Source organism: Chlorocebus sabaeus, chromosome 21 (genome assembly GCF_047675955.1).
Source record: "Chlorocebus sabaeus isolate Y175 chromosome 21, mChlSab1.0.hap1, whole genome shotgun sequence".
Classification (NCBI taxonomy): domain Eukaryota; kingdom Metazoa; phylum Chordata; class Mammalia; order Primates; family Cercopithecidae; genus Chlorocebus; species Chlorocebus sabaeus.
Window position 1 is genome coordinate 30,560,976 of NC_132924.1, and position 288,358 is coordinate 30,849,333.

Here is a 288,358-nt window from a genome sequence, read left to right on the forward strand (position 1 = left end):
TTAGGTACAAATATTTGCACCTAGCATACACGAATGAATGAATATGAATGAGTGGGCAAGTGAGCAATCTGCACAGGTGCTTCCTGGCCTTTCTATGGGTCTTACCCTGGGGCATTTGGACAAAATCCACAGAAAGTTCTTCTCTGGGAACACCAGCCTCTACCTCCCTCAATCCTCCTCCAGGTGGCAGTTTAAGCAATCACCTCAGCTCCTGCAACCCATGGGTCTCTTTCTGCCAAAGCCATTCCTCGCTGTAAGGAAGTCCTCCTGAGCGGAGTTTGTTTGCAAGCCACCTGCCCTCCATGGGGCTATGTCTGATCCATGAGAAATACACCCCCCTGAATGCCTTTGGTGGAGGCGCAGCGTGCTTTCAGTGCACCAACTCCTGGCTCTGCTGCTAGGCAGATGGCTCTAGCCAGTTTTTTGACTTAACTCTTCCAGGCAGGTAACACACCGGCTCCCTCTGTCACCAGGCTGCAAGTGCCAAGTCCCTTTGGGCCTTTCTCAGGAGGCCTTAGTGGAAGGAAGCATATCCTCCTCTCTGCCACGGAAGAGGCAGGGGGAATGATACCGAACTCTAACAAATATCTCCAAAAGTGTATCATCTGGCCTCCTCGGCCTCCCCTCTTTTATATATTCAAGGTGTCACCAAAAATCTTCAGACATCTCCTTTTGCACATCTTATACATTTGCAACACGTTTATACTAAAAATTTATTTATGGTCTGTCTGAAATTCAGATTTAACTAGTAATGCTCTATTTTCTCTGGCAACATTATGTACAGCTGGCATAGTCCTCATGTTGAAATAAGGTCTCCTTGCCACCTATTGTTTTTTTTTACTTTGGTTTGTGGGCCTCAGAGGAAGAAAGTCCATATTAAATAGTGTAATGATGCCAAATAAATCCATCTACAGGACAACATAGTAAACCACATAGCACTTCACCCATATTATTTATCTCATCTATATTATTCTTTGCCCCCTATTCTTACTGTATATTGATACAACCAGACTGTTCTCTTCATTTTTGTATTTTCATCTAGTAGAAAAAATTCATCAAGGTGTAATGTGTCCAAAGATCAAACCTTTAGGAAAAGCCACATTGGAACTTTTTGGACGTGAAGGCAGGTATTGCTAGTGCTGGACTTCGGAATCTCTTAGGCAACTTTTTTCATGAAGAATTTCTTGCCCAGATATTCAGAGCAGACTGAAGCCCTTTTTCCTTTGTGAAGTGCCCTGGTCTGGCCTGTTGGTATTCCTTGAAGAACTTTCTGTGCAGCGATCACTGCTCCACAGCAAGGAATGAAACTGTGGCTTGTTAAATAAATGGGTCAGCTTCAACTGATTGCTGGCCGCTTCAATGCCTCATTAAAAAACCTCTGAAGAGACACAAAGATGAAAACTCATAACACCTGTGAAAACTAGCACAACAAGCTTGTTGTCAAAATCTAGGAGAATCTGGCTTTAATGCCCCTAGTACCAGACTCATAAGCACCATGCTGCAATGAGGGACCCATTTTGCTTTGTTTCTAAAGGAAAAAACAAAACAAACACAAATTATACCTGAAAGAAGAGAGATGAACTCTTGGTTTCACCTCCACTATAAATACGATATTTAGTTGAGAAGCACATGAACTGTACCAACCAGAAAACCAGCCAGCTAGTCCTTCACTAAGCCATGTTTTTTAGGACAGCCAGATGGTAATTTCTCATTTCACTCACCCCCACCTCAACCCTATCTACATCCAGAGACTGCAACTCTTCAGAAAACACCTGAGCAAGACTTAGGTTGTGGGCTACCAGCATAGTAGTCTCCATAAATAAAGCACTATGGGTCTGGGAGGAGATAGAAATAGAAGCAGTAAAAACCAGGGCTAGAGTTTTCCATGTAGTCCATCTGTTCCATGTACTAGTGAGCCGGCAGTGGACGTAGGAGTGGATCCCATTTCTGTCTGAGAGAGCAGAAGCCGACAGGAAATGTGTGAGGCGCTGGGCTCACCAACCTACCCGCCATCTGCGACTCCGGCAGAAATTCAGCCGCTACAGAAGCGGTCAGAGCAGAGGGGCGAGGCCCCCTCCCACCTGCTTCCTACCTGGGGATAGGGCTTCCCAAAAGTCAGGAAGATTAAGGGAGAGGGAACACCTTCTGGAAGACTCAGGAAAATTCGTTTTTTTAAAAAAGGAGATACTCTAGACTAAATTTTTACTCAAAGAAACCAAAGAAAAAAATAGTGTAAGTTGCTTGTATGTCAATAGATGATGAGAAGTAGAAAAATGTCAGTGAGAAAATAGATCTAAAAGGAATAAGATGAGAAGAAAGTAGGGTTTTTGTGAAGTAAGAAATGCTGTAAGGAAAAAAAAATTTAAAAAGCAGAATTAAGCCCTCATTTAAGGCAGAAATAGCAGAATTGGCACTGGCAGACTGAGTAAGTAATGTGGAGGACAAACTTGAGAATTCATTATAGAATAAAGAGGGAAAAGACAAAGATGGAAATGGCGAGAGAAAAAAGTGACAGATACAGAAATTCAAAACAAAGATCTAATCAGAGATCTAAATGATGTTCTGCCTGCGAATATTGGTGGGCCAATTAATCAAACTAATGGATCAAATTTAAATGAGAAGGGGATATGTTGAAAGAAGATATTTGTGAGAGGCCTGAAACTTACAAGAGATTACCACCTGGAACAGCAAGGAATGCCTCCAAGCCAGCAAGGGTAAATGGATAGATAGATGATAGATAGATAGATAGATAGATAGATAGATAGATAGACAGACAGACAGACAGACAGACAGACAGACAAATAACCTAACTGGAAAATGGGCAAAGGCTCTGCAGGCTGAATTCACAAAAAGGGAAACCCAAATGGCTAATAAACACATGAAAAGATTATCAATCCCACTGGAAATCACAGAAATTCAATTCAAAGCAAGACATTCCTCTTCACCCATCCAAATGGTAAAAATAGAACAGTTAGAATATATATATATATATAAAAAGGGTGGGATTATAGATGTCTTTGCAGAGTACAATCTGGCAGTGAATAAAAGTGTGATCCCCCTTTCCTCATGCAAATCAGAAGAGAAGGTGAAGAAGGAGAAAGAAGCAGGGAGAAAAGGGCCCAGGAAGGTACAAAGGAAGGCATTGGGAAAAAGATAAATGATGGTTGATCTGGAAAAAGAAAGTAAAATAATGAACAGAAGTAATAGAAATAAGCCAAAATTAACTTTATTGCCTTCTTACTTTTCTGTAATTTCCATTTTTAATAATCTATTTTATAATATATATGTAGTATGCATGAATTTTGTAATGTATTATACATAAATATCATTTAAGAAGTTATTTTTAAGCAGCCATTATCCCACCACCCCAAGTTTACAACTACTGTTAACATTTGGTGTATTTATTTTGGAACATTTTCTATGCATAAGCACTTTCTCAAATCATTTAATAACCTTCAAAAAATAATTTCATCATTTTTAAAGATTGGGCAGCATTACCTTAATTGAATATACCATAATAATTTCTAATTTGTCCGCATTATAGAAAAGGTGTGCTATTTTCAGATTTTAAAATTGCTAAATAATTCTTACATAAATTTTGTTAACATTTCCGATTACTTTTTTACCAGGCATTCATAAATGTGGAACGACTGGATTTAAACACTGTTAAGATTCTTTATTTCCTGTCATCCCATTGTCTTCAAGAACAATTAAACAAGTTTAATATGTACTCCTATGGTGTGAAATCTCCATATAACATTGCCAATCTTATTTTTTAAAGTGTATGCCAATTTAATAAGTGAAATATCATAACGTTGTGTGAATTTGCCTTTATTTATTTGTAATAAGTTTCTAAACTTCACATTTGTAAGACATCTGTTGCTACTGACCTTAGGAAAGTCCACCAAATCCGGGCTTAAGCATCATCTTCTCCTGGGGCTCTGACCATTCCACTCAGAGTCTCCATATGCAAGCCTTATCTCACCTGCCCCAACCCTCCCAATGCCCTTGGCTAGGGCTGCTTTTTACTTTGCCTTAGTAATCACCACCTTCTTATATGCTTCCTAATTTATGTATTTGTTGTTTTTCTTTGGTATTTTCTGTGTGTCCACCTCTTCCTGCCATTTTGTAATCCTCCCAAGAGCAAAGGTTGATATGTTTTGCTCATTAACATATCTCAAGATTACATTATAGAAGAGGGTCTGGCTTATGGTTAGACTCTCAGTAAATATTTTTCTTTTATTTTGCTTTAATGAATATTACATATTCTTAAGTATCTAGATCTTTACTAGGTAAATGGGTTAAAAAAAAACTGTGGCACACCCATACAATGGATTATCCAGCAAAATAAATAAGCTATCAAGCCATGAGAAGACATGGATGAATATTAAAAAGGTATTGCTAAGTGAAGAAAGGCAATCTCAAAAGGTTACACACTGTAAAACTGCAACTATAGGGCATTCCAGGAAAGCCAAAACTATAGGGACAGTTCAAAAATAAGTGGTTGCCAGAGGCTTGAAGGGGAGGAATGGAGGGATGAATAGGTGAAACACAAAGGATTTTGAGGGCACTGAAACTGCTCTGTAGGATGCTGTAAAGGTGGTTACATGACATTATGCATTTGTCAAAACCCATGTAACCATACACCCCAAAGAGTGAACACAAAACGTGAACTACAGACTTTAGTTAACAATAATGCATCAAGATTGGTTCATCAATAACAAACTTATACCAATTGAAGATGTTAATAATAGGGAAAACTGTGGAAGGAAAAGAGGGCATATGGGAATACTCTGTACTTTCTGTGCAATTTTTTTGTAAACCTAAAATTGCTCTAAAAACCAAAGTCTATTAGTGTAAAAGCTAAGTATCTACATTGCTCTTAGTTCTCCTGTGTTTTGCTTCTTTAACGTTTAAAATTTTAACCTACATGGAAATTGTATACAGCATGAAATGAGACACAAAATTTAATTTTTAAAAATTCTTACCCAGTTTCTGCAGTAGAATCCCCCATTCTTACATTTATGTGAGATTCTACCTTTATTTTACCTTATGTCTTTAGGCATAACAATGCCGTTAATATCTCTTGAGTTATTCTTGCATATATAGTATAGTTTCAAGAATTTTGCCTTTTAATATTTAAATAATCGGCATTGCTGTCTCCTCAAATTGCTCTTCTTTATTGCTTTTTCTTGGCTGCTTTCATCCATTTATCTTCCAAATGAACCTAAGAAATACTTTATCAAGTTCCAAGCTGAGATTCTGAATATCACTGTGTTCAGTCAATATCATCATATAGCCAACTACAGTATTGAATAGTCTCATTCAGAAATATAATCTCTCTAATTTATAGATCTTTTTTGTTTCTGTTTGTCTTTCAGAAGCAGGGTCTGGCTCTGTCACCCAGACTGGAGTGCAGTGATACAGTCACGGCTCATTTCCTGAGCTCAGGAAATCCTCCCACATCAGCCTCCAGAGCGGCTGGGAGGACAGGTATGTGCTACCACACTTCACTGATTTATTTTTTGTAGAGACGGAGCCTTGCTATGTTGCCCAAGCTGGTCTCAAACTCCTGGCCTCAAATGATCCTCTCACCTTGGCCCCCTGAAGTGTTGGGATTACAGGCACTTGAGCTAGAGTGCTTTGGCTTATTTCTGAATTTTAAGTAAAGCCTGCAGTGCAGTGTTTTTCAAGCTGTTTTTGTTGTAAGGAATTAGTTCCAACAGGTACTACACAATCACACACATACAAAAGTAAGAAAAATATATAGTAAATAAGTTTATTAATTGAAAAACATGCCAGAGCCTTTAATATTCTAACGAAAATAGCGACTTTTTGGAGAGAGAGAATAGGCAGCATTTTCTACTTCCTTAACCATGGAAGTGTTCTGTCCAGGACACCTATAGTATTTCTCAGAAGCAGTGTTTTCTGAAACATACTTTGGGAAAATGTCCGTTGGTTATTAACATGACATTGACTGTTGGTTTGAAAGCTGGCTCCTACTAAGTCATTCACTCACTTAACAAGTATGTATTAAGCCCCTCCTATATAACAGGACTCTGCCAACACAGAAGGCTTGATGAAGATCTGACTATGGCACCTCTGACTTATAGACAAGTAAATACAAAATAACAATACTGTATAGTAGAATGCTTAAGAATAGAGGAGAGGAAACAAATTCAGACAAGGTCAGGGTGGTTAAGGAAGTTTTTCTAGAAGTAGTGATGTCTGATCTGACTTCCAAAAAATGGTATTAACCTGGCAATCTAGTTGACAATGGAGATGGCTATTCCAGGAAAAGGAGAATGTGCAAAGGGGGAACTACATGGCATATTTGAAAAACTGCAAGAATTTAGGACCGGATGGTAGGAATAGCTTAAAACCAGCAAGTGACAGAACAAAATAGAAATATTGTCCTGGCTGCCACATAGAGAAAAGACTCAACGCATGCAAGATTGCAGCCAGGGAGACCAGTTAGGAAGCTAGTGCGATATGAAAATAAACCAAGACAACTCATATTTGAAAACAATTAGAGAAAGGACATAAACAATTACTCTAGATCCTTCAGACTGTGTTGCTACATTTATTTATTTTTATTAGAAAACACATGCCTTGGCCAGGAAGTGGCTCATGCCTGTAATCCCAACACTTTGGGAGGCTGAGGTGGGAGGATTCCTTGAGCCCAGGAGTTCAAGACTAGCTTTGGCAATGTAGTGAGACCTCGTCTCTACAAAAACTAAAAATAAAAAATTAGCCAGGCGGGGTGGCATGCGCCTATAGTCCCAGGTCCTGGGGGGCTTGCTTGGGAAGACTGCTTGAGCTCAGGATGTTGAGGCTGCAGTGAGCTATGATCGTGCCACTGCACTCCAGCCTGGGCAACAGAGTGAGAACCTTTTGCCAAAAAAAAAAAAAAAAAAAAAAAAAGAAAAGAAAAGAAAAGAAAAAACATGTCTTGGTTACCTTGGCTGTATCTTCTCTCATCTGTCTATGTAAATACCTTCAAGAAACCTCCAACACAACTCTACATGCATAGCTTTTAATTTGCACTTAATGTATGAAATAGGATACAGAGGTCCTTTCTCTGTCTACTATAAAATTTCTGCTGTCTGTTTCAATGTCTCTTAAAACAGAACCAGTGTAACAATTCACATTACAGTTAAACTAAAATTCATATTTCTTACTTTATCAAATTTTATATTTCATTTTATTAGAGTAGGATGTGACTATTGCATTTTGCTTTTGTTCATTTCCAAGAAGTTCACTGTTAAGTTTGTAGCTCAAATAAAATTGACTCTCTTCACTTATCATTTCTCCATTTACCATGTTTTTAATTCCTATTTTTTATTTTCTTTATATTATTAGATTCTATTTTATAAGATAACAAATCTCAGTCTTTCGTAGACTATATCTGAGGGCAAGAATGGGTAGATAAAAAGATTTTCACGTATCTTATTTTTTGTGGCGGTAATAATAATATTGTTAATTATAAATATAATTCTCATTTAAGATTCAGAGAAGTTAAGTAGCTTGCCCTTGTGCACATTTAAAGTGGATTGCAGGGCCAACCTTGGAATCTATGTATTTCTGACCCTAAGTCTCTTATCTCATGCTAGTCTACTCCCCAGTGCCTCCTAGGCAGGAGGACTTGAAGCGGCTGAATTGAATGTATGAGTTTTTAAATTCAAAATAAGGCCAGGTACAGTGGCTCATGCCTGTAATCCCAGCACTTTGGGAGGCTGAGGCAAGAGAATCACTTGAGCCCAGGAATTTGATACTAGCCCTGGGCAACGTAAGGAGACTGCATCTCTACAAAAAAAAAAAAAAAGGTAAAAATTAGCAGGGTGTGGTGGCACATGCCTGTGGTCCCAGCTTCTCAGGAGCCTAGAGGTAGGGAGGATCGCTTAAACACAGGAGGTTGAGGCTGCAGTGAGCCATGTGCCACCGCTCTCCAGCCGTGGGGGACAGAGTAAGACCCCATCTCAAAAAAAACATAATAATTAAAATTAAACTAATGTTTAAATCATAAAAATAAGAAATAATGGAATTAAAATTGTTTAGCCTAAATCAGAGCAAGGTGAGTGGTGATTTCAAGTGCTTAAAAGATATGTTAGTTGAGTTCTTTCGGGTTGGTGGAGACAAACACCTAGACTACTTCAATTAACCATTTCTCATAAGTCTGCACATATGAACTGAAGAATGCAGAAGAGTGTCCCAATAGCCTCAGAGGCAGACTCTCAGATGCTGGGTTGACTTTTAAGACACAAGCCAGGTTAAGCCACCTGGTTTCCTTTTCCTCTCCATGGCAGGGAAACGTTGCTTCTCATTCCAATGACCCTCTGTGATGAGCACAGCTCCACACAACTGCTCTGCATTTGTGCCTAAGATCTCTCCACCACAACCAAGCAATTCTCACACTGGTCTCTCCCTACCATGAGGCTTTTAATTACATATGGCTTCTATTCACCAAATGTCTTTGCTAAACTCCTTGAACAACAATCTGATTGACTCTTCAGCCTCTAACCAGATTCAGTAACCTCTATTTGGCAGAGGTGTTTGTCAGGTCACCTGGAAGATCAATGATCTTGGTCTTCTGGGCTGAATGAGGCTGAATGTAGCTCAATCATCAACTCCAGGTGCCTTGCTTGTATACCCAGGTGCACAGCTTACCACTGCATTCCGCTCTGAATACATTACAAACTTCAGAAGCAGGTCATGTTCTAGATGTTTCTATAGGAGACTTGAGAGACAGCTTTGTTCAGCTCAAAGATAGAAATAATAAAATGGCTTATAATGGCTCAGGGAAAGATGGAAGTGAAAGAACAAGTCTACTTTTTATGATAATGAGGACTCATAAGCCATGGTAAGACCCTAAGTGGTGTTCAAAAGTCTTGTCTACCCAAATCATTCAGACTAACATAATTAATGCCTGAAGTGGCATGATTGAAGGCTACTTGGAAGACTACTTGGAAGTGGCATTATTGAAGACCACTAATCCCACATACCTATAGTTTGGCTATATGATAATCACTAATGAAAATAACATATATTAGGTGTGATTCCAAGGCATCAAACTCATCTGCCTTTCAAATACCCACTCATATCCTTACCCTCCCCCATGTCTAGCACACATGTTTTTTCTTATATTACCAAAGAAGCTGTGTCCACACAGGGAAGAGTTAGGCAGTCAGTGCTGTAGAATGAGCTGACCTGGATAACGATGTAGACCCATTGTAACATCACCATCACTGTCCTTCCTTACCATTTCATTGTGCAATATAGCACAGCTTCCCCCTGCAGCATCTGCATCTTTTTGTTGAAGAACTTTGCCAGAAAGTTGAGGTTCACTCTGCCCATAGGCTCCGCAGGTACAATTAGCAACCTCTGCCTCCACCACAGACTTCAACTAACAACTGGTAGTTATCCCAACTCCAATTCCCCTCAGGTAGCATGGCTCAAAAGCACATGTATTGCACCACCCGCAGTGTTTCTTAGTAGGAATAGGTTCCAGATGCCCGCAGTGGCAACTTGCTTTCCTATCTCATTTCTCCTCTCCCCTACCACTGTTTCCTAGGATCATCTCCCAGTAAACTACTTGCATGGAATCATAGACTTATGGCCTGCTATTGGAGGAATCCAAACTAAGATATCCGATGTTACCTGCCTCCTCATGTTTACTCATTTGTTGCTGTTTGACTATAGAGGTGATTCCCTGCACTTAGGGTAACCAATTCTAGTCCTGTTTAGGGGCTTCCCAGGACTTGCGATCTTCAGCACTAAAAGCAAATAGTTCTGGGCAAACTGGGGTAAAAGCTCACCCTACTTGCACCTTGCCTGCCTGCAATTAATATTTGTAGCCCATTTCTTTATGGACTCCACTTTCATCATCAAAAGCTTCTGACTAGATAGGAGGCTGACAGCTGGAGGTTGCTCTGAATCAATCAAGGGCAGAAGAGTATTATTGGCAGGTGGGTTAATTAACTGGAAAAGAAGGAGAATTCTTTACCTATTGTATGCAACATGCTGAAGGAGGAGAATAAAAGGTCTGAGAGGCTGAGTGAACCACATGACTGATGGTCATTGCCTTAAGATAGGAACAAGTGGTTCTCATTTAACAGTTATTAGCATTTCCTAGCTGTGCCTAGCACAAGGACCTCACATTTTGCCAAAAGTCCTGCAGCGCTTCATGGGATGTGAAGAAAATTGTGATATTCATTAAACCAAGTGTCACTAAGTGCAATGTTCAACTCTTAAGCACATCAAGGTATGTTAAAGTCTCTTGTGGCATTTGCTAGCTGACTTTCTTCCTCCTAATTACTGAAATGGGCTCTTAAGCATATCCTTTTTAATGGAAAAATATAAGCACAAACAATACTTTCATGATATATCAAGACTCTGTAACCAGAAGCATCAGTCCAAATTTGAATGTTGAGCTATGTCTGGAATGTCCCCATGCTTCTGCAAGGAGATTTGGGTTGTAATGATGTGTGAAAACATTTTGTAAACCACAAAGTATCGTGTAAGTTGATTAACATATAATTCATCCATCACACATCATGTGACAATTGAAACTGTAAAATTTTATATTAATGTGCTGGAGTCATTATGTGGATTATGAGCAGGGACTTTTTCTTGTTCATCACTCCATCACAGCCCTAGAAACATGCATGGCACAGACTAGGTAATCAACAAATATTTGCCTCATAAATACATAACTAAATAGACAAATAAGATTTTGAACCGATATCTGCACATCAGAGCCTAGCGGTTCTGACTTCCCATTAATAGTTCTCTGACAGGAATTCTTTCTCTGTTCTAGGTTTAAAGGAAAGAGTGTACTCTATTTCATCATAGTTCTTGATTATATATATGATAATCCATTACATTACAAACACTTTGAATTGTTTCTTCTTTCTTCCAAAGGTTAAGTCTATGTTGAATTACTACTTTTAGTAGTAATTTAGTAGTAATTTTCTGTCTTTGCAAACACATTTTTTCTCAAGGGGAATGAATATGCTTCCTCCTTTTGATAAAAAAAGTTATGCATTTTTTCATGTTTCCCTTTTTGCTTTGGCTCCCAGGGAACCCAGAAATAAATTTTATGTATATTCCATTCAGACTTAACTTTCTAGTGTTATTTCTTTGAATCTTAATTTTTTAAAAATTACTTTTGTTTTGAGACATTTTATATCTTTCCAGGAGACAGAATATGAATATACGGTTATCCCATAGTATCAATGGAGGATTGATTCCAGGACCTACTGCTAGTATCAAACTCCACAGATGCTCAAGTCTCTCATGTATAATAGCGTAGTATTTGCATACAACCTATGCGCATCCTCCTGTATACTTTAAATCATCTCTAAATTATTTGTAATGCCTAATACAGTGTAAATGTTATGTAAATAGTTGCTATACTGTATTGTTTAGGTAATGACAAGAAAAAATTCTATACATGTTCAGGACAGACATGACCAACCATCTTGTAAAAATGTTTTCAATCCATGATTAGCTGAATCCACACATGTGGAACCTCCAGATACAGCGGGTTGACTGTACATATATTTGGTGCCATAATTTTATAAATTTTAAAGTAGGCATCTAATGTATAAAGGCATTGGCCAAATACTGTGATATTAAGTATCATTCTTACTTCACTTCACTTTAGAAAGTAATCACATGGTATCTACAGAGCATAATTCTTTAAGACACATGAAATCAACCAAACTTGCATATTGCAACCAAATTGCAAAACAGTACTGTTGACTGACTTAGGCAATGGGAAAGTTGTTTGGAATATGTTATTCAGGGTCCAGACAACATCAGTATTGTTTCTGCCTAACTCCACTGACTACCTAATAGTTTGGATTGTATTTTCTCTTTCTTTTTTCTTTCTTTCTCTTGCTTTTCTTTCTTTCTCTTTCTTTATTTCTTTCCTTCTTTCTTTTCTTTCTTTCTCTTTCTTTCTTTTCTTTTCTTTCTGTTTCTTTGTTTTCCTTCCTTCATCTCTCTCTTCCCCACCCCCCCGCCCCCCAGAGTCTCGCTCTATCATCCAGACTGGAGCGCAGTGGTGCAATCTTGGCTCACTTCAGCCTCTGCCTCCTGGGTTCAAGCTATTCTCCTGCCTCAGCCTCCCAAGTAGCTGGGACTACAGGTGCCTGCCACTACACCCAGCTAAATTTTTTTTGCATTTTTAGTAGAGACGGGTTTCACCATGTTGGCCAGACTGGTGTTGAACTCCTAACCTCAAGTGATCTGCCCACCTCAGCCTCCCAAAGTGCTGGGATTATAGGCGTGAGCCACCTCCTGTGACTGGATTGTGTTTTCTCTACTGGTTTAGGGGCTAGAGCTCAAAGCCCCACATGGCCAAGAGAGCAGCCAGATCTGCAGTGCACTATTGTTTATAATCAATAGTTGGGCCTCTTGAATAATCATTTCAATATTGACAGTGGAGCAATGTGATTAAGAACATAGGGTTTGGCTTTTGAACAATCCAGACTCTGCTACTTATAGAGTATCCCTGGCCAAATCACTTCAGTGTTGTTCACAGTGCAAGCCTTCACAGAAGGGTGTTGTCACCCCCTCTCAACCTTTCCTGGACAAAAACATCTAACATTACAGATCATTTTCTCCAGAAATGTTTCCCAGTCCCTCTAAACTGGGTGTGCTGTTCCTGGTCTGTGCTCCCCTATCTTTTGTGCTTCTCATACCGAGTTAATTGTCTTTGCTTGCCTCTCTACTACTGGACTGCAAGCCTTGGAAGCACAGGGACTCATTCACGATCATCTCTCCAACAGGTGGTACAGTACCTGGCACATGGTAGGTCCCTGATAAATCCCAGACAAATGAATAGATGAATGAGTGAATGAGGGATCTTAGAAGTCTTCTGATGTAGTCTATTTTTCAGAAGTATCTTAAGTTTGGCTTACAGGAGGGTCATTACCAGCAGGTCCCTAACCCATGACTATTTCAACATTTCAAATTCCTACCCAAGTACAAGTGGGCTCTCCAATAACTGAATCAGCGTAACTCATGTGCAAGAAATGGGATCCATAAGCCAGGCCATGACCTTGGCCTTTCTCTTAAGTGTTGGCTTCTCCAAGGCCAAGTCCCCAAATTGGTCAAACTTGCTCTGGTAATATGATCCCAGTGATTGTCACAAATATATGAGCACCAGAGTTGGAACCACCTCTATATCTGTCCTTCCTTCAGTAAGAAAAGAGAAGAGAATTGTCCACACAATTCTCAGAAATGCCAACCAAAAGGGTACAGCTGCCAGTTCTCATCAGTCAGGGCTGGGAACCCCAGGGCCTGGCCATGGATTTGTGGGGCAGGTTAACCTGCCTGCCCTTGGGATTTCTCTTCCTGGATAGAGTCCATGACCATCCTCTTGATCATTCAACCACATCCCTCAACCCCACCTCAGCGCTGGGGTGGGTTGGAGTCTCCCAGCACTTCGCTGAGGAGCTCTGTGACCCTCACTGGATGTGGCTCTGAGCTCCAGCCACAACCACCGCCCCAGCTGCAGGCCCACAGGTGACCAGATGACCAGAAAGCATGTGTGGTGCCAAGCAGGTGTCTGCCCTCCCCAGCAGCTAGAGGATAGGGGGGTGAAAGGTTCTAGCAAGTTGATCAGACACAATGTTCCAACAGGCTTATAACGGATGAAACAGGATCGGGGAAGGCCGTGGGACCTTTGCTCAGACCAGAAGCTCCTGAAGAGCCACAGGGGTGGGCTCAGATACGGAAAAAAGAGCAGATTTAGGTCTATTTAAAACATATGGGCCTGTCTGAGGGTGTGGCGGTGGGGGAGGGGGCGGCCCGTACTACCATATTTGAATGTACAGACCTGCCCAAGACGGCCGAATCTGAAACTTTACTATTGAGATCAATCACTTTTTACCATGGGTAACCAGGGGTAAAGAATGGTCTAAAATACTATCTTTTATCCACCTTCCTCTCCTCTGAGGAAACAGTTGCAGGGGAGATCCCAAGTTAACAAGTATTTCCTCCCAGCAAGTCCAGCTGTGGTGGCTCTTGCTCCAAGGGGCTGTTGCAGAGTGGAGCAGAGTAGAATTGGAGTGGGGGCAAGCAAACCCTTAGTCATAGCTATGATGCCAGGCCCTCGGAGAAACTTTTTTATTTGAAGTATGTAACCACCCAGTACATGGGTAAAGAACTAACATTCAAAGAAAACAAATGAATTGCCAAATGAAGTTGATGGATAGTAAAACCCGGATTTGAGCTTGAGCCCATTTGACTCTGCCTTTTCAGAAGACAGAACTGACCCCAAGGTCATGCTCATATCCTCAACCCAGTGGCAGCCAGCAGCAGTTCAGCATGCACTCTGGAAGCCCTAGCCCTCAGTTTCATGCACTTGGCCCTATAGTCTATGCTGGTTCCTCTTAGAGAAAAAAAAAAAAAAAAAAAGCCGCAGAGGCACAGGTATATCTGATGGAAAAAAAAAAAAAAAAAAAAAAAGATTAATTAAGGAATGGCTTCTACATTATGAAAAGATTCACTACAGGGTTCCTTTAAATAACCAGCTCCCCTAGTGCTTTTATTATGTAGGTCGCTTTACAAAAAAAAAAAGTAAATTTACAAAAAAACTTTTCAAGATGATATTTGCTACATAAAGCAAAGCACACATTAACATGACTCTGAACCATTATCTGGGCTGCAGAAACAGGTTGCAAGGCTGGTCAGCTGGGCAGAACCTCCATGGGACCAGGGAGCACAGGTCACCTACATAGCCAGCGCTGGCCACCAAGGATTTCAAAGAGCAGGATGAGAACAGGAGACCCAGGCTAACAGGAAGTCGGTGATAGGAATGCTACAAAGAAGGGGACTCCTGGCAAGTTACTTTTTCAGGGCTGTGGTTTTCTTTCCTGTCAAGAGGGAGGTGCAGGCCTCTCTCTCTTTCCCAAGTCAGTGGGCACACGTTTCCCTGGCCCTATTACCTGACTCCCTGAGCCAGCACCCTAGGAAGGGAACTGGCTCACACTGGCCTAAACTCTTTCATTCTGCAAAATGCAACTGCCTTCTTCTCAGGCTTTTTCTCACTGATCCTTTTCATTAGCTTTTCCTGGAAGAGGTCACCTGCCTGGTCCTGGGTGACTGACACCCGGAATGAACTAAGAGTCAATCCTCTATAGCTCCTGGATTCATATAGCTACATTATTGCATTATATAGATGGTATCATATGTATTAAAATTGTGATTTTAGCTAATAATTTTAACATTTAATAATTTAATGGTATAACATTATAATTATACATATGTGTATTTGTCTCCCAGCCTAGGCTATGCTTCTTCAGTGCAGGGATGACAATATCTGATTCACCTCTCTACCTCCATTGGCTAGCTCAATGCCTGACAATAAATGGGGGTTGAACTGTTCTGCTTTCATAGAAAAGAACAAGAATATAATTTTTCAAGATGGAGTAATTAACTGTTGAGGCCTAAACTAATGTGTAACATCAAAAGTACATTTTTAACACAACAGTAAGACTCTCTAATTATTATATTTCAAATCTGATCTGCCCCACTCCCTCAAAATACCTTAGTCAAATTATTTCATAATTGAAATAATTAAAAGAAAACTTTCCTATTTTCTTTATATAATGTTATGCTGTTAAAGAAGGCATGTCAAAATCCCACATCACCTTTGATAGAATTCCAGAAGATAACCCTTTGTGATGCCAACCCACATTCCCTTCCATCTTCAATTAAAGAAAGAAAGAAAAAAAAAAAAAAACTGAGGTGAAAAGTTAAATTAGAATAATATTGCTGTGTATACAGTTTTTTTCCCCGTTTCCAATGTTTTTCTCCTCAACGCGTGCAATTTGGTAATTAAATATATTTCTGCTGGTCTTGTGGCCATATGCCTACAATATGTAAAAATACATTTGCGCTTTTTTCCCTCCATTCCTTTTGTTCCCAGTGCTGACTGCTGTCAGAGTGAGCCGTCCAGATTCCCGTGTGCTGGTATCCATGGGCTCTGTCTTGCCAAGCTGCCAGTCTGGAGCGTCACACCTTACTGCCTTTAAAGATTGCCCTGCAGAGATAGAGGGAAATGGCAATTTTTACATGATGCAGTCTGGCGACCCAAGAGATTTGAAGTCAGAACTGGTGCCAAGATTTACCCAGGAGAGCAAGCAGAGGCAAAAACAGAGAACCTGGGCCAAAAGGAAAAAAATAAAAAGAAGAAAGAAGGGAAAGACTGGGGGATGGGAAACCACAGTCAACTCTCTCTGGGGGTTCTCTCAAAAGGCCTGGACCAAAGGCCACAGAGAGGGTGAAGGCCATGTTTTTAGGAGTATATGGCTCCTAAAGAAAGTCAAAGGGAAGAGGTCGGCTTTTTTTGCATGCCCTAAATTGTAGTAGATTGCAGAATGTAAATGAGACAATTATTACACCAACGCTCATCAAGCTGGGCTGGAAAGACTTCAATAGCCTGATGAATATGCATGCAAATTTGTTAATTAAGTTAATTATTCTGCTGAAAATTCATTTGTCTTCCAAGGACATTTTCCCAATGATTTTAACATGCTAGCGCCATTAGTCATGCTCCATGCTATTTAACATTACTTTTTGTCCACTTTCTTTCCCCCCAACCCTATTTTTAAAAATATTTTAAAGTTTTAAAAAACAGTTGATGGGTTCTTTTAATTGACCCCTGCAATGTTGGAGGACGCCTAGAGCCAGCTCGGTAGGCATTCTCAGAAGCACGTTTCAATTAAATATTTCCTTGATATATAAAATGTTTGCAAAATGTCACATTGGTGGGGAGGAGAAGAGCTCTATCTGGGATCATTAAAGCTAGGATTTGAATTGTTCTCCATAGTGACTGTAAGAGGTAATCTGTCCCTGCTGTGGGCGATTTCCCAAGCTCTGAGTGTTATTTGATGCACGGATTTACCTTGCTGTGGGAAGTGTGGTGATTCCAAGCCTCCTCTCTTATTGGGCTGCAAGGCGAAACCCAGCGAACATGTGTGTTCAAAGAGGAACCAGAACTCTGGTACTTTTCTGTCACCCATGAGGGCCCAAACCTGTTACCATGGCAACGGAGGGGAATAGTGTGTTTAAAATCACATCTAAATGGCAAATTGATATATTTGAAAGAAACAGTCGAGTTTAATTTTGATAGCCAAGAGTAGCCAACAAAGAGTACGATGGTATTTTTTGTAAAACCGCATGTTATTTTGCTGGGTAAAGCAGGTTTATTATAACAGGACTTCATCATGGCCTCGAAATTGGAATCTTTAGAGGTCTGGATGAGTTGTATTCAACCAGATTCTTGATCTTAAGGTACGTAGACACACATGAAGCAGCCTATTTAAACCTCCCAACATTCTACGTAGGGAGATTATAGCATCACATCCCAACTCAGAAATTGGAACATGAGGTCTGACAAATCTAAGTGTTCTTAGCGGGACAGTAAGGTAGACATTTAAATCAAGACTATTCCAGGAAATCAGAGAAATAGGGCTGCTTGCACACATAAGGCAATCGTCATTAGAAGGAGAAAGATTAATCTGCACATCACTTGAGGGGACAGCCATATGCACACTTAAAGCTTGTCTTAAGATTATTTATTTTCTTTAGATTGAAGGTAAATTCAGATTCTCCCTATCCCTCAGTCACAAAAGAAACTCTCCAATATGATCTCAGCTTACAACCTGTATCTTCACAGTCAGGGTTGATCAGACTTGCTGCGAGCCAAGCTAATGAAAAGGGAGGAAAATAACGAAGAAAACAAAATTTAATTGAAAGAGTTAAAAAGAAATTAATTGGTATGCCATCTCTTTTGAGCCATTCGCATCTATTTTATACAGTATGAATGGCGCTACGTGTCACATAGATCGTAAACCAATTAAGATGATATTTTAAACCCTGTAATTTCTATAATTCCATCTGTTTTAGAAGGTTTAATTAGCAAAGTTACAAAAGCCAAATATATTTGAATATTTTGAAAGCAGGCCGAATGGCAAAAAAATGAAAAGTTCCCATAAACATTTAACTACACAACCATGTACATTTCATGAAAATATACTTTAGATGTACTTTAAAATGATACATGTGGGTTTTTCTAAATTTTACCAACAATAAACCGGATCCGAGGGAAATTATGATCGCATGTTGTTAGGCTGTGTAAATTAATTCAGTTTTGTTGTTGTTTTTCATCATACTTACAGAGATTTCTTCTGATGAAAATCCCTCACCTGTCATTTAATTGTGGGCCCAAAGTAGTAAGAGCTGCATAAAACTAAACACTTACTGAATTCTCTCCTTTAAATGTTCTTTCCATAGGCTTAAAAGAGAGGTTTGCCATTTTGCAAGGAAAAGCAAATATTTTTCAGATATATCCAAAACATTTTTCAATCTACCGGTAACCTATTTTTGAGAAATAAGAGTACATGGAAGTGTGTTAGCTTTAAAATGTGAACACAAAATCTAAAGGTACAAATTTGATAATTTAGCCCCTTTCTTCACTATTGAAGGAAAATATTATTTTGAATTTTTAAAATTAGTCCAAACATGAGATCCTGCCACGTCCTTTGGTTTGGTGCTGTGCTGAGCAGCTGTGCACTATCCAGGGCCTCATATGGCCCAGTCACCAATGACTGACAGGACGATAGTGACAATGTGACGCCCAATATTCTCTCTTCTCAAAATGCCTGCCACACCGCGATTGTGACGCAGTGGGTGTCTGGTTCTGTCTTTCCTTCCTACTGGATTTATGACACATAACAAGGTGTAATTAATTTTGTATATGCTTGTCTTTTTCATTACCAGAAATACAGTGAGCGTAATTTATTATCAATTCTATTCATATTCTGTACTACTTGGATAAACTACTTTTGTTTCCATTTGCATTAAATACTGTCGTGATTTAAAAAAAATGGCTAATAAAGGAAAACGGGAGTCGAACCTATGTTTAGCATATATATCACTCTAGAAAACTAATGGATCTACTATACTGGCACGTGTTTTATGTGCATCATCTCTTCTAACCCTTGCATCAACCATCCAAGAAAGGTCTAATTATTCCATTTGACAAGTGATTAAAGCAAAACTCAAAAAGATTACGACCCTTGCTTAAGTCATGACAAGAAAGAAAAAAAAAAATTCCAATAAGCAAGCAGCAGGAGCAAGCTTGAGAGCCAGAAAACACATCTAGATTATTTATTTTACTCCAAAACTTGTAAGTATTTTAATGTACCTGGCTACTACTACCACTTTTTAAAAACTCACCTTGGAAGGCCATGATACAGCCAACACTTAATATTTTTAGTATATGTCAGCATCTACATTACCTACAAAACACTGCCTGGATTTCCCATCTTTCATTTCATTTTATTATATTGTATTAACTTGTACTCTCTTACGGACTTCCTATCTTTGAAAAGGACTATCCTTTCTACTTTGGAGCAATTTAAATAAAAAAAAAAAAAGATAGTGAATTATCCCAAGAAGAAGTTTAAATAGATTTTGTTTGCAAATAGTTCAGCAGTTTCAGGGGGCATCTGCTTGTTTGCCTCACCTGCCCTTCTCATTCTTTCTATCTCCATGTCCTCCCCACCTGCCATGGGCTGTCACCAGAAGCAGCGGTACTGGGAGTCCTGAAGAGAGGAACGGAGGAAAGAGGTGCTTCCTTCTTCTAAATGATGAGAAATAAGGGTCCATGGAACTTCTGGGGCCATCTTTGCTGCTGTGATATATGATCTGTCCTGATAAAACCAACATGGCAGGAACATGTTTTGTAACATAGAGAGAAAGACAGACAAAGAGAGAAACAGGATCAGAAACTTGATGTCAGCACAAGTGGTCTGAAACTTCTTGGTGACAGGAGCCTAAAAGTCTCCCCCTCCACCCCCAACCCCACTCCCCACTTAACATACTTACAATTGGCTAATTATCCTAACTAATATAGGCATCATGCAAAAATCAGAAGAAATATTACACACTAATTTATGTTTCTTAATTCTACAGTACTTTTAATTCAAATTTCCTAGAGGCAAAAGTGGATCAGTATCTCAAAAGATCCATATGCATTGATTTTTAAAATGTTACTCCACTAACCCATCTTTAATTATGTCATTTGTAATCATTTATCTCTATTTTTCAAACATTTCAATAATTATTATGAATCACCCATCCACTATGAAAATGTACCAATTTGTAATTACATGCCAGAGTCAAGTTCTTATACAAAACAGACTGGCCACAAGACAATACTGAGCCTTTAAAAGTCCATACCTCAACATGTAACACTTTGAGTATGTCATTTGTAAATAATCTTGGTGAACTACGAGCTAAATAATTCCGACCGAAGAATCCACTTTGCACCTTGAACTTCTTAATTTGCCTAGATAGAATTTGCCAATGAATTTAACAAAAATTGCTGTTATGCTCATCTTTCTAAAGTTCTAAACAGGATCCAAAACTTTATTACACACTTAGGAGTTAATGTTCCTCTATTTTGTCAGAAATATTTGAACCATATTTTATAATACTTAAAGAATCTAACAATATATCATCAGAGAACTGGATTAGCAAGCAGTAGAAACAGTATAGGGTCTTAGAGACTGAAGTCAGATTACAGATTACACAGGTTCAAATTCTAAACCTATGCTCTATCACTTACTAGCATCTGGTGTGACTTTACTTCAGCTCTCTGTACCTCAGTTTTGTCATGTCCCAACTTGAGATAATAATAGTTTGCACCTCATAAAGTTGCTGTGATTACAAAATCAGTTAATAATTGTAAAGTGTTTGAAACAGTGCCTGGCACATAAGCAGTGGAATAGGCATACTAATGGAATAGACTACTTTGTGGCATTCCTTCTACCTTATAGCAAGACTAAGCAAAAAGAACAAATCTGGAGGCATCTCACTACCTGATTTCAAACTATACTATAAGGCCATAGTCACCAAAACAGCATGATACTGCTATAAAAATAGGCACATAGACCTATGGAACAGAACAGAGAACCCAGAAATAAACCCAAATACTTACAGCCAACTGAACTTTGACAAAGCAAACAAAATCATAAAATGGGGAAAAGAGACATTCTTTCAACAAATGGTGCTGGGATAATTGGCTAACTACATGTAGGAGAATGAAACTGGATCCTTATCTCTTACCTTACACAAAAATCAACTCAAGATGCAGTAAGGACTTAAATCTAAGGCTTGAATAAAAATTCTAGAAGATAACATTGGAAAAATTCTTCTAGACATTGGCTTAGGTAAGGATTTCATGACCAAGAACCCAAAAGCAAATGCAATAAAAACAAAGATAAATAGTTGGGACTTAATTAAACTAAAGAACTTTTCCACGGCAAAAGGAACAGTCAGCAGAGTAAACAGACAACCCACAGAGTGGGAGAAAATCTTCACAATCTATACATCTGACAAAGGACTAACATCCAGAATCTACAACAAACTCAAACAAATCCGTAAGAAAAAACAAACCCATCAAAAAGTGGACTAAGGACATGAAAAGACAATTCTCAAAAGAAGATATACAAATGGCCAACAAATATATGAAAAACCGCTCAACATCACTAATGATTAGGGAAATGCAAATCAAAACCACAATGCAATGCCACCTTACTCCTGCAAGAATGGCCATAATCAAAAAATCAAAAATCAGTAGATGTTGGCATGGATGTGGTGATCACAGAATACTTCTATACTGCTGGTGGAATGTAAACTAGTACAGCCACTATGGAAAACAGCGTGGAGATTCACTAAAAAAACTAAAAGTAGAACTATCATTCGATCTAGCAATCCCACTATGGGATATCCACCCAGAGGAACAGAAGTCATTATATGAAAAACATACTTGCACATGCACGTTTATAACAGCACAATTCGCAATTGCAAAATCATGGAACCAACCCAAATGCCCACCAATCAATGAGTGATTAAAGAAACTGTGAGATATACATATATTATATATAATATATATATGATGGAATACCACTCAGCCATAAAAAGGAATGAATTAACAGCATTTGCAGTGACCTGGATGAGATTGGAGACTATTATTCTAAGTGAAGTAACTCAGGAATGGAAAACCAAGCATCGTATGTTCTCACTGACATGTGGGAGCTAAGCTATGAGAACGCAAAGGCATAAGAATGATACAAGGGACTTCAGGGACTTGGGGGAAAGGGTTGGGGGGGCGAGGGATAATAAAAGACTACAAATAGGTGCAGGGTATACTGCTTGGGTGATGGGTGCACCAAAACTTCACAAATCACACTAAAGAACTTACTCACATAACCAAATACCACCTGTACCCCAATAACCTATGGAAAAATTAAAAAAAGAATATTCAGCAGTTAGCTAGCTAGTGCAATCAATGCTAACAGTATACAAAACCCTGGCTAACATTCCTCATATTTTTCAGTAGGTATGTATTTGCAAGAATTATCCAAATAACTGGCTCTGATCCAAATCTCTTTGAATGTAGTTATTTTTCACATGCCAGGTCTACTTTTTAAAAAGTTCTAATCTATTTTCTTATTATCTTAAAAACATATTGTGGAAGATGGTTGACTAGAGGCATTTCATACTTACCTCCTTGAAGAAGAAGAACTGAAATAGTAAGTGGATAATCACATTGCAAACAGATCATGCAAGAGAGAACACTGGAATTCAACAACAACAACAACAACAACAACAACAACAACAAACCAGAAATACCTAAAGCAAGGAAGGAGAAGGAAGCAGGCAGCCTGCTCAGCTGGGGTAAGCTGGGAGCTGAGAAAGACTCCCCAGTCTGAGAAAAGGAAAAGTGAAAGATCCTCAGCAGTTCACATCCCCACCATGTGCTCCTGCAGTTCTAGCCATGGGAGATCCTCTCAACACTCATGGGGCCTGAAGCTAACACAGAGAGGAGCTGGGAGGTTCCCAACCCACCAGCATAGGCTGCTGGCCACTGAAGGCAGTACCACCCTTCCCAGTGGCAGGGGCAGTGGCACAGCTGTTGTTGCCCCACAACCCAAGCATTCTGCTTGACTGTGAGTGCAGACACTGGCCATGGCCCTGTCCCTGCCAACCAAGGCTGGCACCTGCACTCTCCATCAGGAGGCCTGAGGACAAATGCACCCAGCCAGGCTTTACCCTCACTCCATGCCAAAGCACAGAGTCTGGCCACGGAGTCTACCTCTGTTGGTATCTCAACACTCTTGAGTATTGGGCCTAGCACCATCAGGCTAGCACACTCTGCCCAGCCCAGTCTACCTCTGTTGGTACCTGAAGATTCCTGAGATTGGGCCTAGCACTGAGGTGCTATCACCACAGCTGGCACCTACCTGTACTTGCCATCTGTGGGCCTGGTGACTGATGTACCCAGCCCGTTACAGCCACGTCCAACAGCGGCATGCATTACTCAGGACCCAGAGGGCTGTCCCACCACTACTGCTGACATCACCCATCCCACACCTGCTGTCTAGGGGCCCAAGAACAGACCCACTGCTGGAACTATCAGCATCTGAGTAAGCCACATATAGGTCAAAGAATTAATCTTCCTAGACCCAGTGACATGGGCATATGCTGCCCTGGGTCCCAAGGACAGACATGCTTAGCCCACTGCTGCCACTAATGGGGCCAGAAGACTGACCTACCTGGCATCTAAGTCCCCAGCAAAACTTCACCACAGCTTTCACTAATAACACTATTTTAAGCCATCAAAGAAATCACAGATACCACCTGTGCTGTTCACAGCTGAAGAAATCATACAGCGACTACACTGCCACACAAAACCAGATTAAGAGCAAAAGTGTCCTACCCAACTGTATTAGTTTGTTTTCATGCTGCTGATAAAGACATATCTGAAACTGGGAAGAAAAAGAGGTTTAATTGGACTTACAGTTCCACATGGCTGAGGAGACCGCAGAATCATGGCGGGAGGCAAAAGGCACTTCTTACATGGTGGCAACAAGAGAAAAATGAGGAAGCAAAAGCAGAAACCACTGATAAACCCATCAACTTATTCACTATCATGAGAATAGCACAGGAAAAACCAGCCCCCATGATTTAATTGCCTCCGCCTGGGTCCCTCCCACAACACGTGGGAATTCTGGGGGATAAAATTCAAGTTGAGACTTGGGTGGGGACACGGCCAAACCATATAATTCATCCCCTGGCCCCTCCAAATCTCATGTCCTCACATTTCAAAACTAATAATGCCTTCCCAACAGCCCCCCAAAGTCTTAACTCATTTCAGCATTAATTCAAATTCCACAGTCCATCTGAGACAAGGCAAGTTCCTTCTGCCTATGAGCCTGTAAAATCAAAAGCAAACTAGGTACTTCCTAGATACAGTGGGGATACAGGTATTTGGTAAATACAGCCATTCCAAATGGGAGAAATTGGCCAAAACAAAGGGGTTACAGGGCCCATGCAAGTCCAAAATTCAGGAGGGCAGTCAAATTTTAAAGCTCCAAAATGTTCTCCTTTGACTCCAGGTCTCACATCCAGGTCACACTGATGCAAGAGGTGGGTTCCCATGGTCTTGGGCAGCTCTGCTCCTGTGGCTTTGCAGGGTACATCCCTCTTCCTGGCTGCTTTCATGGGCTGGTGTTGAGTGTCTGCAGCTTTTCCAGGATCACAGTGCAAGCTGTCGGTGGATCTACCATTCTGGGGTCTGGAAGATGGTGGCCCTCTTCTCATAGCTCCACTAGGCAGTGCCCCAGTAGGGACTCTGCGTGGGGGCTCTGACCCCACAATTCCCTTCCACACTGCCCTAGCAGAGGTTCTCCATGAGGGCCCCGCTTCTGCAGCAAACTTTTGCCTGGACATCCAGGTGTTTCCATAGATCTTCTGAAATTTAGGCAGAGGTTCCCAAACCTCAATTCTTGACTTCTGTGCACCTGCAAGCTCAACACCATGTGGAAGCTGCCAAGGCTTGGGGTTTCCACCCTCTGAAGCCACATCCCAAGCTGTACATTGGCCCCTTTCAGCCATGGCTGGAGCAACTGGGACACAAGGCACCAAGTCTCTAGGGTGCACACAGCATGGGGATCCTGGGCCTGACCCACAAAACCACTTTTTCCTATGGGGCCTTTAGTACTCTGATGGGAGGGGCTGCTCTGGTCTCTGACATGGCCTGGAGGCATTTTCCCCATGGTCTTGGAGATTAACATTAGATTGCTTTCAACTTATATAAATTTCTGCAGATGGCTTGATTTCTCCCAGAAAATGGGTTTTTCTTTTCTATCACATTGTCAGGCTACAAATTTTCTGAACTTTAATGCTCTGTTCCCCGTATAAAACTAAATGCCTTTAACAGTACCCAAGTCACCTTTTGAATGCTTTGCTGCTTGGAAGTTTCTTCTGCCAGATGCCAGATACCCTAAATCATCTCTCTCAAGTTCAAAGTTCCAAAAATCTCAAGGGAAGGGGCAAAATGTCACCAGTCTCTTTGCTAAAGCATAACAAGAGTCACCTTTACTCCAGTTTCCAACAAGTTCCTCATCTCCATCTGAGACCATCTCAGCCTGAAACTTAATGTCCATATCACTATCAGCATTCTGGGCAAAGACATTCAACAAGTCTTTAGTAAGTTCCAAACTTTCCCACATTTTCCTGTCTTCTTCTGAGCCCTCCAAACTGTTCCAGCCTCGGCCTGTTACCCAGTTCCAACGTTGCTTCCACATTTTTGGGTATCTTTTCAGCAATGCCCCACTCTACTGGTACCAATTTACTGTTTTAGTTCATTTCCATGGTGCTGATAAAGACATCCTGAAACTGGGAACAAAAAGAGGTTTAATTGGACTTACGGTTCCACATAGCGGGGAGGATGCAGAATCATGGCAGGAGGAGGTGAAAGGCACTTCTTACATGGCAGTGGCAAGAGAAAAATGAGGAAGAAGTGACAGCAGAAACCCCTGATAAACCCATCAAATCTCGTGAGACTTATTCACAATCATGAGAATAGCATGGGAAAGACCAGCCTCCATGATTCAATTACCTCCTTCTGTTTCCCTCCCACAACACATGGGAACTCTGGGAGATGTAATTCAAGTTGAGATTTGGGCGAGGACACAGCCAAACCATATCACCAACCAATACCATAGATACATCTTCAGGAAGTAGTTCTCCCTTATGTAAGAAAATTCTAAAAACTGGAAGAAGTGACTATTATACCAGATGTACAGATATCAATGTAAGGACATAGGAAACATGAAAAAGCAAGGAAATATGACACCTCCAAAGGAACACAATAATTCTCCAGCAATAGACCCTAATCAAAAGGAAATTCACAAAGTTCTGGAAAATGAATTCAAGTTATTGATTCTTAAGAAGCTCAGTGAGATAAATGAAAATTCTGAAAAACAATGCAAAGAAATCAGAAATAACTGTTCAAATTATGAATGAAAAATCTACGAAAGAGACAGATGCCATAAAAAACAACCAAACAGAAATCCTAGAACTGAAGAATTTATTGAATGAAATACAAAACACATTTGAGATCTTCAACAATTGACTAGATCAAGAAGAAAGAATCTCAGAACTTGAAGACAGGCATTTTGAAAAAATAAAGAAAATGGAAAAAAAAAAAAAAAAAAAACAATAAGCAATGCCTCCGTGACATACGAGACACCACAAAGTGACCAAATTTTTTAATTACTCAGGTCCTGGAAGGTAAAGAGAGAATTAAAGGATTATAAAATCTATGTAATGAAATGAGAGATGAAAGCATTCCAAACCCAGAAGAGATTTAGACATCCAGATATAGGAGGTGCTGAGATTCCCAAACAGATACAATGCAAAAAGATCTTCTCCATGGCACATTTTAGTCAAACTGTCTAAAGTTCAACACAAAGACAGAATTCTAAATATAGCAAAAGATAAGCATTAAGTCATCTGTAGAGGAACCCCCATCAAACTAACAGCACATTTCTCAGCAGAAACCTTACAGGTCAGGAGAGAATTAGATGATATACTCAAAGTGTTAAAAGAAAAAAAAAAAAATAACTACCAGTCAAGGATACCATAACTAGCAAAATTGTCCTTCATAAATGAAGGAGAAATAAAGTTCTTTCCAGAGAAGCAGAAGCTAAGAGAAAGCATCATCACTAGACCAGCCCCACAAGAAAAGCTCAAGGAAGTCCTATATCTGGATGCAAACAGATGACACCTGTCATATCATGAAAATACACAGGCCGGTCACGTTACTCATGCCTGTAGTTCCAGAACTTTGGGAGGCCAACGTGGGCAGATCACTTGAGGTCAGGAGTATGACACCAGCCTGGCCAACATGGTGAAACTCCGTCTCTACTAAAAATACAAAAAATTAGCTGGGTGTGGTGATGCATGCCTGTAATCTCAGCTACTCGGGAGACTGAAGCGGGAGAATCGCTGAAACCCTAGAGGCAGAGGTTGCAGTGAGCCAATATCATGCCACTACACTCCAGTCTGGGTGACAGAGCGAGACTACGTAAAAGAAAACACACACACACACACACACACACACACACACAAATATAAAACTCACTGGTAAACCAAACATTGACACAAATGAGGGAGAGAAATAACTCATATGGTATAAAAACCACCAAACCACAATAACAATAAAAGTAAAAGAAAGAAAGAATATACAAAACAACCAGTAAACAAAAATGTGACAGGAACAAAACCTTACATATCAATAATCACTTTGAATGTAATTAGATTAAATTATCCACTTAAGACTGGCTGAATGGGTAAAAGAAAAATATAATTTAACTATATGTTGCCTACAAGAAATGCACTTTACCTGTAAAGACAAAAATACACTGAAAGTAAAGGGATGGAAAAAGATATTCCATGCAAAGGGAAACAAAAAAAAGCAAGAGTAGCTATACCTCCATTATATCACAAAGACGTTAAGTCAAAAATAGTAAAAGAAAATAAAATGAATAAGAAGGTTATGGTATGAGAAAGGGATCAATCCAACAAGAGGATGTAACAGTTCTAAATATATATGCACCTAACACTAGAGCACCCAGATAAAAACAAAACAAAACAAAAACATTTCTAGATATTTAGTCTACCGCCAAAGGAACACAACAATCCTCCAGCTATGGACCCTAATCAAAAAGAAATTCATGAAGTCATTGGAGAGAGAGACTCCAGTACAATAATAGTGGATACGCTCTCAGAATCACACAGATCATCTAGACAGGAAAAGCAACAAAGAAACATTGGATTTAAAGTCAAAGTTAGGACAAATGGACCCAACATACATTTATTGTCCAACAAATGCAGAATATACATTCTCATCAGCTTAAAGAACATTCTACTGGATAGACCATACGTTAGGCCACAGAACACGTCTCAACTAATTTTAAAAAGTCAAAACATATCAAGTATCTTTTCAGACCACAGTGAAATAAAACTAAAAATCTATACCAAGAGGAGCTTCAGAAACTATACACATACACGGAAATTAAATAATAAACTGCTGAACAGCAATTGAGTAGAAATTAAGATGGAAATGTTAAAGTTTATTGAAACAAATAAAAATGGAAACACAACAAACCAAAACCTGTGGGATACAGAAAATGCCATGCTAAGAGGGAAGTTTTTAGCAATAAATGCCTACATCTAAAAAGTAAAAGGATTACAAAGTAACAATTCAACAATGCACCTCAAGGAAATAGAAAAGCAAGAACAAACCAAAACCAAAATTAGCAGAAGAAAAAATAATAGTGATGATCAGAGCAGAACACAATGAAATAGAGACTACAAGAAAATACATTGTTTCACTGATCAAATGATCAATGAAACAAAAATTGGTTATTGGAAGATAAACAAAATTGATAAACTTCTAGTTAGACTAATCCAGAAAGGACCCAAATAAAATAAGAAATGAAAATGGAGACATTACAACTGATACCACAGAAATATAAAAGATCATTAGAGACTATAATAAACAAATATAGGCCAACAAACTGGAAAACCTAGAGGAAATATATAAACCCAGGAAATATACAACCTACTATGACGGAATCAGGAAAAAATAGAAACCCAGAAGAGACCAATAATGAGCAAGACTCAATCAGTAATAAAAAGTCCCCCAACAAAGAAAAGCCCAGGACTTGATGGATTCATAGCTGAATTCAACCAAATGTTTGAAGAACTAATACCAATCCTCCTGAAACTATTCAAAAAAAAAAAATGGAAAGGAAGGAATTCTCCCAAACTCATTCTATGAGGTCGGCATCACCCTGAGACCAAAATCAGACAAGGACATGACAAGAAAAGAAAACACAGACCAATATTCCTAATGAACATAAACACCAAAATCTCAACAAAATACTAAGCAAACTGAATTCAACAGCACAGCAAAAAGATCACATACCATAATCAACTGGGATTTATACCAGGGATACAATGATGGCTTCACATACACAAATCGATAAACATGGTACATCGCATCAACAGAATGAAGAACAAAAGCTATATAATCATCTCAATAGATGCAGAAAAAGCATTTGATAACATGCAACATCCCTTTACGATAAAAACTCTCAACAAACTAGGCATAGAAGGAGCACACCTCAAAATAATAAAGGGAATATATGAAAAACCCACAGCTAACATCATACTCAATGAGAGGAATTGAAAGCCTTTTCTCTAAGAACTGGAACAAGACAAGGATGCCCACTTTTACCACTCCAATCCAACATAGCACTGGAAGCTCTAGAAAGAGGAATCAGGCAAGAGAAGGAAAGAAAATTCACCCAAATTGGAAAAGAAGAAATTATCTCTTTTTGCAGATGACACAATCTTATAACTTAAAAAGCCAAAAAACTTCCTCAAAAAACTCTTAGAGTTGATAAGCAAATTCAGTAAAGTTATAGGATATAAAATTAACACAAAATTAGTAGCATTTCTACATACCAATAATGAAATAGCCAAAAAAGAAATTTAAAAAGCAATCCCATTTACAATAGTTAGAAAAAATACCTACTAATAAATTTAATCAAGGAGGTGAAAGAGCTCTACAAGGAAAACTACGAAACACTGATGAAAGAAACTGAAGAGGACACAAATAAATGGAAAGACATTCCATGATCATGGAATGGAAGAATTAATATCATGAAAAGGACCCCATTGCCCACAGCAATATACAGATTCAGTGCAATCCCTATCAAAATCCCAATGTAACTTTTCACAGAAATAGGAAAAACAATCCTAAAATTCATATGTAAATAAAAGAGCCAGGATAGCCACAGCAATGCTGAGCAAAAAGAACAAAGTTGGAGCCATCACACTACCTGACTTCAAATTATATTACAAGGATATTGTAACCAAAACATCATGATATTAGTATAAAAATAAGCACATAGACCAATGGAACAAAATAGAGAACACAGAAATAAATCCACATATTTAAAGCCAACTGATTTTTGACAAAGATGTCAAGAACATATAGTAAGGAAAGGATACCTTCTTCAACAAATAGTGCTGGGAAAATTGAATATCCACATGCAGAAGAATAAAACCAGACCCCATACCTCTCATCACATACAAAAATCAACCAAGATGGATTAAAGACCCAGATGTAAGATCTAAAACTATAAAACTTCTAGGAAAACAAAACAAAACAAAACAACAACACTTCAGGACATTGGTCTAAGTGAAGATTTTATGGCTAAGACTTCAAAAACCTCAAAAGTACAGGCAATTAAAACATAGACAAATTGTACTATAATAAACTGCAAAGCTTCTGTACAGCAAAAGGCAAAGGAAACAACAGAGTGAGGAGACAAACTATTGAATGAGAAAGAAGGTTTGCAAAATAGTCACATGACAAGGAACTAATATCCAGAATATATGGGGAACTCAACAAAACAAAAACAAGTAATGGCATTTAAAAGGGATTACAAGGACATAAATAGACTATTCTGAAAACAAGACATACAAATGGCCAACAGATATATGAAAAACTGCTCATCGTTAATCATTCAGAAAGTGCAAACCAAAGCCACAATGAAATATAATCTTATCCCAGTTATATTGGCTATCATTAAAAAGACTGACAAGGATGCAGAGAAAAGAGAACCCTTATACGCTGTTGGTGGGAACGTAAATTAGTACAACCACTATGAAAAACAGTATGGAGATTTCTCAAAAAACTAAAAATCGATCTACCATACAATCCATTAGTTGCACTACTGGGTATCTATTCAAAAGAAAAGAAAGCATATCAAAGGAATACCTACACACTCAAGTTTACTGCAGCACTATTCATAATAACAAAGATATGGAAGCAAGCTATGTCTATCAATGGATGAATGAACAAAGAAAGTATGATATATATACACAGTGGAATACTATTTGGCCATAAAATAATGAAATCATGTCATCTGCAGACAAATGGATGGAACTGAAGGTCATTATGTTACGTGAAATAATCCAGGCACAGAAAGACAAACACTGCATGTTCTCACTCATATGTAGGTGTTAAAAAAACTTGATGACCTGAAGAAAAAGAATAAAATAATAAGTACCAAAAACAGGAAAGGGTGTGAAAGTGGGAGTGGGAAATAAAGAGAAGTTGTTTAATGGGTACAAACTTACAGTTTGATTGAAGTACGTTCTAGTGTTTCATTGTACACTAGAGTGACTACAATTAGCCACAATATATTGTATATTTCAAAATAGCTGGGAGAGAGAACTTGAAATGTTACTAACACTTAGAAATGATAAATACTCAAGGTGATGGATACCTCAAATACCCTGACTTGATCATCACATATTCTATGCATATAAAAAAATTCTCATATATTCCTCAGAAATATGTAAAAGTATTATGTGTAAATAAAACATTCATTATTTCCCATATGCAAGACACAGTATTGAGTATTTATGGGGTTTATACAGGCAGATGTCATAGAGAAAATATAGATCCTTCCCTCCCATACTGAGAAAAAGGTGGGAAACTTATATTATGTACATAAAAAACTAGACCACAATGTCTAAAGTGAGACATGCTGCAAAGATATATGTTACGGGATGAACTGTGCCCCATCCCCAAGTTCACATGTTAAAGTACTTATGCCAGAACCTTAGAATGTGATAAACTGTCTTTAAAGACGTCATTGAGTTAATGTGAAGTCATTAATGTGAGACCAGTAAGCAGGTGTCTTTAAAAGGAGAGAAAATGTGACAGACATACACAGAGGGAAGCCCTTGGGAAGACACAGGGAGAAGGTGGCCATCCACAAGCCAAGTAGAGGAGCCTCAGAAGAAAATGATGCTGACAACACCTTGATCTTAGACTCTTAAGCCTCTGTAATTTTGAGAGAAAATAAATATCTGCTGTTAATCCACCCAGTCTTTGCTACTTTGTTGCAGAAGCCCTAGCAAACTAACATAAAGATAAAAGAAAAAAGAGTTCCACCTTGAGTTGGAGAACTGGAAACATCATTCCAGCTGGAAGGACAGGGAAAGCTTCATCTAGATAGTGCCTTCTGTAATGGCCTTTGGAATAGAAGATGGTCACATGAAGCTGGGCAGTTGGGTGCTTTTCACAGTGAGAAGAGTATGTCAAGCATGGGGCTGCAAAAAACCACAGGAGCTAATGCTTTAACTAGGCTGAGTGGGAGAAAAGGCTAAAAGTACAGCTTAAGGCCAAGACAACAAGTTTGGATTTGGTGCTGAATGCAATGGAAAGCCATTGAAATATTTTGGTGACAGTAAAACAAAATCTGAACTGTGTTTGAAAAAGATTAATCTGAAAGTCACAGGGTGACCAGTTGGAAGAAGGAAGCAATTTGAGTTGAAAAAAGATGCCTCACAACCCAGTACAACAGAGTAGGGGATAAAGACAAAGATTCAGAAAAGACAGAGAGGGAAGAGGTAAAATCACTGGGACCTGACAGATGACTTTGCTATGGGAGGCAGGGGAAAGAAGAAGAACTGAGAGACAACTGGGAGGTTCTGATTTTGTTGTCTGGGAGGATGGAACGATGGAATTAATTCTAGAAACAGGAAGAGAAGAGAAAACCAGGTGTAGGAAGGAAGATGATCAATGTAGTTTTAGAGATACTGAGGACTAACCATTTTAAATGTGATTGGAGATACACAATGGTAGATATGTAGATCAGAATAAAAGAATATATATGTATACCTATGTGTGTATATGTACACACATATACATATATACATATGTGTGTGTGTGTGTGTATATATATATACACACATATGATATGGCTTGGCCCTGTGTCCAAATCTCATTTTGAATTGTAATCCCCACATGTCAAGGGAGGGACCTGGTAGGAGGTGATTGGATCATGGGGGTGGTTTTACCCCATGCTGTTCTGGTGATACTGAGGGAGTTCTCACGAGATCTGATGGTTTAAAAGTGACAGTTTTCTCTGTGCTCTCTCTCTCTCCTGCTACCATGTAAGATGTGCCTTGCTTCCCCTTTGCCTTCCACCATGATCGTAAGTTTGCTGAGGCCTCCGTAACCATGAGGAATGGTAAGTCAATTAAACCTCCTTTGTTCATAGATTACCCAGTCTTAGGCAGCTCTTTACAGCAGTGTGAGAACAGATTAATATAATATGCAATCTTTGTTTAGAAATATATAATATACTGGCATCAGCTTTTGTTAAAGTATACTTATATTTGCTTGGGGCACTCCCAGGCTTAGAATTAAGGATGGAGGTATAGATTTTAGATCATCATTGGAGCTATGCGAGGGAGTTAAATTGCCAAGAGAAATAATAGAAAAACAGAAAAATTAATTTGGACAAAGAACTTAGGGGGTATTTAGTGACAAGAGTCAAAAGAGAAGTAGTACACTCTTTGAAAGGTAGTTTTACTTGTCAGAAAATATCTACTTGGCCACTGTAGTAGTTCCAGAACCTTGAAGAAAATCCCCTGCAAGTGTACCCATTTAAATGATTAAAATTTTGAATAAAACAGATAAAAAGATATCCCCTGTTTATGTAGTAAATTAGATCTCTTTACACTTGCATTACCAGAACAGAAAACAGGAATCTCAATTTCTTCTTAGTTACAGTAAATCTAAATAAAAGTATCGAAAATCAAAGAACTTAGTATTTACTAGCTATTGCTCACCTCAAATTTTCCTTTAGGGGTAGGAAATAGGTTTTTACAAAGTTTAAAGAAAAAATATTCAAAAAAAGTTTCATAGAGTGTTGGTGCTAGAAGTGAGCCAATCTCACCTCCTTCTCCCAAGAGGCAGAATTTAAATCAAAGAATTAAGTGTAAGTTGCATTACTAAATATTGGCTTTTTATATTTTTATCCTACCGATGCTGATAAAACTACTCTTTCTGGTGCACTACACAGTCTCCTCTCTGCTCTCTGCGCAAGGCTGCCCTATGGCTTGTGTGCTAAGATACCCTCAGTTATAACTACATGCACTGCCCAGTGCCCATCTGACCTGCTGTGGGCAAAGGGGCAGAATCTGTCCCAAGCTACAAACTTGATTGTCAGGAGCTCAGAGCTGTAATTGCAGAGAAGGCAATGTTCATAGAAAAGACAGACTGAGAAAGTCCCCAAAAGATAGTTTCCTCATTGATGAGGGGACTTGCCTTTAAATACTTTAGATTGCTGAAACCCTTAAGCTTAGAAGAGATCATGATTATCTCTTATATAAGGGGATTTACGAACAGTTGTAAGCTTTATAGCATAGTGAGCTTTCTGTGCATACTTGGCTATTACAGAATAAAGATATTCATACTAAATATCAATTAACTTAAAATTAACTTACAAATCCAAGAGAGTTGAACTTTTTATTTTGAAAATCATAGTGATAACATCTATTTTATTTTACTTTCTAATGAATGTTAAACTTTAACATGAAAGTGGTCTAAATAAACAATTAAATCAAAACCCTGTAATCCTTAAAAGTCAAAGTTTCAGACAGAATTGAATCTAAAACAGATAAATTTCTATCATACTGAAAGTCATTCCACAAAGAGGCCCCCTAACATATAGGCATAGCTCGTTTTATTGTGCTTTGCAGATATTGGGTTAAAAAAATACAAATTAAAGATTTCTGGCAACTCTCTGTGAAGCAAGACTATCAGTGCCATTTTTCCAACAGCATGTGCTCACTTTGTGTCTCTAAGTGACATTTTGGGAATTCTTGCACTATTTAAAATTTTATTAGTATTATTATATCTGTTATGGTGACCTGTGATGAGTGATGTTTGATGTAGCTATTTAATTGTTTTGTGGCACCATGAACCACACCCAAATAAAACTGCAAACTGAATCAATAAATGTTGTGTGTTTTGATTGCTTCACTGGCCAATCATTCCCTCATCTCTCAGGCATCCCTATTCTGTGAGACGAAACACTATTAAAATGGAGTCAGTTAATATGAAGCCCTCTAAGCATTCAAGTGAAAGAAGAGTTGCCCATCTCTCACTTTAAATCAAAAGCTAGAAATGATTAAGCTTAGTGAGGAAGGCATGTCAAAAGTCAAGATAGGCCAAACCAAGGAAGAGTTCTTCAAGGAAATTAAAAGTGCTACTTCAGTGAAAACACAAATGATAAGAAAGTGAAACAGCCTTACTGCTAATATGAAAAAAGTTTTAGTGGTCTAGATAGAAGACTACAGTAGCCACAATTATTCTCTAAACCAAAGCCTAACCCAGAGAAAGGCCCTAACTCTCTTCAATTCCATGAAGACTGGGAGGTAAGGAAGCTGCTGAAGAAAAGTTTGAAGCTAGCAGAGGTTGGTTTATGAGTTTAAGAAAAGGGCAAGGTGAAGTAGCAAGTGCTGATATAGAAACTATAGCAAGTTATCCAGAAGATCCGGCTAAGATCATTGTTGAGGGTGGCTACAGTAAACCACAGATTTTGAATGTAGATGAAACAGTCTTCTATTAGAAAAAAATGCCATCTAGGACTTTCATAGCTAGAGAGGACAAGCCAATGCCTGGCTTCAAAGCTTCAAAGACAGGCTGACTTTCTTGTTAGGAGTTAATGCAGCTATTGGCTTTATGTTGAAGCCACTGCTAATTACAATTCTAAAATTCCTAGGACCACTTCTAAATCTACTCTGCCTGTGCTCTATAAATGGAACAACAAAGCCTGAATGATAGCACATCTGTTTGCAGCATGGTTTACTAAATATTTTAAGCCCAATGTTGAGACCTACTGCTCAGAAAAAAGATTCCTTTCAAAATGTTACTGCTCATTGACAGTGCACCTAGTCATCCAAGAGCTCTCACAGAGATGTACAAGGATATTGATGTTGTTTTCATGCCTGCTAACACAATATCCATTCTGCAGCTCATGGTTCAAGAAGTCATTTCAATTTTGAAGTCTTATTAGGAAATACATTTTGTAAGACCATACCTACCACAGATAGAAGTTCCTCTGATGGATCTGGACATAGTAAATTGAAAACTTTCTGGAAAGGGTTCACGGTTCTAGATGCCATTAATAACATTTATGATTCATGGGAGGAGGTCGTAATATTTACATTAACAGGAGTATTGAAGAAGTTGCTTCCAAAGCTCATGGATGACTTTGAGGGGTTCCAGACTTCAGTGGAGAAAGTAACTGCAGATTTGGTGGAAATAACAAGAGAGCTAGAGGAAGTAGAGCCTGAAGAGGTGACTGAACTGCTGCAATTTCATGATAAAACAACATCAAAGATGTTGAAATGACAACAAAGGATTTGAAATATTCCATAAACTGAGTTGACAAAGCAGCAGCAAGGTTTCAGAGAATTGATACCAATTTTGAAAGAAGTTCTACTGCAGGTAAAAAGCTATCAAACAGCATCACATGCTACAGAGAAAACTTTAGTGAAAAGAAGAGCCAATGGATGCAAGCAAGCTTCATTGTTATCTTATATTTAAAAATTGCCACAGACACCCCAACTTATAGCAACCACTAGCCAATTAAAGCAGCCATCAACACTGAGGCAAGACCCTCCACCAGCAAAAATATTACATCTCGCTAAACATTCAGATGATTGCTAGCATTTTTTAGCAATAAAGTGTTTTAAATTGAGGTACGTGCATTTTTTGAGAATACGCTATTGCACATTCAATGGACTATGGTTTAAACAGAACTTTTATATGAATTGGGAAACCAAAAAATTAGTGTGATTCATTTTATTGCGACATTTCCTGAAACTGAACCCACAATGTCTCTGAGATATGTCTGTACTTCTTGTGTGTCTGTTTATATGATACCCAGAAATAATTAACTAATAGACTATCAATTTAACAAGTACAATTTATTATTCCTATTGAAATACCTTTAATATCAATATCTATCAATCATTTGTCAATAATTAATTGACATTTCAAATAAAACTTTAAAGCACGTATAAAATAAAGATTTATAGGAAATACAGACCTTGTAATACAGTTAAAGATAATTCATTATTTCTCTTTTGCAAATGAAAAATCAATAGCCAGGAAAAATTAAAGGTTTCATTTGTTTGACCAAATCAATTCATAGTCATTGACCTGAGTGTGTCTGTGTATCTCCTTCTAAATAACATTTGAAGAACTACTCTCAACATAGTGTATATTCAATAATTTTATTATAGAAATAGAAAGTCAGAGCCATGACTAGTAAAATAAGAAAAACATAAATGAAGATAAATCTGTAGAGAAAAAACAGAAAGCTAGGAATTCTATATTTCAATAAATTCAAACGATCAAGCTTCATGTAAAGAAGTAAACCCCAAAATACATTTGCTAGTGCCCAATTATAGAACCACACGTCATGACTATTGCAGGGATCCAGTTAAAGGACATTGAAAGGATTTTCTCTGCACGTGCCTTGTAGTGCATAACACTGGTACCTTGGGTGCTTACTGCAACCTTTTTCAGTAAAAAATACTGAATTCAATACTTTATTGAATTCAACATCATAACCACCATAACATACCTCATCTCAACATTTCTCCCCACATAAAGCCTTTCTGAATATTTTTATATCAACAAGAAATGTCAATTTGGCACATTTTGGCACAATTAAACAGAATTTGGATGAAACCATGCTATCTTTCCAACTGTGTATGTACAGACCATGGTGTTAAGTTTTCCTTTAAAAAAATGGCAACTTTGATGTGTCTACACGCATTGGTGACTCAGAGACAGAGGTATTTAATTATAGCAGTAAAAGGATTAGTATGCATCTGCTCTACAAAGGATAATTTTAGTTAAATTTTGTCTATGTCGAGTGCATTGACATTGCAAGAAGAAAATGGTAAAAGGGTTTCTGGAGATGCTTTTTGCTTTGGGGGTGGGGGATGGATAATTGGGTCAGTCAGATTCATATATCAAAGAATTGTCTGCCGGCTACTGCGTTGGCTGTCACAGCCTGTCCCAGTGAAGCATAACTGCAGATCTCAGAAAGCTGTTATTGATCAAAACAAAAATCCGCACTTCACTCAGGTTCAAACAAAAAGCCAGTGGTAATATTGACGATATACTTGATCACCAAGTGGGTAATAATTTAAAATTCAGCTTAACTGTAGTATAGCTTATTAAAATGAAAAAGAGAAATCTTGGCCTTCTTTGAAATACAGATAGGTTTGAATTATTAGTCTCAATTTGAGAAGAAAAAGCGAGGTTGGAAGAATGGATGTAAGAGTGCATCTTTGATGATGTCCCACCTCCAAAACAAAAAAGAGCAAGGACAACAAAAACAACAAATATGTAAACATTCCTATCACAAACATTTCTGACTTCCATAATCAATCAACATTTCTTGAAGACAAACATATTTTTCTTCACAGTCTATTTAAATGGCTCAAAAACAGCATGACAATGGACAGACTCCCTTGTTAAAGAAAACAATTACTTGTAGTATAGGTTATTTTAATGGACATATCACTTTAAACGAAACCATCACATCTGTTCCACCTTCTAATTACAAATGCAAAAGGAATACAATTCACCAATGCATCATAAAAAAGTAAAACATAAGTGATTTAAATGCATATGTATGTTCCTTAGTCAATGCAGCATGCAATCTGCTATGTTTTTTACATGTTCTGGGCACAAATCAGATGGAAAACCTGTTCTCTGTTGAAATGTGATTTCTTCTCCCTGGATAAGTTTGGTACTGTATGGAAGCTGTGGTTTGCATAAATGTTACATAATGCACACAACACATCTAACAAGTGTTTCTAGTGAAACTCTTCCTGGGGACTGATATTTTACGATCAATATGATGCATCACAACACTTTGATGCTGGTTGAGTACTAAAACATATTAATCTAGAGTATAGGAGAGACTCTCACTGATACATAAGAAATAATTTCTTTCTCTCTCTTCATAAAAGGAGAACACATGAGAAACATTTCCACAGTGCTAGTCCCAATCATCCTTGCTCTACAGGGCTGACTAAATAGCATGTACTGCTGCCAAATGACTGTTTAAGAAATTGTGTGTACTTTTCATAGATATGTAAGTGGTATAATAGACACTGGGAAATGATCATATTATTTCTTTCTCAGAGATAATTTGCTCCTATTAAAAATAATCTCATTTAAAGAAAAGTTTTGAATGGTAGAGATATTTTTCTGGACCTCTGAGTGGGTCAGGAAGGCAAGAATTTGATTAGAGTTAGAGATCAGGGAAGCAAAATTCCATAGTTAAGTAAATGAGGACAAAGCAGCACAATCAAAGTGCCATGACATCAACCACAATCGAACTAACAATTCAGCCTTCAGGCTAGAAAAATGGTAAATTATTCTGTCTTTTCCTGAATCAAGGTTGAATTCTTCCAGGTTCCTTTGCCTGCTTTTTACCAAGACTGGGAGTGTTGATGGGATGTGGCTCAATTCAGTTTTCTCCCTACTGAAAAGCATCTCAAAAGAGGAAGCCATCCTTATTCATGGGTGTATCCCATGACTGAGAACAGAACTTGACAAATATTAGCTGGTCAGGAAGTGTTTTTGAATGAATAAATGACTCTGAAAGTATAAGCAGGTAATTGACTGGTCCTGACAAAATTCTGCTTCCAAAGAGTCACTTGATGTCGAAATACTAAAGCAAGTGTTAATATAGCATTTCAATATGAGAGTAATTTTCCCCCTTAGTTTACTGTGCTATAACTCATACGAAATCTTTTAGCATCTCCCTCCTAAAACTGTTGTTAGGATACAATGAGATAATATACGTAAAGCACTTAAAACAGTTCCTGGCCCTTTGTTTCAAAATTCACTGAACACACACACAAACACCCCCCCACATACACACACACATGCACATATGCATGTGTGTGTGTACGTAATTGAGAGGCTATAGGCAAACATTTCACTTACTGTGCTTGGGAAATCTTAACTATGTTTTTTATTTTCACCATGATGGAATGTTTATTAAGTGCTAAGGCTGCAGGGGATAAAAGAATTGAGACTCAGATCTTGGACTCCTGCCTCCGATGCTAGGGATCTCTCCTCCCCAACAGAACCCACTGAACATTTTTCTTTTCACATCTGCTTTGGTTCCAGATGAACCAACAGAGGCAGGTTATTGATCCTCCTCTTCAGACTCAGTGAATTCATCAGTAGATTAGCTGAAGGAACTAGTGGCTTATAGGAGTCGTTAGGCACAAATATTGTGGTTTGTAGGGTTTTACATAAGCAGTAATTAATTTTACAGTACTTCAGAAAACTGAGATATGAATATATTATTACCTATAAAAGATGGGAATTTCATGGGAGCTATCATGGAATGACTACTACTATTACCAGACAGACTTCAGGGATATTCTTGATTCTAATAGTTTCCGGTAGTTTACTGCATCTGATTTTTTTAAAAAATTGGGAAAACAAATGCAGACAACTAACAATAATATTGGATATTCATGAATTTCACAAACGAACAACTATCTTTTATGCATCTATCATATGGAAATTTTCATTTGTGTGAATAGAAAGAGGCACCAAGATTCTCACAGGAAGGTTATAATAAGACATTGACAGAATTAAGTTCATCCCCAGACAGCAGCACGCTTTGGGTAAACTAGATTCTAATGACTTATGTGTGCTTCACAGAGAGACTTTCCACGATATTGTGGAAAATGACAGTGTTTTCAGGTGAATATGTGTAATATGATAGCATTAGGTAAGTTTTCAATAAAACTGTGTATGTATACATAAATTAATACTAATGTTATGGAAACATCATCAGATACATATACCCACCAAATTCATGACAGTGATCACCTTTTGGACACAGATGGTCAGAGAGAAAATGTAATTATTCAGATAAAATTTAAAATCTCTATGAAATATGGATTCTGAAGCAAATATTACTGAAGTTTACACTTTTAGTATGGGGAGTATTACTAATAACAGGTAACCTTAATAGAACATTTACTATGTGTCTGGCAATATTCTAAGCCAGTTGTTCTCACCCTTAATATAAGCCCTGGTTATTCTGTACACTTTTATCTATGACTCAAATAACTGACCCAAAGCCTGGTCAATTTCTGTATTTTTGGTGGTTTCTTTCCTTATTTATTTTTTTTGACAGGGTTTTACTTTGCTGCCCAGGCTGGAGGGTGGTGGCATGATCTTGGCTCACTGCAGCCTCAACCTTATAGATTTAAGCCATCCTCCCACCTCAACCTCCAAAGTAGCTGGAACTACAGGCATGCGCCACCAATTTTTGTATTTTTTGTAGAAATGGCATTTTGCCATGTTGTCCAGGCTGGCCTTGAACTCCTGAGCTCAAGCAATCCCCTTGCCTTGGCCTCCCAACGTGCTGGGATTACAGGCATGAGCCACTGTGCTGAGCCAGAGCCTGATCAATTTCTCATTCCATGATTAATTAATTATATGCTTAAAAACCTGAATTTCCTGAATTAATGGCTGCATTGGATTCAGGCAGTTTCAAAATGCATTGAACACACACACACACACACACACACACACACACATGTGTAATTGACAGACAACAGGCAATCAGTAGGCAAATTTTATACAGAAATCATTTACCACTGAGATACAATAGAAGATGAAGGTTAGGAGTATGGGTTTTATAAGAACTGACTAGTACTGCCTTAGAGAACCAACTTGTCATTTCTTCTGTATAAGACTGGGTTTAACTTGCCTAAGCTTCTGTTTCCTCATCTGTAACATAAAGAATACCATTGCATAAGGTTGGTAGCAGTGATTAATAAGGCAGAAATGCAAAGCACACTGCCTGGAAAGTACTTAGTAAATATTAGCTATTTCTATTGTTGCTACCACCCCTGGCATCAAATTTCATCGTTTGCTTTCAAAGCTTTTAAAGTGGATTCTGTCATTTTCGTAGGCAAGAAGAAGAAAATCTTAATGGCGCTTGACAATTAAAGACTCCAAAGAAAATTCTTTCTCCTTTACAGACACAACTGACTTCCTTTGATATTAATATGCAATCTACGTGTGCATAGAAATGAGGACGACCAAATGCTCTTCACATTGATTTGGCTTTCTAACTTCAAAAGCACAACTCCGAGGCAATCTGCTGTAGTGCGCCGTCCCCACAGCCTCCTGGTCCGGCTCACTAACAGCCTCAGCCAGAAGCTCTGGTCTTCAAACAGCGACTCTCTACCACTTCACTGACATAAAAGGTATAAGATAGTTCCCCCTTATCTTCAGTTTTACCTTCCACTGTTTTAGTTACCGGTGGTCTGAGAATATCAAATAGAAAATTCCAGAAATAAATAATTCCCAAGTTTGAAGTTGCCTGCCATTCTGAGCAGTGTAAGGAAATCTCATGCCACCCCACTTTGTCCCCTCCAGGACATGAATCATCCCTTTGTCTAGTATATCCACAGTGTAGACACTACCCTAGTAGCCCTTTCAGTGACCAGATAAACTATGGCAGTACTGTAGTGCTTGTATTCAAGTAACCCTTATTTTACTTAATAATACTTTACCAATAATAACGTAATTAACAGTTGTTGTTAATCTCTTACTGTGCCTAATGTATAAATTAAACTTTATCTTAGGTGTGTATATGATATACTTTGGATATTTGTCCCCCTAAATCTGTTGAAATGTAATCCTCAATGCTGGAGGGAGGGCCTAGTGGGAGGTATCTGGATCATGGGGGAGGATCCCTCATGGCTTGGTGCTGTCCTCACAATACTGAGTTTGTTCTCCTGAGATCTGGCTGTTTAAAGTGTTTACAGTACCTCCCCCTCCCTTGTTTCCCCATGTGACTTGCTTGCTCCCTCTTCACCTTCCATGAGTGTAAGCTTCCTGAGGCCTTCCCAGAAGCAGATGCCAGAGCTATGCTTCCTGTAAGGCCTGCACAACCATGAGCCAAATAAACCTCTTTTCTTTATAAACTACCCAGTCATAGATATTCCTTTATAGCAATGCAAGAACAAACTAACACAACATATATAGGAAAGAAACATGGTATATATTGGGTCTGGTACTACGCATGGTTTCAGGCATCCACTGGGGGTCTTAGGATATATCCCACAAGGATAAAGAAGAGCTACTGAATACATGTATCCACTGAATACTTTCCTTCCAGCATCTTCCACAGCCTCTCCATTTCCCCTGGTCTCATGGCAGATCACCCTCCTCTAAACTACCCAAATTTCAATTCATATGCCACTGTTATCCTAAAACATAACCCAGAAATATATCTCTCCAAAAAGTTGCCAGGATATCCCAGTGACTCCAGATGCAGAAAAAAAATCCTTAGCCCAAGTACTGAGTCTTCTCCAAGCCCCCTCTCCACTATTCTCCACTCTGCTGTGTATGTCCCAGAAGCCTCACTTCTCAGGATGAACACTAGGAGCTCTTGCTTTCTGACTTTCGGTTGGGTTTAACCAAAGGGATATATCAGCAACTTGAGTGAAGTGTGAGAAAAGAGAGAGCCACCTTATTCTCTTCTGCCAGAACAAGGTTTTAGAAGCAGCTGCATTTCTCTACATAAGGCCACATTCCTGCCAGGCATCCTTCTCCCACAGCACAGCTCTTTCCAGGTTCTGGTAACATGATCCTCTTGCCCATTCAGGCCTAAAGGTGACAGTAGCTTCCCTCATTAAACTCTTCAATTTTATCGCATTTTTAAAGTGTGCCATCTGCTTCTTGCCAAGACCTTGACTAATATAGAGTAATTCTAGAAAACAGACTCTCAAAAACGGATTTGGGGATTGAGTTGCCCACATATCTCATGAAAGCACAAGCAAACTCCTTGCCAGAGAAAAACACACACCGGTAATTTATGACATGCTATCATCATGAACACTCAAATGATCATCATCCCCTGACTATTCCCCTAAGAAGACTTGGATGATGCTTTACCAAGGAACTTAGAAATGTATTGGTAAGGGGAGCACTAGCACCCTTGAAAGCCCCTGAGGTGGTGATGTTATGCAGGAGGCGGTGGTGGAAGTTGGCATTGAGCTTCTGGATTTTTATGGAAATAATGGGATCTCAGAGTGGTAGAAAGCAGATGGCAGCACTTAATCATCACATGGAATTACCCTAGAAGCCAGGAAAGGGATCAGAAAAGATAAGTAGACACAGGTTGCCTTCATGTGCAAGGGAAAACTGCATATATTATAAGGGCTCTCTTCACTCCCTGGCTCTCTGTCATAATACAGTCCAGGATGATCTTGATTGCCTTGATATCCTGCAGAATATGACACTGGTCCAGTTCATCACTGATATTGTGCTAGATGGATCTGGAAAACAGATAGCAATAAGAGCTCCAGGTGTCAGTGGTCTGGGAGAATGGCAGTGTATCATCACTTCAAAAGTATGAGACAAATATTTTACCTTGACTCACTTTCCACAAAGAGGAGTAAGGTTTGGGGGTTCTCTTTGGATTCTAGGAACGTAAGTGTGCTGCTCTGACCCAAGTTCTGGGTCACCTGTGAGGCTGCCAGTTTTGATCTAAAAAGGCTCTGCAGCGGAGCCAGAACACCATCCAAACTGCCTAGCCACCAGTCATATCCAACTGAATTGGAAGTGTCTGTTGCAGACAGAGATGCTGAATGGAGGCTCCGGCTAGCCACAGTAGGAGAAGCACAGAACACTTCCCTTGGGATTCACAGTATGACTGTGCCAACTTCTGCCAACCAAAACTGTCCATTAAAAAGGCTGATCCAGGTTTGATTTGCTAGTAAGCCTAGTAAGGACTAAACACCTGACCATGGAACAGCAAGTGGCTGCCTATTATGAACTGGGTGTTGTTTGATTGACCACATTATAAAATTGGATATGCACAGCAGCATCCCATTGTCAAATGGAACTGGTATGCATAAGACTTGACCTAAACAAGCCTAGAAGGGACAAGTGAACAACATAGGTGGCTCAGCCTCCCCTGGCACCTGCTCCTCCTACTGCATTCCCTCTTTCCCAGCCCCAACCATGACATCTTGGAGAGCTCTCTATTACTAGTTAGTGGGGGAAGAGAAAGTGTGGACTGGGCTACTGGTGAGTTTTCCAGTCTACTGGCACCAGACAAAAGTGAAAGCTGACTGTATTATAGCCTATTTAGGTGTGCCCCTGAAAGACAGTGGGGAAGAAATATCCTCCCAGTGATTCATATTTTGGGAAATACATCTAGGCGTCCACTTTATGAGCAAGAAAAGATGACCTCATGTATAAATCTATACCGATTCACAATTAATGCCCAAAGTTGATTAGAAGGTCAAGTGTTTGGAAAGAAAAGATCAGAAAAAGGGTGACAAGGAGGTCTGAAGGAAAGGTAGGCAGGTAACTTCTAGGAATGGGCACAAAGTATGAAGATACTTGAGACTCACACTGATTTCCACCATAGGACATCCACTGAGGAAGACAATCTCAGTAATCTGGTGGACAAGGTGACCTATCTGGTGGACGTCACTCAGCTTCTTTCTCCAGCTACCACAATGCTTGTTCAATGGTTCCATGTACAAAGTGGTCATGGTGGTGGAAATGGAGCCCACAAGTGGGCATAAGATGGACTTTTCCACACCAACACTGATTTGGTGACCTGCAGTGCTAAGTGCCCAAACAGCCAACAGCAAAGACCAACTCTGAGAATCCACTGCGACATCTTCCTGGGCAGCAAAATGACTAAAGAATTTTTTATAAAACAAAACAGATCCACTTTACGAGGCTGTTCTCTATTCTGAGACTAGGTCCTTCTACTTTTTGGCATGAAAATGTGTTTTATTTGATAACATAATGATAGTAGGAAATAGTAGGTTTGTCATTTTTATTATTTGCTTGTTACTCAGTGTTTATACTTGGCAAAATAAAATGTGGCCACCTTATGTTGGTTTCTGGAAATTTTACTAGTTTGTGAAATCTAAAGGTCTAGAAACCATGTATTGGATGTTTTAATTAAGAGTACTATAGCTGCTGGCAATGGTCAGTTCCAGCCCTAACTCTTCTAAGCTCTGAAGGAAATTTATTTCACCTTTGTGGACATCAGTTTTCTCATTGACCTCATAGGGATGGGGAGAAATTAAATGAAGTATTGCGTAAAATGTGGTTCTTTCACTCAGTATCTGGCTCTATAATAAGACCACAATAAACTGATATTATTATCAGTTTATTATATTTTTACAAGTTTTTGATTGACAAAATTATATAAATCTATGATGTTTTGCAGTATCTACACATTGAGGAATGGCAGTAGGTAAAATGACACATCTCATCTACTTGTGTTTTTTTTTCTTATTTTTGCTATTATTATTACTAAATTACAATCATTAGCACATTTGTCAAAAACAGAGCAAAAAAGAAGTTATTGGATATGTTCTGCTCACTTTGAGTAGGTGTCTCAGAATGCTACATCTCCTACTCTCAGGACACAGTGCAATTTCCTGGATTAAGGACTGATCTTAGAATCAAGCAAGGGACCTCTCCCTAATTACTTCTCATCTGCAAAATGAGAAGATGAGAGGAAATGGTCTCCAAGGTCATTTAGGGCACTGACGTTGTTTGGCTATAGGGAACATTTCCAAAGTGGTCCTAAACTTGGTGCCACTTCATTAAGAAAAGAGAATGATCGGGAGGCCCGCCGAGGCAGGTAGATCACGAGGTCAGGAGTTTCAGACAAGCCTGGCCAACATGGTGAAACCCCGTCTCTACTAAAAATACAAAAATTAGTTGAGCGTGGTGGTGTGAGCCTGTAATCCCAGCTACTCAGGAGGCTGAGGCAGGAGAATCGCTTGAAATCAGAAGGGAGAGTTTGCAGTGAGCCAAGATCGCATCACTGCGTGGGGCGGGGGTTGGAGGGAGAGAGACAGAAAAAGAGAAAGAAAGAAGGAAAGAAAAAAAGAGGGAGGAACGGAGAAAAAAAGAAAAAGGAAAAGAGAATGAGTGTGGGAGTAGCACGACTCAAACATGTTTGCTTTCTTGCCCCTTTTATTTTTAGGCACAATTTACAAAACATAAAATTAACCCACTTTACAGTGTGCAATTCAGCGGCATTTAGCACACTTAAAGTTGTGCAACCACCCCTTCTACCTAGTTCCAAAACATTTTCATCATCCCAAAAGAAAACCCAATTACCTATTAAGCAGTTACTTCCCATTTCTGCTCCTCTCCCCAGCACTTAATCACCAATCTGCTTTCTGTCTTTATGAATGTACCTATTCTGGATATCTTGTGTAAGTGGAATTATACAATATGTAACTTTTTGTGTCTGGCTTCTTTCACTTAGCATGTCTTCAAGGTTCATCTACGCTGTACCTTGTTTCAGTACTTCATTCCTTTTTATAGCTGTATAATATTCCATTTTATGTATATACCACAATTTATTAATCCATTCATCCATTGAGGGACATTTGAGTTGTTCCAGACACTTCTTAATCACCCATTATCATTTAATGATTCCCAGTGTCATTATTCCTGTTTATTTTTTAAATTTGCCTCCCTTATTTTTCAATAAAAGACATCCAAAACCATTCAACGCATCAGTTAACAGTAAAGGATCCATATTCCAGCAGAGCCTTATTTCAAAAGACATTTTTTGGTGAAACAGCATCCTCCATGACCCAAATCATCTTCTTGTCTCAGAAAGTGGTGATATTTAAAATGTGTACTCTAGAAAAAGCCCTGAATGCAAGAGCTACACTGACTCCATAATTTGCAAATGGCTGTATCTATAAACAAACAGCAAATATGTTTTAGACAAGCAAAGAAAAACAGAATGGCTCAGTGAAAACTTTGGAGGGCAGGTGGTATGTTCTGTCATATCAAGAGATAATTTTGGACAAGTCAGTAAGATGGCAGAGGTGGCTTGTCTTCACAGCACTGGTCTCTTCTCTGAATGTGTGATCAGAAAGAGCTCCTCCCTGGGTATCAGAGGGTAAATACCAAAAAATACCCTTCTATCAACTCTTCTACTTCTTCCCAGTCACTCAGTCCCCTCAATGCAAACCAGCAGCATGAGGACTGCTTCTCTAACTGGATAACCAACTCGTAGAAAGAGCAGGAAGAGTGTGGTTCCACACCAGAGGTCATGTAGCCTGCTGAGTCAATTATGTGATTTGGAAGTAAATCTAAGTCCAAGGCCTCTCGATACGGGTTATCCAAATGTAAGGATTTTGTTATCACTTGCTTTGTAGTGCTTTTCCCTCCCACTTAGATTCTGCTGCCTCATATGATGAATCCTGTCCCTGAAACTGCCTCACCCAAAGTTGTGTCTACACCCTACTGAGAGAAATGGAGATCTGGCAATGATCCAGTTCATTTGATCAACATAACTGGCGGAACCAGATAATTTAAGCTCCAAATTTCCCCATTAATCAAAATAGTCTGGTGACGGATACATCTGCTTTTACTTTGGGTTGTATAGACACAGTTTAATTGTGCATTTCCTAAAAGCAGAATTGTATCATCTGTAACATTCATAGAGCTCTTCCTGCCCACATTTCTTTCCCAGCCTGTTGACTGAACAGATAACTCAGTAATTAAAATTCATAATCAACACATGTTGAGTATTTTTCCTCTTTCTCCTTTCTCCTGTCTTCACAATCCTTTCCACTAACTTCTAGGTGATTTGCCAACTGTTCCACTCCTCAGAAGTAAATAGTAGACGTTATCTTTGCATAGGACCACCACATTGGTCATCTTTCTTAACCCTGTCTTCTTTCCTATACCTCAGCCCCAAACCCCAAAACCTCTGGAGGCAGGCACTGCAGAAACACTGACAGTTCTGACTCTATCTCAAAGCCCAGCTGGAGAATAATGCCACTGGGTCAACAGCCCTGATCCCTCTCATTGGAAAGTCTGTGAGTCCTGGACAAGTTCCAGTCCTGGGGCCACTGGAATGGAACCTGACCTGGCCAACTAGACCTTGTGTTGAACAAATTGAAGGAACCACCTGGTAAGCTGGCAGGTAGCAAAGGTTGCAGTTAACAGGAGGTAAGAGGATCCTTTGCAAAATGTTTGCCTGGGGTCACCAAATGAAAGCATTCTGAAAAGAAAGGCCAAGTATTTGATTTTGACTTAGGTTCTCTGGTAGTTGGCTCTGCAAGGGTCACAGTCGGCACTAGTGAGTGCCAAAGATTATACGACTTCTGAAGCAAACCTAAACCAAAATTATGTTCAACTTCCTTAACTGGACAGGGACCCCACAAGTCAGGTCTTCTGGAGTCCATGCATGCCTCCCTCCCACATGGTAGCAGTTTCTTTCCTCCTCACCCCTTAGCAAAGTCCTCCCCATACACGGATCTCCTTCTCTTTCCATAACAGTCCTGAAGCACACCTGACTGAGCTGTCAGCCTGTCCCCCTTCAATGCCCTGCAGCCTTGCTCAGAGCCACAGGGAGTTTGGGCTGAGAGAGGTTGCTGGCTCTTTAAAAATTTAAGGCATCAAGATTCAAAAGCTGTTGCATAATCCAATTAGAGAACCACTTTTAACTGGCTTGTGCATTCCTCCCAGACTCACCTTCATCAGAGCACATAAATGAGGATGCTCCTCACAGCTCCAGAAATCTGTGAAGCCGAGATGGTATTTTTAACGCAGCCATTTTAAACAATGTCTGTGCCGAACCACTTTTGCTTTCGCTGTTGGCGCAGGTGAGGAGCTGCCTAACAGCTGAGCTCAGATTCGACATGTGTGGCCCAGGGTGGGCCTTGGATTTTTCAAAGGGTAAGGTTTTCACACGTGGAAAAGCACTCAAGTGTTTTCAGTATTCGTGGCTCAGGATAGCTCCTTCATGCGTAGTTCACAGACAAACAAGAGGCATCTAACAATGGAAATTCTATCACCTTATCTGTTTTGCTCTTTCTCCCATCTGGAAAACGCACGCACACACCTGAGTAACTCATTTTCTTCTTGAATTCCAAAAAACTTTTATGCTTGTACATAGAATCTTCTCCACGAGTGCTCAGAAGGGCTCTGCATGTTCCTTAAACACTGAGGAAAAAGATGTCACTTGACCCTGTAGCCTGATATTCTTGACCCTGTAGCCTGGCATTCTTTAATCCAGCCAGAACCTGACCTAGAAGCAGTACAATTTCCTGAAGTTGCGAGATAAATAGGATGCTGGCTTTCCAGCATGTGAGAAGCCAAGTGTCAGATTCCCTAGACTAAGTGTCAACATGGCACAATGCCCCATAGCCATGCCTTAGAGCAGTCTAAGATTGATCAGGACGGGATATCTCAGAAGCAGGGCTACCTGGTGACAGAGGTTGCTTTCTGTGAGGGGAGACCTGAGGCCCCATCACTCCAGCTCTCTTCCCAGAAGCCTGCGCAGCCCCACAGTAGCCTTGATTCTCTGATCCCTCAAACTTGGTGGCTCAAAAATTGGGAACCTTTGGTCTCCCACAGCCCCCCACAGGTCTTGCTACCTTTGGTGGTGAAGTGGTCCGGAATATATCACTGGGGTATAAAAATTATTTTAAGCAGAAGGCATTTGAGTTTCTGAAATTCTTTATCTGCCTAAAAGCAGAGCCTCCCAAAAGAACTCAAAAGAACTCAGTTGGCATAAACTCCTCCCAGGAGTTTCTTGCAAACAGGGAAGATTGACTCTCCTCATCAGACATGAGCCGCTATCACAAAACTACATCTCCCATCTACCCTCCTAAGTGCCCATTTATCTTTCCAAAAGTCATTTTTCTCCCATAAATATCCTTTCTCCCCTTCCCTTTCCTTTCAGATGCTACATAAGCCCCAAATTTTAACCATCTCTTTAAGTAGCATTTTTTGTGAATTCCGCACTTATATGATTAAATCTGTTCTTCTCTCTTGCTAATCTGTCTTTTGTCAGTTTAATTCACGGGTCCCCAATCACTAAATCTAAGATGGGAGAGGAAGAGTTTTTCTTCCCCTACAGTGGGGAGAGGAGTGTATCTTCCACTTTCCCTGCAACCCACACTCTACCCTCTGCCCTCTGCCCTGGCCTAGGAGGTAACAAGATGGACTCCCTCAGCGGGCTCCCTTTTCCTCTGGTTGCCAGTTTGGTTTGGCCAACAGGGAGCATCAGCAACAGCTCAGAGCACAGAAGAATGAGGTCATGGTGTTTATGCCCCTAGCTCCCCGCACTGCTGTGGGGTCACTGTGGCGTGTGGCTCCTGAAAGTCCTGGCTCCTGCAGGGGGGCCCTCTCCACACAACTACATGCAGAGCCCTTCTGAGCACTCTAGGAGAAGATTGTATGTACAATCATAACAGTTTTTTGGAATTCAAGAAGAAAGTGAGTTACTCAGGTATGTGTGTTCATTTTCCAGATGGGAGAAAGAGCAAAACAGATACGGTGATAGAATTTCTCCTGGGAGCTACAGCACCCCTTGAAGTTTTCCTATCCCTGCTCTACCTTTGTAAATGGTCCTATATGAAACCTCTTCACATTTCCCAGTGTGGATGTGCTACTTCTTGCCAGAACCTCCCCTGATGTGTGGGGAAAGCAGAAGGTGACCAGGGACCTGGGGGTGGTCTAAATGATCTTTGTGCCTAAGCCCCATTTCTGGGGAGTCCCTGGACTTCCACTGCTCTGAGTCCTCACTCCTGACCCAGCAGCAGGGAGATGCCTGACTTTTGTGTGCCCCTTGGGGTGTGAAAACATTGTCACTGCTCTTGCCACAGAGGCCATGGACCTTGTGCTGATTACCAAGATGAGGGTCGTAACAGGGTAAAACATCCCCCACATTCCAGCACCCATAAGGAAAAAAACAACCTCATCATCTTATGTCCCTCTTTTGCAAGAAAGTTTATTAAGTTTCCCCAGGGTAAGAGGACTGATGAGCAGTGGCACTCACTGTGTATTCAAAAGGGCCCCCCCATAGTGACACCATCTTGGTGGGTCCCAAGACAAAGCACTATCCTCTTCATTGTCGTCCCACAGGAAGCAAAGTCCTCACCTAACTGGACACTCCTCTTTGGGTCTCTCCCTACTCTCCCCAAAAAATATGGTACACCTCTGCTCGTAACCCACTCACTTGCACTATTTTATGGGCCACACAATTCCATCTAAACTCCTTGGCCCAGCATTCAAGGCCTCCCAGAATCTGACCTCAATCTATCCTTCCATGGATAGCAAGTACTCCTGATCAACAAATCAGTCAGATGATCAAGGAGCTAATCGGCTAAGTCAAGGGTCTCCGTCTGCCTCATAGGTGATATGGCCCTGGGTGGTGGGGTAGGTAAGATGATGAGAATATAAGATCATGCAGACATCAATGTGTAAAAGAACAGGAAGGAATTTCGAAAAGGAGAGAGTAGCCTGAGCCAAGGTGGGGATGGAGAAAAGGGGGAACCACAGCTTCCTTGGATGTGACCTTCGGCAAGATTGGAGGGGTTGTGAGTGAGCCTGAGCCCCCTGAGGAGTGGCATGTGACATAGAACAAGCTGCTGGCAGCTCCCAGGGGAAGCAAGGAGTTGGAGTATCAACTGCTGCTGCGGCACCTGCTGGAGCCCACCCAACCTTCCAACCCTCCACACCAGGGAAGCTAGGAAAGGGAGGCAGGAGAGGCTAAAAGAAGGAAGGGAAAAGAGAGGTACAGTCTTAAAAGTCAAATTCTCTGGGTTCTGACAATGTCCTCTATTCTCACACCCTCTCTGCCCTTCCTTGGCATTCAAGAACCAGGATCAGACCCTGGCATTTAGGGAGTAAAAGGAGGCATCAGGAGTCCAGGCTGGGAGGCAGGGGTCGGGGTGGTAACTGTGCTGGGGGCCCTCCTGCCAACCTTTGTGCCAAGACACTGGCTGAAGCAGCTGAGGATGGTCAGGAAGCCCCCAGGCAAGCAGAGGGGCTAAGAGTCCTTGTGTCCTGATCAGGGAGGCATCCACCTCTTAAAGATCTCCCTGGTTAAAGACGTGAAAAGTAATTCACAAAAGAAGAAATGAGTCAAAAAGCACATGTAATATCGGTCGACTTCACCGACCACTAAAGAAATGCAAAATAAGACAGGATATAGTTTTTCATACACCAAACTCTCAAACCCCTAGAGAAAGATAATACTCCTTGTTGGGGAAGGCTAAAGACACACAGGCAATTATGAATTGTGGGTGGCCGTGTGCAGCAGAGTAGTTCAACGGCAAGCATCGCAACCCTGGAGAGGAGGCACCCCTGCCAGCCACCATCTCAATGGAATTGATCCCAAATGACAAATTCAGGGTGTGGCCAACATACTAAATCTCCTTGGATGACTGCCTTTTGTTCAATTTTCAATCCTCCATAGTAGAAAACTGAAGATGATAGTTATTCCTTTAAACAAACAGTTCTTCATTATGTTATCAGCTGAATGAGAAGAGTGGTGAATTTAGTATTTATTTATTTATTTATTTAATATTTTATCTTTCTTGAGACAGAGTCTTGCTCTGTCACCCATACTGGAGTACAGTGGTATGAAATATGACTCACCTCAGCCTCATCTTTCTGGCTTCAAGTGATCCTCCCACCTCAGCCTCCCAAGTAGCTGGGACCACAGGTATGCACCACCATGCCCAGCTAATTTTTTGTATTCTTGGTAGAGGCAGAGTTTCACCATGTTAGCCAGGTTGGACTCAAACGCCTGGGCTCAAGTGATCCTTCTGCCTCAGCCTCCCAAAGTGCTGAGATTATCGATGTGAGCTACCACACCCAGCTAGTGAACTGAATAAGAAAACAGTACATATATGACAAAAATATCACCTTAGTGGCCCTATAAACACAAGTCCCAAATTCATTAACTTTCTACTCTAGGCCTCAGTTTTGAATTTTGTTTCCACTGTTCCTTTTTAAAAATAGTTCAACTTTTTATGCTCAACATTTTTAAAGTTGCAAAACCTATATAATGCATATGACAAATTAATATGGACTTAATCCATGCTGTGTCAGTCGGAACAGATTCAGATGTGGTAACAAATACTCCCCAAGTTTCTGGGGCCTGTAACCACAAATGTTATTTCTTACTCAGGCTGTATATCCCAGACAGGTCAGTGGGAACATCTGCTTCCTGTGTCCTCACTCAAGGACCCAGTGTGCTAGAGCCTCCTTATCAGTGGCTTTGCTCATTATCAAGGCAGCAGAAGAGAGCCTGTGGGGTATTGCACCAGCAATTACATTCTACAGCCTGGAGACACCTTCATCATGTCAACTACTCACAGCTCTAACCAAAGCAAGTCACGTGGCCAAACAACTTCAAATCTATCCTTCTGGAAGGAAGAAAGCCAGAACTTAAGCAAACCATTTTTATCTCTACCACACAGAGAAGGCCAGGGAGATTGCCTCCAGGGTACCAGACTTAGGTATTGGATGGCATAATTCATTCCTGAAATTTTCTGAGTGCATTGTGAGGAAAGAGTAAAAAGGATCAATCCCTTTAACTAATTCTTTCAGTGACTAACTCTGGAGTATTTGTGCTCAGGATTGTGCTAGGCCATTAGGAAAATTCGAAGAATTTTAATCCCAGTGTTTTTAGGTGCTGAAGCCTAGTTGAAGGGGTAGAACCTGCTTTACAGAATTGTATAGACCAGGGGTCCCCAACCCCAGTACCAGTCTGTAGCCTGTTAGGAACCAGGCCGCACAGCAGGAAGTGAGTGGCAGGAGAGCAAGGAAAGTTGTATCTGTATGTACAGCCACTACCCATCACTCACATTACCACCTGAGCTCAGCCTCCTGTCAGATCAGTGATAGCATTAGATTCTCATAGGAGCATGAACCCTACTGCAGACTGCACATGGGAGGGATCTAGATTGCATGCTCCTTATGAAAATCTAATGCCTGATGATCTGTCACTGTCTCCCACGAACCCTAGATGGGATCCTCTTGTTGTAGGAAAACAAGCTCAGGGTCCCACTGATTCTACATTATGGTGAGTAGTATAATTATTTCATTATATATTACAAGGTAATAATAATAGAAGTAAAGTGCACAGTAAATGTAATGTGCTTGAATCATCCTGAAACCATACCCCCAACCCTGCTCCAGTGCATGGAAAAGTTTTGTCTTTCACAAAACTAATTCTTGGTGCCAAAAAGGTTGGGGGCCCCTAGTGTAGACTATGTAAAGGGGAAGTGACCATACATGACAACGATGTAAGCTATGTTTTTTGAACCTGCTTGTAAACTTCAGAATCACTTGGGGAGTAGTTTTAAATAATACACACTTGGGCTCTAGCCCTAGAGATGTCAAATCCGAAAATATGTGGTAAGATAAAGATCAAGCACATGAACTTCAAAAAAAACTCTGTAGGTGATTCTGGGCCCACCCCAGGTTAAGAACCCTTGAAATATGAGAATCCAACAGTCGTGCTCTTTTGGGACAAAAGGATATTACAGACAGTAAACATATGCTGGAGTTAGAGGAGAAAGAACAATCTGTGGCCCTGTGGTCTGGGAAGGTTTCAAGCAGAAGGTAGGCCCTGGGCCCTTGAAGGATGCATATGTAGGGCTAAGTGGTCATAAGAGGTGAGGAGAGGACAGGATTCAGGACTAAGTGTACATATCTATAAACTATATTGAGGAATAAAGAATATTCCAATCTAGTGGGAACTTAAAAAATCACAATGATAGTTAGAACTGAAGCTTTCTGAAAAGTGAGTACTCAGATAAGAATAATATCCGAATTCTATAGAGAGCCTTTGAGTCTGGCATAGTTCCTGAGTACTTCAAACAGTGGCAGGCATGTGGTAAGTGCTTCATTAATATTTGTTGAATTAACTAAATTATTAATGAGTCAATTATGAATTGAATAACTGAGGGTTCAACTTCAAAACTCAGAGAAGGTAGTTAATGGCTGTTTACAAATCTACTTCCCCCAGAGATTAAAACAAAATGTTATATGACCCTTTAGTTCATTTTAATAATAAATATAAGCTACTTCTACTTCCATAAAGAATTCCCAAAGCTCACTGATATGAGCTGGAAAAACAACTGAGATTGCCTAAAAGACAAAATCATGTCACAAAGAAGCTAACATAACATAGTGGTTAAAACCAAGAATGTTGGAGTCAAAGAGAGCTTGCTTTGTCACTTACCAGCTGTGCAAGCCTGGACAAAGTCCTTAATCTCTATGGAAAGTCAGGATAATAACATCTAATTCATAAGAATATCCAAACTATAAAATCAATTTAGAAAAATCTGGTAATGGAATGGAATAGACCAGTGCATGGTAACAATTACCTAGAACTATCCCCTGTGACAGATGAGGATATCAATACACACACTCAACTGAAGCAGCAGAACAATTCGCATGATAAAACTCTAAAGGTCAAACCACACAGAGGCAAGTGACCACTACCTCAGTTGATACTGAATTTCAGAGTTTATTAATTTATACAACTGCAATCAAAATGCTGGACATTTTGCCTGATGCTTAAACTACCTTGTTGATAGTTGAAGAACACTCCCTGCATTCAGTTTTCACAAATCGCTGACACACAGATGATTTAGCCAACAAACTTTCTTTGCATTGGCCTGACCTGTATTTACAAGGTTCTCTGTTGGCCACTCCACCTCATTCTCTTCCCAGCCCTGTGCCACCGGCTTAAACAAACACATGCATCTGCTCACAAGAAACACACTCAGGTCTTTGTCTCTTCCAGGCAAAGAAACAAAACAAACAAGTAAACAAAAAAGGTTGATATGATAAACATTGAGCCAACCACAGTTGTTGGCTAAAGGACACTAAACTGGCTAAACTAATTTAAAAAGTCAAAACAGGCTTGAGGGGATGAATGCACAATTTTGGATATGAATCCAACTGAGTGGTTCCATAGCTGGCCAAATAAAAGTAATAATAAGAGTAGTTCGTGTTTTTAAGCATACACCATGTGTCAGGCATTATACTATATGCTTCGTCTGAATTATCTTGTGCTACTGACACAATAACCCAATAATGTGGTACACTTTTATCCACATTTCTCCACTAGGCAGTAGTAACACTGAAAGATTGAGCAATTTGTCTGCGGAAGCAGAAAATCACGAAAACTCAAGTTGTGATGCACTGACCTCATTTCCTATGCTTGGCTATTGCACTTGAATCTCAGGAATGCCATGGCTATCATGCCTCTTGATTTTAACACAGCATTCAACAAAATTTCCTGAAATCTTTATGGTCAATATCCAAAAATTTAATCTAGATATTAGGAAAATAAAGTAAATGTGTGATATATTGATGAACCATGGTCAGGTCAATGTTGATCACTGCCATTATTTTTCTTGGATTTTATGAAGGATGGTGTCTAGTTAGGTCCTATATGGCTCTGTCTTAATTAAAATATTACTAATTTGTGATGAGGAGAGAAGAACACTTGAACATACTTACATGTAACATTTATATATTATGGATAATATTGTGAATAATTATGAATAAGAAAATTACGATTCAAAGACTTTCAATAGGCCATGCTTTTATTCCATGTTTGTAAACCACCTATAAAATGTCAGGCACTATGGTGGGCACTAGAAATAGAGAGCTGAGAGGCAGAGTGTCTGGCTTCAAGGAATTCATAGTCTGGCCCAAGAGACTAATAGTCTACAAAATGTACAAGTTGCTATTGTTGAATTAAGTATAGAACCCAGGTTTTGGATTCAGACAACCAGCTAATCAAGGACAAGATGGGTAGTAATATGATTCAATGGTCACTGATGTAAGAAAGACTTTGGAGTTTGTTTTGCTATACGCTCCATGATTCAAGAGCAAGATACTGCCATGAGAGGCACTAATATAGTCCTGGAAGGTATTAATGACAGTGCAGCCTTCTGAAGAAAGCAGAAGATAAACTAGAGCTGTGAGAAAAATTGATTCTAGCCACAGCATTGGGACTACTTCTGAGTACCAATATCTAGGAGGTGACGAGAGACATCTATAAATGGGAGTAGATCTAGAAACCAGTGGTGACCAAGATAATGATGACTCTAAAAAATCATGCCCCATGAGGAATGGTTAAAGACAAGCAAAAAAAGGGAAGAATTAGAGGAGTTTTGGTAGCTGTCTTCAAATATCTCAAGACCTGCCAGGTTAAAGGAAGTTTGGACATCAGCCCTTCTCCAAAGGGTAGAATACATATCAATGAGAGGAAAATGTGTGGCAAAATCTTGAAAAATTACAAACACAGCAAAATTAATGGAAAGAAGACAGAAAAGCCCAAAGACAGTGGTCAGCAATTGCATCAGCTTTCTCCATGTTTACCTTGTACAGGGTGTCTGGACAAAAACAATGGTACCTAAGATGGTTTGTAAGGAGGAGATTGCAGTGAGCACCTTGTCCAGCAATCTGCACCAAAGGGAAGCATTTCATACACACCCCTACACAAGAAGCCAGCTGTGGGATGGAATCTCTGTTCTCTAGGAAGCTGAGATTGGATAATCTGAGTGTGAACAATACACACCTAACTGACCACAGGGCAAGAAGGAACACAGCCAAAGTCCCAGGGAAGGTCCTGTTCCTTTAGAATTTAAACTTGAGGAAGTTGCTAAACCCTGAGAATGAATTCTTCCCTGGAAATGTCTCTTGGGGCAGACTTTTCCCCTCCAACACTTGCCATGCTAGCCCTTATCAACTCAATCCCAATTCCACTACCCAATTCCCAAGTGACATTCCCTCTGCTTTAATAGGACATTGAATTTTTGTATGGGGGGTGAGGGGGCGGAGGGGGTTGGCCATGAAAGATATTTAAAGAAGATGACTTTGAAAGTCATGCAGGGAAAAAACTGAAGGAGTAAAGTTGAGCCCCCCAAGATGAGAAAGTGCATTCCCACCCCTCCCTCTGTGTTCAAGACTTCTCTTGCAATGTTTCTACTCATAATAATAAACATCAGCCACCAACATTCACTGTGCTCACTGAATTATTCTCTAGCTTTTTTCCTGAAATAAAGCCTTGTGATTTACCCCCATCTTACAGATGAGTAAACTGAGGCACAGAGCAGTAATCTGCCTAGGACCTCACAAACAGGGGTAACTCTTGGTTTCCCTCCTCCCCTATCTGAACACAACCTGCCTCTGAATTCAACCAGCTATGCTAGTTTGCCATCTAAATACCTAACTGCTTCTTATGCCAATTCAAGGCCTTTAAAACCAATAATCATTCATCATATTTTAAATAATAAGATTATGTATAGGGGAAATAACCCTGAGTTGAGACTTTTTTTCAAGTGACTTCAACAGAGTTTTGGTTGTTTTTCTTCCCTGGGCCTCAGTTTCTTGTGAAACGAAATCTGGTTTCTTGATGGAAAAGGCCTCACAGGTCTCAGGCCGTCTGGCTCCTGGTTGCAGTCAGTTGAATGTAGCACAAGCAAAAATTATAGTTCATTAGAAAATACCACTAAGCCATTTACATTCATCTTTTCTTTTCTTTTTACCATTACAAAGTCAAGCTAACCCCAGTCATATAACATTGAAGAAAAATCCCGACCTTTTCTGACTTTGGCAAACCCGCGTTGAGAAAGTAGAGGGAACTTGGGGCTGGGCCGCCCAGCGCAGCGGGGACAGCCGGGGGACGCACCGAGGCCACCTTGCTCGCGCAGCTCCGGGTTCTCGCCGAGGCCAAGCTTGGCGCTTGGCAGCCTCATTGTCCTCTCCCTGAGCCTCTCCTCCCGGGTCCAGAGCGGCGCGGATTCGGGACAATCCCTGGATCAGACTGACCTCTAGGGGCAGCGCGGCAATCCGCAGCCAGGCTCCCGCGCACACAAAAGGAGCCACGGGAGGCTTCCAGCTGGAGCCGGCCAAGAAAATCTGCGTGGAGTGCTCTCAGATGCAGACACCACAAAGCCAAAACATTAACATTTTGCTTGCTATTTATTCAGCTTCTCTGTCTTTAATTCCCCCTCGCCAAGTAGCCTCCAAATGTGTCTCTTCGAGTATCAGAGTGATCAGTTTGGATTAAAGTATTCCTTCTCAAAAGATACCTTAATTAAAATGTGTGTGGTGGGGGAGCATGTGGGGAGAAAACTCTGTACTTTTCATTTTTCTTAAGAGGAAAAGAAATGAAATGAAGTAAATGGTTAAAGGAAATGGGGGGTGGCCTTTTGCAGCATGAGATAGAAAATGTTATTTTAAAGCTATTTGTTTCTTTCTGGTAATTGTTTAAATACTTTGAATGGTGATGGCAAGAAGATAGCAGCAGTAGCAGGTAACATTTACTGAGTGATTAGTATGTGTAGTATGTGTTAGGCATTGTTCTAAGCACTTTCATTTATTATGCATATTTTATTATGAGGCAACTAAGGCACAGAGAGGCTAAGTAACTTGCCCGAGGTCACACAGTTGGCAGGTTGCAGTTAGGATTCTACTCCAAACGGTCACACTCATAGCCCCCCCCCTTTTTTTTTTTTTTTTTTTTTTTTTTTTTTTTTTTTTTTGAGACGGAGTCTTGCTCTGTCGCCCAGGCTGGAATGCAGTGGCGCAATCTCCGCTAACCGCAAGCTCCGCCTCCTGGGTTCACTCCATTCTCCTGCCTCAGCCTCCAGAGTAGCTGGGACTACAGGCGCCCGCCACCACGCCTGGCTAATTTTTTTTTGTATGTTTAGTAGAGACAGGGTTTCACCATGTTAGCCAGGATAGTCTCAATCTCCTGACCTCGTGATCCGCCTGCCTCGGCCTCCCAAAGTGCTGGGATTACAGGCGTGAGCCACCGCGCCCGGCTGCCTCCTCTCTTGACTACTATACTGCAGTCTCTTTTAAGCTGCAGCTCTCAAGGCATTTTTCAAAACTGAACTTATACTTTCAACACCTTCACCCGTTAATGGAAAAGCTCTGCTAACACCTAGGTAACTCAGCACCCCAGTTTACAAGGAAAAATTAAGGGTGTCTCATAGAGGTAGGAAAGGGAATGGCGTTTTCCATAGGGCTGCATCACTGTAATAGGTAAGGACCCAACTCTAAAGATCAGTCCCAATGATTCGGGACATCACTTACAAGTTCTTTGAGTGAAGTCCTTAAATTATTGACTTCAGTGTTCTCATCTCTGGAACGAGAATAGTAAAATACCTTTGTCATAAAGTTCTTGTGAAATGATATGAGATAATGCATGCTAAAGTCTTAGCACAGTGCCTGGCACAGGCTAAGCATCAAAAAGGTAACTAGTTATTTAGCGTGGTTCTTACTGCTGTTTGTTATTAAAACCTCGCTAGGCAGGTTCAGAGTGATGGAGAAAAAGAAGTTTATAAAGTTGATTTCCACATGGAGAGTATATTAGTCAGGGATCTCCAGAGAGAAGAACCAAGAGGATGGATATACATACACATATGTATACATATATATATATACACACACACACATACACACACACACACATATATATATATAAAATGAAAGAGAGAGAGATGATGAGAGTGTATTTCTTAGGGGGATCAGCTCATGCTGGGATGGGGAAGTGGGCTGAGAAGTCCCACAGTAGGCTGTCTGCAAGCTGTGTAGCTGCAGGGAAGCTGGTAGCATCCTCAGTGCAAGTCCAAAGACCTCAGACTCAGGGAAGTAGGTGGTGTAACTCTCAGTCCAAGGCTAACGGCCTGAGAACCTGGGGGACAACCAGTCCCAGAATCCAGAAGCTGGAGAACCTGGAGTTCTGATGCCCGAGGGCAGGTAAAGAATGATGTTCCAGCTCGAGAAAAAGAGAGAAATAATTCACCTTTCCTCTGCATTTTTGTTCTATCTATGTCCCCAGCCAACTGGATGGAGCCCACCCACTGTGGCCAAGGGTGGGTCTTCCTTACTCAGCCCACCAACTCTATCTCTTCCAGAGACACCCACACAGGCACACCCAGAAATAACGCTTTACCAGCTATCTGAGTATCCCTTAATCCAGTCAAGTAGACACCTAAATTTAACCATCACTAAGAGGAAAGGAAGACTCACACCTACAAAGTGCTGATGCCAGGCAAAAACTTATTCTCAAGAAAATATCACTGCAGTAGACGCTGAGGAAGAGTATGCAACCTGTGGTGGGTGAGGTGACTCATGCACCCCGCACATCAAGAACCATGCCCAGGACTCAATGATTAAAAAATATTTCCTGACATTGCCTATGAAGGACTCTCTTCAAAAATTTTAAGCCTGAGTCTGATCAAGCCTGTAGACCTAACTACCAATTTATGAGTAATACAAAAGACAGAAGAACATACTAAACCATGCCATGGCATGCAATCAGCAAAAAGCAGACTGTGGGGAAACTCTACAGGACAAAGGATCCAGTTTCTTCAAGAAATAAATTACAAGAAAGAAAAGAGGGAGCGGGAATGTATAGATTAAAATAGTTTGAAGAGACATAGCAACCAAATAAAATAAGTGGACTTTGAATCCTGATTTGAATAAACCAACTATAAAAAATATTTAACAGACATTTATGAGACAGTTGTGGAAATTTAAATATTGACTAGATCCTTGATATTCAAAAACGACTTTATTTTTTAGAAGTGGTAATGGCATTGTGATTGTTTCTTTAAATGAGTCCTTATCTTTTGGAATTACTTACTGAAGTATTTGTAGATGAAATGGCATACTATCTGGGATCTGGTTCAAAATAATCCATTTAGGGGTGAAGCTGAAACAGGACTGGCTATGTACTGATTCACTGCAGTAGCTGGGTGATGGGTACATGAATGTTCACTCTTCTCTGTATTTTTTGGCATATATATGAAATTTTCCATGTTTTTTTTTTTTTTTTTTTAAATGACTGATCTAACCATGGGTAAGTAAGGAATCAGGTGTAAAGTCCTATATGTCTTCAAGTACAGAGGTAGGAATACCTGAGTATACTGTAAGGAAAAGTGAACAATCCAGACCCCCAAAGGTGACATAAAGGGAGTTAGTAACACACGTTTGGGCAGAAATATTGAGGCCTGATTCTGAAGAGCCATGTACCAATGGTAAAAAAAAAAAAAAAAAAAAAAAAAAAAAGCAGCTAGCAGCCTGTGACAATTACTATATTTAAAGCATATATTTCCTCATTTAAACTCTATACTCTATAACCACTCTCTAATGTTGGATCAATAATTAATTCCAGGCCCCGCACCATGGCTCATGCCTGTAATCCCAGCACTTTGGGAGGCCAAGACGGGTGGATCTCCTGAGGTCAGCAGTTTGATTCCAGTTTGGCCAACTTGGTGAAACCCCGTCTGTACTAAAAATACAAAAATCAGCTGGGTGTGGTGGCGGATGTGGGTAACCCCAGCTACTCTGGAGGCTGAGGTAGGAGAATCGCTTGAACTCAGGAGGTGGAGGTTGCAGTGAGCTGATACCGCACCACTGCACTCCAGCCTGGGCAACAGACTGAGACTCTGTCTCAAAAAAAAAAAAAAAAATTAATTATACTTTACAGAAGAAGAAAGGGAGGCTTGCAGAGGGGGTGCAACTTATGCAAGAGCACAGTTAACAAGCTGCAGAGTCAAGATCCTACCCCAAAGAGTCTGCCTGAACAGCCCACAGTATTAACCACTGCTGGTAGGCAGTGAGGGCCAATGTAAGATCTGGGCTTGGGCTTAGTCAGAGCTGTGCTTCGTGAAGATTTATCTGGCAGTAGCATGTGATATGGCTTGGAAAGGAAAGATACTAAAAGCAGAAAAAACAAAAGATACCGTAGTTGTTCTATATTACAATAGTGAAAACTTGAAGAAAGAATAAGAAAGAAATGACAAAGGCTGATATCAGAAATGAAGACAGTAACAACACATAAGGATCAACAGCAGATTGGATAGAAAAGACCAGGGAAAGGAAACAAAGATAGCTCTGAACACTGGAGGATCTTGAGAAAGAAGAAAACCGCTGGTACCACAGGGAGAAACACATATATATGCTATTATGTTTGAGGTAGCTATGTTTCCCTGAACATTATTTGCTATGGGGTATGCAGTATTCAGATTTCTTTTTATAAAATGATGCTTTGCTTCTTGATTTATACATCATTATCCATTTAATTTTAGCTATGAAGTTTAAAATAGACATCTCTTTTCAAGGGAAAAATAATCAGGCTTTGATATACGTTTTTGTCTCACAATTTCAGGGACACCATTGGATTCCAGTCTGTGGAGATGGTACTCCCAGGAGCTTGTTTGTTAAGGGGCAGCTTACATGTGCAGGCAGAACATCAGAATCCCTGGTGCTCCTGGTGATCTGTCTGTGCTTGAGTTACTAGAGGTGTAAAGAATTCTCACCTTCTACAAGATGATTGTGAGGCCCAGAAAAGTAAGCAGCTATCACAAAGCCACACTGCTAGATGTTGGCAGCAGCAGCCTGGAAGTCAGGGCTCCTGTTGCTCTGTTTTGTGCCATTTGAACTCCATCATCTATCCATGGGGCTTGGGGATCCTAAAACACAGCACATAGGAGCAATAACAGTATTCTTAAGAATACCTCCAGTGAACTACTAATTTCTCACATTTTTCAGATTAAGAAACCAAGAATCAGAAGCCACATTTGCAACTGAGGTACCAGTACGCTGACTTGGCTGGTTGACAGTTGGGTCTTCCAAGGGTACACCCATTAATTTTAACAGGAATGAACATGATTAATTGTTGTCACTCCGGGGAGGGTGCCTCAGCTCCTTGCTCCCAGGCTCAACACCAGCTCAGCATGAATATGTTCTCCACCTACTTGGTGAAAGCATGATGCCAGGTTCTGAAATAATGAACTTGACCTAATTCTATCTCCACTGCATGACAAGATGATCTTAGAGAGGTTTTGTTAGTTTGTTTAAGGGCCTGTTGATAAATTAACAAGTGCAGATTTACTAAGCCCTAGACATATGTCCAAGAACTCAGCCTGTGTTGGAAAAGTCCCCAAACTCAGGGCAGGTAGGAGAGCCTGATCCAGCATCTTGGCCCAGCATCCTGATGGAGTTACACTGGGATCAATGGCAGAGTCTTCTGGTGCCAAGCCTGCCTGAGGCACTCAAAGACATCTGGTCACTCTTTTGAAAAGGCAGAGACTCAAAACAACAGGGAAATTTATTTCAAGGAGCAGAATGAGCTGCTCCATGCTGCTGTTGGTTGATCTCAGCAGAGTAAGTGTGTCATCAAAGATAGGCAGAGAACACCAAGAAGTAGACTCAAGCTTCCTGTCAACCACAGCTTTGAATCTGGAGCAGGTTGAATAGTAAGCCCTTAGGGTCTGCTAAGAAGTCACCGAAATGGGAGGAAGCACACAGCAATGTACCTAATAGCAATGATCCATCATGCCAATAGGAATCAGGGTGACTTCTGCCACCTGGGATGCCCCATGCAATTTCATTCCAGAGACTTGCAGAGGAAGACCTCTCCTGCAAGGACTTCATTCATGGGCAAAGGGGCAGCCTCAGGCTGAGACTGGCAGTGTGCCATGTGAGAATTTGTTTATAAAATTGGAGTGATAGTTGATCAAAGTACATTATGGATGACTGACATCACTCACCTATTCACTTTCCGGGCCAGCTACTGTGCTAAACACTAGAGACCGTAAGAATAAACAGGGTCTTGGTCCCTACCCTGGACGACTTAATAATTGAGTAAAGGGTACAAACAAACTCTTATTTATAGTGTGTGATTGGGTCTATAATAGAGGCATGAAAAAGAAGTGCTGTGGGGGCTTAGAGGAGAAAGTAACTAACCCTACTTGGGGGAAAAAAATGGTCAAGGAAGGCTGCATAATGGAAACAACAACTGAGTAGACATCACATGAGATTAATTCACCAGATTGGGAGAAATAGCATTCCCAGGAGTAGGAATGGCATGTGAAATGGTGCAGCAGGGTTGAAAATGGAAGGAATAGAATCTTAGACCTCTTGTTATGGCTTTATAACCTTCCATATCAGATGGCTGATAGGTCTAATTGTGTTCTCTCCCAAATATATGATTTAGGTCACTCTTATTATTTTCATTAGTGCTGACTCTTACAATTGCTCATTTGTGGTCAAGTATAAAGTGAGCAAAGTGGTGGAAAAATGAGGCTTTCCTTTAACTTACAAAAGTACAAGGAAATAAACTTTCAATGTATGGAGTTAAAATAGCCACTATGAAGCAACTCCCTCCCACTCAACTCATTAGACACATCAGAACTTAAGAATTATTTGTAGCTAAGCATATACTTTGCTGACTATCTCTCAGCATTCCAAAAGCAAGGAGGTCATCAGTAGCTAGAATTTTGTAGTTTCCCACTAAAATTTCCAGTCACCTTGGATTGTTCCGTCATACCATTTTCCAGAAAAGGCTCATTGCTTGCTTATTCCTTCTTGCAATGAAAGGTGTTATGCTCTCTGCAAAATTCTATTTTTAATTTAAATGCTCAGTTGGGAACTTTAAACTTTGTTTTGCTAAGTCATTTGTAACTGAAGCTGAACAAATAACTTATGATCCAAATTCTATAAATTTTTCTCCTAGCTTCAAAGACTTCCACTCCCAAGAGCTTGAACTCTGGCAATTGAGACAGCCATGTGGTTAGAACGTGTTGCAGGGATAAGGGTAAAAATTTCCATAAGAATAGCATTCAGGGCTAACACAGTTCCACCGCCACAAATGGAACATTCTCCTCTGCCCCCAGCCCTTCTGTCTGCATTTTTGCTACCCTTGCCAGCCATTCTGGTTCTCACAGCAACCCCAGCAGGGAAGGAGCTAAGGACAGGAGTGGAAAATGGAAAAAGAAGCTCCCCAAAATATAAAAATACTATAGAATTTCCCTTTACGGTATCCCTGAATAGAGTCCACCAAATAATAGCATTTATTGACCATTTACCATGTGCCAAGCACTGGGAATACTAAGGCAAACGAAAAAGCTCCTGAGCCTCATGAAGAATACATTCCTGTGGGGAAGATAGAAAAGATATGCCATACTGCCAGGCATTTTTAAGAAGCAATGTCAAAATGGCAAGCTGGCTAAACAGATAGAGAGTTAAAGTGTAGGAGAGGTCTTCCTTGTTCAGAGAATCAGGGCAAGCCTCTTTTAGGAGACAATATTTGAACAGAAATTTGACTGAAGTGAGGAAAAATCCAGGCAAATATTTGATGGAAATTACTGGATTATTTTTGGGGAGGGAAGTGTTTAAGTGCCTATGCCCAGAGTAGGAGAGTGGAAGCAGGCACAAGTTTCTCAGCATCGAAATTAGATATGATCACTCCTTGTGATATCCTTCCTATGAACTTCTTGTGATATCCTTCCTATGAAACCTCCTGGTCTGTACCCCAACTGTGTTTTGGCCTTGATAGTGGTTAAGATTAACATGATTTTAATTTTGTCAACATGTTTCATAAGCCATGAAACTATCAAAGGAGTGAACCTGTGATCCTAAGACCCATATTCTACATAGAGGAGAGAAGAACCCATTCAAATTTAAAACAAGTACATGAAGAACTTCTTTTGACATAGATTTGCATTCATTTATTTCTATCAATAAGATACACACATGATAATGTCTATTTCTGAAGCTTGTTATGACAGTAGTAATATATTGTACTTCCTTGGATGATTCTCTCTGCTTAACTTTTCTGTCTTTTTATTCTTTATTTTCATGTTATAGGATATAAATTTATCTTTCAATTCTTTAAAATGTTTAATTTTAGGAAAAGATTCTTAATTTCCAAGAGCTCTTTTATATTCTATGATTGTTCCTTTTTCATAGCTCAATGTTCTTATTTTATAGACACAAAACCTTCTTGAACCTCTCCAAGCATATTAAGCAGAGGATTAAAAAAAAAAACTTCTTCTGTTCTCTCATTTAGCAGTTTTCTTCTAGGATTACTGTTCTATTTTGTCTATCATGGTAATTAATTTTATGTTGCTGTTTTCTTTGTATACAGCAATAACTGATGTAAAACTGGATTTATTTTTCAATGTCACTGGTGGTATACTCTTTGTTGTTGTAAATGGGCATCTCCCTTTCCATCACTTTACCCCTAGGTCTTTTCCAATAATAGAAAAAAAGTCCATACATATCAATATTAATCTTGAATGTAAATGGGCTAACTGCCCTCAATTAAAAGGCACAGAGTGGCAAGTTAGATAAAAAAGCAAGACTCAACAGTATGCTGTCTTCAAGAGACCCATCTCACATGCAATGACATCTACAGGCTCAAAGTAAAGGGATAGAGAATAAAATCTATGAAGCAAACAGGAAACAGAAAAAAAAATCAGGGCTTGCTATTTCTAATTTCAGACAAAACAGAATTTAAACCAACAACTATCAAAAAAGATAAAGAAGGATATTACATGATGGTAAAGTGTTCTCTTCTATAAGAAGAATTGAATATTCTAAATATTAATATATACAGATGTGCCAAACATGGGGCACCCAGATTTATAAAACAAGCTCTTGAAACCTATAAAGACACTTAGATAACCACACACTATCAATGGGAGACTTCAACACCTGACTGACATTATAGACAGGTCATCAGGGCAGGAAAATAACAAGGATATTCAGGATTTGAACTCAACACTTGACCAAATGGACCTAACAGTCATCTACAGAACTCTCCACCCAAAAACAACAGAATATACATTCTTCTCATCTACACATGGCACATACTCTAAAATCGACCCACACAATCAGCCTAAAACAATTCCCAGCAAATTCAAAAAAACCAAAATCATACCAACTACACTCTTGAACTACAGCATGATAAAAATAGAAATCAATACTAAGAATATCACCCAAAACCATACAATTACATGGAAATTAAACAACCTTCTCCTGAATAACTTTTGGGCAACAATGAAATTAAGGTAGAAATCAAGAAATTCTTCGAAACTAACCAGAACAAGGATATGACATATCAGAACCTCTGGGACACAGCTAAAGCAGTGTTAAGAGGAAAGTTTATAGCACTAAATACCCACATCAAAAAGTTAGAAAGATCTCAAATTAACAACCTAACATTACACCTGGAGAAACTAATAAAACAAGAGCCAACCAACTCCAAAGCTAACAGAAGACAAGAAATAACCAAAATCAGAGCTTAACTAAATAAAATTCAGACACAAAAAAAACATACAAAAGATCAATGATTCCAGGAGTTGACTATTTGAAGGAATAAATAAGATTGATAAGACTACTAGCTAGACTAATAAAGAAAAAAGAGAGAAGATCCAAATAAACACAATTAGAAATGACAAAGGAGACATTACCACTAACCCCACAGAAATACAAAATAAGAGACTATTACAAACACCTCTATGCACACAAATTGGAAAACTTAGAAGAAATAAGCTGGGCACAGTGACTCACGGCTGTAAACCCAGCACTTCGGGAGGCAAAAGTGGGAGGATTACTTGAGTCGAGGAGTTTGAGACCACTTTGGGCAACATGGTGAAACCCCATCTCAATGGCAACAACAACAACAAAAAGCCAAGCATGGTGGTGCATGCCTGTAGTCTCACCTACTTGAGAGGCTGAGGTGGGAGAATCACTTGTGCCCAGGAAGTCAAGGCTGCAGTGAGCCATGATCATGCCACTACACTCCAGCCTGGGCCACAGAGTGAGCTCTATCTCAAAAAAAGAAAAAAGAAAAAAAAAAGAAAGCCCAGAAAAAATGGAAAAATTCCTGAAAACATACAATCTCCCAAGATTGAACCAGGAAGAAATTGAATCCCTGAACCAATCAATAATGAGTTCTGAAATTGAATTAGTAATAAAAGCCGTACCAACCAGAAAAAACCCAGAACCAAAACAGATTCACAGCCAAATTCTACCAGAGGTACAGAAATGCTGGTACCATTCCTACTGAAACTACTTCGAAAAATTGAGGAGGAGGGGCTTCTTCCTAACTCATCCTATAAGGCCAGCATCATACCAATACTAAAACCTGGCAGCAACACAACAACAATAAAAAAAAGAAAATTTCAGGACAATACCCTTGATGAACATAGATGCAAAAATCTCCAACAAAATACTAGCAAGTCAAATCCAGCAGCACATCAAAAAGCAAATGCATTACGATCAAGTAGGCTTTATCCCTGGGATGAAAGGTGGGTTCAACATATGCACATCAGTAAATGTGATTCAGCACATAAACAAAAATAAAAATAAAAGCCACATGATCATCTCAATAGATGTAGAACAGGCTGTCAATAAAATTCAACATCACTTCATGTTAAAAACCTTCAACAAACTAGGCATTGAAGAAATATACCTCAAAACAATAAGAGCCATCTCTGACACACAGCCAGCATCATACACTGAATGGGCAAAAGCTGGCAGCATTCCCCTTGAGAACCAAAACAAGAAAAGGATGCCTACTTTCACGACTCCTATTCAACATAGTACTGGAAGTCCTTGCCACAGTAATCATGCAAGAGAAAGAAAGAAAAGACACCCAGACATTCAAACAGAAAGAGAGGACATCAAACTCTCTGTTTGCAGACAATATGATTCTATGCCTAGAAAACCCCATAATCTCAGTGCAAAAGCTCCTAGATCTAAAGAACAACTTTAGCAAAGTTTCAGGATACAAAATCAACATACAAAAATCAGTAGCATTTCTATATTCCAACAGTGTTCAGACTTCAGGCTGAGAGCCGAATTAAGAATGCAATTTCATTCACAATAGCCACAAAAAGAATAACATACCCAGGGTTACAGCTAACCAGAGAGGTGAAAGGTCTCTACAACAAGGATTACAAAACACTGCTGAAAGAAATCAGAGATGATACAAACAAGTGGGAAAACATTCCATGTTCATGGATAGGAAGAATCAATATTTTTTAAATGACCATACTGCTCACAACAATTTACAAATTCAGTGTTATTGTTATCAAACTCCCAATGACATTCTTCACAGAATTAGGGAAAAAACTGTTTTAAAATTCATATATAACCCAAAAAGAGCATGAATAGCCAAGGCAATCCTAAGCAAAAAGAACAAAGCTGGAGGCATCACATTATCCAAATTCAAACTATACTACAAAGCTACAGTAACCAAAACAGGCTGGTATTGGTACAAAAACAGACACACAGACCAACGGAAAAGAATAGAGTGCCCAGAAATAAAACCACACACTTACAACTATCTGATCTTTGATGAAGTCAACAAAAACAAGTAATGGGGAAAGAACTCCCTATTCAATAAATGGTGCTGGGATAACTGGCTAGCCATAGGCAGAAGACTGAAACTGGACCTCTTCATTATACCATATACAAAAATCAATTCAAGATGGATAAAAGACTAAGTGTAAAACTTAAAATTATTAAAAAAAAAAAAAAAAAAAAAAAACCTTGAAGATAACATAGGAAATACCCATTCTTGACACAGAGCCAGACAAACATCTCATGACAAAGATGCCAAAATCTATTGCAACAAAACCCAAAATTGACAAACGGGATCTAATTAAATGAAAAAGCTTCTGCACAGCGAAAGAAACTATCAACTGAGTAAACAGACAACCTATGGAATGGAAGAAAACATTTGCAAACTATGCATCTGGAAAAGGTCTAATTTCCAGAATTTATAAGGAACTTAAACAAACTAACAAGCAGAAAATAAACAACCCCATTAAAAAGTAGGCAAAGGGCATGAACTGACACTTTTTGAAATAAGAAATACACATGGCCAACAAGCATATGAATAAACCACTCAACACCACTAATCAGTAGAGAAATGCAAATCTAAACCACAATGAGATACCATCTTACACCAATGGTTATTACTAAAAAGTCAAATGTCTATTACTAAAAGGTCAAAAAATAACAGATTTTGGGAAGATTGACGAGAAATGGAATGCTTATACACTGCTGGTGGAAGTGTAAATTAGTTCAGTCATTGTGTAAAACAGTTAGTGATTTCTCAAAGAACTTGGAAGTACCATTTGGCCTAGCAATCCCAACATTGGGTGTGTGTGTGTGTGTATATATATACGTGGGCATATATATATATATATGGGCATATATATATGTGTGTGTGTGTGTGCTGTGTGTGTGTGTATATATATATATATGGAATATAAGTAATTCTACCATAAAGACACATGCACTTGTGTGCTCATTGCAGCACTACTCACACAGCAAAGACATGGAATCAACATAAACGCTCATCAATGATAGACTAGATAAAGAAAATATGGTACATATACACCAGGGAATGCTACAGTCATAAAATATAACAAAATCGTGTGCTTTGCAGCAACATGTAGGAAGCTACAAGCCATTATCCTAAGAAAACTAACATAGGAACAAAAAAACAAATACTGCGTGTTATCACTTGTAACTGGGAGCTAACGTTGAGCACATATGGACACAAACAAGAATACAACAGATACTGTGGCCCACTTGAGGATGGAAGATAAGAGGCAGGTGAGGATTGAAAAACTGTCTATTCAGTACTATGCTTATTACCTGGGCAAGAAAATAATCTGCACGCCAAACCTCCATGATACATAATTTACCTGTATAACAAATCTGCACACGTACCCCGAACCTAAAATAAAAGTTAAAAAAAAGAAAAGCTGACTAGTTTTGTACATATGGGTGGGGCTGTCACTGGCATCTACCCTGTAGCCCTAATTCTCTCCAGAAACCTTACCCAATTTCTTTAGATGAAATTGATGCACAGCTCAGAATAGGCTTGGGGGTGAAAACCTAGGCTGCTTGCCCTCTGTGCGGAAGGGAAAGGGTAGGGTGGAGGGGGCAGGAGCAGTACACAAATTCTATCCAGTGCTTCTTAAATGGAGGTAGTAATAATTTTCATTTGGAAAAAGGGGCACATTTTAGTTGACTAGAAAATCATTGGTGCTAGTATGTAATGGGAGAGTCCAGGGATCTCAAATTATAACACACAGGACTGTTCCATTTAATGAAAACTGGTACAGTATAAAATGCCAATAGTTCCTCCATTGAGAAACTGCTAGACAGGCTTTCAACTAACTGCATCCCTCTCACCACCAGCATTTCCAGCTTTCCTTCTCACTCACACCAATATCAGCTCCTAATCCTGAAGGCCCTCTGGGTTTCTGTCCAGAGAGCAGAGTGATGCCCTCTGGTGTTATGGGCACCTCTGGATAGTCCAGGCTACAGATTTCCTGTTCTATTTTAACTATCAATGGGCTTCCACTTTTTCATTACACGGAAATTCACTGAAAGCACTATTTGCTGCTAATCTCCCTTTTTTCTCTTTGCTATTATGGAATTGTTCCTACATGACCATCTCACTGAAGCCTCAAGAAAGAAAAAGGGATAATAACTTGGCCTCCATCCAACATCATGACTATTTTTGTTCTATTAACCTAAGTCAGTATCTTAACTTCCTTCTAAATGCAAAGGTATTACTACACTTCTCATTCTTTCCAATACCCTCTCCTTTCACCTTCTACCCTCTATGTAACTTGTACTTGACCATTGTTAATTTCATTACCATTTACATTGATTTCTGCATCTGCAAACAAATCATCTATTCTTTGTTCGTAAGTGGACTTTAAAAGTTGAAAAATTTTAAGTTGCATTTAAATTTAAATATTTATAGCTGTCCTACATAGACTTGCATCACATTTTCTGCAGACTCAATGTCCTAACTTCTGGACATTCAACAGAGAATATTTATGGAGCAAGATTAAACGGATTCTCTCTTTGTCTCTGCCTTGTTTTTGCTTTTTTTTTGGTGGTTGTTGTTGTTGTTGTTGTTGTTTTGCCTTACTTCCTTCTTTCTTTTATTCTTCTCTCCACTGCTTGCTTATATACCTGCCAATTTTTGTTTGCTTAATGTTTGGATTATACATTTGCAGCAACTTTTAATTCATCTTAAGAGTTTCTCACGGCTATTCTCTTCATTCGTGTATAACGAGTCATCTCCTTGGGTTTCTCTCTCCTCCCATTTATGCTGCCTTTTGCATTACTTACCAAGAGATCACCTTCCTGGACCCTCTGCATTCTGCACAACTCCCCCTGCTTGGATTTCTTTCACTAGTTATGTCTCTTTCTCTATTTTTGTTTAGTTTTATTTGCTCCTTTATTTTTACTTCAAGCAAATTTACATGAAAGGTCTATGAGAAACAATTATTCCTAATCCTTATCTATCTAGGAATGCCTTACTTCGTCTTTCATTTTTGATTGGTAGTTTGATTGGGTGTGAAATTCTAAGATTAAAGTCATTTTCTCTCAATATTTTGAATAAAGTTCCCATTTTCTTGACGCATCAGTACTACTAATGAGATATTTGGTGCCAGTCTGATTCTTGTTCCTTTGAAGAACTGTTGTATTTTGATTTTCTCCTTTGAAACTTTTAGAGTCTATGTGGCATTTTATCTCTGGTGTTCTAAACTTTCACAACTTGGTATTCACATCTTATTTCCTCACATCTGATTGTGTACTAAGGGAGCCATGAAGGCTCATGTCTTTCTTAATTCTGAGAAATATTTTCCTGTTATTCCTCTGAAAAATCTTACCATTCTACTTTTTCTCATCTCTGTACTTGATATTAAATGAATGTTGAATCTCATGGATCGATTCACTGTCTCCTAACTTTTAGCTCATGTTTTTCATCTTATGCCATTGTTCTATGTTCTGAGAGATTGTTTCAGTCGTATTTTCAAACCTATCTATGAAGTATTTTACTTAACAAGTCATGCCTCTAGTTTTCAATAATTATTTCTTGTTCTGATTCTTACTCATAGCAGCTTATTCTTGGTTATTTGTTGTTATTGTTTGTTTGTTGTTTGGTTTTGCTTAGGTTTTTATTATAATCCTCTTTAAGAACTATAATCATAATTTTTAAAATTTTTCTTTAAAGCTTCCTAAATGACATGCATGCTTTCTCTTATAGCTTCTTCTATGTGTTTCTTTTGGTCCTTCTTTTTTATGTTACAAGTTTTTCTCAACAAAACTTGATGATGCTTGTTTTTTCACATTCGTAAATAAAGGACTGGATTGGTGACTGGGATGGATTACTTTGGGTCTCAGAAAGATATATTTTCCTAACAGATATGTCCCCTGCATGGGACCTCTGTGCACATGAACAGGTTATATCCAATGGCCAACTCTTCTCCATGTAGAGTTGTGAAGCAGGTTGGGTAGGTTAAACCAGGTCATCCTTGCCTCCACCTTCTCTCTACTCATGACAAAACAAGAAGTCCAGTTCCCACAGTAGAAGTCAATGTCCTCCTTACACAAATAATTTTATTTCAGTTAAGAGCAGGTTTTTCGTCTTTTTCTTATTATTTGTACAACTCTATGGGGTACATGTGCAATTCTGTTACATGTATAGTGGTCAAGTCAGGACTTTAAGGGTATCCATCACCTGAATAATGTACATTGTTAAAGTTAATGAGTATTAACATTACCTAGTTAGTTAAGGGGCATTAACCAATTTCTCATCATCCACCCTCTTCCACCAGGTTTTTAGTTCTTGTCTGGGGCCAAAACCACTGCAGCCAGGCTCTCTGTAAACACAGGGCTTGCAGGAGTGAAGCTGGAGATTTGGCCCAGCTGCTGCTCCAGGTATAGTCCTTTGATTAATGACTACCATTGATCTCCACAGCCACATTTGTTCTCCTTATTGAACAGTTCTAAGTCTGGAACCTCCAAGGACTGAATGTTACCATGTATACTTTGTTTTTTGTTTTAACCAAAATCAGGTGCTTTTATTTCTCATGACTTAGGACATTTAATTATAAACACACATATACAAATTGTATATGTATATATGATACATGTATAAAATATATTTGAATGCAATGGAGATACTAAAGTTTCACCACATAATGAATGACCAATACTTCAAGAGTCTTAAAGCTCACTTATCTCTCTTCCTAAGTGCTGACTCTAAACTCTCTTTTAGGCTGTGTAAGTGTTACAGATGAGTGATCACAGTCATCACACACAGGCTTATTACTTTGACATGGGGGTGGTGCAGGTGGCCTGTGGCTTGCTCCATGGGCCAACAATGTTGATAATAATAGAAATCAGATAAGCCATCACTCTTAGAATATCAGCAATCACATTAAGAAGGAACTTTGCATTTCATTTTAAATAGACTTTATTTTTATAACAGTTTTAGATATATGGAACAATTTACAGTATAATACAGGGTTCCCATACAGCCCACACCCAGTTTCCCCCATTGGTACATTTGTTATAATTGATAAACTATTATTAACTCAATTGCATAGTTTATTTATATTTCCCTAGTTTTTACTTCATATTCTTTTTCTGTTCCAGGATCCCCTCCAGGACATGACATTACATTCAGTTATTATGGTCTCTTTTTGTTTTGACATTTCTCAGACTTTCCTTGTTTTCGATGACTTTGACAGCTTTCAGAAGTAGTCGTCAGGTATTTGGTAGGCTGCTCCACTATCAGAATTTGCCTGATATTTTTCTTATGGTTACGGGTTTGGGGGAGGAAGATAATAAAGTATCATTTTCCTCACATTCTATCGATATACCATCGACACAATTTGTGACTGTTGACATTAAACTTGACAACCTGGATAGGATAGTGTTTATCAGATCTCTCCACCGCAGAGTAATCCTTTTTCCCAACCCACTCTGTGCAGCCCACAGCTAAAGAGTGGGGAGTTAGGCTCTATTCCTTGAGGGCAGAGACTCTAGGTAAATTATCTTTGACTTCCATATTATGGGAAATCTGTCTCTTCCCCCTCAGAAATAACTTCTCAAAAGATATCAAACACAATAGTATAAAGGTTTTTAAAAGAAAGATATAATGTCATTTATCTACAATGTTACTAATCTGTCCATCTGAGGAATATATTTTGAATTAGTCACTCCATAAATCTGAAATTCAATTATGCCTACAAATGAGTGGAGCATTGTACAAAAAGCTGAAGGATAAACGACATATGCAGTTCCCAATTTGTGGAGAAACGTTAGAAGAATCCCTGAGAAAATTCCTAAATGGGATCTGAACCTCTGGGGCCGCCTTAAAACAGGCCGATAGAGGTGTAAACACATACACTGTGGCGAAGTGTAAAAAAATTAATCACATACACTGTGACAAAGACTGACAGTACAAATACAGTATCCAGAGTGTGTTCTGGGGCCTAGAGAGAGAAAAACTCCCTCTGGAGGTCATTTAAGGAAGCTCTACATGGTCAAAGGTGAACAGACACATCCTACAGGAGTGGTTGACCAAAAAGTACTATTTATTTATTTATTTGTGGAATAGGTGAACATATTTGGGGGGTACATGTGATACTTTGATACCTGTATACAATGTGTAATGATCAAATCATGGCAATTGGGATATCCATCACCTCACACATTTATCTTTTCTGTGTGTTGAAAACATTCAAATACTTCTCTTCTAGCTATTCTGAAATATACAATAAATTTCCAACTATCAACTGTATGATCGAATGCTGGGACTTCTCCTTCTATCTAAGTGTCTTTTGTATCCCTTAGAAAGGCTCTTGGAAAGATCAAGTTGGTCCTGAAGAGAAAGAGGTCAGGAAGCAGGTGATGGAGATGGTGAGGCCTGGGGAGGGAGCGAGTCTGGGACAGACTGCCCGCGTCTCACTCTGCCCCTTGGCTGCTTAGCTTGTTTTTTCTCGTGAGGGTGGGAGTTAAAGCCTCAGGTGGACAGAATTGAGTTCATTACACCTCTTAAACTGATGGCAATGAACCATTGGTCCAGGAGAGGTGCCTCTTTGGTTGGGTTTGGTTTGATGTTTTCCACGTTTCCCTCAGTCCATGATCCTTACCTCACATGCACCCACTCTAGTCTATTCAAGCCCCATCCTTCCAACCCACCTTCCTCACATTCTAGAGAATATTAGTGTTTTTGACTTTATCATTTTAAAATGTGTACAACAGAAGTAACATGCTATGTTTCTTATTTTTTAAAACTTTTTTCTTTATTTTCACTCAATATTATTTTAAAAATCCAAAGTGTTGTCTATAATTGAGTCCATTTTTCTGACTGCTGCATAGTATTCTATCCTGTGCATAAAGCATACTTCACCCATTTTCCTGTTGTTAGACCTCTTCTAAGTTCTTGTTCCCATAAGCTTTGCTACGGTAAAAATCCTAATAAACATCTTCATGTGACTCTGACAGAGTTTCTCTGGGTTATATACACAGAAGAAGAATTGCTGGGCGACACTGCATATGTATACCTAATTTTATTAAGTTCAACCAAATTACCCTCATCAGGGTCGCCAATGATCACGTTCTTGGATCCAAATGTCTATCCTCTGCACTCATCCTGAGTAACTTCTCAATGCGCATTTGTCAAAGTTATTGTTGCTTCCATTTCTTTGTTGTTGAAAATAAATCCTTTCTTGTTTTATTTCCATAGAACTACATGTTTTTTCTATATCAGTAGCCGCTTCTTCTCAGTCTCCTTTGATAGTTCCACCTTCTTTTTCTGACCCTAAATGGGGGAAACACCAGAGACCTCCCACAGGAGTGGAGTCCTTCTCTCCACCATTAATACGCAGGAGCATAGGTGCTCTCCTACACTCCCCGGGTGTTTGTTTGTTTGAGATGGAATCTCACTCTGTCACCAGGCTGGAGTGAAATGGTGTGACCTTGCTTCACTACAACCTCTGCCTCCTGAGTTCAAGCGATTCTCCTGCCTCAGCCTCTCAAGTAGCTGGGACTACAGGCTCATGCCACCACATCCAGCTAATTTTTGTATTTTTAGTATAGATGGGGTCTCACCATGTTGGCTAGGATGGTCTCAATCTCTTGACCTCATGATCCACCCATCTCAGCCACCCAAAGTGCTGGGATTACAGGCATGAGCTACCGTACCTGGCCTCCCCTGGCTTTTAATACCATAACCATGTTAACACCCTCAAATATATGTGTACTGACCTGACCTCTCCCCCAAACTCCAGACATTTATAGCCAACTGCTAATTCAATGTCCCGTTGGAACATCTGGCATCTCACACTGACTATGCCCACAATCAGATTCTTGATTTTCCTCCACAAGCTGCTCATTCCCTTCACTCCTCAGTTCAGTCAATGGCACCTCCACATTTCCAGTTGTCCTTGACAAAAATCTTTGAGCATCTTTGATTCCTCTCCTGTCCTCACACTCTTCACCCAATCTATTAGCAAACTCTGTCAGCTTCACTCTGAAAGCACATCCTGGGCCAATCACTCTACACCACCTCATGCACCACCCTGGTGAGTCCCCTTTTGAACATTCCAGAGCTACAGCAGTAGTCTCTAACATTGCTTTGCTTCCTCCTGTTCTGTTCCAGTCCATTTCCCACACAAAAGCCAGAATGTTTCTGCTAGAATATATATCCGATAAATATGACTCTTCTGCTTGAAACTCACCAGTGTTTACCGAGTCACATGAAGAATGAGTGATCCTCCACAAAATCTGCACCCCTTGATCACTGCTATGCCCTCATTTCCTCCCTTTCCTATCATCCTTCCCATTCACTTTCTTCCAAGCCACCACGACCCCCTGGCAAATTCTCCAGCATGTCGATACCCTTCCATCACAAGGTTTCTGCACTTACTGTTTCCTCTGCCACGTTGCATTTCTAGAATAAAGCCTACGTAATCAGAATACGCCATTTTAAAGAAAAATCCCATCAGATTACAGTAGAGGAAGGGCAAACAAAGGTCTATGCAGGGTAACGATCAGGACAGAATCTCTCTGAAGGCCGTGCCCTCTGTGGGTCCTGGCCTCTCCCCATCCCAGCAGCCATTGTGACTGTCCATTTAGTTCCCTCTCACCAGGAACTAAACTCCTTCACCTCTCCCTGCAAGGGTTTCTCATGGTGTTTAAGAGCTGATGATGGCAATGAACTCCATCAGCCTCTCTGTCTTTCACAAGGTGTGCCCAGGCACAAATTAAGGAAGGGACCCAGAAACACATACTGTTTAACTACCTTGCGCAGGTGAGGATAGATTCATCTGGTCACTTTCTGCGTATTGTTGCAAGACTATCACCTAATGCAATGTTTTGCTTAGAAAATAGGCTCTTTTTCTGAGCAAATATGTTTAATAAGATCAGAAGAGATCCGAACACAAAGACAGTTTATCAACTGTGATAAACTGTCTATCTATCAGCTATATTAGTCTACCCTGAGATAAATAACAAAACTAGTCTGTACTGACCAACAGCCTCATGGCTAACAAATCAAGAACTACTGCTGATAACAACTAAGACACCTAGATTTGCAAAAGTTATACTGGGAACTCCAAACAGGTTACATAAGTGAGATTTCAGTAAGTTAATGTAGTGTGGTGATGAGTACTTAGGCAAGGGAACATCCTTCCAGAGTGGATGTGAGAATTAAGCACAGAAAAAGAAGCCTGATTCCAAACAGAAGTAATCTTTTTCATTAGTTTAAAGAACCTGATTTTATTTCTTTTTTCTGGTTGGTTTCTTGCAAGAGAATGGACTATTAATAAAAAGGCAAAATGGTGTTGGTATTTTATGTAGTGTTAATAGAAATATGGAAATGTAATCATTAAATGCTTAATATAATACTAGTTAATAAAACTAAACACTCTCTTCTCCCAATAGCCTCTGCAAAAGTTTTTTTTCTGCCAAAGAACAATCTCAACAGCTCAAATGAGCATGTGGTTATTATGCAAGGGAAGTTTCATGCTCCTGCAGTTATCTGGCATCAAAGCATTCAGCAAGAATGGTGAGAGTATCTTTGGATGCTCAGAAACAGAGATTAATTTTTCTACTTGGAGATCTGACTGCTTTTGATCTACACGGTTTCTATTTTGTTGCCTGTTTCTGCTGGCATGCGATGCTTGATGATGTTAGGCAAGGACTGAAGGCAGGAAAAATGCAGTGCTGTGGGAAGAAAATGATCACTCAGAGACTCCACTGTTGAATATTGCAAAAGCCTAGGAGAGGGGTGCTTAAGGAAAGCCAGTGAGTAATCCTCATTTCTCCCATCCAAGTGAGTGCCGGTGCTCTTCCTGCATTTCCAAACTTCCTTTAGGGAAAAGAAGCATCCATTAAATGCCTCCTCACACAGGGTCTCAAACATCTAGTAATGTGAGTCCCAAAAGGTTACATCTAGATGTCTCTTTTACAATCAGAATGAATTGGTTTAATAACCTCAACTGCTGGTTTGTTCTGTTTCATTTTCAACTAGCTGATTCCCATTCTGAATAAAAGTTTATATCTGGGCAGACCCTCTTCGCTGCACAAAAGCTAGAGAAGACCTTAAGTCAGTATTTCTTACACTGGTATGAGGCTACCAGTGATTCCTTTGAGAACCTAATTAAAGATACAGAATTTCTTCATAGACTGTCATATGTGCAAGTCCCCACATCCATGCACACACATGCACATACACATAAATGCAGACATATACTACTTGTGAAAAACTCTTGCTCTAAACAATTTTGCACAGTGACTCACATTCCCACAGTTTGATCGCATTTGGTATGCATTCACATGAGCTTACGCACGTCGAAGCAAATTAAATACAGTCCCAAGAATCCTTGCAGGTGTCATTCCTGAAAGGCACTCAAGTGCAGGTTTGAGTTAAGAAACGAAGCAAGGTGTGAGTGAGCAAGGCAGCACAGCTTGGAGGTTAGAGCATGAGCCTCTGGTCACGTGCCAGTGTATCTGCTGTGTCACTTTGGGTGAGTTACTTTAGCTCAGTTTTCTCAGGTGTGAAGAGGAGATAAAACAGTAGCACTGCATAAGATGGATACTGCCCAACATCTCAAGCAGTCTTGGTGAGCTCTCAAAAAATTAACAATTATTATTTATGCTTTAATTCACCCAAACTATGACTCCTTTATTACTTGGCTATTCTGTGCACTTTTATTTTCCCAAACCTTATGATTCAGAAACACAGATTCGTGAGAAGAGAAAGGGCACTGAGAATTCCATCCAAGCACAGCCCAAATAAGGAATCATCCAGTCTCTCCTGAATACTTGCTATGTGACCTCTAACTTCCTTTATCATGATAACTTTCATGAACAGCTAAAGTCTCATGGTTCTCTTATGCTAAAGACTCCTAAGTGGCCCCTTCCAATCTAGGACAGGTCCTCTTTCATCAAACTGAAATCTTCCTCTCTTATACCTGCCACCATTATCCCTAATTTGCTGCCTAATTAGAAGCAAGTAGAATCCGCATGAAAAGTGTCCAGAAGGCAGAGATATATTCATATTCTTCTCTACATGGCCCCAGCATCGTGCATGGTGCCCAGCCCTGAGTTTATGTTCGGTTTTTGCTTAATCTATTAAGGCTTTAAATATCTGAATGTAGTCATGAGGTACCTCCACAGCCTTAAATGTCCCCTCTCAAAACCAATGTTCCCCTATTTCTTCAAAATCCCCATAGAACATGGTGTCCGGACTGTTCACCATCTAAGTGGTCCTTTGGTTGAACACAATATTCCAGGGGCAGTCTGAGCAGGTTAGAGAAGTATCATCAACTTTTTTCTGTTCACTCCATTCATTCACTCTCAGTAGCTCATTCAACAAAGAGCAACTTATATGCTTATTCCTAGAAAATTCTTGGAGATTCTAAAGTGAGAATTATGACTTGTATACAGCTCAACACACTCGGCTGTTGACAAGGTTTGCATTTCCCTTCAGGAAGAAGTCATGGTAGTTCGTTCTTTCTCTTTCTCTCTTGCTTTTTTTCTTTCTTCCTTTCCTTTCCATTCCATTCCTTTCTTTGCCTCCCTCTCTCTCTCCCTCCCTTCTTTCTTTCTTTTTTTTTTTTTTTTTTTTTTTTTTGACAAAGTCTCACTTTGTTGCTTAGGTTGAAGTGCAGTGGCACGATCTCGGCTCACTGCAACCTCCACCTCCCGGGTTCAAGTGATTCTCCTGCCTCAGCCTCCCGAGTAGCTGGGATTACAGGCGCCTGCCACCACACCTAGCTAATTTTTGTATTTTTGGTAGAGACAGGGTTTCACCATGTTGGCCAGGCTGGTCTCGAACTCCTGACCTCAGGTGATTTGCCTGTCTCGGCTTCCCAAAGTGCTGGGATTACAGGCATAAGCCACCATGCCTGGCTCATGCTAGTTCTTTCTAAATCCACCCTGACACTAATTACAGTTCACATGGATCATCAAATCAGTTTTTGTTCCTCGCATTGGACGTTGAGCTTCTGTTAATGTTCCTGATTGATGTAATCTTTCTCTAAAATTAATATTTTTATAAGGAAGTTTATTTTTTCTTTCTTTCACAGTTGTACATTTATTACACCTCCTGGTACAGCTTCTAGAAATTGCTAATCTTTCTGTTTTTCCCTTCACACAATGGGCAACATACATCACCTCCTCTTTCGACCTATATAGTTGTAGAAGAATAAGTCAGGCTTTCCCAGAGGAACTCTACATTCAAATATCAATCACCAGGAACCACAGGGGAAGAGGAAATAAAATAAATGAAAGAAGAAATGTTTCGCTAAGTAGAGATATTTAAAAAAAAAAAAACTACTTCCATACGTTTACAGGCAAGTCAGCTACAGGAACGCCTAAAAGTTTTTTATCCTCCCAAGCAACAGCTGACAGGTTGAATTTTAACACAATCCTTGAAAGAGCTTAGGGAGTCCAGGATAACTGCTTGTCCTATAAATCTGTGATACAACAGGACAGGATGGTGTGCGTCCCCTAATAAATATTGATACCAGTTCCCAGACTTTCATATAATGACTGTTTTTCAAAGGGAGACTCTTTTATCTCAAGGCTCAGATTGACAGGCAATGATTTGGAAGCTCTTTCATCAACAAAATGGGTGGAGAAACACTAGCATAATTAAATCCTGTGGCTGCTTTTTATTTAGACTTGTGATCCCACAACTCTCAATTCACTGATGCTCTCTCTGAAGTAAGTTACGTTTCCCAGGTGATCAAACAAGGTCTACCAACTTCTTCAAGGTCAAACCACCAACCAGTGAGAGATTTGAAGTCAGACTCCATCTGAGATTGTGGCTGGGGCAGAGGGGAGCACAGGGTTTAGCAAATTTGACTCACTGCAGGGCCAATGAAGATCCAAGGGAGAAACAAGGTGCCCATGTAGAGACCCTGGAGAGACAAAAATTGCTGCCCCAGCAGCTGCCCTCTTCTGTCACCACGTGTAAACCCACTCATGAAGGAAGTCACCAAGCATTCCAAGCACCGGGGGCTGTTCCTGCTTACATAATTTCATAGAGAACAAAGCAAAGCCAGGGAAACCTGGAGTACAGCCCCAGAGGACCTGAAGAGGAAAGCAAACAAGATTCAGGGGGTGTCTTCAACTCTTTTTCCCCTATGAAGGTTCTGACTGTGGAAGAAAAAATAGGTTAGAATAAGTGAACAACTGGATTGGACTTTTAAGCTACGTTTACAATGCCAACATGTTGACTACCAGTATAAGGCAGACGGTGTCTAACGAGAACTGATAAGGAATTTTTGGCAAGATACTCCTAAAGAGAGCAAGAAAGCTTTAAACTGTGCAAGAGAGAAACTGCACACGTGAAATGGTAAAAACAGAGTAGGATGGACAAATCAACATTAATACATTAAAAAAAAAAAAAAAAAACACTTGGCTTCTTCAAAGAACACATAGAAAAACCTAAACTCATTATTTTTAGTAATTATGTAAACAATCAATAGTATGAAACTCATGACTCGAATTCAGCAGGGGAACAGTGTACATTGTCCATTTCAAATGAACTATGTATTTTTTAATAAGACCAAATGAGAATGCATAAAGAGAGACTGTCAGCTAAAACCATTCATTCATTCATTCAATAAAAATTTACCACTTAACAACTCCATGTCACATTTCATGCTCATTAAAATCTTATGTAGGCACAGCAGCCATGTAAGTAAATATTAGTTTTTTGTTTTTTGTTTTTTGTTTTTTAGACAAAGTCTCACTCTGTCATCCAGGCTGGAGTATAGTTGCATGATCTCGTCTCTCAGCTCACTGCAACCTTCACCTCCCGGGTTCAAGAGATTCTCCTGCCTCAGCCTCCTGAGTAGATAGGATTACAGGCACCTACCACCACCCACCACAGCATCCTGCTAATTTTTGTATTTTTAGTAGAGATGGGGTTTCACCATGTTGGCCAGGCTGGTCTTGAACTCCTGACCTCAAGTGATCTGCCAACCTCAGCCTTCCAAAGTGCTGCGATTACAGGCATGAGCCACTGCACCCAGCCTCAATATTACTTCTTGCTCTTATAAAGCTTATTAGCTAGTGAGTACTCCACCATACATGTTATTTCAAAAAGAGATACAACTGCAGTCAAAGAGGGGAAAAAGTTTCTAATAAAGATAATGTGGAGAAAAGACCCCAACGGACAGAGTCAAAGTGAGAAAGCTCGCAGTTCAGCTAAGCAAGTATTCAACGTAACCCAATGCAATGATTAGAAGAATCCTAAAAAATCCTACAAAATAGGAATGATAATTTCCATTCATAGAGTTGTTGCCATAAATCAATGAGGCTATACATGTCAAGTACATGGGACACAGTAAGTACCTAACAAATGGCGATTTTAAAAGAATTTTAAAACTTTCTACTTTCTGTCTTATATTTCTGAGTTATTTGCATTTTTACAATAAATATAGAATATAATGATAATCAGGAAAAAAGGAGGGAAAGGAGGCCTGCCAAAATATAAGGAAGAATGTAAATTAATCTTCAATAAAGTTGATTTCTTTTTTAAATACATGGAAGTACAGTGGTCCCCCCTTATCCACAGTTTGGCTTTCCTCTGTTTCAGTTTCCTATGGTACAGTACAGTAAGATATTTTGAGAGAGAGAGAGACCACAGTCACATAAGCTTTATTACAGTATATTGTTAAAATTGTTCTATTTTATTATTATTTTGTTAATCTCTTACTTTGCTTAATTTATAAATTAAATGTTATAGATATGTGTGCAAGGAAAGAAATGCAGTATATATAGGGTTCAGTACAATCTGCAGATTCAGGCATCCACTGGGAGTCTTGGAATTTACTCCCCACAGATAAGGGGAACTACTACTATATTGAGGTGAAATGCTGATCTCAAAAACGAGGACGGGATTATCCAAATCCAACTTCCTTCTCCCAGAGCTCATGTTACGGGAACAGTTAGGATCCAAGCACTCACCCAATCAGTACCATTACTTGAGGTGGAATCCCATATGTGCTGGAACCCAGCACCCCAGCATAGGTGCCTTCCACAAAAAGAGTCTGCCAGTGTCAGAAAGTGAGAAGGGAAATATCAGGTCTCCCGCAGAAGGGGCAAAGCATGGGTCTTCTGGAAGGTCAAACTGCAGGAAGACCTTGAGTAGGGAATGTCCTCTTTCATAGCAGTGGGTAATAGGGGGACGCCTGTGCCACATACAGAGGGATGGAGCTTCAGGAAACAGCTCGTTAATTCATCCAGTACAGACAGGTCCCTGTGAGTCACTGAGACCTTCAGACATTTTATATATTCTGTATGCTTAAGTTTCCCAAATACACCATGTTCTATAGTGAAAAGAGTAGGGCTTAGGTTCAGACAGACCTGACTTCAAATCCTCTTTCTATAACTTATGTGGTCATCTGCAGTTTACTTAACTATCTTGCTTATACATGCTCCACTGTAAAAGCAGGGATACTACCATTTGCCTTGCAAATGTCTTGTGATGAATAAATGATCTATCTATCAGTCTGTGAAATCTGCTAACTCAATTGCATTAATTAATTGGTAAATGCTTATAAATGGAGGCTATTAATATCTGGCTTTCTAGACTATGATTACTTAAGGAATCAAATATACTGAAAATTTGCTCAATCTTTACTTAAATTTGATGGTGCCAATTCAGTTAGAGGATAGTAGTATAAACAAAATATTGGATGTATTTTATGGCCCCAGAATAATAACTACTGACTATTAAGAACTGTTAGTCTTACTCATTTAGACCTCTTTATATGGACCTTATTCGTATTTCTTTTTTCACAAATGCGAATGATTAAATAAGTGATAGCTCTCAAATTTTTTTGTATGTGGACTACTTTAGCAAAAATAGTAAAACTAAAGTGCCCTAATTGCTTCCATTTCACATCACCAGCAAATTCACTTCACAACAAAGGTCACCATATAGACATTAGCTAACTCCCACTGATGAAGATCGAACAGGAGAAAAGAATCTTTTCAACCTAACAGGTATCTTTCTATGTGCCCAGCAATTATCCAGGATATTAAGAATTATAAGCATATACAAGATGTAACTCATGCTTTTGTGTACCTTATTATAATTTAGTGGTAGAGACATACATGTTCACAGTGAATAACTTAAAAAGGAGGCATGAAGAAAGTATGGAGCACCACAGCATTCACTACAGTACTTAATTTTAAAAGATACATTTCCTAGGTTTGTCCACTGAAAGGGTCTAGACGTAATGACACTCCAGGGGCAATGAGCACACCTGCTTACCCAGATCTTGGATTCTAATCTCAGGGATCCTCGAAGAAACACCCTCTCAGGCCTGGTTCAAGCAGAACAGAATGGCTTGTTGTACTACAAAGTAAGAAAAACACAAAAAAGTGAATGGGGATATGTCAGCAGGACTCAGGAGTTAGCTTAAAGGGGCTTCCATAGGTAGAAATTGGGAGAATTTGAACATCATAAAGGGTAATATTAATAACTTAAAATATGTTTAATTTTATTCAATTTTAAAAATATTAATAACTCCAATAAATCCATAGGACCCTCAAAATGTGGGGGGAGTGGGGAGAAAGAAGGAAAATAAAAGAAAAGGCTCTTCTTTACAAAAGAATTCAAACTATTAAATGTAGAAAGAATAAAAAACTCTAAAAACACCATTTTGTATCCACCTTATAATAACTGATTCACATGAGGAGCATCAATGAATGTGAAATCTCTTGGGTGAAAATGTGTTGGGAAACAAGATACTCACGTAGACTCTAGGCATTATTGCTCAGTTGTAATTTATTACAAATGGGGAAAAAGTACTTTACGATGAGGAAATATGGCAGATGAGTGATCACAATGAACATCTGTAATAATGGCAAACTAACATCGGATGACTCCTCAGACTGGTTTTGGCTGTGTGATCTCAGGGTTGTAAAAGACTTCCATGGGATAAACTGTGGCACATGAGACCAAGTTCCTTGCGTGGGTCTTGGTAATTTATGATCTGAAGAAGCACACACAGTGTGACCAAGAACCCTATGAGTTGCGCCTGGGAGCCTTGAACCTCTTTGATGTTTGAGTCTTCTTTCTCCTGCGATACTGTATCCTCTACTTTCCTAAAGCCCTATCAGAGTATGCTCTACGAGGTTTTGTGAGTCTTTTCAATGGTTCAACCTTGTATAATTGCTGTAGGAACTGTTCTAAATTAAAGATTTAAGATTGAGTACAATGTACACAAGTTAGGTGATGGGTACTCTAAAAGCCCAGGCTTCAGCACTGTACAATTTATCCACATACCCAAAAAACCCCTGTGCCCCTAAAACTATATAATTTTTTTAAATAAAGTAAAAATAAGATGTAAGAAATGTGACAACCAAATGCAACGTGCGATCTTTTATTGGAACATAGATTGAAGAAAAAGCTATTAAGAACATTGTTGAAAGAATTCAGAAAACTTAAATGTAACTATTAAATAACAGTATTTTATCAATGCTAGTGTAAAAATTATGTTGTGCTAATAATAGGAGAATGTCCTTATTTTAGAAGACCTATGGTAAAATATTTAAGGATGAGGTATCCTCACATCAGCAACTTACTCTCAAAATTCTTGCCAAATATAAATGAGTAAATAATACACATACACGTATAGACATAGAACAAATGTCGTATAATGTTAACAATTAGCAAATATAAGTGACGCATATATAGATGTCTACTTTAACATTCTTTCAATTTTTCTGAACGCTAGGTTTTTTTAATACAAAGTTGGAGAAAACTTCGCTGAAAAAATAAATCTCAAAATTTGAAATTCCATGTTTAAAGGATATACTAAGTGCTGGGAAAATGTATCCAGAATGGCCAATATCAAGACATAGTCTAGTAATTTTATCAAACTTTGAACAATTTTTTAAAGCATATTTTGCATATCCAGACAAAAAGACCAAGTCACTGACAGGAAAAAGAAAATCATATTGTCATTTTATTTTTGACACTAATGTGATATAAGAGAAGACAACAGAGTAACAATTTATGATACTTAAGAAAATAAATAAAAATCAAAAGTTTTTTCATCCAACCAAACCCACCTCAGAAATAAAGAACACAGAAATTTTAATGTTTTGTTTTTAAACAATTTTACAGTTACAGAACAGCTGAAAGAAAAATAATGCAGAGAGTTTCTTAAACCCACTCCCCAGGTCTCCTTCATCTTCACATTATCCACAGCCACAGTGCAATTACCAAAATGGAAATTAATATTGCTACAATACCGTGAACCACACTGTAGATCTTACTCAAATTTCACCAGTTTTTCCACGTGTTTTCTCTATTCTGAGAGCCAGTCTAGGTTCCAACATGGCAGTTAGTTAAGTCCCCGTAGTGTCATCCAATTTATGAGCACTTCTCAGTCTTTCCTTGTCTTTCATGACTTTGGTATTTTTGGAGATACTAGTCAGTTGTTTCATACACAGTCTTTCAATTTAGGTTTGCCTGATTGATTTCTCATGATTATATTGAGGCAATGCATTTTGGACAAGGTACATAGAAGCGATGTCAGTCTGTTTTCAGTTCATTGTACCAGGAGGTGAATGGTATGTCTTAAAACCTGTGATCTTAACTCTGGCCATCTGGTTAAGATGGTGTCTACCAACTTCCTCCACTATAAAGTTAACTCTTTTTCCCTTCATAATTAATAAATATTTGGGGAAAATACTTCGAAAATATCCTATTTTTCCTCTACTGATTTTAGCATCCATTAGGGGACCCTGCTTACAACAAATATTATTGCAGTGTTTGCCTAATAGTGATTTTTTATTTCCTAATTTCTTCTTCGTTTTAAAATTAATATTCTTCTATAAGGAAAAGCTGTCCTTTCCTCCCTTTTATTTATTTATTCAATTATTTATTTGCATTGGTTCATATGTGTATATATATATTATTGTACCAATACTATCATTATTTATTTTGTTGCTCAAGTTGTTTTAGTTTTGGATATTTGGAGCACCTTCTGATTGGCTCGTGGGTCCTAGAAAAAAGACTTCTTAAAGAGACATAAATATCACTAACCCTTAAAGAAAAGATTTAAACACTTAGCATGAAAATAAGAAAAAAAAAAAACCCACATTCATCAAAAGAGATCATTGAGCTATGGAGTCGTAGATTTTTGCATTACACATTATATCCAGAGTAGCTTTTTTTGTATTATACATTATATTCAGAATAAGCAAAGGACTCCTAAGTCAGTAAGAAAGTCAAATGACCAAAACTAAACATCTGAATAGGCACCTCATAAAGGAGAAAATTCGAATGGCCAATAAACAAACGAAAAGGAGCTCAACCTCATTAGGAATCAGAGCAGGGCAAATTAAAACCACAAGGAGATATCACTACACACCTGCTAGATTGCTTTAAAATGAATTACAACCACGTTGGAAGCCAAGTTGAATTCTTCAGTACAGTTCACCATACCTGTAAACTACTACCTGCCAATTCTACTTCCAGGTGTACATCTTATAGAAATGCATGCTTATGTGTGCCCATATACATATAGAGTGATGTTCATAGAAGCATTATTTGTAATAACCACCAAAAAAGTGGAAATAACTCAAACATCCATTCATGTAGAATGCATAAATTATAATATCTTTACTTAATGGAATAGTATACAATAATGAAAGTGAATAAACTATTACTCTGCACAACAATGTAGATGAATCTTGAAAACAAAGCATTAAACGAAAAAACAAATAAATACATAATATATCAACTGGTGATAACTGTTGTGGAAAACTGAGATTAAATCAAAACATAACTTTTGAAAATGATTGTAAACATCAAAAAATAGATTAGCAGTGAGTCCTGAAATCAGTTAAAATTCAAAATATGTTTAGTGAATTATAAATTATATGTATGGTGGAAAACTGGAATCCAAATTCAAATGATATGCTTAAAACAGAAGATATATATTGTAAAAAAATCATACATTAGATCTAACATATTCTACAGTAAGAACAAACCTAGTAATTCCTATGAGTATAATTTACTTATAATTTTATGTTTTAACAAGTAGAAAAAGTCATCCCCTCTCTCTTTCAAAAGATTCTCAGTAATTTTCTTCCATTTATTATTATAAATGACTTTCAAAATTATGTCACCACATTCTGAAAAAGGCACATATATTTTACAAAGTTTTTCAACACAATTAGCATAAATCTGCCACTCAAATTTGATATGGCCAATATCCTTTTCCTAATTTCTCATTTCTAAATCTGTGTTTGTGTTTGTCTTTTCTTGACGAAGCCAGAGGCTTATCTATTTTATTTTCTCCTTCAGCAAAAGAATGTTTGAGCTTATTTATGGGTTTTATTTATTTTCAATAACTTCTGTTTTTATGATTATTAGCATTGTCCTGTTTGGTTTAATAAAGTAGTGACAAATTGGGACAATTTCACGACTCCCAGCAGTAGCCATGTCTGTGCAATCCCCTCCCCTCTTCCCATAACAGACCTATCCTCTAGCCATAGGAGTGCACACATAATCCAGATTGAGCCATCCATACTACCTTATCCTGCTGTCCCCACTGATTAGTCCAGAGACGGACAGATAAGCCAACATGGTTCCAACAGATTCCATCTTCAGGATTTTCTCAAGCTGTTGGGGAACATATCTTTGTCACTGTAGTATCAGTTTATTTAGACAAGTATTGGTTATGCTAAACAATGTCCCAAATTCATTGCTCACTACATGAAGTCCTCAGCAAGTCCATCAGCACTCCAGACCAACCCCTTCACAAGTCATGACTCTACCTTTGTCTGGAGCTTTGCTTCTCGACACAGGACTTGCAGGGTCACCATGTAAGGAAGGAGAGAACACAGACAACTCACGCCTGCTCTGAAGTCCCTCCAACCAGAAGTGACTCATTTCTCATCCACGGAGCTCATTGACAACAGGACCCCAAACTAACTGCAAAAGAGGCTGGAAAACGCCATATTCCTTGTGTCAGGAAGTGGCTACAGAGTAATGAACACATAGTGACTGTCTCCACTACAACCATTGAGATAGATAGTGCATGCATCTGGACGGGTCACAGGCCGCTGTAGTGAACCTTATAATTTTATGTTATCTCAGCATCCATTTGGAATACAGATTTAAGCTTCTCATACCAAAAGCAGGACTCAGTCACACTTGACACAGTATTTTAGTTCTATACCACACCCAAATGCTTCAAGCTAGTGACCAGAGATAAGAACTCAGAGGCACCTCTCCTGTCCAGCAGACTGGGCATTCCATTTTTCCCACTGTTTCTTTTGAACTGACCATTCAGGCATTTGCTCATGAACTTAAAGTATGCCATGCTCTATCCCCTTATATATCCCGCAAGTTACCAACTGCATGTGCATGCTCGCTCGCTCGCTCTCTCTCTCTCCCTGCCCAACTGACTCTTTATTCCTGCTTGCCATGACCCAGGGATGGTGGGCTGCCCTCCCAATTCATTGCAGCCTCTCTGCCGGGATCTGTAAGTAGAAATCGTTGAACTTGTTTCCTATTATGATGGTGTACTGAATTGAAGAACCAGGGGCTGCCCCAGGTCTGGATTTTCTGGGATGCGGCAGGGATGGGAGGCGGGGAATGGGACACAAGGGCAGGCTCCTAGCCTAGAGCGATGTTCAAGCAAGCACACACTGGACAAGGGTCACACAAGAACCACAAGGGCATCTGCCAGTATAAACAAGTTTCCCATGTGAGGGACCCTCTGCTCACAGGTGGGACAACGAGGCATAAGGCCGTGCACCAGGTAAAAGAAGCATCCTGGGAAAGGCACACTCTAAACACCCACGTCCAGCTCCCTTTCACTTCCTATGAGAGCAAGTTTGCTAGCTACTTGGTACTGAAATCTCAATTTAGCTAGGAGCTCCCAAAACAGACAAGTCCCCCACCATAGAGAAACTCTATGTGGAAGGAATGAGAGGAAAGTGGAAATGAAAAATAACGAGGGGAAGTCTTATAGCTTTAGATAAGAGGTCTCTGAACCCTCTTATCCCTACGGCCAGCTCCACCTTGTCTTTCCACAATCTGGGAAAGTGTCTATAAATCCTTCTTCTTGACTTAAGCTAATTCGTGCTGCATTTCTGTCTTTTGCAACCAAAGAATCCTGAATAAAGTGGTTGAGATTGTTATAGGTCTTTTCCTAGTATTAATAAAACACTTAATTCATTGACAGTCATTCTTTTTTCTTTGTACATAAAAAAATCTAACTTAATCAGGAAATTTTTGAATTCGCTTTCTTATATGCCAAATAAGATTTTGGTAGAAAGTGAGTTTCTGGTTGTGTATGAAAATTTATGTACCTATTAAGTCAATCACATTAATCTTGAATGAATAGATATCCTATATTCTTATTCTGGGCTTATAGGTCTATCAGAGGCTTAAAGGGGTTTGTTAAGGCTGGGAACAGTGGCTTATGCCTATAAATTCCAACACTTTGGGAGGCCGAGGTGGGTGGATCGCCTGAGGTCAGGAGTTTGAGACCAGCCTGGCCAACATGGTGAAACCTCGTCTCCACTAAAATACAAAAATTAGCTGGGCGCAGTGGAGGGCACTTGTAATTCCAGCTACTCGGGAGGCTGAGGCAGGAGAATTGCTTGAATCTGGGAGGCAGAGGTTGCAGTGAGCCAAGATCATGCCACTGTACTCAGCCTGGGCGTCAGAGCAAGACTCCCAACAACAACAACAAAAAGGCTTGTTAAACTGTCCAGAGACAATTGTGTGTCTGCCAATTTGTCTTCATATTTTTAACATTATATTTATTATATATGATACTATGCTATTCTGTACACAAATATTTATGATCATGATTATATACTTCAATTGTGATTGGGTTTTTATCAGTGTATTGTTTTTATTTTGGATTGGGTTGCCTGATGTATTTTGATCCATTTCTTTAAGTTTACGTGGGTTTAAATGTTTCCTTTGTATATAGCATATAAGTGGGTTTCTTGTTCATTTTCTAAAAGCCAATCTGAAGGTAATTGTTAAGAGATAAACTTGTTTATGTTAATAGTTAATATTCTAGTTATTTGACTACTGTTTTGAAATTTTCTTTTATTTCTATTACTTTTTTGATTTTGATATTTTATGTTAACTTTTTAAAGCTTCTTAAATATCAAGCATTGAAGGTTATATATCTCTCTTTAAAAATTAAAGGATATTCAAAGAGGAAGAGAGGAGGTCAAACTGTCTTTGCAGATGACATCATCCTATATCTAGAAAACCCATTGTCTAAGCCCAAAAGCTTTTTTGTTTTTTTTGAGATGGGGTTTCACTCTTGTTGCCCAGGCTGGAGTGCAATGGCGTGATCTCAGCTCACCACAACCTCCACCTCCCGGGTTCAAGCGATTCTCCTGCCTCAGTCTCCCAAGTAGCTGGGATTACAGGCATGTGCCACCATGTCCGACTAATTTGTATTTTTAGTAGAGATGGGGTTTCTCCATGTTGATCAGGCTGGTCTCAAACTCCCAACCTCAGATGATCCAACCGCCTCAGCCTCTCAAAGTGCTGGGATTACAGGTGTCAGTCACCGCACCTGGCCCAAAAACTTCTTAAGCTGATAAGCAACTTCAGCAAAGTCTCAGAATACAAAATCAATGTGCAAAAATTGCTAGCATTCCTATACACCAACAACAGGCAAGCAGAGAGCCAAATCATGAATGAACTCCCATTTGCAATTGCCACAAAAAGGATTTAAAATACCTAGGAGTACAGTTAACAAAGGAAGTGAAGAGCTCTTTAAGGAGAACTAAAAACCACTGCTCAAAGAAATCAGAGGTGATAAAAACAAATGAAAAGACATTCCATGGTCATGGATAGGAAGAATCAATATCATGAAAATGGCCATACTGCCCAAAGCAATTTACAGATTCAGTGATATTCCCATTAAATTACCATTGACATTCTTCAGAGAATTAGCAAAAACTATTTTAAAATTCAAATGAAACAAAAAAAGAGCTTGAATACTCAAGACGAGCCTAAGTAAAAAGAACAAAGCTGGAGCCATCACGCTACCTGACTTCAAACTATACTAAAATGCTACAGTAACCAAACCAGCATGGTACTGGTACATGAACACATGCATAGACCAATGGAACAGAATACAGAACCCAGAAATAAGACTGCACACGTACAACCACCTGATCTTTGACAAACCTGACAAAAACAGGCAATGGGAAAACTATTCCCTATTTAATAAATGGTGCTGGGAGAACTGGCTAGCCATATGCAAAAAATTGAACCTTGACCCCTTCCTTGCACCATATACAAAAATCTACTTGAGATGGATTAAAGACTTAAATGTAAAACCCAAATCTATAAAAATCTAGAAGAAAATCTAGGCAATACCATTCAGGACATAGGCACATGCAAAGATTTCATGACAAAGACACCAAAAGCAATTGCAACAAAAGCAAAATTTGACAAATGGGATCTAACTAAACTAAAGAGATTCTACAGAGCAAAAGAAACTATCATCAGAATGAATAGGCAACCTACAGAATGGGAGAAAATTTTTGCAATCTATCCATTTGACAAAGATGTAATATCCAGCATCTACAAGGAACTTAAACAAATGTACAAGAAAAAAACAAACAACCCCATAAAAAAGCAGGCAATGGACATGAATTGATACTTCTTAAAAGAAGACATACATGTGGTCAACAAATGTGAAAAAACGTTCAACTTCACTGATTATCAGAGAAATGCAAATCAAAACCACAATGAGATACCATCTCCCACCAGTCAGAATGGCAATTATTAAAAAGTCAAAAAACAACAGATGTTGGCGAGGTTGTGGAGAAAATGGAACACTTTTACACTGTTGGTGGGAGTATAAATTAGTTCAACCATTGTGGAAGACAGTGTGGTGATTCCTCAAAGACTTAAGAGGCAGAAATAGCATTTGATCCAGCAATCCCGTTACTGGGTATATACCCAAAGGAATATAAATCATTCTCTTATAAAGATACATGCACACATATGTTCACTGCAGTACTATGCACAAGAGCAAAGACATGGGATCAACCTAAATGCCCATTAATGATAGACTAGATAAAGAAAATGTGGTACATATACACCATGGAATACTATGCAGTCATAAAAAGGAATGAGATCATGTCCTTTGCAGGAACATGAAAGGAGCTGGAAAGCCATTATCCTCAGCAAACTAATGCAGGAACAGAAAACCAAATACTGCATATTCTCACTTATAAGTAGGAGATGAATGATGAGAACACATGGACACATGGGGGGAACAACACATACTGGAGGCTGTCGGAGGGTGGGTGCAGGAGGAGGGAGAGTGTCAGGAAGGACAGTTAATGGATGCTGAGCTTAATACCTAGGTGATGGGATGATCTGTGCAGCAAACCACCATGGCACAATGTTTATCTGTGTAACAAACCTGTACATCCTGCACATGTACCCCGGAACTTAAAAGTTGGAAAAAAACATAAATAAGTAAATCTCTTTTTAAGTACCATGTGCTACATCCCACAAAGTTTAATGTATTATACAAATTTTAATGTATAATAATTTCATTGTACATAGTTCTAAGTATTCTTTATTTCTATTAAGTTTTCTTCTTTGACATATTAATTTTTTAAAAGTGTGCTTTTTAATTTCAAATGTGTGGGATTTAATTTTTATTTCTAGTCCATCTGAGGTCAGAGAACAAAATGTTGTTGAAATTATTGTAGATTTGTATACAGGTTTTATTCTTTGAGAAGAAAGTATACTCTACTTGTCAGGTGCAGAATTTTTAAAAGCTTCTCTAGTTCAAAGTTGTTAGACTGTACTGTTCAAATATTCTCCAGCTTTAGTAATTTTTGTTGGCTTATTTGTAATTGAATGTGCTATGTTGAAATCTCCCATTATGATGATGACTTTGGCAACTTATCCTTACAGTCTTATCAATCTGGCATATGTATTGACATTTATATATTTTTATTTCTCTACAGTATTTTATAGACATATAGAGTTTATAATGATTATGTCTTCCTGGTGAATTAAAATTTTTATATTATGTAGTGACCCTCTGATACGGTTTGGGCTATGTCCCCACTCAAAACTTAACCTGAATTGTATCTCCTAGAATTTCTACAGGTTGTGGGAGGGACCCAGGGGGAGGTAATTGAATCATGGCAGTCAGTCTTTCCTGTGCTATTATCGTGATAGAAAGTCTCACAAGATCTGATGGCCTTATCAGGGGTTTCTGCTTTTACTTCTTTCTCATTTTCTCTTGCTACCACCATGTAAGAAGTGCCTTTCACCTCCTGCCATGATTCTGAGGCTTCCCAAGCCATGTGGAACTGTAAGTCCAGTTAAACCTTTTTCTTCCCAGTCTTGGGTATGTCTTTATCAGCAGCATGAAAATGGACTGACACACCCTCCTTGTCCTGAATTATTTTATTTCACTTAAATTATATTTTGTATTTGAACATACTGTGCTACTGTCGTTTTCTTTTGGTTAGTGTTGCAGGGTATATATTTTTCTATTCTTTCACCATCACCTTTTCAATGTTCTTCTTTTACTTATGAATAAAATAAACAGATTTTTGAAAATTTTTACCCAACCTGACAAAGTTCATCTTATAACTGGTGAATTGAGTCTACTCTTATTATGACTTTTGGTATACTTTGACTGGTTTTAACAATCTTAATTATCAAATCTATATTTGTATCACTTTTTAATGCTTGTTTTCTCTCTCTTTTTTACTTTTTATAGTCGGTAAGCCTTTGTTCATTATTTTCTTAATCCATTTTTGCTATTCTACTGGCTTAGAAGTTTATATCCTTATATATATTTTGATTCTGTCTTTTTTAACTCCATAAATTAGACATTATTATTTATTTAAATAATATGTTTAGATTTAGACACTTATTTTTATTAATTTTTTAAATCTTTCTTCTTATATCTTAGACAAAGACAATTCAGATCATTTTCCTTCTGCCTGAACCAAAATTTCTTTAGTGAATACCTCTTGAAGGCAAATGACCTCTATTTTGGTATACCTGAAAATGTCTTGCAACACAATTTTCTAGGTTGGAAATTATTTTCTATCAACAAATTGGAACTATTCCATTGTCTACTGTCCTCTATTGTTGCTGCTAACATCTGCAGTCAATCAAATTGTCCTTCTTTTGTAAGGTATGTGTTCTATTTCCAGCTGCTGTAACAGTAACAGAAACAGACAAAGCCCAAGTCCCTGACTTTATACAAGGTACTCTCTAAATCTACTAGGAACACATAGTTGATAAGCAAACATATGTATATATGTATATATACACATATATATATACACACACACACACATATGAAGAGGACCACCGTCCTCCAGACCCCAGAATGGTAGATCCACTTGCGGCTTGCACCGTGAGCCTGCAAAACCCACAGACACTTAACGCAAGCCCATGAAAGCAGCCAGCATATATATATGTATATATATACACACACATATATATATGCTTTATATATATTTATATGCTTTATATATATATAATTAAGTGCTCTAAAAAAAGATAATAAAGCTACATGAGAAGGCAAAGAAAGTGACAGCAAATTCTATTTTTGCATGCAATGGTCAGAAAAAAATTCACTGGCAAACATCTCATTGCACAAGGACCTTACAGCAGTGAGGGAGCTAGCTCTGTGGCTATCTAAAGGCAAAATGTCCCAAGGACAGAGAATAGCCATTGCAAAGGCCCTGATGTGGCGGGAGTGTCACAGCTTATATTAGTTTGCTAGGGCTGCCAAAACAAACTATCACAGACTGGGTGGCTTAAACCACAGACATTTATTTTTTCACAATTCTGGAGGCTGGAAGCCCAAGATCAAGGTGCCAGCAGGGTCGATTTCTCCTGTGGCATCTCTCTTTGGTTTGCAAATGGCTGACTCTCCCTATGTCAACCTCTCTGTCAGAAACACAGGAAGAAAGTCAATGTGAATAGAGTGAAGTATACAAAGGTGAAATGTTCTGGAGAAAATGTTAGAGAGGCAGCATTGAATGCACTGAAACTTACAGGTCATTTTAAGGACTTTGGAGAGTTTTAAGGTGCATACTAAATTGTGTCACCTCCCCCCGAATTCATGTGTTAAGAACTAAATATGACTGCATTTGGAGATAGGGGCTTAGTAAAGGGTAAGTGAGGTCATAAGGGTAGGACTCTAATCCAATATGACTTGTGTCCTTACAAGAAGAGGAAGAGACACATGAGATTTGCACACACAGAAATAAGGCCACACAGGGTTGTTGGGAGAGTCAATCACATGCAAACCAAACAGAGAAGCCACAGGAGAAACCAACCCTGCTGGCACCTTGATCTTGGGCTTACAGCCTCTAGAATGGTGTGAAAATAAATGTCCATCGTTTTTAAGCCACCTAGTCTGTGACATTTTGTTATGGCAGCCCTAGCAAACTAATACAAGCAGTGACATGATCTGGCTTCCTTTTTGTTGCCGCCAATTCTTTTCTCCTAGCCTCCGCCCTTCAGTTTAGGATACCTTACTATAATTTTGCCAGAATATTAATGTCTTACATCCAAGGATCCTGGGTTCCTTGGAATGGTCCAGATGTAGATTGATTCTTTGTTGTCTTCATTTAATCTGGCATTTTAAATCTTGCATAAAATCCTCTTATCTTCCTAACATGAGGAGGCAACTTCTCTAGTTCCCAATACTATTGCATTTTCTATCTGTTTTATATTTGAAAAATCCATTTCAGTGAGAATCTGCAAAGATGGTATTATATAGACATGCTTACTTCAACTCTCTAGGAAGTCTGATAAACAGCCTTCTTAAATGAATATTGGCTATAGTAACAGATTTCTTAAAGGTTTCTTGATGTAGCAAGCTTGTGTATTTAATAGTCTTTCTAGTTTATGAAAGTCTTCTAACCTACCTGGTAATGAAGCAGCAAACAACATCTGGGCAGATATTTATCTTGTTAAGTTAAATATGCACCTGGCCCCTTAATTATCAACTGTAATTGACAACTTCATCATCGCAGAGTACTTTTCTGTCCCTGCCACAGTGGTGCAAGCAATTAGGAAATAATTAATGATTCTTTAAGTGCACTATTTCCTGTGAGTTCAATTTTTACTGTACCTATATTTAAAGAGCAACAACTCTGTTTGGTTTACCCATATTGACAAATGTTAGAATGAATGAAAATTGCCATGCTTATTATGAGTATCTCAAGGGATCATCTATAATCATTTCTGACCTTTTATCAACTCCTCACAGTGCTTGCTTTATTTACATCCAACCTTATCAAATAACCATTAAGCATTAGAGCAATTTATAGGAACCAAATGTATATACTTTCAAAAAGATGCTCATTACCATATTATATAAGAAAATATGTAAATAGGTAAATGATCAATACTGGGGAAACAGTAAATAAATTGTTATACCTGAACTAAACTTCATGCAAAAGTTTTAAATTATAATTTTGAAAACAATAAAACAAAATGAAATATATCAAAAAATACATAAAATTCTCTAATTATAATTATATCAAATATTTATTTTAATAAACAAATGAAAAAATAGGTAGGTTAGCCATACCCCCAAAATTATATCACTGGAGGGCAGTAAAATATATGTTTTATTTAAATAAAAATGTTATTTACATTTTGAATAGGTAAAACATGCCCACAATACAACACCCAAAAAGTATAAAAGAATATGCACTAAAAAGTTAATGTTCATCTTGGACCTGTCCCCGATAACCTTGTTTCATTCCCTAGAAACAGCTTTTCTAAAAGCTGGCAGCCTTTACTAGATTTGCATTTTATTCCAGAGACAGTCTACCCACTTATAAAAATATGTATACAAAATCTTTTTTCACACAAATGGTAGCACGAATACCACACACATTATTCTACACCTTGCTTTTTTCCCTCAATAATACTTGGAATAGTTCCATGTCATTACATAGAAAGCTACCTAATTATTTTTAATTGCTATCATGTTTTATTAAATGAATTTGTCATAATTTATTTAACCATCCCATATTCATGTACACTTAGGTTCATTCCAGTCATTTGCTATTTGAATTAATATATCACACAGTAGCCAGAGAGATCCATTTAAAATAAAAATGAGGTCAGACTTCTGATTTACATATAGCATTATAAAGTTAGAATTTCTCCATTCATCTTCCCAGAAGTCTTTGTAAGATTAAAAAAGGAACTAGAAAAATAGACACAGGAATCATAAACACTTTTTTTGTAGCAGTGGGTAAAAAAAAATCCACAAATATTTATCCAATTTATAGAAAATAAATAAAGTTAGATGAACTTATACACCAAACCCTGGGTCATAAAACTTTACCTCGTTTGATACAGAGCCCTGATTGTTCTACACAAGCCTCTTATAAGCAGTTGGTGTCAGAAATTTGTACATACTTCAAAGATTAGTAATCAGAGATTTATGCTTCTGGTAATTACAGAATAGCTGGTTTCAGACTAACTCTCCCACTAACAACAACTAGAAATGTTTAGGAATCCATTTTTAAAATAGGTATTTAAAAATATTCGAGAGCTAAAAAAGTAGTGAAAACTTAAACCAAGATCCTTGAGAAAAAATAATTTATAAAGAGGTGAGCTTGGCAATGATTTCATATGGCAAATAATTTCTTTTTTTAAATTTCACTTTAAGTTCCAGAATACCATGTGCAGAACGTGCAGGTTTGTTACATGAGTAAATGTGTGCCATGGTGGTTTGCTGCACCTATCAACCTATCACCTAGACATTACGCCCCTCATGCACTGGCTATTTGTCCTGATGCTCTCCCTCCCCTCGCTCCCCACCAACAGGCTTCAGTGTGTGTTGTTCCCCTCCTTGTGGCCATGCATTCTCATTGTTCAGTTCCTACTTAAGAGTGAGAACATGTGGTGTTTGATTTTCTGTTCCTGTGTTACTTTGCTGAGGATAATGGCTTCCAGCTTCACCCATGTCCCTGCAAAGGACATGATCTCATTCCTTTTTATGGCTGCATAGTATTCATGGCATACATGTACCACATTTTCTTTATCCAGTCTATCATTGATGGGCATTTGGGTTGGTTCCATATCTTTACTATTGTGAATAGTGTGCAATAAACATACATGTACATGTATCTTTATAATAGAGTGATTTATATTCTTTTGGGTATATATCCAGTAATGGGATTGCTGAGTCAAATGGTATTTCTGGTTCTAGATTTTTGAGGAATCGCCACACTGTCTTCCACAATGGTTGAACTAATTTACACTCCCACCTATTTCTCCACAGCCTTGCCAGCATCTGTCATTTCTTGACTTTTTAATAATTGTCATTCTGACTGGTATGAGATGGTATCTCATTATGTTTTTGATTTGCATTTGTCTAATGATCAGTAATGTTGAGCTTTTTTGCATACGTTTGTTGGCTGCATAAATGTCTTCTTTTGAGAAATGTCTGTTTGTGTCCTTTGCCCACTTTTTGATGGGGTTGTTTTTTTCTTGTAAATTTGTTTAAGTTCCTTGTAAATTCTGGATATTAGAACTTTGTTAGTTGGGTAGATTGCAAAAGTTTTCTCCCATTCTGTAGGTTGCCTGTTCACTCTGATGATAGTTTATTTTTATGTGCAAATCTCTTTATTTTAATTATATCCCATTTGTCAATTTTTGCTTTTGTTGCAATTGTTTTTGGTGATTTTGTAATAAAATCTTTGCCTATGCCTATGTCCTGAATGGTATGGCCTAGATTTTCTTCTAGGATTTTTGTGGCTTGGAGTTTTACATTTAAGTCTTTAATCCATCTTGAGTTAATTTTTGTATAAGGTGTAAGGAAGGGGTCCAGTTTCAGTTTTCTGCATATGGTTAGGCAGTTTCCCAACACCATTTATTAAATAAGGAATCCTTCTCCCATTGCTTTTCTTGGCCAGATTTGTCCAAGATCAGATAATTGTAGACATGTGGTCTTATTTCTGAGGTCTCTATTCTTTTCCATTGGTCTATATGTTTTGGTAACAGTACTATGCTGTTTCGGTTACTATAACCTTGTAGTATAGTTTGAAGTCAGGTAGCAATGATGCCTCCAGCTTTGTTCTTTTGGCTTAAGATTGACTTGGCTATACGGGCTCTTTTATGGTTCCATATGAATTTTAAAGTAGTTTTTCCTAATTCTGTGAAGAATGTCAATGGTAGCTTGATGGGAATACCATTTAATCTATAAATTACTTTGGGAAGTATGGTCATTTTCACGATACTGATTTTTCCTATCCATGATCATGGAATGTTTTTCCATTTGTTTGTGTTCTCTCTTATTTGTATTATTTTATAGCTCTCCTTGAAGAGGTCGTTTATGTCCCTTGTTAGCTGTGTTCTTAGGTACTTAACTCTCTTTGTAGGCATTATGAATGTGAGTTCAATCACGATTTGGCTCTCTGCTCATCTATTATTGGTATATAGGAATGCTTGTGATTTTTGCACATTGATTTTGTATGCTGAGACTTCACTGAAGTTGCTTATCAGCTTAAGGAGATTTTGGACTGAGATGATGGGGTTTTCTACATATACAATCATGTCATCTGCAAACAGAGAGAATTTGACTTCTTTTCTTCCTATTCTCTTGCCTGACTGCCCTGGCCAGAACTTTCAATACTATGTTGAATAGGATGAGAGAGGGAATCCTTGTTTTGTGCTGGTTTTCAAAGGGAATGCTTCAGAGGGAATATAGTGACAGAGGGCATCCTTGTCTTGTGCCAGTTTTCAAAGGGAACACTTCCAGCTTTTGCCCATTCAGTGTGATATTGGCTGTGGGTCTGCCACAAATAGCTCTCATTATTTTGAGATACGTTCCATGAATACCTAGTTTATTAAGAGTTTTTAATATGAAGGGATGTTGAATTTTATCAAAGGCTTTTTCTGCATCTATTGAGATAATCATGTAGTTTTTGTCACTGGTTCTGTTTATGTGATGGATTATGTTTATTGATTTGTGTATGTTGAACCAGCCTTGCATCCCAGAGATGAAGCTGACTTGATCATGGTTCATAAGCTTTTTGATGTACTGCTGGATTCGGTTTGCCAGTATTTTACTGAGGATTTTTGCATAGATGTTCATCAGGAATATAGGCCTGAAGTGCTCTTTTTTTGTATGTCTCTGCCAGGTTTTGGTATCAGGATGATGCTGGCCTCATAAAATGAGTTAGGGAGGAGTAACTCCTTTTCAATTGTTTGGAATAGTTTCAGAAGGAATGGCACCAGCTCCTCTTTGTCTTACTTGGGCAAGGGTTGGTGTTTGTGTTTTATTCAGGCCTTCATCTGATTGGATGAGACTCACCTACATTGTAGAAAGTAATCTGCTTTCCTCAAAGTCCACCAATTTAAATATTAATCTCAGAGAGAGGGTAGAGCAAGATGGCTGAATAGAAGCCTTCACCAGTCATTCCCCCCACCACCCCACATGAACACCAGTTTAACAATAATCTATACAAAAAAGGCACCTTCATTAGAACCAAAAATCAGGTGAGCAATCATACCATGTGGTTTTAACTTCCTATCACTGAAAGAAGCACTATGGAGGGTAGGAAAGACAGTCTTGACTCCCCAGTGTCACCCTTCCCACATCCCCCATCAGCGGCTGTGTAGTGCGGATAATCTGTGCAGTAGGTGAAGGGAGAGGACAGTGATTGCGGGAGCCTGCATTGAACTCAGTGCTGCCCTGCCACGGCAGAAAGCAAAACTGGGCTAAACTCAGCTGATGCCTGCCCATGAAGGGAGCATATAGACCAGCCTTTCCCAGAGGGGAATCGCCACTCCCAGGGGTCAGAACCTGAGTTTTGGCAAGCCTCTCCACTGTGAACTAAAGTGCTCTTGGGTGTCAAATAAACTTGAAAGGCAATTTAGGCCATAAGGACTGCAATTCCTAGTCAAATCCTAGTGCTGTGCTGAGCTCAGAGCTAGTGAATATGGGGGGCACATGACCTACTGAGACACCAGCTGGGGTGGCTAATGGAGTGCTTGCACCACCCCTCCCCCAACCCCAGGCAGCACAGTTCACAGCAACAAAAGGGACTCCCTTCTGCTTGAGGACAGGAGACAGGACAGTGAAGGGAACTTCATCTTGCATATTGGATATCAGCTCAGCCACAGTAGCATAGGGCACTAGGAAATCATGAGGCCCCCATTCTAGGCCCTAGCACCCAGACAACATTTCTACGTACACCCTAGGCCAGAAGGAAATCCATTGCCTTGAAGGGAAGGGCTCAGTCCTGGATGATGCATCATCTGCTCACTAAAAAGCCCTTGGGTGTTGAAGAACCAGCAGCAATACCCAGGTACTATGTCAAGGGCCTTATGTGAGACTCTGAGATATGCTGGCTTCAGGTGAGACTCAGCACATTCCCAGCTGTGGTGACTATGGTAAGAGACTCCTTCTGCTTGAATAAAGCAGAGGGAAAAGTAAAAAAGGACTTAGTCTTGTACCTTAGGTACAAGCTTGGCCACAGTGGTGTAGAGCACCAAGCAGGCTCTTGTCGTCCCTGATTCCAGGCCTTGGCTCTTGGATGGCATTTCTGGACCTGTCCTGGTCTGGAGGAGAGCCCACCACCCTGAAGGGTGAGTCCCAGGCCTGGCAGCATTCACTACAAGCTGACTGAAGAGCACTTGGGCCCTATGTGAACATCAGCAGTAGCCTGACAGTACAGTACACCACTGCCATTGGCATATGGTGGTGGTGACCACGGGGAGAGGTTCCTCTGCCGTGGAAAGGCAAGGAAGGGTAGGAAGGATTTTTGTCACATGACTTGAGTGCCAGCTTAGCCACAATAGACTAGAGCATCAGGTAGATTTCTAAGGTTTTTGACTATAGTCCCTGGCTCCCAAATGGCATCTCTGGACCTGCCCAGAAACTGAAGGAACTTACCACCCTGAAGGGAAGGACACAAGCCTGGTTGGCTTTGCCACCTGCTGAATGTAGAGCCCTAGGACTTTGAGTGAGCATAGGTGGTAGCCAATTAGTGGTTACAGTGGGCCTTGGGTGAGACACAGCACTGTGCTGGCTTCAGATCTGACCTAGTGCAGTCCCAGTGGTGGTGCCTGGGACTTGTGTCCAAAGAGGTGCTTGTGTCACCCCACTCTTAGCTCAGTTCTCTCAGAAAGAGAGACTGTTTGTTTGGGAGAAAGTAAGGGAAGAGAACAAGAACCTCTGCCTGGTAATCCAGATAATTCTTCCAGGTTGTATCCAAGACCACCAAGGCTTCTATGAGCACCTCTATGAGTCTGCAAGAACCACAGTATTACTGGGCTTGAAGTGCCCCCTAATACACATACAACTTAGCTACAACTCCCAAGTCCCTTCAAATACATGGAAAAGTTTCCCAAGAAGGATGGGTACAAACAAGCCCAGACTGTGAAGACTATAATAAATACCTATTTCTTCAATGTCAAAACAGCAACAAATATCCACAAGCATCAAGACCACGACGTCACCAAATGAATTAAATAGGGGACCAAGGACCAGTCCTGGAGAAACAGAGATATGTAACCTTTCAGACAGAGAATTCAAAATAGCTGTTTTGAGGAAACTCAATAAAATTCAAGATAACACAGAGAGGGAACTCAGAATTCTATCAATAAATTTAACAAAGAGATTAAAATAATTAAGAAAGAATTGAACAGAAATTCGGGAGTTGAAAAATGCAACGGACATACTGAAGAATGCATCAGAGTCTCTTAATTGCAGAATTGATTGAGAAGAAACAATCTGTGATCTTGAAGACAGGCCATTTGAAAATACACAGTCAGAGGAGACAAAAGAGAAAAGAATAAAAAAGAATGAAGCATAGCTACAAGATCTAGAAAATAGTCTCAAAAGGGCAAATCCAAGAGTTACTGGCCTTAAAGAAGAGGTTGAGAAAGAGATAGGGATGGAAAGTTTATTCAAAGGGATAATAATAGAAAACTTCTCAAACCTAGGAAAAAATCAGTGTTCAAGTACAAAAAGGTTATAGAACACCAAGCAGATGTAACCCAAAGAAAACTACCTCAAGGCATTTAATAATCAAAATCCCAAAGATCAAGGATAAAGAAAGTATCCTAAAAGCATCAAGATAAAAGAAACAAATACTATACAATGGAGCTCTATTGCATCTGGCAGCAGACTTTTCTTTTTTTTTTTTTTTTTTTTGAGACGGAGTCTCGCTCTGTCACCCAGGCTGGAGCGCAGTGGCCGGATCTCAGCTGACTGCAAGCTCCGCCTCCCGGGTTTACGCCATTCTCCTGCCTCAGGCTCCCTAGTAGCTGGGACTACAGGCGCCTGCCACCTCGCCCGGCTAGTTTTTTTTGTATTTTTTAGTAGAGACGGGGTTTCACCATGTTAGCCAGGATGGTCTCGATCTCCTGACCTCGTGATCCACCTGACTCGGCCTCCCAAAGTGCTTTTCAGTGAAATCTTACAGGCCAAGAGAGCGTGGCATGCCACATTTAAAGTGCTGAAAGAAAAAACTTTTATTCTAGCATACTATATCCAGTGAAAATATCCTTCAAACATGAAGAAGAAATAAAGACTTTCCCAGCCAAAGAAAAAAAAAAAAAAAAAAAACAGCTGAAGAATCTTATCAACACTAGAGGTGTCCTAAAAGAAATGCTAAAGGGAGAAAGAAAGTAGAAGGAAGGAAGGAAGGAAGGAAGGAAGGAAGGAAGGAAGGAAGGAAGGAAGGAAGGAAGGGGAAGGGAGGGGCAGGGAGGGAGGAAGGGAGGAAGTGAGGAAGGAAGGAAAAAAGGAAGGAAGGAAGGAAGGAAGGAAGGAAGGAAGGGGAAGGGAGGGGCAGGGAGGGAGGAAGGGAGGAAGTGAGGAAGGAAGGAAAAAAGGAAGGAAGGAAGGAAGGAAGGAAGGAAGGAAGGAAGGAAGGAAGGAAGGAAGGAAGGGGCATTAATGAGCAATAAGAAATCATCTCAAGGTACAAAACTCCCTGGCAGTAGTTGACGACACAGAAAAACACTGAATATTATGACACTGTAATTATAAACTACATTTAGATAGAAAGACTAAAACATGAACCAGTCAAAAATAATAACTACAACAACCTTTAAAGATATAGACAGTACAATAAGATATAAATAGAAACAATAAAAAGATTAAAAGTGGGAGAGTTTTGTAAGTTTTTATTAGTTTCCTTTTTGCTCATTTGTTTGTTTCTGCAATGTGTTGTCATCAGTTTAAATTAATGGATTATAATATAGTATTTGCAAGCCTCAACATAACCTCAAATCAAAAAACATACAGCAGATACACAAAAAATAAACAGCAAAAAATTAAATCGTACCACCAGAAATAATCACCTTCACTAAAAGTAAGATGGGGAGGCAGAAAAAGAAGGAAGAGAAGACCATACAACAACCGGAAAACAACTAACAAAATGACAGCAGTAAGTCTTTATTTATCAATAATAACACTGAATGTAAATAGACTAAACTCTCCTATCAAAAGACACAGAGTGGCTGAGTGAAAAATAAAAAATAAAAAATAAATAAGACCTAATTACCTGTTGCCTATAAGAAATACCCTTCACCTATAAAGACAAACATAGACTGAAAATAAAGATATGGAAATAGATATTCCATGCCAATGGAAACCAAAAAAGAGCAGGAGTAGCCATACTTACATCAGACAAAACAGATTTCAAGAAAAAATTGTAAGAAGAGACAAAGAAGGTCATGTATAATGATAAAGAAGTCAATTCATCAAGAGGATACAATAACTCTAAATATATATGCACCCAATACTGGGGCACCCAGATATAGAGAGCAAATACTATTAGAGCTAAAGACAGAGATAGACCCCAATACAATAATAGTTGGAGACTTAAGCATCCACTTTCCTCATTGGATGGATCTCCCAGACAGGAAGTCAATAAAGAGACGTCAGACTTAATCTGCGCTACAGACCAAATGGACTTAATAGATATTTACAGAGCATTTCATCCAATGGCTGCAGAATACACATTTTTCTCCACAGCATATGGATCGTTCTTAAGGATAGACCATGTTAGGTCACAAAACAAGTCTTAAAACATTCAAAATAACTGAAATAATAGCTAGCATCTTCTCTGACCACAATAGAATAAAACTGGGATCAATAACAAGAGAAATTTTGGAAACTATACAAACACATGGAAATTAATGACCAGTGGGTCAATGAAGAAATTAAGGAGATTGAAAACTGTCTTGAAACAAACGATAATGGAAACACAACATATGAAAACCTATGGGATAAAATGAAAGCAGTACTAAAAGGGAAGTTTATAGCTTTGAGTGCCTACATCAAAAAGGAAGAAAAACTTCAAATAAATAATGATTCATCTTAAAGAACTAGAAGAGCAAGAGCAAACCAAACCCAAAATTACTAGAAGAAAAGAGATAATCAAGATCAGAGCAGAAGTAAATGAAATTGAATTACAAAACATCAATGAAACAAAAAGTTGGTTTTTTGAAAAGATAAACAAAATTGACAAACCTTTAGGTAGACTAAGAAAGAAAGCAAAAAGATCCAAATAAATAAAATCAGAGATGAAAAGGAGGCATTACAATCAATACTGCAGAAACTCAAAGAATCTTTATTGGCTACTATGAGCAACTATATGCCAATAGATTGGAAAATCTAGAAGTGGATGAAATTCCTAGATACGTACAACCTACCAAAATTAAGCCATGAAGAAATCCAAAACCTGAACAGACTAATAGCAAGTAATGAGACTGAAGCCATAATAAAAAGTGTCCCAGCAAATAAATGCCTGGGACCCGACAGCTTCACTGTTTAATTCTACCAAACATTTAAAGAAAAACTCATACCAATCCTATTCAAACTGTTTCAAAGGATAGAGGAACGAATACTTCCAACTTCATTCTACAAAGTCAGTATTACCCTGATACCAAAATCAGACAAATACACATTTAAAAAAAAAAAACTCACAAAACTACAGGCCAATATTCCTGATGAATACTGATGAAAAAAACCTCAACAAAATACTTGCAAACAAAATTCAACAATATACTAAAAAAATCATGCATCATAACCAAGTGGGATTTACCCCCGGGATGCAAGGATAATTCCACATACACAAATTCCACATACACAAATCAATCAGTTGATACATTGTATCAACAAAATGGAGAACAAAATGTATATGATCATCCCCATTGAAGCTGAAAATGCATTTGATAAAATTCAACATCCCTTCAAAATAAAAATTCTCAAAAAACTGGGTATAGAGAGAACCTACTTCAACGTAATATAAGCTATACACAACAGACCCACAGCTAGTATCATACTGAATGGGGAAAAACTGAAAGCCTTTCCTCTAAGGTGTAGAACATGACAAAGATGCCCACTTTCACCCCTGTTACTCAACGCAGCACTGAAAATCTTAGCTAGAGCAATCACACAAGAGAAGGAAATAAAGGACATCCAAACTGAAAAGAAAGAAATCAAATTATCCCTGTTTGCAGACGATATAATCTTATATTTGGAAAACCCTAAAGACTCCACAAAAAATCTGTTAGAACTGATAAACAAGCTCAGCAAACTTGCAGGATACAATATCAACATACAAAAATCAGTAACATTTCTATATGCCAACAGCAAACAATCTGAAAATGAGATGAAGAAAGTAATCTCATTTACAAAAGCGACACATAAAGTTAAATACTTAAAAATTAACTTAACAAAAGAAGTGAAAGATCTCTATAATGAAAACTATAAAACACTGATGAAACAAATTGAAGAGGACACAAAAATCATGGAAAGATATTCTATGTTCATGGATTGGAAGAATGAATATTGCTATAATGTCCATACTACCCAAAGCAATTTACAAATTTAGTGCAATCCCTATCAAAATACCAATGACATGCTTCACAGAAATAGAAAAAAAAACTTAAAGTTTTATATGGAACTGCAAAAGACCCAGAATAGCCAAAGCTATCTGGAGAAAAAAGGACAAAACTGAAGGAATCACGGGACCTGACTTCAAGTTATACTACAGAGCTTTAGTAACCAAAACAGCATGGTACTGGCATAAAAACAGACACATAGACCAATGGAACAGAATAAAGAACCCAGAAACAAATCCACACACCTACAGCAAACTTATTTTTAAAAAGCATATACATGGGGGAAAGACAGTCTCTTCAATAAATGGTGCTGGGAAAACTGGCTACCCATATGCAGAAGAATCAGACTAGACCCCTATCTCTCACCACATACAAAAATCAAATCAAAGTTGACTAAAGACTTAAATCTAAAACCTGAAACTATGAACTACAAGAAAACATTGGGGAAACTTTCCAGGACATTGAAGTGGACCAAGATTTCTTGAGTAATACCAGACAATCATAGGCTACCAAAGAAAAAAATGGACAAATGGGAACTCATCAAGTTAAAAAAGAAAGAAAAAGAAAGAAAGAAAAACTTCTGCACAGCAAAGAAAACAATCAATAAAGAGAATAGACAGCCCACAGAATGGACTTAAATACTTGCAGACTACCCATCTGACAAGAGATTAATAACCAAAATATAAAAGGAGGTCAGACAACTCTATAGGAAAAAAAAATCTAATAAGCCAATTAAAATATGGGCAAAATATTTGAGTAGACGTTTCTCAGAGAAGACATACAAACTGGAAACAGGCATATAAAAAGGTGTTCAACATCATTGATCATCAGAGAAATGCAAATCAAAACTGCAATGACATATCATCTCACTCCAGTTAAAATGGCTTTTATCCAAAGACAGGCTACACAAATGCTTGCGAGGATGTGGAGGAAATCTCGTACGCTGTTGGTGGGAATGTAAATTAAGACCACCACCACGGAGAGCAGTTTGGAGGTTCCTCAAAAAACTAAAAATAGAGCTACCATATGATCCAGCAATCCCACTGCTTGGTATATACCCCCAAAAAAGGAAATCAGTATATCAAAGAGATATCTGCACTCCTATGTTTACAGTAGCACTATTCACAATAGCCAAGATTTGGAAGCAACCCAAGTTCCATAAGCAGACAAACAGATAAAGAAAATGTGGTACATATACACAATTCTGGACTATTCAGCCATAAAAAAAGAATAAGATCCTGTCAATTGCAACAATATGGATGGAAGTGGAGATCATTATGTTAAGTGAAATAAGCCAGGCTCAGAAAGACAAATTTCACATGTTCTCAATTACTTGTGAGAGCTAAAAAATAAAACAATGAAACTCATGGTGCTAGAGAGTAGATGGAAGGTTACCAGAGGCTGGGAAGGCTAACTGGGGTGGAGGGTGTGCAGGAGGGGGAGGGGAATGTGGGGATGGTTAGTGGGTACAAAAAAGTAGAAAGAAAGAATAAGATCTAGTATTTGATAGCACAATACGGCGACTATAGTCAATAATAATTTAATTAAACATCTTAAGATAGTTAAGAGTATAATTGGATTTTTTAAGATAGCTAAGAGTATAATTGGCCAGGTATGGTGGCTCATGCCTGTAATCCCAGCACTTTGGGAGGCCAAGGCCGGCAGATCACGAGGTCAGGAGATCAAGACCATCCTGACTAACACAGTGAAACCCCGTCTCTACTAAAAATATGAAAAATTAGCTGGGGGTGGTGGCCGGCGCCTGTAGCCCCAGCTACTCGGGAGGCTGAAGCAGGAGAATGGCGTGAACCAGGGAGGTGGAGCTTGCAGTGAGCCGAGACGCCACCACTGTACTCCAGCCTGGGCTACAGAGTGAGACTCCATCTCAAAAAAAAAAAAAAAAAAGATACATTTTGTTACTTCATATTTTCCTACAATTTAATATAGGTGTATTTGTAAATACCGAGCAAAAATCATGTTGTGCTGGTTCATTTACTTTCCTCTGGTTTTGCAGTTAGTTCTACATTGTCATTTCTAATACATGGCTTTATGTCTTTCTTTTAAAAAACGATTAGATGACCTAATAGTTTATATATTTCTCTGATTTTTCAAACAACAAACTCATGCATTTATTTAGTTTCTATAAATGTTTCTGTTTTCTAACATATACATTTCTGCTTTTATTTTTTCTGCTTTTCTTGGGTTCATTTGATTATTTTATTCCTTTTTAATTCAATGCTTATTTGTTATGACCATAAGTATGTGAAGTGTATTTTTTTCAAGTTCTTTCCAACTATTATTGGATTATACTATTTAAAAAATGAATAGACATAGAACAAAGTTTTCTAAGAAAGTACATTAAATCTATGTTGTATTTTCAAGGCTACTGGAATAGTAACCTTGACATATATAAAAGACGTGAATAGTAGCCTTGAAACATATAAAAGATGGGTGATCATTTACTTTTGTTACTCTTTGAAAATATGGCAAAATAGCATAACAACAGTATAGCTTATGGCTATGAACTTGGACTCTGCCATCTTGCAGCTCTGGATTAAACTCTCGACTTTATTACGTACCTGCTATGCGATGTTTGGGAGGTTACTTATCTTCCCTGGGCTTCTGTGTTCTTATCTGAAAGAATAAGGATTTAAAAAACAAAAAGATATTTTATTACCTAGGGCTGTCAGCAAGAGGCGAAGCTGGCTGGGCTTCTGGGTCGGGTGGGGACTTGGAGAACTTTTCTGTCCAACTACAGGATTGTAAATGCACCAATCAGTGCTCTGTGTCTAGCAAAAGGTTTGTAAATGCACCAATCAGCACTCTGTCAAAACGGACCAATCAGCACTCTGTAAAATGGACCAATCAGCAGGATGTGGGTGGGGTCAAATAAGGGTCTAAAAGCAGGCCACCCACTCTTGCTTCAGCAACCAGCTCTTGTTTTGTTGTAGGATGTGTTGTAATAACTGTTTTTGCTGCTCATTCTGGGTCCCCGCCACACCTAACACCAGGAGGGTCTGAAGCTTCACTCCTGAAGCCAGAGAGAACACGAACCCACCAGAAAGAAAAAACTCTGGACATCTGAACATCTGAAGGAACAAACACTGCACACACCATCTTTAAGAATTTTAACGCTCACAGCAAGGGTCTGTGGCTTCATTCTTGAAGTCAGCCAGACAGAGAACCCACCTGGAAGGAACCGATTCTGGACACATCAGGACAATGAAAAGTAAACATCTTTATGAAAAGTACAGAATAGTGCTTTGTCACGCAAGTTCAATTACTCTTATTTGCTTGTTTATGAAATAAGTGAATACTATACTTCTGGTTTACTTCAAAAGGCTGATAGCATATCAGTATTTACTTACAGAGGTCTGGACAAAAAGGCCTGGAATGGAGCGTATTCATTCACCACGTATCTGTGAGGGTCCACAGCTTCCCCCCCAAGGGCTTTCAGTGGCCCTTGGAACAGAGTCTCCAGTGGCGCCAATATCTCCAGTTACTTCCATTGGCCTTGGGAGAGAGTACAAACTCCCTGGTGCAGCTCTGCACACCCCGGTCCCTACTAACATCTCCCAACCTTCATTCCCATTCTAATAAAACTCTGTTTCTCAAAAAAGCCATATTCTCTCTGCAGCTTTCTCTATCACAGGTTTCTCAAGCTTAGCACTACTAATACTTGGGAGCTAAATATTTGTTGTGGGGGACTGTCCTGGGCATTGCTGGATGTTTAGAGCATCTTTGGCCTCTCCCCACTAGATGTCAGGAGCAAACTCCACTCCTTCCCCAATTGTAACAACCAAAAATGTCTAGTCATGGACATTGTCAAATGGCTCCTTCCAGGCAAAGTCACTCCCAGCTGAAATCTGCTCTATCAAGAATGCTGTTACCCCTATTTGCCTGGCTAACTTCAACTCATTCTTAAAGTTTCAGCTTGGAAGTCACTGCTGTATCCCCACTGTCAAAACCAGGGCTTGTGTAATTAAACAAATAGGTGATCCAAAAACCAGTGCCATTATTCAGTACAAATGGAGAGGAAAGGGAGGGGCGGGGCCGGTCATGAAGTTAGGGAGCATTAAGGTAGTAGATTGGAAAAGGCACTAGATTTACGTAAGAAAATAGGATGGCTTTTAGCTTCCAGAAATGATTGGGTGAAAAGGTGACATCAGCAATTTGGGAGGCCGAGGTGGGTGGATTGCCTGAGGTCAGAAGTTCGAGACCAGCCTGACCAACATGATGAAACCCTGTCTCTACTAAAAATACAAAAATTAGCTGGGTGTGGTAGTGGGCCCCTGTAATCCCAGCTACCTGGGAGGCTGAGGCAGGAGAATTGCTTGAACCCGGGAAGTGGAGGTTGCAGTGAGCCAAGATCACACCACTGCACTCCAGCCTGGGTGATGGAGCGAGCCTTTGTCTCAAAAAAAAAAAATAAAACAAAACAACAACAACAACAAATTCACATCAGTGAGGATGAAACTGTAAAAAGAAGAATGGATTAGGGTGAGAGGATGGAGAAAAGGAAGAGTTCAATTTTCGTGTTTTATTTTGTTTTATTTATTTTATTTATTTTTTATTTTATTTTGAGACAGAGTCTCACTCTGTGGCCCAGGCTGGAGTGCAGTGGCGCGATCTCGGCTCACTGCAAGCTCCGCCTTCCGTGTTCACGCCGTTCTCCTGCCTCACCCTCCCGAGCAGCTGAGACTACAGGCACCCGCCACCACGCCCGAGTAATTTTTTGTATTTTTAGTACAGACGGGGTTTCACCATGTTAGCCAGATGGGTCTCGATCTCCTGACCTCGTGATCCGCCTGCCTCGGGCTCCCAAAGTGCTGGGATTACAGGCATGAGCCAGGGCGCCCGGCCTACTTTATTTATGTTTGAGACCGAGTCTCGCTCTGCCGCCCAGGCTGGAGTGCAGTGGCCCGATCTTGGCTAACTGCAATCTCCGCCTCCAAGGTTCAACCGATTGTCCTGCCTCAGCCTCCCGAGTGGCTGGGATTACAGGTGCCCGCTACCACGCCAAGCTAATTGTTTTGTATTTTTAGTAGACACTGGGTTTCGCCATGTTGGCCAGGCTGGTCTCCAACTCTTGACCTCAAGTGATCCACCCGCTTCGGCCTCCCAAAGTGCTGGGTGGCGTGAGCCACCGCACAACCAAGAACTCAGTTTTTTAAGTAACAGTGTGAGGGGCTACAGAACAGCTGAGCGGGGATTCTTGAGAGGCCAGTGCTCATGGCATGAGTGAGGGAAGCAGTCGCTGTTTCTCTTGCCCGGAGTTCGATCTGTGTCCTTAGGGGGCATCTAAGGTTCTTGTGGAACCTACAAACTCCCTTTCTTCCACGGGCACCCCACCATACCAAACACACAGTTTCCCTACCTTCGAAATCACGCAAACACCGCTGCTGGAAGGAATCTAATGTTTACATAGAACGAGGAAGCGATGAGAAGTGAAGAGCGAAGTGGGAGAGAGAATGACGGTGGCCGAGAGAAGCTGTCTTCAGACCCTGCCTGCCCTCGCCCTGGGCCTGTGGAGCGCAGGAAGGCACTTTAATCCGAACAGCTAGTGCCATCTAGTGGCCGATTCTTAGAACTAGAGGAAAGATTTCCTGCGGCCTGGACCAAAGAGGGCAAAAGCCGCCAAGAGGAGAGGAATGAGGGACTTGGGGAAGCAGGAAAGGATACAGGCAGTGATTGGAAAGACAGACATTAGCTGTTCTCTGAGACCCAGAATTCAAACATCCAGCTCGGGACAGGGCACATGCATTATATTCAGGCTGCCCGTTGGCGGCCCTCCATCTGCAGCAGCCCCTCTCAGGGAGGCCAGCGGCTCAGAGCCAGATCACTGCCCTGCAATCCCCCTGAGACTTCTAGGCCTCTTTGTTTGCCCGATCATAAGATCCCTCACGCCTGGTTGATGCTGTTCCTTGCTGAAGTTTTACTCCCAATTATTAGCAGCCTGTATTACCAGTGCTTGTGTATGTTATTTCTTATTTGGAAATCCAACAAGCTTTTAATTAGAGAAGCAACAGGAAGAGATATTAAGCTGTATTAATGCATCTGAAAACCCAACACAGCTAAAAGAAAAATAATCTCATAGATAACAGCACTGTTGAAAATTACAGGAACAGCTTCCAGTAAATAACTAAATGGAAAGTCCCAGAGAGGGTCAATTGTTGCCGGTTAATATTTGTAGTAAAGTACAGCACTTGATAATGCTGCTGTTTCTTATTCTTATAGGAAGCAAACAACAAGAGTTTGGCTTTCCCCTTGAGATCCTAATTCCCAGATCCTGCTACAATGAATTTAATGAAAGTTTATCTTATAAATACTTCCTTTGCCAATAACTCCTAGAAAGGTCTCTAGAATGCTTTTCTTTCCAAGAATGTCACAGACATGACCATATCTCAGGTCTGAAGACAAGCACCGAAGTAGACTGTTTGCAAAAATGCCTATGATTATTCCCCTTCTTGTATGCACTCCTTGAATCTGGGCTCCCTTTGACTTATTTTGTCCAATTAAATACCGTGGAAGGCACTTGTTAATGCTGAGCCTGGGCTTCAATAAGCCAGCCAAGGCACCAGGACATTTGAGAGAGCTCAGCCAAGATCAACAAAGCCATCTGTAGCCAAGTAGAGGACCCAGAAGGAACCAGAAGAACTTAGCTGTTCCCACCCCAAATGGTCAATCTTCAGAGTCATGAGCTAAGTAAATGATGTTTTGGATTTTTGGGGTTTTTTTTCTTTCTTTCTTGGTTCTGTTTTTTTGTTTTTGTTTTTTTGTTGTTGTTCTTGTTGTTCTTGTTGTTGTTTTGAGACAGAGCCTTGCTCTGTCGCCCAGGCTGGAGTGCAGCGGCACGATCTCAGCTCAATGCAACCTCCACCTCCTGGGTTCAAGTGATTCTCCTCCCTCAGCCTCTCGAGCAGCTAGGATTACAGGCACCCACCACCATGCCTGGCTAATTTTTATATTTTTAGTAGAGATGTGGTTTCACCACGTTGGCCAAGCTGGTCTCGAACTCCTGACCTCAAGTGATCTGCCCACCTCGGCCCAGGATTACAGCACCCGGCTGATGGTTGTTTTAAGACCCTAACTTTTGAAGTGGTTTGTGATATAGCAATAACTAATAGACACAAGCATTATGACTAAATTGCATCCTAAAAAGTTTATGTTTCCTGACTGAATGGAAAACCGTGATACACATTTTCTTAAAGGGGGTATTTGAGGGACAGACCAAATAGGATTAAGGAGGTTGGGCCTTCTCACGTTGCTGATCAGGGAAGTTTCTGGATTTCCCTTTGGAGTCATCCAAAGTAACCCTGGCTGTAAGAAAATCTATTCAATCATTAGCAGATTCTAGTTAAGCAGATAGATGAAATTTTAATAAGGTATAATTCTGGTTGTTACTATACTTACCTAACTTCCTCATTTATTTCACACCTAATTTATTGTAACAGCTAATTTCTCTTACCCTAGATTTATTTCTACTTCAATTTATATTGTTGTCTACACTCAAACCAATTTTTGTCCTAATGTCTCTTTCAATATGCTGCTCCCCTGCTGAAAATTCTTCAACATCTCCCTATTTCCTACCACACAAAAATAGTCTCTGCGACAAAATTAGCAAATTAATTAAAGTTAACAAATTAAACAACAAAAATTTTAAATGTCTTTTCTTCTAAAAATACGGTTAAGATATTGAAGACAAGCCACAAACTGGGGGAAGATATTTGTAAATCACATATCTGATGAAGGCCTTGTATAAATAATATGGATTTTAAAAACTCTCACAATTCAATAAGAAATCAAATAAGTCAACTCTTAGAAAAACTGGAAGAAGATGTAAACAGCCAAAAAGATAGGAGTAGCAAATAAACACATGAAAAGATATTCATCAGCATAATTAGAGAAGTGCCAATCAAAACTATAATTAGATCTTGCTGCACGCCTATTAGAATAGCTTTTTTTTTGAGATGGAGTTCCGCTCTTGTTGCCCAGGCTGGAATGCAATGACTGACCTTGGCTCACTACAACCTCTGCCTCTGGGGTTCAAGCGATTCTTTTGCCTCTATATCCTCTGCCTCTGTAGTTCAAGGGATTCTTTTGCCTCAGCCTCTGGAGTAGCTGGGATTACAGGTACCTGCCACCACATCCAGCTAATTTTTTGTATTTTTAATAGAGATGGGGTTTCATCATGTCGGCTAGGCTGGTCTTGAATCTGCCTCAGCCTCCCAAAGTGCTGGGGTTACAGGCATGAGCCACTGTGCCTGGCCAGAATAGCTTTTTAAAAGCTAACACACAGAGCGCTGGTGAGGATGCAGAGCAACTGGAACTCTGATGTATTTCAGGTGGATGTGCAAAATGGTACAACCACTTTGGAAAATGGTTTGACAGTTTTTTACAGGAGATAGGGAGAATTATTACATAAACTTTAGCACATTCACTCCTTGAAATTGTATACAGACTTTTAAAATAGCTGATTACAAAAATTGAGTTGAAATATTAGAAAATGATGAAGACATTAAATATAAAAAGTGGAGTTTATTCTATTATAATATTAGTATAAAATACAGTTTACATTGGATAAAGATGAGTAAAACTAAACTTCTAATGTTTAATATCATTATATTGGTTAAATCTGAATTTACAGATCCTCCCAAATATGTCTTACTCGGGTATTCAGAGGTACTTACAACAATGTTTCTAAACACTTTTAGCTTTTTAAAAACTTTATTGATATGTAATTCAGATACCAACCAAGTCACCCACTTAAAGTGTACACTGCAATGGTTTTACTATATTCATAGATATTTGCACTCATCACCCGAGTCAATTTAAGAGCATTTCATCAACTCAAAATGCAACCTCACACTTTTTGCAATCATCCCTGTATCCACCACCCCCATCCTCTCTCAGCCCTAAGTAATTACTATTCCACCTCTGTCTCTGTAGACTTCTCTGTTCTGGAATTTCACATGAATGGAATCATATAATGTATATTCTTTTGTGACTGGCATCTTTCACTTAGCATAGCATTTCCAAGATCCATCCATGCTTTTGCAGGTATCAGTACTTCATTCCCTTTTCTGGCCAAATAACAATCTATTGTATCATGTAGCACATTTGTTCATCTGTCAGTTGATGGCATTTGGGTTGTTTCCATTTTGGGCTACTATGAAGAATGCTGCTTGAAACATTTACATACAAGTTTTTTTTGTTTTTCTTCTTTCTCAATATAGACATTTACGATGATAAATTCTCCTATAAATGTTGCTTTAGCTGCATCCTATAAATTTTTGGTATATTGATCTTTATTTTCATTTACCTCGAAGTAGTTTCTGAATTTTTTTTTTTTTTTTTTGTGACAGAATCTCACCCTGTCACTCAGGCTGGAGTGCAGTGGTGTGATCTCAGCTCACTGCAACCTCCACCTCCTAGGTTCAAGCAATTCTCCCTGTCTCAGCCTCCCGAGTAGCTGGGACTACAGGCATGCGCCACCATGCCCAGCTAATTTTTGTATTTTTACTAGAGACAGGGTTTCACCATATTGGTCAGGCTGGTCTTGAACTTCTGACCTCAGGTGATCCACCCACCTCGGCCTCCCAAAGTGCAGGGATTACAGGTGTGAGCCACTGCGCCCAACCACTTTCTGAATCCTTTTTTTATTTCCTCCTCATTGGTTATTGGGGAGTATTATTACATATTTGTAATATTTCCTGTTTTTTTTCTGCTATTGATTTCTAATTTTATTCATTGTGACTGAAGAGCACACTTTTTATTATTCTACCCTATTTAATGTATTGATGTTTATTTTATTCCCTAGCATATGTCCTTCCTGGACAATGTTTTATGTGCACTTGAGAAGAGTATATATTCTGTTGTTCAGTGACATGTTCTATAGATGTTGTTAGATCTAGTTGCTTTGTAGTATTATTCAAGTCTTCTTTTTCCTCAGCAATCTTCTGTCCGGTTGTTCCATCTATTATTGAGAGTTGGGTGCTGAAGTATCCAACGATTATTGAATTATCTTTCTCTCACATTTCTGTACATTTTGCTTGGTGTGTTTTGATGTTTCAGTATTAGGTGCATATCTATAGCCACTTCCACTTGTGGCTGTTGTTTACCTGCTACATCTTTTTATCCATTATTTTACATTCAACCTGCTTGTTTCTTAGAATCTAAAGTTGGGTCATGATTTTTAATCCAGCCTGACAATCTCTGCCTTTTGATTGGATTGTTTAACTTTTTACTGGAAAATAAATACATATATACACAGTATGCAAAAATGCATAGCTTAATGAATTATTATAAGCTAAATACCCTTGGAGCCCAGCACACAAATCAAGAAATGGAACTTTTCCAGGCCACCCACAGTCCATTCTCTGCCGCCCTAATTAACAATGATTCTGACTTTTACAGTAATCACTTCCTCAATTTCTTTAAAGTGTTGTTATGCAGTGTAAATCCCTACACACTATAGCCTCTCCCATTTCTTTATTTTTCTAGTAAGCTTCTTTATGAAAGCAATAGGGTTTGGTTCAAGCTGGCCTACCTGAAATGAGAATGGAAATGAGGCTCAGGCTCATTAAGAAGGCCTAGGTATTCAATAATCAGAAAACTGAACATCTTGCAGAGTTGCAGAATGTCAAATGTCTGTTATGTACTAAACGTCTGCCGTGTGCTAAAGCCAAATATGAACAGAGGCAGAAGGTGGCAACATGACAGGAAATAAGATTAGGGCCGGAGAGGAATTGCATAAATGGGCAAAATGAGATCTTCAGTCCCCTGCCACCCTCTGCTGTCTGCCAGAGATAATGCCTCTTGCCATCATGGAGTGCCAGCCCTAGAAATGAGGCCTGAGGGCAAGGAACAGCTGGCTTCTTCTACCCTCTGCTACTATTGTTTACCTTCAGAAGCAGAGGAAAGCCGCCACCTAGCTGAGACCTAGGATATGGTAAGAGACGGGAACTCTAAGGGCAGGATGCCCACTCGAGGGCCACAATGCAACATGCTTTCTGAAGTTAGAGAGTGGAGCAGAGTCCCCAGAAATCAGATTGTTGATCAGCCTTTTAGAAAATCCTCAGAGCCGTTAAATGAGGGGGCAGGGATTACTTATCCCCAGATCTTGCCTGGCTTTCCGAATGACGCAAACAGGAAGTGAGCTGCTGGTGGAGGAGAATTCTCCTGAATCCTGCTCTCAAATGAAGCTGTGGAGAACAAGGGAAGAGGGAAACCCTTCCAGGGCCAAGCTGGAGGTCAGCCAGGTATGCTGTGTTGGAGGGGGAGGGCCGCCAGAAGCTGGAAACACCATTCTCTCCAGAGCAGCCAAGAATACGTACTGCTTCCATTGTTCTCCTGTTCCGCTTGGACAGCTGTTCTCAGCTGAACCAGCCCAGCCACGCACCGCCATCTCCAGGGAATGCTGTGAAGGCACTGACGAGGTGGCGACCCCAGAGATCATCATAGGAAGTAGGGAAAGGCTTTGTGGATGAGCTCTCAGCCAAATGAGGGAAACTTAGGGATGCTCTGGAAATATCCATGGCACTTGAGGGTGCTGGCCTGGAGGGCATCTCTATGTTATCCAGCCCTTGGGGTGCCACTGTGCTGTCCTATGTCATGGGCCCCAGTCCTGCCATCACAGATAGAATCCTGGAGGCTCAGTCCATAGGAACAACCCTTCATCATGTGCTGGCAAGACAAACCCGGCTTAACAGAATCGACTTTAAAGAGTTGGTTCAACAGAGTCAGGAAGCTACCTTCAACCCAGCTCTGTGCCGGGTGCTATTAGGTATTCAGACGACACATAGGTGGCATCCTTCAAAAAGGCTTCGGTGCTCTTCAGGAAGGGAAAAACCAGCTTCTAAGGGCCATTTTGGCAATACTGGGGGCATTTTTCATCATCAACATAGTTGGAGCTGGGGTGTGACTTGCATTATCCGGCAGGGTCAGGGATGGTGGATGTCTTGCAGTATTCGGGGCAAGTCACACTAGAAAGAACTGTCCCATATCCTGCACAACTTTCCAGAGTCCTAACAGACCTAATTTACATAGGCAAAAACATGTAGGGTTTTACTTAAAACCTAGGCCAAGTGTAGGTTTACATTTAAACCTAGATCAAGAATACAACTCCTGGGCAGGGCACGGTGGCTCAAGCCTATAATCCCAGCACTATGGGAGGTGGAGGCAGGTGGATCACCTGAGGTCAGGAGTTCAGGACCAGCCTGGCCAACGTGGTGAAACCCTGTCTCTACTAAAAATACAAAAATTAGCCAGGCGTGGTGGCACGCGCCTGTAATCCCAGCTACAGGGGTTATGGGAGGCTGAAGTAGGAGAATCGCTTGAACCCTTGAGGCAGAGGTTGCAGTGAGCTGAGATTGCACCACTGCACTCCAGCCTGGGCAACAGAGCAAGACTCCATCTCAAAAAAAAAAAAAAAGAATACAACTCCTGTTTATACTTAAACACAAAGTATTTGGGGGATAGTTTCAAATCCACCACATTTTCCCAGGAATGTAACTGCTTTGCCAATTAAGGGAGGATTAAACTCTCTCGTGTCAAAAACTTTCCTAACATGTTCATATTTTCGGGTAATCATGTCAGTGACAACAGTGGTCTTTGGGTCACTGGCACATGGGTAAGAGTCTGCACTTGCAACTGCTGCATTAAGGTGATGAGATATGTAAATACAAGGCTGGGCGCAGTGGCTCACGCCTGTAATCCCAGCACTTTGGGAGGCCGAGGCAGGCAGATCACGAGGTCAGGAGATTGAGACCATCCTGGCTAACATGGTGAAACCCCATCTCTACTAAAAATACAAACCGGGTGTGGTGGCGGGTGTCTGTAGTCTCAGCTACTCAGGAGACTGAGGCAGGAGAATGGTGTGAACCCAGGAGATGGAGCTTGCCGTGAGCTGAGATGGTGCCACTGCACTCCAGCCTGGGAGACAGAGTGAGACTCTGTCTCAAAAAAAAAAGAGATTTGTAGGTACAAGCATCTACTTCCTTATGCCTCCTTGTGTTTTCAGATGAGAGCATTTACTTATTGAATATAGATCATTACAATTTAATGCTCCCTCTTTCTCCTTTATATTGTAGTTATATCATTATAATGCCTTTGAAAAAATAAGTAATATATATGCATACACATACAGACACATATACAGACACATAGATACTATCAATTTCATCTCAGGAGAGTAAACTAGGTACAACAGTCAAGCTACATTGTGCTGAAAAAGGTTATTTCTGGCTCAAATTACATGTGCACATTGCTCTTTGCTCCAGCAGAGGGAACAAGAGCGTGCCAAATACACAGGTTTTTAGTGTTTCAGCAACGAAGTGGCTCAGCTTTCTGCTGTTCATTGACCACAGCATGCCACATGGTCACACCCAACTTCAGGGACCTCAGGCCAAAGTCATCCAACTCTATTCCCTGAAAGAAAAGGATCAGAATATTTGGAAAAGCCTTAATGACAACCCAAGTGTTAAAAAAAGGAATGTTCAATTTTGTAGAGTTGTTAAGTCTTACATTAGGAAGATCCTATCCCACACAAATTAGAGAAAAATAACTTCAACTCTAAGGTCAGTCTGCATCAGAGTAACCACGGGAGCCTCTTTGGAGGGGGTGAGATTTGCAAGGTGGGCTGTTAGGTTATGGGAACAAAGGAAGACTTTTCAAAAGTGGACTGGGTGGAAGACGGATATCATTCAGGGTGCTTTAAAGAATACTAGAGAACAGGTGGCTTATAAGCAACAGAAATTCACTTCTCATAGTTCTGGAAACTGAGAAATCCAAGATCAAGGTGCCTGCAGAGGTCCAAGATCAAGGTGTCTGGTGAGGGTCCACTTCCTGACTCATCCATGGCCGTCTTCTCTCTGTGTCCTCAGAAGGCAGGAAGGAGGAAGGGAGCTCTGTGGGGTCTCTCTGATAAGGGCACTAACTCTATTCATGAGAGCTTCACCCTCGTGACCTAATTGCCTCCCAAAAGCCCCACCTCCTAATACCATTCAGCAGCAGTTAAATTTCAACATACAAATTTAGGTGGAGAGGGGGCCACAAACATTTTGTCTATTGTAATGTGGAGAGCTAGAGAATGAAGTATCTTGAGCACCTACTGTATACTGACAGGAGCTGGACACTGTATGCAAGATTTCTGTGGAGAAGCCATTTGCCCAAAGTTACACACTTTGGGATTCCTTTCTGTTCTACCAGGCAGCCTCTGAGCGGGAGAACAGGCTGAACCCAGGCACAGTGGCTGGAAAGCTAGAGGCCTGTTGAATAGAGAGAGGATTCTGGCCTGGCTATTGGGATCCTAAGAAGGAAAGGGCAAATGGGCATTGTGGAAGACCCTGGAGTTCACTTATTTCCACCAGCTTCACTGGTTAACGCCTGTGTAATGGGATTTTGCTGTGCCCATGAGGCATAGGAAGATGAATAAAACGCGTGCCTGCCACCAGGCTTATAGGCCAAAAAAAAAAGGACATTTTCTCTCCTGAGGCTGCAGGCCTTAGGAAGGCTTATGGGATCAAAGGACAGTGTGGTTGCAGGACATTGGCACAGAGAATGGAATCAAGAGAGCAGCTATGCAGGATGCATCGACCCTGGGCTCTCTCAAAGGCACAGTTCCTTTGTCCCAGGAGCACCTCTCGGGCAGCCACAGGTATTGGTTGCCAGCAAGGGCAGGGACTACAGCATCCCTGGTCCTTTAGACCAGAGGACCTGGGCCAGACAGCAGAAGAGAGTGGCAGGTGAGCAACCATTATGGCCTGAGCTCTGCCTCTTGTCAGATCAGCAGCTGCATTTGATTCTCACAGGAGCTCCAGCCTATTGTGAACTGTGCAGGTGAGGGATCTAGGTGCATTCTCCTTACAAGAATCTAATGCCTGATGCTCTGAGGTTGAATGGTTTTATCCCAAAACCATCCTCCTGCCACCTAATCCGTGGAAAAATTGTCTTCCATGAAACCAGTCCCTGATGCCAAAAAGATTGAGAACCACTGCTTTAGAAGGCTGCCTCTCTGCAGTGAGTCCAGAACCCAAACAAAATGCTTCAATGGTTGTAATGTTATATGGAAAGCCCAGAGAATGCTTCAAGATCCCAACTACAGACTTTGATTTATTTTGGGTTTTGTTTTTTGTTTTGTTTTGCTTTGCCTTGTTTTGTTTTATTTTGTTTTGTTTTTGAGACAGACTCTTACTCTGTCTCTTAGGCTGGAGTGCAGTGCTGCAATCTCAGCTCACTACAATCTCCATCTCTCAGGCTCAAGTGATCCTCCCACCTCAGCCTCCCAAGTAACTGGGACCACAGGCATGCACCACCACGCCCGACTATTTTTTTTTTTTTTTAATTTTTGATAAAAATGAAGTCTCACTACGTTGCCCAAGCTGGTCTCAAACTCCTGAGCTCAAGGGCTCCTCCTGCTGGGGCCTCCCAAAGTGCTGGGATTACAGGTGTGAGCCACTGTGCCAGGCCCCAAATACAGACTGTAGAGTAAGTATTTGAAAAATGTTTGGTGGTCAATGCCATGGTTTAAAGTGAGTATCCTCAGCAGGAACTCAATGGAAGTTGACATTGACCGAGCCAGCACCATTGGAGATGAAGAATTATGACAGGAGAAAGGTTCCAATGGTTATAACTAGATACATGAATCACCTAAATTCTCAAGGGTAAGTTTTTGGAGAATTGTAGGAAAATGGGTCTGGTGACAGTAGCTGGTTGCCATATTTTATTTTCACTACTGAACATAACTTATCCGGGTACAGTAGCCACACCTGTGATCCCAGCACTTTGGTAGGCTGAGGTGGGTGGACCACTTGAGTCCAGGAGTTTGAGACCAGGCTAGGAAATATGGAGAAACCCCATTTCTACACAAAATAAAAATTAGCCGGGTGTGGTGGTGCACATCTGTATCCCAGCACTTTGGTAGGCTGAGGTGGGTGGATCACTTGAGTCCAAGAGTTCGAGACCAGGCTAGGAAATATGGAGAAACCCCATTTCTACAAAAAATAAAAATAAAAATTAGCCGGGTGTGGTGGTGCACACCTGTATCCCAGCTACCCAGGAGGTGGTGGGAGGATCAATTAAGCCCAGGAGGTTGAGGTTGCAGTGAGCTGTGATCCAGTCACTGCACTTCAGCCTGGGGGACAGAGTGAGACCCCGTCTCCAAAAAAAAGAAAGGAACTTAACTGAATTCATCTTATTCTCCATTGTTCATTTCCTGTTTTTTTCCCTCTCTGCTAGAATTATTGTGCCAGTGATAACAAGATTGTCGTATCTGCTGCTATGCCCGAAGGCCTGGAAGAGTGCCCAGCTCATTGAAGGCACTCAGTCAATATGTGTCAGTGGGCTAGATGAACAGTTCTTCCATGCCCAGATCTAACCTGACCTTCAAGGCAAGTTTTCCCTAATCCTGAAACTGGACCTTATCTTTTCTGGGCCTTGTTGATGGCACATGTTTTTGTCTAGATTCTGTAGCAGTAGAGCCTGAAGTAGAGATCCTTGAGCAGGGAACTTACAGAAGGAGTGCACTGGGAGACACCCAAGGGCAGTGAGGAAGCAGGGATGGGTGGAGGAAGGAGCCAGGCCTCAGAAGAATCAGCCTCATGCTGATTCAGCAGGAGGCACTGATGTGAACCATAGAGGTTGTCCCACCCAGAGACAAGGCGGCTGGGCGGTGTTACCCCTACACCCCTCAGTCACTGGCTACTGGCCACCCTGGATGAGAAGGGTGAAGGGGGTAGTGTTACCCCTCAGGAATCTGCCAACAATTGTCTGCAGAAGAGGGCAGGGTAAGCTCTTAGCAACCCAACCTGCAGCTGCTGGACTGGGGAAGGCACCTGGTCCTGGCACTATCAGCTTCTGCGAGGATGCATTTCCCTGTTTGCCTGCTTTTAGAGTCTTTACTAACTTTCTTAAAAACAATAAAGCGTCTTGGGATCAAGATTCTTATCTCTTTAACTTTCATGTCCTCAAAAGCATCGGATGAATGGACTTAGTATCTCAATGAAAAGCCGAAGATGGATGGATCAGTTATGTTAGTGTTTACAATTTAGTGTGAAAATTCTTAGACACATGTTCACTTTCTAAATGACACCAAAGCCATGCTTCTTACATTTATGTGGTCTCAAGGAATAAATTTTCTGTATGATCAGAAAAAAAAGTAAATGTGTGCTTTATCAAAAAGAAATATAAAGGGTTAAACCACTGCAAAATCCTCTGTAGGTCACATTCTTTCTACAGGCAATGTAAGACTAAAGTTTTTCCTCCAAATGTAAATTATAGTAAATATTTTAACTTGTTCTTGCCCCTCATTATCTCACTTATGAGTCATTGTGTGGAAACAAGCCTGGTTGGCAGAAAAATCGAAACTGGGAAGAACTCCTGCTATTTCCAAAGGGGAGCTCTTAGCTGCTCGTGTTAACAACCGAATGACCAGAAGAGGGCAGTGCAGACCCAGACGCTGAATTTTGCCCTAAGAAACCAAGATGGGGAACTTGTTGAGGGGCAGCTTGGTTGGGGGAGGAAGTGGCTCTGAGTTTCAGACATGTTCTATTGTCTGTTGCCTCACCCGCCACTCACGCTAAGTGACTGTGGTTGGGTCACGGCCTGCTGTAAGTGTTTCTCTGCTTGGGATCTGCCTTTCTGTGCTTCCAGGTTTGCTGCTGTAAACCAAAAAGTGCCTGCGATGGGTCTCAATTTAGACATTTATTTTGTCAAGGTTAAGGACACATGCCCGAGAGACAGGTCTGTGCCTTTCTCCAAAGATGATTTTGAGGACTTCAATATTTAGAGGGGAAAGGGCAGCTAATGGGGAAAGAGGAAGACATTTTTAAAAGGTGTGGGTACGTAAGAGGCAAACAGTCGCATTCTTATGAATCTGATCAGCTTTTCTCTATGCGAGAGGGGGAAGAGGAACAGTCACTTATGCATTCATCTAGCTCAGTGGATCTGCGCTTTTACAGAAGATAAAATAAACATAGGGCAGAGGAAGCAATCAGGTATGCATTTGTCTCGGGGGAGCAGAGGGATGACTTTGAGTCCTGTTCTTTGTCCCGTTCCTATGAAGAGAAGCTATCAGTGTACTTTGTCGGGGTGAAATTCAACAGAATTGTTTTAGGGTTGAGACACTGGGGCCCCACAAGGAATTTCCCAGTGGGCAAATCAAATTGTGAGGGAGGGAGGGAGTTGTGTTTTTTTTTGGTTTTTTTTGTTTGTTTGTTTGTTTGTTTGTTTTTCCTTACATCTTTGTAGCTATCTCATTTAGCAATAAAATGAGACAAGTTTGGCCCCAGTTCCCAGCTTCACTTTTCAGCCAGTGATTTGGAGGTCCCGAGCATTTTTTTTTTTTTTCCTTTCACACTGCCCTGTGGGCCGGGCCCAATCTCAGGCCTGGTGTTGCTGAGAAGCTCAGTGCAGCCTGGGCCTCCCATAGGCCACAGGGCATGCAAACCTCTCCTCAGACCTGAGTATGTGGTTCGGATGGGGCTCCAGCCAGTCACTGGGGGGCCAGTCAAAGCTGAAGATGGGGACATTCTGAGGACCAGGGCTGGGTCTGATATTTTGATTGCTTGAGTGGGCGACATAGAGTGGTGTTTCCTTAAATTCCCCCCAAAGATAGAAATCATTCCATTCTCAACCTAATCCTTTCTTCTGTATCCCTTTCACTCTGGTGGGAGGACTGCTTTCCAGCAAAATTGTGTCTTGGAGAGAGGTGGCAATGTGCTAGCAGCCCTCGCTCTCGGCGCCTCCTCAGCCTCGGCGCCCACTCTGGCCGTGCTTGAGGAGCCCTTCAGCCCGCCACAGCACTGTGGGAGGCCCTCTCTGGGCTAGCAGAGACCAGAGCCGCCTCCCTCTGCTTGCGGGGAGGTGTGAAGGGAGAGGCACAGGCGAGAACCCGGGCTGCGCGCAGCTCTCGTGGGTCAGCGTGAGTTCTGGCGGGCGAGGGCTCCGCGGGCCCCCGCATAGGGAGTGGACAGCTGGCGCTGCCGGCCCAGGGCAGTGAGGGGGTGCAGAGGGTGCTGGCCTGCACTGCCCTCGAATTCTTGCAGGGCCTCAGCTGCCTAGCTTCGGGGCAGGGCTCGGGACCTGCAGCTTACCATGTCCGAGCCTCCCCCCGGCCCCGGGTGGGCTGCCGCGAGGCCCGAGCCTCCCCTATGGGCACCACCCCCTGCTCTGTGGCACCAGGTCCCATCAACCACCCAAGGGCTGAGGAGTGCTGGTGCAGGGCATGGGACTGGCAGGCAACTCTGTGGGGCGGCGCCAATACAAGACCCACTAGGTGAAGCCAGCTGGGCTCTTGAGTCAGAACTTCTACGTTTAGCTAAGGGATCGTAAATGCACCAATCAGCACTCTGTGTCTAGCTCAGGGTTTGTAAATGCACCAATCAGCACCCTGTCAAAATGGTCCAATCAGCTCTCTGTAAAGTGGACCAATCAGCAAGATGTGGGTGGGGCCATATAAGGGAATAAAAGTAGGCTGCCCAATCCACCCGGTGCAACTTGCTGGGGTCCCCTTCCACAGTGGTGGAAGCTTTGTTCTTTCGCTTTTTGCAACAAATTTTGCTGTTGCAAACTCTTTGGCTCCACGCTGCCTTTAAGAGCTGTAGCGCTCACTGCAAAGGTTTGCAGCTTCCCTCCTGTCAGCGAGACCATGAACTCACCAGAAGGAAGAAGCTCCAGACACATCTGAGCATCTGAAGGAACAAACGGCGCATACACTATCTTTAAGAACTGTAACACTCACCGTGAGGGTCCACAGCTTCATTCTTGAAGTTAGCGAAACCAAGAACCCACCAGGTGCGGACACATTGGGAGCAAATAAGGACTGAAAACTGCCAGGTCCCTTTCCCAGGGAGGGGCCTTTCTACTGCCACTCCATCATTTCCAGGGCTTGAGTGTGAGGCCTGGAACCTGCTTACTCCTTTCCCAGGAAGTGAGAATGAGGATCAGGACTGGACTTTCATGGGAGAACTCTCCATGCCTCTACCAACCCTGGGGCCACTCCCAGTGGATCCTAGGGGCAACAGAAGACCCCCAACTGAGCCATCCTGCTCCAAGCCAGCTGCCAGCTCTTCCTCACCCAGTCATTTCTGCTGCCTAGTTCTCAGCTCTGGAGCCATGGGGCAGCCTGGGATGAGGCCTGGGCTTTGGTGAGAGTGGCCCCCTGGTTCCTAAAGGTGTGGAGCCTGCCCCTAACTGCGAAGATAAATGTGGACTGCAAAAGGACCAACCAGTTCCCTGTCTCACCACTGTCAGATGACTTCTAGGTCTACAACCCCTGGGGAGCCAGAATGAATCCAGGACCCTCCTGGGGAAAGCTACTCTGGTTTATATAACACTACCCTGCATGCCAGGCCCAAACTCAGGCCTGGTGTTGCCAAGAGGCTTAGTGCAGCTTGGGTCTCACACAGGCTACAGGGTATGCAGACTTCTCCTCCAAGCTGAGTGTGAGGTTCCAAACAGGGATAGGGCTCCAGTCAGTCCTGGGGATGCCCAGTCAAAGCCAAGGATGGAGACCCTCAAGCCTTCTTCTCTCAAGCCTGGGGCAAGAGATGACCCAGCCACCTTCCTCTCAACCAGCTGTTGGTTTCCGTTCCACTCTTCATAGACCATTAGCAGCATTTAATCCAAATGACTGTCCTCTCCTTCTAGAAACTCTTTCTTGGATTCCCTGTCACTATACTCCACTGGTTTCCTCTTACATCCACACCCTAGATTTCTGTTGTCAACTGGCATCATTCAAATATATCCGGGTAAAGAATTTTCCAGAATTAAAGATTTGAATGAACAGATTGGCAAAAGCATAACATGTGCCAAGCAGGGTAAGAATGAAACTGTACATCAATAATAAAGACCAAGCTTAAAGGCAACCAAAGAAGGAAAAAAAGTGTCAGACTATTTTTATCTTCAAAAACAATGTCAGTAGCAATCATAGTGTAAAAGTACTGAAACAAAATAGCTGCCAAACTGAAATACATAGCCACTTTCTGAACGTAATCCTATAAAGACGGAGCCTTCTTCCCTACACAGATCTACTTTAAAATATTCATTTCGACAAGAAGGGAAGATTAGAAATCAAATATTTTAAGCAAAGAAGTATATTGATAGAGCTCAATAAGCTCAAACTACAAACAATTATAATAAGTATATTTAGAATTTTAAATAAGGTGTGTCTAAAAGAGTAGACAACAATAACAGATTCTGGAAATGTGAATATTGGAGAAAGTTACACATGCTTAAGTATGTATCTTGTTTTGGAGAAGGCAAGAAGGATGATCAACTTTAAAGTTTTATGGAAAAACATAAAATTAGGTATTTTGTTAAAATTGCAAAGGTAAACAACACAATTAGAATAGAATGTATATTTGCCATATCAGTAAAAGGAAGGGAAGGGAAATAATGCAATGGAAGGCAAAAAAAAAAAAAAAAAGGAGAGTTGAAACAAAGGCATGGCATATAGACTGTAAGATAATGAAATAAGTTCAAAATGTTCTCAGTCGCAGTGAATAACCATGGACTAATTACGCCCATCTAAACACAGGCTATCAGTTTGGATTAAAAGAATTTTTTCAGCAATATGTAGAAAAGATATATCTAAAATATAAAGAGATATGAGGACACAGTGAGAAGGCTCCATCTATGAACCAGACAGCAAGTCCTCTTCAGACACCAGATCTGCCAATTCCCTGATCTTGGACTTCCCAGCCTCCGGAAGTATTTAAACAGTCAAGTAAAATCAAGCTGGGTAATCATGGCAGAAAGTGGGGTTGATCCCTATGAATATGTTTGTTCTCATAAATATGCGATGAGAAGGCCGACCAGTCTGTTGTGGCAGCCGCAGTTCTGCTGCACAGACACAGATGCCTGCAAGAATGACCAGGACCCTGTGATGATAATGGCATCAGTGATACTGTGATCTTGATGGCCTGACTGGTGACTGCAGTGATCTTGTTCCTACTGAGTCCTCCTAATTGAAGAGGATCCAATGTACCTGAAAAGCCAACCAGTCCTCATAATGAACAAGATCCATCGGCTCCTCCTGTGGCTAATTTTGTGACACGGGAAGTGAAGGTGGTTAACACCTTGCAGGACCAAATGAACAACAATGACCAGAGTACTCTTAACTCTATAAGGACTGTTTTTCTTTTTGCATTTGCAATATGGGATGAGATGGTTTCCATCAGCCTCTAGAAATTTCACTCGCAAGCTTAGCTTTGCTTCCTATATTATCGCCATTTCTAATTACAGCATATTTGAGTAAATGATTGCATTTTTAGAAGTTTCATGGGGTTGGTTGTCCTAAACTTAAACATTCCACTCATTCTGCTTATAACTGTGATCATAATTTTTGTGATGATTTCTGGCCTGATGGAAGGAAATTTGAGCACTCTGCATTTAAATGTTTTAAATAGTTTTGATAACTTTTTAAATTCCTTTTTGATAAGGTATTTATAAAATTATTTGAGGCTGTCTGGGATTGTACGAAAAAAATTAAAATCATACTGTATTTATGTTTACTTTGGTATGTTATTTGTGGGTGGCAGTTTTCTCTGGTTCCTGGGACTATGGCAACTCTTGGGATATTTTACAAATTGCAGCTGAAACCTGTATCATCCATTACAACTGGCTTGTGTGGCTAGAGTAGAAGAACAGAAGAAGTGAAATGGTTGTTTACTTTTTTCCTACCCCCATTAAAAATGTCTAATGTTAAGAAAACTTTAAATAAACATGATTGATCGATATGGTAGGTGATTTACAGTCCATTATCTGACTTCGTAACGTAGCCTTACACAGTTCATGAATGGAGGAAAACATTCATTCTTTCTGTCTTTGCTCCGTATAACCTATATAGTAGTAATTTAAGCTATGATTTATGTTTAAAATGAGTCCCTCTTGGGAAACTTCTTTTCTGTGCTAATATTTCCCTGCTAATATGAAACTATCTGAAAGCTGTATTAGGGCCTGTTAGGTTACTAACATTTGAATGCTTATTTATTTACTGTATAATTTTATTTTAAAAAGTCTTTGAGGCTTTTATTATCCTTATAATGACTTATTTAAAATTTTAATGAATTATTAGTTTATTTCAAGGAAAATTAGAAGCACTCAAGGGTCTTCTCCTCTCTTATCTCACTCCTGTTTTATTGGTAATGGGATGAGTTGAAATGAGAAGGAACATTAATATAAGTACAATTTTGAAATGTGTAAAGAAGTAAAAGTTGCATTGTTTTGCTCAGTTTGAAACAAACTGAATACAATAGCATTTTAAAAGTCTGCATGACCTATGTGGTTGTGGAAATTTTTTCTATCAAGTGATTGCAGATTATTTATGGGGGCTAGAAGATATTTTGATACCAATGTAAGGAATTTTTCCTCTGGAAGTCTAGCTTTTTACTTTATAAATCTGAGAAATTACTTGTATAAACTGAATAAACTTCTGTATGTCATTGCACAGTTAAAAAAATAAAGAGGCAAAAAATTGCAAGTGAATGGGTAGAAATAGATAACACCATGTGTACATTAGCCAGAAAACTGTTGCAACTATATTACTATCAAACAAAATTGAATTTAAGGCAAAAAAATGATAAGCATTAATAGAAACACAGTGAGGCATCCCTTAGTAGTAAAAACGAAATGCTATTCACCTCTCCTTTCTTCTTCTCTGAGAATTGTCGAAAATTTCACACCCTTGGATCCACCTCTTTCAATTCTAAGTCTAGAGAAACTCCTGCACATGTAATAACCAGATCTTCATAAGACATTGTTTGGAATAAGTTCAAAATGGAAACTACATACGTTTCCACAAGGAGGACAATGACTATGCCTGGCATGTTTCTATGATGTAATATTATACAATTAAAAGGGAATCATCTAGATGCAAATGTACAAGTATGAATAAATAAGTAGCACATAGAATTACTTAGGAAACAAAGGCAGAATGATAGATCTAGTGTGATGCCATTGATGGAACTTAAAAGCACACAGTCACACATACTAAATAATGTTGATGGATATTTAGTATAAGTACAAAAACATAAATGGCATGGATACATACTAAGTTCTCATTAGTGGCTGCCTCCAGAAGGGGAGAGGGAGGGAAATCAAATTGAGAAATGCCACAATGGAGACCAAATTCCATCTGTCATGTGTTCTTTCATAAAAAAATTAAAATATTTGAATCAAGCATAATAGCATATTGTTAGTTCTGGGGTGGACACAGAATTTGTTGTATTGGTCTCTGCACTTTAGTGCATTTATTTTAAAAATTCATGATAAAAGGATGCCTTTTCCATATCTTGCCCATTCAAATAACCCTCCTACCCATCAGTCCCTAGAAAAGTCCATGAGTAAATCAGCCTTCAGGTGAGGCCTGATCAAGTGGTTCCAATGATAATGCCAAGGACCCCATTTCCTTCCCCTCTGCCTCCCCTGTTGTCTGATTCATCTTGAAGATCCCTACCATGTTCTCTGAACAGCTCCAGTTGTTTCTCTCATAATTGCAAATGACTGTGGCACCTGCCAGCCTCACATTCTCATGTCATGCTTTCCAGGGGACAAGAGGGTGTCTCTCCAATAAGCTTCCTCACAAAAGAGGAATCCCTCTTTCCCAGAAACCCTAGAAATAGACTCCTCACATGACCTGTGTGCCTGTCCCAGAGATAGTCACTCTGGGCCATGTGGCCTGGCTTGTTTATCTGGGCCCAACCCAGAGGCTAGGAGTGTAGGCACCCAAACCTTGTATTTGATCATGAAGTGGGCAGTTTCCATAAAACAAAATCAGGGAATTATTGGAGGGAGCTCAGGGCAACGGAGGCTGAAGCAGCAATTACAAATATTTATTAACCCACGGATCCCTTAATACCTTAATTATACCTTATCACACACCATGCCTGGTTGATTTATTTTAGTCTTCTCCACCTGACTGTGAGGACAAAATGTTTCTGGTTCATTATTGATGCCAAACTGTGCCCTCGGTGCCTCTACCACATAGTCAGGTCCCAGTATGAGATTCTTGAATGGAGGGGTAACAGCCACCCATCCAAAGAGTGACCTGAATGCTCCAGAGAGCACAGGATATCATTTGAAAACAGGGACCTCAGAAATCTCTGGTTCTCTGCATTACAGGCTTAAGTCTTGTAAAACTGAAAAATATCTTCCTGTGATGACAAATAGATAAACGTGGGTCATATCCAGCACTTTCCAAGCCCCTCTCTCTCACTTGGATCTCAGAAGTATGTTCACAAGATCTTAAGTTTTTGGAAAATTTGGAAAAGTAAATTATTTGCCCCAAATTGGATAAGCCTGCAGCATCTCTCCACCCTAACATCTCCTCTACCACAGCTTCTTACATGCTTGGTAGCACTCAACTGCCATGAACACTTTGGGGATCCAACGGAGGGGAGGTTAAGTTAGACAGACACTCAGTTTGGTTCAGTGGGTTTCACATGAGTGTGTGCCATTGCTTCATTATACAGTGATATTACAATGTCCTTCCAGGAATACTCCTGTTGTTCACTCAGCATTATGTACAAAGGCAGAGAGAGGGCCAGAGATCATATCATATCATCATATTAAAATGTCCTACAGTGCCTGGCAATGTGCACAGTGCTGAAGAAACAAAGTTGGATGTGTATGGAGCCAGGTGCTAGTCTGTGAAAACAATCTTCCAGTCATCATATCTGTAAAACTGTAATTGGAGGATTCTGTTTTCATCGGTGCTGAGTCCAAATGTTCAATAATAAAACACACATTTTTATTAACTATGTGACTAAATTACATTTAAATTTTACGAATAGAAAATGATATAAATGTTGTCATCTAATAAAGAGATGATCAAAGAGCATGCAACCAAAACAAGTAGGCAAAAACCATCAGAGAGTAATTAATACAAAGATGATGTTGTTTTTCTGGATTTCATAATGTTTATGATAGTTGTCAACTTTTCTCATTCAAAAAATCCCTCATTTTTATACCTAATTTTAATTAAAAATTTTTCATTTTGTATTAAAGAGGACTCCCCAAATTATATGAGTTTCCAGTTTCATAAAACCTAAATCTGCCTTTGTTCATATCAGATAAAAATAGATCAGACAAACTGCCAAGTAGGTACAGTCTTGGAACTCTCTGTGGTGCTGGACCCAAGGTTCACTTGGCTCTCTCCATGGTACTTACTGCCCAAGCCAAAGCTGCTCCTAGTGGTGAATAGTTGGGTTTATTAATAGAAGTTAGGCTTAATATCATAGGAATGGATGCTTTTGTCCATGGAAAAAGTGTCTCAAGAGGGTTAAGGAGAACACTACAGATGACTCTCAAGTATTGGGGCCACCCAAAAGATAAGGGCACCAAGAGTGCAAGCTCAAGAACTCGCCCCAAGCCATGACTGAGTTTACATCAGGGGCAGAGGGGAGGAGGGACCTGGGGTGAGGGAGAAGAAGCTAGAATACAATACAGTGCAAGTGGGGGCCTTCTGAAAGGGAAGAGAGAAAGAGGGTGACTGAGAGGGGTGGTCCTGAGAGGGCCCTGAGGGTCAGAACAAGGGCCCTCCCCATTGCATTGATAGAAGATTTGCTGACTGAAGCTGAGATATCACGGCAAAAACCCCATTCAGCTGAGAGCCTGTATGAATTGGAATGGATACACATGATGTCTTTGTACAGTTCTGCCATCTGCTAAGGACTGCCTCTCTGGCCTAGAAAGAGCATATGGAAGAGCTCTTGGTGACTGGGTTTCACCCACAGAATTTACAACCTTGCATCCAGGACAGTGGCAGAGGGAATTTCCATGTTCACACCAGAATAACTACTGCAATGGGCTATCCACAAGGGCACAGTGTAACAACACTGGGAGGCTCAGAGCATCTACATGAGTTCATTTGAAGGCAACTGACAGTCAGAAATTACAAGACCTTTATCCCTCCCAACCCCCCCATCACTACTCTGAGGATCCCCCAAATTAAAAAGAGACTACTTGATGTAGAAACCACCAAGGCACAGAATCCACTCAAGAACTGCAGCCATAAGAGAGAGACTACCAGAAATTGTGCAGGCATGCTCTCACCCCTTGAGACTAGACTAGGTTTCAATGTGTGGGAAAACACAGCTGCCTACTTCTGATAAGGGGGGCTTTGTGGTCCAGGCTGGAGACTGTATTCCTGAGTTCGTTCCCAATATAGTAAAATAGGACAAACATACAGCCATATGACTCTGGTTTTCCACAGGTGTTGGATGAACCCAACTCACCACTAAGAACTGCCCAAAGATTTGGAGATTTGAGATTATGACACAAACTACTTTTTGCTGGTCAATATCCCTTCTTTCCTTCCAATGTTATTAAGGTTGCACTGCATTACCTGCCTTGCAGTGAGGTGTGGCCATGTGACTACACATTGGATAATGAGATGTAAGCAGATATAGGCCTCTTAAAAGAAGATGACTGAAGAAGGGGAAGAGTTCTTTTGCCTTCTCCCATTTGCTTCTAAGTCCAGTGACATCCAGAGCTCCAGGGGCCCTGGAGCTTAGGGTGCCCTCAAGACTAGAACTCACTTGCTAAAGATGGAGGAGCAAAAAGATAAAAGCTTGAGTCCTCAGAAAGACCACAAAGCCACAGCACCGCTTCTGGACTGTCTACCTCTGAACTTCATAGGAGAGAAGCAAACTTCTGTCTGCTTTAAGCCACTTTTTATTGGAGTTTTTGCTGTCATATCCCACTGAACTTGATACTAGTTGATTCAGAGATGGTCTAATACTTACACTGATTGAGACTGAATGGATATGTGCAGGCTCATTTCCTCTTGGAACTTGTTGCTTTCTGTTCCAAGACACTTGCCTGAGAGGAAAAGGAAATTAAAGCTCCTGTTGCAAATGTCTATGCTTGTGCTCTGCCTCCTGGAAAGGTAATCATTGTCCAGGTCCATGGTTCACAAACAGGGACTATATTGCCTTTCCAGTGTCCTCAGTTAGAACCTGTGGAACAGTGGATCTCAAAGTGCTGTCTCAAGACCAGGAGAACAGCCACAGCTGAGAACCTTTTACAAATGCAAATGGTCCAGCCCTACCTCAGACCTGCTGCATCAGAAATTCTGGGGGTGGGTCCCACAGTCTATGTTTTAACAGTCCCTCAGGTGACTCTGATGCAGGATAATGTCTAAGAACCACTGGGTTCCCAAGAGGAACTATACACAGTACCAGTAAAACAGCATCATGAGGAACAGCCAAGATTCAAGGCATTTTTTGAGGGGCTTGTGAGAAATGAGGGTTTAGTCTATCAATGTTGGGAAGTGGACAGAAGAAACAGAATTTGATAAATGCTCACATGGACTCAGGAGTTTGATGATCTATCTTCACTGTTGCCAAGAAATTCAAGCTTAATGTGAAATTCAAGCCTTTCAACTAAATGTTGGCTCTTACCTTTGCTTTTTGGACGTGACCTCTTTCAAAGAACAAAACATATGGAAGCTCAATTCATTATGGTCACATCAGTGAAAGTAATATTTTTCTGAACACTAGGGAAGTCTTCCTTAGGAGCAGCCAGCAGAGGCTGACACACAAGGAGACTAATTTTCAGCCTTTGAGCATAGGTTCCATTTTGGAAGCAACTCAAAATATCTGCTAAGTGGGTCATATAACATAGCCTGGTCATCTCCTTTAGAACTAAAAGAAGAGATGAGTCTGGAGAAAGAGGAGCAGGCACAGCCTCTGGAAGCAGAACCAACCAATGTCCCATTAGGGACATTGTTGTCCCAGCTTAGGAACACCCCCATGAACACCTGAGAGGCATCTGGTGAGTGATCTATACAGCCCTAGCTGATTGCAGGGCTAGCACACTATTGGGCTAAAATCCATCTTTTGATTGACTTGACTTCTTCACAGTGGCCCACCTGATTGCTAGAGGAAGCTGGCCCTGCATTTGCTGTAGACCTCAGGCCTGTTGTGGTAGTGGGCATTTATTATTCTCAGGATTTTATTGTTATGTTTAGAAAATCTTCAGGCTTGTGACCCTGACCTCCAGGTAGAATCCAGAGAAGTCCAATTTCCAGTCTTCCTTGTAGCAAGGACACAGCCAATCCAATGGTGTTACATGAAACTTTGATTCGGAAGTGGGCAACTTGAGGAAGAGGGCTGAAAGTAAAATCTGATTTGATGGTGAGGATGGCAGCAAAGCTCTCTGCTTTCAGAGGTGGCAATAATTGCAAAGCCATGTCCCTGGCATGGAAGAGCCATCACGGGGGTGGCAGCAGTTTCGTCATCAGTCATGCAGCATGATATGGCTTCAGATACCTTTTCTAGTTTCTCCAGCCTGAAGAGAAATCTATGACCAGCTCAACATCTTTCTCGTAAATTCCTTTTCTGACCTAGCCAAAATTATCTTCTTTTACTAGCAACTGAACATTATGATCAATATGAAAATGCACACTGGGATTGTGACAATCAACAGAACCTCAAGGAAATGAGGGTTACCTTGAATTGGTTATCTGGTCTGGCTGGGACTGATGGTTTGGGATATCCAGAAGTATTAGGGGATGGGATCCTGGAAGCCAAGGATATACCTGTAGTTACCTGGGATGAAATGCTCTCTGCAGTCAAGGTTCTGGGATATCTGGTAGGTACTCCCAAGGTACAACAGGAAGGTCATGATTTCACTCAGTTTCCATGACCCCTGGAGATCCTTTAAGGCGAAGACTTCTAATTTACTTTTCGAGTTCCATCCTAGGCTCACTCAGGCCCACTCTCATATTTCTCCTTTGGAATCTTAAAGGCCACTGGGCCTTGTATACACTGGATTACTCTGGGATAATCAAATTTTGGGGGTAGTCTTCTCCCCTTCCCCCTCCTCTCCTCCCTTCCCTCCACTTATGCCAAGTTACAGCCACCAGGAAAAATGGCAAAACATTTATTGAGTCATCTACAGCAGTCTGACATTCTTAAAATCCTGGACAAGATTATGAGCACAGCATTAATGGCAGCAGCGGTAGCAGTAAGGTCTGTGGGGCTTATTTTTATTGTGGGAGATGAAACCCAGGCTGGTCCAGCTCCCACGAGTGAGGCAGGAACCATGTCTGAGATGCCAGGGGCTGCACCACTCCAGCCCTGACAGAGGCAAAGCTACAGAAGACAGACATAAGACAAGACACACATGGCCAAGTGCAGAAACATTCCAAGACTGTGAGTTCAGGAAAATAAGGAATGGGCACACCAAAATGTCCCAGATCCTTGAAGATGACTCCCAAGGGCATGGCTGCTGTCACCCATATGGAAGTATCCTCTCTCTGATCCCAACAGAAAACTGAATCAGCTGATGCAGATAAAGCTAGAATTCTGTGTCCATCTGAGCCCTCTGGCCTCCCCCTTACTCCTGATGCTGGTGGTTTTACAAATGGGGCAAAGGTTAACTCAGGAGGGCTCAAAGCAGTAGATAAACAGCAAGGAGTTCCTTCCAGCAGTTTTCATCCCAAGAACAAGCCCACATCTGTGTAGTTTCCAAAATCTTTTCACACACAAGCCATCTCATTTCAACCTTATCCTTGGCCTGTGGGACTAACAATGCCAATGAAGTCCTCCCCATTACTCAGATTAGGAGGCCGAGACCCAAAGAAGGTAAGCCCTGGATCACAGAGCAGGTGGCTAAGTCCAGGTTAAAAAGCAGGTCTCCCCACACCACACTGACTCCATTGCTTCTCCTGCAATAGAGTCCTGGAAAACCATCGGTCACCAGAGCCCCTCTCCTGTGCAAGGTTACATGCGTACTGCATGGAAGCCTTGAGTATCACATTCTGTTCATGTGCAGGGCTGTGCACAAACTGGTGAGCCATTTACTCATTCAGATTTATAAAATATACTGGATCCCACCATGGTGGCAGGCACCATGCTAGGCCCACATGTATTTTCTCATCAGCCCAATGGGGAGGTTTGACCTATAGATCTCCAAGTTTCCTCCCAGCTTTAGTATTTTGTGAGCCTCCTCAGAGACATATGGGGAATGAGTCAAGGTCAAATAAGCCAGGAGCAAAGCTTGGAGAAGCCCAAGTCCCTGCTCCTTGCTCAGGGCTCTTCTAGCTGACTTCCATGGTCCCTGGGCTCAAGGAGGACTTTGTGATAAACTATTAATACTTTATAATACTAAATGATAAAGTATCAATACTTGCTGGCTTCACTTTGAAGTGACCATGAAGAGGGCAAGGGACTACTCAAAATAAAAGAGTCCCTTTGAGCTTTCCCTTCCACGAAGAGTGAGGGTCAGATGAGAGAGGTGAGTGGGCATCCTTGGCGGGGATTACAGATGCAAGTGTTTCTCAAACCTCGGGCTTGGCTCTAGCTCCCTGGCCCTGTTCCACAAAGAACCCAGCTTGGAGGGGGTGGGGTTAGAGAGGAGTCACTGTAGGCCACTGGATGTGTCAAGCAGGGTGACAGAGCTACACACTGGGACAGAGAATTTGGCTTGCACTTAAGTGGGGAGTCATGAAGTCTGCAGTGCTAGGGACCACCACAGATTCACTGAACCACAGAGCCACCCACATCCTGCACTAGGACCCCCCTCTCTGGCTCCCCAACAGCCTCAGCATCCTTGACTTGGAATCCCATTTCCCCCAGGATGAGTGTCCCTCCCTGACACTGCCTCCCTGTTCCCTGGCTGGACAGTTGTGACAGGGAAAGAGCGATTTCTTCATCCCAGGATAATTCAGCCTCCCACGGGTGAGTTTTGTCCTTTAGGATTGCATAGAACGAGAACCCCCTTTCCAGGAATGATCATCAACAGGGGTGGAGTCTGACAAGCCTGCTCCTCCCCAGCCCCACTTTTCCCAAGCCTCTCAAGCTGTCTTCACATGACAGTATTTCTTATCCTTTCCTGGCCCAGGCAAATACCACAGTCCTGGGGCCCATTCCAAGTAGATGGCTGGTGTTTAGACAGAGTTCCAGAGATGTGTTGGGCTACACACAAATCATCTAGTCTTGCTGCCCATTTTACAGATTTGAAAACAGGGTCAGAGAGGGAAGGGTTTTACACAGACCTTATGCTGTTCCCCTACTGCCTGTGACCCTGAAGGCGAGAACCTCCTGGAACATTGAGAATACATCAGGTATATCTGCTCACAAGACTGGCAAAAATTCATTCAGACAGAAAAACCAACCAACCAACCAACCAATAGGAACCCAGAACCTCTATGAGGACACAGGGCCAGGCTCAGGAAGCAGCAGACTGCATGGGGTTCAGGATTGATTTTCTTTTTACTGTTTTGTGATGATGTCTGTATAATGCCAAAGTTTCTTCTTCCACAATGAAACAGACCTGCTGTTGGGAGTGATGATGAATGAATGGGGTCCATCCCCAGGGAGCTGCTCCTTGGATCTGGAGGTGGCACCCCACCCCAGCAAGGTATATATGGCTGCATCTACGTTATCATGCCCAAGGCACCTGTTCAAATGTCCATGACCTAATCCTTCCTTCCAGGCCATCAACTTCCACTGTGGTGTCCAGATGGAAGGGACAGAGGGTCCATTTCCAAGAAATGGAAAATAAACAGCATCCTGTCTCCATCCTTCTACACACACACACACACACACACACACACACACACACACACACATATTCATCAAAACCTGATATGAGGCACAATGATGCATGCCCTTTTGCCTGCCTTGGCTTTGAACTGGAAAAATCACTTAAGCACAGGGTCTAGAGAAGCATCAGAAGTTGCCTCATCTCACAAATGGGAAAACTGGAGCCCAGAACAGGGAGCATCATGTCCACAGTCACAGTCACAGCAGTCTGAAACCAACTGGGATAGAGTCTAGTTCCCTGAACCCCAGGCTCCTTCCAAGCAGCCCAGACCCCCTAGCAGTACCCAAAATGCAAGATGGTCACAGGACTCTTGCGTCAGTGCAGGTGAAGGGGATCATGAGGTCAGGTGCAGGGTAGAAGGACCACTGCACACTCCATGCTCAATCTGAGTCGCCAAGCATGCCCAGGAAAGGGCAGGTAGCTCCTTTCTTCCTCTGGTTTTGCCAAAGACCCAGGGACTTACTTGACTGGCCAAGGACACAGAGCTTCTCTCTAAATTACAGCAGCAAGAGCCTTTTCCAGCCACTCTGAAAGCCTCTCCAGAAACATTTTCCCAAGTCCCCCAGGCCCCTTCCTCTTTATAAAATGAAGCAACATCCTCCTCCACCCAAAGTCCCCAAGCATTCCAGAACACCATCATGAAACAAGTCCACAAACAGAACTCGGACAGGAGTAATACCAAATGCTGACATGGAATGAGCTAGGTCACACAAGGACCACGTACTCTAGCACTTTCCTCTGCCTCCCCAGCTGGGCACCGCCCTATTGTACATTCTCAGGCTGAGGGTGTGCAACCTGCAGCTGGGGAGCCAGGGCGGGTGGTGGGGAGCAGCCACCCCATCAGCAGCCGCTTCTGCTCCTGGGCATGGTGGGTGTGGCTTCTCCTCCCGACACCCCAGCAGCCCATGGTGAGTCAAGGTCAAGGGCATATAAGGGACATCTTTGCAAAGGTCTCAGAGATTTCAATAGTTGAGTCCAGACCCGAGGAGCTGGTGTCTGGGGCTCCACATCATCCATGGGGGTGGGGGTTGAGGAGCCCTGGGCCCCAGACTCGGGTGCAGGTGCTTCAGGATTCGCCAACATCACAGGCAGGCGGCTGGTACATCCTAGTCATGGCTTTGACTTAGGGGAAATGGGGAGGGGACGGCCTAAGGGCTCTCTGTGGTGGGCATGGTTGGAGACAGCTTCTGGAAGGCATCCATGAGGGTGGAAGAGGTGGAAGGAAGGTGACCAGAAGAACCCTGTCCATCTTAAGCTGGGGGTAAAACAATGGAGATGGCGAAGGTTTTCTTCCATGGGCCTCCCAAACTCCATCTCTTTCCCAATCACAGCCACATTTCTGGCTCTCAGCTCCTTTTAGATCAAATGAAAAGCACCAGAACCTTCCCTGACCTGCACACTCTCCACCCAAACTGAAGTCTCTGATGAGAAAAGCCTTGGAGCTGCCCCACTGCCCTGGGACCCGGGAGCTGAGCACCCAGACACCAAGATGCCAGGCGAGTGCCAGGAGGCCTGCACCAAGGGGTGTTCTGGCCACCCGAGCTGGCCCTCTGCTAGGCCTCAGGGACTTGGGTCCAGGACTGAGAAGAGCCCTACGGTGGCATGCACACTTGAGGGGTCACACCCAAAATCAGATGATGGGAGGCTGTTGGGGCAGGTACCACCCCAGCTCCCACAGGCAAGGTCTCTTCAGCCTTAGCTCACAAGGCCTCACAGCTGGGGTCAGGCCATCACTGAGGCTGACCAAGACACAGTGGGGTGGAGCTGAGACCTGACTGGAAGTGAGCGGGGACACTGGGGCAAAGGGGGAAGGGATGGGACAACTTTTCCAAATTTGAGGAGTATTTACATGTCTGGGGTCAGGGGACCACAGTGAGTGGGACCAGTACCAAAACAAGGAGGGGACAATCGCAGTCTGTGCCCTGCCTCCTTCTCCCCCCTCAGGAGCCAAGCTTCCGGCCCAGGGCCTGCCCAAGGGGAGGGAAGAGGCGCGAACATGCGTGGGCTGGCGCCTGCCTGCAGTCCCAGCCTGTGGATGGACGAGAGGAGGAGGAGGGGAGCACGGCTCAGGTGGCCAGATTGTCAGCAGGGAGGCCAGACATGCGGATTTGGGAGCTGCTCTTGCTCAGGATGGAGAGCTGGGTGCCCCCGTTCACTCCACTGCTGGCCAGAGACGGGTGTCGGTGCTTGAAGTCCACAGCAAAGTAACGGTTCACCTTCCAGCTTCGCCATTTTCGCTTGATCTCCGCTTGTACCTGCAGGGAGCAAATTGGACATCACTTCCAGGTGGACATCCTCTCCAGCCTCCAGGCCCTCTGGCCTGGGGCCCTTCCCAGACTGGCACTGCCACCCTCAGCACCCTTCCCCCTCCCTAGTTGCAGCCTGCGGCCTTCAAAGTCTCCAGTGGGGGCTTTTAGCAGCTGTAGGCAGGGACGCCTCTGAGGAGCTGACCCGAACAACCCCTTCCCCTGCCACTTTCTGAGCAAGGCCTCCTAACAGCTTCCTGTTGTTTTCAGGCCAGGCAGAGACTAGTCCATCGGGTCCTTCAAGAAATATTTAACAAGCAGCCCCACAGGGCAGGTGGATCGGGAAAGGATCCCCACTCTTGGCTGACCAGTAAGAGGGCTACACATTAGAATCACCTGGGGGGCTTTAAAAATTCCAGGTGCCCAGGTCATACCCCAGAACAATTACATCAAAAGTTCTGCACAAGACCCAGGCATCATATTTTTTAAAGCTTCCCAGGTGACTCCAATGGGCAGTCAGGGTTGAGAACCATTAAATAATGCACCCCTCTGGGAAAACACACACCCATGTAGCTCTTAGCATGGTGAGTGGGGGCCAGGCTGGGTCTCAACCTCCATGTGCCTTTTCAGTCAAGCACCTTTGTGCAGTGCACAGACTGCTCAACTGGAAGCAGCACCTACAGCCACCCTCTCCAGTTCCAGCTCCTACTTCCACTGCAAGCTCAGAACAAGCTACATACATGCCCACTTCTAAGCTCTCCTGGCCATTACCTGCAGGGCCCTTTCTGCCTCTCCTTGTCTGTCCTAATCTGATCCTTCTGTAGGTTGTCTGGGTGATCACAGAGCCCAATCTCTTTGTTGCTCAGATGCAAAAGAGGGAGGAGCCTGCCAAGGTGATGCAGCTAAGACCCAAGCACTGGTGCAAAGACTCCCACCTACTCTCAAATCCATCCTAGCCATTCAGTCCCCACTGCTGCCCCGGCACCTCTGTTTCGGGTTGTGCTCAAGAGTTTCACCCCAACAGGGTACAGAGGGAGCCCCCGAACCACATCTCTGGCAATGGAGTATTACTAGAAGGTTCCAGGTCTCTCCCTGGGGTCTCTTCCAAATTCTCAGTCTCCCTTTTATCAGAGGACAGTTTGGGCCAGGCTGTCTGGCCAATTAGGGGCAGCCCTGAGTGCTGGGCAGCTCCTGGCTCAGCAGCTGTGCCAAGCACAGCCTCATGGCCTGTAGGTCCTATGTCCTGTGCCCCAGCCTTCCTTATTGTCAATTCCTCCTCACCACGGAGTGTCTTATGGAGAGGACCCTCCCAGGGAGATCTGTGCAGAGCAGAGCTGACGCTTTTACCAGGAGCTTTGCTCTTCAGGTGGGGCCTCAGCTGCACGGCTAGAAAAGTGGGACAGATTCCAGCACAGGGTGCAGGTATCAGGAGGTCCTGGCACCACACAATGCCAGGAGCTGTGTGACCAGCCCCTCCTCTCAGTGCTGGGAACCTGGTAGAGTCCCCTCTGGGGAGTCAGTCCTATGTGGCCGACAGGTGGCTCCCCTGTCTGCTTCCCGGAAAGCCCCACTTCCACTGCCAAGAAGCCAGAGGGCCAAGGTCTTACCTCGCCATTCAGAAAACAGTAGAGAACAGCCACCACAAAGCCCTGCGAATAGAGAAAGTAAGCCTGAGGATGCTAGCAAAGGACTTTCTGAAATGCTGTGTGGGGCATGGAGGGGGTGACTCTAGGAAGCAGAAATACACCATGATCTGGATGGGGGCACCTGCCCAGGGATCTGGGGTAAGATGGGACAGTTCTACTCTACCAAGATGGGCACACCCATGAGGCCACGTGGCTAGTGGGCAAGTCCTATCCCACAGATTCCAGCTTTGGATCTCACATTCCCTTGTTCAAATCCTTCCCATTCCCAAAGGCCAGCTTTACCCCACTTCCTATAAGAAGCCTTCCCTGAATGCCCTAGAATTTATCTTGGCTCTTAACCAGCCTGCAGGCTTCTGAGGGTAGGACCCCACCAGGACAGAACAGACCTGTGCCATCCTTGTCCACCGTCTGCCGTCCCTGGGCCATCTCCCCAATCTGCCCTCCCTGGGCCAGATACTGTCATACACAGCAATGCAGAACACCACGCAGAGTGAGTACTTGGCACAGCATATGCACTTAGCTATTCTCTATATATTCTTTAAACCTACACTGAAAAAGCAGGAGCATTTTCTTGAATGCTGCAAATTAGTTCCTTGCAATCCCTGTGCCCTGTGCTGTCGCTTGAAGGTATTGGAAGAATGATAGCTCAAGGACCCCAGAACTGGTCAGCGAGCACAGAGACAGGAGCCCTGGGCTCTGACTCCTGGGCCAGGGCTTTGTCTATGAGCCCATGAGGCCAGTCTCAGATGAGACCCATGGTCAGTCTCACCAGACTAAGAACCTGGGCCAGGTTAAATGGCCTTGAAGTAAAATGGTGGATGAGATCAAGTCAGATCTGGAGAGTAACTTTCTGACCATCAGGATCAAATCCTAATTCAAACAGCTGGCTTAGGGAGAGGCACTCTATCCCCAGACACTCCAGAGCTGCCCCTGCCTACGTCCGCCCACTGCTGCTCCTGCCTGCTCATTTCCTCACCGTGATTTGCCTAGCCCCTTACTCATTTCCAGTCCATCCAGTCCTTCCTCCAGGCACAGAGGCAGCATTCTGTTCGCCCTCTCATCCCCTCACTCACTCGTGCCTGTTTGCTCGTGCACTTGTGCAGCTCACTGGGCTCTCTGCGGCCAGGCCCTGTGCTGGGGACCTAGAGGTGGGTAAGACAGAACTCAAGGGGTACATGGCCTAGAAAGCTGAAGTCAGGCTGTGGACACACTGGGCTCTTGAGGACACTCCACCCTGCACCCCAGGCTGCTGGGAGGTGCCATCTCAGGTCACCCAGGGTGGGGGCCAGGAGCGGGGACAACTGGTTCAGGATACTCAGATGCAGTTATAGGCAGACACCAGTGTGTCTTCTTACAGAAGCCCTGAGGGTAGACAGCAGACAGGGCTCCCTCATCACCTCTACTCTAGTACTCATTTCAGAGTCTAGGTTAAAGAGCCTCCAGCACCACCTGCCGGTGAGCAACTGGCTCCCAGTGAGTTCTGCCCTCCCCACGCGCCACACCTACCTGGAAGGAGCCCAGCCCCAGCTCAAACACGAGTCTTTCCCTTTTGCTGACGTTCTCTGGGGAGAAGGCGAACACCGTGTAGTGGATTCCGAAGAGTGGGATGAGCAGCAGGGTGGACCGGGCCAGCCGCCTGTCGGGAGAAAGCAAAACATCTGCGCTGGGGACTTCCAGGGCTCAGGGCCAGAGCCACAGAGGGCAGAGAACTCAGCCCCAGTCCCTTATTCTCCCTCCGAGCTGGGGCCCGTGTCCACAGACCCCTCAGCATTCTCTCCCAGTGCAAGTGGCCTGGGCTGCCAGGACTCTCTAGGACATTGTGGGGAGACATCCCCAGTCTGCAGGGCACCCAGTCAGTAGCCTGTTCAGCCACTAAAAATGTGCACACGATTTACAGGGAGCCCGTGGGTGACGTGCAAAACCCTCGGGAAAAGCAAAGTCAGGGCAAAACACAGGGATCAGACTGAGAAGCTTGAGGGAAATGCTGGGTCCTCAGGCAGAGCAGCCGCTCTCCTGTTCCGGAAGAAAGCTCTTTGTGCCTGAAAGAAGCAGTTCTCGACGGGCCGCAGAGACAGTTGGTTTTTCAGAGTCTAGGGCTAGCCCGGACACTCACCAAGTGATGGGGAGGTGCTGATGACAGGGAGGGAGGGAAGGCTCAGTGAGGGGACCACACTGAGAGGAAGAAACTTGGGAGGGATTCTAGGAGGAACTTACTGACCCCGGGCATCGGCAATCTCCAAGTGGGCAGGAGGAACCTGCTGCTGGGAAACTGAGTCAAAGGTGGAGGAGAATGCTCTGAAGTGGGCCAGGCAGGGGAGGAAGGGCTGGAGGACTGCAGTGCTTCCTGAGGCAGCTCTCCCGGGTTCCCCTGCCTGCCTCTGGCCCTAGGTTGACAGCAGGGTGGGGCTCCGTTCTGAAGGCACAGGGCTACAGAAGCCCACAGTTAGGACACTGGGACCGTGTGCACTTGTGGGTCCTGCTCTATGGGGGGTGCTCCCAAGGGTTCCCCCAGAGTGGGCACACTGGCTCCCCGTGGGTCTCCCCAGAGAGTCCAGCTCTGCCCTGCAGATGCAGCCTCCCCCACATCTGCACCCAGCCCAGCTTCTCCAGAGAATCAGCCTCCCCAGCTCCCCGCAGAGCTAAGTCCCCCGGGGTGGACAGCAGGCATGAGGCAGTCATTTGATTTGGGGCAAATATACCACGTGTTCCTCTCTCCCTCATCCAGCCTTTCTGGGAGGGAACGTTCTGTTGAACATGGGAGCTCCAGATCTCTAGAGAAGCCGAACTCTTGGAGTCTGTGTGAGGCCCTTGACTTCCTAGCTTACACAAAGAGAGGAGAAGGAAGGAAGGAAGGAGGAGACACAGTGGGAGGAGGAGCAGCCTGAGGAGATCTTCAGGCAGAGGAAGCTCAGTCCAGAAAGGAAGAGGACCGTGAGTGTGGGTGCCACCCCTTCCCACCCTGCTCACAGACAAGGGCCAACAGGATCCAAGCAGGTCCCTGCTGAGCCCAGATGCGATCGTGACCGGTCCATCCTTCCAGCCTTCCTCTTATCTGTCTGTCTTTGACTGTGACTCCCTGAAGGTGGGAGTGGTGCCTCATTTATCTGGGGCAGGGAGCTGACACTGGGAAAATGCCTGTTCCATGAAGAAATCCATGTGGCACACAGGCCTAGAATGAGAGCCTCAGCATCCTCAAAACAATTATCTCTTGGGCGCTCGGGTCTTGTTCATCTCTGGTTATCCGTGCCTGGCACCAGAAGGCAACAGGGGGTGCTTGTAGAAGGAATGAAAGTCAAGAATGCAGAGGAAAATGGCCAGAAACACAGGATATGGATGTCTTGGGGACTCCTCTGTGGCCCTACCTATAGGGGCTACTTTTAAAAAGATGTCTATTGAAGGAGTCCAGGAAAGGAAGCTGGCCCCAGAACATGCCTGTGGCCCCTGCCTTCCTCCTCCTGGCCTCCATCCCCACAGGTGGGACCATTTCCAAGTACCTGTCCCTGTAGTCTGAAAAGGGCCCTGGAAACCAAGAAGTCAAATCTCTCCAGCTTCCGTGGTGGCATTACATGGGATGGATTCAGAGTGTGAGAAACAGTGACGCTTCAGGCCTTTCCCAGCCACAGGGTGGGTGCAGTGATAGTAGTGAGGGCATTCCACAGTACAGTCCAAGGGCAACACCTTCCCTCCCCGTCAGCCCTACAGCAGCCCCAGAACAGTCAGGGACTTTTGCTGAGGAGCCAGGGCATCCCAGTGGCCACTTTGGCAAATGGGGCAATAGGCACAGACAAGGGGTCTCTAGAGTCCAGCGTTCTGGGACTGTGCTTCTAAGCTAACCGAGGTCTCGGGACAGAAACATATGATGTGAGCCACTACCCATAATGACATGGGGACTAAGCCTCTGTCCTCCCGCCCTGAGGAGCCAGCAATGGGCAGAAGAGTCCTAAAATACCAAAAAGGGCATCAGAGATGCCCAAATTACAGTGGGCTGCCAGGGGGACAATGGCACCCTGAGTAAAAGGAATGTCCAAATTGAGTCTGATATTCCAGCCAGAGACTCCCTGGGGCAAAGTGCTTAGGATTCCCTGGGTTCAAATCCTCCCTCTGCCAATTAGCGGTCCTTGAGTGAGTGACTTAATCTCTCAGCACTTCAGTTTTCTCATCTGTAAAATGGTGATGATACAAGGACCCAGCTCACAGAGTTGTTGTGGGGATTAGTGAGTTAATGCTGACTCACACACAAAGTGCTATGGACACTGGAGTGGCGTTCCCTGCCCTGTGCAGGGGAAGGTCTATATGAACTCAGATTCTAAGACTCTTGGAAATAATTTTGCAGTTGAAAACACTGAAGCTCAGAGAAGGTGGGGACTGAGGAAGGTCACACACCAGGCAGCAGCAGCAGAGATCATGGGGATGCTGCCTCAGGAAGCACTTACAATGGCCGTAGATCCATCCCCATGCCCTGCACACCCACCCCATGACCATGAGGCTGCAGAGAACTCACAAGACACACAGACACCAACATGCAACAGCCGGGAATGGGTTTGGCCTGGGAGGCACAGGCTGGCTCTCCACTCTTCTCCAGCAGCGGCAGTGGCAGCATGCGTCCCCCACCCCTCCAGGATTCCTGGCCACAGCATCGGCCACGCACACTTACAGAGTAATGGTGGACAGTTCTGACATCCTGCAAGAGTGCTGCTGAGCCCGCTGTGGCTTGCAGTAGCATTTCTGCACGCAGCTGCTGGGTGTGACAAGATTAGCACTTCTGTCAGCTGGGGGGCACCAGGCAGCGAAGAAACTCAGTTTACAGGTTAGGCAGAAAAGAAGAGGGTATGGAGACAGGGCCAGGGCAGTCACATGGAGGAGAATGAGGGAGCCAAGGGCCAAGACATGGGCAGCTCTGGACAGAGAAACACACGCCTATATGTGGACATGAGTGTGCATGGCCGCACACACACACACGCGCACGCACTCACACTCACACTGGGACCACTGATGGGTGGGTGGGCTTAGAGGGTGTGTGTATCGGGAAGGTGGCCTGGGCTAGGTCTCACACAGGGAGTCAGGGCTGCCTCCAGAGTTGGCTCCAAGCTTAAGAGCCCAGCCTCGTCGAGGTCCGACTCAACAAGACGAGAGTTGGAAACTCACACTGCGGACCTTCTGCACTGCCTAGCACAGGCAACCTGAGCCTCTAATCAGGCCAGCTCTGGGCTTGGCTGTGAAGGTCAACTTGGGTGTCCGTCCACTGGTCTTTCCCCTCTACCCTCTCCCTCTCCTCTGGTCCATAGCTTCCTCCCTCTGAGCCCCCCGGCAACTCAGAACCAGCACATACACAGGGGACAGAGGTAAGTCAGATTGAATGGATTGTTAACTCATCCAGAACTAAACTATTCCAATACGACAGCCACTACCCATACGTGGCTATTTGAATTTAAATTAATCAAATTAAAAACCCACATCCTCAGTTGTTCTGGTCACATTTTAAGGGCTCAACAGCCACATGGAGCTAGTGATTATCATATCGGACGGCACAGACATAGGACATTCCCATCACTGCAGGGAGTTCTCAGGGACAGTGCTGGGCTGGACTTCTTGATAAAAGTTCAATGGGCAGGGGCTGAAGACCGAGAGTAGTGCCTTTGGGCACAGCCCCATGGCTTTCAGAAACAAACCACTTCAAGGAGGGAGGCCCAGGCTGCAATCTCACTCTACACTCTCCTGGGTGGATGGACCCAGGACTTCTGTCTCCTCAGGGAGGTCTCAGGCTGACTCTCTGTGTCTCCAGTATGGTCCTGCTTGGACTTGGGCTGACACAAGCCATGAACACTTTCCCCTTCTCTCACAGATGTGTCAGAGATAGATGATGAGCTATATCATCTTCTCAGATTGCAGAAGGGTTGCTACTTCGCTAACTCTCCTCAGGTACCACGTGGCTCTGAGGTTCCTGGTGCTGGTCAATGAATTAATAAATCAGATTGGACCTGATGCAAATGAGGACAGCTACAGAGACCACACCCTTAGCATTCAGGATCTGCCTTGTGTGATTCCAGTTCTTTAAGAGTAAGCCTGAAGTTACCTGACAGGTGGTGACGTGCCATTTCGCTGAGGCCAGAATTTGTGTCACACACTTCCAAGATGGGGCAAACCCAGGTCCCCCCCACATCTGTGCAAAATGGATTTGGGGTTCCCATTCAATAAACAGCACCATTCAATTCACACTACACTGTGAGGTGGGAGCTACAGATCCCCTTTTCCAGAAGAGGAATGCTGAGGTTTGGTTTGATGCTTTGCTACTCAGACTGCCACCCCCAGACCATCAACACCAACACCCCCTGAGAGCTTCTTAGAAATGCAGAATCCTAGGTGCCACCTCAGACCTGTGGTCAGAATCCGCACTTTAACTAGATCCCTGGGAGAGTCACATGCATGCCAAAGCTTGAGAAGCACTGTTAGGAGGTATTCATCTACCTGAGAAGTTTCTTCATGATTCCTCAATGAATGTCAAAGGTCTATTCACACACATACAAAGAGACAGACTCAAATAAGTATGTTTTTCTCAATTAAAAGAGCTTAACTGGGTATACAGAAATGGTACCTATTCTATTCTTCAAATTTATTATGTACCTTGCCATAGCTGAAAAGTTGGTTAGTCTCAGGCTGGGCTCAGTGTCTCACGCCTGTAATCCCAACACTTTGGGAGGCTGAGGCAGGTGGATTGCCTGAGTTCAGGAGTTTGAGACTAGCCTGGCCAACATGGTGAGACCCCGTCTCTACTAAAATACAAAAAATTAGCCAGGCGTGGTGGCAGGTGCCTGTAGTCCCAGCTACTTGGGATGCTGAGGCAGGAGAATCACCTGAACCCAGGAGGCAGAGGTTGCAGTGAGCCAAGATCATGCCACTGCACTTCAGCCTGGGCAACAGATCAAGACTCTGTCTCAAAATGATAATAATTGGTTATTCTCTCCTATGGCCAGTGACCCCTCAACCTTGGCTTGGGTAAACCACAGAAATCAGGGTCCAGGAGACCCCCCAACTTCAGCTGTTGCTTCCTACATGCCAAGCTTAAACCTTCACCCCAAATTCTGAAGTTCTCCTCTGCAGTCCTGCTTTCTTTAGCTTCAAGATTGTTCCTGTCCCTCTTGGACCCTAGATGTTTCTGTGGTAAACACAGACTCCTCCGATTTTTTTAAGGTTTCTTTGAAAGTATTCCAAAGACCATTTAGTAACAAGTTCCTGGGAAACTCTGCACCTGGCGAAGTTGTGTGGCACTGATGGGGGTCGGGGAGGGCAGATCAAGGAGCAGCTTGGGGGAGGACTGACCCTGGAGGGCTCTTGAAGGAGACGAGTCTAAGGAAAAGTCTTTCCCCAAACCTTCAATGGCTCTGCCCAAAAGGACTCATGGAAAAGAAAAAGAACAAACAGCGCAGGAAAGCCAGAGATGGGGCGGGAGACAGAAAGATGTCAGAATCTCTGAAAAGTCACAATTAGGGAAAAGGGAAAATAAATTAAATCAGGAAGAAGAGATGAACCTAGACTGGCTGATGCGATAAACTCTGAGTTGGATCCAAAAGAGACTAAAAGCTCAGGCAAGGGTGTTGGGTGGGGCTGTCTGGAGAGCAGAGCAGCCTGACTCAGAAAGTGGGAGACCCTATCACAGGTGCAGGACCCACCCCCACGTCTGCCAGTCAGACAGTCTTGGCCTCCAGGACTGGCTCCACCACAGCTTCACTGTGTGTCCGCAGGAAGGTCACAGCCATTTCCATGTCTCGGCACTCACATCTGTCAGCCAGGGATCCAGCACACAGTTTCTATGAGGGCCAAACTCCAGAAATGCTTCCACAGCTGTTGTGTGCAGGGCTGGCTGGGCTACAGCCCTGGGAAACACCCAGAGAAACGCTAGACAGAGACACCTGCAGGGAGCCCTTTGCAGGCAGCATCCCTATCTTCTTCATGTCTGCAGTCCTAGGGATCAATGTGGTGCTGGCCACTTGGCGGTCCACAGAATGTGGTGGACTGAGCTGAACACACTCCATAGGGTCTCTTCTGATACTAAGATGCTATGCCACCCCCAGAGCCCTGCCCAGTCCCAGAAGTACTCTCTACCACACTGGCACCCCACTAGCAGCACAGCTCACAGATCCTGGGAACTTCCTACCCACCACCACCTCCTCCCCAACCACAAGGACGAGCCACCCCTCCACACTCCCGGCCAGCCCAGAAGGGTCCCAGCTGGGAAGTCTGGGCACCCTAGCTCAGGGTTTTGCTCAGCCACTGACTGCTGGGTCATCTTAGGTGATGCCATTTTCCTTCTCTGGACCTCAGTTTCTCTGTCTACAACATGAGGGTAACAACTCCCTGCTGCCGGCCCCTAACATGAACTTTGAGGATCGGGTGCTCCTCCGCAGGGGAGGAGGTGCTGTGGAAGTGGAAGATGGAGGCTGTGTGAGCTGGAAGGCTCTGGCTATGGAGGAAGCCCCTAGACTGAAAGCTGCCTGGCTGCACTTATGCCTGGCCCCGGCACAGCCATCTCCAGAGATGTGTGCATCCTCCCCAGTGGGGCCAAAGAGACCCCATGGGAGTACAGGTGGGTTTTCCCTCCTCCACCTAAGCTGCAGCTTCCAATGCTTGTCTTCCAGGGAGGAGGCCCCTGGAATGAAGCCGCTCACTTCAAGGCAGGGGGCAGAGGCTCTCCCCGAACAGTTAATGTCTACCCTGGAAGCCTCACCTCTCCCCTTTCTGAACCAGTTACCTGCTCACAGAGGTCAACTCCAGCTAACACTGACCTACCTGAGGCTGATTGCCAACCCCCGCTGAGGGCTAAGCCCTAACCCCCCTCACCCTGCCCCAGACCAAGTTGACCCTGAGCACATGCTGAGCCCTGACCCAACCCCTGATGCCCACTTCCCAAGTCCTGTCCCCAGCCACTCATCCTACCAGGAGCATCAGTCAGAGAGGATGAGTGGCTCAGTGCCACTGTCCCCCTGCAGAGGTCCCAGACCCCAACAGGTGCTTCTGAGGCTGGGTCAGGAACACCGTCTTGGTCTATGGAGGACAAACCCTTATCACCTGAGCAGCTGGAACCAACCTACAGGAAAGGGAGTGAATGCTGGTCTGAGGACACAGGCAGGGGGTCCTCTTGGGCTTTCTTGGGGACTCGCGGGCTTAAATTTGTTCTGGAAACAAGAGGAAAAAACCGGAGAGCTGTTGTGGGCAGATCTGAAGGGGCTTTTCGGCCCCATACATAACTCTGGTACCCCAGGGGACTCCGGCACAGCCCTGGAATCTCCCTCTCCCCTCAATCCCTGCCTTCTCACCTCCCCTGAGCCTGGCATTCTCCCCTCCTCCCAGTGCAGACACCTCCCAGCTCAAAGCCAGCTCTGCCAAGCACTCTGGGCTGAGGGGGTCTTCACACAGGCTAGGGGCCTCTTCTTCCAGGAAGCCTAATTTTGTACACTTGTTTAATGCTATCTTTTCATCTGTGCATTCCTTGAGGGCAGGGATGATGGTGCTGTCAAGCTTGGGGTGAAAGGCCTGCCCGCACCATAGCCATGGCATCCTCCTTCCTCCTGGATTCGTGTCACTTCACTGATAACTAGTTCCCTCAGCTGTAACATGGTGATTCTATTTGACAGTGGCTTACCTATTCCACCAGATTCACTGGATGTTTGCGGGTGTTAAATGTGCATGGATGTGGTCGTGAGTATTTCCAAGTGACCTACAGCTCTTAGGTGTGTGGTCAATTGGATTACTACTCACATTGGCCGACAGGGTCTCCTTGACCCTGTCACTCAAACATGTTGCTGGACTGAATGGGATCAAGCTGATCCCCTGTCCTGTGTGGGCACTCCCACTTGGCTCACAGACTCCATCCATCTGAGTTTTTAATCATGGGCACTCAAGGCTAGCAGAGGTTTGGCTTTCTCTAAAAAAAAAAAAAAAAAAAGGATTTGCTGAGATTGCAAAGCGATTTTTTTTTAATGCCAGAAGCAAACCAACTAGCTGGATCTTTAAATGTCCCAGATTAATAGAGTACTTAAATGTATAAGCCATGTGCTAATTACAAGTAGCCCTTATCTATGCATTAGGAAGACCTAACAAGACTCAAGGCTCCTGGTGTGTGGAGAACCTGAAACCTTGGCTCACACTTCTTTCCCACCAGGCCCTGGGGATTCTTGCTGCCCAAAGCAGAATGTCTGAACTGGCAAAATGTGTTCAGAGTTCAGTAGGGTATCCTATTTAGTATGGAAAGCTGAGAGGACCCCCCAGAGAAGAGGTTGGGGGCCCTCAGTAGAAGAACAAATCCTACCAGGAAGGGGAGGAAATCAAGACCACTAGAGCTCAAATGAGAGATGAGGTTGACTTAGCTCCCTGCCAGCTTCAAATATGGGAGACAACTGTTAGTGTGTGACCAGATCCACACCCAAGCAGGAGAAACTGAGGCCAGACACAAGGGCAGTGTCCAACACTAGACAGGAGATGAGGTGAGCAGTGGGGCCCTATTTTGTGAATCCTTGAGATGAAGGCAGGAATGATATATCTAGGGCAGGTTATGTAGTAGCAGAGGACTGGCCTCCCACCCCACAGTGCAGGGCCTCTAAGACTTTGTGATTTATATTGATGAAGCATTTTCTACTACATAATATACACATATAAGCAAGAATTGGTAAAAACTAGCAAAAACATGAAAATAAAAACAGTAAAAGGATAGCCAAAAAAAAAAAAAAAAAGCACTTTTTCCAATGTGACGTAATCATTGCATAGGCAGAAAAAACCTGGCTGAACACCTCAGGCCCTGTGCTAGTCCCCCACCCCTGAGAAAGGGTTTCACATGGGGAGGTCCCCAGGCTGAACAGATTGACAGACCAAGAGCAAGCTCCACCTCCCTAAGGAAGCCTCAAGGAGCCTTAGGGAAGGATCTGGGATTTGGTCTCTGAGCAGTTCCTGCTTCTTCCCCCTAGGAGAATGACTGAGGAAGGGGGCCCTAGGGGAGCCCTGTACTGGGATCTCTCACTGTCCCACTTGTCATCTGTCCCACAGGGCAGCCATCAAGGTTGTGACCCAAGTCTCTGATGAAGGCAGTACCATGCACCCAGTGACGCACCCAGTGAAGATACCTCAGCTCCTCCTCACTTGCTTTCTTCTGAAGGAGCAGAGGAAGCCACACATAGGGCTTTTGCCTTACCAGCAGACGGACCCCAGGGACTGCCCTCAGAACCAGAGTGTGCCCATCCGCCCCCCACCCCAGCCAACCACAGGGGACTACCAACCTTCCTCCCCAGCATCAGAAATGTCCTCATACCCCACACACCCAGCTGGTCATGCTCCCATTCACAAGGCCAGAGATGGGAGGTGGAAGGTGCTCTGTCTGATTTCAGAATGAGACAAGGCGGAGAGAAGTGGGAGAGGGCAGGCAAAGATAGGCTGTTAGGGACATGACTGCAGAAATAATTCTTGCAAATCAAGTGGCCATGAAGTGGAGAAAGCCCTATGCTCTATGGTAAGAGGCTGCCCTCTAACCCAAGAATCCCCAAACAATCAGATGTTCATTGGAAAGGAAGGAGTTGAAGAAATAAGACCACATGCAGAGGTAGAGCTGCCCTGAGGGCCAGTGGAGGAAAGAAAGTACCCCCCTTCCAACACCCAAACCAGTGAAAATGTGTCCACCTGACTCCCTAGTGGGAACTGGGCAACTTCCACAGTCTGGGCTGGGGGTGGGAATATCAGGCAACAGTGTATCAAAGGTATTCATGAGCTTCCCATAGAACCAGGAACCCCAAAGGAAATTCAACTTCTAACCAACCAAGAACCTACCCCCCTTAAGAAATCTGGTGTTTTCCATCTTGACTCCTAGTCAGTCTCTCTGTCAGGCGCTCTCTCTCTCTCTCTCTCTCTTTCCCTCTCCCTCTCTCTCTTTTCCTGCCCATCCATATCATGGTCATGCAGCTGAGGGGCTCCTGGGTTTGCTTAATGCTGGAAGGGCAACTATATTAAAGGCTGTTTAATCAGAAGAAGATCTGCAAATGCCGATGCTAGGTCACCCTATCAGCAAAGCACAGGCCTTCTTCTGCCTGTGACCTGAATGCAGGGCCCGCGCGGCTGTCAGCAATGGCTGTGGCATCCACACAATGGTACTTACAAGTAGATGCTGGACTCATTGCCTCCCATGTCTGGAGACTGAAGTTTCTGCACAAGGATGACGATGATGCCAATAAAAAGCACAAAGTTAACCTGAGGAGCGAAAAAAAAAAAAAAAGGCAAATGGACATGATTCTGGGCAAAGATTTTCTATACCTCTGCCTCAGCATAGGCTATTATTCCTCCAGCAGGACCCTCCCCCACCTAGTCAAGATCCCATCTACACTTTTAATCCAAGATGGCGGCATGATAACTCGCATTTCTCTCTCCAGCCTCCCACAGTATCATTGAAATGAAGGAAGAGATAGAAGAAAAAGAATTCCATAGAAGTACGGGAAATAGGAAAGGACATCATGAGTAAGTCAGAAAAGTAAACCATTTCTAAAAGAGAAAGAGAAAACAGGATCAGGGTGATGGGAAAACTACAGCCCAAAAGAGATAAAGTAAGGCTACTGCAGAAGTGAGAGTTGTTCTTTAGAGAAATTCCAAGTTCAGAGTCATCAAATATGGGGAACCAGAATGGACAGCCATAAGCATTGCTAACTAAAGGGCTGCCTGGGAGTGGCAATAGTAGCATTGCCTTCAGATAAAGACTGGGGACAAAAGCTTCCTCAACAAAGTAGGAAGCTATGTGAACAGTCACAAAGGAGGAGGAAGGGGAGCAAAGAAACAGAAACAAGGCACAATGACAGGCCTACACAGGACTACACAATATCCTTTGGGTGTAGCCAAAGCAGCCCTTGGAGAAGAAAATGAAGAGCCGAAAACTAACTGATTAAAAAAATAATAAATACTGGAAAACACTTAAGCATTCAAATCAAAAGCTAGGGAAAGATTACCACAAATGTAACTTATATAAGAAAGAAATTAATAGTTATAAAAAATTATCAGAAAGAAATAAGAAAAAAATAGGAGAACTGATCAATAAAAATAAAGTTTTATTTTTGCTTTTATCTTGTTTGTTGGTTTTTACAGATAAATTTAATGACAAAGCCTGTTCCATGAGGGCAGGATTCTGTCAATCTTGTTCTCTGCTACATGCCCAGTTTGATCAGTGTCTGAAGTTTACAAAAATAAGCAATGGGGAAAGGATTCCCTATTCAGTAAGTGATGCTGGGATTGCTGGTTCACCATATGCAGAAGAGTGAAACTGGACCCCTTCCTTATACCATATTCAAAATTTAACTAAAGATGAATTAAAGACTTAAAGGTAAGACCTCAAACTATAAAAGTCCTAGAAGAAAACCTAGGAACCACCATTCTGGACATAGGCCTTGGGAAAGAATTTATAGCTTTCTCCTCAAAAGCAATTGCAACAAAACCAAAAATTGACAAGTGGGACCTGATTAAACTAAAGAACTTCATAGCAAAAGAAACTGTCAACAGAGCAAACACACAACCTACAAAATGGGAGAATATATTTGCAAACTATGCATCCAACAAAGGTCTAATATCCAGCATCTATGAGGAACTCAATTCAACAAGCAAAAGACAAATACTTTTATTAAAAAGTGGAAAAAGATATAAACAGATACTTCTTAAAACAAGATGTACAAGCAGCCAGCAAACATATGAAAAAATGCTTGACATCACTAATCATCAGAGAAATGAGAATCAAAACCACAGTGAGACTCCATCTCACATCAGTCAGAATGGCTGTTACTAAAAAGTCAAAAGACAACAGATGCTGGGGAGGCGGCAGAGAAAAGGGAACATGGAAACACCGTTGGTGGGAATGTAAATTAATTCAGCCATCATGGAAAGCAGTTTGGAGATTTCTCAAAGAACTTAAAACAGAACCATCATTAGACCCAGCAATCCCATTACTGAGTATATGCCCAAAGGAAAATATATCATTCTACAAAAAAGACACATGCATTGGTTTGTTCATCACAGCACTATTCACAATAGCAAAGACATGGGATCCACCTAGGTGCCCATCAACAGTGGACCGGATAAAGAAAATGTGGCACATATATACCATGGACTACTACATAGCCATAAAAAGAATGTAGACACATCCTTTACAGCAACATAGATGCAACTGGAGGCCATTATCCTAAGTGAATTAACACAGAAACAGAAAACCAAATACCACATGTTCTTACTTAGAAGTGGGAGCTAAACATTGGGTACTCATGGACATAAAGACAGCAACAATGGACACTGGGAACTACTAGACAGCAAGGGAGGATAGGGGGCAAGGGTTGAAAAACTAACTGTTGGGTACTATGCTGACTACCTGGGTGATGGGATCAACTGTACCTGTAACTTCAGCATCATGTGATATACCTATGTAACAAACCTGCACATGTATTCCCTGGATCTAAAATAAAAGTTGAAATTATTTTTTAAAAAACGAAAAAAAATCAATACCTGGTACTTAGTAATACTGCTAACTGTACGTGTTAGTCAATGAAAAAGGAAAAAATATAATTAAACAAATTTAGGAATGAGAAAGATGGCAAGACAATAAACACACAATATTTTAAATGATGAGAGAAAATTGAACAAAATGAGGAAACAAATATTAACAAAATCAACTTAAGAAGAAATAGAAAATCTAAGTAGAACAATAACCTCAGAAGAAATTAAAAAGTAGTTAAAGGCGTATGCATTAAAAGGTACCAGGTCTAGATAATTTTATAGACCAGTTCCAGAATAACATTAAGAAAGATGTAATTTACATACTGCTTAATTGTTTCAAGGCAAATTAAAAAACAAAACAAAACAAAACAAAACCTTCAGGATTACCTATGAGGCTAACAAAATTTTGCTACAAAAACAGAATGAGGAGAGAAAACACACAGATACACACATGTGTACCTAAGACCGCAGAATTTTATGAACAATGCCAAAAACTTTAAACAAAGTATTAAAAAACAAAATTTAGCAATACAGTAAAAGAATAAACAGATCATGTTAATAAAGGTTTTACCCCAAAAACGCACCCCCAAAAATCTAATATTTGTTACAATAACAGACTAAAACAACGAGCTTCCATTATCCCCCATAAGACCAGCAAGTGTAATTCAGCAAAGACATGGGAAATGAGCGCTCTTGTACCTTGCTCATTGAGCGCAATCTGATCTGCATGAAAATGTTAAATGTACATACTCTTCATCCCAGAAATTAGACTCTTGAGATTTATTCTAAAGACATATTCACATATGCTCAAGATATGCACAAATATGTTCATTGTGGCACTGTTCATAACGAAGGAAAACTGGAATACTATAAATATCCATCACTAAATAAATGATTACTTGAATGAATGCCTCCAAAACACATTTGATACAATTTGTCACCCATTCCTGATTTTAAAAAAACAAAAAACAAAACAACAACAACAAAGCCAACAAGAAAAACTTTCCCAATTCAATGAGGGGTAACTGCCAAAACTAGAGCAAACACCATCCCTACAAAAACAAGGGCTAAAAGATGTAAACACTGGAAAGAAAGAGCAAAATCTATTTTCATTTGACAATTATATAATTTTCTACCTAGAAAATCCAGGAGAACCAACTGAAAAGGTATAAAAACCAGTAAGAGAGTTCAGAAGCATAACTAAGAAAAGACACAATACATAAAAAAACAATAGCTTTCCTGTACACTAGCAATAGTCTATTAGAAAATACAATGAAAGAATGATTCCCAGACCCACTTAAAGTCCAAACTGGAAAACACCTCAGAGGTAACCATAGCAAGAACAGGGAAGAAAACTAAAAAGCTTAACCAAAATGACTCTATAAGAAAGACTGAATACTTGGAGAATCATGCCACATTCTTGGAGAGGATGACTCAGTCTTTTAAGAAAATAAATTCTCTTCCAAATTAGTCTGTAAATGCAATGCAATTCCTACACAAATCTTAATTACACTTGTTTGGTGCAACTTGACAAGGATATTCAAAAGTACACCAGAAAGAGTAAACGTGCAAGGAAAATTTGAAGAAAACAAAAGAATAATGAAGGGATAATCTGCATACCAGAACATGCTACAAGGTTACAGTAACTAGCATAATGGTGCATCTGCCATGGGAATGGACAAATAGATTAGTAACATAGAATAGAAAGTCTGGAACCAAAGACCAGTATATTGAGTGTTTATAATAAAATGACATTTCAACATAATGGAGAAAGGATTCAATAAAAAGGAATGAGAGGGTAGGATGTCCATCCATTGAAAAAATAAAATTAGATAAAATTGAATATCATTTCAGACCAGACAAAACAATAAAATTTCAGCTGGATTGAAGATGCACATGTAATAGCCCACAAAAATGTAGACTTTGTTTTACATCCACAAAAGTGTTACGAAACAAGAATAACACTTTTATATCTTGGGTTGGGAAAGGCCTCCATCAACCAGAAATAAGGCTTGGAATTAACTAAGAGAAATCTTGACCATTTGACTGTATGAATGCTACACAGAAATCTCAATATACTTACAACATATACAACATAGGAAGCGTTAACTATCCTTTAAACTGTAACTAATAAAATCTGATAGAAAATTGAACAAGAGAAATAAACAGGAATATCCACAATAACAACAAATTGCCAATTAATGTTTGGAAACAAATGCTCAGTCACCCCAGCGAGATGGAGAAATGTACATTAAAATTAGAAGCCAGCAATCCTCCATAAGTCTGTGCAAAAAATTAAATGATTGATATTATAAGTGTAGACAATGAAATGGGGAAGTGAGCCACTCTTCCTCAGGAGGCATAAATTGTTAAAGGGTTTTTGCAAAGCAATTTGGGATCTGAAATTTTAAACGTGTACCCCTTTCAACCCAGCAATTCCACTTCTAAGGATTTATTCTAAAGAAATATTTCCACATGCTCAAAATTATGCACAAAACTATTTTTATCTTTTGTAATAAGGAAAAAATGTGATAATCTAAATCTCCAGTGCTAGGGGAATAGCTAAAGAGTTTGTGCATCCCTGTTACAGATTATCATGCAGCCAAGACAGAGGAGGAAGTCAGGGTTGTGTGGGGACTCTTTCATTTCTCTTCCTCACATGCCTTTCTGCCCAAGACCCTGTCTCTTCCCTTCCTCTTCATCCCAAGGACACTCACCATGATAGAGCCAACCACAGGGCCTTTGATCACCCACCACAGAGCTGTGCTGTCATTCATATCCCAGCAGCTGAAAGATGGACAGAGAGAAGCAAGATCGCGTCCATGAGTCGGCAGCATAGAAGCCTGCAGGACACTGCCCCATCTAGCTGGGCGCCCAACACTTTCACCACTGCAGCTCTCTGAGGAGGAGCTGGCTGGAAGAAGAGCTCTCCAGCGGGCTGCAGACTCCAGCCTGGTCCTGGCTCTGAAAATCCCCTGCTTCTGAGCCTCTATCTTTCCCTCCGCTCACCTATCAAGGCAGGGCATGAAGCCCAAAAGTCAGGATCACCAGTGAGCTCCTAGGAAAGGACCATTTTTCCCCATAAGACCTACAGCTCTTAGGATGTGACCTCCCCCTCAACATGCTTCCTCCCCTCCCTAAAAGGAAAACAGACACTCAGCTGAGTGCAGAAGTAGATGAGGGCTCAGAGACCTAGCACATTCTCTTGCTGGGTTGCTGGCTGAGACGCAGCTGGGTGGGTCACCTGCATGGGGCCAGGGCTCAGGTAGTGCCCAGTGCTGGGCTTTAGTCTGGGCCTGGCATTGAATGGTGTGTTGGGGGCAGTTCATGCTAAGTCAGGGCAGCTACTGAGAACCCATCTGTAAGAATCTACTCTGTGCTGTGGCCCTGATTCTTGAGCGTGTACTAACCCTGTGTCATCAAAGTAGAGTCTCAGCGTAGCCCACACCGTCACACACACAGTTGGGGTCCCTGGGAGAACAAGAAAAAGAGGTCCATGAGAACAGGAAAACCAACACGGCCAATGTCCACTGCAGACCTGGGGCTCCCAGAGGCTATCATTCCCCCATGACACTTGGAATTCCTGGGAATTCTAACTGTTCCTCACACCCAGACTTCCTAAGGGTCTATATCTCCCTCAGCCCAAGGGCTGTCTTGTCTCTCAGAGGACTCCTGGGCATAACTCCACCCTGTGACAGTGGGCTGTCCCCAGGCAAGAAGAATGAGAAAGAGTCCAAGAAAGAGCCTAGGCCATTAGACTCGGGCAGGGCAGTGCCTCCTCCTCACCTGACACTTCCTGAAGGCGGAACCAAAGACACACCTGGACACACCTGACCACAGGACCTGAGCCTGTCCAAGCCACAGCCAGGAACCTACCCCAGCCAATAATGGTGTACCAGTAGAAGTATCTCCTTTCAGGGAAGAATGTCTCCACCAGCAGAGTGAAGAGGTACAGGCCCTCGATGAACAGCCAGAAGTAGTTGGACACGACACAGTAGTGGAAGAAAACCATGATGGCCTTACATTCCACCTGCAAGGAGAAGCGCCAGGGTGAGGGGCGTGAGCCCAACAGGAACAGGAGCAGGGGAGAATCCTAGGGCCCTTTGGCTCTGGCATGCTCAGGCTCAAACATCCCAAGGATCTAAGAGAGTCAATATTCCTGGATCAAAGAGTTGAAAACTGCAGCATCCCATGATTCTGAGTCAAAGCTGTTCATGGAGGCAAAACTGCACACACAGGACAAAAACGGGTGGCAGACAGAGAGCTTCCTCACGACCAGCTCATCCTCCTTCACTTTCCTGCTCCTACCCTATCTCCCACAGAGGAGGGGAGGAAGGAGAGAATCAGCCAGAGGACCCTGTAGGAGGGTCCTTGGTATAATGAGGATTTGGACACCTTTCTGGTGCAGGGATACATATTCCTGGCTTCCAGAACTCTCTACTCATAGAGGCTCCCCAAGCATGTCCTCTGGTCAAGGCCCTGGACTTTACACTCTTCTTCCTAACTTACCTCCTCAAAGACCAGCTTCTCCGCATGCTACCTCCTCCAGAGGTATGAGACCTGGGGAGGTGTCTCTAAAGACCCCTGGCCAATCAGCACCTGGGCTCCATCCCAGGCTAGTTAAATGACCAGGGGCTGGGTAAGCCCTCTCTCAGCATCAGTTTCCTCGTCAGTCAAGTGGGATTTGGTGTTCCCAGCTGACCTTCCTCCACTGCCTTGCCAAATGAAACACCCAGGGTAAGAGACAGGAAACATTTTGGCTGGAAGTGATGTCGTACATTGGCTCATCGCCTACTAGTAACTTAATTCATGAGTTTTCACATAAACCAGGGGTGGTGGGGCAATGCCTTCACCTGCAGGAACACACTTGACCTGCAGGATGTCAGGCAGGTAATGTGCGTCCTAGGGAACCAAGGGGATGGTGCAGGGCCTTCCAGGCAGAGCCCTAATGGGCCTGCTCGGTTCACTCACTGTGGAGATGAAGCAGTGGTTGCTGTCCTGCTCCGCATACAGAATCCAGTCCTTGATGAAGACGGAGATCGCCCTCAGCATGAATGACACAAACAGGTTCATGTGGATGAAGTTGCGTGTGCAGTGTAGCTTCCTACATGAGTGGGCCAGGGGAGAAAGAAGCCTTGGACCCCACAGCATTTCACACCCACCCTCCATGTGGGCATCGGTGGTGGGCCAACTCTGTGGCTTTATCTCAGCAGGTCTCCCACCCAGGCCACCCTTCTGCCAACCTCTAAATCCTCACTGACTTCCAGGCCCCTAGAACCCAGATCCACCACCCCACATGGCCAGACTTCTCCCCACTGTGGCCTCTGACTATCTAGACCAGGAAGACAAAAGCAAGGAATGCAGATTTCCTGCCCAGGCTCTGCCTGGCTGCATAGCCCTGGACAAGTCAGTTGCCCTCTCTGGGGTGAAGGTTCCCATCTGTTATCCTTGGGGTCGGGGAAATGCCTTCCAAGGGGTCTTCTAGGGCTGACATCAAGGGGGAGGGGAGAGATGGGCCAAGGCCTCTGAGGCCCTGGCCAGTTCTGGTGCTTGCTTGAATGTTGCTGAGGGTCTCACCGGAAGCGACACAGGATGACCATGGCAGTGGTGAGGGTGACGAGGGAAGTGCTGTAGCCAACCGTGTAGAGGGCCTTCACTGACAGGTAGTAATAATCCTGAAGGAGATCACAAGACAGGCAGGACTTCATGTGAGACCTGCCCACAGCCAGCCTGCCTCAGGCCTGCACGCAGTCTCCCAGGCCAGGGCCTGCCCACCTCCAGGCCTAGCTCCTCCTTCCTCTCTTCTGCTGATGTCATCTCCACCACCTCCTATCCCTGGCCAAGCCTCTTACTCCCCTTTGCACAGTGTCAGCATTCTGCAGATGCTCAGTACATGCTGTTGAAGGCAAGAGCGCTGTCCAATCAGAACAGACAGCAGCCTTGGCCTGAACAAAGGTTCAGGAAGCCCCCTGCTGGGCCTGGCATTAACCCAGTGGCATTAATTCCAGTATCCTGGAAGAGCAGCCAGGTGTAGGTGGGGAGGAATAGGCAGCATCCCAGCTGCTTCTCAGCCCCGGCAGGTGCTCATGAATGCTGCCTACTGACCTAAGTTTCCTCAGCCCCACCCTCATCACCTCTGGGGAGCAGGGTGCAGACACTCACCTGGTCCCCAGGCTCAGATTCATATTCATCAAACCCACAGGCATCAAAGTAATGAGGGAAGGGCTCCGACCAGCCATCCTCCGTGCAGTTCCGGCTCACCACTCCCATGTCTGCAGCAAAAAGAAAACTCAGGGAGGCCCAGAAATGATTAAGAGGGCCCTGAAATTCTAATGCAAAAATGATGTGTTCAGTGGGAATTCCTGGAAACCCCTAGGACCAACTGGGAAGCATGGGGAAAAGTTTCAGAAATCAGTGATTGCTGATCAGAGGGATGGAGAGACAAGGAGCAAGCTCATCTCAACCAAAGATGGGGAGACTGCACCAGCTGAATTCAGCATCCCTGCGTCCCTCCCCTCTGGAACATTTCCAAATGCTCATCAGGGATGGGCCTGAGTCCTCCCCTGGGCCCTGGATCAGCACTTCTCAAATGTCAGTGTGCAAAACCACCTAGGAGACTGATTACAAATGCAGATTCCAGGCCTGCCCTTAGGGATTCTCAGTCAGGAGATCTGGGCACTTTCAGGAATCCCCTCTGGTGACTGCAGGGTGTGGGTGGGGTCCTTGGCACACCTTGGGAACACGGTTTGATGTGATGCTTCCCCTCGGAGCTCTGAGCCTCACAGCAGCTGCAACATCTCGCATCAAGGGGACACAGGGCTTGCTTCATTAACAAGGTCCAGATTTCCACTAACACACGGCCAGATCTTATGAAGATATATATCTGGGTTTCTTTTAAAGTGTTGTCTTTCAGAGTTTGGGAGGGCTGTTTCCTGTCACTAATGTACTTTAATTCTATTTTGGTTGACTTTAAGGCCATTCAGTGGGACACTCGAGAGGGTGGGATCAGTCATGGCCATTAAATGAATCATGTGCTGGCTGCACAGTAGAGTCCAGGCTGGGTATTGCCCTGCCCGGGGCTGTGTCAGTCTTTCAAGATTGCTTTTTCATTCTCCCCTCACCTGATGGTTTATAATGGTGGGCCACTCATGTCCAGGGCAGGGGGCTGAGCAAGCAGGTCCCTTTTTCTCCAGCCCAGCACCTGAGTGTGACCCAGCCTGACACTGGAAGTATCTGGTCTATCGGGACACGTGTGGTTGGTTCTTCCCCTTACAGCATTCAAAGACCAGGACATTGTATAAAACAAGAGACACCTGCAGAAAAGGGGCTCCAGTACCCATATTGTTGAACAGAAACCTCCCTTCTGCAGCCAACGCCACCTCCAGGGAGCTCAGGAAAGAGGCAAGGAGGGCAGCAGGTCAGCCCCTGTGGGAGGCAGAGGCCAAGAGAGGAGATCCTTCCAGTTTTCCAATCTGTGTCCCTCGCTTCCTGCATTAGAAGATCTAAGGCCAGTTCTCTTTAGCCAAGAAAGTCAGAAATGAACTTCCTGGGATGTGGGTAACTGCCAGAAAGGAGAGTTCTGCCCACAACAGGGAGACTGGGCCCAGCCCTTCTCCAGCTCTGAGTTCTACGGCACAGGCTAAGGGGGAAGTTTGGCAAGCCCAGGGAGAGCAAAGGAGCTCACTTCTGTCCCACAGCTGATGCCAAACTGTCCCTTCTTCCAGCAAATCTGTCTCAGGCAACCTCCTTTTAAGTCCCTCTGAACACTTCTTTCAGAAAGTCTGAATGTCCCAGGGAAATCACCACTGTGGCCAAGTTCCTTCCCCTCCTGGGGCCTCATTTCCTCTCTGCTTTGCTCACATCAGGATGGTGGGAAGAGGAAAGGGAAGCTGCTTTGAAAAACAATTTAAAAAAAAAAAAAAAAGTGTTCTAGAAGGAAAAGCGGTTTCCTTTCTTTTATTTTCCTTCTTTCTTTTTTTCCTTTTTATAACACAGTGTGGGCTCAGAGAAACATAAACCCTTTTGTTCAGAACTGTTCTGTGAATTTGCCACTGTATTGTTCTGACAGAAATCTCCGGAAGATGGAGTGCTCTTGAGATTGTCAAAACCCCACAGTGATTGTGCCTACTTCACTAAGCTGATTTGCCCCAGTCACTGCACAGGAACACAAAACTTTCAGGCAGCTTTCCCAAAGGGGTGCCCGTCCCGGGATCAGCCCATCAGCATCACCTGGAAGACTGGCGAGACAAGCACATTCTCAGGCCCCACCCCAGGCGGAATAAATTACAGACTGCCAGGAACCTGTGTTTAACAAGCGCACGAGGTAACTGTGATGCACGGTTCAAGTTTGAGAGCCACTGTTCTACATGTTGGAGTTCAGAAACAGTCAAGGATCATTCAATCCCAGAGTTCTTTATTTGAAGTCCACAAAGGGACTCTTAAAACATCCGTGTCTCCCCTGAAATTCTACACATGATGTTCTGCCTGTGTGCTTTTCCATGAAGATAATCTGTACCTTTATCAGGGAAAAAAAGTCACCTGCCAAAGATCACACAGCCACAGAGGAGCAGAGCCCAGCCTGGGATGGGGTTCTCAAAGCTCATACACTAGCAGATGCCCTCCCTCCAGCCAGTCCATGGTCAACCCCAGCCTAACTCCTTACCTGAGAGATCTAAGGAGTTACTGTCACCAAAATCAGACTCTCCTAAAAAATACAGACATAGGCATGTATCAAAATGCCTGGCTTACAGTTAGCTACTGTTTACTCTCCGCCCCGGAAGGCTCAGGCTACCCCTGGTCTACAGGAAGTAGGGGATGGGGTCCTCGCCAAGAGGCAACATCACACACAGCAGCCGCGCACCTTCCTATCACACACCGCACCTTCTAACACCACTCTCCCTGTCTTTGCATTTCTGTGATGTTCAGGATGGTCCAGGACTCAGTTCTCCACCACCACAGGTAATGGCAATGGGTACTGCCAGGAGGATGGGAGGGCCTCCAGAATGAAGAGGAAAGGGAGAAAGTGAAAAGGGATGGTTGGGCCTTTTCAAACAATGGGCAAAAAACAGCAAAAATGGGTCCAGGGCTTGGGGTTTCCTTTTTGGTGCTCAATCCTCCACCTCAGCCTCCAAAACTGCTCTTCATCAAAGGGAATCTGGAAGACTTCATTTTCAGACAGTTTTTCCTCTCTTCCTACTCTTTATTCCCATTTCCACCCTTTTCTTATGCCAAAACCCCTGCTTGCAATGAGATCCCATTTCCACCCCACCCCCCCTTCTCAAAACTCCTTTCCCAAGGTCCAGCAGACATGCCACCTCTTCCTGGAAGCCTTCCCTGACTTCTTCACTATTCTGCCTGCATGCTGCATCATTCGCTCTTCTGTTCTGTTGCTCACTGTGCATTCCGGCTTCTTAGCTGTCAGGGATGTCAGTATCTGCATGGACTGATGCACATGTTCAGGTCTGTGCATATGCACATACATGCACCTGCACTCATGTGTGAGCTTGTTTCTTAGCCCCTCCATTGGTGAGTCTCATCTTCCCAAACAAGCCTGTGAGGGACCTAAGGTCATGCCTGTGTAGTGCATCTTCCTGTGCCCCCCCTCCTCCCACTTCCAGAATGGCCAAGGTTGGGGAGAGGGAAGGGAGGAAAGAGGAAAGAACCTGATCCCCAGTGAGCCTCTTATTCCACCCCCACCCCAATCCCAGCAGCCAGAGCCTGAGATCTCCTGAGGCTGGGCTCCTGCTGGATGGACAGAAAGACAGCGGTCTGTCCTCACCAAGGTTCCTCTTACCAATGGTTTCGGTCTCCCAGACTGAAACAGAGAGAAAGAGAGAGAGAAAAGTCAGAGGTGAGCAACGGGGTAAGAAAAGTCAGGGGCTGCTCTCCTTGGGTCTTGCTGATCACTTCCTCCTCCTTCCCAACCCCAAACATTAAAGAGGGCTCTGGGGGACCCAGAAGGCATGAGGACTATAAGCTGGGGACATTGGAGACCTCCAGAACAGAAACGAGCTGAAGCATTTGAGAAGAGGAGGGAGATTAGTGCTCCCACATGTCCAGTCTCTCCAATATCCTACACAGCCACAGTCATCACAACAGGCTACCTGGGAACCGAGAAGAAACAGAGGAATCCCATTCTCTCCCTGCAAAGTATTCAAGGCAAGTCTCACCAATCAAGCTTTGTGAACAGAGGTGCTAAAAGGCCCTGCCTTAATGAACCATGAAGAATCAGGTGTAAATAACACCTTCATTGTGCCACCGCCAGAGGAAGGAGGGAGTGTGGAGGAAAGCGTATCTTAAGAAAACCTTATTTTACTATTGATTCATTTTTGCCTTTTGCTGTTAAGAAGAAGGAGTCTGGCATGGAATCTGACCCAGAGTAGACGTTCAATAAACAAACTTTAAAGAAATGACAGAATGAAAGAAATACATGAATGGAGGAAGTGATTAAGTTGGCCTCTACAGGAATGAATTGGAAATCAGGCTGAATCACTCACTGGCTGCCACCATGCCTGACAGCCCTCCAGTCCCACTGTATCTCTCACTGCAGTGCTTCCGCTGCCTGTATCCTCTGTCAAAATTCACTCTGGCCTGCTCAGGTCACACCCAATCCCCAAGCCCTCAGATGGGAGAGTTCAATGCCACCCTCCTCCTGGGCCGGCCGGTGGTCTGGAGGTGGAGGTATTGCTGCAGGGTGCAGCGCATCTAAACAAACCTTGGGGTGGGAGCCAGAGACGGGGGCCTGGGACCCCCAACATATGCCACTATCTTCTCTGCCACCTCCCGCAAGCCCCTCCCCCTCCAGGGCAGAGTTGATTATTGGAATTTGAGGTTTGACAGCAAATTGGCAAATTTGCCTTTTGCCTCTCAGAGAGGACAGGGGACTGCAGCAGGTAGGACTCAGTGCTGGAGTGGAGCCTGGAAACTTGCCTCTTCTAGAAGGACATCAGCCTAAGCCTTAGGCTGGAAAAGAAGAACGCTAAGGCCAGGTCGCATGGCCACACACAACTCGGACCCCTCTGATACCCTAGGGAGCCCCCGCCCATGGCTTCATACCCAGGAGGTGGCTCAGTAAGTCACCTGGCTGGAGCCAGCCCCGCCAGCTCTCTCTGCCCAGCCCCAACTCAGTGCCTTCAGCTGGCCACCCTGCCTCCTGTGACACTCACAGGGATGGGGTAGAAGGCCCGTGGGGGAGTTCACAGGTCCCAGCCAAAAGGCAGGAACCGTTCTGGAAGAGCCCAAGGGACCCACATCCAAAGAAGCCATCTGCAGCTACCCCTTCCCCTCAGACACCCCCTGCAATGGAGATGGGGCTACTGGGGCTTCTGCCTGTAGGTAGAGCATTGCCTTCTCTCCCCTGCCCTCGCCCTACATCCCACCTGTGCACAGAGCTCGGCCACTCTGCCCACCTTGTGGGCTCCTCTATCGTTTTGGTGGTCCCTGGATATCTCCACAGCACTTCAGTGCCCCCCAGAGATCTCAGACACAGATACGCCCCGAACCCAGGTCTGCAGGACACTGCACCCACCCAGCCTTCCCTCTCAGGGAGGCACCATCGCACACCCGTGCCTCCAAGCCCACGTTCACGACTCACCGACAGCACTGTGACACTGTTCCCTGTGTGTGGCACCCTTTCCCCAGGCAGCCCAAGACCCAGTTCCTCCCAACTTGAGCCCATGTAACTGCCTGAGGGCAGCTAGGGCCCAGAAAATGCTCTGCTGAGCAAACGTGAGTGTGCGCCGGCCCCACTGGGCCTTATGCCAGCGTCTAAGTGGCTCTGAATGTGGATGTGGGTGTCTTGTGTCCAGCTGCCTTCCCCACGCGTCTCATTCTTTCTGAGGGGGGTGTCTACATGCACGTCTCTCTCCATGCTTCCCACTGCGCGCTGAGGATCTGTGGCTGTGGGAGGATGGTGACAATAATCCCAGCTAACATTTACTACTGCACATTCAAAACGCGCCAAGTCCTGTGCTAAGTGGCGTCCACAGCATCGCTTCACGTTACCCTCACAGACACACCTGGGAGGGGGCCACCGGGCCACATACCCAACTGACAGACAGGGGCCCGGGCTGGAGGGTGAGTGACAGCCGGCATGGATCCCACACGTGAGGACACAGCCTTGCTCTCATCCACAACCACGGTCCCCAAGTGTACCTGTGTCCCCGTGTGTGCACGTGTCTCTGGTTTCATCGCCTACACCACATGTGAGCTCGGGAGCAGGGACTGTCTGCCTATAGGGTGGCCTCCCTGTCCTTGGTGCTTGCCTGGGGCAGAGTTTGGGGAGCAGGCTAAGCCAGCGTGGCCTAAAGAGACTGGGATAAACCCACCTTGGTCTGGGTTGAGGATTCGGAAGAGCTCAGGGCAGCTGACCAGGACCATCTCACCCACGTGGGCGGGCTTCCAACACGTGATGTTGTCCCACATCCCAGGACAGCCTGTGGGTAAGACAGTCATGGTGAGAGGGGCTAGCCACACACACCCATACACACATCACACACACCAACATACACAGCACACACACCACAGACACCACACACAGCAACCTATATGCTACACACACAACACACACACACCAACAAACACACATCACACACACACCACACCACAGACACCGTGCACATCACACACACACACTACACATACATCACAGACACCACACAGCAACACACATCACACATATACATCACATACCACACACATGCCACATAGACCACACACACATCACACACATCACACACACCACACACATATATCATACACACCACACACACATACACCACATTCACACCCACACACATTACACACATCACACACACATACAACACACATCACACATGCACCACACACACATTACACACACTACACAGAGATCACATATACACCACATATACCACATACACTACACACACACATCCTATACACACCACACACATGCACCACACACATCACACACACATCACACGTATACACCACATACACATCACACACAACACACATCACATACACACCACACATGCCATACACATACACATCACACACACACCACACATCACACACACCATACACATATATGCACATACCACACACACATCACACATGAATGTGCACACATGCACCACACCCACACACACCACACACACATCACACATGTACACACATACACCCACACTTATATATACACACACTGAGGTGTGCTCCACTGCTTATAAGCCAGGCCCTTGCAGGGGGCCGGAAGTGGTTTAGTGGAGGGAAGGCAAGGCCTACAGTCTGAGGGAAGGCTCAGTCCTGTACCGGGAACATCCCTCAAACAGGAATGGAGACACAAGGCACTTCAGGAGCTCCTGGGTAGGGAAGGAGGGAGCCCGCACCTGTTTTCATACTGCCCCACACCCCTGAAGCCCCACAGCCTCACAGCTGCACAACCTCACAGGATTGTGGGGAGGGGAGACACACCAGGCCGGGGCTGGATCCCTAGGAATGAGATGCCGAGATGCAGGGGTCTCTGCAGCAGCCTCTCCCACACGCCCCACCCTAGCCCCTCCTCAGCCACCACTGAGGGGTCCCACTTCAGACCCACCCCCTCAGCAGGGCCCCCCACTCCCCCTAGGGGGAAGGGCAGGAACAGGCTGGTCTAAGGCTGCTGCTCCACTCCCCACACCTACCCCCAAGGCAGGCCCAGCAGGGGACAAAAATTCATCAGCTGGAGAAGAGGGGAAAGCCAGCCAGGCAGAAGCCTGCACGCGCCAAGCCAGAATTGTGAAAGGACTCGGAACCAGAAGAGGTGGAGGCAGGCACTGCTGCAGAGGCCCCCACAGCATCTCCAGGCTGATGGAGAGGAAGGCACAGGCCAACTGAGAGGTGTTTAGGAATCCCCAAGATTTGGTGCCTCATTGGACATGAACTGCGAGGAAGAGGAAACTGTCAAGCTTGATGATCAGATTTTCAGGTCTAGGGATCCCAGCGACTCCTCTGACCCCTTTCCCCCTGTGCCTGCCTCTCCTTCCAGCTCTGCCAGCCTCTGTAGAGTTCCCTGCCCTGCCTGACGCCACCTTTTCCTGCTCCATCCCTGCTTCTCTGGCTCTGTCCTCCCACAATGCTGAAACACCTCTCACCAAGGTCACCAGAGACCTCTTCGCTGCCAAATCCAAGGAACAATTTCAGCCTTTACTGGGTGCCCCCCACAGCCCTGACTGAATGCAGGTGCTGGTAGCTGCCCTGCCTTTGGTTGCCCACCCTGCCCACCTTGGATGAGCTCACCCTGCTCATGGATGTTACAGAATTGTATGTGGACAACTGCCAGTCCTCTGTGCTGTCCACTCTGTGAGGGTAGAGCCCACAGCTGGTTGCCTGCTGGACATCCCCATCTTGAAGAACCAAAGATGATTCAAACACTGCAGTCCAAGACTCAGTGCAGCATCTCCTACTCAAAGCTGATTGCCTGTTCCAGCCCCAGCTGGAAACTTGGGCGTCACCCCACTTCATCTCCTTCCCTTTAGTGCTCCTGATCAAGCCCTTGCTGGTTTTACCTTGAAACCTTGTGCAATCCATGCCCCACTCTCTATTCCTTCACCCTACTCAGTGAAGGAGCTCAGGACCCCTCACTGAGACCACGGGTACACAAACCCCATACAGCTATGACCACAAGCTTTTCAAAATGAGTATCTGGCCATGTCACAAGCCCCCCACCAACAATCGCACACTTTCTGGGCTCTTAGCACCCTCAATCCTTAACATGGTACTTACGACCCTACCACTCACTTTTCCTTCCAGCCTGTGGGTAGTGGTTGAGGCCATGGGATGAGACAGCTCACTTTGGGAAGGGACGTAAAGTGAGAAGAGCATGGAGGAGGGAACCCTGGAGATCCCATATTTATGGAGTGGGCAGAGGAAGCACAGGTAGTGATGCAAGCAGGAGAGAGTGGCAGAGGTATGGCGGGGAGGCAGGAGCGTGGAGCGCCAGGCAGCAGAAGAAAGCTGCAGGAAAGCAGCCTGCAGCTGTTAGAGATTATAAAGGAAGGCTATGGAGAAGGCTTCTGTGCCACGTCAGGGACAGTGAGTGACCAACAGCACCCGCCTCACAGGGCTGCTGTGAGGATTAATGAGTTCATATGTGCAAAGCTGTCAGAACAGAGTCAGACTCATTCAATGCCTCCTCACTGCTGTCAGAATCATTAATTTCATTATCCCAGTTAGGTGTCCCTGGGAACCACTCCCCTGAGAGGCTTTCATAGGCAGGGAGGTGAAGCAGGGACCTGCAAGGTGAGATGGCCCAGGCAGGGCCGCTGACAGGCCCAGAGGACCCCTGGGAAGGTGCTGGAAAGAGGAGGCGCTTGGAGCAGGCGCCATGAGCTCACAGTCTCTGTTAGGGTCCGTGACGCTTGAGTGCTGTTTGGACCAGAAGGTATCCACAGCTTCTAGACGGAGAATATCCTGTCTCTCGGAATTCACACCCGGCTATTTTGGAGTTCACACCCAGTCACATTGGCCCATAGCATCCTGCTCATGGAAAGACAGAGTTTGGGAGCCAGGGGTACCATAGAAAGCTCTGAGAAGAATAACCCAAGAAGGCAAAGACATTAAAGGCCAGATGAGGGGAGCCGGGTATCAGGTCTCATAGCAATAGGCCAGTCATCGATAATTCCTGTGTAACCGTTAGCAGAGGACATCTAGCCAGCATGTGCTTGGCTGTGACATCATGTCCTTGAAAGAGACCCAACAGCACATCTTTGGCTGCAGCAGCCCATGTTGACCGTGGAACGGCCGTGGAGCGTGGCTGCGTCTGGCCCATGCCCCGGGAGCCCCAGCCAACAGATGTTCCCTTAATGGAGAACATTAGGCCCGGGCACAGCCAGCTGCTGCTACCAGCTGACACTGCCGAGGTCACAGGGCCACTTCAGAGAGAATGAGCAGGGTCATGAGGGTTGAGGTCAAGGAAGGCTGCAGAGGTCGGGCGGGTGGCACGAGGGGAGAAGGGGGCTCTCATGTTGGCAGCAGACCAGGGGATACATTCTCTTAACTACTATTTACTGAGTACCTGCCTTGTGCCAGGGACCATCTATGCACCAGGGCCAGTAGTGGAGAAAAAGACAAAGCTGTGAAATTGACGTTTGAGGGCAGAGTAAGGGGAAAGGGCAGGTCTCTACTCAGTGTTAGCACCGGAAGCCCTAAAACTTGAGTTCTGATCTCCTTCTGCCACAGGCTCACTTGTGACTCAGGCCAGTCACCGCCCCCTCCACCATGATTCACGTTTCCTATGTGCACACGGACAACTGAGTGTCTCTGTGAACTCCCAGCTTTGAGTGACCAGGGCTCAAATCTGGAACAGAGATTCACTCAGGACCTATTGGTGCCCAGAGGATAGCTGGGGCAGCTAAAGGTGCCTAAAGGGCATCTGCTGAAGTGCCCCACCCCAGCCCGGGGCCTGGGAGCTCTCAGGATATATCTGCCACAGCTCTCAAAGCCCTCCTGGCACCCCGTATGTCCCCAGCCTGGGTGCCCTCTAGAGTCCTGGAGACAATTTGTATAGTACCAGGGCAGCTGGGAAACCTAGAATGAGACCTCAGGACCCCAGGACCCGAAGACAATGTCCCTGACCCTATCGAGAGCTCGAAAGCCTCCACTCAGCCCTCTAGCCTGCATTGCTGGGGTCTCAGGAGACTCACAGCTGCCTCCCTGGGGCTCCCTAGAATGCCCTGGTGCCCATTTCTCTTGCAGTTACCACTTCCCAGCCCAGCACAGATGGGAAAACCCAGCAGGCTCCCACCTCCTCTCCTCTTTTGAATGGAAGTTGCTCTGGCCTCAGCGGATTGGAGCTGAATCCTCCCAGGCCCCTTTCCCTGGAGCTTGGGAGGATGGGAGTTGGGTTCCTGAGACAGCCTTGGGTTTTTCTAACTAAAAACAGCAACTGATTTTCCTTCCACTCACACACAGTACGTCCAGCTTCTACAGACCCATATGTTCCACACTCCAGTCTCAACAAAGCTAAATTTTGTTGAGACTGGAAGATTTCAAGATGCCTTTTCTCCTTCTTCTCCCCCTCCTCCCCCTCCCCTTTTTATCCTTTTTTTTTCCTTCCCACTTTCTTCTTCCTCTCTCTCTTAATTACTCATTTATTCAAGACATACTGAGTCAGACGATGCAGAGCAATACAAGAGTGAATAGAAAGGGCCCAGTGTCTGCCTTCACAGAGCTCTTAGTCCAGTTGTATTAATAATTTTAGATTTTTATGCTAAATTTTTAGAGATGCCACTGGATGGTGTATCCATTCCCTACTGCCGCTGTAAGTTTGTAAGCAAACTTACTGTCTTAAAATGGCACAACTCATCAGCTTATATTCCTGCAGTTCGGAAGTCTGAAATGGGTCTCATTGGGCTAAAATTAAGGTGTCAGCAGGGTTGCATTTCATCTGGAGGTTCTAGGGGAGAATCCATTTCCTTGCCTTTTCCAGATTTAAGAGGCCACCCACATTCCTGGGCTCATGGCCCCTTCCTCCGTCTTTGAAACCAGCAGCTTTGCATCCTCAAGTCTCTCTTCTTCTCTGATTCTCCTGCCTCCATCTTTCACTTGTAAGGACCAATGTGATTATTCTGGGTCCACCCAAATAACCCAGGATAAAATTCTCAGTTCAAGATCCTTAATTCCCTCTGTAAAGTTCTTTTTGCTATGTAAAGTAACACATTCACAGGTTTCAGGGATTAGGATGATGTGGGCCTCTCAGGGCGGGGTGGGGAGCATTATTCAACCTACCACAGAGAGGCTTTAAGACAAGGAGTCACACTTGGATTTGGTTGTGTGGGAAAGATCACATAGTCCAATAGCAGAGATGCAGACACGGGGAGGCATGTTAGGACATGGCTGTAGTCTAGGGGTGGGATGAAAGAGCTTGATTTGGAGCAATGGCAGCAGAGTTAGAGAGGAGTCCTGTGTGGGACAGTCAAGAGCAGAGCTGACAGGGCTTGGCAACACACTGGACCTAGCTGGCAAGTGTGCAAAAGACTATTAGTGCTCACCCACATCACATGACTGAGGGCATGCCAATGGTGAGAGAGTGGAAGTATGGAACCTGCCTCTAAAATATCCCTCACAAGCTTCCACAGGCTGCCTCTCTTCCTTCTCTGGACCACCCTTGAAGACCACATGTTAAGGGTAGCAGTGTTCCAAGATGGAAGAAACTTGGATCCCTGAATGACTGTGTGAAGTCGAGCTCCACCTCCTACTTCTGCTGACCACACTGGCCTGTGATACATGCAAGCAAGAAATGTTACTGTGCTAAGTCTCTCAGATTTTAAGATTGATTTGTTACTGCTGCAGAGTCGAGGCCATCCTGACTAACACAGTACAAGGGAGAGAGGTACCAAGGATGTCACTCGGGTTTCTGGCTTCAGTGTCTGGATGAACAAGTGGATTGATGGGTGGGTGGGTGGGTAGGTGGGAGGATGGATGGATGGATGGATGGATGGATGGATGGATGGATGGATCATTTACCACAGTGGAAAGGGCCAGGTGAGAAGCAGATGTTGGAGGAATTAGGCAAGTTGGAAAACAAGAGCTTAGTCTGGGGTACGTTCAGTTTGAGATGGTGCTAAGAGCCAAGAGGAGACAGCTGTAGAAGTAGGCAGCTGGAAAAAAGTCTGGAGTCTAGAGAAGTAGCAACTGGAGAAGAGGGCAGGGAGCGGGCAGCACAGGGATGCTCTTTAGGCCACGGACATGGATGGTTTGTCTAGTGAGAGAACAGAGATCAGGGAAGAAAAGAGGAGAGAACAGGCCTGCCCCCAACAGAAATGCCAGCATTTAGAAGAGGCCTTGGCAAAGAAGACTGAGAAAGAAAACCAGGACAGGCGAGGGACACAGCAGCCATGTTTCAGAAACATGTTTCAGGGAGGAGATGGCCGAGTGCAACCAAGGCCAAGTTTCCGTCCTCCCCTTCTTCCTCCAGAGGTTGAAAATCAGAACAGATCCTGTTCTCTGTGAGACCTCTCCACTCCTGACAACACTCCAAGTCTCGTGGCTCCATCTGTGTATAGGCCCCCACTGGGGGACATGCAGTGTATAGGCCCCCACTGGGGGACATGGAGAGAGGAATGCAGGCCCGGGGGTGGGTGGGGGAGTGCTGCATACACTTTCTGGAGCTGCTCCCACCTAAGACATTATAAAGTGCCCAGGAATGGCAGTGAAGTGTAAAGCAGGAGGGAAGGGATCCACTCAGGCAGGGCGACTGAGAGAGAACGCACAAGCTATTAGCTTTTGTCTGGAACAAAATAAGAAGCTAATCCTGGGTTGTCATGGTGATGATTTTGTCCAGTTCTACAGTGTTCAAAACTCCAAAGAGCAGGGCACCAAAGAGACTCAGACAAAGCCGTGGTCCTTCCTTTGAGAAGCCACCTGAGGATGCCCAGGTATTGTTAGAACAAGGTCCCCATTTTAGCATGCAATCCAGGGTAAAAACAATTCAATTTACCAAAATTTACTTTACAGCCAATGTTTCTGTTCCATAAAATGAGGACCCCGCTGTAAGCTGAGTGCTGGGGGTGGCATAGGACTAAAGATGCTGCCATCCCCTTTGGAAGTCAGTGGTTCTCAAGGTATGGACTGCAGACGGGCAACATCACCTGGGAACTTGCTGGAAATGCAGATGCTCAGGCCCCATCCAGATGTACTGAATCAGAAACTCTTGGGGTGGCCCTAGCAATCTGTTATAACAGAAGATCTGATATTCAAGTTTGAGAATGACCAGACTTCAGGAAAACACAAGTTTGGATAGAAGTGAAACCCTCTGTCAGGGAATAAGTTCCTCAACATGAGGGTCCCTGCAGACACCACCCTTTCCTCAGGTTTGAGGCCTGTTGAGTCTCAGAGCAGCTGAGAGGCCCAGACAAGAAGCTCCTCCTGCTCTACGGATGGGGAAGCCTTGGCCCAGCCCTGATGTGCTTCCCTCCTCTTGGCCTCTCCCCTCTAGTGAAGGCAGAGAGGACTGGATCAAGGCACTTGGTGCCCTGGACACGCCTCTGAGACCAGGTTAGAATAGCAATGAGCAGGCCTTTCCATCCTCCCTCCAAGCCTGCTCTCTGCTGCCCCTGCTATGGCCACCACAGGCCTCCTCTTCCTTCTCCACCAGAGTGTGGGGACCCCCATTGAGGACCACACTGACCAACACTGCTTAGATGCAAGGAAGGTTTCTGGGCTGATGAAAATCTGCAGCCCTGCAAAGAGGAGATGCTGGCTGGTCTCATCCTGGGCAGGCAGACTGCAGAGTGAACAGAGCCTGGGGGCTGTGTGGCCTGGGGATGCCAATTCCCAGGTACAGGTGTTCTTTGTCCCTCCCTTCTGGTCACAAGAGCACTTCAGGAGAAAGGGCACTTCCTGTCTGAGATAACAGACCTGGGTCCCATCTCAGAGTCGGCTCTGCCTCCAGTGTGGTTGGCCAATGACCACCACCTCTGGCCTCAGCCTCCGTGGGCATCATATGACAGAGCCAACTTGGTATTGGCTCAAATCCCATTAGCATTTAGGGGTTTGGAACCGGGGACAAAACGACTAACTATGTCTCCAAAGCTCCTCCTCTCCTCAATAAACACCTTTAAAACATGACAAGGATTTTGCAAACAATACAAGGCAGGCTGCAAGCTTGCTTTCACTCCCTATGGCCATCTCTCTGGGCTCTATTCTTCACTCCCATTAAGCTGCCTGCTACCATGGGTGCCTCCCCTCAGTGCATCTCTGTCTCCTGGCTACCATTCTGAAGGCCACTCTGCACAGCACCATCCTAGATTCTCTTTGCGGTGGAGGTCCTAGGATCAGTGAGGATCAGGGGCTTGAAGGAAACAAGTGCCTTCCTGGAGCCCCCTGGAGCCCCCCAGCCACACACACACACAGTGCCACGGACATAATTCAACTAAGATCAGGGCTCTTGTTCCAATGGACTCATATTACTAGATTTAAAAGATTGTGGGAGACACACAAAATATATAAAAGTAACTTAAAACTCTATAAAAGACACTGTTGTGAGTTTACACTCACAGGCATTGGAACAAGCTGTCAAGTTTCCTTTTTCAAGTGTGTTTCAAGGACATCAGCTGACCTTTGGCCAGCATTCTGTGCATGGTGTGAGTGCTTGGGGACCACCTGGGCAGGGAAGGTGCAGGAAAGAGATGCAGCAGGAGGGCTGGCATGGATTAATAACACAACACATAGATGTCGATTCTTTGGTACACTCAGGTTTGACTCAGCTAGTAGTGAGCTCCCCAGCCTGGCTTATCTGGGCCCTGAGGGGCTACTCTCTGCCTGAGATCACTTGAGTACCCTGGTGGATGCTGTTGTCTGGCCAGTGGTTCTCAGACCTGGATACACTTTAGAATCACCTGGAGGCTTTTAACACAGATCTGCATGGAGTCCTCCTGACCCAAATGCTGAGGACTTTGGTCTGGAGAGGGGCCTGGATATCAGCATCTTTAAATGCTCCTGGGGGCTCTACAGTGCTGCAGGTGTGACGACAGGAGTGGAGGCCCATCTTTCACAAGTGTGTTTAATTTGGAGCCAAGAAGCCCAGCTCCAGCCAGGGCACCCCTAAGAGCAGGCCAGAGGTTCTTAAGGTGCAATGGGGGAAAAGTAAGGCCTTCCCTGGTGAGTGACAGCAAGGTCAACGCTCTCCCTGAACTTGAGGTCCCCTTGAGGGGAGTCCTCCAACCTCAGCCTGCAGGGCAAGCTCTTCAGACCACAACCCCAAAGTGAGCGGGATGGACGCTGCTTCTCAGGACAGCTTCCCCAGGAGCCTCTCCTCACCCTGGCCTGCCCCTCTCCTTCCCAAGCAAGTCATTAGAGGCCGAGACCTCATTCTATCCTGGGCCTTAGAAACACAAACAGCCTTTGGCCTTTTCATAGCTAAGGAAAGGGCAGACTTCAAGCACATTTCAGGGCCCCTCTCTCCCACGGCCTCTTTCCAGCCTCACTGCAACTCCCTCTGCTGTATGACCTTTCACCCTGGCAAGGGGAAAGCTGAGGCCCAGGGTGTGTCCTCACTCCTCTTCTGAGCAGCAAATGCAGCCCAGGGGCGAAGGCATGGACTCCAGAACCATCCGCATGCACACCTTGGCTCCACCTTCCCAGCTGAGGGGTTTACTAGGTAAGAGACAAGCAACCTAACCTCTCTGTGTCTAAGCATCTTCATGTGTTAAATGGGGGTAAACTCTACCCAGTCCATAGGTTGGTGAGGGTTAAATGAGTATTGAGCGTGCGCACGCACACGTGTGTGTGTGCGTGTGCGCGCACGTGCATGCGCGCACATGCGTGCATGTCTGAGAGAGGGAGAGACAGAGAACCCAGTGCCCACTGTGAAGTGCTGGCTGTTACAGTGCTCACCCGCCTTACTCACTGCTCCCCTTCCACCCTTCTCCAGCTGAATGCTTCTCTCCACCTTCCCGTACTCTCCGTCTGCCCTCTGAAGCCCAGATCTGGTCCCTAACCTCTCCCCTGCTCTTCCAGAGAGCCTTCCAGGATTGTTCCAAGTGGCACTGACCTGCTTCCTAGAGATGTCTCTCTACTCCCCAGAAGAGCTGGGATCTAGCAGAAGGTGGCAGCCCTGGAGACCCCCAACACTCCAAGATGACAGCTCCTAATAACTACAGTGTCTTAGTTAAGCGCTTAGCAAATGCCATATGCTGTCCTTAGCACTTCTCACAGGCTTTTATCACTTAATGCAATAATCCCAAGTGGTAGGTATTATTTTTCCTCCATTTTTCAGACATGAAAATTAAGGTATTAAGGGCCCTTCAAAGATCCCACAGCTGGTGCTGGGGCTGGGGGGGTACTGGGACCCAGAGTGCATCACTCTTCAGAGGTGGTGCATCCCAGAAGTTGAGGGTACAGGCTGCCTGAGGGCAAGTTCCACCTCTGCCTCTTAATGGACTATGTCCTTAAGCAAAGTACCTCTTTGTGCCTCAGTTCTCTTATCTATAAAATAGGAGTCATAATAGAACCACCCCCATCCCCCAGCCGCTGCGGTGGTAGAATGAAGTGCTGGCACAGAGCCTGGCACACAGGGAGTCTATAGAGGGCCTGGCTATTAACATGATCCACTCCACCCCACTCATTTTAAAAGAGAAGATCCTGAGGCCCAGAGCAGGAAAGGGCCATGGAGTTGGTGGTCCAGCTGGGCCTTTAGTCTTTTCCTCTTCCCCACCTAATGGCTGCCCTTTGTTTCTGCTTAATTAGCTCAGCCCCACCCCATGATTCAAGCAAGGGGATGAGTAGGGAGAGATGAGGGACCCTCTCCTTTAGGCAGACCGTGAGAGGGTGCAGCCTCCTCTCCCATCTGGACAGGGTTAAAGGAGAGCTATTCACTCACCTCTTGGAGAATCCTTTGCACCCTGACCTCCTATGACCAGCCCTGACTCACAAGGTCCCTGAAGGCGGACAAGCGGAGCCCCTGGGGCAGTGGCAAAGACACCAGCTCAGTGGGAGCCGGTCACTGCTTTCCCCCACCTTCAACTCCAGTGGAGACGGACATGAAATACACAATATCTGCTCCCTGGGCCCTCAGCCATGCCCCCTCGACAGCCCAACCCATCTGCTCCAATTCTGAGTTCCAAATACAGGAGGTTACTCACTACTGCCAAAAACACCAGGCTCCTGCCTCTTGTGGACTCCTCAGCCTACCGCGTTCACCCATTCGTCTATCCCTCAATTGTCCACCGCCTTCAAATGCCTACCTGCCCCTTGGGCCTAGCTCAAGGGTTCTCAACACCAGCTTCTCATTAGAATCGCCTGGGGAGCTTTTAAAACCTATGGTGACTATGACGGAATCAGGCTTCTGATTTAATTGGTTTGGATTGTGGCTGGAGTACATTTTTCTGAAAGTTCCCCAGTGATTCTGATGTGCAGCCAGGTTTGAGAAGCAAGGATCCAGTTTTAATATATGAATCCTTCCCACAGAGAACTTCTCTCTTCCTCTCCTGAGCAGACCTGCAGGTGAGACCTGCTCCCCAGCACTGGCCTGGCCCCTCCAGGGATGCTGTATGTCCAGCCTGGCATCCATCTCCCTTGTCTCTGCCACGACATCCCTGTGGACAGGCCTGTCTTGCCCTCTCAGCCCAGAGTTCAACAAGCAGGTGTGCAATTAAACTACACACAGCTTACACTGAGGTCCCTGTCCCACCCCAGCCCCTGCCTCTTATTCTTCCCTCCTGGATGCTTTTATTGCTCAACCCCAAATGTATCCAAGACATGTGATGCAGGAGCAATGGCCCTGGGTTGGGAGCAGGACACCTGGGTTCCAGACCCACCTCAGCCTGATCCTCCATGTGATCCACACCATCCCTGCCCTCAGGGCTCGGCAGTCCCACCCTCCAAACAGAGACTTGGACCAGATATTCTTGGGGTATTCTTTGAGTCTCCTCCAACTGTGTGCCCTTCTGGGCCCCCTGCCTCAGTTTCCCTCACTGGTGGGGCTCCGAATCCCCATTCAGCCTTGGTTAGGGCGGAGCAAGAGCTCAGCTGGAGGCAAAGGCCAGCAGAGCCCAGAGTAGCTCCCTCTCCAGTTAATGTTCACTGAGAAGCAACTGGCCGGGGAGCTCCGTCCAGTGGGACCATTCCATTTAACTGGGCTGCGGATTAATCGAGTGCTTAAACAGATGGTGCTCAGAGGAGCCAGGAGGATCCAGAAGGAAAAATGAATCCCTCCAGCCTGAGCAGAGAGTCCTACCCTTAGGCAGCATGGAGCCCGTCCTCCAAAGATTGAGGCAAAAGTGAGGCTGGAGAGGCCTCTGTGATGCCCCCTCCCCCAAATCCCCAACTTCCCCTGAGGCCAAGGGCCGAAGGCACCTTTGCTCTGTGAGCCTTCCCATCTGCACAATGGGGAGTTAGGAGGAGAGGGGTTCAGTGGGGCCACTGGTTCTCACTAGGGATCATATCACTCCCTTGGGACATTTGAAATCTTGGGAGGCATTTTGTGGCTGTCATTGGGATCGGGGTGTTATGGGCATTTAGAGGGAGAAGCTAAGAACGCTCAATGTCCTGCAACGTGTGCTTCCTCCAGCGCAGGGAAGCAGGACCCTCCTCAAATGCAGTCCCAGGAGGAGCATTGTATCCAAGTCTTCAAGACTGCAGTTCCTGCTGCTGCTTTCTTCTCTGACTTCTGATGCAATGAGCAGAGGAGATCGGAAAGGACCCCACATTTCCTGCCCTGGGTTGACCAAGTGCTCTACAGCTCAGCCACAGGCAACAGCTGTGTCCCTGCTGCCACCAGGCCCATTCTGCCTGCTAACAAGCTCTTGACAGCCACTGCCCAGCCCAGGCACCAACATTACCCTAGCCCCTGTGGGAGAGAAGGCGGCCACGTCCAGTCACCCAGAACAGCTGTGAGGCATCCAGGCCACACCAGCCTTGAGGACAGCAGCCCCAGCATCATTGCCCAGAGCAGATCCAGGACATCAGTATTCCGAAGGGCTTTCTGAAGGCCCCAGAAACCCATACCCTTGACCACTCTCTGCTAAGTGAGCCTGAGAACAGGGAAACAGTTCTAAAAGCTGGCACTTGGGATGTGACAGGCTCCCTGCTGCCCCGCTCACCTGGAGAGGAATCATTGAAGCCCATCAGCTCATTGGCCCTCTGGATCTTCTCCAGGCACATGGCTTGCTCCTTCTTGAAGATGCAGTCAGAATGCATGGCGGGGGCCTATAGGAGAACACAGGATGTATGGCGGGAGCAGGTAGGAAGGCCATCTGTAGTAGCTCTCCTACCAAAGCCCCAGGGGCAGTGTCCTGGAGGGAGTGGGGAGTAGAAGCAGAGAGGAGAGTGACAAGAGATGTCAGGGCCAGCAGGGGCCCTGACATTCACCTTGAGAGATACCATGAGGGCTCTTCTCAGTCACCAACTCAATGTGTGGCTTTGGACAGGTCCCACCCCCTCCTGGGCTCTCAGTTTCCACATCTTATAACAATATTAGCAAGTGCATATAGCACTTCACTCTGTGCATGCATTATTCTGAGTGTCATATGTGTGCGTGTGTATGGATATGGAGAGTACTATGCAGTACTATTTTTATCATTTTCCATTTTACAGATGTGGAAACTTAAGTACAGAGATGTTAAGTCACTTGCTCAAAGTCATGTGGCTCAATAGACTGAAAACCCAGGATTCGAACCCAGGAGGTCTGACTCCAGCAGCCACGAGGCTACGACTGCAGTTTAAAGGAGAAAACAAGTGGTAGGGGAGAAGTCAGGCTGAGAAAGCTCATTGTCTGTTTCCTCCAGGGACTCAGGAAGAAGGTGCCCCCAGCAGCTGCAGGCTAAGGAGCGGTGGTGCCATTTAGTGGGGACTACTCACCATCCTTATTTACAGAAGGAGAAACTGGGGCTCAGAAAGGTTAAGAAACTCCAGCCCAAAGTTACACCACTGGTTAATAGCAGATATGGGCTTCAAGTTCAGGACCAACTAACTTCACAGTCTATGCACTGCTATTATGACAGCTGCTTCCAAATGCTGTCGCTTTAACACAAGACCCCAGGGCAGGGATGGTTCCCAGGGGTGTGTCAGCAAGTATGGAGGCAGTCACAAGGCATTTGAGTTGCCAAGGGCCATGTTTGGGGACACAGTCCAATCCCTACTATTCACAGATGTGCAGGCAGTTCTCAGGGAAAGGGACAGGCTTGTCTGTGGTCACACAGTGAGTCAGGGCAGAGGCAGGACTGGTACCCAGGGTTCTGAGGACAACCTCACCCACTGCTATTCTGAACTCTCAGGTAGAGTGGTGGGACCAATACCTGGGAGTCCTCCTCTGCCCACTCCCCATCCCCACCTTTGCTCAGGGAGAGACCTGAGCAGGGGGCAGCCTCCTGAGTTCTGTCCTGGCAGGGCATTGTGGGCTGGTGACGAGAAAATCGAAAGAGCCTTCTGCAGCCCTGACCAGGGTTCCTGCATTCAGCTGAGCAGGTTGTGTACTGTGCAACTCCAAAGGTTGCCACACATTACCATCATAAAGATTTGTAAATTTTGTAATCATTTCTAGTCAAATCAGTACAGGGGCTTGAGGAAGGCATGTCTTTTCTGATTCACACAAAGGCACTGGGTGGCCCACTGGTGGTGTTGGCAGAAATACCAGCCAGATGAATAGCTGAGCTGAGGGCACACATAAAACTTGGGTTCTCTGGAGTGGGGGTTCAGGTGAGCCTGGGGCTCCCAGAGAGATGTTCCTGGGCCCTTACCATAGGCAGCAGGAGGAGAGCAGCCAGGGAAACCTGCACGACACAAGCCATGACGCTTCTTGGCCAGCACCACTGGCCTCCCACTGACAGCAGCTGTGGGTCAGCCCCAACGTGTCTCTGGGCTAGAGAGGAAGGAAAGATGTGAATCCTGTGAACCCAGTGCAGTGGCAGGGGGCGAGACCACCTTCCTTCCTTATTCCCCCAGCTCCCTACAGCACGGCTTTCAGCCTCCAAGGATAACCCCACCTCCCTGCCTGCATCCGTCTTGCTCTTTCTTCTTCTTCCCTGCAAACATGTGCTAGGCACTCAGTCTGTGCTAGGTGCTGGGATACTATGGGTACACACTGGCTCAGCTTCACCAGTCTCCTGGCATGGTCTGGAATGACTTTCTCCTTGGCAACAGAGGGATTGCCTCCCCAAATCTTTGCATTTTCCCCCTCCTCCACAGTGACAAAGCTTTCGCTGGTACATGCATGCTCACCTAGAGATGCTATTTCCTGGTATCTCTAGACTGGAGGTGTGGGCACATGATGAAGTTGTTAGCACTTATGGAATGTGGGTGGCAGCCTGTGGCCACATCTGCACCCTCTGTGCATGAGGTCCTGGCATGATCTCTGCTCTTGCTCTTTAATCCTTCCCAAATGACAAACCCAACTTTGACAGTGTGGACATGAACAGGATCTGAGGGGGGTAGGGAGCAATGCTGCAAGAGGAGGCAGGACCGCCAAGTGACCTTGTGGAACACAGCCACCCAGCCTGCCTGGAGGCCCACCTAGCTCCAGTCTGTTACAGCAGCAGGAAACCACCTTCTAGCTAATTACCCCCTTAAAGGGCCTCTTTGTTCCAGCTGCCTGGCCTGGTTCCCTAACAATTACACCCTCTTTTTGCCCTACCTCACTCTACTTCATCTTCGGGATAAAGCCTTAAACCATGACACAGAAAATACAGTGACAGCTGAAGCATGTGCTCAGACCTCGGAGCTGCAGGAGCTCCAAGGGGGCAGGTCTGCAAGGACTGGGGCCACTGGTGGGGACCAAACAGATAGGTTACAGGGAGTCGAAAAAGGAGGTTGCAAGAGCCCAGCATGCTCCCAGGGGAATAGTATACTCTGCTTCTAAAACTGATCATTACGACATACACCCTACAACACAGCAATTCTGCATCTGATAAATATTTGCACTTGGACGAAAAGAAGCACATGCAAGCACATTTGCCACCGCATCCTTTAAAATAGCATCAACAATAAAAAATGGGACAGCAAAGCATCCATCAACAGGCACTGCTAAATAGGCTCCAGTAGAGCTGTGCAATGGCTATGGTTATTTAAAAATTATTATTACTATTAAATTATTATAAAAGAGATTGAGTAGGTCCATATCAGGGCACTGCTAACCCACAGGTGCCTGGCCCGGGAGGCCATGGGGGGCCCGAGCAAATCCTTCATGTGCATCCCAACCATTAGTCCTTGCACACCCCCCTCAGCGGGCAGAGCTGCTGCACCCCAGGGGCCTTTGTGTCCCTCACTCTCTGCCTAACCACATCCCCTCCCTCTCTCCTTGCCTCCCACAGGGCCTCTCTAAGCTCAAGCTGGAGATAAGCAGGCATCCAAAAAGCGGAAATAAAACCAGCTGCAGGAAGGCTCAAAAAGAGGGAGCCCCCATCTCCCCATATTATGCACCAGGGCTCAATCAGAGATGCGGAGGGAGGCCTCAGATATCCCCAAGAGATGCTCCAAGGAGCCTGGGGAGCATGGCAACACTGGCCCAGCCTCTTCCTGTGGGTCAGGGAGGACAGGGCAGGCTGGGGAAGCACTGGTCTCAGCACTCCTGGGCACCCTGAGGCACCATCTCTACCAGGCACTCAGGCTTCGGTCTCTGTACCAGCTCCCAGGGCTTGGCCAGGCCCCTGGTGGCCACAGGCTATCTCTGGCGTGACCTAGCACTGGTGGCCCCCAAAGGGCTTGGTCACTTCTACCAGCCCTGGGGAACCCAAGGCTCTGCCTGCAAAGAGACAACCCTGCTGACTTGCCTGGCTGCGAGGGAGGAGTGTCTGGCACCAGTGACCCTCGGCAGAGGCTGGAGGCCATCTCTCTAGGCCAGCAGAGTGTTGTGGGGAGATCCAGCAAGGCAGAGAGCCTCCAAGATCAGGGGTTGATTCCCTGCACCTTCCACAACCTCAGACCACAAAGGTGAAAACAGAGCTCCTTGCTCTCAGCAACACCTTGAGATGGCAGCAGCACGACCCCTGTTAAGACTGGGCTGCCCCCTAGCGGATACTCACTGCTTCCCCAGCAAAGCCCTAACCTCTGACCCCAGTATGAAACCTGGGCTGCCCACTAGAGTCATCTGAGCTTTCCAAAACTACCCCTGCCCAAATGAATCAGAAGCACTCAGCTGTGGTTCCGGCAGCAGTGGTGTTTAAAGTTCTCCAGGTGATGCTCGTGTATAGTTAGGATTATAAAGCCTCTATTTTAACCTTTATTAGAACCCAGGGCACTGGCACAGAGGAAACCAGGATTTTGAACAGCTCTGGTGGGGTGGGGGAGCGGGTGGCAGCAAGCAGACAGCGAGTTTGTGTTTTGAGGATTTCAGATTCTGTTTCTGTCTCTTTCACACATACACACACACACACACACACACACACAGAAACAGGTCCACAGAGATGATCATAAAGACATGTCGACCCTAGAGACAAAGAGACATTTATCCCCAGGGCCACCACTTGAAGATATCAATATAAACTCCCATGATGGGATACACAAGGTAGAGATTCTTTCAGGGACCGACAGGCAACCACACACACACACACACACACACACACACACATACTCCTTCGCAGACACATAGAGGACCACACACAGAAAGAAGGTATGTGCAGATGCAAGCACACGGCAATTCAGATGTTGATATGTCACATATCAGACTGTAGATATACAGAACAATTCACGCTGACACACACTCACTCAGCAAAGGCCTTCAGCTATAGGGAGGCAAAAAGATATATTCGGGTTCAGATATGGGTGCAGGTATAGGCACGACACACACATACACACGTGTGTACATGCATGCACACATGCAGGGATGCCCAGACTTGCAGGGGCCTCGCCCGTGCTGTGGGAAAGGCAGCTCCTCAGCTATAGCTGCAGTGGACTGAAGACAAGCTCCATCAGAGGCCCTAGCCCCGACCCACCCCCAGTCCTCTGCTTCATCACCAGGCTGTTTACCAGGAGACAGGTGTGCCCCCAGCCCAGTGACCCAAGGCGCCTCCAGTGACCCCGCTGGGTCAGTGACTAGGGCGCCTCCTCTGGAACTAGACCCAGGGTTCTTGATTCCCACTGTTACCTTCTCTTGGTCCCCACACCCATTACAGTCCACCCACTGCCCAACTGGACACAGACGCCCCTGCCAGCAAAGAGGAGGAGAGAGAGAACCTGGGAGATCCGAGGACTTGACTCGGCTGGGGACCTCAGGGATCAGCTCCCACAGCCTCTCCCCTCTCTGGGTGGTAATCCTTTCAGGCACTTCTGCCCCCACTGCAACGCTGCACTGCCGCCCGCTGAACAACGCTCAGAGTTTACAGACTTAGGCCGCCTGCCCCAAACCAAGTGCTTCTCTGCAGTGTCCCTCTGAGATGCGTCCCCTCACTTGTTGGCCACCCCAGCCCTGCCAGTGACTCCTCCTCCTCCGGACTCTCCCAAGCTTCTAGTGACACCCTCAAGGGACAGGCCAGGCCCCACGACTGCAGCCCAGGGTTGAACTCTCCCCTCCCTGAGGATGGATTTCAACCGAGCCGCAAAAGTGGCTCAGGATGGGAAAACGGGTCACCTCATATTCCCTGGCTCTCTCTCTTGGGTCCAGGATCTGTTGGGGCAGATAGTTTTTAAGGATGATTAAAGTTACCTCCTGGCATTTAGTATAACAGACTTCGGACCATTTTGCCAGAAGTTTTTGCCCTAGGAGCTTGGAAAAACAGCTTAACTTCTCTGTGCCTTCTTTTTATCATCTGTAAAATGGGAATAATATTAATGTCTGTGTCACAGATGTTACAGTGAGGCATCAGCAAATTTATACAAATAAACTATAGAGTATGTACTATAGCCTGGCACTCAGTAAGGGCTATACATGTGTTAATTATTATTATTATCTCACCACTTTGTGTTCAGACTTTTTGCACCCTCTTGCTGTCACCTCCACCCCCACAGCACCGTGTAACATTCAAAATGGGAACAGCAGGCCTCCTGTGATTTTATTTACTAATGGCTAACATTTATTAAATACTCAGTATGTGCCAGACACTCTTCCAAGCAATAAACATGTGTTAACTCATTTAACTTGCCTGAAATAGTTACTAGCATTAGCTCATTCTATAGCAGAGGTGACTGACACACAGAGAGGGTAAGCAACTTCCCCAAAATCACACAGCAAGTCCCTGGTAGAGCTGGGAAGTAAACCCAAGCAGTCTGGCTCCAAAGTTGGTGCACTCCATCCCTATGCTTCCACTGCCCTCTCTTACTGGTCAAAGGAAGATCAGTTCAGAGTCCACTGGTACCCTAGTAGGGACCCCCACACACACCTCCAGGGGCTGGTCAGGCCCGCCACTACACCCATTTACATATCTATATCTAGTTTCCTCCTTAGGAAGAGTTTGTGACAGATACAACATTTCAGACCTGAAATAGACTTTAAAGCCCACCTCCCAACGTGCAGATGGGGAAACTGAGGCCAGAGAAGGTGACACACTTTCCAAGGTCACACAATATAGAGCCTGGAGGCTTGCCTGGCAGGAATGGGATGTGTGGCAGATACCTGGTCTGTAAGGGAATTCAGGGGGATCCCAATAGCATAGCATTCCCCCTTCCTCCTCAGGCTTCGTAAGTCCAGCCACCAAACTGGAGTTAAACTGACTATAGCAGCCATGTCCTCCTCTGAGTTGCTGCACCAGGCAGCGGTGGCCCCTGCACACAGAGGATGGCGTCATCAGTCAGCACACGGGAGCGAGCGGTGACTCACTGGGCTAGCAGACTTTCCACATCTCTGTGCAGAGGGGACTCAGAGACCCTCCAGCCATCCCTGTACTGTCCAAAGCCCAGCAGAGCCCTTCTGCTTCCCCTGGCTGAAGGCAACTCTGCTCTTGAGATGGGCACTTGCCCCACTCCAGCGTCTGGCCCAGGCCCACAGTGGGAAGCTCTGATGTCCCTGTGCCCTTCCCAACCAGCCCACACAGAGGCACAGGTTCCTCTGCCTCACATGAGCCCACACAGGCGTGTGTGGACAGCCTACCCCACCTCTTTTTTGGGCCACACAGCCCTGGGACTCTCATCTGCCCCTCATGGGGCTGGGGCCATCTGTGCCACCACCTACTGGAATCTTCTGGCCACTCAGCATCCCTCCCCATTACAGGGCAGGACAGGCCTGGATACCAGAAAGGAGATGGCCAGGCTAAGTACATCACTCACCTCCCCTGCTCTCCCCATGCTCCCTTTACTCATGACAGGGGAGCTGGACCGCCCCTACTTCCTCCTCTCCCTCCTAGGGCCAGGAACAAGGGAGAGAAGGCTGAAAGATGAAACACTACCCCCCTCCCACTCACCCCTCAAAGGGAGGGACAGAAGCTGCTGCAGGGAAGGAGGGGAAACCCTTTAGAACCTCCTTCCTCCTCAAGAAGACCACAGCAGATAAAGGGCACAGACAAACTCCTGGGCCAGGGGCCTCCTGACAACGGCAGGCGTGACAAGGTGACAGGAGTCAGGCCACCAGATGGGCCCCAGTGATGATCTCACTCGTACCCTGCATTTTGTACAAGCTTGGGTGGGGAACCAGGTCCAAGGCAGGGAAGAGCCAGGCTGGGGCACTCATGAACGTTGGCAGTATCATCCCATCTCACTGGTGAGGCTCTGAGGCCCTAGGAGACCAGGAAACTTCCCCAAGGTCATGCTGCAGAGTCCTTCCCAGGGTCCTGTGAGGAGTCCTCTTCCATACTGGATAGTGCAGGGACCTTTCCTGACCTGGAGTGTCAGGGAGTGCACCCCCTGGGCCAGGTAAGAGGAGGGGGAGGAAGAAGGCAGAAGATAAATGTGGGGAGAAGAGGGAAGTAGGAAGGGAAAGGATTGAGGGAATGAGAGGAGGAGAGAGGGGAGGAAGGGAAAGAGAAAGCCTGGCCAGAGAGAGGCACAAGCTTGTGGACAGTATTCACTGAGCACCTACCAGGCAGGGGGTATGGCTTGGGGAGGAGTAGCTCTGCACTGAGAGCCTTTCCCTTTGTGCAGACCCTGGTTAAGCTTCAGTCTCTCCTAAGCGAGCATGAGCCCAGCTCTGATGTGCGTGTGCCCACAGCACCTGGCACAGGCAAGACACACGAGTGCCCAGAAAACTTGGATGAGTGCCCCCTGGATGGATTTGGGAAGGTGATTCCAGGGTGTCAAGCAGCACAACAAGACATCAGGAGTTGGTGAGGTGGATGAGAGGGTGGAGGGCTGGTGCCAGTCTGTGGAAGCTGGAGGGTTGTTCCACTGGACAGGGGTGGGGCAATGAAGAGTTCTAAGCAAGGGAGTGGAGTGATCAGCTTCTCATTTAGAAAATATCCCTTCAAAGGCTGGGGAGCAAAGACAAGGGGGGAAAGTGCAGGCAGAAATGTACCCTGAGGCCCTTTTCTGGATCTAGGGTAGAGGTGATGGGGTACTAAGCTGAGCAGGAAGGCGGTTGGGATGGAAAGTGGGGGACTGAATCCAGAGACACGGAAAAATCAGACAGGAGTGTCTCCTTGGCCCATCCCCACCACAGGTGGCAGGAAGGAAATTTCAGGAAGAGGCAGTAGAGAAAGGAAGAAACACAAGGCAGGACCTGGTTCACTACACAAGCCCACAAGCCTCAGATCAGTGGCTGGGAAGTTCAGAGGTGCCTAGGAAGGATACACACACACACACACACACACACACATATGTTTGTCTCAGTCAACCCTCTGCAGTGCCCATTGATCAGGAGGAAAAGATGAGGGCAGCTAAGGCAATGCATGGAGTCTGTGGAGAGCTGGGATAAGGGTCCAGCTATCCTCCAAGGTCAACCCAAACCCCCAACACCACCTCCAGGAAGCCCACTCAGGCAGCACCTGCCACCTGCCCTTTATGACCTTGCCCTCCTCCACTGAGAAGCCTCAGCCCTGAGATAAGGAGCCCCTCTGCTCTGAGCTGTTTCAGGTCTCGTCGGGTTCATTGTGAGTTTTGAGTCTTGTCTAGAAAAAAGGGGCATGCCCAGGTTTCCGTGTGGCTTCCCCACCTGTGGGCATGGGCACAGACTTGGACACAAAGGGTGAATGGTAAAGGGGGCTCAGGAACTGTTTGGCAAGCTCAAGTGACAGCAGTCAGTTTTTCAGTCCTGAATGCTGTCTCCAGGTGTCTTTAGAGTGGGGGAATCGATCACAGGGACAAAGCAGAGGCCAATCTGGTGGAGGGTGCTGAGGCTAGGCAGGGAGCCTCTCCTGGGCCTGACCCATTAAACAGACGGGCACTCTGAGCTCCACGGAGAACGGAGCGAAGCATCCAAGGTACCATCAGGCATCTCCAGCTATCAGCGCTAAGTCCCTCCCTTCGTCAACCTCTCTGACCATTTCTCTTTCCTAACCTTACAACCCAGGAGCTGGCAACCCCTTCCAGCCAGTCAGATCCAGCTTGTAGCCTATTTTTGTACGGCCAGTGAGCCAGGAATGCTTTAAACATTTCTAAATGGTTGGAAAGAATTAAAAGAATCATATTTCACGACACAGGCAAAACGTATGAAATTCAAATTTCAGTGTCCATAAATAAAGTTTATCAGAACAGAGCCATGCTCACTTGTTTACATATCATCTAAGGCTGCAGTAGGCTACACAGTAGAATTAAGCAGTTGTATATGGACACAAGCGTAAAATAATTGCTATCTGGCACTTTACAGAAAAAGGTTGCCTACCCTTGTTCTAGGCTCATGCAACACACGCACACATGTGCACGTGCACACACACACACACACATACTTTCCTCCCTTCAATTCAATATGCAGCTGGACTTTTACTAACGAAGACCTTTGTGATCTTCTTTGGGCAAATATCTCTGAGTCCCTGGGTGTGCCCAGATCTGTGTGAGAGGGTGTGTCTCAACATCCATTTGTCTTTCTGGTGCTGCTTGTCACTATTGTACCCCAGCTCTCTGGCAGGTATCATAGAGAGCCTATATGCCTTCCTAGCTGTGTGTCACTCCCTCTCTGTGTGTCACTGTGGGGGTGGCTGTCACCGTTTGCCTCTGACGGCATCCAGAGCTCGGTGCAAACACGTTGCAGCTGAGGCGTTTCCAATCTCCATCTTGCCAGGCGGCTGGACCACTAAGCCCAATTCATTCAGACCCTGGAATCTTAGATTCCTCTCCTCAGGGAAGGCTGAGGGTCTCTGAGGCCTCTAGGCCTTCCAGGGTGGAAAACCACTTGGCAGCCCCTGTCTGGGGCATCAGGACCCTGCTCACAAACCTGACCAGGACAGGAAACTCATTGTCACCTCCAGTGTCAGCCCCATGGTGGGTGGGTCTCAGGCAAGCAAGGCCTGCCTGGCACCGAGCTAAACTCCGGCTCTGCACTTGGCACATCTTGGTTCTGCCCTGTGGCAGACAGCACAAGATGTCCTCTACTTAATCAGTGCCAGCCCCAGGTCAATGAAATGCTTGTCCCTGGGAGGGCGGCAACCTGGGATGCTCCAACCTAAGCCCTGTCCCCGGGAGAAAAGCCACCCTGTGGCCTTGGCTTTCTTAGCCTCTCAGCCACATATACTATAAACTCCCATGTGTGTATTTATTTATTCGACACAAATTGAGGGAGTGTCCCAAAGCTGATGCACAACAGAGGTGGCCATGTGAAACAGCATGGCTCCCAAAGTGTTTCTCCAATCAATCCCCTGCCAGCCTGAACCTTATACAAAACAGCACTTAATGCACCGCTTAGCCTAGATCAGTCCCAGTGCAGGAGAGGGATCCTTTCCGAGGCTCCCCACAGACACCTCCCCTCACCACACATGGTAGCAAACAGACTTTTGGGAGTCTTGCTTCAGACACCCAACCACCCATGAATCACCCATGGCCAAAGAGGAAAAGGACCGGGCCCGCCTCCATTGTCACCCCACACACACTTGTTGATGGATTGGTTGGAAAATCTGGCCCAGGGCCTGCTCAGCGTGTTCCATCTCCAATTTGTATGTTCAGATTTCGGCTTGTGTCCAAGCTGGTGCCTCTGCCTGCCCTCCCCAAGGTCAGTGAGGAGCAGAACTTAGCTTAGGACTGGGGACTCCACCAGTCCTACTTGTACCCAGCACCAAACTCATTTAACTGGGGTCTCCTGATAAAACCTGGGTGCCCTGCTGCCCCTGCCCCCAAAGGCTCAAACATAGTTTTCCATCTTCTTGGGAATCCTACTGCCACTCAAAGCTTCTACCCTGACCTTCAGGATGCTTGTCTGTCTCAGGCCAGCTGCAGTCCCAGGGCAAGTTGCCCCCCACATGCTGCGTCCAGCCCCTTCCCATCCCCCAGCGTCTCCCCAGGGCCTCTCATGGGAAAAGCCAAATGCTGTGTCTTTGGAGAGGGCCAGGGGGGCTTTGTGGGACCTTGTAAGGCTAGGGAAGATATAGGGAGTCTGACGCACCTGCACCCAAAAACATAGAAACGGTCGGAAGAATTAGCAGGTGTCCACTCCCCACCCCCAGCATCTTCCAAAAGGGGGCTGAGCTCCATCCAGAGGTGAGGCTCCGCTCCTCAGCTCCACGTGAAATGCAGTCGGCTTCCGGCTGGGTTCCCTCCTGAGGGTCTAGCTGCATCCATTGGCTCCCCTGTTCCTTTTGAACCCCCTAACCTGCCAAGGTCCCGCCGAGAATGTGGCCTCCCCCTCCCCGCAGCTGCCGCAGGAGCCTCTGCCTTTAAAGCGGCCGGCAGGGGTCTGGGTGGGCCCACTTCAGCCTGGGAAGGCCAGGGTCGTTTCCCCACAGACCCCGCAGGGCGTTTCTTCTGGGACCACCGAATCCTTAGCATCCCCAACCCCAGCCCCTCGGCGCCACAGGAAACCGAGACGACGCTCTTTTGAACAATCCCGAATGTGTCACCACAGAGGGGCATTCTACACTGGCCCCTATCCCAACCCCTACCTAGCACATTGCTTGCCCACCCCTCAAGCCCCGTGCGGACTGCAGTACCTAGCCCCGGGGGACTTTCTAGCCCTGACTTCCCGATCCGCGTAGGTGCGTCCGTCCGCCTAGGGGTAGGACGGCATGTCACTCCGGGTCCCTCCGGCCTCATGGCTTCCCTGCCCCTGGTCTCCCTTCTCCGCAGCAGGAGGGGCGCGAGATAGCTAGGCCGACCCCTACCCCGGCAGGCTGCGGCCATCGACCGCCCCGAGCGCAGCGCCAGACACTTGGGTTGGGGGGTGTCCTCCTGACGCGCAGGAAGGGCGCACAGGCGGGAGGGGGCTTCATTTCGGATATGGGAGGCTTGCCTGGCGCCTGCCCTCGCCGGCTCTCCGTCGGTGGAGGTCGCGGCTGGAGGAGACCGCCAAGCCAGAGGAGGGGATCCGAGGTCCCGGCTGGGCGAAGGTTCTGGAGCCGGGGGAAGACAGCTGAGGCATGGAGGGGCAGCCGCGGCAGGGCGACCCTTACCTGCTCACTGCGGGGCCTGTCCGTGGGGCAGCGGCAGACTCCGCAAAGGACGCGCAGCCTGCGAGTCCGCGGCCCGCGCGGCGCGGGGATGGGGAGCGTGTGCGCCGAGGAGAGCGCGCCGAGCCGGGTCTCCGCACCTGTGTGGCCGCGGGCGGCCGGGGTCCGTATGTCCCTGCGCGGTGGCGTGTGCGTGTGCGCAAGCGGGGACCACGCTCGCCCGGAGCCGCCGCCGCCGCCGTTAGTCCCCGCCCGGGGCCGAGCGCAGCGCCCCACTTCGCCCGCCCCGCGCGGCGCGGCACGGCAGCCCAGCTCAGCTCAGTCCTGCAGGAGAGGCGCCGCCTCCGCCGCGAAGCCAGGCCGGGCGCTGGAGGGAGGCGACGGACCACCGCCTCCCGCTGCACACTTCGCAGTCTGGGGAGGGGGTGCTGCACGCCAATGAGCGCCCGGGGGCGGGGTTAGGCCGAGGGTTGTGCGGTGCGGGGCGCGGTAAGGGGCCGTGTGGGGGGCGCGGTGGGGGCGCCGGGCTGCTCAACCTCACCCCACCAGCAGCACAGACCTGAGCAGGAGCTGCGGCGGGAAATCCCAGTGGCGGGAGTCGGGGGCGCTGAGGTGGAGGCCTCAGCAGCCTGTCATCCCCGTCTCCTCTATCTCTGGGCCTCCTGGGCTTACCATCCTCTTTCCACTCCCTCTATCACAGCCAGGACTAGAAAGCCTTCTTTCTTCTCCCTAGGTCCTCAAGATTTCCTGTGTATCAGAGCCTGTCTTCCCCCTCCTCCAAGAAGACTTCCTTACCAGGCAAGTCTCAGACCCTCCTTGGGCTCTTCTTTGCCCCTACCGCCCAGGTCTGGGAGGGTCGGCTAGTTTTGGGGTGCCTGTCGCGATGTACTCAAATGTGACCCTCCCCCCTACCCCCGCGGGAGAACGACCAGAAAGGGGATGGTGGTGCTTACAGGACAGAGGCAACTTAAAATATCAGACTGCCTGGCTCCAGTCCCAGCTGTGCCACAGCTCTGTGAGCTTGGGTAAGTGGCTCAGCCTCTCTGAGCTTCAGCTTCTTCATCTGCACAAGGGAACAGTAGTACTGGCTCCCAGGACTCTTCACAGCAGCAGTAAATAAAAATGGTGCACTCACTCCACAGTAGTTTCTCCCTGGTATCATTGATTCGCCGATGCTGAATAAATTACTATTGCTACTGTTATTACAGTCCTGTCCAAACTCCTCCTAGTAGAAATAGCTTAATAAGGAGAACTACACAGATAAAGGTGGCCTAGCGGGTTGGCAGTGAGCCAAACCTTAGCTGAGAGTAGTTAGCTACCCATTCCCAGGCAAGTTCTCACCCTCTGCCCACCCCACCCTAGCCCCCATCCCACAGCTGCTCCTGGCTGCCTCTGCCCTCAGTTTTTGGTCCCTGCCTCAGGCATCAGTCTCTTAGAGCATCTCAGTTCTGCAGCCAGGCTCTATTCTTGCCCATTCGAGTAAATTCTCACTCAGCTTCCCTTTGGGCCCAAGTTCTAGGTATGGCCACCTTGTCGAGGAGGCCTCAAGGAGGGGGAAGGAGGAGGGAGAACCCTGAGCCTTCCTTTGGGGTCCCCAGTCTACCAAAGAGGAAAGGACCTGTGGATGGAGAGGAATCCATATGGAAACTTGAAAGAAGCAATCTGAGGTCCCAGAAAGACACGTGGAGGTTCCTAGGTCCATGTTTCTCTTTACTGACCAATGGCCACTGGCCACTGACCCCCATTGACACAACACGCTGGTAGTCTGATTGTCTTATATTCCTTTCAGTCCAGGAAAGCTTCCTGGTGGAGGAGAATATCAGTCTTATCTATATCAAGAAAGAATGAAGAGAATGGAGAGAAGAAATAACGGAAAGAAAAGGTCCAGGTGCTGTGCTAAAATCAGACACAGACAGGACCTCCCTCTAATCCTGGCTAACCCCTTCTTAGCTTGTTGCCCTAACCCCTGAGAGCTGATTTCTTCATCTGCCTCCAACTCTGGTGTTGTGAAGATCAAATGAGATGCTATGTGTAAAAGCTTTCTGTAAACTGTGAAACTAAGTGTGAGGGAAAGGAGGCTGCCAGGAGTCTCAGAGTCAAGAGGGACTCAGAATGCAGGATGTAGAGGGCCTGGGAGTGAGAGGAAGGGTGGAGATCAAGGTCGTCTATGGCAGACCAGCCCATCCTGGGAATGTGGATGCCCAGACTTCCAGATAGAGGCCCCCCTACTCTGAAGTTCAGCATTCAGTTCCAGATTTATTCCCTTTCCATACTCTCGGTTCTTCAGTTTCCACTGTGGGTTCCAGATCCCCTGGAAGGGGCCAGTGGGGCTGGAAATCCAGATCCTACTCTACCTACTGCCCACCAAACCAGGCATGCCCGCATCTACCCAAAAGGGGCACTTTTTTCTAGTGGATCCACCTGGAGGCAGCACCTCTCTAAAGCTCTTAAAGATGCCATGTAGGCTAGCAGCCGTCGTAGACTTCGATTCTAATTCCAGCCCCGCGAGTAGCATCAGCCTGGGTGAGGCATAGAACACACATTAGAGATGGGATCCAGGAGGGTTGTCTAGTCTCCTTCTCTATGCGTGGGGTGCCTTAGCCCAGAGGGGCAACAAGACTAGCCCGAGGACACACAGGCAACTTTCTTATCAGAAACCTTATCCTGCTGCCCAACTTAGTGTTGTTCTACCTTGTGAGCTCTTTCCACCCCCTTAATTCTGGAAGCCACTCAGGCTTTCATGTCCTGCACTGCTCTCCACCTGTCTCAGGCATCCACTGTAGTCTCTCCAAATAACCTTGGAAGAGGAGCTACGCCAATTCTGTTCCCCGAGATTAGGCCTCCCCAGGGACAGGCTCCTTTTCTCTGCCTCTCCACCCAATCACCCCAAAAAAATCAACTTCACCTCCAGATCTAGCCCTGACCTTGTAAGCCAGCCAGCCTACCACTCCCACCCTACCCCTACCTGCCTGGCTTTGGGAAGACCTGAGGCCAAGGGACCACCCCTGGGAAGTCTTCTCTCAGAGGACCCCTTGAGCTACCTTCTCTTTCCTAGGGAGGGAGGCTGGGGGGCCCCCTCACCAGCTTTTCCCTGCCTTGAGGTGCTCACTGCCTCACTCCCTTCCACAAGCCAGCCAGCCAGCCAGCCAGGCGGGCAGCAGCTGAAAAATATGGGTTTTAATTCAATTTTCTGAGACATGGCTGAGGGAGATGGATGCCAGGCCACCCTACCCAGCATTCATCTCTCCTGAGCAGCAGTTTCCTCCCTAACTACAGGGCCCCCACCCCAGCCCACCCCACTCCACCCCACCCCACTCCAGCTTTTACGCTGCTCAGACAAGAACAGCACACACAAGGACACAGGTGCTTTATTGTAGACAGCTGGCATCGACCGAATGCTCACCATGTCTTGCGCCAATGCTTGTCAACCTTCCGGGCGCTACAGACTCCCCCCCAGGGAGCTTTTAAAAAGTACCTACACCCCACCTCACCACCCAAGATAATTAGACAATTGGTCCATGGTGAGGCCTGGGCAAAAGAGTTTTTTATGACTCCCCAGGGGATGCTAATGTGCAGCCACGGTTAGTTAGGAACCCCTGTCGTCAGCCCTCTGCTAATGCTTTGTGGGCAAGCATCCCAAGATAGCATGCTCATATGTCCAGAACAGGTTAGAAGTGTGCTGAGATGCTGGTCCCTCAGCCTGCTGGGCAGCCATAAGCAGCCTTTTCCACTTTCCTCAGGAGACATATAAATGTTTTCATTTTCCACAGGCACCAGGGTATGGAAAGGCTGGGAAGCAACTGCTTTTTGTGCATTGGCCCATTTAATCCCTGTTTGGGGAATGCTGTGAGCCTTGAATGCCAGACTGTGAAATAGTGTTTCTGTCTCTGGGAAAGCTCCATTGAGAATGCTGTCTGGTCTGCTACATCTGCAATGGGATCAGATGGCCAGAGAGACACTGAGGAGCCCCAGGTGCCTCAGGGAGTGCTCCCTGGAAGGCCTGGAAGCATCAGCAACAGAACAGAGCAGGCAACAGAGAGGCCTTGGAAAGCTTAGCCCCCCGAAGTTGGGTAAGCCATTCCCATTGCCCCGCTAAGGCCCTTTGTCCCTGAACACACAGGCTCCAGAGACATTCCAGTGGCAGGGTTGAGTTCCCCTGGGAGGCCCCCCACCCTAGAAGCAGCCCAGAAGGCCAGGTACACTCCTTTCCCCTGATGTCTCATAGAGGAGCCAGGAGGTAGCATCCTCATCAGATGAACCCATGCCATCTAGAGCCTTTTCAGTCACCCCATGGACCCTGGTCCCCAGGACTCTTGGAATCCTCTGAGAAACCAAGGGAATGAAGGTTAGATTGCTTAGATCCATGATTTTCAAACTGTGTTCCAAGAGCTCTAGAAATCCTTGAAGCTGCCTCACAAAAAGCCTGGAGTCAAGGAGGAGTCAAGGGGATACCCATGTTCAGAGATGCCTGGGAGCTCCTTAGAGATTAGGCCTGAGTCCTCTCTGTCTGCCACCCACCACAGGACACAGCAATGGGTGAAGACGAGCAAGGGGAAAAGGGCTGTTGGGAGTGGGGGCAGGTGGGGCCAGGGGACAAAAGACTTGGGCCCTAAATGCTAAGTGCCGGCTTGGCCATTTAGCACCCCCTTTCACAGATGAAGAAAATGAGGCTCAGGAAACAGAAATGGTTTGTTCTGTTATGGGGCTAACTAGTGGCAGAGCTGGGCCAACACACCAGGTCTCTGGGCTTTTAGTCCTGTGCTCTATCCCCAGAATCGTGACCTTAGAAGGGAAGACATGCCTCTAGGGAGTTGGAAAGTGTGGGTGTGTTGGGGGTGGGATGGGTGGAAGAAGTAATTTCTTGAAACCTGGGGCAATAGCAAGAGACATATGTGAAGAGTCAAGTGCCCTGAGTCTCTGTCCTTTGTGTACATAAATATCCAAATGCACCCTTACCCCCAGATGAGCATATGCTCAAATATACATACTTATTGCTACACCTGAGTACACTGTGCACACATACACACGTGCATTTCCATTTAATATGTATGCCCAGAGGTGCATTCACATACGGTCCAAGTATGTGCATGTACTCAGATGTGCAGGCGTGTGCACACGCACACACACACACGCCATCCACAGATCTGGAATAGAAAAGCACATCTTTTCTACCAAGATAGAGATATTCCCTCTCCTGCAGACTCTCAGGCAGGCAGCAGGCCTGTCTACAGAGGCATAGCTTCATCACTGTCAGGCAATTCTTGTCAGACAGTGAGTGACACTTTCCATTCACCTACTGTAGTCTCCTCCTGGAGACACAGCTCTTTACACATGGGAGCTGAGTACCCTCCAGGGCCCCTGGTTGAAGGAGAATGAAATATTTCCATTCTCACTTCCAAACCTCTATCCACAGGACTTCCTTTTCTTATCTCTACCCCTATCCTCTCCTCCATCTTCTGCACACCCTGGCATTTGTGCATAGTATTCTTTGACTGCAGAAGGGACCTTCATGAGTATCTTACAAATAGGCCATATCATGTGTGTTCAGGAGCCACATTGCACATGCCCTGCCCTCTGCACATTTGCTGTCCTCAGTGGTCTGGGTCTGGCTACTCTTGGAGTGAACACCTGTACCCGCTCTGCCTGTCCCCCCTTGCAGGTGCTGCAGTCAATCTAGGTCCCACCTGATGTTCCTATAGCTTCCTGGAGCCTGGCTTGACTGCTTTGAAAATAACAGTGTGCTCCAGCCCCACACAAGTCCTGGCTTTAACGCAGGGCCACAGCAAGTATGGAGGTGTGGAAATTACAGATAATTTGTGTGGGAGGAAGCAGCCTGCATGAGGCAGGGATACAGCCTTTCCCAGAAAAGCAGCTCAGTATAATATGGGGCCTGTGACAGGCTGAGCCCTGACTTGGTGTCATGCAAATAATGCTGATAATTATATTAAAAGTAGGGCAAATAGAACAATCTTTGATGAGCAACTTTGGGAACAGGTTGGCAGTTGATGAAACAATCTTTTGCTACAGGTGATGGGAGGACTGCCTGCGAGAAATTCATTGAGGCACCCAGGGCTCTAGCCCTCAATCAGGGGCTGGGAAGGTTAGTGTGAGCCGGCAGGATGGGGCTGGCCCAAGGCCTTGCATACAATCAAGGGTCCAATAACAAGTTGCAGGAAACAGTGGTTTAAACAAGCGCACATTGTTTATCCCACCATTCCCAGGGGTCAGGGTCCGCTGCTCAAAGTCTTATAATGCTATAGTCAAAGTGAGCCAGGCCTGGAGTCTCATCTGAGGATTTGGGGTCCCCTCCCAAGGTTGTTAGCAGAATTCTCTTCCTTGTGGTTGTAGGACTGAGGCCCTGAGCTTCTAGAGGGTTCCTACCATTTGCCACCTCGTGGTTCTCTCCACTCATAGCAGTGTGGTTTGTCAAGGCCAAGGGAGAGAGACTCCACTGTTTCTCCATCCTGGATTTCTAGGCCCTCTTCTTCTTTTTTTTTTTTTTATTATTATACTTTAAGTTCTAGGGTACATGTGCACAATGTGCAGGTTTGTTACATAGGTTTACATGTGCCGTGTTGGTTTGCTGCACCCATCAACTCGTCATGTACATTAGGTATTTCTCCTAACGCTATCCCTCCCCTAGCCCCCCACCCCCCGACAAGCCCCAGTGTGTGAATCTCCCTGCCCTGTGTCCATGTGTTCTCATTGTTCAACTCTTACCTACGAGTGAGAACATGCGGTGTTTGGTTTTCTGTCTTTGTGATAGTTTGCTTAGAATGATGGTTTCCAGCTTCATCCATGTCCCTGCAAAGGACATGAACTCATCCTTTTGTATGGCTGCATAGTATTCCATGGTGTATATGTGCCACATTTTCTTAATCCAGTCTATCATTGATGAACATCTGAGTTGGTTCCAAGTCTTTGCTATTGTGAATAGTGCCGCAATAAACATACATGTGCATGTGTCTTTATAGCAGCATGATGTATAATCATTTGAGTATATACCCACCAATGGGATTGCTGGGTCAAATGGTATTTCTAGTTCTAGATCCTTGAGGAATCACCACACTCTCTTTCACAGTGGTTGAACAAAGTTACACTCCCACCAACAGTGTAAAAGCATTCTCTAGGCCCTCTTCTAATGGGCTAATGTAATTAGCTCAGGTCCTCTCAGGATCATCTCTCTTTGGATAAACTTGAAGACAACTCATTAGAGCTTTTAGTAACATCTGCAGAATCTGTTCTCCTCTGCCACATAACTGGCCTGATCAGGAGATCAAAACCCCATCTTATCTATAGGTCCTGCCCACAGTCAAGAGGAAGGACTTGTACGGGCTTGTATTTTAGGGGGCAGGAACCTTGGGGACCTTAGAAGCCAGTCTACTACAGTCCCCCCACCTTCTAGCCTGGAATGTGACAGCTGGGGTCAACCCATTGACCAAGCTCCCTGAGAAGCTCCCTGGAATACGAGAGCCCATGTCAGTCTTATTCCACCTCCAGTGCTGGGCGTAAAGTCAGTGCTCAGGAAATATGTATTGATTGAACAAGTGAGTAACCAACCCCTACCTCCATAGTACCTTGATGGGGAAACTGAGGCCCAGAGAAGGGAAAGAACTGTTTTAAGTCATCCAAAGCAACAGATGACAAAACAAAACAGTGATAGGCACTACAATTTACTAAGGCCCCATGCTATCTTGCTAGCTTGTCTCCCTGGATTGTTGTAAAGCTGTGATTAGGAATTATGATTATCCTAGGTTTACAGATAAAGAAACCAAGTCTTGGAGAGGTGAAACAACTCATCCAAAGATGCTGCTCGCTCTCTCCCTCTCTCGGCTCCACCCCAATGTCTCAGATGATCCCTTTTCTATGTGCCATAGTCTGTGTCTGCCAGCAGGACAGACTGAGTGCAGGGTCAGGAGGCCAGGCATACAGCGAGGGCCGGGGGCGCCTGGATGCATCCTCCCTCCCGTGCCTCTGCCCAGCCCCACTTCCTTCGGAGGGGAATTAACTCCTCAGTCGGTTTCACACTGGGACAGGGCCACCCACGGGGGAGAGGTGTTTCTAATTACTCATAATTAGCCAGCCTGATTAGTCCTGTCATGAGGGATTGTCTCTTTCAGCTCTTTCTTTTGTGTTCTGAGGACACTTATCTGTTAAGGAGGGGATCCATCCTCAGTGGCCAGGGAGGAGAGGACACACAGGAATCTGACTGGAGCCGGCAAAGGGGTCTTGGTATGCCCACAGCAATAAGCATCTCTCTGAGCCTACCCCTCCCACCTGGTCCCCCTGGAAAACCTCCCTCTGGCCCCCCAACACAGAGAACACTGGTCCGCCTTATTGGAAGAAGAAACCTGGCTCAATCCCTGAGGAACATGTCTGTCCTGCCTCCCTTCCCCGGATATCCATATAGATCACACCCTCACCTTCTTTAAGTCTCTGTTTGAAGGTCCTTACTTGCCCTGTGTAAGCTACACCCTGTTTGAAGGTCCTTACCTGCCCTGTGTAAGCTACACCTTCCATCACTCTCCACCCCTCAACCCTGCTTTAGGACACAGATTTTGAAGCTAGATTATTGGGTTCAAATCCTGGCTTTGCCATTTGGACAAGTTACTTAACCTGCTGTGCTTCAGTTCCTTCATCTATTCAGTGGGATTGAACCATCTCATCTACCTTTTAATGTTAATATAAGATTTAAATAAGTGAATACATGTAAAGCATTTAGAACAGTGCCTAGCACAGAATAAGTACAATATAGCATCAATTATTCATTGTTTGCTCTTTTTCATCGTAGATCTGACATGTTGCATAGTGTCTATTTGTTTCAGATCTGTCTCCCCTAAGTGAATGTGAGCTGCTTGAGGGCAGGGTCCTTCTTTGCTCAGTGCTCTGTTCCCTGTGTTTAGAGGTGCTTAGAGCAGCTACCAGTGTTTGTTGAGTTGGTGAATGAATCCCACTTTCCCTTTCTCCAGATAGCAGGTTCATTCTTCTCTTCGTTCTCAGAAACTGCAATTTAAAGAGAATAAAAATGCATCTCCCATGTCCCCATCATCTCCTAATCCCTCTCACCATGATTCATGGCCACAGACTCCATTTCTGGAATGACAGACTCTCCTGAAACACAATAACTCAATTCCAGAATACAATTAAATGGTCTGAGACCCAGGTCACAAACCCACATCACAAAGTCCTGGAATTCTAGAATTCATGGAGTCCTAGAATGGACGACAGGACTTGAGAATTCCAGAATGAAATTCTCTAATCTTCAAAGGTAATCTGAGACTTGCTGGTAGTAGGACCCAGGAATCTTGGAAAGGAAGCCTAGAATTTCAGAAGAGAGACTTGGAATTGGATCATTGGGAGAATCTGGTGAAACCAGCTGGCTTCCTTTCACTGGCTTTTTTTGCGGTGATAAAAAGGCAAGTGGTGCTTGTGTGTGCTCAGAGCCGAGGGGCAGGGTGAGGGGCCAGGATAGCGGTGGGAAAAGAGCTCCCCTGTGAGTGTTGCTAGGCACCCGCACCAGGGAAGGAGAGGACAATGGGGCTGGCCTGGCCGGGGTAGGTAGAGCCGAGGGCTGAATCCTGATCAGAATGCTGGGGGAGGAAGAGAGGGAGGGCTTCGGGACAGCACGCAGGGAGGCGGGCATAGCCAGGCCTAATCCCATTACAGCTGCTCATCCAGCTGCCAGGGCTGGCAGGCATTAGGCCTTGGCTATGCCCTCCCCTCCTCCAATTGTGGGCTTAGGCAGCAGAGGGCTTTGGATTCAGAAGTTTCTCCACCTTGTTCTGAAGTCCCTACCCCAGAGCAGGAGTGTGACTGTGCCTTGAGCCCTGGCAAACTTAGGGCTAAAAGTAGGGTGGGGACAACGGGGGCTGGAGGATGGAGGAATTCCTCAAGGAAATAGATTGACCCAGGATAAAATAGGGGTACTTTGTAAGAAATTTTGGATGTACAACAGAAGTTCAACTAACGACCTTGACACTAGTTCTACCCAAAGAACTAACTCAACCCCAGCCAGAGCTTCCGCCCAGGTCAGACACCCAATCCTGACTCCATCCCAGTTTGGCCTCTAATCCCAGCCTCAGAACAAGTTCCTGCTCTGGCCACAGACTGACCTGTAACCCTAACTCAGGGCAGAACCCTGATCCCAACTACAGATTCCTTGAACAATGACGCTTAGATGAGCCCACAGATCGCGGAAAACAAGATTCATCTTAAAAAGTTCAAAAGACCAGTGGACTTCCTTAAAATGGTCAAATGGAGCCCGCTAAACTTGCTGGCTTATGGAAACCTACAGCTGCAAAGACTTGAGCTGCAGTCCCTGTTAAAGCCCACAGCAAGCTGACTCATCCCCTTCCTGATGGAGGAGAGTCTTCTGCTTCAGGAACAGTTCCACTCCAAACCCTGAGCTCTTCCCAATATGGGAAAGAGTATCTAGAAGGAGATTGGTGGACCAGGCAGTTTATTTGACCCAGAGTCAAGACACAGGGAACAGTGTCTTGGGGATGGAATCAGCAATGTTGGAGGAGATGCTGATTGTGGTGGTGGGTGAGTGATCCTGGAGGGAGGTGGCCCTGGTGGTGTTGGAGGTGGAGATGCAAACTTTGATGATGTTAACAAATGGAGACGGAGCTATAGATGAATGTTCCTAAACCCAGCAGTAGCCACATACTCACGTGGGTCTTTCAACTTTTCTTTACTCTCATTGTTTTTCCTTCATGAGTTGGGAAATTTTTAGGAGGAATTTTGTAACAATCCAAATAACAAATCTGAGTCTGTGTGTTCCCTGTTTCTCCTTTTAGCATCTCCAAGGTGGAAGAAGTTATCTTCTTCCCATTAATATGGCTGCACAGCAGAGCTGGAGGCTTCCCCCTTAGACACTGGGTCTGATACAACTGCTCACTCCCAGAAGTTCAAGGGAATTCTATCTGGGAAGGATGGATGGTCTCTCTCAGAGCTCCAATCACCTGCTCCTTTCTGATACTTCTGCCACCTGATCCCATGTTCACTTCTCAAGGAGGGCAGCACTGTAGATGTGTTCATCAGGACACTTCTTCTTTATTGGTAGGCTGCTCTTTGCCACAAAAACCATTTAGCATCCTACGTGATTAGCATTCTAGACCTTTCATCTTGACTTTGGTTCTAAATGGTAGTGTCATTGCCCAGTTACTGTGACATTGAAAACACCCCCACACATTTTCAGCATTGCCCACCCTTTACCCCTTAGAGAACTATCTTGAGATATTATCTATGAAAGACTTGCAAAGAGAGTGGCCTCAAACCTGTTTAAACAATGTTATCCCCTACCCCCACCCCTACCTGCAGGTAATAGAAAGTGAGGACTTTAGAAAGTGAAAACCTCTGAGGATACATTTGTTGGGGACATCCAAGCAAGGCAGGTAGGAAGGGAATCTTCCTGTCACCTCAATCAAGTAAAAGGAACTTGAAAGACTCTTTGGAGATCTTGGAAAGTTTCCCCTGGAATTGGGTGACTCAGGGATGGGCAGCTGACTGCACAGAGACACATCCCAGAGTGAGGTGTAGGAAGAACAATGGACAGTTTGGAGGATAAGGTGCCAGAAGAAGCATGGTAGGAAAAGCAGTTAGAAGGTGAGCAGGACCAGGTTATGGCCGTGAATGCCAGGCCAAGAGATTGAATTTATTCTTGGAGGATGCAAAGCCAGGGAAGAGCTTAGGGCAAGGAATGTTAAGCAGGATCTCTTGGGCTGCAGGGTGGAGGATGTACTGGAGGTAGGGAGATCAGTTGGGAACCTAATGAAACAGAAGACAGATGGTGAAAGGCTGAGCAGTGGCCACAGACAGAAAAGGACAGGGCTGGATCTGAGAAGAAAATAAGATAAATGAATGGGAACCATTTTTGAAAACTCCAAGGGCAGGACCCATAAGAAGGATTTTTGTTATTGTTTTTAATCACTTTTTTAAAAAAGAAGAAAAATAGCGAAAACCTCTGGAGAATAAATACCTTGAGCCATTACTGGCCATTAACATTTTAGCACAAATTCAGATTCATCCATACAGCAATTAAAATTTAGCACAGTCAGAGCACTAAAGAACGGACACTAGGTGGGGTGAGGAAAAAGGAAAATGTGCCAGCAGGAAAATGCAAGATCTAGGTGGGAATAAATCTGGACGCCTAGATTTGGAGTTGCTGATACAGACAGAAGCAATAAGAAGGAGTGCAGACAGATAGCTCTAGGCTGGTGTTCACATATATGTCCCTTCTACAACCTACCAGCCAGCCTTAGGATCCCGGTAAGTCACTTAACTTCTTAGACTCTCCATTTTTCCATTCGTGACTCAGGGATGATGCTGTCTATCTCATGGAGTCAAGTTCTGTAAAGGACCTTTTAAACTGCCGAGCTCTGTGAATTCCATCAGAATGCTGAAAGTCATCCTTGGAAGTGGTTCTCCATTACCATTCACTGACTTGCAGCCAGGCCATCAGCTACCTGTCTCCTTAAAATTAGTTTAGTCTCTTTCAGGGAAAGCTTGATTAATCTTAATGTGTACAAGATGGGAAGGACAAAAGAAAAGAAGTGAGAATTCATGCAGCTAAATGTTACATTTACCAGAAACCCCTTTATGGACCTCAGTTTCCCTGTCTGTCCAATGGGAGTGACAATATTTATCCTCATTATTTACAGAGAATCCAAGGAAATAGCCCCCATTCCTCTAAACCATTTTTTTTTTTTTTTTTTTTGAGATGGAGTCTTGCTCTGTCACCCAGGCTGGAGTACAGTGGCGCAATCTCGGCTCACGGTAAGCTCTGCCTCCTGGGTTCATGCGATTCTCCTGCCTCAGCCTCCCAAGAAGCTGGGACTACAGGTGCCAGCCATCACACCAGGCTAATTTTTTGTATTTTTAGTAGAGATAGGATTTCACTATGTTAGCCAGGATGGTCTATGATCTCCTGACCTCGTGATCCACCCGCCTCAGTCTCCCAAAGTGCTGGGATTACAAGCGTGAGCCACCGTGCCTGGCCACCTCTAAACTTTTTTAAGCAAAGGGACTATAGTCTTTCTTTTCATTTCTTGCCACTCACTAACTGTGATCTTGTTTTTAATTTTTTATTGCCTCAGTTTTCCCAGCTGTAAAATGTGAAGAATAATGTCACATAGGGTTGCTGTGAAGATTAAGTGTGTTTAAATGTTATAATGCCTAGGATGGTGTTTGGTGTGAGTCTACCTTCTAAGCAATAGCTATTACTACTGCCACTACTCTGCCACTACCACAGCCATCATCACCCATCCCACTGGCCTGGCATTCAGTGGACATTCCATGAGTGTTTGCTGAGCTAGACTGCTCATGGATTTGAACTTGTGGTGGGAAGTGTGCAATGTTACACAGGAGGTGGAGCACAGACCCAGCCCTCCTGTGCTCGCTGTGCTTGCTACTAAGAACCTTGGCTTCCATGACCATCTGAAGGGCTCAGAACGGACCTTTCAAGATTAGAATTCAGTAAGGAGAATTAGAGTAGCTCCCAGTTTCCAGATCCTCCCATCTAATGTTGGACCATGCCAAGACCTTCTGAATGGCTGCCCTCTTAGCAGACTTGACCCTTTATAACCTGGGTCCAAATCAAGAATCCAATGTCAGTTGGTTGAAATAGGACATCTCTCCGGAGGTCCAGAGCCATACATCCAGCAGCCTATTGACCCCAGTGGCTTCACAGACATGTCCAGCCCAGTCTTTCCAACACTGGACACAGGATCTGCACCCTCCCCGCCATGTCCCACCTCCACAGATGATACCACATTCATCTCCTGGATAAATTGGAAATCTGGGAGTCATTCTTCACACTTCCCCAGCTCTCATGATTCACCTGAGCAACGAGCATTTAGCACAGACTTCCTGTGGGCCAGGCACAGTGCCAACCACTGAGGTGGCAGTGGTCCCTGCCCTCCTGAAGCTTATAGTCAGATGCAGTACACAGAACTGAAACAATAATCGCACAAATAATGTAAAACAACCTGTGATATTGAAATAAAGAATAGGGTGCCATAAACCTATGTAACACCTATGAGCCTGAGCTCACCCAGGAGTCAGGGAGGCTTCCCAAAGAAATAGTCAGTTTATCTTAGATCTGAAGAACAAATGAAGGGAGCTGAGAGCTGGGTGGGGACAGAGCAGGTGAGGATACTGTAGCAGAGTAAGAAACAAGAGCAAAACTGTGAGTAGAGAGGGAGGCACCAAGCACTCAACCCATTGGACTCAGACCAGCGTGACTGGAGGACAGACAGCAAGGGAGAGAGGTTGGATTTGAGGCCGGAGGGCCAGGTCAGACCTTGGGGGCCCATCAAGGCCTGGGGTTTTACCTCAGACCAGTGGGAAACTGCTGAACACATGACAAAACCTCATTTGCATTTTAAAAATATCACCCAGGATGCAGGGGAAAAATCGAGTTGAAGGATGCAGGGAAATCAATAAGGAAGCTTGTTGCAGTAGATGAGGCAAAAGATGTGATTTGGACTAATGGAATGGTGGGAGAGGTAGAGAGAGATGGAAGATCTGGAGACCACCTTAGGAGATAAAGCCAGCAGGACTACAGTTCCCAGATTCTCTTGCAGCCAAGTGTGAGGTGTGACTAAATTCCTGGCAGTGAGGTGTGAGCAGGAGTGATAGGAACAACATCCAGTTTGTGTCCCTGAAGGGAGGGGTATGGCCTCCCCTTTCCCTTTTCCCTCCCCACTGGCTGGAATGGTGATGCAATGGTGGGAACTAGGGCAACAATCTTGGGCAAAGAGGAGGAAGCTGCTTTGTAAGGAGAGCAAAGCCACGTGATTTAGGACGAGTCCTGCCCACCCCCACCCCCCCCGCCCCCCGCCACCCAACCCCACCATTGCCCAAACTCGTGATTACGGAACTGGCATACCAGCCCTGAATTGCCTACTCACATTTTTATGTGAGGAAGAAAGCAATTTCTATTTTGTTTGGGCACTGCTATTTTGGGTCTCTCTGCTACAGCTGCTGAATCAAATATTCACAGAGTGGTGGATTACACATGAAGATGATGGAAAAGAGAGGGAAGGCTGGCTGGCCCTAAGGTCTTACACCACTGGATGTATGGTGGTCATGTTCATTGACACAGGGAGCCCTGGTTGGAGAAACAGACTTTGAGATGGAGGGAAGCAGTGGTGGTAAAGATTATGAACTTGACTTGGTCAAGTAAGTTTGAGGTACCTTGAGGGGAACACAGGGAGAAACATCAAAGGAGCAGGCAGGGCACTCAGAAGAGAGATGGGAGTTGGAAGAAAGTGTAATCAGAGGGTGAATTAATCTGCAGTTGTCAACCCTGACTGCAGAGGAGAACTTGGTAAATCCTGACACCTGGGTCCCAACCCAGAGATTCTGAGTTTATCAGGTCTGGGAAGCAGGCCTGGCATGGGCATGTTTTTAAAAGCTCCCTGGGTGATTGTAGTGTGCAGCTAGGGCTGAGAACCACTGGTATGGATGGCAATTGAAACCATGGGAGTGGATGAGACGGCCCAGGGAGGAAGGATAGAGTGAGAAATGAATCAATCTTCAGGTCCTGTCGATTGCAGTACCTCTCACATCTTCTGGGCCCTGCTGGGATGTGAGAAAGAGCGGGCAACACGTAGCAACTGTCCAGCCATCCCCAGCACAGCACCCATATGGACTGTGGCAAGGAAAGCCAGATAGGAAGCACAGTAGTCCTCTCAGACAGGGCCTTGCAGTGACATCACTGGTCTGTCTCCTCCCTCCCTCCCAGGGCTGCCTCTTGGCCACTAGGAAGCTGCTCTGGTCTTCACAGCTGACCTGGCCACAGGCTGACAGGGAGTGCGCTCCCCTCTCCCTCCTGGGAAGGAGCCCCTGCCCAGGGCAAGACCACAAATGTCTGCCACTGCAGCTGATGACCCTGTCTTCAAGTGCCAGGCCAGGCTGCACAGCAAACACACAGATGAGCACTCAGGGACATCTACCACTTACTTATTATATGACCAGCCAGTTTTTTGTTTGTTTGTTTTTCTAGGCCTCAACTTGCTCATCTGTAAAAGGGAATAGCTATGCTCAACACTACCAAGAAGGTAGGTTTTGTTGTGAGCATCAAAGTCATTAATGAAACAATAAGAATTTATGAAGTACCTTTCATTGGGCCTACCTCTACTGTCTTTTGGATGAGAGTGGACAGAAGAGCAAGAGACAGACAGAGAGATGAAGGGGACCTATAAAGTCCCTAGTGCTCTTAGGGAGCTTACAGAAGAATGTGCCAGACGCAAGTGAAAGCCCAGAAGGGAAAAAGCCCATAGCAGTTAGGTCAGGAGGAGAACGTGGTTTACAGGGCTAGGGTCAGTGGGAAAGGGCGGATGCAGGGAGGTCCACCATAAGGATTTTCCAAAGGATCAGCCAGACCCGGTTTTGAATGTCAGCGTTGCCACTCTCTGGTTATGTGCCACTGGGAAAGTTACTAATTGCTTATCCTTTCTGAGCCTGTTTCTTCATCTCAAATTACTCAGCTTAATGCCTAGAATATAGTAGTAGTCAATAGTAAATACTAGCTATTTTTGTTGTTAACAGGGTTATACCAAATTCAGAGGGCTGTGAGTGAACTTGCAAAATATCTGTCCTCGATTAGATGCTCACTATATATTGGTTCCTTTTCTTCATTTAAATTTAATCAAGCAAACCTTCAGTGTGGCCCAAGGGTAGCCCCAGAAGACTGTCAATGCTCTGTAACAGTGAGGTGTCCAGCAGCTTTGTGGCTTGTAGGGGAGAGGACTTTGGGAGACAGAGCTGGGGTGACCATCCACAAGTGTGAGAAGATGGTTATCCACCTAGGCTGCTAGGATAGGATGTGAAAGGGCAGACATAGGGCTAGGAGGACCTGTCTGACACAGGGAAGGTCTAGAAAGAATCATGCCCACAGTGGGTGGGTGTGGGAGGCACCCACTGGGCAGGAGCACTGTGGGAATGGGGAGGAAAGGAAAACCTAGAAGAAAACGTTTCCTGGATGGTCGGTACTGTGGTCTGAATGCATCCCCCAGAATTCATTTGTTGAAACTTAATCACCAATGTGATAGTACTAAGAGGTGGGATCTTTAGGAGGTGATTGAGTCATGAGGGCAGAGCCCTCATGAATGGGATTAGTTACCTTATAAAAGAGGCTGAAGGGGGTGCCCTAGTCCTTTTTGCCCTCTGCCTTCCACCTCAGGGGGATGCAGCAGCAAAGCATCATCTTAGAAGCAGAGATCCAGCCTTCACCAGACCCGGAAACTTCCGGTGCCTTACTCTTGGACTTTCAGCCTCCAGAACTGTGAGGAATAAATTTTCATTATTTGGAAATGACCCAGCCTCAAGTATTTTGTTACAGCAGCACAGATGACTAAGGCAGGTGGGTACATGTATGGATGAATGGGTGGGCTCCTAGATCCCGTGTCCAGGCAGACTTGGATAATTGGCTGCTGAGCCCCTACCCTGATGCCTACTGGTTCTCCAGTCCCTACATCTTCCCCTGTTGCTGTGCCTCTGGGACCAGGATTGCCTATCCTGCCCTGTAGGAATTGCTCTCCCAATGTCTGGACTGTGGCCACCACCCGGATCCCTGAGTTGGAGGATTCTCCCAGGGCTGGCTGCAAACTCAGCTCCCAGTCCCTCCACTGGGACATGCTGGCAGGTCCTAAGTAACTTGAAGGAGTCTTCCATGTCCTCTCTGCCCAGGCCCTGCTCTTTCCTTCTTCAGGGTCAAGGGGAGGGGGAAGAATCTCAATCTGAGGTTGTGTTTCCCTGTGCTATGCAACCTCCCTTAAGGGAGTTGCCTGACTTCCTCTCCCAGCACCTGACCTGCCTTCTTGATGACCAAGCTTCCTCCTCTGTGTTCAGAGCCTGGTCATGGTGTTGAAGTGCCCTTGATGGGGTCTTGGAGTTCTCAGAGAAGATGCCAGCCTGATCTGAGTGTCCCTGAGGCCCCTTTGTGGTTCAAGGGCTTTCAAACATCGAGGTCAATGAGCTTGTTCTCCGGGCTGCAGCCTGAGCCTGGCCTCTCCACAGGGGTTGGCCCTGGGAGGTAAGAGAGAGGCAGCTTCTGCCTGTTTGATTTGGGGCCCTGGGCACAATTAGTTGAGGCTCCTGAAAGTTCTGGCACATGTATAGAGCTTCATCCATATTTGCTGAATAAATTATACCTGGAAGGGACCTTAAACAGCATCTGATCCAAGCCCGTTTATTTTTTAGACAAGGGGGTGAAAAGTACTAACTTGCTGGGAGTAGAAAACATGATGGGTGGTTCCCCCTTCACCTTGTAGAAGGTCGTTCCCTTAGCACGTTCCTCTCAGAACCACAAAGCTAGGTTGGACTTGTGTGCCTCCCCTCCAGCAGGACACGCTCTTTCTCAGTCAACAACACATCCACTCTAGGTGTTTGCCTCTGACAGTGATCCGAAGACACTCTCCTGCCACACATACCCTAGTGATGCAGGAGGCAGCCTCCATGCCCCAAAGACATGAACTGTGGATGACGGAATCTCAGACAGAGGCCCTCCTTGTTAACATCACCCTCCCTGGCCAGCCCCCATGGGTGTGAGTGACCAGAAGATCCCAGTCACTCAGCAGAAGTAGAAGCAATTGGACTGCAGAAATCCATGAAAGAGAATGGATTTTCTTACTGTGTGCAGAGTCTTTAATTTCCTGTGTTTGCCCCCAGAGGGCTTTTTCATTGACAAAGCACTTGGTTCTGCGGGCAGTGCGGTTGAAGGGAAGCTGCTGATGGGGAAATTAGTGACAGGGAACGAGCAGAGGCTGGTAAGCTGGAATGGCAGATCCAAGGAGGCGGTGGGAGAGACAAAACCAGGCCTGGGCTAGAGGTTGGGGGTGCCCAAGGCAGCCAAGAGTGGGCAGACTGAGGACAAAAGCCAGGTCGAGTGGTGCCAGGATCCAGGTGGCAGTGAGCAGATGCCAAACCAGAAACACGTGCTGCAGAGAACAGATTCCTGGAGACAGAGACCTTGTGAATCAGCTGAGAGACAGCTGGAGCGAGGGATGGGGGCCAAATGGAAACTTCTAGTGCCAGGGTCATGACACAGAAAGCTCAGATCAGAGTTTCTACCCACCTTTCTACCCACCTTTCTACCCTCATGTCCTGAACCCCAAACTCTGTCAGAGCCCAGAGCTGAATGTGCTTTTCAAGGAGGAGAAACTTCTTTTATGGCCTAAGAAAGAAAGAGTAGTCTAGAGAAGATAGGGTTGACATGTTTAAGAGAGATCAGGGGAGGGAGTCCCACATCTACCCATTGTGGGCATGATTCTCCCTAGACCTTCCCTGTGTCTTTTGTCTTCACCCGAAAGGAGGATATGTAGGAGCTAACTTTATCTTAAGTACAGAAATCACTTTGAAGCAGGTAGGGTTACCTGCTTCAAATGAGTGACCTGGGCCACGCTACCCACACCTCAGAGCTTTCCTCCTGCCTCAACTGGGGCCACTTGACACCCTCCTGCTCCTCCATGTCTTTTCAGGAACCAGAAATGCCTAGCTGCAGGAGCTCAGCATGAAGCTGGCCAGCCTGGAGGGCTTGGGCCTGGAAATGAGCCCAGCTCCCCAGATACCCTACCTTGGGTGAATGAGCCCTGCTGCTATCTTGCTTGCTCCAACCAGCCAGAGGCTGACAGGCAAAATGTGAGTGAGCCTGGAAACTGACCACACCCTCCCACTTGAGATACTTCTTCTCCTGCCTAGTCTTCCTTTTGCCTCACTGGAGTCTCTCTCCTAGCCTCCTGCATTGATCCTTCTCCATGACTCACCCTCTAACTGCTGGTATGCTTCAGGCTCTATCCTAGCAACCTTCTCTCCAACATCTACAATTTCTCTAGGTGATCGCATTGCCCCTCATGGCTTTAAATTCTATCAGTGTACTAAGTCTGACCCCCAAATGTCTCTCTCCACCCCTGGTGTCTCTCTGCAAATCCAGCTGCTTTCTTATATGTCTATAGTCGTCTCAAACTTAGCAGGACCAACACAGAACTCTGGAGCTCTTCTTCCAAGGCCGTACCACCCCCAGCTTCCCCATCTCAGCAAAAGGCATCACCCCCCACCTCGCTGTTCACAGCAAAGCCCTACTGAGTGTTCTTGCTTTTGTCCCTTCCCTTACACACCACCACGCCCACTCCATGAGTGAGTCCTGAGGAGCCCCTGAGAACCCTGAACCATCTCCCTTCTCTCCATGTGTTAGTCCATTTTATATTGCTATAAAGGAATATCTGACGCTGGGTAATTTCTAAAGAAAAGAGGTTTATTTGGCTCATAGTTCTGCAGGCTGTACAAGAAGCATGGCATCAGCACCTGCTTCTGGTGAGGCCTCAGGAAGCATCCTACCATGGTGGAAGGGGAAGGGGGAGCAGGTGTGTCACATGGCGAGGGAAGGAGCAAGAAAGAGAAGAGGAAGTGCCAGGTGCCTTGAAACAGCCAGCTCCCAAGTGAACTAACAGCCAGAATCCACTCATTACCATGGAGAAGCCATGGAGTCGTTCAGGTGGGATCTGCCCCCATGACCCAAACACCTCCCACCAGGCCCACCTCCAACACTGAGGATCACATTTCAACATGAGATTTGGAGGAAACGAACATCCAAACTCTATCACTCTGTCACCACCATTTTCATCATAGCCAAGCCACCATCCTCCGGACATCCAGACCCTGGAACCAGCTCTATGCTTACTCTCTGTGTGGCCTTGGGCAGGTTACTTAACCTCTCAGGGCCATAGTCCCCTCATATATAAGCTGAAAAACAGTAACAATATCTCCCTTATGAGATTGTTGTGAAAACTAAGTGAGGTACATAAAACAGAAGAGTGCTAGGACACAGGAACCGGTACAATGAGTATTATTGCTAGTCAACTCAATGCTGGGCAACAGAAATATAGTTTGTGGTCCGTAAATGGGAGTTATATATGGAGTTTTAAAAGTTCCAGTAGCCACATTATTAAAAAAAAAAAAAAGTGGAATTAATTTTAATGATATATTTCATTTAACCCAACATATACAAAATTTTATCATTTAAAAATGTAATCCATATAAAAATACAAGTGAGATATTGTATTCTTTGTATTGTGCTGAGTCTGAAATCTGATATTTTATACTCACAGAACTTCAGTTGGACTAGCCACATTTCAGGTTTTTGTTTTGTTTTGTTTTTTGAGACGAAGTCTTGTTCTGTTGCCCAGCCTGGAATACAGTGGCAAGATCTCGGCTCACTGCAACCTCCACCTCCCGGGTTCAAGCAATTCTCCTGCCTCAACCTCCCGAGTAGCTGGGATTACAGGCACACACTACCATTCCCAGCTAACTTTTATTTTTAATAGAGATGGGGTTTCACCATGTTGGCCAGGCTGGTCTCAAACTCCTGACCTCAAATGATCCACCCACCTCAGCCTCCCAAAGTGCTGGGATTACAGGTGTGAGCCACCATGCCCGGTCATTTCAGGTATTCAAAAGCCACATGTGGCCAGTGGCTACTGCATTCAGCACAGGTCTAAGTAGTTGCGATGCTTCCCTTCTTCCTGTACAGTAGTTTCTCAACCTCTGCACCGCTGACATTTTGGACAAGCAGTGGAGACAAAATCTGAACCCAGAATATATATAGAAAGAGCCACAGGCTAGAGTACAGTGACCCTGGGTTATTCTTTTTCTTCTTCTTCTTCTTTTTTTTTTTTTGAGACAGAGTCTCACTCTGTTGCCAGGCTGGAGTGCAGTAACGTGAACTTGCTCCCTGCAAGCTCCACCTCCTGAGTAGCTGGGACTACAGGCACCTGCCACCACGCCCGGCTAATTTTTTGTGTTTTTTTTAGTAGAGACGGGGTTTCTCTGCTGTTAGCCAGGATGGTCTCGATCTCCTGACCTCGTGATCCACCTGCTTCGGCCTCCCAAAGTGCTGGGATTACAGGCATGAGCCACCACGCCCAGCCCTGACCCTGAGTTATTCTGAAAGAGTAAGGACCCGGGGGACTCCAACATCTTGAGCAGAGTTTCTCAACCTCAGTATTATTGACATTTGGGGCCAGATAATTCTTTGTTGGGAGTGGAGAGCTGTCTGCCCTGTGCATCGCAGCATGTTTAGCAGCATCCCTGGCCTCTACCCACCAGCTGCCAGTAGCACTTCTATCCTCACGCTCTGTTGGCATTGCTAAAAATCCCTGGGGGTTGTGGAGACAACACCCGGTTGAGAGTCATTGTTCTAGAGTCTCTTCTGGGTCAGTTCCTCGAATGGCTTCTCATTGCACTGAGGAAAAAGTCCAGACCCCTCACAGTGGGTGACTGAGTCCCAAGATCCAGCCCCTGCCTCCAGAGTGCATCCCCTCTTCTCTCCTCTGCATCCCCTAGTCCTCCCAAGCCTCCTTGTTCGGTTCCCGGACAAGGCCAAGTTCATTCCTTCAGTACAATCTTCTCCCACCTGGTCCCTTGACTTGCCCCACTTCTCCCCTTGATGCTTACGTTGCTGATTGCTTCATATCACTCTAGTCTCAGCTTAAAGCTCAGTGAGTCTTACCAGATACCTACCTCCCAACCCCAAATCTAACATCACCTTTCACCCACCATCCATCCTGTGGTTGAGTCTTTGCATACTGTCTGATAATTTTTCTAGGTTACTATTGTCTGACTCTTTCCTCTAAGACACAAGCTCCAGGACCACAGGGACCTTGTCTATCTTGATATCACTTCCTTCCCAGCATCTGAAAGAGTGCCAGGCACTGGATAGGTGTTCTCAATTAAAGGAACCTATGCCCTTTCTGTACTGGCCTCTGGGTCTAGGCTCACAGTCAACAAACCCTCCCCCATGCAACCATGTCAGGAATCTCCCTTGATTTTCCAGTATTTGGTCAAAGAGTTGCTGCCTCTCCAATTCTGCTTGGCAGACTGCTACATACAGCAATTCAGGTTCTGCTCCATTCAATGGCACCCTAGGGAGGTGTGAGGGACTGAAATTCATGCACTGCAGGGCTAGGACTGCCTAGAGAGGGCATCTTTTATTCTAATATACGAAAGGGGCCCTGAGGGCCGACAGCATCCTTGTCTATCTGGCTGCCTGATGGTGCCAGTTGCCCCCTCCCAAGGGAGCCCCCCACTGCAGCAGTTGTGCCTGCTGGTGCTGAAAGCCTCTTGGTCATTTGTGGGACCCAACCTGGATGGGGGAATGCCTGGATCTCTGCTCTTTACCTGAGGGTATGCTGTAGGTAGGACAGCACCTCCTTCCCTTAACCTTGGTTTGTGGGTGCTGCCCTCCCTGCCCAGCTACTCACATACAGAAGCAGCAGTCTGCAGGACTCTTTACTCTCTGCACATCCTGCCTTCAACCCCATGTCCCAGGGTCAGCTCCAGCTTCTGCCTCACTCAGGACAGGGGTGGAATGGTGTCGTCAATACAGGAGTGGCTGTGATCTAAAACAGAACTGCCCAGCCTCCAGAGCCTGCAAGTCCTGGGAGCAACAGAAAAAAACCACAAGGGCAAAGCCATCCTGGGAGAAGAGTCCTCACCAGTGGCATGGAATGAGCAGCACCGGGTGGTTTGGAGCAAATGGCCCTAGAGACATCAGCAAATAAATGCCCTTGAGACATGCACCCTCCAAAGTCCTTCAGTGGCAGTGTGGGCATCTGTCTGAAGGCCATTAGCCATCAAAGCCTGTCCATTCCTCAGGCCTCTGTCATCCAGGCTGGGTTCTTGTCTTAGGCCATTAGTCTGGAGGGTCAGAGACCTGGCCCTTCCCATTTGATAGATGGGGAAACTGAGGCCCACGGCTGAAAAACTCCAAAGAGAGTGTTCTAGGAAGCAGGGGTCAGTGAGAGGGCAGTGTTGGGAGGATGAGATGGGAGGGGGCAGCTGGGGCCTCTGAGCTACTTTCCCAGGCCCCCGGGCTCCAGCGCCCCACCCCTCCCAACTCAGCCTTTGTCTGATTTGCTCCCTGTGACAGCTGGGGAGGCTGGGCCTCACCCTGGCTCCTGCCATCAGCCATCTCTGTGTGGCACTAAAGATCTGCGCGGGAGCCAGGCCCGGCAGCAGGCTTGGCAGGCAGCTCTGCGTTGCCTGGGAGACCACGGAGGAGGAAATCTGCGCCACACGGCTACCGAGGGCCAGATGGCCGGTGGTCCCAGAGGTGCCTCTCCCAGGGGCCACAGCCGCATGTACACACTGCTGCGGTCCCATGGATGCTGCGGGGCAGACGAGGAAACTGAGGTGCAGGGGGTGAAGGGCAGATTCATTGCCACTGAAGGTGTGTGGCCAGGAGCTGAGGACAGAGCCCGGGCCCTTCCTCCCGCACTGGGCGCTGATGGCCTCATGAGGCTGTAGCCAAGAATATGGTCAGAGGGGCACATAGGTCTCTGTGGCCAGGTCTCTCAGGCCCCCACCCGGGCCCCTCTGGGAGCTAAATTTCCCTCTGGAAAGGCCTCAGACTCTATCAAAGACCTCCATTAACCCTTGTCCTTGGCAGCAGCTGCCTTGTGTAGGCCCAGAGTCTGAGGAAGGCTTCCAGTTCTGGAAGCATAGGATATAAGTGGGCAAGCACTGAGAGGCAGAGGCTGGGCTCTGTGTTAGGCCCAGTGGGAAGTCAGAAAAGAAGTGCTGAGATTGGGAGGCAGGACCCATAACCAGAGAACCGAGAGCTGGCAGGGCCGTGGAGATGGGAAGTCCACCGGCTTCATTCCACATAGGAGGAAATCAGGGTGTGCTGGGTGAGGGGAAGGTGCAAGTCTCTCAGGAAGGCTGTCTCTGGCCTGGTCTTCCTTCCTTGAAGCGGGACTGGGGGAGAAAGAGAACAGAGAAGGGCCCACTGCAACCTGTCTGCAGGTGTCAGGCCTCTTCAGACCTCCAGAGACTCACCCACAGGAGAGGACCCACGATCCTCAGGTGGGCATGGCTGTTCTGCTCAAGGTGATTCTAACATAGCCGTTCCTCAGCCCTGCTATGTCTGGGATCCGAACCTTCCAGCCTAGTGCCTAGAAATGCTGAGCAGCCGAAGGCCCTGGGGTCCGGCCCTCAGAGCACCTATGACCTGCCTTCAGACAGCCCCGAGGCTGGTGGGTGACTCAACCACTTCCTCCAAAACATGAGTCAGTGAAGAGCCCAGACCTGGGCCTGCGCAAGGGTTGGAAGGTGAGGCTGAGACTCCTGGGGCTGGGAGCCGGTGGGGTGGGGCCATCTGGAAGGGATGGGGAAGCTATGGGAGTCTTCCCAGAGAAGGGGAGGGAGAGAGCACAGCCAGCCCTGTCCCCACCTTTTGTGGAATGTCTGGAAATACTCAGCAAAGCTCCTAGCCAGGATCCTGATGGGCCCCTTCCGGTATAGCAGGGGATGGCTTGAAGCTCTTCAGCTCTGGCACTCAAACATAAATTAAACGGAGAGAGGAGTCGGGCAGCCTCTCAAGGTTCACATAACAGCTAAATCACTCTACAGCCCGCTCCTCCGTGGTGCAAACGGAAATCCCCCCACCTGCTGGAGCTTGTCACGCAGGCAGGGCAGCGTCTGCTCCCTGAGAGCTCCGAGCTGCCTGCAGCCCAGAGCCTCCCGCCCCCAGCCCCCGCCTGCTGCCTGAGCTGTCAGCCCGACTCCCAAACAGGCTGATTATCCCCATCTGGGGAAAACAAAACATGTCAGCAGCCGCGCCTGAGAAGAGGGCTGTCTTCTTAGTGAGAAGTAATCTGAGGAAAACTCCCAGCTCTGATCTACAATAGGAAGTGAGTGAGCGACCTTGCTGTTCTTAACATTGCTCACAGGCAGGCCTCCACCAGCATCGCCTCCTCTGAGAAGCCCTCTGGGCCTGGGCTGACCCTGCCCAGGCTCTCTGCAGGGTCCCCTGACCCTCCCAGGGCCCACTGTGAAATTTCAGTCAATATTCTCCTGTGTGGTCCTAGAGCGTCAGTCTATTTCAGAATGAGACTGTGGGTCACACCGTTTGTTGCTTTGTAGGGATTTTGGAGATGGCTCTAGGCTAGAAGACTTGTGGACTCCTCCAGGAAGAATGTTCCGGTGGAATGGGGAAGCCTGGGCAGGCCATTGGGATGCAGTGCAGCTATAGATCCAGCTTGTCTCCCTTTGGGGAAAAAAATAATCATGACTTGGATCTTCATACCCTTCATATTTCCTGTCTCCGTGCTTCCCCACGGGTTCCCTCCACCTGGAATACCTATATTTCTTGTATCTTACTTGCCCCTAACACCCCAGTCCAAAAACAAAACCCCAACCCTCCCTAGCTGAAGGGGTCCTCCTGCCTCCAGTGAGCCTTTGCACCTCCAGCTGGCATGGTGTTCATTCGAGGGGATGGCAGCCCGGGCTGCTGTGGTCTCACCTGTCAGCCCCTGGATCCAGCCTAGGGCCAGAAATAGTCAGTGTCCTGGAAACATGCGAAGTGAGTGAAAGTGAAAGTTTGCTCTCTCCCAGCCTGGCCTCTCTCACGGCTTCCACCTGTGTTAGCTGCTGGGGCTGTCACCTCCATCTTCTCCCCAGTTTCTAAGAAGGACCCTTGTCATGACACTTTATCCAGGGCCCTCCTGCCTGTCCTCTCAGGGAGGGAAACTAACATTCCCTAACTCCAACATGCCTCCATCCTGCCAGGTAAAATGATAAGCATTTTACACACTTATCTAATCTAACACTCAGAGCAACAACGCTGTGTATTTGCTGTAATGTTAGCCACCTTACAGATGCAAAAACTGAGGCTCCGAGAAGATGCAGACCTGCCCAAGGTCCTCGGTGGCAGAGTGAGGATCGGTGTTCCAAGTCGCTTGTTTCTGAGCCAGGGCTCTTTCCTCCACAATAGGCCACCTCATTCAACCTTCAACCAGAGTTCCGGTGACCAAGCTTCAGACAAAGAGGGCTGCTCCTGGGAGAGCGCGCACACCACAGCTCCCCTCCAGGGTGGACACTCATTATTATCAGCTAACTGTTCTGAGCATTTACCGTATGTTGCATACAGGGCTAAGTGTTTTGCATAAATTGACACATGATAAATTGCAGATGAGGAAACTGAGGCACAGAGAGATTAGCAAACTTGCTGAAGCTCATAGCTATTACATGGCAGTCTATCTTCGTAATAGCATTCAGGCTGTGTGACACAGAAAATGTGGGTTATCTGCCTTTACTCTGCAGCTCCACAGAATGCCCCCACACCGTTGTGGCAGGGTGTGAGCTCCCCTCTCCACGCTGCCTGCAGCTCCTGAGGGTAGCCCCAGAGTCCACCATCCTCTCTCTCCAAACTCCCATCCTGACCATGAGCTTGTCAAGGGAGGGGGGGGGGGGCCAAATTCAGCCTCCTTCATTTCCTCCCACAAGGGAGCAGATACCAGAGTCAAACGAAAAGGGAGCATAATGATTTTACATGTGCATTTATGATGTTTACTCTTCCTGCTTCCAGAGCAAATGTAAGGTGGTTTAGAATATTGAAATGCATAATTAGGACAATAAAATTATTCTTTAAAACAGAGCTGTTGGGATGCAATCAGCAGGCAGGAAGATGGAGTTCTAGCAGGCAGCTGGGAGGAATCAGGCTGGGATGTAAGAACTTGGGTTTGTGTCCCTGGCTGTGCCACAAACAACCTTGTGTAAGTAACTCCTTCTTTCTTAAGTCTCAGTGTGCCTATCCATAAAACAGGCAGGCCAAATATAGAACGCAGAGGGATTGAAGTCGAGGGACAGTTTTTCAAACTCTGCTACTTGGAGCCCTAGGAGTTCATCAAGGACACTTAGTGGCTGATACCGGTGGGCACGAAGAGCAGGGTCAATAAGTGGGCCCAGGCCTTCCACCCACACTGCAATCAGACTGACTACTTTCATCTGTTTTCGTCATTTGAGCTTCTAAGATGCCCAGTCCTTTGAGCTGCTAAAAATGTTTGAGAAACCACACTGAACAAGACTTTCTTTAAAGACCTTTCCATGTTTAAGCCCCTCTGCTTTTCTTCTTGTTGCCAGCTTGCCTACCCACAGCAAGCCTCAGCTCTGGTCACAGCCTGGCATTCCTGATCTTGGAAGGACGTTTGAGCGGAGGGCTGAGATATGGGCATCCCTTGGGGAGGGGGCTACAGTTCAGGGATTCACACGTGGTGGAGGTTGCTAAAGTGGAAGCCAGAATCCTTTTCCTCTCCAGGTAGGAGCTCACTCTCTGTCCCCAAGACCCAAGACTTGGGCATTGGTCTAGGGAGCTGATATGGTTTGAATTTGTGTCCCTGCCCAAATCTCATGTCAAATTGGAGGAGGGGCTTGGTGGGAGGTGATTGGATCAAGGGGTTGGATTTCCCCCTGGCTGTTCTTGTGATAGTGAGTGAGTTCTCATGAGATCTCATGGTTTGAAAGTGTGTGGCACTTCCCCCTTTGCTCTGTCTCTCCTACCACCATGTGAAGAAGGTGCTTGCTTCCCCTCTGCCTTTTGCCATGATTGTAAGTTTCCTGAGGCCTCCCAGCCATGCTTCCTGTTAAACCTGCAGAACTGTGAGTCAACTAAACCTCTTTTCTTCATAAATTACCCAGTCTCAGGTAGTTCTTGTTAGGAAAATATGAAGGAAGAGAGAGAGAAGGCTACTCGATGGCCAAACAGGTTTATTTACAGGAATAAGCCTGTGAGGGGTCCCAGTCAGGAATCTGGCTGAGACCCTGATCGCTTACAAACTGAGGTTTTTATAATAAATTTCTATAGGAGAGGGGTTGGGGAAGTGCTGGCAGGTAGGAACCTTCTTCAGAGGACTGGAGAAGGATGTGGTAAGGGCCATCAGGCTCTGTTGTGGTTAGGGTTGTTACGCTCTATTAAAAGTATGGGCAAGGTTGACACTTGCTTTGTTTCTGGGAACACCATCACCAAGGTAGAAAACACAGTCACCAATGTAGAAAAATGGCATCACTATTGTTAGTCCCCATATTTCTTTATAGCAGTGTGAGAAGGGATGAATACAGGAGCCATAGATTTCAAGGGTCCTCCCTCACCCCTCCTTAGCCCACGTCTGCAGGGCCTCCATGCTGCAGGCAAGCATAGGCTGCTTAAGGAGATCACATCGGACATAGGTGAACACGCAGATGGTCCAGATAAGTACCTGTCCACCAGTGGGACTGGATGTTCCAGGTCCAGTGGCTGCAAGGATGACCCAGTCACTGCCCAGATCACCAGGTGGCCCCTACATGTGCCTCAAGGAGGCTGTGCCATCAGTTCCCCACTACCAAGGGTGCAGACTCCCTCCCTCAACCTTTGCCATAGCTGTGAGCACTGATTTTTGACCACTGTGATGGGGAGGGCAACACAGAGCCATTCATGCTCCCCCAGCCAGTGCTCCTATAGCCAACTTGCTGATGGACTTTATCACTTCAAAGTCTAGTCTCAGCCTCAGCCTCCTATTAAAAGTCTAAGCCCCCAAGCCCAGTCATAAGTGATCCCTGAAATCAAAGGTCTGAGCTGCAGCATAAAATTCAAGTTCAGTCTGAGTACTCCTGTACTCCTGGAAAGAGAAAGTTCTAGGTCCTGGGAGGGGGCAGGAATGAGGATACACTCAGGCCTGTGGTGGTCTAGTCCTCTGGCCCTGTAGGTGGGAGGAAGAGAGAAAAGCAGGTAGGAGGGCAGATGGCCAAGACCCAGGGCAAATGTGCTGGGAGAGGGTAGAGCTGCTGTGTGTCAGCTTCCCCATCCATGAGCACAAGATGGGACTTTGGGATCCCAGAGTAATGCAGCCCCACATTCTTTCCAGGACAGCTTAGAGACCCCAGCCTACCCAAGGCGTGCTGACAATAGCAGACCTGACTTGGCTTCTGAGACTTGGGCTTTTCCATCAGCAGCCCCCAGGAGGACTCAGAGTCCCCATGACCTCCTGGTCACTGGGCCTGCTAGCCTCATGCCTCACCTTACTCTGTCTCTGTAGCACTGGACACCTATGACCACGCCCCTCAGCCTCCTTGATCCTACCCACTGCCACTGCCTCCCTGGGTAAGCCTCGCCACTCCCCTTCAAGGAGGGTGGTCCCCAGGGTGTGGGTCCTGACCTTCTTGTCCTTCTTGCCAGTAACTCTCAGCCAACACTTGAACTGGGACACAGCACAATCTCTGTGGGACAGGGGACTGTGTAGTTAGAGATGTCTCCCAAGGGGGTCCAGAACTCGGTGGAGGGAGTACAAGGCAAGCCACCCTCCAACATCTGGAAAGGCCACTTCATGCCATTGGCCCTTACCTGGCCTGATCAACAGCTTTATGTCTCAGGGGAAAATCTCTGGGGCCCCGGTGGTTCTGGGTGAGTTTTGTACCATGTCTTGTTGGGGGAGGGGTTTAGGAGCCTGCATCTTGCAGGGGAGAAGTCTGGGCCAGGTCCCTTGACTCTGGCATTTTCTTCTCCCCTCCAGCATCTACCTGGGACTGATGGCTGCTCTCGGACCTTACTGACACCCTTTGATTCGGAAGCTGTTCTCTTCCTCCCTGTTCCATGTGCTGCTCATCACCCGCCTTTCTCCTGAACTGTAGGCTGAAAGCTCCAGGCCATTTTAGTCCAATTTTCTCCTCAAATAGGCAGGTGATTGTAGCATTAAGACCTGGTACATGCTGTTCAGAATCAGCAAGGAGCAATAAGTGGGACAGATAATGAGAGCTGTCGGGCAGGAACTGAACATGTCCTCTCTCCTCCCCACCATGTCCCCAGCCCTCAACACCCCCTACGGTTTCTCTCCAGAGATCAAATTGAAAGGAGTCTCCTCAGGCACAGGAAGTCCCAGCCTCCCCAGCTGGTGAGATCCTCCATGTGGCTCTGGGCAAACTACCTGTTTTTTCTCAACCTCAGTTTCCTCATCTGTACAATGGACATTAATATCTCCCTCAAAGGGTGAGAAATGTTTTTTAAAGCCAAGGAGGAAGCCAGTCATTGGAAACAGTCGCTGTTACAGTCCCTCATCAGCATGGATTCTCTCACCATCCACGGCAGGCTGTCTGAGCCAGGCTCATTCTCCTCTTTTCTGTGAATAAGGAGACAGGTGTGCAGGAGTTAAAAGTTGCCTGCTGTCTCTGCATCTGTTTGAAGCACCCCAAGCAATAATAGTACATATTTGGCTGGGTGTAGTGTCTCACATTTGTAATCCCAGCACTTTGGGAGGCAGAGAGGGGTGGATCATCTAATGTCAGGAGTTCGAGACCAGCCTGGCAAACATGGTGAAACCTTGTCTCTACAAAAAATACAAAAATTAGCCTTGCGTGGTGTCGCATGCCTGTAATCCCAGCTACTCAGGAGACTGAGGCAGGAGAATCACTTGAACCCAGGAGGCAGAGGTTGTAGTGAGCTAAGATTGTGCCATTGCACTCCAGCCTGGGTGAAAGAGTGAGACCCATGTCAAATAATAATAATAATAATAATAATAATACATAAGTATGCAGACCCTATGATGCCCCAGGCTCAGTATTCTACTTAGATTATCTCATTCAAACATCACATCACCACCTTGAGATGGTTATTTTATTATCTCCAGCTTATAGATGGACAAACTGAGGCAGACAGCATTCAAGCTAGTTGCCCCAAGAATCATTTAGTCAGCAGCAGGCAGATATTTGAGCTCAGACAATCTGATCTCTGATGCACACTAGGCCATGCCCCCTCACAGACCACTCGATGCCCCGTGACTCCAAGGACCAGTCACCTGGAGAGAGAGGGAATGAACCTAGATGGCTCAGAGTGGTCACCAGCTCATGTGAACCAGGAGTCATTCCTGAAGAAGGTACATTTTTAGCATTTCCTATAAACAGGCAGATTCTGTTTTGTCTGACCAACAGTAAGGAATGGGGAGAACAAAACCCTTCTGGGCCCTCCGTCTCTTCTCCCTTCTGCCTCCCTCTTGGCCTCTTTCTTTTCTCCAGGTCTCCACCCTACCCTTCCCCTCCCTCCATCCTTTTCCACCTGGAGCTGCCTCTGGCTCACTCATCCTGCTCTCTCCCTTTTGTGTTTCCCCAAATCTCCATATGTCTACCTGCACCTCCCGCATGAAAGCGGCTTCCCGTCCCAGACAAGGACAGAGTGTGAGAATGAGGAGAGTGTGTCGCTGCTCACTCTGGCTGCAGAGCTTACAGCACAAAAGCCAGCATGTGCAGATCTTGGGCTCAAACATCCTGGACCCCCTGCCCCATCTTCTCTGGTCACTTCTGGACAGAGAGTCCCAGCTGGCCAGAAGTGACACCCACACCTAGCCTCTCCTCCAGCACACCTGCCCCTTCTCTCTCTCCTCTCTTCTTTCCATCTACCTTCCTCCTGCATTCATTCATTCATTCTGCAAACACTAATCCAATGCCGATTCTGTGCCAGGTACGAGGCCTGGGCCTGGGGGTCAGAGGTGAAAAGGACACAGCCCAGGCCCCGGGTGGCAGAGGAGTGGCAATTCCTCGCGTTGTGTGAAGAGCATACAGAGGCTTCCACAGAGAGGCTCGCGGAGCCTGAGAAATGGGCCTGTTCTCTGGTATTTGGAAAGCCTCCTGGTGCATTTCCTGGTGACCCTGAGCTGATTCATCTCATTTGAACATGGACGTGTTGATGACCTACCTACCAGGGCATTGCTGACATCTGTTCTGAGGCTTGAAGGAGGATCAGGAACTCCTGGGGATGGGCCCATCCTCACCCAATTTCTACCCTGCCCCACACTCCTGTCCCCAGCCAGCATGGCTGATGCCCAGGGAGGCCAGGGGCACAGACAAGGAAGGGCAGGCGCTGCTCCCCCAGCTCTCTGAGCTGGAAAGAAGGCACAGAGTTCTCCCTTCCCAGTTGGGAAGCCTCCACCCATTCTCCTCTCTTTCATAGCAAATTCTCCTTCACCAAGACCAGCACCAGCTTCCAGCTGGGCCCTCACCCTGTACCCCTGCACCTCACATCTGGGCACTGACTTGGCCTTCTGGGGTCCTCACCCTGATCCATAGCCAGCTTCCTATCAGCATGGCCTTGTCCTGGGTGACAGGCTAGGGTCAGGAGATGGGGGATGAGGAGGAGGAGAAAGTCCAGAGCCTCACCTGGTGTCAAGTACTCCTGCCTCACATCTTCCCAGGTCCCCCCCACCCCCCACCCCCACCCCACCCCGTAATGGTCAGCTCCTCCTCCTGCTGGCATTGGTGATGCTAAGGAGGAAGTATGGGTGAGCATGGGGCCTTCTGACCTCCCTCCTGGTTCATGAAGTGGTAGGACCACAGGAGCTGGGAGGGGCCCCTGGCAGATAGCAGGAGCTCTAAAGGTTCTGGGGGGATGCTGGGGGAATGAACTCAGGAGTCCCCCAGCAGCTCAGAAGTGGCTTTGGTCTTCTGCTTGGGCCCAGGTGAGAGCCAAGAGGAAAGGTTAACTCTCTTGCACCCTGCTCCTCAGAGGACCTGACTGCTCCTTACCACAGGAAGACAACCTTATACAAGGTTCTTTATTTAACAGATGAGGAAACTAAGACCAAAAGAGGCTATGTGAGGCACAGATCAAGTTCCTTGGGATGCACCAGATGATGTGGGCCCTGTGGCTGTGGTGGGCTGTGAGGTGGGCATTGCTGCTCATGATGAATGCCACCTCCTTCCCCAGGAGAGGCAGAATAGAGGTGGCCCCCACTGAGTATTGCAGAAGAGTAGCCATTGCTACCCACCTGCCAGGCCCAGAGAGTGCAAAGCCGATTCCAGCAAGACTTTGCCTCCCATTAACAGCCCTCTCTCCCACCTCCCTCCTGCCCTACTCACACCCAGGAGGGGTCAGTAACTGGCTTGTAAACTGGAGGGTGGCTGGAAGAGAGAAGGTCAAGGAGAATAAAGAAACTGGACATGTCCCCACCCCCTGCCCCTTCCACTGCAGGTTCCAGCCCTAAGTGGGGCATGGGGAAAAGATGCGCCATTAAATCAATTTCAGAATTTTAGTGAACATCTTGTCTGTGACATAGGAGTGAGCAGAAAAGACATGGGATCTGCCTGAGTTTTCAGCTCATAAAGCAAGCAAAGATTTCTCCCATAATACAGTTTAAAAGGGGCTGTGTGATACAAAAATAAAATGTCTTTTCAATAGACCCAAACCCTGCTTGTTCTGGTGCCTGTCCCAGTAAATGTGGGCTAAAATTAACATCATTCCCACACCTCTGCGGTCTTGTCTCACCTTGATGGGACACATCGCTTGTCATGTACTCACAGGAGCACATACATTCTTGGGTCATCCTTCTGTTTATCTGCCCTGGGTACCTCCAGCTGCAGCTTGCCACTAACCCATTCAGTGCCTTTGGCTAAGGAGGTCTCTGCCCCACTGGGCTCCAGTTTCCCTATCTGTAGCAGAATGAGACAAATGAGACCATTTCTAAGGGCTTGGTTTATCTTAACTGTTCAGGGTAACAGCAGGGGTTCCCTCATCAATGATCTTGAGAAGTCTTGAGTCTAGGTGGGCAGAGGAAGCTAGAATGAGGACTATAGTAAGGAAAAAGGCAGAATCAGGGAACTCCACATAATCTGGATTTCTTGCTTTGTCTGAGCAGTTGGACTCTCTGGCAGCATTGACCCAGCATGTGACAGCAGTCAGATGCAGCGTGTAAAACGGTCCCTTCATCCAGAACCAAAGCTCTCCCCTTGACCACACTCCTCGCCAATCCCCATTGCTCCCCATCCCTAATGCCCGCTGCCTGCTACCATTGGACCTGAGCTGTTGCTTTAGTAGAGAATGATTACTCTGTCACTGTGTCACTATCAAAGGTAGAAAATTGAACTGGAGGATGAGAGGACTTGTGTGTTTCAGAAAAGATAGCAAAAGGAGACTATTGCCTTGGAAAGTACAATATGTCGACCCATCACTTGCCTGATCCTGTGCTCTTATTGGATGTCCCAGCCTGAGGCTTCTAGCAATTGAATCGGGGTTTTCAAGCCACTCAGAGGACCGCCTGGCCCTGCCCTACTTGCTGCTCCCTGCTGCCCCAACAGGACTGAGGGGTCTGCACAGACTCCAAGCCTGCTGACATTCTCTGGGGGGCTCCCTCCTCCCCTTTCTTCACCCAAGCTAAGACAACCTTCTCTAGACCCAGAACCTCCTGTGGCAGCAGGGGAAGCCCATGCCTCCTCCCAAAAGTAAGAATGCTTGCACGGCAGACGCGGGAGCCCGCCTGGAGCCAGGCTGGGTAGGTGAGACGTGGGGCACTAAGGGGCCTTCCTGGGTGAGGGTCTTTCCTGGGACCCTCACTCTTTACCCCCCACAGATTCCCACTTGGAGAACCAGCCGACACTGGAATTAATTCAGCCCCGTCAGGCCCTCTCCCTCCCTCCCTCTGCTGGAGTTCCCATGACAACCAGAGTTCACCTTTGATGCCAAAAACACTGCAAAAACAACAAAACTCCACCCTCCACTAGGAGGGAAGTGGGGCAAGGCCCTTCCTCCATATCCCCCTCAAAAGAAGCACAGTGCTGGGAATTTGGGAATCTGCAAGGAACCAGAGGCCGAGTGGGTGAGGCAATTCCAAAGGGACTTTTCCATTTTCCCTCCTGGGCTGCACTCCGTTTTCTGCATACTCACTGGTGGCTTACAGCTGACCCAGGGCTTCTCTATAGTATCCATCTGATCTGGTGCTATTCGGGATGGTGGGCAGAGGACTGCGGGGGAGGGGGCAGTGCAAGGCTCAGAGGAGAAGCTGTAGCCCAGGTATGCAAGTTCAGAAAGAGCTCAAACTGCCACACTCTGCCTGGCCCAGGCTGTGTGACCTCAGACAAGGCATCTCCCTCTCTGGTTCCCTAAATCCTCCCACTTCACTCCCTATCCCCCCCTACTTCCTTCATTCACACCAAGGTATAAGTGACTGATGAGGTTTCAAGTGGCATGAGGAGTGGGCCTGTGACAGTGGCATTTCAGTCTTGAGGAGCCAGGCTGAACATCAGGGAGCATTTTCAACTTCTCTGAGATGGCACAGATGAAGAAGGGAGTGAGTCTGACTCTCTGCCCAACCCCAGCCACTGCCCACACCGGTCCCTTCAGGGGACAAACCACCAGCATGGGCCACTGCCTGAATGTTCACCATGTGAGCTGAAGGACAGTCATCACCCACATCTTGCCCTCCATCCCATTCCCCTAGGGTGGGGCAGCTTCTGAAAAGCAGCGGTTGGGCAGCAGGAGTGGGGAGGAGTGTTGGGGGAGGAACAGTGGGACTGAGGTGATGGTAAAGGGCAGACAGTGAGCCTTAGAGCCCGTATTTGGACCTGTGAGCAGAAAGAAGTGGCGTCTGGTCCTAGCTCTGCCCTCAGCTCCCTCAGCACAGTGTCCCCTCCCTGGGCCTCAACCTCCTGAACAAGGAGAGAATTGGATGAACAGTGGTGGAGAGCACGGCATGATGATGTCCCACCAGACTGCACCTCTGTGGGACCTCACCTTCACCTCAGACCCCAGGCTCCCAATTCAAGTCGTGGAATGAAGGAAGGAAGGGTGAGGAGGAAGGAGAGGTGGTGGGCGTGGAGGTCAGGAGCAGAGGCAGGTGGGGAGTGCTGAGCCCCAGCAGATGGCCAAGGCCCAGCCAATGGGGGCAGGTCAAGGAGCTGCCTCTACCTGGGGCCTCATGGTCCCTGATTTAGGGCTGTGGAGGGAAGTAAGAGACAGAAGGAAGTTGTTGTGCCCTGTGGGATTTACACCTGCCCCTAAAGCCCAAGAGGGGCTTTAGACGCTCACTGACAGATAGGGAGACCCCCAGGTAAACAGTTACAGCTCCATCACTGCATGGGAGGTGGAAGGTCTCCTTAGGGAGCTTCAGGAGAGATTAATGAGGTGGGTGAGTATGATTCAGCTCTCCCTGAACGTGGGCTATCTGAGCAGAAGAGGCGTCCCAGAGAAAGTAACAACAGAACCAAGGCCAGCATGAGGACCTCATGGGGCAAAAAGCAGGGCAGCAGCTGGCAGGCAGAGAGGGCCTAGAAAAACCTAGAGGATGGGAACAGCCAGGAGCATAGGGGACCCATGGGAAGGGTGTGTGTTCATGTGCATATATATGTACCTTGTGTCCACATATGTGTGTGCACATATGTGCATATACATGCATGTGTGTGTGCATGTGTTTGTGTGTGTGTGACTAAGAAAAATAGAGAAGTGGGAAGGGGCCACAGCATGCAAGGCTCAGGCTCCTGAAAGCCTTGGCAATCCTACAGTGGAGAGGGCAGATTGGGAAGGGATTAGCAGGACACAAGGGGACCAGCCAAGAAGCTGTGACTGTCCAGAGCAGAAGGCACAGCTCACCTCCAGCACCCTGACACCATTCCATCCAGAAAATCTTTCCTGAGTGCACACTTTGTAATAACTGGCAACACTTTTGTAAGGCTCATGTGTGCTGGACACAGTTCTAAGCACTTTGCATGCACTAACTGGTTTAATCTGTACAACAATCTAATTTGCTAGTGTTATATTCATACGCATTTTATAGGTGAGAACACTGAGGCATGCAACAGTGATGGAACTCTGGTTTTCAAATCCAGGCAGCTGCTCCAAAGTCTCTGCCCTTGGCCATCCTGTACTCTTGCCTCCTGCCCACCCGGCACAGGCAATGTGCCAGGTGGGGGCAAATAAAACATAGACCAGACACGCTGGAGCCTAACCTATGGCTGTCAGGGGTGGGAGGAATAGTGAGAAGTAAGTGGTTTGGGGAAATACTGGGAGATGACGTTTCATTAAGAGGCTATGGGGGGAGCAGTGACAGCAGTGGCAGTGGCAATGGGGAAAGGGTTGGGGCACTGCTAGGGACCGTTCTCCACTGAGGTGGCTGCACCTCACTGAACTTCTCACTGAGGCTCAGGTGGAGGCGGAGGAGTCGGCACACACTAGTGACAGTTTCCCCACCCACCCAGCCCTGGATCTGTGCCCAGCCTCTCGGAGGTCCCAGTTAAAGCTGCGATGGGAAGACTGTGAAAGCAGAGAGGTGCGACAGGAGGGGCACAGCCACCATCACAGCAAGAGCAGCAGAAGAAATGTCCCCGCTTACTCTGGACACACCTTTCTCCCTGGGGTCCATGGTGACCCAGACCTGGGTCCCTCTGAGGCCAGAGCACAGTCATTGAGAGGGACTACTCACTCATCACAGCCTCCTGAAAACCAAGGCCATTCTCCCTCCTCAGGTAAAATGCTGATCCCTGCCCAGACCACAGTGGACTTCACCCATCCATAATTTAACAAGTACTTAACAGTAAATATCTTGTAACATTAACTTATAACCTGTATAATTATAAAATATAATTGTATGGGTACATAATATACAATCTGTATATAATTATAAATTAATTATAACAATTAACAGGTTTAACAACTCCATGCCTACTTTCTGCCAGGCACTGGGCCAGCCTCTGGAGGCAGGTTCACATACCCTGGGCAGGGCAGTCACGAGCCTGCTTTCACAGAGCTTGCAGTGTGATGGGAAGACAGGACAAGGCCGGGGAGGATGCTGCAGCATGAAGAAGGATGGGCAGAAGGGACACCCATGCAATTTTGGTGAGGTGGGGAGGGCTGCAGTGTTGTGGAAGCCTTCCTGGAGAAGTGACATTTAAGCTGACACCTGATGAAGAAGGGAGGTCAGGCAGAGGAAAAGAGGCGAGGAGGAGAAGACAGGGAGAAGAGACAGGGACAACTCTGAGGGCTCAAGGTGAGATGTCAAGTGTGATGAGCACTATTTGGACTCCAGAGCACTCAGAGTGGGAACCGGGGATGCAGCAGATGGGCCTGACAACAAACCTCCTGGGCTGGGGCGGTGAGGAGCTGCCAGGGAGCTTCTGTGTGTATTTGGGCATGAGCATCACGATGAGATTGAGAGAGGTCTCTCTGAGCCAAACTTGGAAGAATGACACCACTTAAGAGGCAGCTGTAGTGCAGTGGAGAACCAATGCATGGGCCAGACTGGTCAAGGTGGCAGTGAAAGGGGGTGACCAGAGTCAAGAGGAAGTGGAATTTGAAGTGCGTGACGGCTGCCTATCTTGGTGGGATGCATAAGGTGAACGGCAGGATTATCCCCTATGGCAGGACACAAGAGAAAGAGCAGCTTTGAAGGGAGTGGGGATGAGATCAGCTTCAGGGATGTTGAATGTGGGGGCCTGCGGTCCCATCACACACCCAGGCCTCTGAGGAGAGAACCGGGCTGGTGAGTGGAACCAGGGGTTGTCAGCATGGAGAGGAGCCAGGCGGCTTACACGGCCCTATCTAGATGGCCTTCAGGAGACTTCTGGACCTTCCCCAGTCATTTATGTTCTCTACACAGAGCCCTGCAAAGGCCCCACTGACAGGAAAAGACAACCAGAGGAGACAATGGGAAGCAACATGTTTGAAAAGGAAAGTGGAGGAACAGTAACTGCCTTAGCAGAGCTGAGAAGGTGGAAAGCTGACTGCTTGTTGGGAGATGGATTCTGCCTGGGCACCTGGAAAGTCTCAGGACATAGAGCTCTCAGTTCCTCTGAAAGCAGGAGCGAGGCTGGACACAGAAGCGGTGGTGAACGTCTCCTTTAAAAAGGACTTAAACAAGGACTTAAACACCGCCCATTGCACCCCTAAATTCCCTTCTCACCTGGCTGAGGATGGAAAGTTTACTCTCACAAGAAGCGTACCCAGGGGTCTCAGGTCTTGGTGACTCAGGCTGTGAAGCAGCGTGGAGGACGAGGCACCGTACTGGAAACAGGGGATTACACACAGAATTGTGGGTCTCCAGCCCCTAGCTGCTACTCCACTTGCAGAACACTAATCATCCCCAGAGAGAAATTAGATAGCTCCTCTCTGGAAAAGCTAACCAGCCCAAGAGGAAAAAGACCTAGAAGCATTTGGACTTGCCACCTGATCACCTCCAGGAAAGCCCATGCCGGGACAAGCCCTGTCTATGCACACATACTCTCCTGTCAGATTGTTGGTGCCTCTGTCTTAAATATGGACTGCTGCCAAGAGTCCCCAGCCATTTTAGAAATGCCTTCTACATGAAAGACATCAGCCAGAGAGGAGGAGCTAAGAAAGGACTAGACCGACAGAGACAGAGACTTCAAGGAAACAGAGACAAATAGGAGAAAAAACTAAAAACATAGCCTTAGAAAATTAATAAAATATATTGCATACATGGGGGTTGGTGGGCAGGATGGGGAAGAACAGAAAACTTTTCTTTTTTTCTTTTGCGACAGAGTTTCGCTCTTGTCGCTCAGGCTGGAGTGTAGTGGTGTGATCTTGGCTCACTGCCACCACCGCCCCCCAGGTTCAAGAGATTCTCCTGCCTCAGCCTCCTGAGGCTTGGAGAAACAGGGACCAAAGATTGCTGCTTTTCATTCTAAACCTTCTAGTATAATTTAATTATGTGATGGTATTATCTGAATTCCCCAAGTACAGTTTTTTGAAAATTCAATCCCTGTATATCCCTAATCCGGCCTGTCATTTAGTAAGATCTCAAATGTATGCTACAGAAGGAATGGAGGGAGAGATCCCACAACAGGAGGCATTAGGAAGGGCTTCCTGGAAGAGAGAAGACATGGGCTGGGCCTAGAAGTCTGTGTAGGATGTGGATGAGCAGAGGGAGGGACCCCAGTTTTCTGGAGTAGGAGACGATAGAGTAAAGGGTCTTCAAAGACAGAGCAAGTTAATTTGTCGTATCAGTTAATCATTCTAGGAGTTTCTGAATTCTAAGAGAATTCACAAAGAAATTCCCAAAGGGATGGAGGTGGAAAAGCAGAATGGCAGTCCCCTTGGCTGATGGGACCTCTCTTGTCTGTTTGCATATAACTCTTAAACAGTTGCAGTCCCTTGTGAAGGGACCACTTGGCATCTCCCATCCCTTCCCTTCTGCAACCCTCTGTTTTCATTTATTATTTCTTTCAGAGTGGGAGTACTCACACCACTTATAGCAGAATTATCTGCAGAGCTTTTCCCAAATATTGCCATCTTGATCCCATTCCCAGAGGCTAACCTCACTGATCTAGGAGGAGCCCCAGGACTCAGGGCTGGGGTAGCACGAAATGAGAAAGGTACTTGGTCTCAGGCTCCTGCTGGCACAAGTTCAAACGCTGCCTTTATTTAAGTTTGATGTTTTGTTCATCATGGATTTTTAAATTTTGTTTTGTAAATATAGGACATTATTGTGTATTTTGGTTATGGGGTTTGGGGCACTCCTTAAATTTTGCAGCCCAGATGAGTAGGTAATCTTTAGCCCCAGCCCTAGCGAATATCAGCAGTTTTGCTTGAAGCCCTGCCAGGGTCTGAACCGTGGGGTGTAGTCATTGCTCCAAAGCCTCCAGGGAAGCAGGGCAGGGATTCCCACAGCCCTGCAGGAGATGCAGGACGGGTTCCAGATGGGGCAGCCCTGAGCTTCTGCAGGCCTTCCAGAGCAGAACCAGCAGCAGCCTGGCCTGGGTGGCTCCCTCTGCTTCCAGGGGCAGTGTCTAGATGAGCAGAAGGACTCCATTGCCCCTGTTCTATGCTGGGAAACTTCCATGGAGGGAAAAAAGCCATCTGCACAACCTCCTTTTTCTGGAAAAGTCATCCAAATAGTTCCCCGACACAGAACCCTTCAATTTTCTGAGGGAGTAAATTAAATGCCTGCTCATTGCTTGAAAAGCTAATGCTCCTCACATTGGTTTGAGGAGAAATTTTCAATCCAATGGAGCTGAATTTGCGTGAGAGCTAATTATCACTTACCATGTGCGAGACGCTGTGCTGGAGCTTTGGAAGGGTTCTCTAAGCAGACTCTCGTGTCACCTCACAAGGCAGATACCATTGTCACCCTAATTTTACAGATGAGGAAATGGAGGCCCAGAGAGGTTGAGTAAATTGCTGGAGGTCATACCGCTAGCAGAGGGCAGAGTTGGTTTTGACGGTCTGTCATCCTGACCCCCGTCCTTGTGAGTTCTCTATCATTCTGACAATAGGAGCAGAAATGTCCAGCGTCTAGACTGGAGCCAGCAACCTGGGGTCCTAGCACGGAGCCACTGTGTGAGCTTGGGTAAACATGCTTTCCCACATGCTGTTCATTTCCTCACCTGAGAACAGGGAAGGGGTCAGCTGTGCTGGCCATTCTGGCCCGGACATGCAGGGATCCTGTGACTGGAGCCATCTGGGCATTTCCAGCAGTCATGTGCTCTGCTGTTGTTTGTTCTGAAGATGCAGGAGCCGTAGAGGAGAAGAACTCACAGAGAAGGGCAGAATATTCCAGGCCAGGGTCTTGGAAACCACCTTAGTCACCTTCTTCAGGATCCCCTGGTCAGAGAATTCAACAGCTCCCAAGCCATGAGGGTTCCCTCCTCTTCCCCCAAGGATCTTGGATCAGCAGGTAGAGAAAGGTAGAGAAGAGGGGAGTGCAAAACTCACTATTAGTAGGGGAGATGAGGAGCTGGTCTTGGAGAGTACAGGGTGGAGAGTCAGAGAGCACAGGCCTACCCAGAGGGCCTGGGGTGATGGGGCCAGGTGGAGATGGAGCCCCGAGAATCCCCCAAGTGCTCAGGAAACAGGCACTCCCATGAAATATCTGTGTCTCCCTCTGAGGCAGGAGGGAGAAGGGAAGGAAAAGCTACCTGAGGTCCCCAGTCTGGGAAGAGGAATGCCCCCGCACCAGCCTGTGAGAGGGTGGGGTGGAGAGAAGGGAGTCCAAGAGCTGAGGTGCAGCAAAACCTCCTACAGGGAAGCAGGAGCAGTCTCAGAAGCTCAGATCCGCCAATGGGACAGGCATGAGGAGCTGGGAGCTCACAGCAGTTGAGCATGCAGCTGACAGGAAGCTGCAGCCCTCCCTCCAAGAGACAGAGTAGCCTGCCATGTTCTCCAGAGCACCAGCGAATCCTGGAAGCTGCGAACTCCTGGGAAGTCTCAGTTGGGACTGAGCCACCAGAGAGGCAGTGTCCAGTGACCAGTGGCTCTTCCTGGGATGCTTCCTTCTTCCTTGGTAGCCAAGTGTGAGGCCAGTAACTTTAACTGGAGCCCTGCCGTTTGCTGGGTGAATGAGAGAGGACCCTGGGCCTGCTAATGGCTGCTGGAGCCTCACTTCAATGCCACTGTCCCTCTCCTGTGGGAACACACAGTGACCACAGTGTTCCACATAGATTTTCTTCTTTGGCTAGAAACCAAGATGCTTGTCCTCTGTCATCAACTCTTTCAGTGCCTGGCTGAGAAACTATGTGGTCCCCAAACCAGAGGGTTACACTCAATCATCACAAAGGGTCTTGGTGTATCAAATAGCTGTGGTTCTTGGTGACTTGGGGATCCCCTGACCTTCACCAAAGATATGTTGGGATGGTGCATCTTGATCTCCTATGGCAGAGGAACACGTGATTCTCATGCAACATCTCAGGACCCCAGTCACCAGATAGCATGAGAGATTCAGGAGAAAAACAACTGGCCCTGCAGAAACGGACATACTGACCAGATCCCTTTGATCTGTAACCTCCTGACAATAGCAAGGTCCCAGCTCCCCGCCCTGCCTCCCTCTTCTCTCCTTCCTGTCTCCTTCCTCCCAGAGCTTCTTGGTCCCCAATTACTCAGAGCTGCAGGAGGCCTGCCAGGGAAGAAATTAGAGCTACACATCAGCTATTCTATATTTACCACCTGATGGCTGAGGAGGATCTATCTTCTGCACAATTAAATGAAAAGATTTTTAATATCGGCAGGCAAAGGACTCTAGCAACAATGGAGAATTAGGTTAGAGCCAGCAATTGGATTAGCGCCGAGCTGTAAGTGAAATGAGGACTCGGACACGGGAGGGTCATACTTATCCTGGTGACAGGCCTTTCCTTGGTGTGGTGTGGGGAGGGTCTGGGATGGCGAGACCCAGGCTAGGTTCCTGAGCCTGGCCCAACCACCATCCCTGAGGACTAAAGGCTGGCAGGGGCAACCTTTCCCAGAATCCTCTGCAGAAGAGGAAGCCCTTGGCCAGGTGCAGGGGCTGAGCAAACACAAGGGTCTTCATGGATGCTACCCTGGGGCCCCACTGACAGTCAGGAGCTTCATCCCCAGCTGAGAAGTAGATCTCACCCATGTCCTTGAACTCCTCCCTAGTTCAGGCCCTCCTTACCTTTCGCCAGGGCTGCTGCAGCCATCTCACCACCTCATCTCTCTTTCACCTTTCAGTCTGACCTGTGAGCATACACAAATCACTCTTCCCTAAGCCAGCCTCCTTCCCTGAAGTGTAGCAGAGGAATTCAGGGGCACACAGGTTCCCATGTGACAGTTATTGAGGGCACAGCAAAGATGCCACAGTTGGAGAGGGTACAGACAAACAACTATCCCTTCCCTTTTTCCCCCAATTTTGCACTGAGTTATTTTTTCAAGATTTATTAAATGTGAAATGCATGAATGCACCCTGTCTTTGTTATGTATGTGTTTGGGGACAAATTCCAGCACTGCCTAGGGAGAGATGGCACATTCATCTCACGTTGTTTCTGGCTGCCATCTACCTTTGCTAGGCCACTGCTGCTGTCCTGACACAACAAACTTAAATTCTTGGCTAGAAACTAGGGCAAGTCCTTCCCATCAGCTTCCTGGAGGTGGGTGTCATGCTTCCCATTCCAAACAGAGCCATGGGAGGTATCCAGTCTGACCCTGCCTCCTGAAAACATGCAAGCTCCTGTCCTGTTCGTGCGGAGCTCCAGAAGGGAAGACTCCACAGCCAACTGGATCTCTCCTAGTCACATTCCTCTTTCTCACTGACAGTGAGTTCTTCCTTCCTCTCCCCTAAGTCTCTCAGGGAGGGGTCTAAGTTTCCTAGCATTGTCTCAAGAAAAGACAGTAGTCAGCTGGTGATTACGAGAGAGCAGCAGTCAACTTCCCCCAGACTCTCAAATCTAACAGCCCTGAGTGTGAACCGGGCATCCTAGATTGTTATCCCCATTGCACAGGGTAAAACGGAGGCACAGGAAGTAAAATGGCCACCAGAGAATTAGGTGTAGAGAAAGGCTGTCCTGGGACCCCCTTGCCCCAAGATCAATAGGTGAAAGCATAAACTTTACTTCCCATCATTCCACTACGTGCCCAGTCCTATGCTGAATTGGAGTTGGGATGTCAGGAAAAGCGCAATGTCTGAGATTTTCACCCAATTTACAAGTTAACAAGCTAGCCTGCTATTGTTCCATGGATGCCAGCCAAAGATACAAGACTCCTGGGTCAGAAACAAAGGACTTCATCACTCACAGCAAAAGCACTAGCCAGAGCTGCATAGGATTGCTTCAGTTCTCCGACATCACCCAGGTCCCACAAAGACAATGCAAAGGGCCCATGTTGGTGAGTCACCCAGTGGATCACGTTACAGGAGAGTAACACTGAGCTTGGAACATTTGCCACTTCTCTAGCTAGTGGAAAGAAACCTGGTCTTTTCCTGGTGGGAGGTGTTACCACATCTCTCATGGCTGCTCATGACAAGTACAGCCTTGCAAAACAGCCCGGATAAAGAGTGACCAGAGCCTTGCATTTTCAGCACTCCCAGCAGGAATGTTCAGGGATAGGTCCATGGCAAATTGTCTCATGGTCCATGGCAAATTGTCTCTCTCAACTAGGAGAAGAGAGGGCCATGTACCTGCCCTCAGGATGCTCCAGATGACCATACCCATAGAAGCTGCCTGGTACAGGCACAGCGGATGCCTCCTTGCAGTTCCACATTTTCACTATAGAAGTAACATCAGGAAGAAGGGCTGGGTTCCTGAATATCACACAGTAAAAGCAAGTATCTAAAAAGAATTGTTGTGGAATGAGGTCTGAGTGAGACCCATATTAAAACACTGAAGAAACATATCTAAATACATCTAGCCAAGAATAAGACTATACTCATAGAACTTCATGAGTGTGACAGTTAGGATAAGAAAGGGTAGGCCACAGTAACAAATATCCTCAAAATCTCAGTAGTTTAAATCTTACACAGGTTTTTTTCTTACTTATGCTACATGCCTATCACGGGTTAAATGGGACTCTGCTTCTGGCCCAAATGGATGGTTCAGCCAATATATCTGAACCTTTTCCAGTACCTGAAGTTGTAAGTACATGGTAAAGTATGTATTGACTCTTCTGAAACACATAGAGACAGGATCTCAGTCTGTCAGCCAGGCTGTAGTACAGTAGTGTAATCATAGCTCACTGAAACCTCAAACTCTTGGGCTCCAGTGATCCTCCCACCTTGGCCTCCCAAAGTGTTGAGAATACAGGCCTGAGCCACCACGCCCAGCCAACTCTTTTCTTTTTCTGTTTGTTTTTTTTTTTTTTTTGAGACAGGGTCTTACTCTATTGCCCAGGCTGGAGTGCAGTGGCGTAATCTCGACTCCCTGTAGCCTCTGCCTCCCAGGTTCAAGCAATTCTACCTCAACTTCTTGAGTAGCTGGTATTACAAGTGCCCACCACTGCACCCAGCTACTTTTTGTATTTTTAGTAGAGATGGGATTTCACCTTGTTGGCCAGGCTGGTCTCCAACTCCTGACCTCAGATAATTCACCCGCCTCCACCTCCCAAAGTGCCGGGATTTCAGGTGTGAGCCACTGCACCCGGCCTCAGCCAACTCTTAAAGCGTCTGCCCAGAAGTGACACTCATCGTTTCTATTACAGTCCACTAGTCAAGCTAAGTCACGTGGCCATAACTAACTCCAGATGGGCGCCAAAGGGCCATCCTACACTACACGCAGAAAGAAAGAGAGCTAGGGAATGGGGACTCAGCCCTTATGACACCCAGCGAGGGATTTTATGTTTCCCTACTCTGTAAAGAAACCAGAACAGGAAATCAAAGATGAGACATCACGCATGTGGTTTTTTAAAAATAAAGATAAAAAAGAACTCTCATCAGCCAGCAGACTCGTGTTCAAAAAAGAGGCCTTGGCCACACATCAAGAGTGCTTAATGAATACATATATTTTTTAAATTGTCTCCAAATATTTAAGGTGTTTGTCATTGTTTATGATTGTCCACTTTGACTGACTTTTTTGGTTGTCTCAATAACCACATCTTGTAGGGCTTATCTTCCTCAAACTAAATTCTCTCTGGACCTCAAAAAGGAGTTTTCATTTTTTACTGAAGGGTCCAAATAAGTGTCCTAAAGTCACTCCAAACTGAGGGGTAAGACTTCAGAAGGCAGCTCACGTGACTGCTCTCCTGCTCCCTAACCCTTCCTCAGAGGTCTCCTCTTCACACGCCTTCTCCATCTGATGTTACTACTCCTCCTCCTTATCAGTGGAGTAACCTTGATCAAGTCACATCATCTCTTTGTGCCTCAATTTTCCCATTTGTAAAATGGGAATCTGATAGTGCCTGGGTTTTGTGAGGATTAATTAAGGTGACACATGTGACATGCTTTAAACATGCAGTCTGTCATCAATGTCTGGAATAGGAAAGAGTTAGCTATTTGCGCAATTATTCCATGGGCAACCAACCCTTCCCCTCAAGGTTAGACGTTTCAGCAGCCCAGTACATCCTAGAGTTTTGGAAACTGCCCTGCCTCAGGCATTTGCTATGTTTATGAGTCCCTGAGTCTGATGGCTTTACGTAGGAAGAAGACACTTCTGTCCCTTCAGAGTCCCAGAGGAAGGCAGTGGCACTTCCACCTCTGGTTGGTCTCTGTACTGGCAATGTTGTGCCGGTTTTTCTTTTCTATTTTCTTGAAAGCAAATACAACTCACCGAGTAGACTGATTTCCATCAAAGATCACCCTGTCTAGCTCAAATGAAGAGTATCAGCTTCTCCAGTTGCCCCAGTTTTGACTCTAATCCATGGGAAATCATAAGCCAGGACTGTGAGCCTGAAGGTATGTATGTCTCTTTCCTGGCAGAGTGCCCAGACAGTGGAGTGTCCAGTGAACTGAAAGTACCCATCCCTAAGACAGTGGATGGTGCCCTGTTTGAAGAGCTTCACTCTTGTGTGGTCAGCTCGGGCTGCCATGACCAGTAACCAATTCCACAGACAGGGATAACCTATTCCACAGACAGGGATAACCTATTCCACAGACCGGGGAGCTTAAACCACAGAAAGGCATTTCCTTATGATTCTGGAACCTGGAAGTTCGCGATCAAGGTATCTGCGGGGTTGTTTCTTCTGAGGCCTCTCTCTGCTTGGCTCGTAGACAGATGTTTTCTGCCTGTGTCTTCACACGGTCTTCCTCCTTTGTCTGTCTGTGTCTGAATCTCCTCTTCTTATAAAGACACCCATCATGTTGGATTAGAGCCACCCCAATGAACTCGTTTTAACACGGTTACCTCTTTAAAGGTTATGCGTCTGAATAATCACACTCTGAAAGACTGGGGGTTAGGACTTCAGCATATAAATCAGGGGGTGGGGGGACAAAATTAAGTCCATAACATCTTCCATCCTCAAGTTTCAATACCAAGAGCAAGGGTGGGGGGCAAGTTTCGATTCATGTCACTGTCAGTCTGGAGTAGAAGTTGCTCCCCTCTGTTATCCCCCCTGTACCTGGCTCCTCCATTGCCTCCCCCTAGTTCAGTTCCTTCCAGCCATGCCCTCACCCACAGAAAGCCTCCTCCCTGGCCTGCTCTTCCTCCTCTAATCTCACACAGCTCTGACTTTCTCTCCTGCTACCCCCAGCCTGGGAGGAGCCCTGCAGAGGGTGTGGATGGGGTAGGCCTGGCCCACGCTGAGCTGGAGACTAGGGAGTCTTGCGGTGAGGCTGGGAAAGTGCCGTCCGCCCAGGTTCTGCAAGCAATGTTTGCGGTTTGGGAGCAGGAAGAGGCCTGGGGGGTGTCCCGCTGGATCTATTTGTCCTCCCAGTTCCCACCCCCTGCCCACACTAGCCCTGGCCCAGTCCTCCTCAGTGGGAGAGAAGGGCTCACAGATGTTCCAGATGTTCCCAAGGGCTCCTCCGCCTCCAAGTCCTGAAAAGGGTCAAAGGATAGCCTTGTCATTTCCTGGTAGAAAAGGACTGTAGCTAACCTTGGAACCAGTGCTTTGCAAAGTTTCCCCTGTGCCTCACCCTATTTCTGTTTTGAACCATTTTTTTTTTCCTGTGCATCCATCTGTCTCTTAATTGCCTTGTCAGTCTGTCCTTCTGGTCATGTGTCTCACAGTTGGAAGAGGGTCCATAATGGTAGTGAGGCATCTAAGTCGGGGGACTGCTCACGTCTTTTCTTGGTCTGATATTTTTGTTTCCATTACTGTATCCATGATACCTAGAACAGTACCTGGTACAAAGTACATCATAAGTTTAATAAACATTTTGGGGGTTTTTTGTTTCTTTTCTTTTTTTTTTTTTTTTTTTTTGTGACAGATTCTCACTCCATCACCCAGACTGGAGTGCAATGGTGCAATCTCGACTCACTGCAACCTCCGCCTGCTGGGTTTAAGCGATTCTCCTGCCTCAGCCTCTTGAGTAGCTAGGATTAAAGGCACACACCACCACGTCTGGCTAATTTTTGTATTTTTAGTAGAGACGGGGTTTCACCATGTTGGTCAGGCTGGTCTGGAACTCCTGATCTCGTGATCTGCCCACCTCGGCCTCCCAAAGTGCGGGGATTACAGGCGTAAGCCACCGTGCCTGGCCTGTTTCCTTTTGTTTTTTAGAAACAGAGTCTTGCTCTGTCACGCAGGCTGGAGTGCAGTGGCACCATCACAGCTCACTGCAGCCTCAAATTCATGTACTCAAGCGATCCAACCACCTCAGCCTCCAGAGTATCTGGGACTACACATGCATGCCACCACACCTAGATATTTTTGAATAAATGAATGACAAGAATGAGCAAACCTTGTCTTGGGCCCCAGTGTGCTGTGTAGAGCAGAGAAGAGGGGTCAGGAGCCCCCTATATAAAGAGGGGTAGAGAGAAGCCCAGGAGGTCCTCAGCAGCACCCTGTGGGAGAGCAGGGAAGGCCACAGGAAACCTGACCCCTAAGACCTGGGTCCAGGGCTCAAGAGAATAGAAATGGAGAAGAACCAAGAAGAAGTACAGACTGGTAATGAGCACCCTGTCATTGTAGCTATGTGAGGTGATAAGGTTTGGTTGTGTCCCCACCCAAATCTCATCTTGAATTGTAGTTCCCATAATCCCCACGTGTCGAGGGAGGAACCCGATGGGAGGTAATTGAATCATGGGAGCAGTTTCCCCCATGCTATTCTTGCGATATTGAGTCAGTTCTCACAAGATCTGATCGTTTTATAAGGGATTTTTCCCTTTTGCTGGGCACTTCTTGCTGCCGCCATGGAAAAAGGATATGTTTGCTTCCCCTTCTGCCATGATTGTAAATTTCCTGAGGCCTTCCTAGCCCTGCCAAACTCTTGGTCAATTAAACCTCTTTCCTTTATAAATGACCCAGTCTCAGGTATGTCATTACAGCACTGTGAGAATGGATGAATACACATGGTCACCCAGACACTAAGAGTCCAGCCCAGAGGAAACACACTAGAGGCCTTAAAAGAGCAGACACCTTCAGGCTCAACGGTGACACGGAACTCTAACTCCAGACCTAGTCCTGCCTTGGGCCTTCGGACTGGGGCAGGCCACTTGCCTTCTCCAATCCTCGGTTTCCTCATCTATATGATGTTAAGAAGAGGTATGATACTCAATTTTTATGACAGCCCGTCTAGCCCTGTAGATCAGTTTTCTTGAGGCTTGGTAGAGTCTATCGCAAAACGGCAGGTTGGGTCCTTCCCAGAGCTGCTCCACTGAGATAGCCATCCTCAGAGGGGAAAGGGAGGAGCCAGGGCACTGCGGAGCCCTGGCAGAGGCACACGAAGGCCTCAGTGAGAACCAGCTTTGCCCCGACTCCCACGCCTCCAGCCATCCCCACAGGCCTGCAGCTCTGAGCTCGATGGCCCCAGGGGTGCTGGAGGGGTGGAGGAAGGCTTAGCAGGGTCAGGGGCCATGGCTTCTTCCGGGGGAACCTTAGACATAGGCTACAGATGGGCTCCGAAGAGCACGTGTCTGGCAGTAGAAGGGCCTCAGGCAAGGAAGCAGGAGGCCTGGCCTCAGTCCCTGCCCAAGCTCTGATTCTCTGTGCAACCACAGACAAGTGACTCTCCCTCTCTGAGTCCCAACATCCTAATTTACCAAGGCTGGATCTGGGTTCTGTTGAGATGGCGGTAAGAAGGAAGCAAGAGAAGTGGAAGGGTCCCAGCCCTTCAGGAGTTCTCGGTGTAACTAAAATTTGAGGAAGGGGGAGAAAGTTACACACAGGAAAAGATGTTAATAAATAATAAATTATTTGTTAATATAACATATAATTTATAATAAACATGGCAAAATCTGTAAAATGGGCTTACTCATCTCCACCCTGCCTTCCTGCTCACTAGTGAGGAGCAAGAAACGAAAGCCAGCATCTGCGTGTCACCTACAGTGCGCCCTGCAGCAGGTCCTCTCATTTGCCCTCCAAGTCAGCTCACAGGCTCAGCCTTAACCCAAGGAAACAGCTCCGAGGAGTTAAGAGACCTGCACTGACTGTTCCCTCCTTCTGGAGCTTTCTCCCTTCCCATGGGCGCCCACAGCCCCCAGGCTTCCCTGTCACAACTCTCATCACTGCCACCTGCTCCCTGTGGGCCTCCCCCAAGGCTGTGAGCTCCGGAGGGCAGGGTGGTGTCTCTCTCACATTTCTATTTACAGATCCAGCATAGAGCCTGGCCTCAGAAACCCTCCAAGTACTTGTTTGTAGCAGGCCACGGTGGGGCTATGCCCTAAATTCCTTTGGAATTCACCCAAAAGAAAACAGAAAGATTTTTTTAGGTGACTTTGGTTTCAAATAATTTGAAATGGAAACTTCAGGGAAGTCATGGGAGAAATTAGAATTCTGGACATCCTTATGACTAGTTTAATTTCAATTTCAATTCATTTCCACAAACATTTTTCTCATGCCTGCTCTGTGCTAGGCACTGCTGAATAAACAGAACAGAAAACCCACCCTCATGGAGCTTACATTCTAATGGAGAAAGAGAAATGATAAAACAAAGTAAATAAATAAGTTATGTGGCATTTTAGTAGTAAGCGCCATGGAGAAAAAAATAAAGTGAAGAAATAGCAAAAGCCACTGCAGAGGCTGCAGGTGGGACTAAGGGTGAAGCGGTGAGTGAGTCATATGGGTGTCTGAGGGAACCTGCTCCAGGCAGAGGGAGTGACAAGTGCAAACGCCCTGGGGCAGGAACTGCGAGGAGGTCAGCAAGGCTGGAGTTGTATGAGCAACGAAAGAAAGAAAAGAAAGAAGATTCGTCCAGAGAGGCAAGACTCGGAGGTCTTTGTAGTCCTGCGTAGGCCATTGTTAAGGCCTTTGGTGTTTTACTTTGAGTGAAATGGGGAGGACTTGGCAAATGATAGGATTTATTTTCAGTCACAGTGGGATTTTATTTGCGGGGCAGGTTGAATAGTTGAATAGCCACCATATCTTCCTGTGCCCCCAACCCTGGCTTGAACCCAAGTGCAACTAACGGCAAATGCAGTGCCCACTCCAGAACCCACGCCTCCAAGAAGGGACAGGCAAGAGAGGAAGAGGCCCTCCACTTTGAAGGCTGAGCCCCAGGCCATGGTGAAGGACAGAGCTCTGAGTAGCTCTATGAGGGAGTGTAGAGCCCTCTTGGTGACTTAGTCTCCAGTGCCAGGAATGTGGTGTCTGCCCCCAGGCCGCCATTGTGGATTGAATGGGGAAAAGGTAAAGGGAGACATGCAACCCCCCGGGGCTGGGGCTGTGCAGCCTGCAGGTTGCGCAACAGACTCTGCTGGCCTCAGGCCTGGCTCTCCACAGTCTGGTCCCCTCCCCACGCCCTCAGCAAGCCTCTGGGTCACGACTAAGAAGCTGCTTCCAATTACATTCACTGAACCCCTAGGGCCCTAGAGGGAGGAACTTGGCAGAAGCCACTGCTCCGGGAGTAGGGAGGAGGAGGAGGTGACCAGGGAGGTGAGGTGGGAGGGTCAGGCAAGCACCTAATCACCGCTTGCCTGGGTGCCCACGGCTCCCAAGCAGTGCTGCAGGCAGGTGCGAAGAGGGTGACCCAGGAAACTCCCATACCCAGATATAAACCCAGTCATGACGTGCCCATGAGTGGCATGACTGAGCAAGCAGGTGAAGAGCCCGCGCCTGTTTCCTCATCTGTGGAATGGAGCGAACATGCCATGTACTTCGCAAGGCTTAATAGATGATGGAGATGGAGCATTCAGCACAGAGCCTGGCACGTGGTGAGAGTACGTTATGCAGCTGCTCCTTTTCTCATCGCCCAGTCCACAAGGCTTCCTGTCTCCCTGTGTATCCAGATCTGGACGTGGCTCAGCAGGGCTGGGAGCGGGAGACTTCTGGGCTCAGGTAGACCTGGGCTGGCTGGGGGTCAATGCAGGAACCAAAATAGGATGCAAGAAAGGAGAAGGCAATCTACAGGACTGACTGTTGTTCAAACTTGTTCTTCACTTTCCCATAGTGAGAAGTTCATTTTTCACTCTGACTCAGCATAAACAGCGTGCATGTATGTAACATGGAGTTAACAGCTTCAAGAAGCAATATTGACTCTCGTGCTCCAGCTTCTATTCTCTTCTATTCCATCAAAAAATATTAAATGCTAGTCACAACCCAAACAGAAGAAAGATTTTTAAAGCTAACAAAAAGTCCAAGTCTGGGCCTGGAACACAGTTGGTCTCACGGCTGGCCCCTCTCAGTCTGGGCCAGGGCTGTGTGGACCAACGGGTGAGCAGGTCCACAGCCATTGTGACTGTCCTCTTCAGGTCCCCAGAAGGGTACCAAGAGGCAGAAGGGGCAGACCCAGGAGGCAGCAGAGGCTGAGTGGGCAGATGATGCTCCGAGGAGCTGCTTCAGACTCTGTCCAGGACAGCCTTCTGTCCCACAGAGCCAGGTCAGGGGCAGTGGAGTGGCACCCACGCTGGCCATTTTCAGGCCATCCACCAGGCTGCCTGCACAATGTGAATCTGGCCTGAGAAGGGCCAAGGGCCTGGGGGACCTGAGAGAGGCCATGTAGCATGGTGGTCAGCACAGAGCTTCTGCTACCAGGCTGCCCAGGCTGACGGTCCATGCCCTGGCGCCATGGCCTCCCAGATGGACTGCTGTGGGCAAATCATTTAACCTCTCTATGCAGCAGTTTTCTCACTTGTAAAATGGAGATGACCATCCTTCCTCAAAGGGCCCTGTAAGGACTGTGTATGGATGTGTGCATCCTAGAACAGTGCCTGGCGCTGTTGTCATTTTTATGCCAAGTCAGATGAAGGTGCTGACTGGCTGGAGGCCAACCAGGTTGTGTGCCAACAAATGACATATGGCCTCGGGGCCCAGCTTTCTCTCTCCACAGCCTCCAACCGGTGAGCCAGGTTCTCCTTGAGATTGGCGGGGGTGGGAGCAGCATGGGTACGTGCCCACCTGCCACTGCCCTCAGCCAGGGCCCCTCGATAGACACCCCCCGTGGTTCATTCATCACTTGCTTGCTGGCCAGGGTGAGCAGGGAAGGGGAGGAGATTCGTTCTCAAGATCACAGGTGGGTCCTTCTGGGGCCAGGGGCTTTTCGGGGCCACAGGATGCTGGGAAGTCACTCTAAGTCCCAGCCTGTGTGCAGCTTGATACTGCATCCCCCCAAGCTCCCGTATAAACACTGGGGAGCCTTGCACTGGTGATGCCTAAGAAAGCTGACAACGTGCTAGCAGCCCTCGCTCGCTCTCTGCGCCTCCTCGGCCTAGGCGTCCACTCTAGCCGCGTTCAAGGAGCCCTTCAGCCTGCCGCTGCGCTGTGGGGGCCTCTCTCTGGGGCTGGCCGAGGCCGGAAACGGCTCTCTCTGCTCGCGGGGAGGTGTGGAGAGACAGGCGCGAGCGGGAGCCCCGGCTGCGGGTTCCGGGTGCACTCGGCCCGGCCGGCCGGTGCCTGCCGGGCTTGATCAGAGGCTGGGTCCCATGTGTGAACCGCCGTTCCCTCTTCGCGGGGTCGTTGGCCCAGATGGCAGGTCTCCATCTCTTTCTCGCGTCCCCTCTTTTCCTCTTGGTTGTGTGGGACGAGCTCCCTCTGCTCTGCAGAAGTGCTCAGACTAGGTGCCGCAAAGTCCCTCGGCGAGTGCCAATGAGAGGTGAAGCCAGCTGGGCTTCTGGGACAGGTGGGGACTTGGAGAACTTTTCTGTCTGGCTGAAGGATTGTAAACGCATCAATCAGCACTCTGTGTCTAGCTAAAGGTTTGTCAATGCACCAATCAGCACTCTGTCAAAACGGACCAATCAGCAGGATGTGGGTGGGGCCAGATAAGAGAATAAAAGCAGACCACCAGCGTCCGCAGCAGCAAGTGGCTGTGGAGCACTTGAGCAGTTTATTCTTTCGCCCTTCGGGATAAGTCTTGCTGCTGCTCACTGTTTGAGTCCGGGCTGCGGCTGCTTTTATGGATTATAACACTCATCTGGAAGGTCTGCAGCTTCACTGCTGAAGCCAGTGAGACCACAAACCCACCAGGATGAACGAACAACTCTGGACATGTCACCTTTATTAACTAACACTCACCGCGGAGGTCTGCAGCTTCACTCCTGAGGCCAGCGAGACCACGAACCCACTGGGAGGAACGAACAACTCCAGACGCGCCGCTTTTAAGAGCTGTAACGCTCACTGCAAAGGTCTGCAGCTTCACTTCTCAAGTCAGCGAGACCACGAACCCACCAGTAGCAAGAAACTCCGGACAGTCTTTAAGAACTGTGACACTCACCACGAGGGTTCATGGGTTCATTCTTGAAGTTAGTGAGACCAAGAACCCACCAATTCCGGATGCACTGGGGATGGGGTGACTGCGTGGGAACGGGTTCCCTAGAATTGGTGTGAACGGTCAGCTCATTGTCCTTCCTGGAGGCATGTGGGGGTTTCCAGAGGGTCCAGCTACAGGTTATAGGTAGGAGGAGGGCTCTTCTACACTCAGGGGCTTCTTTCTGGTGTTCCTTACATCAAATACTGCGCTAAAAACCAGCGAATCAGACGTTTTGCGGGGTCCGTTTTGGAAACTTAACCCCACAGAGTCTAGAGATCGGGCCCAGTCCCTGTTTCAGACAGCTTCCCCGCTTCAAATCCCAGCTCTGCTAGCTAAGAGCTTTAACCTGTGTGACACCCAGCTCTCTATTGGTACAAGGGGGGCATACCTACCTGTTGTGAGAAAAGTATGGAAATTAACCAGCACAGCACCTGAGACTTCATAGGCACTTGCCAAATGAAAGCCTGGGTTCCTCCTGTCCCTGTGGCCTCTCTGCCTGGTCTTCATCCCTGTCCTCCCCAGCAGTCCCAGTTCCTCGCAGCACCTCCTCCCGAGGCCTCTTCCAGGCGTTTTGGCTCGTAAACAGGTTCCGTGGCAGCAGCGGTAGCAGCAGCAGCCTTAATTTTAGTTCTGCGCTTGGTAATTTCCCGTGATTGCAGGCCCTGTCAGCACAGCAGGTGCTCCAGCTGCTAGGGAGCCGGCAGGACTTGTCAGGGCAGAGCTCGGGCACATGCCCACGCACGTGCCTGCACCCTTGGCACATGTGCTCCTGTGCGCACACCCACACGCGTGCATGCGCCCACACCATTCCCACAGGACCAAGAGTGGCAACCTCGGCCAGGCTGGGCACGTACTGCCTGTGCCCATGGCGACACTACGGGAAAGTGGACATAACCACACGTGCACACCAGCCTACCCTGTGTTGAGCGACAGATCTGACCATAAGGAAAGGGAGGATAGGGATGAGAAAGCTTTAGGACAAGGGCTCTCACCTACCCCCACTTTTCTTCCAGAATCTTTCTCCTCTCCCTTGCCTGTGGTGCCCAGGAGAGGAGCATCAGAGGAAGGGACTCTCCATGTCTTTTCTGCTCTGGGAACTCCTAAGGAGAGAAAGAGAGAGAGAATGTGTGTGTGTGGTGGGGGGGGGGGGGGGGGGGGGGGGAGCGGGGCCAGGGCAGTCCATCGATAAATACTTGTTAGACATCTGCTGTGAAACTGGGCATGGTGGCTCACGCCTGTAATCCCAGCACTTTGGAAAGCTGAGGCAGGAGGATTACTTAAGTCTAGGGATTTGAGACCAGCCTGGGCAGCATGAGAAGACCCTGTCTCTACAAAAAGAAAATTTTAAAAAAGCCAGGTGGGGTGACACATAACTGAAATCCCAGCTACTCTGGAGGCTGAAGCAGAAGGACTGCCCAAGCTAGGGAGGTCGAGGCTGCAGTGAACTGTGATCATACCATCACACTCCAGCCTGTACTGGGTGCTGAGAAGTCACTCCAAGTCCCAGTCTGTGTGCAGCTTGATACTGAGAGACCCTGTCTCAAAAAAAATTTAAAAATAGGGCCAGGCACAGTGGCTCAAGCCTGTAATCTCAGCACTTTGGGAGGCCAACGCAGGCAGATCACTTGAGGCCAGGAGTTCGAGACCAGCCTGGCCAACATAGAAATCCCATCTCTACTTTTAAAAATACAAAACATTAGCTGGGTGTGGTGGTGCACGGTTGTAGTAGTCCCAGCTACTCAGGACGCTGAGGCAGGAGAATTGCTTAAACCTGGGAGGTGGAGGTTGCAGTGAGCCGAGATTGTGCCACTGCACTCCAGCCTGGGCAACAGAGTGAGATTCCATCTCAAAAAATAATAATTTAAAAATAATAATAATAAAGACATCTACAGAATCTTGACCGTGACCTGTTTCAGGTGCTGTGGATGCAGCAGTGAGTAAGACAATGGGAAGAACAGCAATAACAGACAGACACATAAATGACCTACACCTGACCCTCATTACTCACACATTCCGTATCTGTGGATTTGCCTGCTTTCTAGCCCCAGTGTTAACACTGGCAGCGCTTCCACCGTCATTGTAGAACACTCGCAGAGTGGAGAAAAGCTTGAGTGCCCAATGCACACCTCCCAGCGGAGGCCCAAGCAGGGGATGCTCTGACTTCTTGTCGCAGCTCTCAGACTGTCAACAAGGGTCCCTTCCCTTGTTTACATACTGTCAGCAAGTGGTCTATTTAGTGTCACGTGTTTCACATTTTTGTGCTTGTTATTGGTGATTTCACTATTTCAAGTGACTCCTGAGTGTAGGCTGGAGTGCTGTCCAGCATTCCTAAGTGCAAGAGGGCTGTGATGTGCCTTATGAGGAAAACGTGTGCCGGAGAAGCTTTACTCAGACATGAGTCACAGTGCTGTTGGCCATTAGTTCAATGTTAATGAATCAATAATACATATTAAATAAGCTATCTGTAAACAAACAGACATGAAACAAGGTTATGTATCGATTGTATCGATCAGTTGACAAAAATGTTGTGACCATAGGCTTACAGGTGCCTATCCCCTAGGAGCAATGGTTCTGTGTTTGCTCACTCAGTGTTCATAGTGACTTTATGGAACGTAACTACCACAAACAATGAGCATTGTTTGTAATTATTGCTAAGTGCCCTGAAGAAAATAAAACAAGGAAATGCAATGGTGAAAGTGAGTGAGGTCACTAGGCAGCCAGGACAGGCCTTTCTGGGGAGGTGACACTGGTGCTGAATGGGGGCTATATGGAAGAAGGCAGCCATGGGAGGCATTAGGGCGAGAGTGTTCCAAGCAGCAGCTGAGCAGAAAGGAACACAAGCTCAGGGGATCAGAAGACAGCAGGAAGGCCAGTGTGGCCAGAGGGGAGCACAGGTTAGGAAGGCAAAAGAAGCTGAGGCTGGAGAGCTCAACTGGCCCAGGACACCCAGGGCCTTTCAGGCTGCAGAAAGGAATTTGGATTTATTTTTTTCCTGGTCAAATCAGAAAGCGGGGAGTGACGGCATCTGTTTTGTCCCTACTGTATGGGATGTACCCTGTGAGGGCCGAGAAGGCTATGATGAGGGGTCTGCCGTGGAACTCAAGGGGCAGCCAAAGAGGCAGCTGGACAAAGGGTTCTGAGCTCAGGAGGGGCCATGCTTGGGGGGTCTCTCACGTGCCTTGCGTGAAGCTCTTCCTGCTGAGATTGCCTCTAGGGGGTCTGCCTGAGCCCTGTGAATCCACACCACCCCCAGTCATCAGATGCTTCCTGGATGAGATCTGTGCAGAGGTGAGCCTGGAGAAGCTTCTACACAGGCACACGGTCTATTTTTGAGAGATCAAATTCCATCCAGTGGGTCCTGCACTCCAGGCTCTGGGCTCTCCACCTTCATGGCGGCTCTTCTGCCTCCCTGGCATTTCCCTTCCTCAAATTCCATCCAACCTTTCCAGCCCCACACACCCACCATTGCCTCCCCCAGGAGGACTTCCTGCCTACTCTGACCCCAAACTCCCAACTGACCTCTGACTTTTGAACCCTCACAGCTCTGATGGCCTGAGTCACACACACACCTCTGTTCTCTGCCCCCCAAAAGTGAGGTTTGGGTCTGCCACTCTTCCCCTCCACCCTATGAGGGCCCCTGGGCGCAGTACTGGTTGTGGCGGGTACAGCACTGGCAGTGGTGGCATTGCCATGGCACCAGCATGGCCCATGGCTCTGCTGGGCATGGTGCAGGCACTGAGGGGCTCTGGGCTCTGACTGCCAGAGAAATCACTGTGGGGACGACCCTCCTCCTTACTCTTCGCAGACCACCTCACTAGGCAGCCACAGCGACCGGGAAAAAAACCCGGATAGGCTCTGCAAGCCTGTGATCGCAACATTTTTGTCAACTGATTGATACATAACCTTGTTTTATGTCTGTTTCTGTTTACAGACAGCTTGTTTAATATGTATTATTGATTCCTTAACATTGAACTAAGGGGTTGGGGGAGTAGGGGTGTACAGATCGGAGGACTGAGGCCATGGCCAGAGTGCAGGCAGAGTGCAGGTGGAAATGCCTGCAGGGCCTGGTGGGAGGGCCTGGCTGTGCTCCATGAGAGCTCCAGCTGGGCCCAAGTTAGGACTGAGTAAGGAGCCGCAAAGGACACGGGCTGCAGGCAGGGTCCGGGCTCAGGCTGGGGCTGAGGCCACAACTCCAAGTCTGGTCTGTGTTGAGCAAGCCGGTGTGCCAAGGGTCTGCTCCTAGGTCACCGTGGCCGCTGAGCTGAGGTGCTCTGCGAAGAGTCAAGAGGAAGGTCGTCCCCCAAAACAATCTCTCCAGCAGCCAGAGCCCAGAGCCCCTCTGTGCCTGCGCCACACCCAGCAGAGCCACAGGCCACGCCGGTGCCATGGCGATGCCACCACTGCCAGCCTTCCCCAGTCCCGTAACCATGGGAATGTGCACAGGGCCTCAGGCTGATTATGCAACGCCTCTGAGGGAGGGAGACTCGCAGGCCCTGACCTACTCCCGAGGGACGCCTGTGGGGAAGCTGGAACCCAAGCAAGGTCCCACCTGTTACCCCCCAGGGAAGGGAGTGGCAAGCTGAAGGTCACACAGCCCTCGCTCGCATGCACAGCACCCTGCCTGGGAGGGGACGGCCATGAGAGGAAGACGGGAGAGTTAGAGAGAGAGGGAGGGAGGGAGGGAGGGATGGCATGGGGGATGGGCAGAGAGCACTCCGGAGGAGAATTCTGACAGATGGGGCTGGCTAGCCATCTGCATGCCCGCGGAAAGCTCCGGCCACCTCCGGCCAGCCCCGGGACCCAGATGTTTGGTATCATGGAGATGGGGCAGCTGCCTGATGGGCTGCTCTGTTGCTTCCCCACAGCTGAAATCTGGGGCCTCATAAAGAGAAAGATGCAGAGAGACAGAGAGTGTACAAGAGCAAGCCAGAAGAGAAAAATCCACACGAGAGAGTCACACAGATGAGGCAGAACAGACTGTCAGAAAATAATAATAATAATAATAATAATAATAATAATATCTGCAGTTTCCTGTTGGTTTCCAAGGCCTGGATCTGCTGAAGGCAGTCCTGTTCCTAACAGTTCCAGGGCCAGGACCTCTGGCAGCCCCAGAGCTGGGAAGGTGAAGCCATAGCAGGATGGCTGGACTGGTCGCCCAAGCTCTGGAGGGCAGGGGGCCAGTGCCTGGGGCTTTTCGGTTCCCGCTCTGCACCCTGAGTCCTCTCCACCCCGCCCTGTCTGGACTCTCCCTCTGGTCTGCCTCTCCTCACTCCCTGTATCCCACCTCTGCCCCAGCCTCCTCTTTGTAACCCCCAGGCTCCTGCAGCCGCTTCCCCACCTTCATGGCTGGAGGCTCTGGCTCGAAGGTCATCCTTGCCCTTCGACCCCAGCCTTTGTCTTGAGTGACAGCAGTGCCCAGGCTGATGACCTGTCACCCACTGACAGGTCCCTGCCCTTCCTTCTCTCAGGGACCTCCTTGACCCCCAGCAGACACCCCTCCCACACCAACACGGAGCCCATGCTACTGCTGGAAGTCACACCAGCTGTGCTGCAAAGCATTCTGTTCTGACCACACCCTTCTGTCTTCCCAGAACGCTTCCTCTGCACCCCCACCCAGCCCTACCACCTAATACTCCACTCCCTTCCAGCAGGCCCTCCAGCAGGGACCCTGTGGCATTGCACAGTTACTCTCTGACAAACACCTAGAAGTGCCTCGTGCCTCGCCCTTTGGGGCAAAACCCCACCCTTAATGAGCCCAAATCAGTTTTGTCTGTACCAGACATTCTACTAGAAAAAGTGGTCTCACTCCAAGTTTCCGCTCTCGGGGGAGCTGACCCGCCAACACGGCAACTGCATGTTCTTCCCTACCTGCTTGTCCTCCCACCTCTGCTGCAGCTGCTTCCATCTTCCTCACTCTCAAGACCCACCCACTCTCCACTCCCACCCGCTGTTGACGCCCACCTCCAGCAGGCCAGGAACCTCGCCTTCATGATGAATGCAGGAGCCAGCAGCTGGCCTCCCTCTCCTGCCCACCCCCAGGCCGCACAGCCAGCTGCCAGCCTGTGGGGCAGAGTCCCCTTTCCCAGCTAAGGCCCCCCACACTGGTTCGGGACCTGCCTTCTCACTCCTTGACCACCCCGCTGCATGACGTGCTCCCCATTCTTCAGTGACTCCCATATCCACTTCGTAGCATTTTTCCAGGCTGTCCTCTTACAACAAAACCAAATGACTCCTCCCACTCCCCTCCGGCTCCCCCCGCCCTCCCAGAGGAGCCTCGGTAAAGGGTTGTTCTCCTGGACTGCCCCAGCCGCTCCGTCTTGGCACCCTTGAGCCCAGCCTCCGGGTCCATCCTCTGCCAAATCCGCTCTCCTGTGAGCTGTGCCTCCAAATCCTCTCATAAAGGCTTCTCAGCCGGCTCGCCAGCCCCTCGCTGGGACAATCTTTGTTGGGGCCCCAGGATCCCACATTCATCTGGTTCTACTCCCGCCTCTCTGAGCACTCCTTCCCCGGTTCCACCTCCTTCGGGGGGTCCTGCTCCCTCGTGGGATTGTGAATGTGTGGATCTCTCCAGGCTCAGCTCTCAGTCCCCTTCTCATCCTGCGCCTCACTCTCACTGCGGTGTGGCCCCACCCATGCCCTTGGCATCAAACACCACCAATATGCCACCACTCACGAACTCCACTTCTGAGCCAGGCCTTGCTCCTCACTCCAACCCGCTGCTTGGCATCCTGCTGGCTGTCTCAATGCACACCAAACCCAATGTGCCCAAACTGAGCTGTTCCTGCTCTTCCCCCAAAAGCTTGCTCCTCTCTGTCTCCCCTCATTCCAGTAGGCTTCTGGGATGCCTCCGTCCGTCTTCTTGCTCTCACACACAGTTTCATCCCTGAGTTAGATAGCTTTAGACTCGGTCCTTACTTTTCCACCACTATCACCCTAGTCCATGTCTCCATTTCCAGCCTCCCTGCTTCCAGTGGAGGTCTCTGCCTGAAATTCGGTCTTCGTATACCAGCCAGAGTGATCATTTAAAACACCTAAGTCTCGTCACATCATACACTTCAGTCCCTCTTGGGATGAGTCCTTAGCATAGCTTTCCTGATCCTGCATGATCTGGGTGCCACTCACCCTATGCTCCCTTTTTCTTGCTAAGATCCAACCACAGTAGCTAACTTGCATCTCCTCCCACACCGAGCTCCTTCCCACCTTCCACCTCGGCGCCTTCGCACGTGCTGTTTCCTCTACCTGGTTTTGTTTTAATTCATTTCTTTGCCTGGTCAACTTATTCTCATGGTTCCAATCACAGCTTAGCAGTCACGTCCTCCAGGAAGCCTTTTTATTTTTTACACTTCCAGTGTAGGTCTGGTCCTCTAGATATTTGTTCTCCCAACACTTTACTGTTCTTTCTGCATCTATCATCATTATTATGTGATTGCTTGAATGGTGTGCTTGTCTCTTGGTGCCACGCATCTGTCATGCTTGTGGCCAGCCAGCATATTCTGAACGCCCTTCTCGTGTGTGAGAACCTTGCCACAGTAGGAGGGCCCTCTCCGAGCTAGAGGTCTGAGCTTGCTGTACCAGCCTTCCTTGCAGCTAGTGGGCAGGGTCACTAGACTGTGCCATCAGGGGTAACTCTGTGGGACTTAGATCTGGAAGAGAGCAATAAGAGGAAGCTGGTGCCAGGTGGAATCAAATTTTTGGCCAGCATGGCAGGGAAGGAGTTTGGCTTTTCAGGACAGCCATGTGGTGGTTCTGGCATTCTGTCCCTGGTGTTGGTGGTGTGAGCAGCTGTGTCCATGACCAAAAGTGGTGAAATGAGGAATTTGCCACAGTGGCCCCCTGGTGTGGGATGGCCACTGCCTCTGGGCCTGAGCTCGGGCCCTCCTAGAGATAGGGGAGCTACCTGATGTCCTTAAACTTGTCATGTTTTTGCTTAACTCAGCCAGAGTGGGTCCTGTTGTCTGCAACAGAGACCCCTAAAAAATGCCTTCTGTATCAGTCAGGATTCTCCAGAGAATAAAACCAACATTTTATATACACACACCACACACAGCACACACACCACACACACACGGTGTAGAAAGAGCTTTATTGTATGGCATTGGCCCATGCAGTAGGGAGGCTGATAAGTCAATCTGCCCTCTGCAAGCCAGAGACCCCAGAGGGCAGGTGGTATATTCGAAGGCCTAAGAACCAGGATCCTGGAGGGCAGAAGATAGATGTTCCAGCTCAACAGCCAGGCAGAGAAAGCTCAAGCTCAACTTCCTCTGCCCTTTTTTTTTTTTTTCTATTCAGACTTTCAAGGGTTGGCTGGTGCCTGCTCACTGGGTAGGGCCATCACTTTACTCAGTCTGCCAATTCAAATGTTAAGCCCTTCCAGAAACGCCGCCACAGACACTCCCACAAACAATCACTAATCCAATACCAGAGCATCCTGTGGCCAAATCATATTGACATGTAAAATTGGCCATTGCCAACCAGACCCTAAGCCCCTTGCATAGGGGAACATTTGGGAGTTGCTTGTAGCTGTATTTTCAGACTCTAGCAAGGTGCCTGTTCCCCAGGTACTCAGTGGACACTCAGCACATGGATAAATGTGTGGCTGGGCAGACCCAGAGTCCTCGCAGGAATGCCATGGAAGTCCCTAGAGAGAACGAAGCCGAGGCCTGATAGCACCCTCCTACCCGAACTTTCCTCCAAGTATTGCTCTCTGAACTGAGACCAGCCCCATTCCGCTTCCTGCCCAGCAGACAGTAGAAAGGGACCACTGTGCAGCCTGGCCTGGTGGGGCTTTAGGGTCTACACCCCCTGCCTGAGTCCCCTCATCCAGGAAGCCTTCCCTGACTGCTCCTGCCCACACCCACACCCGGTCCTCGGGTCCTCGGAGCTCCCAAATCCCAGAGAGTCTGAACCCGGCACAGCAGTTCTCACATCTAGGTTCAGGCTCATCTGTGGGGATCTTAACATTCCTGGGGGCTCTCTGGGGACAGTGGGGATCTTAACATTCCTGGGGGCTCTCTGGGGACAGTGAATGGGCCCTTCATTTTCCTCTCTCCTCCTCTTTCTCACAGAGGAGCCTGAACATAACAGGAGGGAAAGTCCGAGTTCCTTCCTTCTCTTTAGGAAGTTCTCCTCTCAGGACCCGCGGGGAGGCTGGCTGGAAGGAGGACACCAGAGTAGATGGGGGTGAGTCCTGCAGAAAGCCCGGGACCCAGGGAAGCCCCTGGAAGCTCCGGATCTTGCACGAGCTCTAGTAGGCCCTGATTCTTCTGACTCTTCAGCTCTCACTCTTCTTTATCTGCTTCTTAGTCATCAACACTGGGGTCTGGCGCGGGGGGCGGGGGGCGGGGTGTGTGGGGATGTCTCCTTCCTCCACACTCCCGCCAGGACCCTCCCTCCTTACCTAGGCTGTCCAGACCAGCAGCCCTTTCTCCACCAGCCCCTTCTGCTTGCTGGGCCCTAGTCAGGCCGCGGGGGTCCTGCGTCCATCTCCAGCACCAGCTCCGGCAGGCAGCACCGCCGGCCCAGCCAGGGCTCTTGGCTGCAGTTAGACTGCCACCTGGTGGCCAGAATGTTCATTGTGCTTTTCAGCCCAGCTCGTTGCCCGCCATCCAGTGTCTCTGGTGAGACTCCCTCAGATATCACCTCCTGAGCAAACCCGCCGCCCCGCCCCCTACCAGGGTTCAGATGAGGAAGAGCTTGCCAGTCAAAGGATCTGCCCAGGAACCTGCACTGTAGGCCCATTCTGCGAATCCCTGTCATGGAAGAGACAAGAGAAGTGATAGGAATTTGAGGCTGCAGTTGAAACTAAAAGGGAACATGTGGTGAACGTGGCAGTCATTGTGAAACCTCTAGGCGAGGGATGGACAGTTCACAGAGTGAGCTGCTTCTGCCCACTGCCAATACCGTACACTCACTGCTGACACTAATGGCTAACTAACCACCAACTAACATTAACGCTAACTACTCACTGCTAACCAACCACTAACACTAATCACTAATGAACCACCAACACTAACTACACACTAACTACCACTAACTCCTTACTGCTAACTAACCAGTAACACTAACCACTAAATAACATTAAAAACACTAACAGCTAGCTGCTAAACTAACTGGTAACTAATCACTAACACTAACCACTAACATTGACTAATGCTAACCACTCACTACTAACCACTAACATCACTAATGAACAACTAACACACTAACCACTGGCCACTAACTACCACTAACCACTAACTGCTAACTAACCAGTAACACTGACCACTAAACTTTAGCTAACTAGCACTAACATCTAACTGCTAACACTAACTCCTAACAAGCCACTAATACTAACCACTAATGAACCGCTAATACTAACACTAACTGCTAACTAGCCACTACCACTAACCACTACCTGCTAACTAACCAGTAACACTAACCATTAAATAGCATTAACACTAACAGCTAACTGCTAAACTAACTGGTAACTAATCACCAACATTAACCACCAACTGACATTAACTAATGCTAACCACTAACTCTACCAATTGATAACCACTAAAATTAATCACAACGAATATTAAAGAGCACTGACCAAGCTAACTAACACTAACTACTATCACCACTATGCTAACACCATTACTAACACTACCAACACCAGTTAAAACTCAGAGAAACAAACTTCCTTTCATACATTTTTTTTTCACATATACCTCAAAAAGACAAAAATTTAAACTCCTAGACCTTCAGAATAAATTCTCCTAACGTGGAAGAATGTTTAAACCAATGCAATGCACATGACAAGACAAAAGCTTATGCTAGCCAGGCACAGTGGCTCATGCCTGTAATTCCAGCACTTGGGAGACCAAGGCAGGAGGATTGCTTGAGCCCCAGGAGTTTGAGACCAGATTGGGCAATATACTGAGACCCTGTCTCTACAAAAACATCTTAAAATTAGCCAGTATGGTGGTGCATGCCTGTTGTTTCAGCTACTTGGGAAGGCTGAGGCAGGAGGATCACTTGAGCCCAGAAGGTTGAGGCAGCGGTGAGCTGTGATCGCTTTACTGCACTCCAGCCTGGCCTACAGGTGAGACCCTGTCTCAGAATATAATAACAATGTAGAAAAACCATAACATTTATATTGTTTGTGCGAGAATTCTCTAGACCAATTTTCTGGGAGGCAATTTGGCAACAGGTACTAAAAGACTTATGTGCATTGCATTGGTTCAAACGTTCTTCCAATTTAGGAGAATTTATTCTGAAGGTCTAGGAGTTTAAGTTTTTGTCTTTTTGAGGTATATGTGAAAAAAAAAAATGTATGCAAGGAAGTTTATCATCACAAATACTTATTTTTTAAATCGAGAGAAAATTTCACCAATATAATACCTGCTAAATAACTATTGGTTAAATAAATAATATTATATAGACTTTTCAAATTATGTAGCAGAAAAATTGTCTGCAAGTGTTCTCCAGCAAACTCCCATTTACTCATTTTTAATAACTGCTTTATTGAGATATAATTCACATACTATAACATTTCACCCTTTTAAAAAAGTGTATGATTCAGTGGTTTTCGTGTATTCCCAGAGTTTGCAACCATCATCACTATCTAATTTTAGAACTTTTCATTACCTCAAACAGAAAAAATGGAGCTAACATCCCATCATATGGATATTCCACATTTTGTTAATTCATTCATAAGTTAATGGATGTTTAGGTTGTTTCTACTTCTTGGCTACTATGAATAATGATGTTATGAATATTCATGTACAAGTTTTGTGTAGGCATACATTTTCAATTCCCTTGCCTATACACCTTGGAGTGGATTTTCTGAATAATTCAGTGTTTGACTTTGTGAGCAACTGTGCAACTTTTTACCAAAACACCTGACAATTCTCTGATCCCACTAGCAATACATGAGGGTTCCAATTTCTATACATTCTTGCCAATATTTGTTATTGGCTATTTTCTTTTCTTTTTAGCCATCCTCATGGACATAAAACAATATTGCATTGTGGTTTTGATTTATATTTTCCTAATGACTAATGATATTGAACATCTTTTCATGTGCTTGTTGGCCATCTATATATAATATATATTGTTTTAATGCATAAAAATCATATGCAATTTTACAAATGTAATATGATCTCTAGATGTTTCCAAAACACACAAAAAAAATCTTTCTGGAAACGTACAAAATGTACCAAAAGAATGTCTTGGTAATAAGATTATGATTGATTTTTTTTTAATCCTTCTGTATCTCCGAAATGCCTGCAATGAGTATGAATTACTTTTATGATTTGACACTGAATATGATTGGTTTTCAGACTGGGCCCGCACTTTGACATTTGTCTGTCCAGGAAGATGCCAGGCAGCTGGGCGTCATGGGCAACAGTGTGGCCTTGGGCTTCATGTAGCTGTGTCTCCATTCCCTGGAACTCTCACAACTGTAAGGGAGGAAGATGTCCGTCCACTGCCTCCACCAGATACACACTTGTGAGCCAGCACAGGTAAAGGATGCCTACTCCTTCTGTTCCCAGTGCATGAGAAAACATACCTGGTCCAGGCAGGCCATAGAGGACAAGCTAGATCCTCCGTGCAGAGGAGAGGGCCACCATGCAGGGGATCACAGAGAAGGGAGGCGCCCAGGCAAGGACCGGGACAAGGCAAATGGCACCTGGTGATCAGCCCAAGTAGGCAGAGGCTGGAGGGGATGGTTTGGACTCTCAGGGTAGTCGGAGAAAGGAGGAATGGCCGGAAAGGCTAGTGTAGAAAGGGAAGGCTGCCTGAAAGTGGGGGAAATGGAACTGAGGTGTGCAGGACAGGTCTGTTGTGGGTAGACCAGGAAGGGAGAGGTTTCATTCTGACCTGACAGTGTCCATTTCTGCCTGTTCTCTGTACTGGAATCTCCCTCTACCACTGTCAGTCAATAAACAGATCCCCATGGACACAGCCCGGGCCTCCTACTCCTCCCTGCTGCCAAGAAGGAGGTTGGAGGAGGGACAGACTATGTAGATGTGTTACATTAAGGGAGTCCTCACTTGGTTGGGGGACAGCAGGCAGTACGCTGGGACCCAGGAGGGCACGCAATGGGGAGGACATAAGAGAAAGACCTGGAGTTGAGGCATCTCCACTCCAGAGCAAAATAGGGAAAGAGACTCAAGCAATTTCCAGAAGAAGAAACCCAAAAGGCAAGCAGGTACAGGAAGAGATATTTACACCCATTAGATATCAGGGAGATGCAAATTAGGACAACAGTGCCATGGCACTTTACACCCATTTGGCTGGTGAACATTAAAAAGCTGGGTAATGCCAAGTGTTGGTGGGGCAGTGGGACTTAGGGACCTCAAGAGCTGCTGGTGGAGTGCAGATCTGAAGCATGCAATCTGGCACCACTGAATCACATCAACAGGAGGCATAATGGATGCCCCGCACTGCTCCTCCTGGGTGTGAGTCCCGGACAGAGGCTCACTCTCACAGATCCTGGAGGGGACCAGCATGTGCATGTTCACTAGAGTGCAGGGGAGACAGGACAGTAACCCATGGGCAATGACTCTACACAGCACCACATACAGCCAGAACAACAGACCAGATGTACGCAGGGAAACACGGGAGCGTCTCTTTTTTTTTTTTTTTTTTTTTTTAAGATGGAGTTTCGCTCTTGTCACCCAGGCTAGAGTGCAAGGGCGTGATCTCGGCTCACTGCAACCTCTGTCTCCTGGGTTCAAGCGATTATCCTGCCTCAGCCTCCCGAGTAGCTGGGACTACAGGCACCCATCACCACACCCAGCTAATTTTTTGCATTTTTAGTAGAGACAGTGTTTCGCTATGTTGGCCATGCTGGTCTCGAACTCCTGACCTCAGGTGATCTGCCCTCCTCAGCCTCACAAAGTGCTGGGATTACAGGCATGAGCCACTGCGCCCAGCCCTGGGAGCATCTCTTAAAAGCACAGTGCTGAGGGGGAAACATTAGAAGCAGGATGAGGCATATGACCAACAGCATTTATGTAAATTAAAGTACAGACACACAAAACACCACGTATTTTGCAAGACACACAGAAACACAAGTATTCACATTAAGCATGCTCGCTTGTTTGCCTGTGAGAGGAGGCGAATGGGAGTGGTGAAGACAAAAGAGAGTACATTTTAAGAATAAATAAAACAAGAGGCCCCTTGCACAGATACATAATCATAATGTAGCCTGAACTGAGGAATGATGAACACAGCTCAGCATCAGACATCCAAATAAAGAACGCAGGTGCGCTCCCCTTTAGAGGCCCATTTACTCACTCAAACATATGTCTATTCATTTACAGGTTTATTGGCTCCTCTGAGGCTTGGGCTAGAGCCCCAGGCCCCAGGAAAAGGAATGGATGAGAGCAGACACAGAGGGACCACAGAAGTCAGAAGTAAACATACAGGAACCTCAAAAGAGAGTCAGATGCAGAGACAGGGAGGAAGGGCCGCCCCTACCCCGGGCTGGGTAACAGCTGGGGTGGGGATATGGCCCCCTTGCTCTGCCAGAGCATGGCAGACCCATGGTAGCTGCCCAAGTTCAAGTGTGGACTCCAGTGGTATGATGAGGCAGCTTAGCACATAGATGTCAGCACCTTTGCCGCCGAGCGGGAAGGCGTGGTCCACTTAGCACGGGTCCTCCAGGCTGGCAGAAGCTCAGGGTCATGGCCATGCCACTTCCGTGAGATCTCAGTCCTCACCTCCAGGGACAAGGAAGAGGATGTTAGGAAGGTCCCCCTGTGGCTTTGCTACTCAACCCCAATGAGACTAAGGTGCAGGGAGAGGCCGTGTAAGAGAAACAGAGACATGGGGCAGGAAAAGTCATGCTTGGGCACAGGCACTACTAAGTACTACCTCTGGAGGATACTACTTCCTCCTTCCTGTGAATATTTCTCACCATTCTTTTAGCTCCTTTCTCTGCCTTTTAGCCCTGCCTTTGTCTGAGCCCAGCTAAAGACATGTATAGGTGCTTTCTTGAGTTCCTGGTCAAATAACCACCCTGTTCTCTCTTAATCACTTGGACCACTCCTTGCTCTTGGGCTCAATTTTGTGAGCTCAACTCTGGCCACTGGAAATCTGTCCAGAGGACACGACCTGAAGGGAGAGAGGATTCAGAACTCTATCTGAGGGGTTGCAGCTGAGGGAACTGAAAGTCACTAAAAGAAAAGTAGCCTGGGGTGAGGTGGAAGGGTGGGCTTGGGGGGTAGGGGTGCTGTCTGTATCTTTCCATCTCCAAGGGGCTTTCAGGGGCATAGGGTGCTGAGAGAATGTGCCTCAAGCAGTGGAGCCGAACTGGGGTTGTGGTGAAAGATAAAAGGAATCAGATACCTGTTCAACATAAAGATAATCTTTCCCATAGCTGCCTGACGACAGAAAGAGCTATTGGGAGGTAGTAAGCTCCCTGTCACCAGAGGTATGTAACCACCTGGTCTCCAACACCACTTCCCGAGACAGCTCCCTTCACAACTCTTTGTGGAAACACTTTTTCCACACCCCACCAGCCTCAACCTGGGCTGCTTCTTGCCCCTCCCAGGACCCCCAGGGCCCATGGTCTGCTATACCCAGACACCAGATAAGGCTGAATGGAACTTAGAGAGGCCAGGTGAGGAGTAAAGAGAGGGAGAGGGGAAGGAGCAGTAAGGGACAGAGGTGGCAGATGAGATGGGAGTAACACTCCACAGTGAAGGGGACAGGGCATCTGCAGCCAACTCTCACAGAATGCAGAGCCCCTGGCAAATCCATGGCCAGCAGAGGGAGCCCATGGCCCTGCCGATACAGGAAGGTACAACTTGGGAGTCTGGGGCATTGAGATCAATTCTCCCCCGCCTCTCTCCCCAGAGCAGGACTGTCCTAAGGGGGAAATTCAGTGTCTCCTGGGTGGAATTCACTTTGCGTCAGTCTCTGCCATGTCCCCACGTTTCCACATGTGCAGCAGCACCATCTGTTCTGTCTTTTCATGCCTATCTCCCCTTCCATCCACTCTCTTTGTGTGTCTGTTTCCTTTAGGTGCTCTCTGTTTCTCGGGCTCCGGATCTTCCTCTTTGTCTCTGCATCTGATTATTTTCCTAGTTCCCTGTATGTTTACCTCTGACTTTCTTGGTTCCTCTATCTGTTCTCTCTGATTGTCTCTCCCTCAGCCGGCATACCCCCTCCCCAACTCTCCCTTTTGTTCAATTTTAGGAACACATGATTGGGGGATTCCTTCTGACTCCCTACCCTAATCCTTCTCCTGATCCCTGAAAGGCCTCCTCCACCTCCCGAAGAGTAGCCAGTAGAACTTGGCCCAGCTCAGAGGAAGGATAGATAAGAGATGTTTACAGGAAATATTCCGGTTCAGCTTGATCCAGAAGCTCAGGACAGACTACCACAAAGGCTCACAGGAGTCAAGGTGTGGCCTGAGCTGGGGTTTACAGGACCTGAGTGGGAGAGAGGAGGGGAGGCCTTAGGTCTGGTGGGAGGGGGACTCCATGAGGGATAGCCTGAAAAGTCACACACCTCTTGGTTGAGGAAGCAGTAGAGGATGGCCACGATGAAGCCCTGTGGGGCAAAGAAGAAAGACCCTATCAGAACACTTTGGCCTGGCCTGAAGGTGTCCACAGTCTTTCTGCTACCTTTTCCCTACTCATCCCCAGGCTATGGCTTGGGCCAGGTCTGATTGAAAGGGGAATTTAGATGCATTCATTACTTACTATGTGCCAGGCATATTGTCTCATAGAATTGTTGTAGCAAGCCTGCCAGGGCTGTACTGTTGGCCCCATTCCTCTGACTTTATTTCTGCATCCCTTGTGAATGAGCACAACACTTGGCACATAATAGGGGATCAGTAAGAGTTGAATAGATTGGATGGATGGATGGATGGATGGATGGATGGATGGATGCATGGATGGATGGATGGATGGATGGATGGATGGATGGATGGATGCATGGATGGATGGATGGATGGATGGATGGATGGATGGATGGATAGGTGGTAGGTGGGTGGATGGATGGATGGGTGGGTGGGTGGGTAGGTGAGTGGGTGGGTGGGTGCGTGGATGGATGGATGGATGGATGGGTGGGTGGGTGGGTGGGTGGATGGATGGATGGATGGATGGATAAATGGATGGAAGAATGCATGGGTAGTTGAATACATAGATAGATGGGTGGCTGGAAGATGGACAGACAGACAGATATTTGAATAGATGGATGAAAAAGAATAGCCGTCACCCTGTCATGAACTAAGCCAAGGCCCGTGGGCAACAGCACCTCCCTCCAGCACCCCCAGTTGAAAGAAAGAGTGCCTGCAGAGGCCTCACCTGGAAGGAACCCAGTCCCAGCTCCAGGGGGAGGCGGATGCCGAGGCCAGCATTGTCTGGCAGGAAGTTGAAGATGATGTAGTGAATTCCAAAGAGTGGGATCAAGAAAAGTGTCGACTTGGAGAGACGCCTGCAGGAAAGACAAATCCAAGGCTCCCAAGGCTGGGATTAGAAACCGTCATGTGCACTTCGTCTCCTCTCACTTCCTACCACCTCCCTATATCCACTCTGTGAACCAGCCACCTTGGGAAATGCCACCTCCCCACAATCACCCTGGGCTTTTTTTTATTTCTGGGCCCTGGATCCTGCTGGTTCCCCTGCCAACTGTTCTTGCCCCAGTTTATCCCAAAGTCTATGCATCTTTCAAAGTGTGGATCAAAACCACTTCCTCCAGGAAGTCTTCCTTGACCACACCACCCTTCACCTAGAAAGGATCCCTCTCCCCAGGCGCCCATAGAAATTGACCCCAGCACTCATCGTTCTATTTGGCATGGGAACTGGCTGTTTGGAGTCCTCATCCTTCCAATAATGTGATCCCCTAGAAGGAAGGGGCCAGGTCTATTCTGTCTCTGGGAACATAGGGAAGAGTATGGGGCTGAGGTCATGAATGCCTGTTGGAAGAGACAGAACCACCACATCGAATCCCTCTCCAGTTACCCTTTCCCAGTGTCCCCAGACATGAACACATAGTACCAATACTGAGACTGGGTATGGAGGCTGCCCTGAGCTGGCTCCAGTTTCCTCACCAGGATGCGGATAATATTGAGAAAAAGCCCAAAGTTCACCTGGAAATAGAGGCATAGGAAGGTGGAAGACAAGGGTCAGGGGGTAGCCTTGGGTGGCTGGGGTGAGCTCTAGCCCATTTGGGAACTAGAAAATTTAAATCCTTGAGACGTGAGAATGTGCAGGTGAATGAATGCACAGATCATTGCTCCAGAATTTGTAGCCTGGAGCTGGGAGGTCCCACATTTGAGCCTTGGAGGACAGAGAAGGACCCAGGATTCCTGTCCCTCTCCAGTCCTGGGATCAAGGGGGGTGATCAGGCCTCGCCACCTGCCTCCAGCCACCTCCCAGGCTCTTCTCTAGCACAAAGCAGATGTCCCTCACTTTGCACAGTTGCTAAGTTGCAAAACATTTGTACATTTACCACAGCCATGCAAAGCAGTCTTCACTGCCTCTGTGTTGTGTGTGAGAGCAGAGGGAGGAGAGGGGTTTAGCTGCAGACTCCATTTACTGCCCCCACCCCGCACTCCCCGTCTCTCACTGCAGTGGTAAATGATCTGCAACCAGCGCATCACGCTCATCAAAATTGAGCTGGAACAGCCTGCATGCTGATGGAGACCACCACCCCTCTGGTTTTACTAACAGGATACTGAGGCCCAGAGAGGGCCTCACAGAGAATCAGTGGCAGAGCGAGGCTGGAGCCCAGTCTTCAAGACACCCAGCCTGGAGTTGCATTTCCTGCTGTGCACAGCCCCTCGGTAGTTCCAGGGAGGTTGACTGAATAAAGCAAAGGACACTGGCCCAGGGACTGACCCCAACTGAGAGAACGATGGGCCCTTTGATGATCCACCAGTAGGGGGAGCTGTTGTCCAGGTCCCAGCACCTGGGGAGAGAGGCAAGAATGCCATTGTTGGAAAGTCCCCTTTACTGTGGTGACGCAGGCACCTCCCTCCTCTCTTGGGTATTCATGCCTTCTGGTCTCACCCACCTCCTCTTCAGCCTTTTCTCCTGTCTCAGCCAGTTAGGGTCTCACCGAAAGGGGCACCCCCATCCAGGCTGGGCTCACCCTTTGTATCTGCCTAGATGGACAAACGTTTCTGAACTCTGCCTGTTCGAGGCCTCCTTGCTGGCCCCAACATGTCCCTTTCTCCAGGAAGCCCCCTGGCAGCTCCCTCCCCCCACCTTCCCCCAGACCCACAGCGCTAGGAATCTGAGCTCCACTCTCCTGCCAGGCTCATGCCTCTTCTGTGCTACCCACAGACTGTTCTCCCACCCCCCAACCTAGCCGAGCAGTCCCTCCTCCTCCTCTTCCCAGCCTGGAGAACAGCCCGTGGCCTGACTGTCCACTCCACACCCCATGTAGGCCCAGCCGGTATGATGAGGTGGCCACTCCGACTCACGCAATGTCCTCGAAGGCCAGTTTGCAGCCCACCCACGTGCCAGTGAAGAGCACGGGCAGACCTATGGGAGGACAGGGGAGACACAAGCGAGGGGGTCTGCATCTTTGGCTCTGAGCTCTGGCCCCACCTCCCACCACCATCAGCCAGGTAGGGCACTGCAAAGGCAGGGCCGGACAGGACCCTAGAGCCAGGGGCCTGGTGCCACCTCCAACACTTGCTGCCGGACTGTGGCCTGTCCCTCCCCTTCTCTGGGCCTCGGAGTGAGGTGGAGGGGCCTTTACGTGAACTCCCTGGGCCTTCCCAGCCCTTTACCTCCCCATGGTGCCCGAACTGCCCTCAGTGCTCACCCCAGCCAGCGAGAACCAGCCACCAGAAGGCTCTCCTTGAGCTGGGGGAGGTGGAGGCCAGGAGGCAGGTCAGGTAGACAGCTTCTGCCAACAGCCAGCTGAAGTTGGTCATGGTGGCGAAATGAGAGGCGGCCACAGAGACCTTGCATAGAACCTGGGGGCCGGGACCTGGGTGCTTCAGAGCTGGGACACCCACTGGAGCCCCCACCCCAGTCTCCCCTACCCCACTCAGATACAGAACCTCCAGGCCCCTCCACGTGAGGCTGGGACCTCCAGCCTCTTGGGCCACCCGAGAGGAGATGTGGTGATATACACTGAGGGTTAAGAGCACAGATTTGGGATCTAGACAGCCTGGCTTCTAATTTGCCATCTATTTCCTGTGCAAATCTCCTCACACCTTAGCTTTTCATCTGTAAAAGGAAAAACTTCCAATACCTGGCTCAAGTCCTTGTCATAAGGATTAAATGGAAACTGCCTAAGACTTGCTTCTATTTTCACTTACCCCCATCCTTCCTGAGCTGAAGTCAATCCCTAGAGCTGACTTATTCAGCCACAGTTCTGCCTTGCAAAAAACACACACAGGCACCCGTGCATTCGCTCACTGACTGCATGACTTGATCACCTGCCAGCGGGGGAGCAGGACCACCTCTGAGTTCCGTTGGCCCAGGTTTGATCCTAGCCCCACCCATGTGCCACTGGGTGAACTTGCCAGTTGCCTCTCCTCTACAAAATGGGATTAAAATGATGCTTTCATCTTCAGGCTGTTTTAAAAATTCAAGAGATAATGCCAGCTGATTCTTGAATAACAAAGGTGTGAACTGCTGAAGTCTGTTTACACATAGATTTTCTTCCATCTCTGTCACCCCTAAGACAGCAAGACCAACTTCTCTTCCTCCTGCCCCTCAAACTAGTCAACATAAAGACGATGAGGATGAAGACTTCCGTGATGATCCACTTCCATTTAAAAACAGTAAATTTATTTTCCCTTCTTTACGATTTTCTTAAAAATTTTTCTCTAGCTTACTTTATTGTAAGAATACAGTATATAACACATGTAACAGATAAATATGTGTTAATCGGTCATTTATGTTTTTGGTAAGGCTTCAGGTCAACAGTAGGCAATCAGTTAAGTTTGGGGGAGTCAAGAGTTATACTTGAATTTTCAACTGAAAGGGGGACCAACACCACTAACCCCACGTTGTTCAAAGGATAACTATACATGTAAAGCACTTAGTGCAATGCGTGGCACAAAATAAGTGCTCAGTATGAAGTATGATTAATTCTTTCATCAGTTAATTGAGGTCATGTGTTAGTTTGCTCGCTGATTTCGCTGTTCATTTCCAGCACACCTGTAGAGAATCCAGCAGTTGCTGGGTCTCCACATTCTGCCCAACTTCCCTTTAATTTCAGTTGCCTCTTATTGTCTCCACTCCACCTCTCCCATGGTGCCTTCCCAGTTTCTTGGACATGGCCTAGGTCCTTCTGTCTTTGTGAGTTTGTTCACCCTGGTCCCTCCTCTTGAAATGTTCTCCTTCCCCATCTCCCTATCGTTGCTGCCAGCACAGCTCCAGGGTCCCCTCCTCCCTGAAGCCCTCTCTCATTCTCTCCTAGCTCTCAGCTTCCTCCACTTGGGAGTCTCCTAATCTGTGTGCATTCTGTCCCATGGGCTCTTCCTGAAGGAGGGACCCAGCTCCTCCCAGCCCCTTGCATACATACCCCCAGCACAGACCAATGAGTGCTCAGGGAGGGATGAAAGGAAAGGAAAAGGCTGTGCATAGTGAAACATGGTCTAGGTTGGACTACAGAATGCAGAGTAGAGCATGCAATATAGAAAATGATATGGATCGACACCACAGTCCAGGAAAGGCGTGAGAACTTAGGGCCTGACATGGGAGAGGAGCATTTTCCTGTTCTGTAATTGGCCATGCAGGAGCCCCAGGGTCAGCCCACAGGGCAGGAAAGGCTGGGGCAGGCACTTCTGGGTCTGTAATCCCACCTCCTCTCTCCCCTACCCACCCAGCCCCTTCACCCACGGCCATTACAGTAGAGAAGCTGCAGTAGTCAGTGTCGTCGCTGTGGAAAAGGGCAGCATCCTTCAGGAACACAGCACCCGCCTTGAGGATAAAAGTGGCGAACAGCTGGGTGTGGACGTAGTTCCGGGGGCAGTGGAGCCTCCTGGGGGGAATGGGAGAAATGAGGAACAAGAAGCAAGTGGGGGAGGGGATTCTGGTGTGCTGCAACTGGGCTGAGCAGGGCAGGAGGTGAATCGAATCAAATTGGATGCAATCAAACTGAATTGAATTGAGCTGAACTTGAGGCTTCAGTTTAACCCTTGCAGGACAGCTGAGCAACCATTCCTGTGCTCAGGGTAAGTGTGGAAACAGAGGAATATCTGGTCCCTGCCTTGAGGGTGCTCATAGTCTCAGGGAAGAGAGGCAGAAATGGCAGGTACCACCCATGGGAGCCCCCTGGATGATCAGAGACACTCATCCCCATGAGACCAAGAGCAGCACAGGCCAGATGCCGTGCTCAGACTTTGAAGGCTAGAGGAGGGGGTGGGGTCTTAAAAGGGACAATGGTCAGAGAGTTGTAACAGTCAAGAGGGGCTCCGGGCAGGAGGCAGAGGACTGTTAGATGCAGATAGAAGCCGGGCTTTCTCAGATATAAATACACTGAGAAAAATGAGGAATTCCAAGCAAATAGAATGAGTGCCACATAAGCAAAGGGGCAGAGATAGGAGTGAGTTCTGGTGTTGGAAGAGATGGGTCTACATGGTGGGGAAAAGGGAAGAGAAAGTTAGACATGGGTATGGTGCCTAGATCTAGGAAGTTCATGGCTATGCAGGCAAGGAAGCAGACTTGGACCTCTGGGAAATAGGGAGCCAAGGAAGGTTCTTGAGCTGGTGATGAGGATGGCAAACCTGAGAGCAACCAGGATGGTGATGGCCATGAAGAGGGCTACAATAGAGATGCTATGGCCCATGGTGTAGATAATCTTCACTGTGGAGAAGTAAGATTCCTGGGAAGGGCAGAGACAGAAGAAAGTCTCAGCTTCAGGGCCTTTGGGGGAAAGAGAGGCTTGGCAATCAAGCAGGTGAAGCCTTTGCCATTCCACCCCAACATTGCCCATCTGGAGGCAGAGGTGTCCGCAGGTACCATGGAAAGCTCCCCCTATGCACTAGAGCTTTCGTTTCCAGCCTGCCTTCCACCTGACCTGCGGGTGAGGGAGGAGCAGTGGCAAGGAGTGGAGACGCTTAACACTCATGATGCTCTGGGGGTGGGGAGAGGCAGCTGCAGAAACTACAGGTCCCTGGGGAATGACAAAAGCGCCAGAGGAAATCAGCTTGTTTATTGACATCCAGCTTGCTCACCAGCTTAAGAACACAACGTCCCCAAATAAAGGAGACAGACAGGGACACGTGGGGACAGTCACAGGCAGGCAGGCTAAAGGTTCCCATGGCCAAGTGTTTGGATCAGTCAGAATGCAGCCTGGGCCTGAAGATAGAGGGTACAGGCAAGGGAAGGGAGCAGGGGCCCGGGCACTGGCCCCAATCCCAGCTCTCCTGTGGGGTCCAGGCAATCGCTGCCTGTCCCTGACTCAGTCTTTCCATCTGAAAAATGCTTACAGAAAAATGCTTCCATCTGAAAAATGCTTATAGTCATGCTTTACCTTTCAGAGATCAAGGGGACAGAGAAACAGGATGATGGGTGTGGGAGTGCCTTGCAAAGGCCCTGCTGGATGCAGAAGTGTGGGTGTGCTCGCTGGTATTAGGAGCTCTCTGCAATCACTCTGGGCTTGAGTTTCCCTCATTTGCCCACACCACAACCATGCACACTGCTCCACAGACTGAGGGTCAGAGAAGAAAAGGAACTTCCCAGGGCTGCCAGGATCCTTGTTGCCTCTGGAACCACTTTAAGCTCCCAGCCCTGGAGACCTGGACACGGAACCAAGACAGCAGCCAGCAGATCTCCCACATGCCCTCTGCCCCGCTTCTCCCTCCAAGTAACTTGACCTGTGGGTCACCCTTGAGTAACTTAGCAGAAGACCCCTTCTCCTCCAGACGCTTCACTGCTGTCTGCTGGAAAACCGCTGTAAGGAATATTCCAACCTGCAGGCTGGGGAATGGAGGCCCCAACGTTGTGCACCCACCCATACGAATGTCCATGGCAGTCCTTCCTCCAAGATGCCGGGAGCCTCTTACCTCCTCAGCCAGCAGCTCCAGAGGCACAGGGCAGGCCACAGGGTAAGGTGGAAAGGGCTCAGACCAGCCAGTGATGGTACAATCCCGCTTCACAGCCCCTGGGAGGCAAGCAAGACTCTCTAGCCACAACCCCTTCCCTCTCCCCAGGAGGGGGCTGGGGGTGCCATGGACCATCAAGTGACCCTGGCAGGGTTTACATGGACAGTTCCTCTCAGCAACAGAAAGGGCGGCTCCAGAGCCTGCCCAGGGACACACTATGGGGTCTTCCATCTCTGGCTTCACGGGCGCCATCTCTGCACAGAGAGGATTACTCCCCTGAGGGGTGGGGAGTGGTGAGCTGGGCTACCAGCCTCCTAAAGGCAGTAGGAGAGAAAAGAGGCCCTCGCTGTCCAGGCACCCAGGCCAGGGAGGTAAAGCAGAGCAGCGGGGTGCCCCACCTTCTCCATCCTTGGCAGTTAGTGGTGTCTTGGCAGACAGGCAGGCCTGCCCTCCTCCACCCTTGCAGCCAGCCTCCTGCTAACACCTGGAGGGCACCCAGATCCAGCACTTACAGGTGCTGCACTCTAATTCTTTCTTGCGCAGTTAATGCTTTCGTTCTCCCCAGTTCACAGCTCAGGAAGCAGAGGTGATTGACTGACGGGCCCGAGGTCACCCCAGAAGAGGGGAAGTTGGTATACAAACCCAGGTCGGCCTGCCCCCAAAGCCAGTGACGTGTCTGCCAGATTCTGCCACTTCCAAACGAAAGCACCTCCCTTTCCCACCGCCACACCCAGGACCCCTCACCTGACTCTGAGCTGAAGTGAGAGAAGAAATCAGGGCAGGGGAGGGTGACCCACTCGCCGGATCCTGCCGTCGGCCAGCACAGCAGCCCATCCCAGGTCCTGGGGCAGCCTGGATAGAGAGCCGGGAGCAGCAGAGACTCAGCCCAGCCACAGGGCTGCCCCAATAATCCGAGGGATGATGCCAGAGGACATAAAGGAATCAGAGGAGCTGCCACCTGCCTCCTAGGCCCCATACCCAGGGTGGTGTTGGGCATCTCCTCTGCTGCTTGTAGACAGGCACTCTCATCCTCTCTCAGCTGGGTGATGAAGTCACATTCTGGGTGCATGTGTCCCAATACCTGCTGGAAACAGTGAACAGGATGAGCCAAGCCAATTGAGTGCCTTTCTGGGCTCTGTGGTCCACATGACCTGAGAACAGGGACGAGTCCTGATTCATTTCTGTGCCCTAATCCTGAGCAAAGACCTGCTCACAGTACTTTCAGGTGTGTTTGGTGGATGTTCAGATACAAGGAAGGAAGGAAGGAAGGAAAGAAGGAAGGAAGGAAGGAAGGAAGGAAGGAAGGAAGGAAGGAAGGAAGGAAGGAAGGAAGGAAGGAAGGGAAGGAAGGAAGGAAGGAAGGAAGGAGGGAAGGAAGGTGTGACTGCCTAGGCAGCTGGCTGGTGGAATGGATGAGTATACAGACAGACAGATAGACAAATATATGGCTGGGGAGGTGGATGGATGGATGGACAGATGGATGGACGGACAGATGACTGGCTGCATGGATGGGTGCGTGGTGGATGAGTGAGAGAGCTGTGTAAGGATGGATGTGTGGGTCCATGGATGTGTAGATGAAAGGATCATAACCTTGACAGCTGAGCAACCCTGAAAGACTATAGTTTTAGGAGCTTCCCAGATCTCGTGCTACACAGTGGCCATGAGAAATGATCTCTGGAAGCTGGAAACAAGTTGGGGTTTTTTTGGAAATCTTCTAGCAGTACTTCTGAAAGTGTGCATCAAGAATCAACTAGAGATCCACTGGGATGGAAGCAGGGATATGCAGAGATCTAGGGTGGATCTAGCACTTTGCATTTTAACAAGTTCTCCAGGGAACTGGGAATGAACAGCAGCAATTTCTAGCACTTCTCCCTCCCACCGCCCCAAACTGGAGGAAAACCAAAACTGCTCACCCAGTAGGCCAGAGCCCAAACAATCACATAGAAGGGAAGCCAAGTTTACAAAACAGACTTTCTGCACTGTGAACTGGGTATACAGCATACACATTTTTATATAAAACACACATCCGAGTCAACCAGTGTAGATGTCTGTTCCCCCAGGCTTTCACAGAAGAGGAGTGGCTGGGGAAGGGAGAAGGGCTGGATCCTAATAGACCCTGTGCAAGCTGTGATCAGAAGCAGAACAGGGGCCGGGCGCAGTGGCTCATGCCTGTAATTCCAGCACTTTGGGAGGCCAAAGTGGGCGGATCATCTGAAGTCAGGAGTTAGACACCAGCCTGACCAACGTGGCAAAACACCATCTCTACAAAAATACAAAAATTAGCCAGGCGTGGTGACATGCTCCTGTAATCCCAGCTACTCGGGAGGCTGAGGTGGAAGAATCGCTTGAACCCAGGAGGCAGAGGTTACAGTGAGCCGAGATCGTGCCACTGCACTCCAGCGTGGGCGATAAAGTGAGACTCCGTCTCAGAAAAACAAACAAAAAGAAGCAAGACAGGTGCCATGGGAGGCAGTGTCCTTCTCACAGGGATTGGGGAGGTGGCATTTGAGCTGGACCTGGGGACAAAGGAGCACTTTTTAGAGCCAGACACACGCAGTGGGGAGAAGAGCGTCTGGAACAGAGGGAACAGCATGTGCAAGGACAAGGGAAGTGGGAAAAGGTGTATTGGGGAAGTATCTGCTCAGGACTAATGTTTCTCTCCCCATGGCCCACCCCCCACCCCACCCCCACCCCCTGACACACACACCCTCGATGTCTAACAGGATCCGTGTCAGCAAATGTTTAATTAACAGCTAGTGTTCTTTGGGAGAAATGCAGGCACAGCAAATAGTGCAGCAGATGTAAGACCAGGGCTGGGTCAGAGAGTAGAGACTTTGACCACCAGAATGGGGACAATAGACGGTGGGTGACCACATGGAGAGACCCGAGGGCTCTGCCGCAGACTTGCGGGCTAGGAGAAGATCTGGAGACCCAGCCCAGTAAGGAGGGTCACCAGTGCTGCCCTGGCAGAAGTCACTCCTGTCCCGCCCTGCTGACCCCATGGGTCCATGGCTTGGATGCAGCTCTGCCATCTCCTGGTTGGCCCTGCAGGGCCTCAGGGTGCAGATGTCACCCATTACCCAGGCTCCAGGTCTGATTTTGGTGGGTGCCCCAGACTCAGCTCTTGGCTTCCTCCCCAGGACTCATTAACCCCAGGTCCATCTCAGGGCAGAGCCCCATCGTGTCTCCCCCACATCTCCCAACAGACTGAGCGCACGAAGCAGGGAAGGAAGAGCAGGAGGGCAGACGGGCCTGTATGGGACTTTCTCACACTGTCAACCTGACATTGACCCTGGGCTGTTGGAAGAGCTGTGGTCTCGGCCTATCCTTCCGCCTACCGCACAGTCTGGCAAGCCCCAACCCTGCCTGGGAAACTTTTCAGGGCCAGTCTGGGGGAACCACTGAGGGCAAAGGACTCCAGGTGAGCAGACTCTAGCCAAAAGGATAGACAGACAGTGCCCACACCTCTAAGAGAAGGAGGGAAATTCAGGGAAGCCCAACTAATGACTCAGGATGTGTGGTCACAGGGCCAGATGTAAGGAGACATTCTAGGGAGGGAAGTGGTGGGAGTGGAAGGACAGATTGTTCCAAGATTTATCCAAATGCTCCTGCTGAATCAGGACTGGCAAAACACATCCTGGGGCTCCCAGTCACCCCCACACACATCCTGGGCCCCACCCACCCCTTAGGGGAGGCTCCATCGCCCTGGACCCCCAGGCCTCGCATCTGTGCCTGCTGCTCTTCCTGGTGTCAGCAGGAGATGGAGCCCACACTGGGAAACAGTGATTGAGTTCTAGCTTTGGTGCTAGCACCATCTGCTGAATGGCCACCACCAGGTCTGGGGTCCCTCTGCTAAAAATTAATCTTTTGCTGTAGAGCACACACACATGGCAGCCAGGGGGTAGTCGAAGCTTCCTGTATTGCACCCCGATGCCCAGCCCTTGACAAATCAGATTCCACTCAATGCACAACAATCCAGGCCAGAGGATATTTTCTCTTTTAACAAAAGAGATAAGCAAGGCTCAGGAAGGCTGAGGAACTTGCAGGTCACATGACTAGTTTCATGGGTCCAGGATTCAAGCCCAAAGCCTGTGCACTTAAGAGCAGGTGCAGCAAGGTGCTCGGGAGGGGCAGCACCCTCCAATAAGGCAGCAGAGGAAGAATGCTTCAGCCCCCACCAGAACCTTGTGACTTCCAGTATGTCCAGGTTACTGCTGTCACTTGCAGTAACCTGGAAAGTTACTGGGAAACCGCAGCACATTCAGGAAGGGCCCTCTCTCCTGATCCCCGTGCTCCAGCTCTCTAGCCCATGGAGTACTATTTGGTTGTCAAAAGCCTCTCCAGCCCTCGGCATCATGAGAGGATGATGGATCCCCTAACTGCTGGAGCAGAAGCAGCTGGTCTCCACCAACTCCTCAGGTTTCACTCCTTCCCTGGCCACACCCTCTTCGAAGGAAACCGCCAAATTGGAGAGTGGCTCAGGGAGTCATGGGGCTAAGAAGGGGTCTGGAAATCTTACCACAGGAGCGTGGTAAGATCACAGATGCACAGCCAAGAGAAAGAGCCGACTGGGGGGACTAAGACGGGGTCCTGACTTTGCCTTCCCAATTCTGAGGCACTGTCTTGGGGCAGACAGTCTCTGTGGCCCCCAGAGGGCACAGCCAGGCCCTGGGGGAAGCAACAGGAAGGTGAGCTCAGCTCAGCCCCAAGAAGGACATGTTAATAGCGCTACCCAGAGTCACTACAGACTGCCAGACAGAGGGAGATGAGGGAGGGGGCCCTGGTATCAGGAGCTCTCCAAGCCACAACCTGCCACCTGCTCGTTGGGAGGGACTCTAGAGTCGAAGGGCAGTAGGGTCTCCACCAGGCTCCAGTTGGCCCTGTGGCTCCCAAATCTGGAGCCCAGTGGGAGAGGCAGGAGGGTCTGAACTGGCTACTCACGGTTGGTAACGGGCTCAACACGCAGAGGACGTGGGCCCCCCACATCCAGCGGTCCATGGTGAGTCCAGCAGTGGCTCCCTCCATCAGCCTCAGTAAGCCTTGGGTGTCTTCCCTCCCTTGCTGTCCCCTGACACAGCCACTGCCACCGCACCCTCTGCTTCCCTTTCTCAGGTGGCTGTTTGCATAGGCAGGAGCTAGCCAAGGGGACACAGCCCACTGAATATTCACCAGGATTGCAGGACACCTGCTCAGTTCAGCCCTGACCCTGAGGTGGGATTCTGTTTCCAGCAGGCAGGGGCTGAGCCCTGCCCTCACCACCTTCTACTCTGGCTATAAGTCTGCTCGTGTGTCTGTCCTGATAGCAAAGGCCCAGAGAGGTGACAGCCACAGGTCACTTGGTCAATATTCTCTACCACTTTCTTCTCTAGGCCCAGGTATCTGGTGGTCATTGCTGGAGTGACCTCTCAGATTGATGGGATCTTACAGAATAGGAAGGGGACCTGGGCCTGCCCTTGGGAAGCCCCCAGGTTGTTTGGTGTGTGCTCCTAGCCTTATCCACAGGGCTGGAGAGTGGTCAGAGCTGTGTAGACCTGGTGGGGAAGGGGAAGGGGATGGTATCAGTGGAGATGGAGGGTTGGAATGGTCTTAAGAAAGGAAATGTGATCTCTAGGCACTGGCATGGACTGGCCAGGAATGTGTCAGCAAGATCTGGGTCCTTTACCGGGCAAGGACTCTGGCCTGGATGGTGAGCTGAAGCTGCCAGTGTCAAGGCTCTGGACTTCACATGGGGGCTTGTCAAAATCTCTCCAAAACTCTCACAGCAAGAGGGGAAAACGAGGTTGGATGGAAGCCTTGTGAGAGGATTCGTGGGTCAGGTCATCTTGAATACGGGAGGACAACTGTCATCAGTAGCACAAATGAGAAGGCTTACACAGCCACTCAAACTATGTTGAACATTCATTGTCTGGTCACTTTTATTATAGTTTTCGAGTTTAAAATGCAGGGTCTCCATGGGCCAGGCTAAAGACAGCGTTCTAAATGCCCCTAGATCTTTCACAGCATTTTGAAATGTCAAAGATGTCACCTCTGAAAGATCTGAATGTCCCAGTAGCCGACAGGTCCTGATGTTTGTGTGCACATCTCCACTCACAGAAGCTGCTGGGCCGGGTGCTAAAACACCAGACATGTTTACAACCCGATCGCATCATGAATGTTGAAGGCTCCTCGCCCCCGCTACATCTGGATTTAGGGCTTATTTTGACATCAGCAGAGGTTTATTTTTCCATTTTTCTTCATTGTCAACAAAATGCTGAAGAAAAACATTTCAAAAAGAAAACATGAACTACCCGAAGCTCCAAAACCCTCCTACCCTGTGCAAGTGTTTTCACGAGCTTAACTGTGGAAAGGGTGCAAGCAGCATGCCACACAGAGCTCTGCACACTTTTACACTTTTAGGGGAGAGCAGAGCTCCTCTCTTGGCAGGCTGAGCGCTCACAGATTGGAAAAGCAGAGTGCTGAAAAGGTATAACTTGAAGGGAAAGCTAGAACTTTCTGTTATTCAGCTACAAAGAAGCAACAGCACCAGGGAAAAAAAAAAAAGTCTTACGATTAATCACTGTTGATAATTAGCATCAACATCATTAGCATTAATGATGGCTAATTATTGAGGTTGATAGTGATAATTAATAATAGTTATTACCATCTAAACAAGTGGTTCCTAACTTGGGAGCAATTTTGCTTCCCTAGGGGATATTTGGCAATGTCTGGAGACATTTTTTATTATCAAAATAAAAACTAAGAGTTGGGGTCGGGGGTGGGGTGGTGAAGTGCTCCTGGTATCTAATGAGTGTAGACCAGGGATGCTATTAAGCATCTACAATGCATAGGATGCTCCCACCTTCAATCATATCAAGAACTATCCAGTCCTAAGACCAAGGCTGAGAAACCCTGCTCTAACTGTTCATGTTCCCCAAGGACCCCTGCAGGCCTGTTTCTTCATGGAGCTGTCTTCTCTAGCTCATTCTGTATACACTCAGGATTCAAATTCTGCCTCCATCACTTGCTAGCTGTCACACATTTGGCAAGTTAGTTAGCCTTTCTGAGCCTCTGTGTTGGTCCATTTGTATCACCATAAAGGAATACCCAAGGCTTGGTATCATATTTTTAAAAAGAGGTTTATTTTGGCTCACAGTTCTGCAGACTGTACAGGAAGCGTGGCACTGGCATCTGCTTCTGGTGAGGGCCTCAAGAAGCTTCCACTCATGGTGGAAGGTGAAGGGGGAACCCCTGGTGTATCGCATGGCGAGAGAGGGAGCAAGAGAGCAAGGGAGATGTCAGGCTCTTTAAACTACTAACTCTTGCATGAACTAACAGAGCGAGAACTCACTCATTACCATGGGGAGGGCACCAAGCCATTCATGACGGATCCACCCCCATGACCCAAACACCTCCCACCAGGCCCCACCTCCAACAATGGAGGTCTATTTCAACATAAGATTTGGAGAGAACAAAACATCCAAACCATATGAGCCTCCGTTTTCCCATCTGAAAAATGGGGATGATACTAACACCTTTATAGGACTGGTGGGATACATGGACAAGGAAAACCGTGTACTGTAAAGAACCTCATGCAGAGCCTAGATCACAGTGGACAATCATTTATGACAGCATGTAACACAGATGGACTAACAGCAAAGAAGACTGGAAAAACTGATACTTTGTATGAAAAAATAAGATTAGATCTCTAGTTCAGCTTTACAAAATATAAATTCTAGGTTAAAAATCCTAACTACAAAACAACAAAATCATAAAAATGCTTCAAAAAATAGAAATTTATTTTTATGGCCTTAGAATAAAAGAAATTGTCATATAAAATAAAAATCATAAAGAAAAAAATCAAGTGTGACCACATCAACATTTTAAAATGTATGTTCAAGAGAGGATGCCATAGATGAAAATTAAAAGCATTTTTCTGCTACAAATTGAAAGAAATATTTGCAACCAATCTTGACAAACAAATCTGTAGTATCAAAAATATATTTTAAAAATATCTAAAAATCGGCGGGCATGGTGGCTCACATCAGTAATCCCAGCACTTTGGGACCAAGGCAGGCAGATCATGAGGTCAGGAGTTTGAGACCAGCCTGGCCAACATGGTGAAACCTCGTCTCTACTAAAAATACATAAATTAGCTGGGCATGGTGGCACGCACCCATAGTCCCAGCTACCCGGGAGGCCGAGGCAGGAGAATCCCTTGAACCTGGGAGGTAGAGGTTGCTGGGAACCAAGATCGTGCCACTGCACTCCAGCCTGGGCAACAGAGCAAGACTATGTCGCAATAAAAAAAAAAAAAAAAAAGAAAAAAGAAAAAAAGAAAAGAAAAGAAAGAAAAAAATCAGTAAGAAAGATAAAAATTAAAAATAACTCAGTAGAAAAGTGAGCAAATGATATAAACAGACAATTCAGAAAAGAAGTGAAGTATACAGGTCAATAAACACATGAAGAAATGTTTAACATTACTAATACTAAAGAAGATGAAAAAAAAAATGATAAACTACCCATTGTCACCTATCACGTTGCCTAAAACTTTACCATCTGATAACACAGTGTCTGGAAGATAATGTACAGAAATGGGAGCATCCATAAAGTTCAGATGAGAGTGAATTTTGTATAACCACTTTGAAAAACAATTTGATATTATCTATTGAATTTGAGAAAGAACATACCCTATAAGCCACAAATTCCATTTCTGGATATTTGCGTTCTGAGTTCAGTGTTGTTTATAACATGCAGTAAAAACCAGAAAACAACACAATTGTCCAATGAGAAAGGAATAGCTAAACAAAATGTGATCTATTCATACAATGGAATACTACTGAGCAGTTGAAAGGTAT

At 45.7% G+C, this 288,358-nt stretch overlaps 2 protein-coding genes, 1 long non-coding RNA gene and 1 pseudogene across 12 annotated transcripts; 1 reads left to right on the plus strand and 3 right to left on the minus strand.

Annotated features, from left to right (window-relative positions):
• Positions 1-19,524: 19,524 nt before the first annotated feature.
• On the minus strand, positions 19,525-116,998 carry LOC140709560 (uncharacterized). Its single transcript, XR_012090058.1, has 3 exons — positions 116,602-116,998; positions 113,804-113,858; positions 19,525-19,730 (listed from the first exon to the last, which is right to left on the minus strand). It is a non-coding gene; the product is annotated as an uncharacterized lncRNA (long non-coding RNA).
• An 11,341-nt stretch (positions 116,999-128,339) lies between these two features.
• Positions 128,340-135,795, plus strand: LOC119626168 (small integral membrane protein 14 pseudogene; annotated as a pseudogene).
• A 5,296-nt stretch (positions 135,796-141,091) lies between these two features.
• Positions 141,092-200,432, minus strand: ADCYAP1R1 (ADCYAP receptor type I). Of its 6 annotated transcripts, XM_073008997.1 has the most exons (18): positions 200,013-200,432; positions 189,360-189,481; positions 187,725-187,830; positions 174,492-174,599; positions 171,959-171,979; positions 170,828-170,869; positions 168,328-168,437; positions 167,743-167,840; positions 167,137-167,269; positions 166,042-166,195; positions 165,576-165,636; positions 164,883-164,952; positions 159,800-159,891; positions 156,753-156,836; positions 152,321-152,404; positions 149,173-149,302; positions 147,628-147,669; positions 141,092-146,029 (listed from the first exon to the last, which is right to left on the minus strand). In XM_073008997.1, the coding sequence occupies exons 2-18, from the start codon at positions 189,408-189,410 to the stop codon at positions 145,841-145,843; spliced, it is 1,575 nt and encodes a 524-aa protein (XP_072865098.1). In that variant the 5' UTR covers positions 189,411-189,481; positions 200,013-200,432; the 3' UTR covers positions 141,092-145,840. The 6 variants fall into 6 exon arrangements, with proteins under 6 accessions (XP_072865098.1, XP_007979883.1, XP_037860722.1 ...); XM_007981692.3 differs by lacking the exon at positions 156,753-156,836 and having other exon boundaries at positions 200,013-200,429; XM_038004794.2 differs by lacking the exons at positions 156,753-156,836; positions 170,828-170,869 and having other exon boundaries at positions 200,013-200,428.
• A 69,373-nt stretch (positions 200,433-269,805) lies between these two features.
• Positions 269,806-284,655, minus strand: GHRHR (growth hormone releasing hormone receptor). 5 transcript variants are annotated; one of them, XM_038004792.2, is made up of 13 exons: positions 284,466-284,652; positions 280,487-280,605; positions 280,269-280,376; positions 279,486-279,583; positions 278,205-278,302; positions 277,327-277,459; positions 275,285-275,438; positions 274,938-274,998; positions 274,351-274,420; positions 273,508-273,599; positions 272,815-272,944; positions 272,015-272,056; positions 269,806-270,219 (listed from the first exon to the last, which is right to left on the minus strand). In XM_038004792.2, the coding sequence occupies exons 2-13, from the start codon at positions 280,551-280,553 to the stop codon at positions 270,094-270,096; spliced, it is 1,179 nt and encodes a 392-aa protein (XP_037860720.1). In that variant the 5' UTR covers positions 280,554-280,605; positions 284,466-284,652; the 3' UTR covers positions 269,806-270,093. The 5 variants fall into 5 exon arrangements, with proteins under 5 accessions (XP_037860720.1, XP_007979889.2, XP_037860721.1 ...); XM_007981698.3 differs by having other exon boundaries at positions 280,503-280,608; XM_038004793.2 differs by having other exon boundaries at positions 280,487-280,608.
• Positions 284,656-288,358: the final 3,703 nt, after the last annotated feature.

What these genes read in the sequence shown, in the direction of transcription:
- GHRHR (XM_007981698.3), bottom strand. Translation starts at nt 284,549, where the DNA reads ATGGAGGGAGCCACTGCTGGACTCACCATGGACCGCTGGATGTGGGGG. An exon ending in ACCATCCTGGTTGCTCTCAG is followed by an intron (nt 277,460 to 278,204) that starts GTTTGCCATCCT and finishes CATTCCCCCCAG; the next exon opens with GAGGCTCCACTGCCCCCGGA. An exon ending in ACTGCTTCCTCAACCAAGAG is followed by an intron (nt 270,220 to 272,014) that starts GTGTGTGACTTT and finishes TTGTCCCTGGAG; the next exon opens with GTGAGGACTGAGATCTCACG.
- ADCYAP1R1 (XM_073008997.1), bottom strand. Translation starts at nt 189,410, where the DNA reads ATGGCTTGTGTCGTGCAGGTTTCCCTGGCTGCTCTCCTCCTGCTGCCT. An exon ending in AATCCTCAACCCAGACCAAG is followed by an intron (nt 171,980 to 174,491) that starts GTGGGTTTATCC and finishes TCTCTGTTTCAG; the next exon opens with TCTGGGAGACCGAAACCATT. An exon ending in GTCATCCTGTGTCGCTTCCG is followed by an intron (nt 167,270 to 167,742) that starts GTGAGACCCTCA and finishes CCACTCATGTAG; the next exon opens with GAAGCTACACTGCACACGCA.